Source organism: Mytilus trossulus, chromosome 10 (assembly GCF_036588685.1).
Source record: "Mytilus trossulus isolate FHL-02 chromosome 10, PNRI_Mtr1.1.1.hap1, whole genome shotgun sequence".
NCBI classification, from domain to species: domain Eukaryota; kingdom Metazoa; phylum Mollusca; class Bivalvia; order Mytilida; family Mytilidae; genus Mytilus; species Mytilus trossulus.
The window spans coordinates 51,902,449-52,138,198 of NC_086382.1; the positions used below are offsets into that span (position 1 = coordinate 51,902,449).

Below are 235,750 nucleotides of genomic sequence, written 5' to 3' on the forward strand. Positions count from 1 at the left end.
TGTTAATAGTTGTAAATTGGAAAAACAAGAATTATATACGAGTTATTGTAATGCATATCATCCAAATCTATTTTGTAAGGTAAGGTATACTGACCGACAGCTCCATCTGGAGGCTGGTCCAAAACCGATTATTGGAAGACTGGAACACAAAGAAGTCCTTCAAAATCAGAAAAGTAAATAAGAAATTGCGAGATACAGGCACAACATTCTACATCTGCTTGTGCTGATATAAAAAAGGATATGTTAAGATTTAAACAATAAAAAACTAGACAGATAAACGGGTACATTATCTGAATTTTTGAATTAAGTAAAATTCATTCATTGAATTTTACTTGTACAATTTTTATCTATAATTTGAATCTTGAAACAAAATCTGTTCCCTATTGTCTTGGTAATAGAAACTTCAGCATATGTCAATCTTTACAGATTATCAAAAGTAAAATACCATTGCTCTATAATTATCCGGTGAGTCTCTTATTTTAAACTGGATTTGGGGGAGGGGTGTCTATATTTCTTACTTCCTTAAATTAATTCTTAACACTTTTCTCATTTCCTTGCATTATTTGCCAGTCATTCTTCATTCTTTATATTTTGGCACCTATTATTCTCTATTTTTTCATTTTTATCTTCGTTATTTTGTATATATTATTATCTAGACTTAAAGGCCTTATATTGATTATAAAAGAGAAAGACACCCGAGGGAAAAAGTATTATACTAAGACATTCGTTATTTCATCCAAATCATTAGAAATGTACAGCTGTTGAAACGTTATTCTTCATTATCTAAATCACCAACATATGTTCCGTTTACAGTGATCTTCGCATATGACATTTTACGTATAAAAGAAAAACAAAAACAAAGATGCATTCAACAGCTTCCATGATTGTGTAAAAAGGTTCATCGGGTAATAAAACTAACCTTATTTGTTGCATTAAGCTCGACACCAAAGACCAAAGATAATTAGCAGCCATCGAATGAATTAGTATTTGTTTCCGATTTAACAATATGAAATCAATGCAAGAGTTCAGGGTTATGAAAGAGTTGATTTCATGGTGCATTTTGAATAAAGGCAACAGTATTATACCGATGTTCAAAAGTCATACAATCGATGACAAATTGGTATTTATGGATACACGAACCCACAAATATAGACTGGAATATTGAGGTATAAATACAAACTTGAAAATCTTTTTTTATATCTTATTATTTCTATTATTTTACACACTTTTATCGATGCATTAATTTTAATAACTGTACAATATGTCGTGTACCGCCATTCACAGAACTACATTTGCTAGGTTAATCCAACAGTCTTGAATTGCAGACTTTGCTGTACCTAGTTTCTGTTCACCCCTCTTTATAGTAGAGTTACTTATATGTCCTACAGCTTTTATGTACAATATAAAAACGGGTTAATATTTTATTTAGAAGTCTTATGTTGTTTTCAATATCATGGTATTTTCCTGGCTTCTAGTTTTAACTTTATACTTTGTCTTTTACGTAATACTTATCTTATTGACCAATACTTTTTTTAGATCAAGATAATCGTTGAGACGAATGTTACCAGAGACGTCGCTGTTATTCTTGACATGTTTGTATGACCTGACACTGATCTGATTGATTTAAGAACTTTATCTGTATGTTGTCCACTAATAATGTCCTTCAAGAACGTTTATCACCACCAATAAAACCTCTGAGTAAGATGAGCAATCAAATATTTGTAGCAAGTTAGATTAGAACGATAATCAAAATGTCAAAATAATTATATGGACGTTCTGTGGTTATTGCACACACAAGTTTTGATGTTTAAACATTAAACAGTCAGACCTGTTAATGAGATCTGGATAATTCAGTGCAGCTAAAAAATTGTTACGTATAACGTTGAAGCAAGTTCGAAATGAAAAGACATCTAAAAGCTTATAAACAATTTGCAAAGACAGATACGCGTCAATATAAACAATTCTAGCTTTTAATGCTCAATCATAACTACGCGGCAGTTCATGCGCGACAGCTATAACTATTTGAAATAATGATATTGTAAGCTAAGCGAGATTGCATTGTATTAAGTTGTTATAGAAAACAGGAACAACATTTAGGATATCTTTTCCTCTGTATTGTTTGAATGGATATCATTCAATTCGATGTAATAAAACATAAAAAAAGAGAAACAACAGAATCATTGCATGGTCATAGTTGTGTGCTAGTTCTAGTGAATACAAAAAAAGTATATAACAAAAAATTGGGATATAATTTTCTCCGTATTGTTTAAATGGATATCGTTCAATTCGATGTAATAAAAAATAAAAAGGGAAACAACAGAATGATTGCATGGTCATAGTTGTGTGCAAGTACTAGTAAATACAAAAAAGGTATATAACAAAAATACAGAACTCAATTAAATATTCAAAAAGAAAATTCCCTTATCAATGGCATAATGAAAAGCGCAAACATATTAAACAATCGGAACACAAATTCTTAATTTGGTACAGGTATCAAAGGTACCAGGATTATAATTTAGTACGTCAGACAAGCGTTTCATCAACATCAGTGACGCTCATATCAAAATATTTATAAATCCAAACAAGTACAATGTTGAAGAGCGTTGAGGATCCAAAATTCTAAAAAGTTGTACATGCATTTTCTTATGTAGCTAGCCAAATATTTCGCTTGTATGACAGTCGCATCAAATTATTAATATTGAAAACGATGTGTGAACAAAACAAACATATATTTTAGATAAAAGTGTCATAACAAAGGCACAGCAGTTAACACTGTGTTATAATCTTTATCACTATAAAAACAAACACATATTCAACGAAGAAGCGCAAAAAGCATACAGACAAACCACATACTAGTAAGAAAAAATGAAAGACAAAAATATAAAAATATTACAATGGCACAATACAAAAAACAGGATGTACATGCACAGAGCCACGTCATATGTACCAAAGAAGTTCAAAAAGCCACAGAGACAAACACATTATCACACATGAAAGAATAGAATACAACAATCACCATAGAATGACATCATAACGACGGGATGCACAAGCACAGAGACTTGCCATGTGTACTATTTGTTATAGCAATTATAATGGTTGTTGGTATTTAAATGTTTTTCTACTTCTATTTCCCAAAAAAATCAAAAATCAAAATGTAGTGGAATTTAATTGTATCATAAGAAACAACGCTGATTTGAAATGTAACCATTATTGTAAAATATTTAAAGACAAGTGACAAAATTAGAAATGTCCCCGTTACAATTGAACATTTTCTATTGAAATCAATATTTGTTTCTTAAATATAGTCAACATGCGATTGTTATAACTTCAGAATCTTTGTATTTATGAAGTAATGAAAGTACAAACGGTTGATGGTCATAGTTTGTACTCTTTGGCAACTATTTGTCTACTCCTTGATATTTAATTGGATTCGGAAAACTGGTCCTACTATCAAAAGTGCACTTAGGTGTGGAAAAGATACTATAATTGACATTACTATTACGAATAATGTCTCAAGATAGCGTTTGTATTAATGGTAAACAATTCTGTTTTGGGAATACTCTGCGGATGAAGCTTCTAGTTTTATATGAAATAACGTGACAAGTTTCTAATTTTTTCTGTTTACTGAAAGATAGTCATGTTCTCAACATAACAATGTCTATCGAATACAACTTTTTGACACATTTTATGTTCGACTATTATGCTAATCATTCCAATTTCTAATCTTGAATTTGTCTACGATGTACCTGTAAACAAAACCAACCAGTTGAAATCTGCATGATTCAAGAACAAATGTCTGTCTGTTTTATGGTAAACAAAAAAATCTGTCTTAGTTAAATCATTTAAATCAAAGTCGTCGCTTCATTCTCCTAATAGATAATGAACAACGTACGTACTATTCTATTTGCATAATTACTTAACCTTCTTTTAAAGAATTTATCTAAAATAGACAGGAGTTTTACGTCGCGTGTTTCATTATGTTTGAATTTGTTATACCTTTGCTTTAATTCAATAATACAAACTTGAAAGAAACAGGCAAAGAAATAGCTTTTTCTCTCCATTAACTATAACTTCAAAATAATTATGGATTCCATTGAGAACTACGCCAGAGCATGGGCTAAGCGAGAAGAAGTTCAACTGGACACTTTGTCAGAATGGGTCAAAACAATCAGGTCTCTGATAAAACGTCGCATTCATAAGTTGAAAAACTGTGTGAATGATCGACCTAAGTCCATTTTCAGTGACAAAGAGGCTGTGAAATGTCTATCATCTCTTCAAGATAAGTATGTTGTTGTTCCTGCGGACAAAGCTTCAAATAATATTGTCTTTGTATGTAAATCATATTACTACGAGTGTCTTATAAAAGAATTAGGAATAAATGAATACTCAGCTAATCCCACATACAAAAACATATCATTTGACAAGGATGAGATTTTGGCGAATCATAAGTCCTTCATGGCTTCTATGAACATTGCATTGAACGACAAATCGGAGGACTTACCTTGTTTGTATTGGATACCTAAACTTCACAAAATTCCGTACAAACAACGGTACATTGCCGGCTCATCTGCGTGTTCTACTAAAGAATTGTCCATTAGACTGACTAAAATTCTGTCCGCAGTTAAAGAGGGTCTTCAGATATACTGTGAAACTGTTTACTCTCGTAGTGGTATTAACCATATGTGGATTCTGAAAAACTCTAAAGAACTTCTTGATAATTTTAAATCTCGGTCTTTTTCTGAAATTAGTTCTATTAAAACTTTTGATTTTTCAACCTTGTATACAACCATTCCCCATGTGAAATTGAAAAACCGTCTAAAAGAAATAATCCACAATGCTTTTCATCATAAAAATGGTAGCATACGCTATAAATTTATCACTTTGGGATACCATAAGGCATATTTTGTTAATAAGGAACAAAAGGGTAAAACATACTACACAGAGGAACAAGTGATCAGTATGCTGGAGTTTCTTATTGACAACATATTTGTTGAATTTGGAGGTAGACTTTTTCAACAAATTGTCGGCATTCCTATGGGAACGAACTGTGCGCCTCTCCTTGCTGACCTTTTCTTATTTTCATATGAATCGGAGTTCCTTCAGACACTTGTCAAAAACAAGAAGATCAAAGAAGCCAGGTTATTTAATTTCACTTTCAGATATATTGATGATGTTCTTTCAATTAACAATCCGAACTTTTCTGATTGGATTCCATTAATATACCCACCAGAACTAGAAATTAAAGAGACCACAGACACGGCTTCCTCCGCCTCATTTTTAGACTTATACCTCGAATTTGACATACACAGTTATCTCAGTACCAGAATCTATGACAAACGAGACGATTTTAATTTTGAAATTATCAATTTCCCCCACCTTAGTAGTAATATACCAACTTCACCTGCATATGGAATATACATTTCCCAACTTATTAGGTATTCAAGAGCTTGCAGCTCCTATTCAGACTTTGTAAAACGTCACCAGTGTCTGAGCAGAAAGTTGATGAACCAAGGGTATGTCAAAGAACGTCTCGTCCTTTTTCTAAAAAAGTTCATCGGAAGATACCAAGATCTTGTTGATAAATATTCCGTATCAACTTCACAAATAATACAAGATGGTCTTGAAGGATAGATTTTGCGTACTGACGTTTGTTATCATCTTAATTACGTATTATAGAATTCTTTTATAAGTCTTTTTTAGATAATCATTTGAAGTGACTCAGTGGTTATGTAAAACCACATACTTTGAACGGCAAAATTATTTCATTGATTGATATTACTTTTAATTAAGGATCTTGAATACCATGAATGACAAAACTATTTTATTCAATAACACTACTTTTTCTGTTTAGTCTGTTTTTCATGATATACATTTGACGTGAAACTGTACTTATGTATCCCGTCATACTTTGAACCACACCATTATTTTATTTATTATTATTACTTTTACTGTTAAGTCTGGTTTTTGTATATCTACTTTACGTGAGTCTGTATTTATGTATGCCGACATACGACAAAATTATTTTTATGTCTACCTGTGCGAATTTCAAACGCGCTATTTTACACCAGTAATGAAAACCTTCTATCATTTATGGGTATACTTTACATAGATAAATTCAGCCGTATTTGACGTGAAACTGTTCTTATGTATCCCGTTATACTTTGAACCACACCATTATTTTATTTATTATATTTACTTTTACTGTTAAGTCTGGTTTTTTGTTATATCAACTTTACGTAAGTCTTCATTTATGTATGCCGTCATACGACAAAATTATTTTTATGTCTACCTGTTCGAATTTCAAACGCGCATTTTTAAACCAGTAATGAAACCTTCTATCATTATGGGTAGACTTTACATAGATAAATTCAGCCGTATAAGAAAAGCAAAATGAGAATGTTAAATTAATGTATGCCTTTTTGTGCTTCTTTGTTACATTTGTTGTTTATGTAGAGATATTAAGATGATAACACAATATTGACTGTTGTACCCCTATTTTTGACATTTGTACTCTTTGAGTATGTTTGTTTTGTTCATGCATCGTTGACAATTTAATGGAATTTGATGCGACTGTCATATAAGTGAGAGGTTTAGCTAGCTATAAAACCAGGTTCAATCCACCATTTTCTACATTAGAAAATGCCTGTACCAAGTCAGGAATATGACAGTTGTTACCCATTCGTTTGATGTGTTTGGACTTTTGATTTTGCCTTTTGATTTTTGATTTTCCTTTTTGAATTTTCCTCGGAGTTCGGTATTTTTGTGTTTTTACTTCTTAACCATTATAATCCAACGAACAGAAATTTGGGATTTGGTGTCTTTGGTTAATACGGGTGTAACACTAATACGGCCAAACACTAATATTTTTACTCTCCTGTTTAATAAGAAATAATATATAAGTCGGCATTGGGACGTTTAATCCAATGCCTCGGGTCAAGATAGTAACATGTTCTCTGTATTGTTTAGAACACATTTTGGTTGTATATTTTAGGCATGGCGCGGTACTGATGCGATACGTCAAAGTGTTGTGGTGTTGTGGTATTTTTTGTTTTTTTTTCTTGTCTTTGATTTTCACGATAAATAAAGGCAACGGTAGTACACCGCTGTTCACAAGTTATAAATCGGTTTGAGAGCAAACGAATCCGGGTTCATACTAAAAACAAGGGAAACACATCAACTATAAGAGGAAAGCAACAAAACAGTAAAAACAGTAAAGTGCATAAAAAACAAACGACAATGCAACATACATAGAAACGAACTATTTGATAACAACTGCCATACTCCTGACTTGGTATAGGACATTTTAAGAAACAATGGTGGTTGAACCTGGGGTTTTTTTGCCAGCCAAACGTTACGCCTTATGACAATGTTAAATATACCGCTAAATGACTACATTTACATGACACGACAGAAATGAAACGATGTTTTCAAAATTCATGTGACCTTTAAGTTACAAGTTTTCAAAATTCATGTGACCTTTAAGTTACATTGTGATTGAATCGTTTGTCTGCTGGCATTTATAAATGGCAAAATAAAACAAACCAAAATTTGTATATTACATTTAAGAAATTTTAAGGGTTTGATATATTTCGTTAATAATCGAAGATAAGTTTTGGTAGGGTCTCTGATCTTGATCTAATATGTATGTCTTTTATCCTTCGCAAGGAACATTCAAGAAGTTTCAATATTTAATTCAAAGTTTTTTCAATTTGAAGTCAGCTTTACTGAATATGATTTAAAACATTTTTTCAATTATAATGCCCAATAATATTAGATATTGGTCAGAGCAACTTTCCTTGTTTATACTTCCCACTCTGGACGATTTCAAGAAAAGTAACTGAATCCTTGTGAGACCCGAAAATAACGTCATATGTTTAATAAATTATAAACGATACACCCAGACCACAATTGGTTCTAGTTTTAGGAACTACATTTCAAGAGATGTGTTTCTTCATAAACAGAATTGATTATTTAAGTGTCCCTTTTTTCAAATATTCACATAAATATGTAAAATTAAGAATATCTATGAAGTTCCTTTCAACAGCAATGCTTAGACTTAATTCTATATTCATTTAGCGATCACTATAGAGTTTTAAAGTTATGAGATTTTCTTTAAGGGTTCCATTCGTTGGCTACATATTTATTTCTATAAAACATCGACAAAATTCCGTAAGAAAGTGCAGATTTAGTAATTGTATTTATGTGTAACGTTTTATATTGATAAATGAGATGAAGGTTTATGTCAAATTATTATTCTATGAATGAAGTAATACTGTTACAAGAAAGATAACGCGGGCATGGTTATAACTTTTACGTGTTATTCGAGAAAAAAGTATTTTGCTACTGATGTACCGTAAAATGTAAAATATATATATTTTTCAAATGTACTGTTATTTTATATTAATAGTTTACAAAAATATCTGCGACTGTTTGACAAACATCTCTCATACTTGGTAGAATTATTCGTCATCATATTCCTATACCGTCATTTATATCTGATTTTTCCGAGGGAAATGAAACTTTGACAATGTTTGTACTATTGCAACAAAAAAACATCATGTGAATAAAATTCCTCTGATATAATTTACAAGAAAGCTTTCAAAAATTAAAAGCATCCACATAATGCTCTTTACTTCGTTCTCTATTTGGCCTTTTAACATTTTTTATTCGAGCGACACTGATTAGTCTTTAGTAGACGAAACGCGCGTCTGGCGTATTTTATTTTATCCTGGTATCTAGAATGGGTTAATTTATATCAAACATACATTTCAAATCCACTGTTTACACGTTTATCTTATAAGTCAGTTAATAATGGCAAAAGAGGAATAACGCATGCATAGAAAAACATTTTACAAATAAATGGAAAAAATAGCTTATTTTTCTAAAATAATTCGGCTAGTTTTTTTAAAACTGTACTGTTAACTTAATAATACTCTGAAAAACGGTATATGTAACTTTTATACTCCAAAGAAAGAATTAAAACAAAATGCAATTTAGATCTAAAAATGTTAATAAACTGTATGTTTAAAGCAGTCGAAAACATGCATTTTTTCACTTCAATAGCGTTTTCTATTAAATCCGTTCACAGAACGTTAATGGCATCTCTGGGATTATAATTGCTACATAAATTCGTCTGCCGCTTTCTGGATTGTTCTAAAAACTTAAATTACAAAAATATTGAACTCAGAGGAAAATTCAAATCTGAAAGACCCTAATCAAATGGCAAAATCAAAAGTTCAAACACATCAAACGAATGGATAACAACTGTCATACTCCTGACTTGATGCAGGCATTTTCTTTGTAGAAAATGATGAATAACACCGGGTTTTATAGCTAGCTAAACATTTCACTTGTATGACAGTCGCATCAAATTTCATTCTATGGACAACGATGTTTGAACAAAACAAACATGTTAAAAATAGGGGTAAAGCAGTCAATATTGTGTTATAACTTTTATCACTATAAAAACAAACAAAAAAATATGAAACAAAGAAACACAAAAAGGCGTACAGACAAAAAGCAGCGGCAAAAATGAAATACAAAAGTAAGGATTTATTACTGTAGCACAATAACACAATGATGAGATGTTTAAGTACAGAGCACCGAGTCGTATGTAAATGCACTATATACTAGTACTAGAGTAGATATTTTTGTCAGAAGGCGTCCATTCTTGATAGAATTATTTGTTGTCAAATTCGCACCCCATACCATACCATCAGTTTGATTACACATCATTTCTGAAACTTATAATATTGGTCGCTTATTTTCTTATACAGCACAGTGACTACTCATATGATTTAAACCGTTTGATAGTAAGCACTCATACTACGTAAGATAGTTGATTATCATGTGTAGTTCAAAAATATTATACTGGCATCTGACAGTTTTACGAGAGTTACAGGACAGTGACATGTTTTTTACTATGAACACTATTGTAACACAAATATATATGTTCACCACTCCACATAGACTGTTTGGCAAGGAAGCTCTCCATAGTTGGTACATGTCTATGGCAAGCAGTTTTGCTATTTATTCTTACTTCAAGATATCTCATAAACTTTATAAGATATCTTATATATTTTATGAGATATCTTCTATAGTTTAGGAGATATCTTATATATTTTATGAAATATCTTATATAGTTTATGAGATATCTTAATATCCTGGTACCTTTGATAACTAATTATATAGTTAATGAGATATATTATATAGAGTATAAGATAGCTCATATACTTTTCTTTGTAAGATATCTTCTTAAGTTTAAAGGATATCTTATAAACTTTAGAAGATATCTCATATAGTTTATAAGATATCTTATATAGTTTATAAGATATCTCATATACTTTATAAGATATCTTATATGATTTTCTTTATAAGATATCTCATAAATTATATACTATATCTTTTATACTATATGAGATATATTATACACTGATAAGATATCGTTAAAAATTTAGAAGATATCTTATAAATTATATAAGATATCTTATATAAAAAATATTAATAAGATATCTTATATAAAAAATATTGATAAGATATTTCATATACTTTATAATTATCTTATTAACATTAGAAATTATCTTATAAACTTTACAAGATATCTTATAAAGTATATAAGATATCTTATATAAGCTGTCTTATAAAAATGAAATCATATAAGACATCTTATATATTAAAGGAGATATCTTATATTATATATGAGATATCATAAAATTCCAATAAATAGTGAAACGGCTTGCCGTACATGTCGGATGTTTGTCATCGCGTGTGGTTGACCACTCTGTCTATTTAAATTTGACTTGGGATTGAGATATATTTTATCCTCACCCATCCGATCAGTTTTGGCATCATATTATTTATGTATAAATATAACCACTAATGAGCTCTAGTAATACATTGCATCTATATCTTTGAGTGCGTCGAATAAATCTTAATATCTTGAAAGAAAGTCTTTAGTTTTGAATAAAGTTCAACGAACGTCCGGAAAATGATATATTCATTCCTAAAATTAACAAGTGTGCTTTACCCGTTGGATAAAATTATATCTTACCATAAACATGGTGGTTTATGTAGTTCATATACCCAGGAACATAAACACTGACATACTGTGCCCAGATGAACATCAATAACAGAAGTCCAATCTGAACGATATGAAGAATGTCTATACTGAGTAATGTACTGACGTCTACAACACAAGGAGCAACTATTTATTAACAACTTACAGTTTGTAAAAAAGAGTATATCCAAGGAAGCGAAATCCATTTTTTATGGGACTTGTTCGGTCATTCTTCCATTGAATTGAAAAAAACCTGGGATAGCAACCCAAGCAGAAATAAAAGGTTAACGTGACAATAATTGGGACCAATCAGCCAAAGCATTGTAAACATAGTATAACACCACAGAAAAAGCAGACGACTGAGTAAATTCAAACAAACATTCAAAAAATTATAATAGACCAGGGGCGGATTTAGGCGGTTTAACCAGGGACTTTCTATGATACTAAGAGTCTACTAAGTAACTTAGTAACAGAATCAACGTGTTTACTAATCAACAGACCTACGATTTATTCAAGTTCTATAAATATTTATAATTATATACATCAAAGGAAGGTGTCTGACTGAAACAAAAATGTTTTAGCAGTTAAAGTACAAAAAATTGTTACATTGTATTTGCCGTTTTTATAATCAATTTCTTTGATAATCGAAGTGCCGAATTATGTATACCGTATTACATGCATGGCCCGGATTCCCACAAAATGAAAATAACGTCGTATATGCATCTCATTCTGATTTTAGTGGTTTGTGGTGAACACAGTATATATAAAGTCTGGCACGACCCCCGAAAATCCAAAAAGGAAAAACATATTATGAAAGGATAATTGAAAATCACGGCGAAAAGTGGAAATTTTCGTTTGCAAAATCTGAATTCTAGTATCTAGTATTGGTCATGTGAGCTGATGTGATCTGTCTTGTCTCACTTTGCTCCCGTCGATCCGTCCGTCTATCTGTCAACTCTTTACATTTCCATCGTCCTAATCAAGTTTGTCGAGGATGGTGTTATGGAGTGTTACAGTAATTCTTAAGTGAACCGGTTTAATTTCACATAATTTAAACCATGTTGAATGGCTAAGACACATTGACGATGTGCAAACAAGGGCTTCTTATTCATGTTATTTTTGTGATGTTTCTGTTTTTCTGTTTATCACAACTACCAGCACCAATGTCTTTCAAGTATTGGTTGACAGATATTTATGACCTGATATTGATATATAGACTATTTAGTGCTGGTGTCTTGAGTGTATATTGGTTTGCATAGGAACACAGAATCGAAATAAAATGTTCGCATGATCTTCAGCTTCTGTTTTGGGCTGCAGCTTTATTAACTCTATCATAGATATGCAGAATGAATCTCTTACGTGTAGTGCGAAAGTTATTGGTGTTAGGAGATTGTTGAAGATTTTTCAAGTTTTTAGGAGACCTTGCCATCATAACTGGGAGGTTTTTCGCGGATCAGGAACATATTTGTTTTACATCTGTCCGTCCATGGTATAATAGTGATCGTAGATTGTTGTAAGTTGGATTTAGTGTTTTTCTACTTGAAACTTAATTTCTTGCTGACTGGCCTCACAATAGTTCGAAATACCTACATTGCACCCCTTTAGAAGAATATTTAAAAAAAAAAATAACTTCAAAAATATTTTCGCCTCGCTCGTCTCGGCGAATATAGACATTGCGCCACCCTAATCTGAAATCCTGGATCCGCCCCTGTAGGCGTTGAAGTTAAAGTCTATTAACTCAACATAAATATTAGATGGCAGACGCACGTTTCGTCTACAAAAGACTCATAAATGTGACAAAGACGATAACAAAAACATTATTGTAGTTGATAGTAAATTATCATGGATACCGATAAAACGTTTTTGTAGTTGACATACCGTTGTATGTTATGTTACTTATAACCGTAGACAAACATTGATTTCGATGTATAGTTGCTTAACAAAATGTTGAGTTCTAAGCCCAGTATGTATTAGTATGATTATTGCATAAAATATGGATATTATATTTCCCACCATGACGAATAAGGTTGCAAGGAAAAGCTAATATTACCTTAGCCGTAATTGGCACAACTTTTTTGGAATTATGGATCCTCAATGCTCTTCAACTTTGTATTTGTTTGGTTTATAACTATTTCGATATAAGCGTCACTGATGAGTCTTATGTAAACGAAACGCGCGTCTGGCGTACTAAATTATAATCCTAGTACCTTTGATAACTATTTACACCACTGGGTCGATGCCTCTGCTGGTGGACGTTTCATCCCCTAGGGTATCACCAGCCCAGTAGTCAGCACTTCGGTGTTGACATGAATATCAATTATGTGGTCATTTTTATAAATTGCCTGTTTCAAATCTTTGATTTTTTTCGAAAAACTAAGGATTTTCGTATCCCAGGCATAGATTACCTTAACCGTATTTGGCACAACTTTTTTTGGAATTATGGATCCTCAATGCTCTTCAACTTTGTATTTGTTTGGTTTATAACTATTTCGATATAAGCGTCACTGATGAGTCTTATGTAGACGAAATGCGCGTCTGGCGTACTAAATTATAATCCTGGTACCTTTGATAACCATTTACACCACTGGGTCGATGCCTCTGCTGGTGGACGTTTCGTCCCCGAGGGTATCACCAGCCCAGTAGTCAGCACTTCGGTGTTGACATGAATAACAATTATGTGGTCATTTTTATAAATTTCCTGTTTTCAAAACTTTGAATTTTTCGAAAAACTAAGGATTTTCGTATCCCAGGCATAGATTACCTTAGCCGTATTTGGCACAACTTTTTGGAATTATGGATCCTCAATGCTCTTCAACTTTGTATTTGTTTGGTTTATAACTATTTCGATATGAGCGTCACTGATGAGTCTTATGTAGACGAAACGCGCGTCTGGCGTACTAAATTATAATCCTGGTACCTTTGATAACTATTTACACCACTGGGTCGATGCCTCTGCTGGTGGAAGTTTCGTCCCCGAGGGTATCACCAGCCCAGTAGTCAGCACTTCGGTGTTGACATGAATAACAATTATGTGGTCATTTTTATAAATTTCCTGTTTTCAAAACTTTGAATTTTTCGAAAAACTAAGGATTTTCGTAACCCAGGCATAGATTACCTTAGTCGTATTTGGCACAACTTTTTGGAATTATGGATCCTCAATGCTCTTCAACTTTGTATTTGTTTGGTTTATAACTATTTCGATATGAGCGTCACTGATGAGTCTTATGTAGACGAAACGCGCGTCTGGCGTACTAAATTATAATCCTGGTACCTTTGTTAACTATATACCTATGGGTATGATAATTCGACATTATCAACAAAATGATTATTTGAAACGAAGTAAATAACAATCTATATTTCATTTAATTTATCATTATATGTGCAACACATTGTTGTCATTGCAGCTAATATATGAAATCATAGACATATAATCGATTTTCTTGATTAACCTTCAACTGAAATGCTTAAAGCTAAAATAGTTGAAAGACAATGAGGAATAAACATTACATGAGATATATTACCAGAGCAATATTCAAAAGAATATCCATCTTAGATTAAATTATAAATGCCGTGCCAGACTAAGTGATGAAGCATTGACTGTTGGTCTAGTATCAATTGGGACTAACAGTCATTCAGGATCAGCCAGTTACGGTATCGACCCAGTGCTAGAAAAGTAATTAACACTTTCGATATTTTAAGCATATGGAGCGTTGAGATCATGTTTTTTTCAAATTGAGAGCGCCCATAACATTAAAAACCAAAAATAATAATAAGACTCTCAAATTTCATCGGCTAATTACATATCTTTTCTTGGAAAAACTTTTGATGTAAGCTAGCAGGAAGTCTCGTGTCAAAAGGTAATTATTGTTTCATGTTTCAACTGCTGAAATTTGATACATCGATTAATTTGTGTCATTTGTATTTTTTTTTGGAAGAATATGTGACCAGAAACAGTGCTATCTAGACTTTACCTTTCAGAGATACACTGAAAGTTGAAAAATATGTTTCTAATCATACTGGTTCTTCTGGTATTCAATACAAATTGTTATGGCAATTCTGAAAAGCCTTGTGCTTTAAAGGATCATTTAATCAGAGAGATTGAAAGTAACTTGGTGGAACTTAAGTCTTTGCATGTTCAGACACCCGAATATGGCGGTAAGATAGTTTGTAATCAAGTTGAACGTGCAGCCTAGTACATGTTAAAGTGTTTGTGGTAGCTCTCAATTTGCTAAAATGTATTTAATCATACTCTAAAACGATCGTTTCAGGACATCAAGGTGAAACGTATATTAGATGGGGAAAGTCCAGTTGTCCAAAGAAAGCAACACTGGTTTATGATGGTAATTCTATTTTATAGTTAATTGAAAACACATATCCACAAATTACCTTGTTTTTCTTATATGATCATAAATACTTCATTTCATTCATATATTCATCAATAAAACCACTTATTCAACAATTTCAAAGCATGCAGTTTCTTTATTTTTGTGTTATTCCATTTTAAATCATTATTATATGAATTGAAACCAATCACTATGCATTAATAATACAGTTCTGGAAAGAAATCGAAAGAAATAGGTTTGATAAGAAAATAAAAACGTTGTCACCAAATGATATCAATTAAAATGTGTATTTCAAATCGCGCAGTTCTCATCATCGCCGTGGGTGTGTAAGGTTCATTTAAGATAAGCACTGACGCAGAATTGTTGAAAATATTTTTGTACGAACTTCAAATTTGTAGACTAATACAAGCGTTGTTCTTTCTGTTCATGTTACGATTGTTTGTGAGTAAAATCAGAATAGATTGACAAAATTTGTTTTACATAATACAGAAAATAGTTATCTGGAACATATATTAATTGATACTTGTATTTACTGTTTCTTTTTTAAAATATTGGTGTTGTTTTGTACACGTTTTAGCCGTTTATATATTTCATTTGTTTGATGTCAAATAAGTTGTGCGAATTACATTTATTTTCATTTTTTCACTACTTCAATGATTTGTTATGATATCTTTTTGCAGGGTATGCTGCCGGTAACGATTATAGCATTGCCGGATCAGGTTCAAATTTCCTATGTCTACCAAAGAACCCGGATTGGAAAGAATATACGAGCGGAGCAAATCACGGCACAGGTCGTATATTTGGTGTTGAATATGAAATATTAAACAATAAACCCTATCCAAAGAGTTTCCACAATCAGGACATGCCATGTGCAGTGTGTTTGACAGCTAGCTCTACTGTTCTGATGGTTCCAGGAAAAAATAAATGTCACAAAGGCTGGAATAAAGAATTTTCGGGTTATTTGATGTCGGAAATTACCAGCTCAACCCGTACACCGTCTGAATACATCTGCGTAGACGAGAAGTTGGAGTCCGTTCCAGGTGGTGGGGCTGGTCGAGATCAATCCGTTGTTTATCCAGTAGAAGCTGTATGTGGGAATTTGAAATGTCCCCCGTATGTTGGTGGTAGAGAACTTACGTGTGTTGTCTGTTCCAAGTAAATAGTAAAAAGCAAATAAAATATTAGAATTGTCTTAATAATCTGGTGTGTGATTATTTGTCCTCTCACTATAAACTAATTCAAAGTTAAGTGACTCCATAATGATCATATTTACCCCCATTAAATGTTTAAATGATGTAACAGAAAAGGTCTGCTCCACGTCTCTACTTACATATAGAAGTTGACATTTAGGGTTGATACCTGAACTGTATTCAACAAAGGAGATGATTTCAATTTCACCTTTGTTTACCTTTTATTTCTACGACGAATTATTCCAGCAACAACTGAGGGGCATATATCCCCCATTAATCGGACATGATAGGGGTTGCGTTCCGTATTAAATCGTTTTATAGATATTAACAGGTAAGAAAGGTGCCTACTTTGTTATCTCAGCACCAATACAATCAAAAGATCTTTGAATTAACAAATACCATGGACTTTGTCATTATTGAAATGATGTTTAACATATTATTTTCTAAAATTCACATTTGTGCGAGTCCTTTTAGGATTTATAGCTCCTACAATTACTACGTATTTCTACATCTCTTTCTTTCAAATGTTTGTGTTTGAGCGTTCTTGGTCAAAGGTAAATCCAGAAAAGCCCTTTTAACGAACAGAATTTATAAATTAAATAAAGAATGAAAATAGGGAAGGAGTCAAAGAGACAATAACCCGACCAAAGAGTAAAACAACCGAAGTCCACCACTTTGTCTACAAGAAAGTGTGAAAATCAGAAACGGAGGAAACCTTCAACTTCAAATGTGTACTAGTTCAGTGATAATGGGCGTCATACTAAACTCCAAAACATACCAATGAAGTTCTCTTTTCATTTGTCTTGATTTGAGGACTTCTTGCTCATAAGTTAATCAGTATTCTAATGAAACAAACTGTGTTCCCCATTACTTTTCACTGTACGTTTCGCTGTATTTCGTTCTGTACGAAAAGCTACAGATTTTCTTTCCCAGAGGACGTGTCGTCTCCGAGGGTATCACCAGCCCAGGAGTCAGCACCTCGGTGTTGATATTACTATCAGACATATGGTCATTTTTATAAATTTCCTGTTTACAAAGTATGAAGTGTTTGAAATACTAAGGATTTTCTTATCCAAGGCATATATTACCTTAGCCGTATTTGGCACAACTTTTTGGAATTTGGGGTCCTCAATGCTCTTCAACTTAGTTTGTACTTGTTTTTGGCTTTATAACTATTTTGATCTGAGCGTCACTGATGAGTCTTATGTAAACGACACGGACGTCTGGAGTATTAGATTATTAGCCTGAAACTTTTAATAACTATTACCTTAGCAGTTTTAGCAAAAGCTTTCAGATTTTTTTGGACGCTCAATTCTCAAATTCCAACATGTCCAAGTCATTCTTAGTGAAAGCTATCATTGATTGAAACCACCTGAAAATACTATTGTTCCTGGGGATCCAAGAACTAATCAATATCCAAAGCACAAATTGATTAGTCCCGAAAATATTAGGTTATACTACTAAAAATAATATTAAATTATAATAAGCCGTGTTTACTCAATAAAAGTGCAATTTAACTTCAGGAAATAGGTAAGCATGTCTTATCAAGTAGTATGCAAATTACTTGCTGAATTCAATGTCGGATGTAAATAAAGGCAACAGAAGTTTACCGCTGTTCAAAACTCATAAATCCATGGACAAAAAACAAAATCGGGGTAACAAACTAAAACCGAGGGAAACGCATTAAATATAAGAGAACAACGACATAACACCGAAACGTAACACACACAGAAACGGACCAAGCATCAGACAAAACACGAGAATAACATATTAAATTATTTTAAAGGTAGCCAACTTTAAAAATTTGCATACCAATCGATTTCTTGAAGATACCTTGTATTTATATTGAGAATTTACGACTAAACCCGTTGACATACTGTGTCCTCTTCTACAGGCTTTTAAGCACTGTTTTATGAAGTGATATCAACATTACAAAATAACAGTCTAAAATATAATGTTGCTATAAAAAAAAGTAAAATAACATAAATACTGAACTCAAAATTCAAAAAGGAAACTCCCTAATCAAATGGCAAAATCAAAAGCTCAAACAAACGGATAATTCATATTCCTGATTTGGTACACGCATTTTCGTATGTAGAAAATGGTGGATTGAACCTGGTTTTATAAACAGCTAAACCTCTCACTTGTATGACAGTCACATCAAATTCTATTATATTGACAACGATGTGTGAACAAAACAAGCAGACATAATTTGTAAACATGTCAAAACAGGAGTACAGCAGTCAATATTGTGATATAATCTTAATCACTAAAAAAAACAAACGAGCACAAAAAGGCATATAGATCAAATCAATAAAATAATGACCCCAACTCATGTAAAGAATGCTTGTTGAATGAACCATAGTAGTCCTATACCTAGTACTGTTTTCCTTCAATCCGAAAAAAAAAGACCCTAATGATCTCCCCAGGAATTGGAATAAAACCAAACACTGATCGATTTTTTTTCACCAATTTCATTATTGTCTCTAAGTTGTTTAAGTATTCAGACAATTGTGTGTGTGTTTGCAAAAGAAAATTAATCCTTTTTTCTACTTTTATGCATGATAGCTATGTTTATTGATGGCCCATTCTGTAATAGACCTATTTACACTTGTATGCAAATTTGTCTGCCATTAGGTAAGATCACAAATAAGTTAAAATCGCAAATGATCCTGCAAAATTTGGCACTTTTTTACTTCACAATTTTAAAGGTGATTGTTACTTGACCTCAGAAGGTCATTCAGAGCAGATGTAAGGTTATTCAAAGGCCAATTTCAGCTTAATACCAAAAGTGTAAATAGGTTTATTCACTAACTACAGGATAGACATCCTAGACAAAAATCGTTTGGTATTACAATGATTTAGTTGTGAAACTTAATGTTAAAGGGCAATAACTCCAATAAGGAGCCATCTGAAAATTTTGGTGAAATGAAAGGTAGGTAGCTCTCGGTATTCTGAACACTTGTACCACTTCAAATTAATGTAATCTACCTATTGTGGTTTTCAAGATATATGACAATAACTTATATTTTCAACTTATGTATCACTTTCAACTGTGACATCCATTTACATGGATAATAAATAATACAATCTACCATTTAAGTGCATTTCAAAAACAATTCACTGTACCACAAAGGCACATTTCTCAAAATTAGAGGAATTTCCATATTACCTCATGTTAAAATATACCAATACAAACCACTGGGTGTCAACACAATTTAAACATGTCATAATTCAGGGCAAAGATTTGCATTCTAATGGTTTAAAACAAAACTAAAAAATTTATTTAACATTTTTTAATAAATAAAAATACTAAGGTTTCCCAGTCTATACTATTCTGCCAATATATTTTGTCCTTGGATATTGCTGCTGTAACGAAGGCCACTGGACAAACATATGATCCACTATATAATACAACAGTTTAGCTGATAATGATAGAGTCTCAACCCTACAAATACTTTCAACATATATCATTTGTGTCTTCCCAAATGTAAAAATCTGAAAAAAAGGAAAAATCTTTAATGAAAAATAAATCACTTTTGTGGTGTACTTATATTAGTTCTATATATTTATTCTAAGATGCATACAAAATAATATAAAATAACAGTTAAAAAAATGTGCTAATAAAAATACTAAGAATACAAACATATAGATGTATAGTGATATTGCAAAATTGTAAAATAAATGCATAGGAATATGATGCAACAACCAAAATGAGAAGTACAACTTATGTTCAAAATACTGTAGCAAGCCAGGGATGTCCAACCATAACACATATCATTTCAGTTCCAATTACTTGCGAAAAAGCAACCTCTCAGGCCAACTGACATGACTGAACTTCATCACAGTCAAATTATACCCTCCTAATTGTTCTGCTATATCTCAATTGTTTGCAATTTTCATTTTTTTGTCTAACTGTTCAGTTTTGTATCCTTCAGAAAATAACATATTTCAAATCTGTGTATTTAGCGTATTCAATGAAGTAAAAAATGTTTAAGGCATTTATCATGCATCGAAGAAATGAAAGGAATAAAAGAATGAAAAACTATACCTTTAGTAATAGTCCAGCAAAACATAACGGGATACATGTTCCTGGTCCATTGCATAAAATCTGCAACAAATTTATTTTTTAATTTAAGAAAATTTGTAAGCTTAGTGCAAAGTGCTATAACAATGACATATTAACAGGGTTTCTTTACATCAAAATATTGCAGTGCTATGACAATGACATATTAACAGGGTTTCTTTACATCAAAATATTGCAGTGCTATAACAATGACATATTAACAGGGTTTCTTTACATCAAAATATTGCAGTGCTATAACAATGACATATTAACAGGGTTTCTTTACATCAAAATATTGCAGTGCTGTGACAATGACATATTAACAGGGTTCCTTTACATCAAAATATTGCAGTGCTATAACAATGACATATTAACAGGGTTTCTTTACATCAAAATATTGCAGTGCTATAACAATGACATATTAACAGGGTTTCTTTACATCAAAATATTGCAGTGCTATAACAATGACATATTAACAGGGTTTCTTTACATCAAAATATTGCAGTGCTATAACAATGACATATTAACAGGGTTTCTTTACATCAAAATATTGCAGTGCTATAACAATGACATATTAATAGGGTTTCTTTACATCAAAATATTGCAGTGCTATAACAATGACATACTAACAGGGTTTCTTTACATCAAAATATTGCAGTGCTATGACAATGACATATTAACAGGGTTTCTTTACATCAAAATATTGCAGTGCTTTGACAATGACATATTAACAGGGTTTCTTTACATCAAAATATTGCAGTGCTTTGACAATGACATATTAACAGGGTTTCTTTACATCAAAATATTGCTATGACAATGACATATTAACAGGGTTTCTTTACATCAAAATCTATCTATGAAACAGTCTGTATTTGTCAAAGTTTAGTATGATATGGGGTTTATGGTAAACATTATAAAAGTTTGAATTATTGTAAATCTTTATTTCAATACAATTCTTGTATGATTTGCACATCTATAAATAATTATATTGGATTTGTCAATTTGAATTTTTTCCCTTGGTTTACACTTCAATATACCCTGTTTCTGAAACTACTTTCCTAGCCTAAGGGGGTTGGGGGGGGTTATAACCAAATGGATTCCCATTGTTTTCCATGTAATATCCTAATATAACAAGAATGCTATATATTAGACTGTTGGTTTTCCCATTTGAATGAATTTAAATTAGTAATTTTGGGGCCCTTTATAGCTTGTTGTTCGGGGCAAGCCAAGGCTCCGTGTTGAAGGCCGTATTATGACCTATTATGGTTTACTTTTATAAATTGTTATTTGGATGGAGAGTTGTCTCATTGGCACTTACACCACATCTTCCTATATCTATTTAACATTTATAACATAATCTAAAACACTTACAATTCTAGGATTGATGTAAAAAACTAAAGGAAAAGCATAAATAATTGCTACAAGTGTAGTCCATATTGATGTTAACCATGACTGTCTAACTTCTCTGCTTCTCGGAATTCTGTATATTTTATGCTGCAAAAAAAAAGTTGTAGATATTTTAAACTAATATCAGAAACTGCTTTGTAAGTAATACTTACATAGAGACTAAGAGGTTAAGTAGGTGTCAAAAGACTGTAAACTTGTGCTTTTAAGCATGTGAATCTAGTTTCTTGGTGGGTTTTTTTCTTTCTTAGAATCTAACAAATGAGAATTTCGTTGTTTATGAAATTGTACCTTAACGAATAATATAGACAACTATCACACAGACAAATAAACTGTATTTTTACATGTTTCGAGCAATATGGTTCCTGGTTCGATTCCCGTTTGGGATGAAAATTTCAGGAACTCAATTTTCGGCTCTCCCTTGACACCATTTGCGAGTATGGTCTTGAGGAAACGATGATAGTCCGTCGGACGGGGACGATAAATGGCTGGCCCGTGTTAAGAGAGAGCCACATCTCTTGCACGTTAAAGACACCCTTGTAGATTTCGAAAAAGAGTAGGCTTATGCCGCTACAAGGCAGCACTCGCACCCGCAAAGTGGAAAGGGATTAATATAAGTTGCAAAACTTGTTTCCCAATCCACTATAAATAAATATGTTTAAACTAAACTAATATAGTCAATGAAGTTCATGTAGTGTAACTTCTTACTTATGTTTCATGAAATGCATTTACCCCTTTGTGAATTATAAATCAAGTATTTAGTTCATGTTTTTTTACTAGTATCTCTGACTGGAAGACAAAGGTAAGAAATTTCAAAAAGAAATGTAAATCAGATTCCAAAGTACAAAGTTTCAAAGTACTGTGAATTCATTATTATTTGTTGGATATTATTATACAGTATTTATAATTGCGCATTATATAATATTAAAATTACCCTAATACCAATTTCATGGGTTTCGTGGGTACTGTTGAACCACGAATTCAAATGTTCAACAAATTATAAATTTTCTTTTGGGTTTGCACGCAATGACTGGCAAAACCACAAAATCAAATATCCACCATGTCCACAAAAATGTAAGTTTTCCTTAATCCACGAAAAATGAAACCCACGAATTATAAATGAATCCCCAGTAGTCTTATTCAATCATCTACATGTGAATATTTAGAATTTTAACAGCACTAAGAATTTACATACCTGACTATTTTCTTTATTTTTCTTTGAGGATTCAAATTCTGTGACTTTGTCATTACTCATTTGATCTGTGTTTGCCATTATATAATATCTAGGAGTATATTGGGAACCCAAGAAGCTTATTAAACTCAACATTTCTTTGGTGTGTCCTCCTGTAAAATTATATACACAATATGAGAGTGTAAATATGTGTAAATATGTGTTAAGTAACATGTTTTGAACATGTTTCTTTTAAAAGTTACATCATAAGTTTTTAAGGGGCCAGCTGAAGGACGCTTCCAGTGAGGGAGTTCCTCCAAACATTGAAGACCTATTGGTGGCCTTCAGCTGTTGTCTGCTCTATGGTCGGGTTGTTGTTGCTTTGACACATTCCCCATTTCCTTTCTCAGTTTTATCATGATATAAGTATTAAGTCTGAAGCCAACAAATTCTTGTTGCAAAAATGAATTTTGTGTCATACAATCTCTGTTGTCTGTTAAAAATTTCTCCTAAAATTTTCTGTAGTAACAATTACATGTACATGAGTTAAGAGGGGGGATAGGACCTTTATCGGGACTCCAGGATCGGGTGTTTTTAAGCTCTGGATTACGGGATTGACCCTTTCGGGATCCAGGAATTCTTTATTCGAATTTCGGGACCTCAGGATTTCGTGTTTTTAAATCCTGGATTTCAGGATTTCTTTTTTTAAGCCCAAGACAGGTAAAAAAATATTGTTTCTTAATATTATACAAGTAGTAAATGTTTATCCAACTAGGTTTAGCATATAAGACTGTCTTTAATACATAGATATTCAATTTTTTATATCCCAACATGTGTTTTTTGTAATTTTTATGTTTATAAATGTAGAATAATTTATGAGTGAACTTTATATTGATCAGGGTCATAACACAAACAAAGATAATGTCACTACATTGCATAAGTGCACATTGTTGGTGAAAATTTTTTGTGGTTTGTAATTATTTTCATTTGCATAAAAAAACAAGAGGCTCTCAAGAGCCTGAATCGCTCACCTTAATGTTTTTGGTTAAGTCTCTCATCAATGATTATTTTGGCTTTTCAATTTATTTAAATGTTCTTTGAATCGTCCTATTTTCTTCAAAAGGAAAAAAAAAAATCATTTTCTCCTATGTTCTTTTTAGCCATAGGAGCCATGTTTCTTGACATACAAGGAAATAAAATATAAAATTTATACTAGATACTCTGAAACTCATTTAGCCTATGTTTGGCTGAAATTGATACAGCAGTTTCAAAGGAGAAGATTTTTTAAAGTCAGTCAACATGATGAACAAATTGTGAAAAAAAAAGTCTTTAAAGGGCAATAACTTTTGGTCAAATTGACTTATTTGTAGATCTTACTTTGCTTAACATTTTTGTATCTATAATAATATTCAAGATAATAACCAAAAACTGCAAAATTTCTTTAAAAGCATCAATTCAGGGGCATTATACCTGCAAAACCAGTTACCCGATTAGCCTGAAAATTTCAGGACAGGTAGACCTTGACCTAATAAATACTTTAACTTCTTGTCTTATTTGCTCTAAATGCTGGTGTTTTTGAGATACATAAGCCAAAAACTACATTTAAACCTGTGTTCTATTTTTTGCTATGACGGCCATGTTTTTTTGACGAAATAGAAAATAAAACACAAACTTTATTTTACACACCAGTGACACTCCTGATCATTCAGTTGAAGTTTGGTTGAATTTGGTTGAGTAGTTTTAGAGGAAAAGATTTTTTAAAGTTAGCAAATATGACGAACAAATTGTGAAAAATTGTCATTAAAGGACAATAACTCCTTAAGGGGTCAATTGACAATTTTGTTCATATTAACTTATTTGTAGATCTTACTTTGCTGATCATTTTTGCTGTTTACAGTTTATCTTTATCTATAATAATATTCAAGATAATGACCAAAAACTGCAAAATTTCCTTAAAATTACCAATTAAGTGGCAGCAACCCAACAATGGGTTGTTTGATTCATCTGAAAATTTCAGGGCTGATAGATCTTGACCTAATGAACATTTTTACAATGGGGACCATGTTTGTTGATAGATCAAAACTTCTGATACAATTTATAAACTAGATACCCTAAGGAACATTCAGTTAAAGTTTGGAGGTATTTGGCCTAGTAGTTTCAGAGGAGAAGATTCTAGAAATAGTTTACGACGACAGAGGACGACGACAGACGACGGACGACGACGGACCACAAGTGATGGCATAAGCTCATATGGCTATGCCAGGTGAGCTAAAAATGTTTAATCTTAGCAAAAACTGAATTGCAAGCATATTTTAGTGTCAAACATAAGTTGTTTATCTATTTTAAAACCATCTCTATCATTGTCTAAATTATCCCCTAATCCTCTTATAAATCCAAAACACCACTTTTTGTTTTTAACAATAATATTCAAATTAATTGGTAGACATGGTAGATAAGCTAAACTAGCACCTTTTAGTTTTAAAATGATTAAAGCTGTCATTTCTTTTGTGGATGAAGTAATCAAAAATGTATTGTTATATATCTAACATTAATGTTTGGTAACCTAGCTAAGAGATTTTATGCTGTCAATATTTTAATAGTGGGATTATCATTACAAAAGAAAAAGGTATCTTATTTTTTAAATTTAAATCTGATCAGGCATTCATTTATTTTGTTATTGTCAGGTAAAACAATTTCAAAATAATTTATTTTTTAGATAATGGGTTGAAGCTAGATTTAAAAACAGGAAATCAACATAATGGTTACATTGTCAAGAACTCAAAATTTGTAATTGATTTGTATATATGTCATAGATGTCATAGATATAGGAAGATGTGATATGAGTGCAAATGAGACAACTCTCCTCCCAAGTAACAATTTATAAAAGTAAACCATTATAGATCAAGGTACAGTCTTCAACATGGAGCCTTGGCTCACACTGAAAAGCAGTGAGTTATACATGTTATATATAAAGGGCCTCAAAAAATAATTAATGTAAAACCATTCAAATAGGAAGTCAAAAGGTCTAATCTACATGCATAGAAAAAACGAAAAAGGAGAAACACTTATGAACCACATCAACAAACAACAACTACTGAACATCAGATTCCTGAATATATATCATGGTATACATGCATGTATATATCTAATATTTTGTGTAATAATAAAAATTTAGAATGAACATGTACTGCATGTGTTTATAATAAATTAATAATATATTTGATGACCACCACAACCAAACCAAACCTCAACCACTAACCCATTGAGTCACATATGAGATTTACCAATTCAATGTGTCAGCTCGTCAACCCCCAGTCATAACAGTAAATCAAACAGTAAGGGATATAACTCTATATTATAGGGTTTTAAGGGGAAAATAACATACATATGTATACAATGTATGTTATTATGGACTGAAAAATCAAAGAACTGTGACAACATATGTACACGATGTATGTTCAAGATGTTACATGTTTTAAAAGGCAAAAATACATGTATTATATCATTTGTTTTGTTTAAACCAGAACACACCCGTGATATCACTGGTCCATGACTGAATTAAAGTATATAATCATGCGTATGCTTTATTTTAGTATTGGTATTGCCATCTGATAAAGTCATGCCGATTATAAGATGCACAGTTTTCATTCCTTTCAAATCTTTCTGTTTGAACCTGTAGACTTGGAACCTATCAATCATTGGTAAACAGAACGACCTGGAATGGAGTATTTATTAATCAACACCATTGTCCTGTATTTAGCTATATATAAAGTTGAATGCTTTGATTTTTAGTTTTTACCCCATGACGGCTGACAAACTTAACCTTGTTATTTTAGTATTATAGATGTATTCAAGTTCTACAAGTATATTAGTCTAAGATTACTCTGACATCCTAAGGCTGTTTTGCCATGGCCCCAGCTTGTCTGGCGAGACAGCCATAGGACGTCAAGAGTAATCTCAGACTACAAGTATATATGAGCATGACCTGACAATGAAATCCTCATTTATATTCGGTAGTTTGAAGTCCTGTCAATATATATATGTTACCGACTAAACTATAGAAAGATACAACCGCTCATAATTTGCTAATCATGTTTAGTTAACACAGAAAATACATAAAAAAGAACAGGTTGGGAACAAACCCCCTGTATGAAGAAAGCAAACGAACTTATGTCATGTGTATGAGGACGACATGGACGTACGGACCAAATACCCGCCTCATACACCTTATCGCTATTTAGTCCATTCCTGGAAAAACAGTAATTTATACAACTTCCTGTTAGGTCACGCAGCTGAAATGGAGGTTTTCAGTAGTGAGCTGAGGGAGGAAAAACTTTAGAAAGTGATCATCAAGAAACATTGATATAATACTATCCACTTTTTTCGAAATTAAAATTGAAGTAAAAAAATATTTTGTTTGAAGTATATACGGTAGTTTAAACAGGTCTCATTAACTAGTATCAAAACATATACAAAGGAGTACCACAAGGTTCTATTCTAGGTCCTATACTGTTTAACATCTTCATTAATGACATATTTCACTTCACCACAAACAGTTCACTCTACAATTATGCTGATGACAACACATTATCTTATGCAAATAGAGATATAGACACCGTTATCTCCACACTTGAAAAAGACAGTTTGGCTCTGATAGAATGGTTTTCTTCCAATCAAATGAAGGCAAACCCTGAAAAATTTCAAGCTTTGGCAATTGGCAAAAAAACAATGGGCAAAAACATTACATTTGATCTAGCAGGTAACAAAATAAAATGTGAAAAAGAGGTCAAACTATTAGGCATCACCATTGACTTTGAACTAAATTTCAACACGCATATATCAAACATCTGCAAAAAAGCATCCAAACAACTAAATGTATTAAAAAGACTTGGCAAATACTTAAACAAACTTGGAAAATTAACAATATATCACTCCTTTATCATGTCAAACTTTAATTTCTGTTCATTGTCCTGGCATTTCTGCAGCGAGGCCAACACTAAAAAAATTGAAAAAGTACAAGAAAGAGCACTTCGCTTCATTTACCAGGATCACAATCATTGACAATAGCACATATGAAGACTTACTTTTAAAATCAAAAATGCCATCACTTAAAGTAAGACGCCTAAGAACCATGGCAATAGAGGTCTTTAGAACACTCAATCATGAAAATCCAGTATACCTCCATGACCTTATAAATATTAAAAAAACAAAATATTCTTTCAGATACCAAAATTTAGCTGAAATACCAGACGTAAGAACTACAAGGTATGGCTTGAAATCTTTCAGATATTCTGCTGCCAAACTATGGAATGAGTTGCCAAACCACTTTAGAACTGAAACATCGTTTACCCAATTCAAGAGTCTAATAAACTCATGGAATGGCAACTCATGCCATTGCAATGCATGTGCATAGTTTTATTTATTTAATGTTATAGCTTGAAATATAATAGTGCTGCTTCTTGTGAATGTTTGCTAAGCTTTTTATAATTTGTGAATGCTGTGCTTTAGTTTTTATGTTTGCTTTTAGTGCTTATGCATGTGTATAATATAGTATTTAATAGTGCAGCCTAAATGTGCATGAAATGTATGTTCTATGTCTTTTATGTTTTAATATTTGTATTGTGTATGATTGTTATGTAAATGTATGCGTTTGTCGGTTATAAAAGCTCAGAGAGCTTATGTTTATTTGTTATATGACATGCCGACTATAAATAAAGCTTTGAATTGAATTGAATTGAATGGAGAACTGTTTAAACAGGGTCCCAGATAGCTTCAACTGGATGAAAAAGTTGTGTAATTTTAAAACTTATCCGGAATGGAATAAATAGCGATTAGGTGCATTCATATGATTTATGTTGGCTAAAACTCCTCCCTTGTCATCAATGCGTTATTGAAAAGTATAATTTCTACCTGAACCAATGACAATCATCATTGATGAACTCCGTGTCTCTTTTCCTTCGTGAGGCATCGTTGGAGACTTAAAAGATAGGGGAGTGTAACGAACTCCAGCAGATCAATTCCGTTCGCTGAACTAATAACATCTGGGACTATTATTATATTATAGAGATATAGGTCATGGACAAAGGCTAGTATATAAGACTTTGTGTTTAAGGGCCAGCTGAATCCCCCTCCTCTCCTTTTTTTTTTTAAATAAAACAAAAAATATTTAGAAAAAAAGTGTGGTCGATCACAGCCCCCCCCCCTCACCCCATTACAAAAAGGCGCACTGCATCATCGGTTCTCCATGACTCCATGTGAGACATCGCCAACTTCAGATTTTACTGCACTCAGTCACTTCAGTGTAGGCTCGGGAGGGGGGCTACTTCAATACTAAATTGGTACGGAGGGTGCCGCTGGGGTTCTGTTACCCCACCCTTTCATATAATTTAGATTTTAAACATGTATAGAAGAGAATTAAATAGAAAAGAATATTTTTATTTTCCAAATTTAATACAGGGCCCATAAAAGGCATAAAATATGTACACACCTTTTCATATATTGCGTAGGTAAAAATGTAATCTTTTCCCATATTGCCTGGATTTCATGTGGTGTGTAATACTAATGATGTAAGAGTGGAATACCTAAGAGTCAATAGAGAAAAAAAATGGTTGATAAAAACACTGAAGAAGAAGAAAGATGACAGACGAAGAAATTATGGGAACTTTATTGGCCTCATCATGTATTTAGGATAGTTTTCCCGACCTTTTCACATATTTTAAGCACGAAAAGGTGACAGCGTCCTATCACCGTTTATATAGGAAGTCACTCCCCCTCAGTCTGACAGAAACCATTAATGTGAACTTTCCGCACTGGTACACATTTTTGTTAAGGAGCTCTTTGAGTACTTTGTTGATATCATCTTAAATGTATATTTCTTTAAACGGGGTTTGCAAAATTTGTATTCATGAATATATTTCATACATGTCATGATTTTAAATGTTTCTACCATAAACATTGGTGTTTTCTGCTCTTTGGTCGGGTTGCTGGCTCTATGATACAGTGCATTCATCTCGGCATTTCTGATATATATTGATTAATTCAATTTAAAATTCAAATTAAAAATCAATTTCAAATTCAAATCTAATTTAAAATTCAAATCTAAATTGAAATTCAAATTCAAATTCAAATTCAAATTCAAATTCAAACTCAAATTCAAATTCAAATTCAAATCAGTTGAAATTCAAATCAGTTGAAATTCAAATCAGTTGAAATTCAAATCAGTTGAAATTCAAATCAGTTGAAATTCAAATTCAAATTCAAATTCAAACATTATACTGAACGTAATATGCATAGTTTATTTTATATCTCGAAAACGATGCAGTACTGTGTATCAGAGACATATATATATGCTTTATATACAGTCGGAGCCCTATGATTTCTGATAGTCACGGATTTGTCTCTGACTGTACTGTATGCATTTACAAAAATGTGACAAATTTTTAAAAGAAAAATGGAGTTCTGATACACGATAATGATTCACACACGGTGTAGAATGGTAGCGGACTCTTTTTTAAAGTCTCGGTCACACCTTACCGGATAAGACGAACGGACGCCCAACGGATGAAAATAAAAGTTGTCCGTTGACAAAATTGTTATCCGTTGGGTGTCCGTTGATGTAAAACGGACGCCTAACGAATGCATAACGGATACACGCCTGGTAAACCATATAATCTCAACCAAAATGTTGAGACGGAAAAAAGTATTTTGGCACTTCCTGTTGAGTCTTTCTGGTTCAAAATATTCAAAATAAACATAGGGTAGGTCGACTTTTCGTCAATTTACTGAAAATCAATGACTTGTTTGTAAAATAGGAGAATGTCATGCCAAAGATAAATGATAATTGTAGCTAATATGTCTCTGTTTGGTTCAAAATATCTGAAATTGAAGTCACAATCACTTTTCTCCTACGGATTATCATGTTTACTTTCTTTGAATCCGATAAAACTGCTATGGTTTAAATGACCTAGCAAGAAAATATGTCAATTATTTGTGTTTTTTTTTATGCTTAACGATAACCACGTCTGTTAATTGCAAAAATATTTTTTGTCAAGCCTATTCTAAGCAGGAAAATGAAAAATTCTAAATGGTTGAGATATAAAGGTACCGGTTGAGTCTTTCTGTCACAATGTTGAGTCTTTCTGGTTATTTTGTGTCATAAAGTATATTATTGTTAAAATATGGGCGCTGAGGTTTCAAAGTTCAAATTAACTACGACTAGCATTCCAACACGCGTGCAATATTACTATATAAAGACAAAAACTGCTGAAACAGCTATGCTAAAGTTTAATTTAAATAATAAGTTGCAATTTCTATTGTAAAAAAAAAGTTATTTCCCAAAATGAACAACGAAACTACATCAGTGAGCCGTACTATTCGACTTTACCTTTTTGCGGTCAACCTGATATATGTTTTCTGTAGGTGGTAAGTTAAAATCTAAATACTGATACAATTTTTAGAATTGCCGATAGAAAAATGTATGCTTTATAAGTATAAATAAGATTATTTTATAATATCTATGTATTATTATGTTTTTATTTAGATGATTTCGATTCCGTAATTAAATTTAACGCTAATTTCAATGCTCATGATTGGGCTAGTAGTCAGTTTAAATCAATAGATGAGGAATGAAGAAGGAAAAAGGACATCATTATTCATTTTAATTTGTAGCTAATCATGCCTATTTTTGTTTTGCTCTTACCAGGCAACCATATTCATAAACGAAAATCTCCTGTCCCTAATCCCAACAAATAAATATATATCAGATGGGTTTTTTCTTGTCTAATACAAGTTTAAATTGATGCTATTTTTAGCGCCCAGTGACAAATATGTCATGCATGTTCAGGAAAACACGAGAGAAAAAGTCGGGTATATAATATTAAAACGAAGAGATGTGATATGAATGCTGATGACGCAACTATCATAATATGAAGTAGTGGATGGAAGCAATAATAAGAAACCGTAGGGCCTTCAACAATAAAAAAAAACCAAAAAAACGATACTGTAAAGCCGTTTATAAAACGCCATGAAAGTGTGAAACAATTCAAACGATAAAACTAATACGGCCTATATAAATTATACAAAACAAAACAATTTGAAAAATACCAAATATAAGATGAGACATGAACCAACGACAAACACTAAACTACATGCTTCTGACTTGGGACAGGTTCATAAAGAATATGGCAGAAGTTGTTCATATAAAAACGAAGATGTGGTATGATTGCCAATGAGCCAACTCTTCACAACAGACCAAATAATACAAAAATTAACAGCTATAGGTCGCCTGACCATACGGCTTTTAACAATAAGCAAAGCCAATACCACATAGTGAGCTTTAAAAGGCCCCGAAATCACAAATGTAAAACAATGCAAAGGATAAAACTAACGGCCTAATGAATGTATAAAATAAAGTGAACGAAAAAACAAGAAGTAACACAGCAACAAACGGCAACCACAGAGTTCCTGTCCCAAGTCAGTAGCTTGTAAGTCACCGACTTACAGGCTACTGACTTGGGACAGGCACATACATGTATACAGAATGTGGCGGGATTAAACATAGTAGCGGGATCCCAACCATTTCCTAACCAGGGACAGTGATTTAATAGTACAACAACTATAGTTTGTGAGCAATCGATCCTCCTCGAAGCTGAAACAGTAACTAGTGTAGTAGTACAATATAAGAACAACCTGTGCAAATCAGTTGCAATTTGATTAACTGGAAAGATCGGTACGAGATACCGGCCAACTAACAGTAAGACCATAGACTCAAAACATCGAACTAAGAGTATTGCAATTACTGGAAGTTTGTTCAAAGCTAGTGAAATAAATTTTGTTCTCCCAGACTGAAGTATCAATCATTACACAACCAACTGATAAAATTTATTAAAAAGAAAAGTATAGGAAACGTCTGGTTTACGTTGCATACTAACAGATGGATCGATATATAATGAAAGCATTTGAAAAGTGGTGGTCCGAAGGCTTTGATCATCGAAATTTTGCATTAGAAATAATAGTTAGGACCTGAGAAGATTTTCTTCAAGGACCATCAGAAAAAAATGAGTTTGAGAACTTTCTGAAAGCTTTGCTTTATACAAAAACAATCCAGGTCGGTTACTTTAAAAATGAATAAATAGACCAAGGATTTGTATAGTTAGACTATACAAATCCTTGGATAGACTAAGATGTCCTTTTTGTAAATTGATCCGAGTCATATTCCAGACAAATATTAACATCCTAACATTGGACAGTAGAATAACAGTACAACATAGGAACAAACTATAAAAATCAGTTGCATGGAAAATGCTTAATTCATCAGATTGACAAAAATACAAGTGGACGTATATATCAATTTCATTTCAAAAGCACACACGGCGTGTCAATCTAGTACAAAGGAGGGTTTATGTTCATAATACATTCATGTTTACATTCCATGTACTCGTCCTGCATATGCATTTAGTTAGACTATGAGTATTTAAATGACTCATTAAAATATCAATACTACAATCTGCACAGTTTTACTCCTGTTCATGTTGATTATAAACATAGAAAAAAAACGTATTAGAAAAATAACTGACCAATGACATTTTACTTTGTGAAATTGCTACCAGTTGATATATAATTTGACTAATCTATGAATAAAGAGACCCATTCCTGCGGTACGTCTATGTATTCTTTATAAAGAAGGAATCCTTTACCACGGTATGAGGCAGAATAAAGGTCTAGTGTTGAAGATTCAAAGTTAAGCACTGATTATGTAAATATGCAAATTGTCCAGATTTAAAACTCAGTTCTGTAGATAAAGTTTAGTACTGATGTAAACCCCAGCACTGCAAAGGTAATGTATAGCGATGTAGATTTTGAAAAGCTAGCTATTGAGATGTCAAGTTAAGCTATGTAGGAATAAATTCTAGCGCTGGAGATATCAATTACAACATTATTGACTTTCTAGCTTCTGTGCAAAACTGCTTCTCAAACGCTAGACTATTAATCTTCAGAGCTAGACTATTAATCTCCAGCGCTAGAATATTAATTCTTAGCGCTAGACTATACTCTCCAGCGCTAGAACTTTAATACAGAAAAAACACAGCTATTCACTATTCACTACCAGTATTCACGTTATTACAACCAAAGGTCTCTTTAGAAGCTGCTGCCATAACTATACAGACACGATAAAAAATGACAGTTGAAAAAGACAAACGTCAAACGGTATACGGCAAGTTTATGAATTTTGTTGTACATTTGTATGTATAATTGATACTAAGCTAGTTGAAAATTTCAATCACCAGAAGATCTCAACATTGTTCCAGAATATCTCAACCGATACCAGAAAATCTCAACATGATCTACTTTATAACATATTTAGCTTAATGAAATTATATTAATAAAGAAAAATAGCAAACTGTAATTCTATGTTCATAAGGTTTTAGAAAAATACTAATTTACTGATATATTCGTTAGTTTTATCAATGATTTCACTGTCATTTTGTCAAAAGCTGAGTGCACTGGCCACATTTACCTGCAGGAGAAAAGTAATTCCGATGTCATTTTTAATCATATTGGTCCGTGTTATACACGAAACAAATCCTAATTCAATTATCTATGGCATGACATTCTCCTATTTTACAAAAAAATCATCGATTTTCAGTATTTTGACGAAAAGTCGACCTACCCTGTGTTTATTTTGGATATTTTGAACCAGAAAGACTCAACAGGAAGTGCCAGAATACTTTTTTCCGTCTCAACATTTGGTTGAGATTAGATGGTTTACCAGGCGTGGGATATGCAACGGACGAGAAACGGAGACGTACCGTACAGAACGGACGTCAAACGTACATCCAACGGACGAGTACCGCATAAAACGGACACCTAACGGAAGCGTACCGGATAAAACGGATAAACAAGATATACGAAAAAATTAAAGGCGACAATAATAATACATGTAAATCGCATTAATATTGAAAATGTTATGTGTAACTGGTTTTGGTTTGTTCTTCAAAATGCAACTAAAGAGCAGTGTCTGACCTGAATAACAGCTGCTTGATTCTGAAAATGTGCCCTGTCTCTAAGATCGATTATGAATAATAAGAATTGATAAACCTTAAGAAATCTAACATACCAATAATCGGCATTTCTGACTAGAAATCTTAAATCGGCATTATTTTTGTCCATCTGATGAGTTAAGCCTTTTTCAGCTGATTTTTATAGTTTGTTCTAATGATGAGGGAGGATAGGACCTTTATCGGGAATCCGGGATCGGGTGTTTTTAAGCTCGGGATTTTGGGATTTACCCTTTTGGGATCCGGGAATTCTTTTTTTCGGATTTCGGGACCCCGGGATTTCGTATTTTTAATCCTGGGATTTCGGGATTTCGTGTTTTTAAGCCCGAGATTTCGGGATCAGGACCCCTCATATCCCCTTCAATGATCATGTACTGTTAAGATACCACTGTCCCAGGTAAGGGGAGGGTTGGGATCCCGTTAACATGTTTAACCCCGTCACATTAGGTATGTAGGTGCCTGTATCAAGTCAAGAGCCTGTAATTCAGTGGTTGCCGTTTGCCTATGTGTAACATATTTGTTTTTCGTGTATTTTCTTTATATAAATAAGTCCGTTAGTTTTCTCGTTTGGACTGTTTTACATTGCTATTTCAGATTTTTATGACTGACTATGCGCTTTGGGCTTTCGTCATTGTTGAATGCCGTACAGTTACCTAAAATTGTTATTTTCTGTGTCATTTTTGTCTCTTGAGGAGATTTGTCTCCTTGGCAATAATACCACATCTTCTTTTTTATATTTATCCGTTTCAGATCCGTTCATCATCCGTTTTGTCCGTTATACGTCCGGTAGAAGTCCGTTTCACATTCGTTCAACATCCGTTTTATCCGTTAGACGTCCGTTAGAAGTCCGTTGGTGAATTTAGCTGCCAGACCTCCAACGGATGTATAACGGACACGTAACGGATACAAAACGGAAACGAAACGGACGAGTACCGTACAAAACGGACGCCTAACGGACGCCTAACGGACGTCCAACGAAAATTTTATCCGTTGGACGTCCGTTCAAAGTTTTGAACATGCTCAATATTTTCCACCGGACAGAACGGACGTCAACGGATAAAACGGACGCATAACAGACATGAAATGGATATGAACGGACGTCTAATGGATACGAACGGACGTATTACGGACATGAACGGATTGAAAAAAAGTTATTCGTTAGGCGTCCGTTCGAGGTATCCGGTAAGGTGTGACCGAGGCTTTAATCGGGTTCGGCAACAGACTTATCGAGTTTTATTTGCAGACAGTGTGACAAAAATAAACTACATAGACAAAACAAAGTCGTGAGTATTTATGTGATTTTGATCACGGAAGTCACCAATGATCTAAGTTTGCATTATTTTTTTCCATTTTGCTTCGGTACCACTCGTGGCTTTTTCAAAGAGCTTTAACCGGACAACCGGCCGAACACAGCTAGCTACTAATGGTGTGGTTTCCGTTAAAATACACAGTTTATTAGAATATGGACTTTTTGTGCTCCTTTACTAACTTCATGCAAAATACATATTAGAACCACTTATGTGCATTCAAAAACTAAAACTATCATATATTAAAGCTTTTTCCAAATTTCTTGGCAGCGGACTAATCGGGTTTCCCTAAGATGACGTGTTTTTTTGGGAACCGAATTGTTGGGGTTTATTGAGCACAGGACTTATTGTGTTTTTATTGTTTTGCCAGGGTGAAAAGGAAAAATATCTCGTCCAGCCTATGGCCAAACAAAACAGAGGAGATTTTGTAAAACTGTTTTTTTCTGGTAAGCTCATTGAGAATAATTAAGCGCAAAATACATAGAAACAGTACATTTCAACTGATTACCTCAAAATGAGTCGATTCTTCTAATGACATCATACTCAAAATGAGCAACACTCAATAAGGGACCATTATAGAAGCGTCACTGTCAGCATTTATTTTTTTTAATTAGGGAGCATTAGGACCGTCACAATTTTGGGCATTTGGAACCCAATTTTCGCCTCAGTCCAGCTTTAGTCGTAGGAATGAAGTTGTCGAACAAATAAAAAAAAGATACAAAACAATATACAATACCTTTTTATAATACCGTCATGCAATTACTAGCATATTTTTAAAGAACAGTAAAACTGTGATTAAAATGAAAAATTGGACTATTTATGCTATTTTGGAGTTAGCTCTCGATTTCTTTTTGTGTTGCATTTAGATAGTTGGTGATATCTTCGTTCCATTAACCAACAGGACCCAAATCCGTTCTTTTTTCCAAAAAAATCTACACCTTTTTGACATTTCTGATGGATAAAAAAGAGCATATGGTCTAGACAAGAAGGTTGTTTATCTGGTTTCAGACTGGTAGTAGTCTCATATTCGCTAAAAAAAAATATTTGTTTGTTGCGTAGCTCACGTTAAGTGCCGTGAAGGAATGACTTTAATTATATGTGCTGTCAAGCAATCGCGGTTCAAAACATTTTCATTTCGGTCACGTACACATGATATTATCTGAGGTACATTTCAGGGTGGCTATAACCTCATTAATTTGTTCATTATTTGCTGTATGGTAAAAATGAAATTCGATTTGTATCACAAAAAGGCACAAACCAGGGTCGACCGCGCAAGGGTGTATAGCCAGTCAAGGCACAGACACAGGCACTTATTCTGTCATTTGGAAGGTCAACAACCCATATAGATAGTCAACCTTCCCATGGATAGAAACAAATGTCTGTGAGTCAAGGCTGTTAAAAACTCCTATCATCAGTATTTGCTTACGTGAGAATTTAAAAGTGTTCTGATATTTCTTGTCATATGAAGGTCTGGAATTGGGTCTGTCTCTCATTTTTGTATTCTTTAATTTTATAACATTTTTATTTCGGTTTTATACAGGAACATACATATTGACCAGATATACTTTTGAGTTCCCAGGTTTTATAGTACAATTTTTCTTTAATCTCAACACTTTTCTTTGATTCTCTATCGGATTTTTGCGCCTCATCACGTTATTCTGTACTACTCTTTTTATCACTTTTTTCTATTCATTAACGTTGTTTTCGACCTTTCTTTATTTGATTTCTGTATCATGACCCAATCCGGCAGATCCTTTATATTGTTTGATGCTTTGTGTATTTATCTTTTGATACTTTCATTAATAATTAAATGTGCTTAGCCCAGAGTGCTTAGCCTAATAGAATAGAATAGAATAGAATAGAATAGACTATTTTTATTTACCAAATTAGGGCCCCAGGAGGGCATATGATACAGACAATATTATTATAAACAATAACATATGCAATACACACACAATAAAAGATATGTTAAAAATAATAAAATAATATAATATACCACAGAAAATACACTCAACAAAATAGTAGTAATGTATTATTATTCAATGAATACTGATCAATACTATGTTGAAATTGACTCAAGTGCACCCGGTAAGTGTATTTTCACTTTGAAAAGACAAACATGAGGCATTAGAAGTTTGTGCGGAGAAATGTCAATATAAAAAATACAAAAAGAACCCAATAAAAAACAAAACAATTAAGCACTCTCACATTTGACTATGAGGTATACTGCAAATAACAAAGTATATTTAATATATTTCTATTTTATCTTTCAGAATTTTTTATAATGTTTGTCGGTCTGTAGTTCTCTATTCCAAGGACGTGTAACTAACAAATAAAAAATACGTCCTTGTCTATTCTTTATATTTTAAGACCTTATTATTCTTTATTCGTAAAATTTTGTGTACGGTTTTTTTCTCCGATTCTTTTAATTAATCATTATTATCTAATCTGTAAACCCCTCGGTAAACCGGCCTCATCCACACCTTCGTGTATTTTCTTAATGATTTGAATACATTACTAAATTCCTTTTAAAACTTTAATTATGCACTTATTCGACTTGTAAAGGATTTTCCAATCCTTTTTAATGTGTCATAAAAGTCTTAACATGCTTAATAGATCTTAATGGATTATAGATCTATATTGATTTACATGTGCTCCAACAACGGAGGGATTTATAGAAGAAGGACGACAAATGAAGAACTCACACGTTTCCTTCCCACTACAGTTTTTATGAAGATTTGGGTTGTTGACCCGGTTCAATGTTGACGTTGACTTAATCGACTTATGTTGCTATCTCTGTTTATGGTCAAAGTACAAAGGTTCAAATATATTTATTAAAACAGATTGGTGTATATTTTGACAATCAAATATTATTTTTAAAATCATTTGAACTGCCTATATAATATTGGCAGCTTTTGTCTGTTTTGAAACAATTCTCAATTTTCCTGGATGCTATCATCTATGACTAGTCTATGTACACGTGATGTAGTCGGGAAGGAACTTGTGAAAGAAATGTGAATATTCTAAAAATATTAAACTGACAAAAAAGCTGGTGAATATTTGAAGAAACCATCGACATCACAAACTTGAGGTTAAAGTCTAGACTTTAAACAGGTGATTGACACCTATATTGGCTGTACATTTATAAATAGTTAGGATAACACACTTATTCAAGCAGGTTTTAATGAAATATTGAAGTTTTGTGCACTTGTAAGAGCTAGTTTCTTGCGTATTTGATATTTCCATTCATATGTTCATCATATGTCTGTGATATTCTGTCTAGTGATCCAGAGGTAATGCATCTAGGTTATACATGTGTAAATTAAAATATAAGGTTAAAATAATACACAGAATTGAACCAGTTATATGCAGTAACAGCCATATTGTACAAATACAGCATTATGCTAAAGACAACATGAAAGATGTACAAAAATGATGTACCTACATGTACGTCATGTACATGTACATACTTTCATTATTTAAAATATGAAAGTTAAAACAGCAAATCTAGGTGTCTCTTTTCTCTACATCCTTTCACATTCTCTTAAAGACTTTCTTTGACAGAACTTGATTGGTTCCTATTAGTAAAAGATAGCTCCAGCATTGTCTAGAGACATTTGGAGTATCTTGACACCACACACATTCATATCTTTAACAAAAACTAAATGTTACTCATTATTTTGAAAACCTTATTTGATAAGATTGCTTCAATATGCAGTGTATTTGTAATATGTTAGATTTAATTTTGTTTCAGATTAGATTCCTATGACAATGGAAAGACTGGAAGAATTGACATTTGACTGGTATTACTTCCGATATGCTGTAGTCTCCTTTGTTGTATTTTTTTTGTTTAACACCAAGATTGATGAATTTTCAAAAAGGATTTCTCCGAATTATGTTCATTTGCCAGAAGAAAAAAAGATAATTTGGCACACATAGTAAGTATATTAAATTCAAAAGGACTACAACACAAAAACTAAAAAAACTAAAAAAAGAAGTTGAGGTGTACATAATTGCCAATGAGACAGATCTCCATGGAAGACCAAATGAAATAGAAGGGAAGCAACTGTAAGTCACCATACGCCTTCAACAATGAGCTAATTCCATATTGATAGCAAGCTATGAAAGGCCTCTAAATTACAAATGTGAAACAATTTAAACAAGAAAACTAATGCACATGATGTACAAGACATTAAAAGAAAAGCAAAAATAATATACAGCAACAAACAACAAACCACTGAATTGCAGGCTCCAGACTTGGGACAGTCTCATATAGAAGGTGACAAGCCTAAATAAAAAATGTTTGTCCTTGAGTCAGTTTGATAGGAATTTGTTATACATTGTAATAGACACTGATATATTTCTATTAAAGTGTATTTCTAACTATTACCAGTAGTGACGGTACATATCATTTTAATGACTGTTTTGAGTCAATGCCCCTATAGGGTCATGGTCTAGTGACTTAAAATTAATATCCAGTACTGCTATCCATGCGACTTGGAAAGTAGCAATATATCACCCACTGATGCGCAGGCAGGCCCATTTTGTAACATCAACATGCTGTCTTATACACGAGAACTTACAAAACAACAGAATATTATGTGATAAATGTGGTAAACTTTTTGATGATCCTTGTACTCATGCAATACTATCATGTGGCTAACAGTTGAGGCTCGAGATCAATTTTTGAGGAGTTTTATAGACATGCATTTGTATTCAGATATCGCAGATCAAATTTATTCGTTCTTTGTGTAATCATACGTTTTTTGATTGAGTTAAGTCTGCTAATTGATATTTTATCGTATGTTTTTATATGTTGTGATGTTATGCTATTGTTTCAGAAAAAGGGAGAAGGTTTGGGCCCATTAAAACGTTTAATCCCGCTGCAAATGTTTGCACCTGTCCTAAGTCAGGAATCTGATGTACAGTAGTTGTCGTTTGTTTATGTAATATATACGTGTTTCTAGTTTCTCGTTTTGTTTATATAGATTAGACCGTTGGTTTTCCCGTTTGAATGGTTTTACACTAGTAATTTTGGGGCCCTTTATAGCTTGTTGTTCGGTGTGAGCCAAGGCTCCGTGTTGAAGGCCGTACTTTAACCTATAATGGTTTAATTTGTAAATTGTTATTTGGATGGAGAGTTGTCTCATTGGCACTCACACCACATCTTCCTATATCTATAAACCTGATTTAGTGTTCACTTAGGAAATATGACTGACAATAAACTGCTAAATTGTATTCTTGCCTGTGACACCGATTTTGATCTAGAGAATGAAAAACGTGAACTGTTTTACTTCATATGTGTAAATTTTATTTACAATTCTTTTAAATTGTTACAGAAGCGCAACTGCTACTAGTAGTACACAAATTATCTTCAAACTGAAAACAACATTATATGTAAATAATTGAACTTTTCGTTGTGATCCCATCGTTATGAACTGTCTGCGTAAATTATAACTCTTGTTGTTTGTATATATAATTAGTTGTAAATGTCTTTTCTTTGTTATATACTCTCCAATAGGAGGCTAATAAATTATATATGTGTACACAATTTATTAAATTGTGTATAATATTTTAATTTGAGATAAATTCTGATCAAATTTGTATTTTTCTTGTGCAGTGTGTTCTCCATGCTACATGCATTTATAATGAGTTTCCTGTCAGTGTATGCATTAACAACAGACAAACAGTTATGGACAGACCCAATATGGTAAGAGTGTTGTGATAAAAGTTTCATTTTGTGGGTATACAATTTGCACTTTTCATGTTTTAAAAGCACAAATTTAAATATTCTCTTCGGTGTATATTTGTTTATTGGTTTTCAGGCACAGGGAATTTATTCAAAAATTACATTAATTGATTTTTGATGTACTGACTTTAACCTTTGTTTATATTTTTTTGTTATTGATTTTGAGAAAAAGGAAACATAACAGATACATCATGTACATACTGTTTATTGGTTTTTGGTAAACTGACCTTTACCCCTGTTTACTGGGATTCTATTTCAATTAATTATGGTTTGATATAAACTTAGACTGTCTAAAAAAAGTATTGATGCAATTGTGAAATTTATTCAGATTTATACAGTTGAAAATGATTCTATACATAATTTGAGTATTGTGACGGAGTTGGAAACAATGATAAAAAGAACTGCCCTCCTTTCTGTAAATGTTAATTTTTTGGCTGCAAAAGTGAAATCTAGTCCCCTTGTTACAAAAATAAGTCAATCTTTGAAAATATCAAACTCAGAGTGTCAGTGTAGAATACTGGAAGGTCTAATGGTATGACATCAAAATGTCTATTGATGTTAATTAGAAGTCAAACAAATCATATTTCACAGTATAAACCTCCTATGCACTTCCTTATGGCATGTCAAATATTATAAACCTCTATCCCCACAGGCTGATTACTACCATTTGAAAATATACGGTAAGTACCATATATGCATCAGACATGCACCAAGTTAAAAAGTGGACAGTTTGTGACAAATCTTTTTTTTATACTGGACAGCAGAAAGGTGTCCAAAATAAAAAAATATATATATCATTACATGTAGAAATATATAATTGAATATTCTGTGTTTATCATGCTTAACTATACTATACATTGCAATAAGACATGTAAGATCAAATTGCTGATATACCCAACTTCTAAATTATTGAAATCTTTTCTTTTGCCATGTTGAGATTTGCATTGTCTTGATATAAATAAGATACATTCAATCTGGCAAACACCTTCACAGTTGTATTACTTAATTATAAACTCATGGAATGTAAGAAGTCGGAGTATCATTTTCATGATCAAAATATTATCCTTGGATTTAAATTTTACCGTAAACTGCTTTGTCTGTTTTGCTGAGCTTTTATTTGGTTCTCATGCATGCAAACTTTTTCTCTGAAATATACCTGATAGTTATTATTTAGTGGTCTTTATTTAATTCATGTATAGTGTATTTGGAGAGATTTAGTAATATAGTGTGGTTGCTTATCCATTACGAAATACACATTCAAGTCTTTGATATGATATCTGTGTCCTTATCAGCTCATCTGGTTTAAGCTTTTGCTATCACTGGGCATCCTATGTAGTCTGTAAGCATTAATCAACATGATCAATACTGAAATCAATTTTTTTTAATAAAAGTGGGCACAGTTCATATAATATTTCTTTAAATTGTCTAGATTTTAGTTTATAATTGATAGTTTAGTCAATTGATCTATATGGCCGCCATTGCTAAAACAAAAAAAGGAACTTTAATAAAGGTAAAATGCGTTTAATTTTCTAATAATTTTTTTTTAATCATAATATCAAAATTTTCAGAATGGGTAGATCTATTGAAACTCAATTTTTACCAAATAAATTTGTGTGATTCTTATTTATTATGTTCATATAAAATGACATAATGAGAGCGATGCAGGCTCCTTTAATTTTGTTACTGATCCCACATCTCCTTTTATATATATATACAGAATACATTTAGATATGATGCTATCCTTGAATATCCCTGAATCAAAGTTGTGCATGTTATAACAAATGTTTTATTTATTTTTTACCCCTATTTGCCTATGAGGTGTTATAATGCAACAACCTTCTACCTCTGTTTGTCAATCTGTCCGTTTGTAGATTTTTATGTTTTGTACTAATAAATATATTAGAATAATTAGATTTATGTGAAAAGATGGACTTGAAAAGACATTTTAATTTTTTAATATAAAACCCATGTTTTGAGTACCATTTTCTGCTGTCCATCCCATTGTCTTACTCATTTATAGCGAACCCAATTGAACCTTTCTATAGATTCACCTGCAAGTTACCTGTCCATTTAAACTTTTGGCAGTTCTATTGTCCCATTGAACAAATACAACAGGTATTGTTCTCTGTATAGTTTATTCACCAGGACCTTTAAATTTCTTCTAAGAGAAATCTATCACTCATTGATTAATCTACCAGAGTAAAAAGTTTATCTGCTATATTGATAGAAATTACATGTTTCACATAAAAAAAATGCCTGTGATTTCGTGTTTATTAAACATTTATAATACTTTTTTCAATCTGTTCAAAATACTTAATAATTTAATCATAAAAAGTTTGTTTTTTAAAAAAAAAAGTATTGTTCTTATGAAAATTTGCATGTTTCAGTTTTTGTTAAGTTAAAGAATACTTTTAAGAAGGCCTTAATATATAAACATCAACATTTTTAGGGGTTTTATAACAATTTTTTTTTAGAAATAGGAATAATGTTGATTTTTTTCAGAAATCAACTTTTATTAATGTTTGAATCAGTGTTTACATTCAACAGATTGTTAATATAATACAATCAAACTCATACACAGTTTTTTATACATAGTAAAAGTGTTATTTCATGTATTTCTATCAATTTAGCAGATACATTTTTTACTCAGGTAGATTAATCAATGAGTGATAGATTTCTCTTAGAAGAAATTTAAAGGTCTGAGTGAATAAACTAAACAGAGAACAATACCTGTTGTATTTGTTAGATGGGACAATAGAACTTACAAAAGTTTAAATGGACAGGTAACTTGCAGGTGAATCTATAGAAAGGTTCAATTGGGTTTGCAATAACATTGAAAGAGATGTAAAATGATTTAAAAAAAAAAATGATGAATACACTAGATTCATTCAAACTGGTTGAAATAAGAACTGTTATTTAAACCTCTTATATTTCATTTATTTTTGTGGGTACCTTAATGTACCAATTTAATTGTGGATTGAGGAAAATTTGCCTTTTCATGGATATTTAATTTAGTGCACGTGGTTTGGCCAAAGTGTGCACACATTTGTAAAGACTAAATGAAAATTTGTAAATTTGGATAATGGCATTCGTGGTTCCTACCCAGAATTCCAAGAAAATTGGTATCCAACGATTAATAGTGAAGTTGGAAAAGTCTCAAAAAATTGGAATCTTAGTGGACAATTTGTATAATTTCTATTTCAGGTGCAATAGCCCTGTATCAAGAATTTCCTGTGGTATTTGTGTTGGATATATGATATTTGGTAAGTTTATTGCACTGGTTTTCATTATGTTTGATGCTAAGATGACTGTAACTTGTAAAATCCATTCGAGAAAATTTGATTTATTTAACTAACCTTTTGGTTAACGTTTGCAACACTTTTTGTAGTTGAGTTGATATAATCCAAAATTTCCATTTAGTATAACATGATAAATCTATATCATATATATTTGAATTTTAGCATTAATAATTATATAAAATGACATTGCTTATTAGTTAATTTTTTTATTGTATCTGTATAATCAATTTTTGTCTTTAAAACATGTTGAAAACAGTTACTTGAAATGAATATACTGGTAAGTAAAGATCTTTAGCATGAAAGTGTTCAGAACTAAAACTGAGGTCTCAAACTTTGTACAAAAGAGTACAGTAGGAAGATACTTATGTCAAAAGAATGTTATCAAGATGTCATAACTTCTACTTTCATTAATTTCTCTACTTTTATTAAAATTTATTTTGTCATATAAAATGACCAAAATAAGTGTGATTTATTTGATGTGAAGTGTTTTAAATAATGGTTTGTGAATTTGGGAATGCAATTGGTGCTATTTTTAATTACCCTGTTTGCATTCTGTAACCTTGTGTGATGAAAGGAATGCCATTATAAGAAATTTGAAGTGACAGATGACAAGTTTGATACACTGGCAACACTATAAAACTTAGTTTGAATGACATTTTATTGAAAATCAGAATTTTTTTAAATAATAGCAAGTACGTTTTTTCACACATGTCAGTTGCCATACAGGTACCTATTTAACTCTGAATTTACAATGATATAGGCTACAATTTGATAGTGTCAAGTCCCATCATTATATATGTTCCTGTGTGCAGTAATAATACGAATTACATGTTGTGATTATTTTGGTGACTAGATCTGATAACGTTCACAAATAAAGAACAAAATTAATGTGTCTTTTCCAATAACTGAATATCCAATACCATTACAGATAAGTTGATAATCTGTCCATTATTGCAGCTAGTCCCAATACAAAGTTTTGCCTATGAAAGACATATTTAAGACCATAATCTTTTTTTTATTTGCAGACTTTTATATTATGCTTAAGAATTACAAGCAACTTTGGGATTGGTTCTTTGTCTTTCATCACTCGGCCACAATATATGCTTATTTAGCAGTAATGGTAAGTAATGAAACCAATCACTCAAGGAATTTCAGAACTTCATAAGAGATGTATTGAATTCTCACTAAGCTTTCAAGAACTCCCTCCAGTGCAACTGCAAACACATTTAATTGACAGTGAAAATTTGTATTAAACCTTAATATGAACACCAGGTTTTAAGTTGATGTGAACACTACTCCATGGTTAACTAACTTAAACCAAAACTTTAGCCAAGAATCAATTTGTGTCCAATTTTATTTGCTTTTTGATAATAACACTTTTGTCTGATCATGTTTGGTGATACATTTTGAAAGAGCACAAGCTTATACTAATCATTTTAACACATATCTAAGATTAGCCCTATTCACAATTTGATTTAAATGTTTGTAGAAAAAGACCATCAAAAAGTTTGACAAAATTTAAACTTTATTGGATCATGTAAAGTAGCCTATACAATTTTAGCATGGCATCAAAGGGGGATAACTCTATGTTACACTTTATGTGTTACCAGTGTGGAACAAGTTCTGGATTGTCTGAATTTAACAGAAACATTAGAAAAAACATGAATTTTGTACACACACAGTGTTGTTTTTCATTCGTGTGTTCCCTGACAATAATGATCCTTAAAACCAATGATTATCTTTTGAAATGATTAACACAGGTTACGTTACGTACTCCATGGATTTTACTATTTCAGGACCAAGTATTCATTGAAAATGTCTCCCTTTTAAAATATTTGTATTCATATTACAGAAAAACATAATAAGTTCTTGCCTTATTATAACTATTTTGAGACAAAGATATCATTCAGATGAAAATAAAAATAAAAAAGGATTTGAAAAAGGGGATGAAACCTATTTAAGCACAATTAAGTTTAATCACTTAGGACAACCAGATCTTTTCTATGAAGACCATGTTAAAAGAAGTTTAGGTGATTCCAAAAATAAGTAATATTTAGGTATATAAGATTGACCAATTGCAATTTTATATAAGAAAGGTTTGTAAATTTAGTAGTTCAAATAATAATGACGTCTTGAAAGGCTATTTTTTCTTTTTCTTTGACGCCTTATGCGTCAAAGAAAAAAATTATAATAGCCTTTCAAGACGTCATAATTATTTGGACTATAAATTTAGTAGAAGTCACACATTGAATTTATTCAAGAAACAAAATCCAAACATCCGCAACAAACTAAAAGTAGAAGAACAGTGTTACTTAAAACATCAAATGACAATAAATGGATCATACACGATTTTTGTGCAGCTTGAAGTTGTATATAATCAGGAAAAGTTTTTATGAACTGTCTTTCCTATAGGCTTAGACTTGATTTTTATTAGATACAAATGGATGCAGAAAGATGTGCCAATTTCAAACATGTCAAAGACAATATTCTGATTTGAACATCTATATGTTTAAAGCCATATGAATAATATGTTTCTAATGAAATATTAATGCAATATGTTAAAGATACGAAAGCAGTAATTATTGTTTGCAGTCCTAGAAAAATTGGCAACACCTTTGACAAAATTTTTAACAACTTAGACTTGATAACCTCACATATTTGTTTTTCAACTTCAAGTGTCAAAATTTTGCACTGAGTATGACACTTTGGCTTATATTTAATTATAACTAAGAAGTTTGTGTGAAATATTCAAGATTTAACATGAGATTTTATTTCTTTTAGTCTTATGGCGTTCTACCATTTTTTGCAATATACAGACTGTTGGCCGAAATTTCAACACCTTTTGTAGATTTAAGGTATGTATATAGTTTTCCATTGACTTTAAAAGTCAATAAATTATTGAGCTGGAGTTATTTCCCTTGCATTGTCTGTTGTAATTTTCTTATTTGACAAAAACTAAGTTTGAACGTGTGGTACAAGTATAAAATCGAGAATGGAAATGGGGAATGTGTCAAAGAGACAACAACCCGACCAAAAGAAAAAAATAAATTGCAGAAGGTCACCAACAGGTCTTCAATGTAGCGAGAAATTCCCGCACCCTAAGGCGTCCTTCAGCTTTCTGTTTAAAGATTATTTCTACACATATATATCATAGTAATGAATTGTATAGGGTTACGCTAATAAGAATACTTAGTTACGAAAACAACTTTTTTTTAAAGTCTATTGGTAAATATCAAAGTTGAACTTGGTTGATTTATGACGGAATTTGTGTAAATAACCTGACAACATTATGGCAAAGGGAATCAGTCAAAGCTTAAATTATATTGAAGGAAACTGTCATATATTTCTTTTTAATGTTTTAGTCATAATTAAGCCTCTTTGATTTTGTCATCATGTATGTAGGAATGTGCTTAGAAATAAGTTTTTTTTATTGAAATAAATATTTTAAGACAATTGCCAAAATAGATAGACAACAATCTGTGATTAACCCTTTCCTCCATTGACATTTTTTTTTTTGGATACTTGATTCGCATAGGATTTTTCAATAAAAGGCTAAAAATATGCTTTAAATTATAAACAATTTGCGAAAAACAACTATTTCATCAAATAAATTCAAGTCAGATATTCTTATGAATATCCTTTTCATATTGGATACAAATTGTATTAAGTTTGAAGCAGACACTTTGTAGTTGAAGCATTCCAACTGAGGTACTACACAGGCGTCAAATGCTTCATTATGAAGTAAAGGGGTTGGCGTCAAAGGCGTCACTATGGAGGAAAGGTTAACTGTACACAAAAAAATGAAGAGAAAAAGTTAAGGAACACATAATTGTAAGGGCTGAGGATGCATTCATAAAAATTCAGTATTCCTTTATTCATTAGTTTTGTTGATAATGGTAATTGGTAACCTAGCTAATAATAAAATCTAATTTTAAGAATACAAATTTGGATAAGAACATAATGCAAAAGAAATCGTTGGATAAGTTACAAAAATGTTTGTCATATCAAAACAAACAAAAGAAAAGTATAGTTGTCACAAACAGGAGTTAATGCCCTTTTTAAAATTAAGAATTTCATCACTTGCCTATTATCTTGAAAACTTTGAAAAATAGCAGAAATACATAATGTCCAAAAATGTTCAGGGGAAAAAAAAGTACTAAAATACCAATTTTACTGAAATGCTTAATTAACCACTTATTATTATTGCCCTTGTATAACAAATTTCTTGGTTCTTGCCTTATATCTTGAATTTATTTTCACATTGTAAAACTTGAAAACAACAAAACTAATCAGCAACAAGATCTTTTAAGTATTATGAAAATGATGGAAACCAACTATCCACTCCTGTAGGAGTTATTGTCCTTTATTACTTTTTTAATTTTAGAAAATTTTATAAACAGACAGAAACTTTAAACACCCCAAAAAAAACTAGCAATTTTAAAAGGATTTTTTTTAAATTTAATGAAAATTTTGTAAATATAGTTGTTGTCCTGATATTTGTAATTTATCAATATGATGTCATTTGACCATATGAGTTTTTCAGACTCCTTTGAGCCTCTAGTTTATATTTGACACAATTTGTTTTGTAATTCCCAGATTCAAGACAGTAATGATTATAATTTATTTTTTGGGAATGAAATACAGTAGAAGGCACAGTAGACATTTAGCCTACTTTCAGATGATCTTAACATCGACATTAAGAAGTTGATGGATTGGAAGTAAAGAAAATGTATCCTTTCAATAAAGTTACAATCCCATAAACAATTTCTTTTAATCCATTTACAATTTGTCAAATATGGGCAAATGAGCAAAAATTACATTAAAACAGATGTTTCATCATCTGTTTTTATAATTGTGTTCATTTGCCCTATATTTTTAAATGGTTAAATAAAAACAATTGTCAAGAACTGAAAACACTCCATCAACATGTGTTACATGTGTTTAGTATAATTGTGTTTTTCTCTTTTTAGATGGTTTATTGATACACTTGGTTACCCTAAAACCAGTTTACAGAATATGGTGAATGGCGTATTAATGACACTCTCGTTTTTGATAGTGCGGATATTAGTGATGCCACACTTTTGGTACATAGTGTACTCGGTGATTGGGACTGACGATTTCAATAGAATTGGTCATATAAGACTTGTACTTGTTCTTTCTTGTTTTATTTTAGATACGATTAATATTTTTTGGTTTTTGAAAATGTGTAGAGGAGTTAAAAAGGTTATTACCTTGAAATTGGATGCAAATAAAAATGAAGTAGCTCATAAAAATGATTAATGTGAATTTTTTAAAAGTATTAATGTTATTTTTTATTGGATGCACTTATTTATGGTTGCTTGTATGATTTGAATCAGTTATTATTAGTCATGTTGGCGAACAATCAATGTATGTTGTTTATAAATAATGAGGTTGATTATCATTTATTTGTTATTTATATGAATAAATTAAGTTTTTATATAAGTGCTGTCTTAAAAACTTTTCTTATGCCTTCTAAGTTGTACATGAAAAGTAAGTTTTTGTCTCCTCTTGACGGAGTCAAAAAGCGAGACAAAGGTATGCTATTTCAGGCGGCAGCAATGGCAGCGACGGGCGTCAGCAATGTATTAGTTTGTGATTAGGTCTTGTTTATGGTGAACTACAAGTTGTAGGTCAATTATATTTGGTATGCAATTTCAACTTTTAACTATACTAGATTCTTATTTTACTTTCACTTTCACTTTCTATTTATATCTATAACGTCGTCATAACAACCTCTATTGTTAAGGCAAACCGCACAACCGCAAAATTTGTGCTTCACTGTTTGATTTCATGTATAATATTGTCCTGAAGACGCCACGCATGTTGGCGAAACATGTCGACCACAATAAATTAATCACCATGCGGTAATTGATGGGTGTTGCTGTCTTTAATTTCGTTTATTTGGTATGCAATTGTACAAGCATTGGCACATCTCATTTCCATGGATATTATTTGGCCCTGCCCCCTCAGTCATTATCAATTGACTTCAAAAGATTTGCTTATTTTACATGTATTAGTTTGTGATTAGGTCAGTTTATGGAGAACAACAAGTGGTAGGTCAATGATATTTGGTATGCAGTAGTATAAGCATTGGTTTATCTCATTTCCATGGAGATAATTTGGCTCTGCCACCTTAGTCATGGTCTATTGACTTTGAAAATTTTTGCAAGTTATGTATTAGTTTGTGATAAGGTCAGTTCAAGGGGAACCATTAATGATAGGCCAATATTATTTGGTATTCAGTTGTATAATCATTGGCACATTTCATTTCCATGGAGAATATTTGGCCCTGCCCCTCAATCACAGTCTAATGACTTTGATACTTATCTTAGTTTACATGCATTAGTTTGTGATTAGATCAATTTAAGATGAACTGCTAAATCAATGATATGTGGTTTTCTATGTCTGTCTGGCATAGTTCATGTGACCCTAATCTCATTTTCATTGCTCATGTTTAAGTCAACTAACTGTAAGTACTAGATACTGTAAGCAATAGGTATAAGGAATGATTGTAAGATTACCATGTCTGTCTATCAGGATTCATATGACCTTGATCTCATTTTCATTGTTCATTTAACAACGTTTTTGTTATTTTGTCAGTTTATCAAATACTATAAGCAATAGGTCAAATACATTTCAGTTTGCTTTTTAATAACGGCATTAGGCTTTGAGCATTCCTGATGAAAGTAACTACAGAAAAGTGCTTTAGATGCATGAAATCAATAAAGTGTTGTTTTCATTTTTTGTTGTGCAAGAAATTACCCTGGTCATTGAAGATCACAAACAAAGAGAACAAACTAATCAGAGTTAATTACTTTATTATAACTGTATGATATGGTGTTGAAATAATATATGTTATATTCAATTCCCTTAAAGATAAATTAAATAAAGAGAAGAGACATTTTATTTCCAATTGCATGCAAAGGAATCTACTTCAATGTTCCATCTTTCACCCTGTCTATCAAATAAAGCTAAATAAAGTTTTCATTTTTTAAACATGTGTAACCAGAATTTGTAGATTATATCCCCCTACCCTTCTCCCCAATCCAATCCCCCCTAAAAAAAATAATTTTATTTTAACTCATTTGGATAAATATTTCTGCAGTTTAATAAATAAAAAAACTCTGGGTTTTTTTCTTTTGCTATTTTTTGGTTAACCTAAAACAAGGTTTATATTTTTCTGTTTTTAAAAAGTCTTTAACAATATTGCCAATATATTTTTGATAGATACACTTCACAAATTCACATGTATAATGACTGTATTTCAGTGGAGTGTACTAATATTATACCAATTTCAGAAGTTGTTGGCTCCATAGTTTTAACTGGTACTTTCAAGAGCCAATAACTTCACAGAGATTCTATAATAGTTATTCTTTTCATGCTCATACCATATAACAATGTAATAATATGTGTATCTAAATATAAAAGTAAATGTATATATATATGTGTATCACAAATTCTTAAAATGCAAACCAATTTATTTTTGCAGATATGTTGTTTTTTTTGTGTTGAACTTTTCCTGTCCAACTTCACTCTTTATTTTTGAGACTTTCTTGATATATTCATATATGGAAAAATCTAATTTTAACATCTTTGTGATGATTTATATTAACATTCTTTTAAACTTGCAAAACTCATGTATGTCAGTTGGTTTACAGTATGCTATATGCTAATTCAATATAAATTTTCATTTTTACTTCTTTTCTATCAAAGTTTAAAAATAAGTACAGTTTATATGGCAGTGTATTATTTCATTTAACAATCACAAGCCAAAGTTACTCATACTCCAATAGAACCTATACTTTAAAAATGTGTACATACACAATAACAGATCAATAGCAATGTAAAACTGATCTTATTAAAAAAATACTTGACAAATTGAAAAAGATAGACTATTGTAAATTCAGAAATTATTGCGAGGTTTTTGTTATTGCGAAAAATGCGACAGAATTGTAAGCGCAATGATTAAAACTTGCATTTTGAAATGTTTTATATGAATTAAACAGGATTTTTCTCAAAATCGTAATACATTGTAATTAAAATCGGCTCAAGTCTAAAATGACAAAATCACAATAATAAATGCACGCAATAATTTCTGAATTTACAGTATCATGCAGATAACATAACAAAGACAATTACTCAATAAAAATATATCATTGGTATTAGCCAATAAGTTGATTTGATAATATATTAAACATAATTACTTTGAGAATAAACTTAACAGATAACAATAAGTCAAAGACGATGTTGACTTTCATTAAGGACAAAAAGCAAAAAGACAAATTTTAGCCCTTAAAACGGATCAAAATCATTTTATTTATATATGTTGTATATATATAAATATAACAAACACAAGTTTTGTTAATTGTAAAAGATTGCTATTACAGCATTTGACATCATTGTTAGACCCATTTTATTAAACAATTCAGAATTTAAATTGATTATTTTCAGCACCAATCTAAAAAGTTTTGAGAAATATTTTGAATAGTGCTTTCTTTCTGACTTCTCTAGTTTATGTTTATGTATTTTACTTTCCATTTATACCCCTTAAGGCAGTAAAATCAGTCAAAAGCTTATGGTGAATAAAAATTACAGAATATGCACACTAAAGAGAACTACATGTATTTTAGCCGGATTTTTTGGGGGGGAAATGAGTCTTCATGCCTTTGTCCTGAGGTTTACTAACAACTAAACTTAGTATTTTAAAGAATATAAAATATAATCTTTTTTAAAAATAAATCAGATACATATATATGCATGATGGTAACAATCATAGAGGACCCAGGTTTCCAGACCTGAACCCAAGAACCATCCTCTGAACCAAACTTCAAAGGAGTTCATCCTGTTCCCAAGACAGTATATCTGTGATTTAGAGGATCCCATGCCTGTAGCTTGTTATCAATGTGTGTGACACCTACAGGGGAATTCATCTGAATTGATGCATCAGAACTATTTCAAATATCATTAGCTGTAATAAACATATCAATTTATTCGCACTTTATCACAAGACTTTATAACTTTTAACAGACAAAACCTTAATGTATTTACTTTCTTTATCAAAAGACACACCAAACAGGTATATTTTTATTTTTTTCTTAAATAAAGATTTATGTCAGATTACTGTTTCCGAACTATTTTACTTTTGATAAACCATGTTCAATATATTTAACTGTAAAATTGTAACAACTTCTTTCCAAAATTGACAGGTTCTAAAATGTCTAATACCGGTATATTATTGGTTAAATCAAAGGCAGTAACCTAATAATTATTTTTCCCTCACTTCATAAAACATGAGTTGTCTTCTATTTAGAAAAGAGGTGAAATGTTATACAACTTATTCATCTCTCATTTGGACAATGTATGAAAAATGTAACTTAATGTTATCCTAAAGTTTATGTGACTTTGTAATGTCATGAACCTCAAAACTTAAATATAAGTTATCACAAATAAAATGCCAACCTGTAACAAATTACCAAACAGAGGAAAAAGTAATTTTACTAATTACTGTACATGTAATCTTAATATGTATCATACACACCTTTGAATTGTCATACACTACAAAGTGTAATAGGCCAAGAAATCATAACGCATGTATCTGGAAAATTATAACATAACATTATTTCTTTAAATGTTCCTTCACAATCCTCTTTTAATCTTAACAATTCTTTTGAGTTTTCAATTCTTAATCAATGGTTATCAATTTATTGCCAATGTAGCAATGGAAAAAATATCAGCTAAGTACCTTCATGCATGGTAATAATTAACTCAACTTCAATTCAGATTGTAGACAAAATCATCATTGGTTTTATCTATGCCTACATAATTATAAACTCCATGCAAATCTTATATCACAGCTTCATGACATCACATTAAGAATTGTTTTATCAAATTATGAATTGAGTTTTACACTACTGGTGGTACCTTAACATTACAGGGAGACAACTCTGTAAAAAAAACTGCTGAACTTTTTTAAAACATTCTAGTATTTTAAGAAATATTAATCTTCTCAATATCAAAATTAGTTTGTTGACCTGTTTTATATCCAATAACATTTTTCCTATTTTTCCTATGTGGTTCAAGTTTTTTGAAATTTCTATATTTTTGTTAAACTTCATTTTCCCCAAAATGTTCCTGATAATTTTTGTCTTGCATTTGTGTTTTGCTTAACAATACAAAAGTGTGTATAAAACATTATTGAATACAGTTTACAGACATATTCTTAATCATCTTATATTTATTATAACCAGTATACGTTGAAAAATTTATAAATAAAGTCATGTCTAAAATAAAACCCATGGTTTATGTCATGGCAGACTGGAGAGAGGCATAGGTACAGTTAGAACGATCACAGATCTTTTCACGAGCAGAAAACTTTTCATAATCCAGGGGTTTTGCACAGAATTCACATTCCTTTGGGCAGCATCCCCCTGGCTTGAGTTCCAATCCAGAGCTTAGCCACACATCTTTGACAGCTTTAACAAAATGGTCCATCATTGGTCTGGTATGGTGGGGAGTAGGTGCCACTCTCAACCTTTCTTTTCCTTTAGCAACTGTAGGGTAGTTGATTTGCTGTACATATATATTGTGCTTGGTCATCAGTTCATTAGACAAATGTGTACATAGTGCAGGGTCCCCAACCTGAAAACAATAATAATATAGTGATTACAAAAACAGTGCATTTTATATTAATTTTTATAAAGTAAACCATTATATAAGTTTCAAAAACAAAAACACAAATATGGCAGACACAAGGCAACAACAACCACTGAAGTACTAGTTTTTGACTTGGGAAGGACAGAATATGGAAGATTAAACACATTTAAGAGAGCTCAATCCTCCCCTAAACTCGGACAGCAGGGTGACAGCCAAATAGAAGAACAAACTTTCTTTTTTAGTAAAATATCAAAAATGAGCAATTTTCCCTTTTTGATAAAGTCCCATAAAAATTGAGATGAAAACAAGGAATGTGTCAAAGAGACAACCTCTACCAAAGAGCAGAAAAATACTGAAGGGCACTTATAGGTTGTTAACACAGCAGGAAAATCCTGAGGTGGGATCCAAGTGGCTCCTAAACAAAACAGTGTACTAGTTCAGCAAAAAAAAATATTAAAGGCAAACACTATTAACGGCCTATGAAATAATTTAAGGCCAACTTAATTTTGAACATTCAGAGTAATAAATTAGCATTCCAAATATATAACTTACATGTATTGGAATGATATGACTTGGGCAGTGTATTATAGGTAAACCAGCTTCCAACAGTTTCTCACTAAGATATTTGACAGCTTCCTGATGTTTAAATCTTAGCTGTCTTCCTTCTTCACTTCTTAAAATCTAGAAAATATAACATGTATAATGAAGAAATATTATTTTACTAATAAGAGACATTTGGTTGTTGACAAGACTCCCTGCCATACATCTTGCTGATCTGTGGATCATGCTACATGTTCCAAAAATACATTGCTTCTAGAATTAACTGTTTAACCTTTAAGACATAGATTTTTTGATTTTTTTTCAATCATACATCTCATATTTTTTCAATTTTGTAAACCAGAAATAAAATATAGAAATGAGTAAAGGGAACTATAACAGAGGGCTCAGCTTGTGTAAACAAGAAAATTGTGTTTGGTTACTCAATTTCAATCAAGCTTTTACTCATGTAAAACAGAATTTTCTAATGTATTGCTAATCCATCTTCAAACAGCAAGGTGTTTTAAGTTTAGAGAGCTGAAAACATTGTTGTATAGATGTACAGGGACAGCTATGTTGAATTTAGCATTAAAGAGCTGAAAGGATTTGTGAAAGACAAATAAGCTGAGTATTTTTGACAATTAATTGTCAGGGTTCTTATAGCTATTTGATAAAACTAGAGTATACTAAGTACCTTGACAGAAGCAATGGCTCCAGACAGTGTTGTAGGAGGCAGTGATGTAGTAAATATAAATCCTGAGGCATAACTTCTGATTGTATCAATAGCTTTACTGGTGCTAGCAACGTATCCTCCTACATTTCCAAACGCTTTTCCTGCAAACAAAATAAAACTCTTTAATTGCAAAATCATAAATTGGTCTTAATAATAACCTATAAAAGTTGATATGAATTGTCATTAAGATACAACAAAATTTCTTAAATATTTGTAAGTGAACAAGTTGATCTGTCAGCTGTAACTCAAAAAGAATCTTTTAAGTATTTACAAAATCTTTTTCATAGTTTATTAAAAAAAAAAATATGGCCTGGGTCAGATGGACAGGCTGTGGAAATCACTGACCAAAGGAGGGACAGATGTAAATCAGTAACCCCCTCCTATCTGAGCAGGGATATGATAAATGGACACTTCCAAAAATATAAATGGCATTAATGGCATTGCTTACCAAGTGTTCCAGATACTATATCAATTTTATCCATGCATCCATCTCTCTCCCCTATTCCAGCTCCCTGGCGGCCATACAATCCTACAGCATGTACTTCATCAACAAATGTCAGCGCCCCATACTTATGAGCTACATCACATAGTTCATTTAATGGACACACAGCACCTACAAAACATCATCAAAATAGATTTAAAATAAAGGTCACCAAGCACATTCAAAATATTTAGATACTGCTTGTTAAAGAAACATATTGAACTAAACACTTAAACTTCTTCAAATTGTTCCTCTAACAAACAGTGTTTGGCCACTTCTATACAAAACATATTTGGTAACACTTTTGAATCATATTTTTCCCATTTTTAATCCAAGGCTAAGAATCACACACAAAGTGCAGGAAGGATCTGCCTACTAACATCTAAAATTACTAACATGGCCATTAGTGTGATATGCAGACCTGCCAACTATCCCGATTTTCGCGGTATCATCCCGATATTTACCCCTCACCCCGAATCCCGATATCGGGATCGTAAAATTAGTCAAAATCCCGATTTTCAACAAATATATATGGAACACTTTTTTTTTTTTTTTTAAAGTTGTTTTTTTAGAGACGGGATGTAAAAGCCATGCTTTGAAAGATTCTTTTCTTTATTCAAATTTTCTAGACATTTTTACCTCCTTTTTTCAGAAAAAAATTTTGTGTTTCAAAACTCCTATCAGATGACACAGAAATCTATATTATTTTTCTTACCAGACATAGAATGAACAGTCTCAAATACAACTAGCTTAGGAATGCTAATATCCACTTGTTTTAGAAGCTCTTCTAAATGTACAGGGTCATTGTGCCGGAATATATGTTTTGGTGCACGGCTATTCTTTATTCCCTGAATCATTGAGGCATGGTTACCAGAATCCGAAAATATATGAACACCTACAACAAAAAGAAGAAAATCTTACAAAAATATTATTTGATGACACCATCTATCATCTATAATTTTGTACATTGATACCAAACCTTTATTATTTTAATATTTATAATATAGTTTGTTAATCTCTATAAATCATTTAGAACATTTTTCATTTAAAACTCATTTTTCCTTTTGTCATTTATGTAAAATATTTTTCTTTTAAATAGTTTCCTTGTAAGGTTCTTATAGCATTATGGTGATATTATATTATAGAATGTATTTATAAATTTGATGCTATAGTTATATTTCAAATCCCTTTTGCCATTTGAAAAACCTGTAGTCATTTCATTGGCAATCATACCACGACTTTTTTCAAACAAATAAACTGTCCAAATGTTTTTTATTAGAAATTTGATAGCATAATCAGTATGTATATTATCAACAAAAATATTTTGTGTAACCAATAATTATATAGCATCTGTAAGGCCCATCTGGAGACTATATTTGTATTTTTACCTGGCAGCATTTTTCCTAGTGTTTCCAAAGTTGTATCATTAGCCACATAACATGATGTAAATACAAGAGCAGCCTCTTTTTGATGTAAACCAGCTAGCTCTGCTTCCAAATCCTCATGTAGGGGTGAATTACCGGATATATTGCGTGTCCCTCCTGCCCCAGCTCCGTGACAGAACAAGGCATCACTGAAAGATAGATAAACTTTAATACTCATCTTTAACACTGACTGTCATTATGTGTATAATAGCTATGAGAAAAAAAATATGCAAAACTTTATAAAAAAAATATGAAGAAATTACATCCATTGATAAAATAAATCATTGTTACCGGAATAATTGCAATTTCATTTTAATTATTGATGATTGGTGTAAATTAAAAAAAAATATCATAATTTGAATAACAGTTTTCTGGATTTTGAAAACTGTGGATTCATTTATTTTCATGGGCACCAATTTTCGTGGATTGAGGAAAACTTGCATATTCATGAATATTTTTTTGTAGTTATGATAAAGTCTGCATACATTCCTTAAGAAAACTAGTATTTCGCTGAACATTTAAATTCATGGTTCTCCTGTATCCAAGAATCCACAAAAATTTGTATCCAATGAATATTTATGAATCCACAGTACTGAAGTACAAAGGAATGGTGCCAAAATTCCCTAATATTATATACAAGTAAATATGACTTTGAACTGTCCTCTAATGGTATGTTGTATTACCTAACAGCCTTGGTAACGTTAGGATGCCAACTCATACCAAGATAGTCATTACTACACCATACTGTGATATCTCGTTTCTGGCCAGAGTACTCTTCTGCAAACGGAAACTGTGTACCTTTACGAGTGACTTTCTTAAATACTCTGTAAGTATGGTCTTGTTTTTTCTTTTCCACTTGCTCACCAAAAAAGCTTTCATAGTCAAACGTGACATCCTCAGTTTGTGCTGGAAAGAGAACGATACACTGAATTGTGTGGAGATATGAACATGATGAATGAATGGTCATAAATGATTAGATGGCGGCTTTCCAGTGTGAAATTGTGCCATAAAAAGTACTTAAGAGTTTTTATTTTTTTTAACTTTAGTTGTGAGCTTTATCATTAAGAGTCAGATGCAGGTATTTGATGAATTAAATATGATTTGGAATGAGTAACTTAAGTTAAATCAGTTGTCCCCAGTAGTGGTAGTTTATGTTACTTTTACTCTTGACCCCAACATTGACACGATTCCTGTCTTGGAATCTAATCAGTCAGGCAATAAACATGCCACTGTATGAGGGAATGCTCAAAGTATTACTATAAATAGTACAAGAATTTCATTGGAGAAGACATTAGAGAAAAACATATAAATAATGACATGCTACATGTTGTGTTTGAACTTCGTGTCCTATTTATTGACCCAGTTATATATCAATTCATTTTCAAGGAATGCAGATGTAACATTTCTTCTGAAAGTTCATTTAGGTCAAAGCTGTCCAATAGTTACTTTAAAGGTTTTAAAGACAAAAACACAATATACACTGAAAGATACGTTAACCGATAGACATCATTAACTACACATTATTCTCTGCTAAGCTTTATACTCACCCCATGATGTTTCTGCAAAAGATGTTTTTTTCAACATATCCAAAACTTGTTCAACTTTCAAGCCAGATGCATAATCTATCTTTGGAGCTCCAATTTGCTTCTTAGAAGTTTTTTCATCTGTTTTCTTCTGTGTTTTTACTGGTTTACTGTCTGGTGTTGGTGACATTTCCCTTACATAGTCTCTACTGGTTTCTTTATCAACATCTGAATGTATAAGAAGATGATACAAAATTTGACTAAAAGTTGTGTGTATATGTATGTATATACTGTAGCAACCCAATGGTGCACAAAATAAAACAAAGGACATCTGACGATTTTTAGAGTTTCTTCAGGGACTAAAAGTATAACTTATCATAGAGAAATCTTTAATCCCTTTCCTCCTCAAATTAGCCGACAGTTAAGCAATATTTTCAAATGGTATTTCAGTAATAAAGCCACAAGAGGATAAAATAATGTAATGGAACATGACTGGATGGACCCATGAACATATTTCAGTCCAAGAAGCCACAATTAAAATATCTCCATAGAATCGTAACAGCCATACAGTCAATAATTACCCATCATCTGTATACTTTCTACTTTCATCTCTGGCTTTGGTGTTTCCTTGATCATTTTATGAGACATAAATGGGCATTGTTTCATCTGATCAGCACTTATTTCTGAAAATAAAAACATAACATGTTGAAGGCCTATTTTGTGACTTGATTTGAAGAACAGCAATTGAAGTGCTGTTCCTTTGCTTTTTGTGTATTTTGTATGTATGTTCTGATAATTTATTTCATGGATTGATACTCCATAACCTTTCTTTTCTCTTATAATACTATGCTAAAGTAAAATTATATTTTATAATTGTTTTTCATGCAGTTGTATAATTTTGAGCACTTTTGATATTATGATAAGCAATTGCATGAAACAATGATTAAAAATCTGTATCTTGTTTTGCTGATTGATCTGAAATAATGGTGTACTTGATTGATCAATGAGGGGGAGGAGGGGTCCTGATCCCGAAATTCTGGGCTTAAAAACACGAAATCCAGAAATCCAGGCTTAAAAACACAAAATCCTGAGGTCCCGAAATTTGATAAAAAAGAATTCCTTGATCCCGAAAGGGTCAATCCCAAAATCCCGAGCTTAAAAACACCCAATCCCGGAGTCCTGATAAAGGTCCTATTCCCCCTCATCAAAGAAAAAGAATCATTTAAAGCTAAAGCTAACAAATTTGTTTATTATTTATTGGTTTGTACAAAAAAGAAGCAGTTAGATTTCTCATTTTTTCATTCATTTTTAGACCTATTATAGCTTACTATGTGGTATTGGTTTTTACTTATCATTGAAGGCTGTATGGTGACTTATTGTTGTTTGCTTCTATGGCATAAGGTCTTTCGTGACGAAATATTTCATTGGTATTCTAACAATATTTTCATATTTTATATGACAATAATATGATAACAGTATCTTAAATTAAGATACTGTTATCATATTATTGTCATTTTCAATTAAAATTTTAAAGACCAACAAGGTCAGTAGCATATGATATAGTTTACCTTTTGTCTGCGATGTTGTTCCCACAGACATATATCTCATTGCATGTGCCATAATTGGACATCTTTCTGCATAATTCATCAGCTGTGGGGCAGCTGTCTTTACTTGGCATACTGGTATTCGACTGAGAAATGGACATCTTAATGTCATGGTTTCTGGTTTAAATCTAAAATATATAAATAACTCAAATATCAAATACATTGAAACATAATAGACAAGAAAGCAGATCTTAACTATTACAAAATCTAAATATATATTTATGACAAAGAATATTTGCAGCCTAAATAAGCTTTCAAAAGATATTTGTCCTAAGAAAATGTTGTGACCATGGCCAACCCCAAAAATATATGATTCAACTCAATGTCCTCTAGAATCTTTATAAATGTACCGGTAAATCGATTTTAACATCTTCTCTGGACCACAGTACTGATATAGTTATATGGACTGTAGTTTTGTTATAAAATGTTTATAGATTTGTGGACTGAAGTTTTGTTACAATATACATGTACATACATAAAAAAAGTTTCAACATAATTTTCAAACAGAAAAATTTATAACATCAATTATATGTAGGTGGTTGTTAAACATGTTACAATCTAATGTTTCAACAACCTGTTAACTTCAACATTTTCCTATAATCATGCATGTAATTACAACATGTACAATGTCAAACTATGTCACATGTAAACACAGAAATTTGTGTTAATCAAACTGCTAACACAGAGATTACATATCCTTTGCCTTGCAGCAAAACCCAAAACAGAAGTTTGGTGAACTTAGAGATACTATATATGCTTTTATGTTCTATTTATAGTAACAATGGCCATGTTTTTTCATCAGTAGTGTTTTCTTATATACATGTAGTTTTGATTTCAAACACCCTAATGAAAGATCCTGATATTTTTTTTAAATGACCAGTTTAAGTTTATAAGTATAATGGGTTTTTTAGTTCGGCACACATATAACAAGAAAAGTGAACAGACTGAATGAGATGTCAACGACTATCCCCAGAAACCTCATGGCCTTTTTGAACTCAAACAGAGCTATTAAGAATAATCTGTATGTGTTATATTTTCTGACATCTTTCAAATTCAATTAAGAAAATATAAAGCAGAACTTTTGAAAGACATGTTTACTTATCATGCTTATTAGTAATGTCCAAATATTCAAGTTATTTTCAGTTTAAACTATTTAATAAATACTTTACAATATAGAATGATTTTTTATTTTGATTCAATTTCTTTCATCAAGTAATGTAGAAAGCTGCCATTCTATTAAACATTGACCTAATTTATAATTTAAACTGCCTCACATTTTAATCAAATGTTCATTTAAATAAATCTACATTTAATTTTCAGTTTAAAACCATAAACATTTCACTTAAAACTTATTGCCATCCAGGAAGTGTTCAATGAGGTCAACCAGACTAGTAGTTATTCAAATATTTAATCTTATCATAAAATATTACTAAACTACATCATTTACATTTTGTATGTAATTTCAAATTATCCTTTTGAGGATAACTTTGGAAAAATTTTGTTTATTCACAAATTTGGGAATTTTAAATCCATCATCAGGAAATCATTCCTACAACTATAATACTTAGATATAACTAAAGGAAAGGGGCTTGAATTACAAAACAAACATGGGGAACATGTCCATGGCACACAGATGACCCCCCCCCCCCCCCAAAAAAAAAATAAACACAAAAAAACACTGGCATATAACATTATAAAGGGACATAACTCAAGAACTGAAACATAAAATTCCAGCTATATCTCCACTTATAAAGGGACATAACTCTAGAAAATTCAAATTTGATCTTCGTTTGTTGGTAATAAGCATTGCGTACAAAAATGTATATAAGATTCATAACATTTGAATAAAGCAAGTTTAAGGATGATAACAGAAACCAATTTTTGGATGTACGTATCGAATAGGGGCATAAAAATGATAAAATTATTGGTTTGATTACTCAAATGTTATTTAATATCAAATAGAGAATTTGGGACAAAGAGTTCAATTCAATCAAAACCAGCAGTTTCAAATTAAACTCTTATTATTTAAGGTTCAATCTAAGGAACATTCAGTGTATTAGGCATCAACATTACAAAGTATGCTACCTACTCTTTAAAACAATGATTTTTGTCTGAATGACAGTCAAAGAGGGATTAAAATATCACAAGTTTCTGTTGGCTATTTAGGTTTCAAAATTTGTACCTCATATTGATACTAGCATTGTTCATTGATAAATGCTGTTCAGGGAAATTACTTCATACTTGACTGATCCAGAAATAGAATTGTTCAAGAAATCTTGATATTATTATTTATATTCTGGACCATCAATTTGGAAAAATCTTGTCTATGTTCATTTTTTTTAGAAATATTGTACTTTCAAATACATGTACAAAATAACATATTATTATTGAAATAAACCAGTTGATAACAATGTAAATGTTAATATTACTTTTTCTATCATGTTTATATTTTCATCACAATGAATGCATTCTATGTGTTGTTGTATTGATTAACCATGTTAACATATATACTTTTATATTTTTATATATATATATATGACAAGTTTAATTTTCTGTTTTTTTAAAAAGATTACTATTTTTAAGATGAGGGCAGCTGGCCATGGGAAGCTTAGTTGTATAAAAACTTGCAGTGCAGTGCAATTTGTATAAAATAAAAGATTACTTTTTTTCGTTGCCGCTGTTATGAAGCCGAATGGTTTGAAGTGTCCAGGGGGGAGAATTTCAAAATTAATAAATTAAACAATAAATGGCTTCTGACTGTTATATTTTCCAACCGGAACAAAGTAGCAATTATGAATAAATAACCCTGCCAAAAACTAACATGTATCATAACCATGATAACTGTCAAAGATGTCATGCAAACAAGAATGTTTAAAGGCTGAATGAGGGATGCCAGAAAATGGCATTAGCATTCAATATTGCTTGATTATATTTCTTTATACTGCAATGTGGTAAAAAACATTTCACTTTAAAATACATAACTCCATTATGTTTTTCTTAGGAGTTTAAATGCAGTCATGAACTTCATTTGTCTGATGAAAAATAAAATCATCAAAGGAAAAAAAACAAAACAAAAATAAAATGGAACAGTAAGTATTGAACAAAGGATGGCTTATTAATAATAAAATATTTACATCCTGCAATCTCATTCAATCATTTTTCTTTTCCCTAAATCCTGAATGTTTTAACAAAAGATGTTTGTTCAGACCATATTACAAACACTCTCCTCATATATATAGTACTTTAAATCTAGTCAGTTCATTATAATTTACCAACTTTAAACATTTTTACATCACCTATACATCTATGACATGCATGAATTTAATGGTTCAAAAACTAGAATTTCAAAGTTTTTAATCTAAAGTTGTAAGGTGACAAACTATTGTTATCATTTGAATACCCCTGGTACATGTATAATAATTGTGTCCTAAACAAAATAAAGGTAAAAGGACATATTTGTATATGCATTTCTTTTCTTACCTATAACATCTATAAACCTATCATAACTATATGCCTTCAGTGATAAAATGTTACAAAATCCATTTCTATTATGGTTCAACTTAACATATATGCCTTATATTAGTTAAGACTTACCTAATAAAAATATATGATAATACAAAACACTTCCCACTAAATTTTCTTACTGAACTTATAAGTATATTGATAAATGATTAAATTTCTCATTATCATATATAATAACCAATAAATCAAAATAAATAGCAAGTTACCATAGTAACTTAGGCATTTACTGATTAATTAAACGACAAATAATTGCTCTATATGCAAACTGCTAGAGGCTGAAGGGACATGCAAATATATGCACAGTTTTCATGGTTATTATGATTGAGTGGTGCTTGTTTAAATGATGAAGTGCATAGAAAAAAGATGAGTTGTTTTAAAAAAAAAAACTCGTGAACAATAATAACAAAAGATTTCTGTTATTTTGTTATACAACCATGACAACTCTGATACCATATAAAATCATTACATGTTGTTTTATAAGTCTGACCCTTGAAAGTGTATTCAAACAGAATAATCCAATAATTTATAACTTACATCTTAAGTTTATATTGCAAGTCATTATAATAAATTTTATTTTAAGTTGCTGATATTTACAATAAAATATCATAGGTTATGACATTTCAAGAAATAAAGAAAATTGAATAAAACAAGAAAAGTTAGAACAATACCTAAGATTGCCATGTACATGTATTATCAAACAAAATAGCATACATTTTGTACATGTATATCTTTCTCATTACTTTTTAAACAACTTTTTCAAGTTAAAAGTAAACATGGTTCTTTTGTCTTAATCCTTTCTAATTTTGTTTTCACCATACATGTATATGAGTTTCAAAAAATAATGAACAAACAAAATGTACAATGATCTTCAAAAAACTGGTTTAAGATGTTGAAAGTTTAATAAATTAAGTCCCAGAAAGAGATTTATTGTTAGGATGGTTCATACTGCTTTTATGTTTTTTAGAGTACAAATATAACATGTATAATGTCAAAAAACATGAAAATCTGAACAGCTTTTTGAAAGGGGCTGTATTGCAGATAATATTCATTTGAATGTTTTTCTTATTTTCTAAGAAATTAATCTTTTAATATTCATACATTTACATTAAAATTTGTCTTTCTATGAAACTTGATATTTAAAGGAAAAAGGTTTTGACAACTGATAATCAGATTTATATAATGATTATGTTTGTTTAATTTCAGAATTTATTTCCATGATGCAGAAGTCTGAAATACATAAATATAAGTGTGATAAAATTAGTTGAAAATAAAAAGAACTTAATTTCTTTTCCTTACATTTTACACTGTCATTATACATGTTATAATATCTTATTGATATAGATGACCTCAAATTGTTTAATTTCATAACTCAATTTAAAAATATAAAACTAACAAAGTAATTATGAAATAAATTTTGAATTATGCAAGTATTAAAAATTCAATACTATTGTTTACATAACTAAAATTTATACATGTAGTAATTTTAAAAAGTCACTATATAGATAATACTCAGTCCTACTTAGATTAGAATTATTATAACTATGTACTAAATATTATCAAATAATAAGAACCTTCTCTTACCTGTCAAATTGATGATGTGGCAATACTATACATGTACATTAAAGTTATAAACAATGTTAATTCACCTGTGTCTTTAGATCAAAGTCCTTTCTATAAGTGCAAGAGTTTTTAAGACATACGTCAATGTCAACATATGATATATTGTGATTGGACGAAATCAGTAAAGTGTGGAAATGAAAGATGTTTTATTTTAAAGGTAAAACTGTATATCTGTCACGATTTCCTGATTTAAATCCTATTTCTTTGTATAGCTAATTGATGTAATATAAGAAATGTAAGCAATGGAGTTCAATACAAGAACATGTAGGTTATAAATATTTAGTATCCTAGTTACAAAGGAAGTCATTAACTTTAATTCAGTGACTTTTAAAAATAAACTGGAATAATTTTGAAGAAATCATATAGTTTATTTTCTGGTCTTAAAACATGTGAAAAGGGGTTAGTCATGCATGGCTAATTAAGGATTTTCGATTTTGTAGATTTTTAAACATCTGTAGGCCGGCTGTCAGATCCTAAGTCTATGCCAAATTTACAAATATCCAGGAAAATTGTGATTTTAGAGCTACAAATGTATAACCCATTAAGGACAGTTTTGACTTGTTTGTAGATCTTTCCTTGCTGATCATATTTGTCCCTTTAACAGTTATTCTATAGTTATCTAACATTAAAACCACTTGACTTGTTTGTAGATTATGCCTGCTGAACACTCCTGTCTTTTACAGTTTATTTCCTGTAATCTAACAAAGTCAGCTATAAAAGCTAGCCCAAAACTAACACTTTTGTAGATCTGCTCTGCCATGCCTGCTGATAATTTTTACTGTTCATGCTGTTTGAAATTTCTCTTTATCATTTGCATTTTCAAAAGGCAAATTTTATGGGTTTTCATTACTTATGTAAGAACAGTTTTCAATTTTATAATGGTTAATATACAAAGAATGTAGGACAAAAAGTCACGCTAATATAATATGTCCCATAAACAAACATGTAATAAACACATTTTGATAGCAAGACAAGTCACCACCTCTTAATTTTACCAGAAAAACCTGGTCTGATTTTCTTCCAAATATAGCTTTTAGATATTATTCATCATTGCATACCCCAAGGGTTTTTGAAGCTACTGGATGATAGTCAATATTGCTTGCACCATATGGCTAAATAATTGGAATGTTAATAACAATCAAATCTACATGTACTTATAGATTATCGTTGATCATCTCAATGAGATTATATTTTCTTGCTTGAGCTGGGACGGAGAAAGTATGAAAAGCAATCGAGTTGAGATGACCAATGATAATCTGTTTATCGCTATTTTACCTATGAGGACGATGTCAGTTTCATGTAAAATTCCTTAGCAACACAACATGCCTCCTTAGTTTCTAGCAATAATTTTCCGTCTCAAGTGAGTAGCATTATATGAAAAATTATCACACAAAAAATCAAAGGAAAAAATGCACAATATAGCGATAAATGTATTTACAGGTTTATTTAGAACTTTAGAAATCAAACGATCACCATCTACAAACACAATCTGTGCTCCTTTGATAATCATTGCAAAAAACATATAATGTCTACTTGAAATATTGATCATGTTGATAATTTCACAACTTAAAAATCAATTATATGTTTTGACTACATGTGTATACATGTATCATGTATACCTTGAATCACAATCAAGTTTGGTTTAGGTATTTTATTGCAAATATTTGTTTCTCATTTCTTTATCATATTGAACATATAGATATATCTATATATATGTTACAGTAAATAGGTGAAATTAGGAATTACATGTAATTACTAAACATTTCAGTAAATACCTGTAATTACTAGCTTATTTAGTAATTACATGTATTTACTAGTTGTTTCAGTGATTACTTGTAATTACTGATTTTTTTTGTCATTTTTACAGCTATTTACTAACTTGATGTTTTTGTTTTAAAATTAAAAAGATAACTCAAGATACCAAATAAGAAAGTAAAGGGGTATATATTGAAGAATGTAGGAATATAAGGCACATCAAAAGTGCATACTCTTTATTAGTGTTTGTGAATTGAAACTGGAAAATGGTTGTTTTATAGGTCTTGAAACTCCGTAAATATATGCATGCAAGACAATGATATAAATCCTAAATTGATTTTCATAATTTTGTTAAACTAAAATCTCAATCATGCACTGTGGTTTAAAACTTTGAAATAACTTTCTCCAAATATGTTGGATTTCTATCAAACTTGGACAGAAGCTCATAAGATAATATCCGAAAGTAAAGATTGTAAAAAAATCCTTTTTTTCCTTTATTACTTGTAAACATGATAAATGGACTAGTTTTTCCCCAGTTAACATTTATACATACACTCTGCAGTTAAAGTTTTTAAAACATTAGATTTTATAAACCATCCTGGTTTTTTACCCAATTTTGACAGAAGCTTCTTATAGTACTAGTCAAAAGATAGTATCTAGAGGAAAATTTTAATATTTTTTCCTCATTTTTGTTGAGCCTACGATTAACAGCAAAAGTAGCGAGACTATTTTTTCTGCAAAACCATTACAATTTTAATAGCTTAATACATCGATAGCCCATCTTCAGCTAGGGTTTGAATTGAAGGTCACATGAATACGTATTCTATGAGGTCCAAATATTCACTCGCAAGTGCACAATTCAACATCCTTGTCTCTCAGCTAATTTAACAAAATAGAACTAGATTGGCTACTAACAGTGAATTATAATGTCACTATATCATTTTTAATAATGATTTAACAACAAAAAAATATATATTTAATTTTTTTATCTCTCGAAGCTAATGCACATAACAGCTCATTTTAGTTCTTAATCTTCACAACGTTATCTGATCTTTATAAGGTAATAAGTCCAAATATTCTTCAAACTCAAAGTTTTTTTGAAAAAAGTTAAAAACTTAATGCTTTGGGAGAATTTTCCATTTCTGATTTCCATGTCTGCTGAAATTGGTCAAAATTTATCTGTATAATGCTCAACTTTAACCATTTTGGATTAAAACGTAAGTTACTCTGTTAACCAAATATTTGAAAGTCCATACTTATTCAAGATATTTTGAATACAAATCAACCATTCAATATTTTAAGAGTACTAACTGATCTTCTAGTTATTATTACCTTAACTTTTGATCACCTGACCATAATACAAAATTGTTTAAGCAGTCAGTAAATAGGTGTAAAAATTCATTTTAAAGTTAGTAATTACTGGTAATAACTGGGTTGTTTCAGGAATTACTTGTATTAACTAAGTGCACCGGGAATTACCTGTAATTCCTAAATTTTAGTAATTACATGTAATTCCTAATTTCACCTATTTACTGTAACATATATATACATTGATATACAAATGTAGGTGTATGTATGTATAAAAAAACATGATTTGCAAAATTGTTTGAGGCCACAATTAAAAGAATGTCTGTTTCCCCAAACCCCTACCCACATTTTTGTAGGTGGGTAGGTAGGTAGGTTTTTTTTGTTTTTTTTTTTTATCTTGATATTTTTTTTAATATCCAACAGAGCAAAACAAATCGATTATGTGTATGTCTGGCATATATAGCCATCTGTAGCAACTTAAATGTACGTGTTAAATTGTCTAAATGTTTGTAGCTCTCTGTGTCAGGTGTCAACTTGACATTAATTTTATTTGATTTTATTTGGATTTGTATTTCAGAATTGTTCATGACTGTGATTTTTTTCCCTCTTTGACAGTGAGTCTGACTACTAAGTAGCAAACTGTTTTAAATATATATATGCATGTACTGTAGTTGTTCAACCTGAAGAATGTTCCATCAAACAATTTACCCTCTGACAGCTCAGGACTCAAGATTTTGCTTCTGACATTGAGGAAATCACCAATATTAATAAAAATCAAATTTTCTTGCTTTCCTCTGAATTTCTTATTGTTACATCTAAAACAACGACAACCATGCCCAATGTCTTTACATAGAAAGAAAACATCTTTTTGGAGATCATTGGAAAAGATGCATATTGTCTACATTTGAGAAACAGATTCCAGTGTTCTCCCCAGGATTTTTGGATAGCGCTGTGGTAAGCGCGTGATTTTCCACAATTCTCAGTAACTTTGTCGCGTCGCGCAGTTGGTTTGTTATTGATTTTTAGAGGTTGTGTTTGATAATTCTATATTAAAACAATTGAATATATGTGCCACCAGATAAGTTCTTCAATCTTCAATCTTTGTCGTGATGACAGAGTAATTTCTCTTGTAAATTATCCTCTCTTGTAAAATAATTATCACAAATGTAGTTTCTCCTTTGTACTTATATATTGTAAGTGGCGCTTTAAAAATATTATAGAATTATTGTATGAAGTGAAATGAATTTAAAAAATGGTTTATTAGGTTATTGAAATGGCATGAAAAATTAAAAATATAAAAGTTTAAAGAAATTTGTATCAAATTATCCACTAAAACGGTTTGTTTCCTCTATGTACTCCGCTAATAGTTGATTGATATTTTCTGCATTTGGCAAATTGATTGTTAATAAATTATCTAGATCTGTTGGAATTTGTCCTGTTATGAAGTATATTTGATGAAATAATTTGTCTCTGGCATCTGAATACAGGTCACATTCAAAAAGGTAGTGTTGTACATTTTCTTTTTGTTTTTTCAAGATTTGACAATACTTCTTTTAGGTCTTTCCCTCCCAAATTATCTCCCTTACTGGCTGACATAACTTCCTGTTTACATTTGTGGCCTTATAAGCATTAAATACTATTCCTAATCCAAGCCATCCTCTGTTTACATTAAATTTAAAGCAATATTTAAACAATATATATTGATGATTGGTTGACAAATATCGATATTTCATATATATCTACACAAAATTCTCGTTTCGTCTTATTCCCTTATCCATTTGACAAAGAGCCACGGATGGACAAGTAATCGTAATATACGGGCTTATAATGAATCCCTTGATAACATGGTTGCCTCCTTCAAACAATGCAGGTTTGACAGTTCGGTAGTAAACGCGAAAAAGTAATGATATAGTCATAAATGGTTCAATCAATGGTCGAGACCACGTTGTCAGCTGGTCAGAGAAGGGGGTAACACTTCCCTTATATTTTTTAGAAATGAACTTTTCAGCACCTGAGACATTCATTAAATGTCTCTGTCCATTCCTTTTTTAAGTTTCGGTATCTTTTAAAAGCGAAAAATTGGAGGAAGGAAATGTTAATTTGGCAGTAAAAGTTTGGAAATGGCGCCATTTTGATCATTTGTTGAACTGGTCCCTACGATATTTGACATCGTTGGGTGAATTAACGATCTCTCGGATAAATAAACCAGTCGATCACGTGATCGGAATGTGTACAAAATAATACATGATGTTAGAAATTAAAAAACAATACCGCTGATTTTTGGTCACCATAAAATGATCATCGGCACCGGAAACAACCCGGAAAAATTTCCGGAAATAAAAAAAAAATGTTGCAAAAAAACGGAATAAAAACTTTTGAGTCGGCGGGATTTCTCTGAGTCGGTCGGGCGAGGGGAAACAAACCATATTTTTATTTTGGCCTGAGACCCAAAGTTCTGAACAAAAATGTCTGAAACAAAGAGAAATTCTATTTGAACAGGGTATTTGGATGTCAATCAATAAAGTTTACTTTAATTATTGCCTGTGGGGAAGTTCTCAAACCTCTTTTACAACTGTACTCAGAGTAAAGTTTGAGATAAAAAATGCAGCAATTTCAGCCAAAGGCAAAGGGTCCACATTACCAACAAGAGAAAGTCATATAACATTCATGGCCACGTCTTAGAGGAAGTTGAATCCACAAAATAACTGGGAGCCAATGCAACATCAACCACAAAAACTAAACTAGTGTACAAATATGTTGAAGATCAAGTAGGAAGAAAACACTAGGGCTCTTTTGCAGAGAAATATTTACAATTGAAAGACCAAGGAACTCTGCTTCAAGACCCTTATAAGTGAGGCCACAGATGGACATAATAGGGTATGCTATCATCATTTGGGATTCACACACTGCAAACAACATTCATAACATGGAAACGGTACAAAGTAGGGCAGCAAGATATGTTACTGGTGACTATATTTTGTAACATCGAATCATCAGTGTAACAAACCTAGTTTTACACAAGCTGAAATGGTAAACCCTGCAGAACACAGCGCTATGGACATACAGTCATAATGTCAAATGTAGTTCGAGATTACTGTGACGTCCAACGGCTGTTTTGCCAGACTAGCTGGGGCCATGGGACATCAGAGCTCGTCCCATATCAAAAAGTGGATATTTGCCCACCCAAAATAGATGAGCTGCTTCGTCACTTCTGGTGCCAACTGACGTCCTTTGAATTATATAAATCAGGCATCAATCTCTTCATTTATGAAAGTTTCACCTACCTGCCAACCTTTATTCCATCGATATTGGCATTTTGACTTTCACTTTCAAATGGACATCAAGTTACGAGAGAGTTCGTGGTCTCAAGACTCAAAATATGCAAATATTTATATTTTTTATATTTTTTCATCTCCTTTGAAGGAGATCGATGTTTAACATTTAGTAGCCAACCATGATTTTTCACCTTCTTCACCGGAGATTGGTATGAGGCATTTACATTGTAGTAACGACCACTTAACAATCGCTAGCTCTCAGACATTTAGATAACTTGCATCGTAAATGAACAAGGTGTTACATTATGGTCATTTGCATAAATCATCACTGTTTTCTCGTGGTCACGTGATAATCTTTAAAAATGAAAGGCAAAATGACAAAATAAATGGGTCACTGTGAAAACTGAGAAAATGAAGTTTGGCAGGTAGGTGAAACTTACATAAATGAGGAGATAAATGAAAATTGAACAGATTGATGCCCGATTTATGTAATTCCAAGGCCATCAGTCGGCACCAGAAGAGACAAAGCAGCACATCTATTTTGAGTGGGCAAATATCAACTATTTGATATGGGACGAGCTCTGACGTACAACAGCCCCAGCTTGTCTGGCAAAACAGCCATTGGGAGTCAGAGTAATATCGGACTTTGTCAAATGATGTACCGCATAGTTATAAATCCCCTGGTTGCAATAGATCTTGCTTAATTACATCAGCAGCAAACTTAAGAGGACACAAGATTTTTTGTTCATTTAGAAAAACGCATCTGTAGTAGTAGATAATACAGTACATGCACTGCCCTTATGGTCGCGATATGGAACGTCTCGTCTCTCGAACAGTTTTACTGTTATCAGATCTCTATTCATATATAGGCAAAACACGTATTACACTTAAACCATGTGATATATATAAAAGTGAATTGTTGGAAGGGAGTGTTTTTCTGTAAAATAAACATATAATTTTACACTATACTGTCATACCTGTCTTTCGTAATGTACTGTATGGTGTTTACTTTTCCTGAATGGTGACCTTGACCTTTTAAAAAGATATCCTGAATTGACGATAACTCGTCACCAATTAGTTCGGACCATGTCGTCTCTTTTACAAATAACATCATCATAAATGCCGAACTCAACAAAGATGACGAATAGTATTAATAATACTTTATCACTTCTAAATATATTTTCGTACATATTTTCTTGTTTGAATTTTTTTATTTTGCCATTTCCGGGCCTTTTCAGTATAGCTGACTATGCGGTATGGGCTTTGCTCATTGTTGAAGGCCGTACGGTGACCCAAAGTTGTTACTTTCTGTGTCATTTTGGTCTCTTGTAGAGAGTTGTCTCATTGGCAATCATACCACATGTTTTTTTTTATATTGATAAAAAAAATACCACAATACTGAGCCATGACAGCCGCATGATTAAGTATTATATATAGCATGCACCTTTCGATAAAAGCATGCTAATGCGGCGTAAAGCAAACAACAATCAATCAATCAATCGATAAAAGCAAGCATACCGAGATGTCATGTATTTACATACATCTGAACTCAGCACTTCATGGTACCTTACGATATCCCTTACCTTTGGAACAATCACAGAAAAGGAACATCAACGTCACAAGAACACATTGTCTGTTATCAAGAATGCGATTGGCAAACCAGTTACCATCAAACCAATTTCAACGGTTCAGATACCCTGTGACATCGAAAAGAACTATCATATAGTACAGCACCAGCTGTGTTTCTCCCGTCAACTTTACAACCCAATCTCAACGATCTTGAATTAGAACCATGACGTATAGAATCAAGTACAGAAGAAATGGACAGATAGACGTACAACTAGCCAATGTTACATTGTGCAACATTACAATTCAACCAACCTAGAGCAGCTCTATGCGAGAAACAACCAGTCTGTATTGAACATCACACAGAAGACACTGTTCAAAGCAAATTTACCAATTATTGATCAATTGGAAATCAACATAGATGAGCAGTTGAAGAGAGGAATCGATTTTATAAAGTCGTTCGAAGACATCTATCCTAAGAATGGTCAAGGCCGATCAATGCATTTGAACGGGGACGTATAGTTGGACCCCCGCCCCACCCCTTTGTCCTGGGTTAGGACCCCTTTAAAATGGCTGAATCCGCCACTGGACACTACAATAAAACATCGGATAGCCTTATTAGAAGAAATCCCGTTCAAACAACGACACAAACGTAGATATACCACCAGCCATGTATGATAAAGGTAAGGCACTTCTCAAACAGCTATTTGAAAACGAAACTGTCAGACCATCTCACAACCTTTATGCTTCGAATGAAGAACGGCAAGCTTCGCCTATGTACAGATTATCGACAACTTAACCGAACCACCAAACAGGACAGCTATATATATGATTTGAATAGAATAGAAGATCCCTTTGATGCTCATGTAAGCATTAATATTTTACATGGCTACGTTGATATGAAGAGCGGGTACCACCATTGTGAGAAATGTTTATGCGTTGATATGAAAAGCATGTATCACCAAGTCGTGAATTTTACATGCGTTGACATGAAGAGCGGGTATAACAAACTCGAGACCCAAGAGCAGCATAAAGAAAAAAACACCATCACAGTGGGTCCACTCAGATTGTACGAAACAACAGGATGCCGTTTGGTTTGACCAATTCGCCTTCAACCTGCGAAATAATGATGGAGGAATGCTTATTTGATTTGCACCTTAAGATATGCTGCATCTTTTTAGACGACGTTATCATCTTTGGCAGACCATATGCAGATAATTTTGACAGTCTCCGCCTAGTAATAGTATTTGACAGAATTTGAAAACACAACACAAAGCTCTTAAAAGTGCTCTTTCAATATTTTTAAATTTATTGTTTACAAATTTTTGAATTTTTTGAAATACTAAGGTTTTTCTACCTCAGGCATAGATTAACTCAGCTGTATTTGGCATTCAGTAATGTTGGTTCTCAATGCTCCTCAACTTTGTACTTTATTTGGCAATTTATTTATTTTTGGATTCGAGCGTCACTGATGAGTCTTTAGTAGACGAAACGCGCGTCTGGCGTATATACTAAATTTAGTCCTGGTATCTATGATGAGTTTAATCATAAAGATCAAAGGAAAATACGCCAGTCATGTTATTTCAGTGAAAGGGTGAAGGTTGACCCGGACAAGACATATACAATGGTGAATTGCCAAAACCAACCAGTCCTTAAGATGTAAGATGATTTCTTGGATTCGTCGGATATTATCGTCGCTTCATTCGACGCTCTAGCAAGATTACTACGCCTCTTACAGTACAAATGTCGAATCCAATGAAGAAGACAGTCAAGAAACATGACGTGAAATTATGGCACTAGGATCCAAACCAAGCAAAAGCTATTGAAACACGTAAGGAACTGCTTGTGTCAGCACCCATTCATGGATATGACATTAGTAATCTTTCATGCGAGTTACAGACTCATCAGGATTTGCAATTGGAGCTGTATTGTATTAGAAGCAGGGAGAACATAACGAGTGCCACAGGTGGAGCAGGATCTGCTTAACTTTCCGGGGTACCTGGGATCACTCCCAGTTTATGGTGATTGTCAGTTTGATTTCGATCTATGAGTTTGAATGTCCCTCTGTTATTTTTCGCCCCTCTGTTCAGGGTTGTCAGCTTTGTCAGCAAAAGCTTATCCAAGCCTGAGAAGAGATATCTACCACACAAATTGAAATCCTCGCTTTGAAGTGGTTTGTTTGTTGGAAGTTCAGAGATTATCTCTTAGGCAGAAACTTTACAATCATATCATACAACAACCCAATGCCATATGTGTTTGACCACAGCTAAGCTCGATGTCACCGGTCACAGATGGTTAAGCAGCTTTTGCAGACTTCAACAAGAACATCTGGTTAGAACATAGAGACGCCAATGGACTCAGCAGAATACCAGATGCACAAAGTATAGATTCCGATTGTGGATAGAGTCTGTCAATTTATCTGCAACTCACAGCTCCCAAACGCATACATCGAGCGTTTAGCTGTTAACGCAGATGTTGTTCTAGCAGATGATGATGACGATGAATAACATAAGCCATGAATTCACAGATAGCGCCGTTTGAGAGATATGTTAGAGCAGGAAGGAACCTACAACAGCAGAGTTCTGGTCATTATAACTCTTGCGACAGTTTCAACACCTTAATTTCAAAGATAGCGTATTGTATAGAGACGTGATGATTGGTGGTGTCAGGAAATCACAGCTGGCATTACCATCTGCATATATATAATTTAAAAGATCGTTCTTAAGGCACTGCATAATGATATGAGCCATCTTGGCAACGATAGAACGCTTTCACTTCTGCGTGACATATTCTACTGATCAGGAATGGACAAGGCAGTTAATGACTGAATAGGACAATGCAGTTGATGTTTGAAAAGAAACAAAACACCAGCTAGTAGTCAAGTTGTGCTATTGATCAGCTTCACTACCAGATTTCCTCTGGAGCTAGCTAGCTTGCATTAATTCATTAGAAACTTGAGTGTTCTAAGGGAGGATACGAAGATGCACTTATCATTATGGACCACTTCACTAGATGGGTCCATTTGATCAATACCAACACGGATTCATACAGCTAGAAAAGCTAGTATCCAATTACTCTTTGACAACTCCATCGATCACCAAGGCATTCTACTACGTTTCCACTGTGACAGAGGTGCGAATATTGAAAGCAGAATGATCAAATGGTTATGCATCTTGACTAGGATGAAGAAATCCAGAACAACTAGGTACCATCCCATGCAAAATGGTATGCCACTGTGGATTAATCGCACCTTGATGGAGATGTTTGGTAAATTAGACCTACAAAAGATATCTAACTTGAACGCTTACGTTGCACCCATGGTTAACGCATACAACTACTCTTGTCAAGTTGTTAACTAGTACATATATGCCCTTTATTTTAATAGAAAGTCGTTCCCATTTGCAATCATACCACAAATTCTTATTCTTATATATAAATAAACTATAGAATTGAGAATGGAAATTGAAATGAGGAATGTGTCAAAGAGACAACAACCCTACCAAGGAGCAGAAAACAGCCCAAGGCCACGAATTTGTCTTTAACAAATATTAGGTTATATATACCGGTATATATTATATAAAGGCAAGAGTAGTTTACCGCTGTTCGAAATTCATAAATAGATTGAGAAAAAAATCAAATCCGGGTTACAAACTAAAACTGGGGAAATCACATCAAGTGTAAGAGGACACATACGACACAACAGAAACACAAAATTTAAATTTAACACACACAGAAACGATCGAACTATAATATAATTAATTATCAAAAGTACCTGGATTATAACTGTAAACGCCAGACGCGCGTTTCGTCTACATAAGACTCATCAGTGACGCTCAGATTAAAATAGGTAAAAAGCCAAACAAATACAAAGTGGAAGAGCATTGAGGACCCAAAATTCCAAAAAGTTGTGCCAAATACGGCTAAGGTAATCTACTCCTGGGGTAAGAAAATCCTTAGTTTTTCGAAACATTTTGAGTTTTATAAACAGAAAATTTATTACAATGACCATATAATTGAATTTCATGTCAACACCGAAGTGCTGACTACTGGGCTGGTGATACCCTCGGGGACGAAACGTCCACCAGCAGTGCCATCGACCCAGTGGTGTAATTAGTTATCAAAAGCACCAGGATCATAATTGTAAACGCCAGAAGAGCACTGAGAACCTAAAATTCTAAAACGGCGGCCAAATACGGCTAAGGTAATCTAAAATGGCCATTTTCCTGACTTGGTACAGGACATTTTAAGAAAAAATGGGGTTTGAGTCTGGTTTTATGGCTAGCCAAAGCCCCTGCTTTTATGGCAATGTTAAATATAACATTAAAATGACAATATTACATGACAGGAATACAATACAAATAAATGGGAGAACATATAGGACAGACAAACAAAAGAGACCAGGTTTACAATTTATTACGCCTTTTCTCGTCAGTTTTAATCTAGCGTCGTAATACAATACATGATTTATAAGGCATGAAGATGGAATTGTTACAGATCAGCTGAAATATCTATTATAAAGGATCCTACAAATTAATGCAAGGTACAGTCACAGAAGTAATTATATTTATAAGTACGTCTGAACCAGTGACAACTCTACAACATATTTATCGGTCGGATCACCAGCCGATTACAAGTCGGGTAAGAGCTCTACAGAGCTTATGTTGACCTTGTTGAATTGTACATTTCATGCCCGACTCTAAATAAAATTTACTTATCAGCAGTTATGGTGATACAAGAGAGCAGATAGAATAACTATTAATTACTTCTAGGTAAATAAGTCGTCTCTTATATTCTTTACTGTCACTACTCATATATGTGTCAGATCTAATACTTAAACCTAGATAGACTCAAGCAGGCTGAAGTACTACGTAAGTAAAACAATCAACATATCAAATCACTTTACAATTTGTATCCGTTTTGAAAATATTCAAACACATATGGCCTATAACTTGATGTTGATGTGTCGTACACCCTTTGAACTTAAAATGCTATACCTTTGTTTTAACAGGCACATATAGCTTTAAATATCGTTACAAAAACATATCGTGAATTATTATTTTCATTATAATTTTAAATTCAGGTATTCATTTTCACCTGATTTACATTTACCTTATCTGTTTACTAGATTACTGACGTGTTAAATCAGTTATACAACATTTTAGGTTATCGCCCTTTTATAAAGCTAAACCATCTGTAAAAAGGGTGAAGGTGAAATACACAGCTAAGGTTAAATCAAGTTTAATTCAAATATAATTCAAATGAAGTTTAAAACATCCACCAGATCAATGACTTTTTGGCGTACTATAATAAATAACAAAAATACCGAACACGAAGGAAAATTTCAAACATAAAAGTCTCAAATCAAATCAAAAGCTCAAACACATCAAACACATCGAACCGTTACAAACAACATGGTTTTATATCTTGATTAACCTCTCACTTGTATGACACTAACATTACGTTCTATCATTATCGAAAACAATGTATAAACACACAAAACGTAAAAACACGTCAACACTGAGCACTGAGGAAAACCAAACACACGTACATATATAATAAGTCAAAATGGAGGTATATCAGTCAATAGTGTGGCATCATCTTAATCTTTATCAAAAACAAATATGTAAACGACTAATGGGAAATATCATATAGACATAGCACATGTTTAAACAATGATGAAAGAGAAGAATACAAAAAATCAAGATGGCATCGACCAATATTTAAACACACTATAGAACGTAACATTACCAAGAATCTAGACTTGACGATCATCATGTATTAATTTTAAAGTTGATGTTAAAGAAAATAATTATCATTAAGGTCCTGGTATCATCGGATGATCTTTTCTTTTATGCTCCTGCGGGTAACAGAGGGGCATTAAGTTAACCATTGTCTGTCTGTATGTCCGTCCGTCCGTCCCAAAGTTGGTTTCCTTTCTCTAATCTTAGTGTGCCTCAACTAAATTTCATGAACCTTATACAGAATTTCCAGTTCTAGAAAATACTAGTATAATTATTGAACACAATCAGAAAGGTTTGGATTGTTAATGGAAAGAACATCATCAATATATCTGAATGTGAAATTAAATAGTTTGTCTTCATTGATTTTCTAGTGTCTGGTAGAACACAATTACAAAAAACTGTTGTTAATAAGAACCTCAAGAATTTTGATCATTTGTTCTTCTATGTAGAAATATTACCTTTTTTTCTCACTATAAACAAAATATTTGTATCGCAATATACATTCAATTATGTAAACTAAACGCGCGTCTGGAGCACATTTACTTTTTATCCTGAAATCTATGATAAGTTTGTTTAGGTACCATTGGGTTACTGCTACTGATAGCGAAGATTTATTCCCGAAGAGTTTCACTAGTAGTCAGCACTTCTGTGGTAACACTAATATGGTCGTACTATTATATATTATATTTAACAAAACTTTTAACTTTTCGAAACACCAATGGTTTTCTACCTCAGGAATTGATGACACTATAACTGTATTTGTAAAAACATATAAAAAATTGGGGTCATTATGCTCTTCAACTTTGTACTTTAGTTGATACCTTTTTACTTTATATTCAAGCGTAACTGGTGAGTCTTGTAGAAAAAAAAACGCGTCTTGCGACAACAATTTTTAGCCTGTTAGCTATGATGATTAATTATCAAATGAATAAAAAAAAAGAACGCTACACAAAGTCCTCAATACGGATGTATTTAATAGTATAATTCTAAAGATGACATAACTGCTGCATATAGAGAAATAATTACATTAGATGTAAGTTTCATTATAATACGTTATTCTGATTGGCTAACATGTTATTCCGTAAACAATTGCATCAGACAATAACATTTATCATGCATGATGACACGAGGTCCCACAAAAAAGTGCACAGGTGAATTAAATAAAACTGGATAAAAATCGTGTTTTCATGATTTTAGCTAAAAAAATGTAATGATAAGTATTGAATACTTCTTTTTGAAACTTTATAGGGCTGTAAAAGCGTTGACCGTGCGTACATTTTTAGAATGAAGCGCTTCCGTGCTTCATACAAAATGTACTTCGGTCAACGCTTTTACCACCCAATAAATTTACAAAAAGAAGCAATCAATTCTTAAGTACAATCGTTAATAGAGACTTCGTAATGCATATGGCCTGAGGTCCAACATGTAAAATGAAGTTATTTTAGTTGTGCCACTTTATTTCAGTTTAATAAACAAAATAATAATTAGTATTTGCGTTGAGAGCCGTGCTATGGGGAACGTGCTATCTGGACAAAGATTGATAATAAACAATCTGATACAGTACTCAGATTGTTAAAAATTTGGTTGCTCGCATTTTTATTTGACATTATGTGCACATTTTGTTTCAATCGTCGAAACCTGGCTCGTGAAAAAAAGTTGCTATTCCTTTGTCTCCTTTTTAACACCCAACAAAACAGCACACTTTGAAAAAATACATCCGACAGCCTTATCTGAAATTTCTTTTTGTGCACTTTCAATCTATGGTTCCTGGGAAACGTTTGGGTGTTAAAATCTTAACATTTATTTAGACCACTTGATGAATTGCGTGCGTGTTTACGGGTGCGCGTGTGTGTAAGAATTTATGAACTATTAAAACGATTCAACACTTTCTTTTGCCATCTTTTCAACCTGAAATCTTTCATGTATTGTCACAGTGACATAATATTTTTTTCAGTTACAGGCACATGATGTTGTTTAAATTGGGTTTTGTTGTATTCTGTGCTGCTGTTATACACCATGTTTACAAGTACATGTAAGTAGTAATTTTATATAAAGTAACATTAGTAACAACTATTGCAACAAGCTCGGTAATGATCACACACATTGAATTTGTCATAGAATAACCATACAGGCATTATTACTAGATATACGACCGCCACAATTCTTTGGTTTTATACCCGCATAAATATGAACTAATCACGTCAGAAATCTCCTGGTCGTCCTTAATCTTATTTTTAGAGTAAAATCATTTACAACATTGATTTTTGTTTGTTTAAAAGACTCTTGCTACTCATCAATACGATACTGCTTGGACATATCACCGAGTTCATAATCAATGAAACGACATTGATAAGTTTGACCCGAACTTATCACTCTATTTTAACTTTTCCTGGTGAGATAAAGTAAACTCTTGTTTATATGATGCAAAAACGCACACACATCCGATTATTAAAATGGATAACTATAAAGTATCTGATTGTCTGTTTATTTACATTGTACACTATGAACTGCTCCACAAAATGTGAAGCCTGTTTAACCCATTCTAAGTGCTCACTCTGCATAAAGCTTGTGACTAGCAGCTGATATTTATCAAAATGAATTACAGACACCTTGATAATCGGCTCTTATAATTTACCCGCTGCAAAACGGACGTCCACATTTGTAATGTGTCATTCTTTCGCATTTATTATTGTCGTTATTATTTTATTAAGGTCTTTCCCCTACGTGAGGAAAGACCTTATTGTTTTTCTAATTAAGGTCTTTCCCCTACGTGAGGAAAGACCTTATTGTTAAGGTCTTTCCCCTACGTGAGGAAAGACCTTATTGTTAAGGTCTTTCCCCTACGTGAGGAAAGACCTTATTGTTTTTCTAATGTTTTTTTTTCTTTTTTTTCCTTTTTTTCTTCCAACATTTTTTTGACATGCCCGCCTCTTGTTTCTGTTGAAGTTATTAGGACCAAATATGGACAATAGCTAGAACTCACCAAGATGTATTACCAAATGACCCTGTTAAGGATTTCATCATCCCCTTTAGGAGTTATCTTCCTTTTATTGATTTTTTTCAACATGACCCCCCCTCGTTGGTTTTAAAGATATCATGACCTTAATTGGACATAATGTAGATCTCATAATGATGTATTACCATGTGAGGCTGATTAAGATTTCAGCGTCCCCTATGAGAGTTATATCCCCTTGAAACAATTTCTTTCTTTTGCATTTTTCACATAAAGTATAAGAGATAGAATCGATTTGAAAACGGCAACATGTACATGAACAGATGGCAATGCTAATAAACATGTACACTCGTTTTGGTATTAACCCTTATAAGGAGTTATTCCACTTGAAAAAATGTACATAATTTTAGAAAAACTGTATTTCGAGAACCAGAAGTCGTAGAGACTGGGGACCTTCACCAATAATCTTTAATTCATGTGACCTTTAATATACAATCAAGGTCAAAGGTCACTGAGTGCAAAAAAAAATTACGCTGCAATTTCAAGCTTACATATTAGTAAAACGATAAGACTTTGCTGCATACATATAGCATGTAAGTTGTTCCTCTCGACGAGCTCTACATTTTATACAATAAGCCCAATAATGTCCGACCGTCTGTTCAAAAGTTACAACGGGATGATTCTTAAAAGTATAGTATTTTGTGTTTATCTTTTAAAAGGTAACATATGTCAACCTACTATCAACTGCAAAGATGATCAGTATTTCAAGACCTTCAATTTGAGGTCAATGTCAGGTCATGATGAAATTTCACCTTGACCTTCACAGTATACTATGACCTTGACCTTGTGATATTTCAAAGGTCAAGTGGTCCTGAGTTGAATGGTGGTAGTCCCATGTCTCCACGGCTTCCGGTTCTTAAGTTTGGTATTGCATCATATATTTGATGATTAATTGTGACCTTGATGAACTTTGAAATTGTCCCATTTCTTTTTCTATAGTGTTGTCCTTTAACTGCAGATCATTTACCATTTAACATATTTGAGATATCTATTGTCGTTTTAGAGATAATGCAGTTTGAAATTTTTCGAGCGGCGGCAAGTATTTCTGAAACAACAACAGCTAACCACTTAAAATGTTTAAGAAATTGAAGAGATTGACATAGTTATATGTTTAACCAAATACCAAAAACATTCCATGGAAAAAAAACACCAAAAAATAAATTTGAAATTTTCATGTTTTGCATTGACTTTGTGAGTTTCATAACTTCTATTTATATAGTTGATATTGCATCATTTTTTGCACATTGTCAAATGGGGTCATCTGATATATCAAATTGAAGGTCTCAATAAACTCTACTTAAAAATGAAAATTTTAAACCTCTTTTTCATCCCAGGTGGAAGGGTGGGGTCATTTAGTGCAAAAATTCAAATTTCTCAGATGGTCAGGTTGTCGCATATCAAATGAAAGAACATAAAGCGTACATTTCAAATTTCAAATTGACGTCCCCCAAAAATTGGTTGGATGGGGTCATTGAGTGCAAAAAAAATAATTTCTTTTACAATAGGGTTGTTGTATATCAAATGAAAGGTCATGATGTGTACATTTGAAATATCAAATTCCCAACCCCCAAGAATTGGTTGGATGGGGTTATTAAGTGCAAAATTTAAACTTTTTAGAACATGGCGTTGTCGCATATCAAATGAAAGCTCATCTACCATGTGTTACATATATCATACTTCCGATCTCAAAAATGTAGGCGGATGAGGTCATTAAGTGTAAAAAGCGAAAAGTTTCAGAAGGTATGCTTGTCGTATATCAAACGAAAGGTCGTACAAAGAACATAACGAAAACATCACTTTTACAGGAAAGACCTTTCAATTGTTTTACAAACAATTGAGATACTAGTTTTTCTAATGTTTTTTTTTCTTTTTAAGGTCTTTCCCCTACGTGAGGAAAGACCTTATTGTTTTTCTAATGTTTTTAAGGTCTTTCCCCTACGTGAGGAAAGACCTTATTGTTTTTCTAATGTTTTTAAGGTCTTTCCCCTACATGGGAAAGACCTTATTGTTTTTCTAATGTTTTTTTTTCTTTTTTTTCTTCCAGCATTTTTTTGGCACGCCCTCCTACCGCTTCTATTGGAGTTATCAATCCCAAAATTGAACCATCGATAGACCTCAACATGAACTTTTACCAGATGAACTTTTGTAGGATTTCACCTGCCCCTTAAGAAGTTATCTCCCTTTTATTAATTTTTTTCAACATGGTCCCCCCAAAATGTGTTTAAAGATATCATGACTTTATTTGGACAATAGGTAGATCTCACAATGATGTATTACCATATGAGGCTGCATAGGATTTCATCATCTACTTTGAGAGTTATATCCCCTTGAAGCAATTTCTTTTATTTGCATTTTTTTCAAAAAGTATCAGAGATAGAATTTAATTGAAAATGACAGCATGTATTAGAACAGAAGGCAATGTTTATAAACATAAACAATTAATTTGTTACTAACCCTTATAAGGAGTTATTTCCCTTTAAAAATTAAAAAAAATAATTCAAAAATTTTATTTCGAGAACCGGAAGTCATAGAGACTTTGAACCTTCACCAATAATCTTAAATTCATATGACCTTTAATATGCACTCAAGGTCAAAGTTCACCGAGTGCAAAAAAAAAATACGCTGCAATTTGAAGCTTACATATTAGGAAAACGATAAGACTTTGCTGCATACATACAGCGTATAAAATGTTCTTCTCGACGAGCTCTACATTTTATACATAAACTCAAAAATGTCCGACCGTCTGTTCAAAAGTTACAACGGGATGATTCTTAAAAGTAAAGTATTGTGTGTATATCTTTTTAAATGTAACAGATATCAACCTACTATAAACTGCAAAGATGATCAGTAATTCAAGACCTTCAATTTGAGGTCAATGTCAGGTCATGATTAAATTTCACCTTGACCTTCACAGTTTACTATGACCTTGACCTTGTGATATTTGAAAGGTCAAGAGGTCCTGAGTTGAATGGTGGTAGTCCCATGTCTCTACGACTTCCGGTTCTCAAGTTTTGTATTGCATCATATATTTGATGATTAATTGTGACCTTAGTGAACTTTAAAATTGTCTTAATTCTTTTTCTATAATGTTGTCCTTTAACTGTAGATCATTTATCATTTAACAGATTTGAGATATCTATTGTCGTTTTAGAGATAATGCAGTTTTAAGTTTTGCGAGCGGAGGCATGTATTTCTGAATCATCAAGAGCTTACCACTTAAAATGTTTAAGAAATTGAAGAGGTTGACATAGTTATATGTTTGACAAAATACCAAAAACATTCCATTTAAAAAAACACTAAAAAATTCAATTTGAAATTTTCATGTTTTGCATTGACTTTGTAAGTTTCATAATTTCTATTTATATAGTTGATATTGCATCATTATTTGCACTTTGTCAAATGGGGTCATCTGATATATCAAATTGAAGGTCTTAATAAACTCTACTTAAAAATGAAAATTTGAAACCCCCTTTTCATCCAAGGGAGACGGGTGGGGTCATTTAGTGCAAACATTCAAATTTCTCAGATGGTAAGGTTGTCGCATATCAAATGAAAGAACATAAAGCGAACATTTGAAATTTCAAATTGACGTCTCCCAAAAATGAGTTGGATGGGGTCATTGAGTGCAAAAAATAAATGTTCTTTTAAGGTAGGGTTGTTGTATATCAAATGAAAGGTCATGATGTGTACATTTCAAATATCAAATTCCTGACCTTCAAAAATTAGTAAGATAGGGTTATTGAGTGCAAAAATCAAACTTTCTAGAATATGGCGTTGTCGCATATCAAATGAAAGCTCATCTACTCTATGTTACATATATAATAATTCCGATATCAAAAATGTAGGCGGATGAGGTCATTAAGTGATAAAAGTAAAAAGTTTCAGAAGGTATGCTTGTCGTATATCAAACGAAAGGTCGTACAAAGTACATTATGAAAGCATCACTTTTACAGGAAAGACCTTTCAATTGTTTTACAAACAATTGAGATACTAGTTTTTTCTTTTTCTTTTTCTTTTTTTTCTTCCAACATTTGTTTGACAAGGCCTCATCCCCTTTCTGTTGAAGTTATCAAGACCAAATATGGATCATTGATAGACCTCATCATGAACTTTTACCAGATGAACTTTTGTAGGATTTCATCATCCCCTTTAGAAGTTATCTCCCTTTTATTGATTTTTTTCAACATGGCCCCCCTTAAATGTTTTAAAAGATATCATGACCTTATTTGGACAAAAGTTAGATCTCATCATGATGTGTTACCATATGAGGCTGCTAAGGATTTCATCATTCCCTATGAGAGTTACGTCCCCTTAAAAGTAATTTCTTTCTTTTACATTTTTCTCAAAAAGTATTCAAGATAGAATCGATTTGAAAACGGCAACATGTACAAGACCAAATGGCAATGATAATAAACATATACAATCATTTTGTTGTTAACCCTTATAAGGAGTTATTTCCCTTGAAAAAATATACACAATTTTTGAAAAATTGTATCTCCAGAACCGGAAGTCGTAAAGACTTGGGACCTACACCAATAATCTTAAGTTCATGTGACCTTTAATTTGCACCCAAGGTCAAAGGTCACCAAGTGCAAAAAAAAATTACGCTGCAATTTCAAGCTTGCATATTAAGAAAACGATAAGAGTGTGCTGCATACTTACAGTGTATAAAATGTTCCTCTCGACGAGCTCTACATTTTATACACTGAGCTCAAAAGATTCCGACTGTCTGTTCAAAAGTTACGACGGGATGATTCTTAAAAGTATAGTATTGTGTGTATATCTTTTTAAAGGTAACAGATATCAACCTACTATAAACTGCAAAGATGATCAGTAGTTCAAGACCTTCAATTTGAGGTCAATGTCAGGTCATGATGAAATTTCACCTTGACCTTCACATTATACTATGACCTTGACCTTGTGACATTTGAAAGGTCAAGTGGTCTTGAGTTGAATGGGGATAGTCCCATGTCTCTACGACTTCCGGTTCTCAAGTTTTGTATTGCATCATATATTTGATGATTAATTGTGACCTTGGTGAACTTTGAAATTGTCCACATTCTTTTTCTATAATGTTGTCCTTCAACTGTAGATCATTTACCATTTAACAGATTTGAGATATCTATTGTCGTTTTAGAGATAATGCAGTTTGAAGTTTTGCGAGCGGAGGCATGTATTTCTGAATCATCAAGAGCTTACCACGAAAAATGTTTTAGAAATTGAAGAGGTTGACATAGTTATGTGTTTGACCAAATACCAAAAACATTCCATGGAAAAAAACACCAAAAAATCAATTTGAAATTTTCATGTTTTGCATTGACTTTGTAAGTTTCATAACTTCTATTTATATCGTTGATATTGCATCATTATTTGCACTTTGTCAAATGGGGTCATCTGATATATCAAATTGAAGGTCTTAATAAACTCTACTTAAAAAATGAAAATTTTAAACCCCCTTTTCATCCCAGGGGGAAGGGTGGGGTCATTTAGTGCAAACATTCAAATTTCTTAGATGGTAAGGTTGTCGCATATCAAATGAAAGAACATAAAGCGTACATTTCAAATTTCAAATTGACGTCCCCCAAAAATTGGTTGGATGGGGTCATTGAGTGCAAAAAATAAATTTTCTTTTACGATAGGGTTGTTGTATATCAAATGAAAGGTCATGATGTATACATTTGAAATATCAAATTCCCAACCTCCAAAAATTGGTTGGATGAGGTTATTAAGTGCAAAAATCAAACTTTTTAAAACATGGCGTTGTCGCATATCAAATGAAAGCTCATCTACCCTGTGTTACATATATCATACTTCCGATCTAAAAAATGTAGGCGGATGAGGTCATTAAGTGTAAAAAGCGAAAAGTTACAGAAGGTATGCTTGTCGTATATCGAACGAAAGGTCGTACAAAGAACATTACGAAAACATCACTTTTACAGGAAAGACCTTAGACCTTATTGTTTTTCGCATGTTTTTTTTTTTTAAGGTCTTTCCCCTACGTGAGGAAAGACCTTATTGTTTTTCTAATGTTTTTTTTTCTTTTTCTTTTTTTTCTTCCAACATTTGTTTGACAAGGCCTCATCCCCTTTCTGTTGAAGTTATCAAGACCAAATATGGATCATTGATAGACCTCATCATGAACTTTTACCAGATGAACTTTTGTAGGATTTCATCATCCCCTTTAGAAGTTATCTCCCTTTTATTGATTTTTTTCAACATGGCCCCCCTTAAATGTTTTAAAAGATATCATGACCTTATTTGGACAAAAGTTAGATCTCATCATGATGTGTTACCATATGAGGCTGCTAAGGATTTCATCATTCCCTATGAGAGTTACGTCCCCTTGAAGCAATTTCTTTCTTTTACATTTTTCTCAAAAAGTATTCAAGATAGAATCGATTTGATTACGGCAACATGTACAAGACCAAATGGCAATGATAATAAACATATACAATCATTTTGTTGTTAACCCTTATAAGGAGTTATTTCCCTTGAAAAAATATACACAATTTTTGAAAAATTGTATCTCAAGAACCGGAAGTCGTAAAGACTTGGGACCTACACCAATAATCTTAAGTTCATGTGACCTTTAATTTGCACCCAAGGTCAAAGGTCACCAAGTGCAAAAAAAAATTACGCTGCAATTTCAAGCTTGCATATTAAGAAAACGATAAGAGTTTGCTGCATACTTACAGTGTATAAAATGTTCCTCTCGACGAGCTCTACATTTTATACACTGAGCTCAAAAGATTCCGACTGTCTGTTCAAAAGTTACGACGGGATGATTCTTAAAAGTATAGTATTGTGTGTATATCTTTTTAAAGGTAACAGATACCAACCTACTATAAACTGCAAAGATGATCAGTAATTCAAGACCGTCAATTTGAGGTCAATGTCAGGTCATGATGAAATTTCACCTTGACCTTCACAGTATACTATGACCTTGACCTTGAGATATTTGAACGGTCAAGTGGTGCTGAGTTGAATGGTGGTAGTCCCATGTCTCCACGACTTCCGGTTCTCAAGTTTTGTATTGCATCATATATTTGATGATTAATTGTGACCTTGGTGAACTTTGAAATTGTCCACATTCTTTTCTATAATGTTGTCCTTCAACTGTAGATCATTTATCATTTAACAGATTTGAGATATCTATTGTCGTTTTAGAGATAATGCAGTTTGAAGTTTTGCGAGCGGAGGCATGTATTTCTGAATCATCAAGAGCTTACCACGAAAAATGTTTTAGAAATTGAAGAGGTTGACATAGTTATGTGTTTGACCAAATACCAAAAATATTCCATGGAAAAAAACACCAAAAAATCAATTTGAAATTTTAATGTTTTGCATTGACTTTGTAAGTTTCATAACTTCTATTAATATAGTTGATATTGCATCATTATTTGCACTTTGTCAAATGGGGTCATCTGATATATCAAATTGAAGGTCTTAATAAACTCTACTTAAAAAATCAAAATTTTAAACCCCCTTTTCATCCCAGGGGGAAGGGTGGGGTCATTTAGTGCAAACATTCAAATTTCTCAGATGGTAAGGTTGTCGCATATCAAATGAAAGAACATAAAGCGTACATTTCAAATTTCAAATTGACGTCCCCCAAAAATTGGTTGGATGGGGTCATTGAGTGCAAAAAATAAATTTTCTTTTACGATAGGGTTGTTGTATATCAAATGAAAGGTCATGATGTATACATTTGAAATATCAAATTCCCAACCTCCAAAAATTGGTTGGATAAGGTTATTAAGTGCAAAAATCAAACTTTTTAAAACATGGCGTTGTCGCATATCAAATGAAAGCTCATCTACCCTGTGTTACATATATCATACTTCCGATCTAAAAAATGTAGGCGGATGAGGCCATTAAGTGTAAAAAGCGAAAAGTTACAGAAGGTATGCTTGTCGTATATCGAACGAAAGGTCGTACAAAGAACATTACCAAAACATCACTTTTACAGGAAAGACCTTTCAATTGTTTTACAAACAATTGAGATACTAGTTTTTTTGTTTTGTTTTTTTTTTTCATCCAGCATTTGTTTGACATGGCCTCCCCTCGTTTCTATTGGAGTTATCAAAACCAAATATGGACCATCGGTAGACCTCATTATGAAGTATTACCAGATGAGGCTGTGTAGGATTTCATCATCCCCTTTAGAAGTTATCTCCCTTTTATTGATTTTTTTCAACATGACCCCCCCCCTCGTTGTTTTTAAAGATATCATGATCTTATTTTTACAATAGGTACATCTCATCATGATGTATTACCATATGAGGCTGCATAGAATTTCATCATCCCCTTTGAGAGTTATTTCCCCTTGAAACAATTTCTTTCCTTTGCTCATTTCTCAAAAAATGTTAGAGATAGAATCGATTTGAAAACGGCAACATGTACAGGAACAGATGGCAATGTTAATGAACATATACAATCATTTTGTTATTAACCCTTATAAGGAGTTATTCCCCTTGAAAAATTGTATACAATTTTAGAAAAAATCTATTGCAAGAACTGGACGTCGTAGAGACTTGGGACCTTCACCAATAATCTTTAATTCATGTGACCTTCAATATGCACCCAAGGTCAAAGGTCACAGAGTGCAAAAAAAAATTACGCTGCAATTTCAAGCTTACATATTAGGAAAACGATAAGACTTTGCTGCCTACATACAGCGTATAAAATGTTCCTCTCGACGAACTCTACAATTTATGTAATAAGCCCAAAAATGTCCGACCGTCTGTTCAAAAGTTACAACGGGATGATTATTAAAAGTATAGTATTTTGTGTATATCTTTTTAAAGGTAACAGATATCAACCTACTATAAACTTAAAAGATGATCAGTAGTTCAAGACCTTCAATTTGAGGTCAATGTCAGGTCATGATGAAATTTCACCTTGACCTTCACATTATACTATGACCTTGACCTTGTGATATTTAAAAGGTCAAGTGGTCCTGAGTTGAATGGTGATAGTCCCATGTCTTTACGACTTCCGGTTCTCAAGTTTTGTATTGCATCATATATTTGATGATTAATTGTGACCTTAGTGAACTTTAAAATTGTCTTAATTCTTTTTCTATAATGTTGTCCTTTAACTGTAGATCATTTATCATTTAACAGATTTGAGATATCTATTGTCGTTTTAGAGATAATGCAGTTTTAAGTTTTGCGAGCGGAGGCATGTATTTCTGAATCATCAAGAGCTTACCACTTAAAATGTTTAAGAAATTGAAGAGGTTGACATAGTTATATGTTTGACAAAATACCAAAAACATTCCATTTAAAAAAACACTAAAAAATTCAATTTGAAATTTTCATGTTTTGCATTGACTTTGTAAGTTTCATAATTTCTATTTATATAGTTGATATTGCATCATTATTTGCACTTTGTCAAATGGGGTCATCTGATATATCAAATTGAAGGTCTTAATAAACTCTACTTAAAAATGAAAATTTGAAACCCCCTTTTCATCCAAGGGAGACGGGTGGGGTCATTTAGTGCAAACATTCAAATTTCTCAGATGGTAAGGTTGTCGCATATCAAATGAAAGAACATAAAGCGAACATTTCAAATTTCAAATTGACGTCTCCCAAAAATGAGTTGGATGGGGTCATTGAGTGCAAAAAATAAATGTTCTTTTAAGGTAGGGTTGTTGTATATCAAATGAAAGGTCATTATGTGTACATTTCAAATAGCAAATTCCTGACCTTCAAAAATTAGTAAGATAGGGTTATTGAGTGCAAAAATCAAACTTTCTAGAATATGGCGTTGTCGCATATCAAATGAAAGCTCATCTACTCTATGTTACATATATAATAATTCCGATATCAAAAATGTAGGCGGATGAGGTCATTAAGTGATAAAAGTAAAAAGTTTCAGAAGGTATGCTTGTCGTATATCAAACGAAAGGTCGTACAAAGTACATTATGAAAGCATCACTTTTACAGGAAAGACCTTTCAATTGTTTTACAAACAATTGAGATACTAGTTAAGGTCTTTCCTCTCCGCGAGGAAAGACCTTATTGTTTTTCTAATGTTTTTTTTTTTTCTTTTTTTTCTTTTTTTTCTTCCAACATTTGTTTGACAAGGCCTCATCCCCTTTCTGTTGAAGTTATCAATATCAAATATGGATCATTGATAGACCTCATCATGAACTTTTACCAGATGAACTTTTGTAGGATTTCATCATCCCCTTTAGAAGTTATCTCCCTTTTATTGATTTTTTTCAACATGGCCCCCCTTAAATGTTTTAAAAGATATCATGACCTTATTTGGACAAAAGTTAGATCTCATCATGATGTGTTACCATATGAGGCTGCTAAGGATTTCATCATTCCCTATGAGAGTTACGTCCCCTTGAAGCAATTTCTTTCTTTTACATTTTTATCAAAAAGTATTCAAGATAGATTCGATTTGAAAACGGCAACATGTACAAGACCAAATGGCAATGATAATAAACATATACAATCATTTAGTTGTTAACCCTTATAAGGAGATATTTCCCTTGAAAAAATATACACAATTTTTGAAAAATTGTATCTCGAGAACCGGAAGTCGTAAAGACTTGGGACCTACGCCAATAATCTTAAGTTCATGTGACCTTTAATTTGCACCCAAGGTCAAAGGTCACCAAGTGCAAAAAAAATTACGCTGCAATTTCAAGCTTGCATATTAAGAAAACGATAAGAGTTTGCTGCATACTTACAGTGTATAAAATGTTCCTCTCGACGAGCTCTACATTTTATACACTGAGCTCAAAAGATTCCGACTGTCTGTTCAAAAGTTACGACGGGATGATTCTTAAAAGTATAGTATTGTGTGTATATCTTTTTAAAGGTAACAGATATCAACCTACTATAAACAGCAAAGATGATCAGTAGTTCAAGACCTTCAATTTGAGGTCAATGTCAGGTCATGATGAAATTTCACCTTGACCTTCACATTATACTATGACCTTGACCTTGTGACATTTGAAAGGTCAAGTGGTCTTGAGTTGAATGGTGATAGTCCCATGTCTCTACGACTTCCGGTTCTTAAGTTTTGTATTGCATCATATATTTGATGATTAATTGTGACCTTGGTGAACTTTGAAATTGTCCACATTCTTTTTCTATAATGTTGTCCTTCAACTGTAGATCATTTATCATTTAACAGATTTGAGATATCTATTGTCGTTTTAGAGATAATGCAGTTTGAAGTTTTGCGAGCGGAGGCATGTATTTCTGAATCATCAAGAGCTTACCACGAAAAATGTTTTAGAAATTGAAGAGGTGGACATAGTTATGTGTTTGACCAAATACCAAAAACATTCCATGGAAAAAAACACCAAAAAATCAATTTGAAATTTTCATGTTTTGCATTGACTTTGTAAGTTTCATAACTTCTATTTATATAGTTGATATTGCATCATTATTTGCACTTTGTCAAATGGGGTCATCTGATATATCAAATTGAAGGTCTTAATTAACTCTACTTAAAAAATGAAAATTTTAACCCCCCTTTTCATCCCAGGGGGAAGGGTGGGGTCATTTAGTGCAAACATTCAAATTTCTCAAATGGTAAGGTTGTCGCATATCAAATGAAAGAACATAAAGCGTACATTTCAAATTTCAAATTGACGTCCCCCAAAAATTGGTTGGATGGGGTCATTGAGTGCAAAAAATAAATTTTCTTTTACGATAGGGTTGTTGTATATCAAATGAAAGGTCATGATGTATACATTTGAAATATCAAATTCCCAACCTCCAAAAATTGGTTGGATGAGGTAATTAAGTGCAACAATCAAACTTTTTAAAACATGGCGTTGTCGCATATCAAATGAAAGCTCATCTACCCTGTGTTACATATATCATACTTCCGATCTAAAAAATGTAGGCGGATGAGGTCATTAAGTGTAAAAAGCGAAAAGTTACAGAAGGTATGCTTGTCGTATATCGAACGAAAGGTCGTACAAAGAACATTACGAAAACATCACTTTTACAGGAAAGACCTTTCAATTGTTTTACAAACAATTGAGATACTAGTTTCTTTTTCTTTTTTTTCTTCCAACATTTGTTTGACAAGGCCTCATCCCCTTTCTGTTGAAGTTATCAAGACCAAATATGGATCATTGATAGACCTCATCATGAACTTTTACCAGATGAACTTTTGTAGGATTTCATCATCCCCTTTAGAAGTTATCTCCCTTTTATTGATTTTTTTCAACATGGCCCCCCTTAAATGTTTTAAAAGATATCATGACCTTATTTGGACAAAAGTTAGATCTCATCATGATGTGTTACCATATGAGGCTGCTAAGGATTTCATCGCCCCCTATGAGAGTTATATCCCCTTGAAACAATTTCTTTCCTTTGCATTTTTCTCAAAAAGTATAAGAGATAGAATCGATTTGAAAACGGCAACATGTACAGGAACAGATAACAATGTTAATGGACATGTACAATAATTTTGTTATTAACCCTTATAAGGAGTTATTTCCCTTGAAAAAATGAACATAATTTTTGAAAAATTGTATTTCGAGAACCGGAAGTCATACAGACCTGGAACCTTCACCAATAATCTTTAATTCATGTGACCTTTAATATGCACCCAAGGTCAAAGGTCACAGAGTGCAAAATAAAAGTACGCTGCAATTTCAAGCTTGCATATTAAGAAAACGATAAGAGTTTGCTGCATACTTACAGTGTATAAAATGTTCCTCTCGACGAGCTCTACATTTTATACACTGAGCTCAAAAGATTCCGACTGTCTGTTCAAAAGTTACGACGGGATGATTCTTAAAAGCATAGTATTGTGTGTATATCTTTTTAAAGGTAACAGATATCAACCTACTATAAACTGCAAAGATGATCAGTAGTTCAAGACCTTCAATTTGAGGTCAATGTCAGGTCATGATGAAATTTCACCTTGACCTTCACATTATACTATGACCTTGACCTTGTGACATTTGAAAGGTCAAGTGGTCCTGAGTTGAATGGTGATAGTCCCATGTCTCTACGACTTCCGGTTCTCAAGTTTTGTATTGCATCATATATTTGATGATTAATTGTGACCTTGGTGAACTTTGAAATTGTCCACATTCTTTTTCTATAATGTTGTCCTTCAACTGTAGATCATTTATCATTTAACAGATTTGAGATATCTATTGTCGTTTTAGAGATAATGCAGTTTGAAGTTTTGCGAGCGGAGGCATGTATTTCTGAATCATCAAGAGTTTACCACGAAAAATGTTTTAGAAATTGAAGAGGTTGACATAGTTATATGTTTGACCAAATACCAAAAACATTCCATGGAAAAAAACACCAAAAAATCAATTTGAAATTTTCATGTTTTGCATTGACTTTGTAAGTTTCATAACTTCTATTAATAAAGTTGATATTGCATCATTATTTGCACTTTGTCAAATGGGGTCATCTGATATATCAAATTGAAGGTCTTAATAAACTCTACTTAAAAAATGAAAATTTGAAACCCCCTTTTCATCCCAGGGGGAAGGGTGGGGTCATTTAGTGCAAACATTCAAATTTCTCAGATGGTAAGGTTGTCGCATATCAAATGAAAGAACATAAAGCGTACATTTCAAATTTCAAATTGACGTCCCCCGAAAATTGGTTGGATGGGGTCATTGAGTGCAAAAAATAAATTTTCTTTAACAATAGGGTTGTTGTATATCAAATGAAAGGTCATGATGTATACATTTGAAATATCAAATTCCCAACCTCCAAATATTGGTTGGATGAGGTTATTAAGTGCAAAAATCAAACTTTTTAAAACATGGCGTTGTCGCATATCAAATGAAAGCTCATCTACCCTGTGTTACATATATCATACTTCCGATCTAAAAAATGTAGGCGGATGAGGTCATTAAGTGTAAAAAGCGAAAAGTTACAGAAGGTATGCTTGTCGTATATCGAACGAAAGGTCGTACAAAGAACATTACGAAAACATCACTTTTACAGGAAAGACCTTTCAATTGTTTTACAAACAATTGAGATACTAGTTTCTTTTTCTTTTTTTTCTTCCAACATTTGTTTGACAAGGCCTCATCCCCTTTCTGTTGAAGTTATCAAGACCAAATATGGATCATTGATAGACCTCATCATGAACTTTTACCAGATGAACTGTTGTAGGATTTCATCATCCCCTTTAGAAGTTATCTCCCTTTTATTGGTTTTTTTCGACATGGCCCCCCCTCGTTGTTTTTGAAGATATCATGACTTTATTTAGACAATAGTTAGATCTCATCATGATGTGTTACCATATGAGGCTGCTAAGGATTTCATCATTCCCTATGAGAGTTATGTCCCCTTGAAGCAATTTCTTTCTTTTACATTTTTCTCAAAAAGTATTCAAGATAGAATCGATTTGAAACGGCAACATGTACAGGACCAGATGGCAATGTTAATTAACATATACAATCATTTTGTTGTTAACCCTTATAAGGAGTTATTTCCCTTGAAAAAATATAAACAATTTTTGAAAAATTGTATCTCGAGAACCGGAAGTCGTAAAGACTTGGGACCTACACCAATAATCTTAAGTTCATGTGAACTTTAATTTGCACCAAGGTCAAAGGTCACCAAGTGCAAAAAAAAATTACGCTGCAATTTAAAGCTTGCATATTAAGAAAACAATAAGAGTTTGCTGCATACTTACAGCGTATAAAATGTTCCTCTCGACGAGCTCTACATTTTATGTAATAAGCCCAAAAATGTCCGACTGTCTGTTCAAAAGTTACGACGGGATGATTCTTAAAAGTATAGTATTGTGTGTATATCTTTTTAAAGGTAACAGATATCAACCTACTATAAACTGCAAAGATGATCAGTAGTTCAAGACCTTCAATTTGAGGTCAATGTCAGGTCATGATGAAATTTCACCTTGACCTTCACATTATACTATGACCTTGACATTGTGATATTTGAAAGGTCAAGTGGTCCTGAGTTGAATGGTGATAGTCCCATGTCTCTACGACTTCCGGTTCTCAAGTTTTGTATTGCATCATATATTTGATGATTAATTGTGACCTTGGTGAACTTTGAAATTGTCCCAGTTCTTTTTCTATAATGTTGTCCTTCAACTGTAGATCATTTATCATTTAACAGATTTGAGATATCTATTGTCGTTTTAGAGATAATGCAGTTTGAAGTTTTGCGAGCGGAGGCATGTATTTCTGAATCATCAAGAGCTTACCACTTAAAATGTTTTAGAAATTGAAGAGGTTGACATAGTTATATGTTTGACCAAATACCAAAAACATTCCATGGAAAAAAACACCAAAAAATCAATTTGCAATTTTCAAGTTTTGCATTGACTTTGTAAGTTTCATAACTTCTATTTATATAGTTGATATTGCATCATTATTTGCACTTTGTCAAATGGGGTCATCTGATATATCAAATTGAAGGTCTTAATAAACTCTACTTAAAAATGAAAATTTTAAACCCCCTTTTCATCCCAGGGGGAAGGGTGGGGTCATTTAGTGCAAACATTCAAATTTCTCAGATGGTAAGGTTGTCGCATATCAAATGAAAGAACATAAAGCGTACATTTCAAATTTCAAATTGACGTCTCCCAAAAATGGGTTGGATGGGGTCATTGAGTGCAAAACATAAATTTTCTTTTAAGATAGGGTTGTTGTATATCAAATGAAAGGTCATGATGTGTACATATCAAATATCAAATTCCGGACTTCCAAAAATTAGAAAGATAGGGTTATTAAGTGCAAAAATCAAACTTTCTAGAACATGGCGTTGTCGCATATCAAATGAAAGCTCATCTACTCTATGTTACATATATAATAATTCCGATCTAAAAAATGTAGGCGGATGAGGTCATTAAGTGATAAAAATGAAAAGTTTCAGAAGGTATGCTTGTCGTATATCAAACGAAAGGTCGTACAAAGTACATTACGAAAACATCATTTTTACAGGAAAGACCTTTCAATTGTTTTACAAACAATTGAGATACTAGTTTTTTAAGGTCTTTCCCCTACGTGAGGAAAGACCTTATTGTTTTTCTAATGTTTTTTTTTCTTTTTCTTTTTTTTCTTTTTTTTCTTCCAACATTTTTTTGACATGCCCGCCTCTTGTTTCTGTTTAAGTTATTAAGACCAAATATAGACCATAGCTAGACCTCACCAAGTTGTATTACCAAATGACCTTGTAAAGGATTTCATCATCCCCTTTAGGAGTTATCTCCCTTTTATTGATTTTTTTCAACATGGCCCTCCCTCGTTGGTTTTAAAGATATCATGACCTTAATTGGACATAATGTAGATCTCATCATGATGTAGTACCATGTGAGGCTGAAAAGGATTTCATCGTCACCTATGAGAGTTATATCCCCTTGAAACAATTTCTTTCATTTGCATTTTTCTCAAAAAGTATAAGAGATAGAATCGATTTAAAAACGGCCACATGTACAGGAACAGATGGCAATGTTAATGAACATGTACAATCATTTTGTTATTAACCCTTATAAGGAGTTATTCCCCTTGAAAAATTGTACATAATTTTAGAAAAATTGTATTTCGAGAACCAGAAGTCGTAGAGAGTTGGGACCTACACAAATAATCTTGAATTCATGTGACCTTTAATATGCAGTCAAGGTCAAAGGTCACCGAGTGCAAAAAAAAATTACGCTGCAATTTCAAGCTTACGTATGAGGAAAACAATAAGACTTTGCTGCATACATACAGCGTATAAAATGTTCCTCTCGACGAGCTCTACATTTTATATGATAAGTCCAAAAATGTCCGACTGTCTGTTAAAAAATTATGACGGGATGATTCTTAAAAGTATAGTATTTTGTGTATATCTTTTTAAAGGTAACATATATCAACCTACTATACACTGCAAAGATAATCAGTAATTCAAGACCTTCAATTTGAGGTCAATGTCAGGTCATGATGAAATTTCACCTTGACCTTCACAGTATACTATGACCTTGACCTTGTGATATTTGAAAGGTCAAGTGGTCTTGATTTGAATGGTGGTAGTCCCATGTCTCCACGGCTTCCGGTTCTTAAGTTTGGTATTGCATCATATATTTGATGATTAATTGTGACCTTGGTGAACTTTAAAATTGTCCCATTTCTTTTTCTATAGTGTTGTCCTTTAACTGCAGATCATTTACCGTTTAACAGATTTGAGATATCTATTGTCGTTTTAGAGAAAATGCAGTTTGAAATATTTCGAGCGGCGGCAAGTATTTCTGAAACAACAACAGCTAACCACTTAAAATGTTTAAGAAATTGAAGAGATTGACATAGTTATATGTTTAACCAAATACCAAAAACATTCCATGGAAAAAAAACACCCAAAAATAGATTTGAAATTTTCATGTTTTGCATTGACTTTGTAAGTTTCATAACTTCTATTTATATAGTTGATATTGCATCATTTTTTGCACTTTGTCAAATGGGGTCATCTGATATATCAAATTGAAGGTCTCAATAAACTCTACTTAAAAATGAAAATTTTAAACCTCTTTTTCATCCCAGGTGGAAGGGTGGGGTCATTTAGTGCAAACATTCAAATTTCTCAGATGGTAAGGTTGTCGCATATCAAATGAAAGAACATAAAGCGTACATTTCAAATTTCAAATTGACGTCCCCCAAAAATTGGTTGGATGGGGTCATTAAGTGCAAAAAAAATAATTTCTTTTACAATAGGGTTGTTGTATATCAAATGAAAGGTCATGATGTGTACATTTGAAATATCAAATTCCCAACCTCCAAAAATTGGTTGGATGGGGTTATTAAGTGCAAAATTTAAACTTTTTAGAACATGGCGTTGTCGCATATCAAATGAAAGCTCATCTACCATGTGTAACATATATCATACTTCCGATCTCAAAAATGTAGGCGGATGAGGTCATTAAGTGTAAAAAGCGAAAAGTTTCAGAAGGTATGCTTGTCGTATATCAAACGAAAGGTCGTACAAAGAACATAACGAAAACATCACTTTTACAGGAAAGACCTTTCAATTGTTTTACAAACAATTGAGATACTAGTTTTTCTAATGTTTTTTCTTTTTCTTTTTTTTCTTCCAACATTTGTTTGACAAGGCCTCATCCCCTTTCTGTTGAAGTTATCAAGACCAAATATGGATCATTGATAGACCTCATCATGAACTTTTACCAGATGAACTTTTGTAGGATTTCATCATCCCCTTTAGAAGTTATCTCCCTTTTATTGATTTTTTTCAACATGGCCCCCCTTAAATGTTTTAAAAGATATCATGACCTTATTTGGACAAAAGTTAGATCTCATCATGATGTGTTACCATATGAGGCTGCTAAGGATTTCATCATTCCCTATGAGAGTTACGTCCCCTTGAAGCAATTTCTTTCTTTTACATTTTTCTCAAAAAGTATTCAAGATAGAATCGATTTGAAAACGGCAACATGTACAAGACCAAATGGCAATGATAATAAACATATACAATCATTTTGTTGTGAACCCTTATAAGGAGTTATTTCCCTTGAAAAAATATACACAATTTTTGAAAAATTGTATCTCGAGAACCGGAAGTCGTAAAGACTTGGGACCTACACCAATAATCTTCAGTTCATGTGACCTTTAATTTGCACCCAAGGTCAAAGGTCACCAAGTGCAAAAAAAAATTACGCTGCAATTTCAAGCTTGCATATTAAGAAAACGATAAGAGTTTGCTGCATACTTACAGTGTATAAAATGTTCCTCTCGACGAGCTCTACATTTTATACACTGAGCTCAAAAGATTCCGACTGTCTGTTCAAAAGTTACGACGGGATGATTCTTAAAAGTATAGTATTATGTGTATATCTTTTTAAAGGTAACAGATAGCAACCTACTATAAACTGCAAAGATGATCAGTAGTTCAAGACCTTCAATTTGAGGTCAATGTCAGGTCATGATGAAATTTCACCTTGACCTTCACATTATACTATGACCTTGACCTTGTGACATTTGAAAGGTCAAGTGGTCCTGAGTTGAATGGTGATAGTCCCATGTCTCTACGACTTCCGGTTCTCAAGTTTTGTATTGCATCATATATTTGATGATTAATTGTGACCTTGGTGAACTTTGAAATTGTCCACATTCTTTTTCTATAATGTTGTCCTTCAACTCTAGATCATTTATCATTGAACAGATTTGAGATATCTATTGTCGTTTTAGAGATAATGCAGTTTGAAGTTTTGCGAGCGGAGGCATGTATTTCTGAATCATCAAGAGCTTACCACGAAAAATGTTTTAGAAATTGATGAGGTTGACATAGTTATGTGTTTGACCAAATACCAAAAACATTCCATGGAAAAAAACACCAAAAAATCAATTTGAAATTTTCATGTTTTGCATTGACTTTGTAAGTTTCATAACTTCTATTTATATAGTTGATATTGCATCATTATTTGCACTTTGTCAAATGGGGTCATCTGATATATCAAATTGAAGGTCTTAATAAACTCTACTTAAAAAATGAAAATTTTAAACCCCCTTTTCATCCCAGGGGGAAGGGTGGGGTCATTTAGTGCAAACATTCAAATTTCTCAGATGGTAAGGTTGTCGCATATCAAATGAAAGAACATAAAGCGTACATTTCAAATTTCAAATTGACGTCCCCCAAAAATTGGTTGGATGGGGTCATTGAGTGCAAAAAATAAATTTTCTTTTACGATAGGGTTGTTGTATATCAAATGAAAGGTCATGATGTATACATTTGAAATATCAAATTCCTAACCTCCAACAATTGGTTGGATGGGGTTATTAAGTGCAAAAATCAAACTTTTTAAAACATGGCGTTGTCGCATATCAAATGAAAGCTCATCTACCCTGTGTTACATATATCATACTTCCGATCTAAAAAATGTAGGCGGATGAGGTCATTAAGTGTAAAAAGCGAAAAGTTTCAGAAGGTATGCTTGTCGTATATCGAACGAAAGGTCGTACAAAGAACATTACGAAAACATCACTTTTACAGGAAAGACCTTTCAATTGTTTTACAAACAATTGAGATACTAGTGTTTTTTCTTTTTCTTTTTTTTCTTCCAACATTTGTTTGACAAGGCCTCCTCCCCTTTCTGTTGAAGTTATCAAGACCAAATATGGACCATCGATAGACCTCATCATGAACTTTTACAAGATGAACTTTTGTAGGATTTCATCATCCCCTTTAGAAGTTATCTCCCTTTTATTGATTTTTTTCAACATGGCCCCCCTTAAATGTTTTAAAAGATATCATAACCTTATTTGGACAATAGCTAGATCTTATCATGATATGTTACCATATGAGGCTGCTAAGGATTTCATCATCCCTTATGAGAGTTATGTCCCCTTGAAGCAATTTCTTTCTTTTACATTTTTAGCAAAAAGTATTCAAGACAGAATCGATATGAAAACGGTAACATGTACAAGAACAGATGGCAATGTTATTGAACATATACAATCATTTTGTTATTAACCCTTATAAGGAGTTATTCCCCTTGAAAAATTGTGAACAGTTTTAGAATTTTTTTATTTTCAGAACCGGAAGTCGTAGAGACTTAAGACCTGCACCAATAATCTGTAATTCATGTGACCTTGAATATGCACCCAAGGTCAAAGGTCACTGAGTGCAAAAAAAAATTACGCTGCAATTTCAAGCTTACATATTAGGAAAACGATAAGACTTTGCTGCATACATACAGCGTATAAAATGTTCCTCCCGACGAGCTCTACATTTTATATTATTAACCAAAAAATGTCCGCCTGTCTGTTCAAAAGTTACAACGGGATGATTCTTAAAAATCTAGTATTTTGTGTATATCTTTTTTAAGGTAACAGATATCAACCTACTATATACTGCAAAGATGATCAGTAATTCAAGACCTTCAATTTGAGGTCAATGTTACGTCATGATGCAATTTCACCTTGACCTTGACATTATACTATGACCTTGACATTGTGATCTCTGAAAGGTCAAGTGGTCCTGAGTTGAATGGTGATAGTCCCATGTCTCTATGACTTCCGGTTCTCAAGTTTGGTATTGCATCATATATTTGATGATTAATTGTGACCTTGGTGAACTTTGAAATTGTCCCAATTCTTTTTCTATAATGTTGTCCTTCAACTGTAGATCATTTATCATTTAACAGATTTGAGATATCTATTGTCGTTATAGAGATACTGCAGTTTAAAGTTTTGCGAGCGGAGGCATGTATTTCTGAATCAACAAGAGCTTACCACTTAAAATGTTTAAGAAATTGAAGAGGTTGACATAGTTATATGTTTGACCAAATACCAAAAACATTCCATGGAAAAATACACCAAAAAAACATTTTGAAATTTTCAAGTTTTGCATTGACTTTGTAAGTTTCATAACTTCTATTTATATAGTTGATATTGCATCATTATTTGTACTTTGTCAAATGGGGTCATCTGATATATCAAATTGAAGGTCTAAATAAACTCTACCTAAAAATGAAAATTTTGAACCCCCTTTTCATCCCAGTGGGCAGGGTGGGTTCATTTAGTGCAAACATTCAAATTTCTCAGATGGTAAGGTTGTCGCATATCAAATGAAAGAACATAAAGCGTACATTTCAAATTTCAAATTGACGTCTCCCAAAAATGGGTTGGATGGGGTCATTGAGTGCAAAATATAAATTTTCTTTAAAGATAGGGTTGTTGTATATCAAATGAAAGGTCATGATGTGTACATTTAAAATATCAAATTCCCGACCTCAAAAAATTAGTTGGATATGGTTATTAAGTGCAAAAATCAAACTTTCTAGAAAATGGCGTTGTCGCATATCAAATGAAAGCTCATCTACTCTGTATTACATATATCATACTTCCGATCTCAAAACTGTAGGCGGATGAGGTCATTAAGTGTTAAAAGCGAAAAGTTTGAAAAGGTATGCTTGTCGTATATCAAACGAAAGGTCGTACAAAGTACATAACGAAAACATCACTTTTACAGGAAAGACCTTTCAATTGTTTTACAAACAATTGAGATACTAGTTCTTTTTCTTTTTCTTTTTTTTCTTCCAACATTTGTTTGACAAGGCCTCCTCCCCTTTCTGTTGAAGTTATCAAGACCAAATATGGACCATCGATAGACCTCATCATGAACTTTTACAAGATGAACTTTTGTAGGATTTCATCATCCCCTTTAGAAGTTATCTCCCTTTTATTGATTTTTTTCAACATGGCCCCCCTTAAATGTTTTAAAAGATATCATGACCTTATTTGGACAATAGCTAGATCTTATCATGATATGTTACCATATGAGGCTGCTAAGGATTTCATCATCCCTTATGAGAGTTATGTCCCCTTGAAGCAATTTCTTTCTTTTACATTTTTAGCAAAAAGTTTTCAAGACAGAATCGATTTGAAAACGGTAACATGTACAAGAACAGATGGCAATGTTATTGAACATATACAATCATTTTGTTATTAACCCTTATAAGGAGTTATTCCCCTTGAAAAATTGTGAACAGTTTTAGAATTTTTTTATTTTCAGAACCGGAAGTCGTAGAGACTTGGGACCTGCACCAATAATCTGTAATTCATGTGACCTTGAATATGCACCCAAGGTCAAAGGTCACTGAGTGCAAAAAAAAATTACGCTGCAATTTCAAGCTTACATATTAGGAAAACGATAAGACTTTGCTGCATACATACAGCTTATAAAATGTTCCTCTCGACGAGCTCTACATTTTATATTATTAACCGAAAAATGTCCGACTGTCTGTTCAAAAGTTACAACGGGATGATTCTTAAAAATCTAGTATTTTGTGTATATCTTTTTTAAGGTAACAGATATCAACCTACTATATACTGCAAAGATGATCAGTAATTCAAGACCTTCAATTTGATGTCAATGTTACGTCATGATGCAATTTCACCTTGACCTTCACATTATACTATGACCTTGACATTGTGATCTCTGAAAGGTCAAGTGGTCCTGAGTTGAATGGTGATAGTCCCATGTCTCTATGACTTCCGGTTCTCAAGTTTGGTATTGCATCATATATTTGATGATTAATTGTGACCTTGGTGAACTTTGAAATTGTCCCAATTCTTTTTCTATAATGTTGTCCTTCAACTGTAGATCATTTATCATTTAACAGATTTGAGATATCTATTGTCGTTATAGAGATACTGCAGTTTAAAGTTTTGCGAGCGGAGGCATGTATTTCTGAATCAACAAGAGCTTACCACTTAAAATGTTTAAGAAATTGAAGAGGTTGACATAGTTATATGTTTGACCAAATACCAAAAACATTCCATGGAAAAATACACCAAAAAATCATTTTGAAATTTTCAAGTTTTGCATTGACTTTGTAAGTTTCATAACTTCTATTTATATAGTTGATATTGCATCATTATTTGTACTTTGTCAAACGGGGTCATCTGATATATCAAATTGAAGGTCTAAATAAACTCTACCTAAAAATGAAAATTTTGAACCCCCTTTTCATCCCAGTGGGCAGGGTGGGTTCATTTAGTGCAAACATTCAAATTTCTCAGATGGTAAGGTTGTCGCATATCAAATGAAAGAACATAAAGCGTACATTTCAAATTTCAAATTGACGTCTCCCAAAAATGGGTTGGATGGGGTCATTGAGTGCAAAATATAAATTTTCTTTAAAGATAGGGTTGTTGTATATCAAATGAAAGGTCATGATGTGTACATTTAAAATATCAAATTCCCGACCTCAAAAAATTAGTTGGATAGGGTTATTAAGTGCAAAAATCAAACTTTCTAGAAAATGGCGTTGTCGCATATCAAATGAAAGCTCATCTACTCTGTATTACATATATCATACTTCCGATCTCAAAACTGTAGGCGGATGAGGTCATTAAGTGTTAAAAGCGAAAAGTTTGAAAAGGTATGCTTGTCGTATATCAAACGAAAGGTCGTACAAAGTACATAACGAAAACATCACTTTTACAGGAAAGACCTTTCAATTGTTTTACAAACAATTGAGATACTAGTGTTTTTTTTTTCTTTTTCTTTTTTTTCTTCCAACATTTGTTTGACAAGGCCTCCTCCCCTTTCTGTTGAAGTTATCAAGACCAAATATGGACCATCGATAGACCTCATCATGAACTTTTACAAGATGAACTTTTGTAGGATTTCATCATCCCCTTTAGAAGTTATCTCCCTTTTATTGATTTTTTTCAACATGGCCCCCCTTAAATGTTTTAAAAGATATCATGACCTTATTTGGACAATAGCTAGATCTTATCATGATGTGTTACCATATGAGGCTGCTAAGGATTTCATCATCCCTTATGAGAGTTATGTCCCCTTGAATCAATTTCTTTCTTTTACATTTTTCTCAAAAAGTATTCAAGCTAGAATCGATTTGAAAACAGCAACATGTACAAGAACAGATGGCAATGTTAATGAACATGTACAATCATTTTGTTATTAATCCTTATAAGGAGTTATTCCCCTTGAAAAATTGTACATAATTTTAGAAAAATTGTATTTCGAGAACCAGAAGTCGTAGAGACTTGGGACCTTCACCAATAATCTGTAATTCATGTGACCTTTACTATGCACCCAAGGTCAAAGGTCACTGAGTGCAAAAAAAAATTACGCTGCAATTTCAAGCTTACATATTAGGAAAACGATAAGACTTTGCTGCATACATACAGTGTATAAATTGTTCCTCTCGACAAGCTCTACATTTTATATGATCAGTCCAAAAATGTCCGACTGTCTGTTCAAAAGTTACAATGGGATGATTCTTAAAAATATAGTATTTTGTGTATATCTTTTTGAAGGTAACAGATATCAACCTACTATAAACGGCAAAAATGATCAGTAATTCAAGACCTTCAATTTGAGGTCAATGTCAGGTCATGATGAAATTTTACCCTGACCTTCACAGTATACTATGACCTTGACGTTGTGATATTTAAAAGGTCAAGTGGTGCTGAGTTGAATGGTGGTAGTCCCATGTCTCCACGACTTCCGGTTCTCAAGTTTGGTATTGCATCATATATTTGATGATTAATTTTGACCTTGGTGAACTTTGAAATCATCCCAATTCTTTTTCTATAATGGTGTCCTTAAACTGTAGATCATTTACCTTTTAACAGATTGGAGATATCTATTGTCGCTTTAGAAATAATGCAGTTCGAAATTTTACGTGCAGTGGCATATATTTCTGAATCAACAACAGTTTAACACTTAAAATGTTTACTAAATTTAAGAGGTTAACCTAATTATATGCTTAACCAAATACCAAAAACATTCCATTGAAAAAAACACCAAAAAAATCAATTTGAAATTTTCATGTTTTGCATTGACTTTGTAAGTTTCATAACTTCTATTTATATCGTCGATATTGCATCATTTTTTGCACTTTGTCAAATGGGGTCAACTGATATATCAAATTGAAGGTCTCAATAAACTCTACTTGAAAATGAAAATTTTAAACCTCTTTTTCATCCCAGGTGGAAGGCTGGGGTCATTTAGTGCAAAAATTCAAATTTCTCAGATGGTAAGGTTGTCGCATATCAAATGAAAGAACATAAAGCGTACATTTCAAATTTCAAATTGACGTTTCCCAAAAATGGGTTGGATGGGGTTATTGAGTGCAAAAATTAATTTTCTTTTAATGTAGGGTTGTTGTATATCAAATGAAAGGTCATGATGTGTACATTTGAAATATCAAATTTCCGTGCCCCAAAAATAAGTTGAATAGGGTTATTAAGTGCAAAAATCAAACTTTCTAGAACATGGCGTTGTCGCATATCAAATGAAAGCTCATCTACTCTATGTTACATATATCATACTTCCAATCTCAAAAATGTAGGCGGATGAGGTCATTAAGTGTAAAAAGCGAAAAGTTTCAGAAGGTATGCTTGTCGTCTATCAAACAAAAGGTCGTACAAAGTACATTACGAAAACATCACTTTTACAGGAAAGACCTTTCAATTGTTTTACAAACAATTGAGATACTAGTTTTTCTTTTTTTTCTTCCAACATTTGTTTGACAAGGCCTCCTCCCCTTTCTGTAGAAGTTATCAAGACCAAATATGGACCATCGATAGACCTCATCATGAACTTTTACAAGATGAACTTTTGTAGGATTTCATCATCCCCTTTAGAAGTTATCTCCCTTTTATTGATTTTTTTCAACATGGCCCCCCTTAAATGTTTTAAAAGATATCATGACCTTATTTGGACAATAGCTAGATCATATCATGATGTGTTACCATATGAGGCTGCTAAGGATTTCATCATCCCTTATGAGAGTTATGTCCCCTTGAAGCAATTTCTTTCTTTTACATTTTTCTCAAAAAGTATTCAAGACAGAATCGATTTGAAAACGGTAACATGTACAAGAACAGATGGCAATGTTATTGAACATATACAATCATTTTGTTAATAACCCTTATTAAGAGTTATTCCCCTTTAAAAATTGTGAACAATTTTAGAATTTTTTTATTTTCAGAACCGGAAGTAGTAGAGACTTGGGACCTTCACCAATAATCTGTAATTCATGTGACCTTCAATATGCACCCAAGGTCAAAGGTCATTGAGTGAAAAAAAAAATTACGCTGCAATTTCAAGCTTACATATTAGGAAAACGATAAGACTTTGCTGCATACATACAGCGTATAAAATGTTCCTCTCGACGAGCTCTACATTTTATATTATTAACCGAAAAATGTCCGACTGTCTGTTCAAAAGTTACAACGGGATGATACTTAAAAATCTAGTATTTTGTGTATATCTTTTTTAAGGTAACAGATATCAACCTACTATATACTGCAAAGATGATCAGTAATTCAAGACCTTCAATTTGAGGTCAATGTTACGTCATGATGCAATTTCACCTTGACCTTCACATTATACTATGACCTTGACATTGTGATCTCTGAAAGGTCAAGTGGTCCTGAGTTGAATGGTGATAGTCCCATGTCTCTATGACTTCCGGTTCTCAAGTTTGGTATTGCATCATATATTTGATGATTAATTGTGACCTTGGTGAACTTTGAAATTGTCCCAATTCTTTTTCTATAATGTTGTCCTTCAACTGTAGATCATTTATCATTTAACAGATTTGAGATATCTATTGTCGTTATAGAGATAATGCAGTTTAAAGTTTTGCGAGCGGAGGCATGTATTTCTGAATCAACAAGAGCTTACCACTTAAAATGTTTTAGAAATTGAAGAAGTTAACAAAGTTATACGTTTGATTAAATACCAAAAAAAAATCCATGGAAAAAAACACCAAAAAATCATTTTGAAATTTTCAAGTTTTGCATTGACTTTGTAAGTTTCATAACTTCTATTTATATAGTTGATATTGCATCATTATTTGCACTTTGTCAAATGGGGTCATCTGATATATCAAATTGAAGGTCTAAATAAACTCTGCCTAAAAATGAAAATTTTAAACCCCCTTTTCATCCCAGTGGGCAGGGTGGGTTCATTTAGTGCAAACATTCAAATTTCTCTGATGGTAAGGTTGTCGCATATCAAATGAAAGAACATAAAGCGTACATTTCAAATTTCAAATTGACGTCTCCCAAAAATGGGTTGGATGGGGTCATTGAGTGCAAAATATAAATTTCCTTTAAAGATAGGGTTGTTGTATATCAAATGAAAGGTCATGATGTGTACATTTAAAATATCAAATTCCCGACCTCAAAAAATTAGTTGGATAGGGTTATTAAGTGCAAAAATCAAACTTTCTAGAAAATGGCATTGTCGCATATCAAATGAAAGCTCATCTACTCTGTATTACATATATCATACTTCCGATCTCAAAACTGTAGGCGGATGAGGTCATTAAGTGTTGAAAGCGAAAAGTTTGAAAAGGTATGCTTGTCGTATATCAAACGAAAGGTCGTACAAAGTACATAACGAAAACATCACTTTTACAGGAAAGACCTTTCAATTGTTTTACAAACAATTGAGATACTAGTTTTTCCTTTTTTTCTTCCAACATTTTTTTTGACATGCCCGCCTCTTGTTTCTGTTGAAGTTATTAGGACCAAATATGGACCATAGCTAGACCTCACCAAGATGTATTACCAAATGACCCTGTTAAGGATTTCATCATCCCCTTTAGGAGTTATCTTCCTTTTATTGATTTTTTTCAACATGACCCCCCCTCGTTGGTTTTAAAGATATCCTGACCTTAATTGGACATAATGTAGATCTCATAATGATGTATTACCATGTGAGGCTGGTTAAGATTTCAGCGTCCCCTATGAGAGTTATATCCCCTTGAAACAATTTCTTTCTTTTGCATTTTTCACATGAAGTATAAGAGATAGAATCGATTTGAAAACGGCAACATGTACATGAACAGATGGCAATGCTAATAAACATGTACACTCGTTTTGATATTAACCCTTATAAGGAGTTATTCCACTTGAAAAAATGTACATAATTTTAGAAAAACTGTATTTCGAGAACCAGAAGTCGTAGAGACTGGGGACCTTCACCAATAATCTTTAATTCATGTGACCTTTAATATACAATCAAGGTCAAAGGTCACTGAGTGCAAAAAAAAATTACGCTGCAATTTCAAGCTTACATATTAGTTAAACGATAAGACTTTGCTGCATACATATAGCATGTAAATTGTTCCTCTCGACGAGCTCTACATTTTATACAATAAGCCCAATAATGTCCGACCGTCTGTTTAAAAGTTACAACGGGATATGGGGTGATTCTTAAAAGTATAGTATTTTGTGTATATCTTTTAAAAGGTAACATATATCAACCTACTATCAACTGCAAAGATGATCAGTATTTCAAGACCTTCAATTTGAGGTCAATGTCAGGTCATGATGAAATTTCACCTTGACCTTCACAGTATACTATGACCTTGACCTTGTGATATTTGAAAGGTCAAGTGGTCCTGAGTTGAATGGTGGTAGTCCCATGTCTCCACGGCTTCCGGTTCTTAAGTTTGGTATTGCATCATATATTTGATGATTAATTGTGACCTTGGTGAACTTTAAAATTGTCCCATTTCTTTTTCTATAGTGTTGTCCTTTAACTGCAGATCATTTACCATTTAACAGATTTGAGATATCTATTGTCGTTTTAGAGATAATGCAGTTTAACAATTTTCGACCGGCGGCAAGTATTTCTGAAACAACAACAGCTAACCACTTAAAATGTTTAAGAAATTGAAGAGATTGACATAGTTATATGTTTAACCAAATACCCAAAACATTCCATGGAAAAAAAACACCAAAAAATAAATTTGAAATTTTCATGTTTTGCATTGACTTTGTGAGTTTCATAACTTCTATTTATATAGTTGATATTGCATCATTTTTTGCACTTTGTCAAATGGGGTCATCTGATATATCAAATTGAAGGTCTCAATAAACTCTACTTAAAAATGAAAATTTTAAACCTCTTTTTCATCCCAGGTGGAAAGGTGGGGTCATTTAGTGCAAAAATTCAAATTTCTCAGATGGTAAGGTTGTCGCATATCAAATGAAAGAACATAAAGCGTACATTTCAAATTTCAAATTGACGTCTCCCAAAAATTGGCTGGATGGGGTCATTGAGTGCAAAAAATAAATTTTCTTTTAAGATAGGGTTGTTGTATATTAAATGAAAGGTCATGATGTGTACATTGGAAATATCAAATCCCGACCTCCAAAAGTTAGTGGGATAGGGTTATTAAGTGCAAAAATCAAACTTTCTAGAACATAGAGTTGTTGCATATCAAATGAAAGCTCATCTACCCTGTGTTACATATATTATACTTCTGATCTTAAAAATGTAGGCGGATGAGGTCAATAAGTGTAAAAAGCGAAAAGTTTCAGAAGGTATGCTTGTCGTATATCAAACGAAAGGTCGAACAAAGAACATTACGAAAACATCACTTTTACAGGAAAGACCTTTCAATTGTTTTACAAACAATTGAGATACTAGTTTTTCTAATGTTTTTAAGGTCTTTCCCCTACGTGAGGAAAGACCTTATTGTTTTTCTAATTAAGGTCTTTCCCCTACGTGAGGAAAGACCTTATTGTTTTTCTAATGTTTTTTTTTCTTTTTCTTTTTTTTCTTTTTTTTCTTCCAACATTTGTTTGACAAGGCCTCATCCCCTTTCTGTTGAAGTTATCAAGACCAAATATGGATCATTGATAGACCTCATCATGAACTTTTACCAGATGAACTTTTGTAGGATTTCATCATCCCCTTTAGAAGTTATCTCCCTTTAATTGATTTTTTTCAACATGGCCCCCCTTAAATGTTTTAAAAGATATCATGACCTTATTTGGACAAAAGTTAGATCTTATCTTGATGTGTTACCATATGAGGCTGCTAAGGATTTCATCATTCCCTATGAGAGTTACGTCCCCTTGAAGCAATTTCTTTCTTTTACATTTTTCTCAAAAAGTATTCAAGATAGAATCGATTTGAAAACGGCAACATGTACAAGACCAAATGGCAATGATAATAAAGATATACAATCATTTTGTTGTTAACCCTTATAAGGAGTTATTTCCCTTGAAAAAATATACACAATTTTTGAAAAATTGTATCTCGAGAACCGGAAGTCGTATAGACTTGGGACCTACACCAATAATCTTAAGTTCATGTGACCTTTAATTTGCACCCAAGGTCAAAGGTCACCAAGTGCAAAAAAAAATTACGCTGCAATTTCAAGCTTGCATATTAAGAAAACGATAAGAGTTTGCTGCATACTTACAGTGTATAAAATGTTCCTCTCGATGAGCTCTACATTTTATACACTGAGCTCAAAAGATTCCGACTGTCTGTTCAAAAGTTACGACGGGATGATTCTTAAAAGTATAGTATTGTGTGTATATCTTTTTAAAGGTAACAGATATCAACCTACTATAAACTGCAAAGATGATCAGTAGTTCAAGACCTTCAATTTGAGGTCAATGTCAGGTCATGATGAAATTTCACCTTGACCTTCACATTATACTATGACCTTGACCTTGTGACATTTGAAAGGTCAAGTGGTCCTGAGTTGAATGGTGATAGTCCCATGTCTCTACGACTTCCGGTTCTCAAGTTTTGTATTGCATCATATATTTGATGATTAATTGTGACCTTGGTGAACTTTGAAATTGTCCACATTCTTTTTCTATAATGTTGTCCTTCAACTGTAGATCATTTATCATTTAACAGATTTGAGATATCTATTGTCGTTGTAGAGATAATGCAGTTTGAAGTTTTGCGAGCGGAGGCATGTATTTCTGAATCATCAAGAGCTTACCACGAAAAATGTTTTAGAAATTGAAGAGGTTGACATAGTTATGTGTTTGACCAAATACCAAAAACATTCCATGGAAAAAAACACCAAAAAATCAATTTGAAATTTTCATGTTTTGCATTGACTTTGTAAGTTTCATAACTTCTATTTATATAGTTGATATTGCATCATTATTTGCACTTTGTCAAATGGGGTCATCTGATATATCAAATTGAAGGTCTTAATAAACTCTACTTAAAAAATGAAAATTTTAAACCCCCTTTTCATCCCAGGGGGAAGGGTGGGGTCATTTAGTGCAAACATGCAAATTTCTCAGATGGTAAGGTTGTCGCATATCAAATGAAAGAACATAAAGCGTACATTTCAAATTTCAAATTGACGTCCCCCAAAAATTGGTTGGATGGGGTCATTGAGTGCAAAAAATAAATTTTCTTTTACGATAGGGTTGTTGTATATCAAATGAAAGGTCATGATGTATACATTTGAAATATCAAATTCCAAACCTTCAAAAATTGGTTGGATGAGGTTATTAAGTGCAAACATCAAACTTTTTAAAACATGGGGTTGTCGCATATCAAATGAAAGCTCATCTACCCTGTGTTACATATATCATACTTCCGATCTAAAAAATGGAGGCGGATGAGGTCATTAAGTGTAAAAAGTGAAAAGTTACAGAAGGTATGCTTGTCGTATATCGAACGAAAGGTCGTACAAAGAACATTACGAAAACATCACTTTTACAGGAAAGACCTTTCAATTGTTTTACAAACAATTGAGATACTAGTGTTTTTTTTTCTTTTTCTTTTTTTTCTTCCAACATTTGTTTGACAAGGCCTCCTCCCCTTTCTGTTGAAGTTATCAAGACCAAATATGGACCATCGATAGACCTCATCATGAACTTTTACAAGATGAACTTTTGTAGGATTTCATCATCCCCTTTAGAAGTTATCTCCCTTTTATTGATTTTTTTCAACATGGCCCCCCTTAAATGTTTTAAAAGATATCATGACCTTATTTGGACAATAGCTAGATCTTATCATGATGTGTTACCATATGAGGCTGCTAAGGATTTCATCATCCCTTATGAGAGTTATGTCCCCTTGAAGCAATTTCTTTCTTTTACATTTTTCTCAAAAAGTATTCAAGACAGAATCGATTTGAAAACGGTAACATGTACAAGAACAGATGGCAATGTTATTGAACATATACAATCATTTTGTTATTAACCCTTATAAGGAGTAATTCCCCTTGAAAAATTGTGAACAATTTTAAAAAAAATTTATTTTCAGAACCGGAAGTCGTAGAGACTTGGGACCTTCACCAATAATCTGTAATTCATGTGACCTTGAATATGCACCCAAGGTCAAAGGTCACTGAGTGCAAAAAAAAATTACGCTGCAATTTCAAGCTTACATATTAGGAAAACGATAAGACTTTGCTGCATACATACAGCGTATAAAATGTTCCTCTCGACGAGCTCTACATTTTATATTATAAACCGAAAAATGTCCGACTGTCTGTTCAAAAGTTACAACGGGATGATTCTTAAAAATCTAGTATTTTGTGTATATCTTTTTTAAGGTAACATATATTAACCTACTATATACTGCAAAGATGATCAGTAATTCAAGACCTTCAATTTGAGGTCAATGTTACGTCATGATGCAATTTCACCTTGACCTTCACATTATACTATGACCTTGACATTGTGATCTCTGAAAGGTCAAGTGGTCCTGAGTTGAATGGGGATAGTCCCATGTCTCTATGACTTCCGGTTCTCAAGTTTGGTATTGCATCATATATTTGATGATTAATTGTGACCTTGGTGAACTTTGAAATTGTCCCAATTCTTTTTCTATAATGTTGTCCTTCAACTGTAGATCATTTATCATTTAACAGATTTGAGATATCTATTGTCGTTATAGAGATACTGCAGTTTAAAGTTTTGCGAGCGGAGGCATGTATTTCTGAATAAACAAGAGCTTACCACTTAAAATGTTTAAGAAATTGAAGAGGTTGACATAGTTATATGTTTGACCAAATACCAAAAACATTCCATGGAAAAATACACCAAAAAATCATTTTGAAATTTTCAAGTTTTGCATTGACTTTGTAAGTTTCATAACTTCTATTTATATAGTTGATATTGCATCATTATTTGCACTTTGTCAAATGGGGTCATCTGATATATCAAATTGAAGGTCTAAATAAACTCTACCTAAAAATGAAAATTTTAAACCCCCTTTTCATCCCAGTGGGCAGGGTGGGTTCATTTAGTGCAAACATTCAAATTTCTCAGATGGTAAGGTTGTCGCATATCAAATGAAAGAACATAAAGCGTACATTTCAAATTTCAAATTGACGTCTCCCAAAAATGGGTTGGATGGGGTCATTGAGTGCAAAATATAAATTTTCTTTAAAGATAGGGTTGTTGTATATCAAATGAAAGGTCATGATGTGTACATTTAAAATATCAAATTCCCGACCTCAAAAAATTAGTTGGATAGGGTTATTAAGTGCAAAAATCAAACTTTCTAGAAAATGGCGTTGTCGCATATCAAATGAAAGCTCATCTACTCTGTATTACATATATCATACTTCCGATCTCAAAACTGTAGGCGGATGAGGTCATTAAGTGTTAAAAGCGAAAAGTTTGAAAAGGTATGCTTGTCGTATATCAAACGAAAGGTCGTACAAAGTACATAACGAAAACATCACTTTTACAGGAAAGACCTTTCAATTGTTTTACAAACAATTGAGATACTAGTTAAGGTCTTTCCTCTCCGTGAGGAAAGACCTTATTGTTTTTCTAATGTTTTTTTTTCTTTTTTTTCTTCCAGCATTTGTTTGGCTCGCCCTCCTACCGCTTCTATTGGAGTTATCAATACCAAAATTAAACCATCAATAGACCTCAACATGAACTTTTACCAGATGAACTTTTGTAGGATTTCACCTTCCCCTTAAGAAGTTATCTCCCTTTTGTTGATTTTTTTCAACATGGTCCCCCTAAAATGTGTTAAAAGATATCACGACTTTATTTGGACAAAAGGTAGATCTCATCATAATGTATTACCATATGAGGCTGCATAGGATTTCATCATCTACTTTGAGAGTTATATCCCCTTGAATCAATTTCTTTTATTTGCATTTTTTTCAAAAAGTATTAGAGATAGAATTTAATTGAAAATGACAGCATGTATTAGAACAGATGGCAATGTTTATAAACATAAACAATTTATTTGTTATTAACCCTTATAAGGAGTTATTTCCCTTTAGAAATTAAAAATATATTTTCAAAAATTTATATTCGAGAACCGGAAGTCATAGAGACTTGTAACCTTCACCAATAATCTTAAATTCATATGACCTTTAATATGCACCCAAGGTCAAAGGTCACCGAGTGCAAACAAAAATTACGCTGCAATTTCAAGCTTACATATTAGGAAAACGATAAGACTTTGCTGCATACATACAGCGTATGAAATGTTCTTCTCGACAAGCTCTACATTTTATACAATAAGCCCAAAAATGTCCGACCGTCTGTTCAAAAGTTACAACGGGATGATTCTTAAAAGTATAGTATTGTGTGAATATCTTTTTAAAGGTAACAGATATCAACCTACTATAAACTGCAAAGATGATCAGTAGTTCGAGACCTTCAATTTGAGGTCAATGTCAGGTCATGATGAAATTTCACCTTGACCTTCACAGTATACTATGACCTTGACCTTGTGATAGTTGAAAGGTTAAGTGGTCCTGAGTTGAATGGTGCTAGTCCCATGTTTCTACGACTTCCGGTTCTTAAGTTTAGTATTGCATCATATATTTGATGATAAATTGTGACCTTTATGAACTTTGAAATTGTCCCAATTCTTTTTCTATAATGTTGTTGTTCAACTGTATATCGTTTATCATTTAACATATTTGAAATATCTATAGTCCTTTTAGAGATAATGCAGTTTGAAGTTTTGCGAGCGGAGGCATGTATTTCTGAATCATCAAGAGTTTACCACTTAAAATGTCTTAGAAATTGAAGAGGTTGACATAGTTATATGTTTGACCAAATACCAAAAACATTCCATGGAAAAAAACACCAAAAAATCAATTTGAAATTTTCAAGTTTTGCATTGACTTTGTAAGTTTCATAACTTCTATTTATATAGTTGATATTGCATCATTATTTGCACTTTGTCAAATGGGGTCATCTGATATATCAAATTGAAGGTCTCAATAAACTCTACTTAAAAATGAAAATTTTAAACCTCCTTTTCATCCCAGGGGGACGGGTGGGGTCATTTAGTGCAAACATTCAAATTTCTCAGATGGTAAGGTTGTTGCATATCAAATGAAAGAACATAAAGCGTACATTTCAAATTTCAAATTGACGTCTCCAAAAAATTGGTTGGATGGGGTCATTGAGTGCAAAAAATAAATTTTCTTTTAAGGTAGGGTTGTTGTATATCAAATGAAAGGTCATGATGTGTACATTTGATATATCAAATTCCCGACCTCCAAAAATTAGTTGGATAGGGTTATTAAGTGCAAAAATCAAACTTTTTAGAACATGGTGTTGTCGCATATCAAAAGAAAGCTCATCTACTCTGTTCCATGTATCATAATTCCGATCTCAAAAATGTAGGCGGATGAGGTCATTAAGTGTAAAAAGCGAAAAGTTTCAGAAGGTATGCTGTCTTATATCAAACGAAAGGTCGTACAAATTACAATACGAAAACATCACTTTTACAGGAAAGACCTTTCAATTGTTTTACAAACAATTGAGATACTAGTTTTTCTTTTTTTTCTTCCAACATTTGTTTGACAAGGCCTCATCCCCTTTCTGTTGAAGTTATCAATACCAAATATGGATCATTGATAGACCTCATCATGAACTTTTACCAGATGAACTTTTGTAGGATTTCATCATCCCCTTTAGAAGTTATCTCCCTTTTATTGATTTTTTTCAACATGGCCCCCCTTAAATGTTTTAAAAGATATCATGACCTTATTTGGACAAAAGTTAGATCTCATCATGATGTGTTACCATATGAGGCTGCTAAGGATTTCATCATTCCCTATGAGAGTTACGTCCCCTTGAAGCAATTTCTTTCTTTTACATTTTTATCAAAAAGTATTCAAGATAGATTCGATTTGAAAACGGCAACATGGACAAGACCAAATGGCAATGATAATAAACATATACAATCATTTAGTTGTTAACCCTTATAAGGAGATATTTCCCTTGAAAAAATATACACAATTTTTGAAAAATTGTATCTCGAGAACCGGAAGTCGTAAAGACTTGGGACCTACACCAATAATCTTAAGTTCATGTGACCTTTAATTTGCACCCAAGGTCAAAGGTCACCATGTGCAAAAAAAACATTACGCTGCAATTTCAAGCTTGCATATTAAGAAAACGATAAGAGTTTGCTGCATACTTACAGTGTATAAAATGTTCCTCTCGACGAGCTCTACATTTTATACACTGAGCTCAAAAGATTCCGACTGTCTGTTCAAAAGTTACGACGGGATGATTCTTAAAAGTATAGTATTGTGTGTATATCTTTTTAAAGGTAACAGATATCAACCTACTATAAACAGCAAAGATGATCAGTAGTTCAAGACCTTCAATTTGAGGTCAATGTCAGGTCATGATGAAATTTCACCTTGACCTTCACATTATACTATGACCTTGACCTTGTGACATTTGAAAGGTCAAGTGGTCTTGAGTTGAATGGTGATAGTCCCATGTCTCTACGACTTCCGGTTCTCAAGTTTTGTATTGCATCATATATTTGATGATTAATTGTGACCTTGGTGAACTTTGAAATTGTCCACATTCTTTTTCTATAATGTTGTCCTTCAACTGTAGATCATTTATCATTTAACAGATTTGAGATATCTATTGTCGTTTTAGAGATAATGCAGTTTGAAGTTTTGCGAGCGGAGGCATGTATTTCTGAATCATCAAGAGCTTACCACGAAAAATGTTTTAGAAATTGAAGAGGTGGACATAGTTATGTGTTTGACCAAATACCAAAAACATTCCATGGAAAAAAACACCAAAAAATCAATTTTAAATTTTCATGTTTTGCATTGACTTTGTAAGTTTCATAACTTCTATTTATATAGTTGATATTGCATCATTATTTGCACTTTGTCAAATGGGGTCATCTGATATATCAAATTGAAGGTCTTAATAAACTCTACTTAAAAAATGAAAATTTTAACCCCCCTTTTCATCCCAGGGGGAAGGGTGGGGTCATTTAGTGCAAACATTCAAATTTCTCAAATGGTAAGGTTGTCGCATATCAAATGAAAGAACATAAAGCGTACATTTCAAATTTCAAATTGACGTCCCCCAAAAATTGGTTGGATGGGGTCATTGAGTGCAAAAAATAAATTTTCTTTTACGATAGGGTTGTTGTATATCAAATGAAAGGTCATGATGTATACATTTGAAATATCAAATTCCCAACCTCCAAAAATTGGTTGGATGAGGTTATTAAGTGCAACAATCAAACTTTTTAAAACATGGCGTTGTCGCATATCAAATGAAAGCTCATCTACTCTGTGTTACATATATCATACTTCCGATCTAAAAAATGTAGGCGGATGAGGTCATTAAGTGTAAAAAGCGAAAAGTTACAGAAGGTATGCTTGTCGTATATCGAACGAAAGGTCGTACAAAGAACATTACGAAAACATCACTTTTACAGGAAAGACCTTTCAATTGTTTTACAAACAATTGAGATACTAGTTTCTTTTTCTTTTTTTAAGGTCTTTCCTCTCCGCGAGGAAAGACCTTATTGTTTTTCTAATGTTTTTTTTTTTTCTTTTTTTTCTTTTTTTTCTTCCAACATTTGTTTGACAAGGCCTCATCCCCTTTCTGTTGAAGTTATCAATACCATTTATGGATCATTGATAGACCTCATCATGAACTTTTACCAGATGAACTTTTGTAGGATTTCATCATCCCCTTTAGAAGTTATCTCCCTTTTATTGATTTTTTTCAACATGGCCCCCCTTAAATGTTTTAAAAGATATCATGACCTTATTTGGACAAAAGTTAGATCTCATCATGATGTGTTACCATATGAGGCTGCTAAGGATTTCATCATTCCCTATGAGAGTTACGTCCCCTTGAAGCAATTTCTTTCTTTTACATTTTTATCAAAAAGTATTCAAGATAGATTCGATTTGAAAACGGCAACATGTACAAGACCAAATGGCAATGATAATAAACATATACAATCATTTAGTTGTTAACCCTTATAAGGAGATATTTCCCTTGAAAAAATATACACAATTTTTGAAAAATTGTATCTCGAGAACCGGAAGTCGTAAAGACTTGGGACCTACACCAATAATCTTAAGTTCATGTGACCTTTAATTTGCACCCAAGGTCAAAGGTCACCAAGTGCAAAAAAAAATTACGCTGCAATTTCAAGCTTGCATATTAAGAAAACGATAAGAGTTTGCTGCATACTTACAGTGTATAAAATGTTCCTCTCGACGAGCTCTACATTTTATATAATAAGCCCAAAAATGTCCGACCGTCTGTTCAAAAGTTACAACGGGATGATTCTTAAAAGTATAGTATTTTGTGTATATCTTTTTAAAGGTAACAGATATCAACCTACTATAAACAGCACAGATGATCAGTAGTTCAAGACCTTCAATTTGAGGTCAATGTCAGGTCATGATGAAATTTCACCTTGACCTTCACATTATACTATGACCTTGACCTTGTGACATTTGAAAGGTCAAGTAGTCTTGAGTTGAATGGTGATAGTCCCATGTCTCTACGACTTCCGGTTCTCAAGTTTTGTATTGCATCATATATTTGATGATTAATTGTGACCTTGGTGAACTTTGAAATTGTCCACATTCTTTTTCTATAATGTTGTCCTTTAACTGTAGATCATTTATCATTTAACAGATTTGAGATATCTATTGTCGTTTTAGAGATAATGCAGTTTGAAGTTTTGCGAGCGGAGGCATGTATTTCTGAATCATCAAGAGCTTACCACGAAAAATGTTTTAGAAATTGAAGAGGTGGACATAGTTATGTGTTTGACCAAATACCAAAAACATTCCATGGAAAAAAACACCAAAAAATCAATTTGAAATTTTCATGTTTTGCATTGACTTTGTAAGTTTCATAACTTCTATTTATATAGTTGATATTGCATCATTATTTGCACTTTGTCAAATGGGGTCATCTGATATATCAAATTGAAGGTCTTAATAAACTCTACTTAAAAAATGAAAATTTTAACCCCCCTTTTCATCCCAGGGGGAAGGGTGGGGTCATTTAGTGCAAACATTCAAATTTCTCAAATGGTAAGGTTGTCGCATATCAAATGAAAGAACATAAAGCGTACATTTCAAATTTCAAATTGACGTCCCCCAAAAATTGGTTGGATGGGGTCATTGAGTGCAAAAAATAAATTTTCTTTTACGATAGGGTTGTTGTATATCAAATGAAAGGTCATGATGTATACATTTGAAATATCAAATTCCCAACCTCCAAAAATTGGTTGGATGAGGTTATTAAGTGCAACAATCAAACTTTTTAAAACATGGCGTTGTCGCATATCAAATGAAAGCTCATCTACCCTGTGTTACATATATCATACTTCCGATCTAAAAAATGTAGGCGGATGAGGTCATTAAGTGTAAAAAGCGAAAAGTTACAGAAGGTATGCTTGTCGTATATCGAACGAAAGGTCGTACAAAGAACATTACGAAAACATCACTTTTACAGGAAAGACCTTTCAATTGTTTTACAAACAATTGAGATACTAGTTTTTTCTTTTTTTTCTTTTTTTTCTTCCAACATTTGTTTGACAAGGCCTCATCCCCTTTCTGTTGAAGTTATCAATACCAAATATGGATCATTGATAGACCTCATCATGAACTTTTACCAGATGAACTTTTGTAGGATTTCATCATCCCCTTTAGAAGTTATCTCCCTTTTATAGATTTTTTTCAACATGGCCCCCCTTAAATGTTTTAAAAGATATCATGACCTTATTTGGACAAAAGTTAGATCTCATTATGATGTGTTACCATATGAGGCTGCTAAGGATTTCATCATCCCTTATGAGAGTTACGTCCCCTTGAAGCAATTTCTTTCTTTTACATTTTTATCAAAAAGTATTCAAGATAGATTCGATTTGAAAACGGCAACATGTACAAGACCAAATGGCAATGATAATAAACATATACAATCATTTAGTTGTTAACCCTTATAAGGAGATATTTCCCTTGAAAAAATATACACAATTTTTGAAAAATTGTATCTCGAGAATCGGAAGTCGTAAAGACTTGGGACCTACACCAATAATCTTAAGTTCATGTGACCTTTAATTTGCACCCAAGGTCAAAGGTCACCAAGTGCAAAAAAAAATTACGCTGCAATTTCAAGCTTGCATATTAGGAAAACGATAAGAGTTTGCTGCATACTTACAGTGTATAAAATGTTCCTCTCGACGAGCTCTACATTTTATACACTGAGCTCAAAAGATTCCGACTGTCTGTTCAAAAGTTACGACGGGATGATTCTTAAAAGTATAGTATTGTGTGTATATCTTTTTAAAGGTAACAGATATCAACCTACTATAAACAGCAAAGATGATCAGTAGTTCAAGACCTTCAATTTGAGGTCAATGTCAGGTCATGATGAAATTTCACCTTGACCTTAACATTATACTATGACCTTGACCTTGTGACATTTGAAAGGTCAAGTGGTCTTGAGTTGAATGGTGATAGTCCCATGTCTCTACGACTTCCGGTTCTCAAGTTTTGTATTGCATCATATATTTGATGATTAATTGTGACCTTGGTGAACTTTGAAATTGTCCACATTCTTTTTCTATAATGTTGTCCTTCAACTGTAGATCATTTATCATTTAACAGATTTGAGATATCTATTGTCGTTTTAGAGATAATGCAGTTTGAAGTTTTGCGAGCGGAGGCATGTATTTCTGAATCATCAAGAGCTTACCACGAAAAATGTTTTAGAAATTGAAGAGGTTGACATAGTTATGTGTTTGACCAAATACCAAAAACATTCCATGGAAAAAAACACCAAAAAATCAATTTGAAATTTTCATGTTTTGCATTGACTTTGTAAGTTTCATAACTTCTATTTATATAGTTGATATTGCATCATTATTTGCACTTTGTCAAATGGGGTCATCTGATATATCAAATTGAAGGTCTTAATAAACTCTACTTAAAAAATGAAAATTTTAACCCCCCTTTTCATCCCAGGGGGAAGGGTGGGGTCATTTAGTGCAAACATTCAAATTTCTCAAATGGTAAGGTTGTCGCATATCAAATGAAAGAACATAAAGCGTACATTTCAAATTTCAAATTGACGTCCCCTAAAAATTGGTTGGATGGGGTCATTGAGTGCAAAAAATAAATTTTCTTTTACGATAGGGTTGTTGTATATCAAATGAAAGGTCATGATGTATACATTTGAAATATCAAATTCCCAACCTCCAAAAATTGGTTGGATGAGGTTATTAAGTGCAACAATCAAACTTTTTAAAACATGGCGTTGTCGCATATCAAATGAAAGCTCATCTACCCTGTGTTACATATATCATACTTCCGATCTAAAAAATGTAGGCGGATGAGGTCATTAAGTGTAAAAAGCGAAAAGTTACAGAAGGTATGCTTGTCGTATATCGAACGAAAGGTCGTACAAAGAACATTACGAAAACATCACTTTTACAGGAAAGACCTTTCAATTGTTTTACAAACAATTGAGATACTAGTTTTTCTAATGCTTTTTCTTTTTCTTTTTTTTCTTCCAACATTTGTTTGACAAGGCCTCCTCCCCTTTCTGTTGAAGTTATCGAGACCAAATATGGACCATCGATAGACCTCATCATGAACTTTTACCAGATGAACTTTTGTAGGATTTCATCATCCCCTTGAGAAGTTATCTCCCTTTTATTGATTTTTTTCAACATGGCCCCCCCTTGTTGTTTTTAAAGATATCATGACTTTATTTGGACAATAGGTAGATCTCATCATGATGTATTACCATATGAGGCTGCAAAGGATTTCATCATCCCATATGAGAGTTATATCCCCTTGAAACAATTTCTTTCCTTTGCATTTTTCTCAAAAAGTATAAGACATAGAATCGATTTGAAAACGGCAACATGTACAGGAACAGATGGCAATGTTAATAAACATGTACAATCATTTTGTTATTAACCCTTATAAGGAGTTATTCTCCTTGAAAAATTGAACATAATTTTTGAAAAATTGTATTTCTAGAACCAGAAGTCGTAGAGACTTGGGACCTTCACCAATAATCTTTAATTCATGTGACCTTTAATATGCAGTCAAGGTCAAAGGTCACTGAGTGCAAAAAAAAATTACGCTGCAATTTCAAGCTTACATATTAGGAAAACGATAAGACTTTGCTGCATACATACAGCGTGTTAATTGTTCCTCTCGACGAGCTCTACATTTTATGCAATAAGCCCAAACATGTCCGACCGTCTGTTGAAAAGTTACAACGGGATGATTCTTAAAAGTATAGTATTGTGTGTATATCTTTTAAAAGGTAACATATATCAACCTACTATCAACTGCAAAGATGATCAGTATTTCAAGACCTCCAATTTGAGGTCAATGTCAGGTCATGATGAAATTTCACCTTGACCTTCACAGTATACTATGACCTTGACCTTGTGATATTTGAAAGGTCAAGTGGTCCTGAGTTGAATGGTGGTAGTCCCATGTCTCCACGGCTTCCGGTTCTTAAGTTTGGTATTGCATCATATATTTGATGATTAATTGTGACCTTGGTGAACTTTGAAATTGTCCCATTTCTTTTTCTATAGTGTTGTCCTTTAACTGCAGATCATTTACCATTTAACAGATTTGAGATATCTATTCTCGTTTTAGAGATAATGCAGTTTGAAATTTTTCGAGCGGCGGCAAGTATTTCTGAAACAACAACAGCTAACCACTTAAAATGTTTAAGAAATTGAAGAGATTGACATAGTTATATGTTTAACCAAATACCAAAAACATTCCATGGAAAAAAAACACCAAAAAATAAATTTGAAATTTTCATGTTTTGCATTGACTTTGTGAGTTTCATAATTTCTATTTATATAGTTGATATTGCATCATTTTTTGCACTTTGTCAAATGGGGTCATCTGATATATCAAATTGAAGGTCTCAATAAACTCTACTTAAAAATGAAAATTTTAAACCTCTTTTTCATCCCAGGTGGAAGGGTGGGGTCATTTAGTGCAAGAATTCAAATTTCTCAGATGGTAAGGTTGTCGCATATCCAATGAAAGAACATAAAGCGTACATTTCAAATTTCAAATTGACGTCCCCCAAAAATTGGTTGGATGGGGTCATTGAGTGCAAAAAAAATAATTTCTTTTACAATAGGGTTGTTGTATATCAAATGAAAGGTCATGATGTGTACATTTGAAATATCAAATTCCTTACCTCCAAGAATTGGTTGGATGGGGTTATTAAGTGCAAAATTTAAATTTTTTAGAACATGGCGTTGTCGCATATCAAATGAAAGCTCATCTACCATGTGTTACATATATCATACTTCCGATCTCAAAAATGTAGGCGGATGAGGTCATTAAGTGTAAAAAGCGAAAAGTTTCAGAAGGTATGCTTGTCGTATATCAAACGAAAGGTCGTACAAAGAACATAACGAAAACATCACTTTTACAGGAAAGACCTTTCAATTGTTTTACAAACAATTGAGATACTAGTTTCTTCCAACATTTGTTTGACAAGGCCTCCTCCCCTTTCTGTTGAAGTTATCAAGACCAAATATGGACCATCGATAGACCTCATCATGAACTTTTACAAGATGAACTTTTGTAGGATTTCATCATCCCCTTTAGAAGTTATCTCCCTTTTATTGATTTTTTTCAACATGGCCCCCCTTAAATGTTTTAAAAGATATCATGACCTTATTTGGACAATACCTAGATCTTATCATGATATGTTACCATATGAGGCTGCTAAGGATTTCATCATCCCTTATGAGAGTTATGTCCCCTTGAAGCAATTTCTTTCTTTTACATTTTTAGCAAAAAGTATTCAAGACAGAATCGATTTGAAAACGGTAACATGTACAAGAACAGATGGCAATGTTATTGAACATATACAATCATTTTGTTATTAACCCTTATAAGGAGTTATTCCCCTTGAAAAATTGTGAACAGTTTTAGATTTTTTTTATTTTCAGAACCGGAAGTCGTAGAGACTTGGGACCTGCACCAATAATCTGTAATTCATGTGACCTTGAATATGCACCCAAGGTCAAAGGTCACTGAGTGCAAAAAAAAATTACGCTGCAATTTCAAGCTTACATATTAGGAAAACGATAAGACTTTGCTGCATACATACAGCGTATAAAATGTTCCTCTCGACGAGCTCTACATTTTATATTATTAACCGAAAAATGTCCGACCGTCTGTTCAAAAGTTACAACGGGATGATTCTTAAAAATCTAGTATTTTGTGTATATCTTTTTTAAGGTAACAGATATCAACCTACTATATACTGAAAAGATGATCAGTAATTCAAGACCTTCAATTTGAGGTCAATGTTACGTCATGATGCAATTTCACCTTGACCTTCACATTATACTATGACCTTGACATTGTGATCTCTGAAAGGTCAAGTGGTCCTGAGTTGAATGGTGATAGTCCCATGTCTCTATGACTTCCGGTTCTCAAGTTTGGTATTGCATCATATATTTGATGATTAATTGTGACCTTGGTGAACTTTGAAATTGTCCCAATTCTTTTTCTATAATGTTGTCCTTCAACTGTAGATCATTTATCATTTAACAGATTTGAGATATCTATTGTCGTTATAGAGATACTGCAGTTTAAAGTTTTGCGAGCGGAGGCATGTATTTCTGAATCAACAAGAGCTTACCACTTAAAATGTTTAAGAAATTGAAGAGGTTGACATAGTTATATGTTTGACCAAATACCAAAAACATTCCATGGAAAAATACACCAAAAAATCATTTTGAAATTTTCAAGTTTTGCATTGACTTTGTAAGTTTCATAACTTCTATTTATATAGTTGATATTGCATCATTATTTGTACTTTGTCAAATGGGGTCATCTGATATATCAAATTGAAGGTCTAAATAAACTCTACCTAAAAATGAAAATTTTGAACCCCCTTTTCATCCCAGTGGGCAGGGTGGGTTCATTTAGTGCAAACATTCAAATTTCTCAGATGGTAAGGTTGTCGCATATCAAATGAAAGAACATAAAGCGTACATTTCAAATTTCAAATTGACGTCTCCCAAAAATGGGTTGGATGGGGTCATTGAGTGCAAAATATAAATTTTCTTTAAAGATAGGGTTGTTGTATATCAAATGAAAGGTCATGATGTGTACATTTAAAATATCAAATTCCCGACCTCAAAAAATTAGTTGGATAGGGTTATTAAGTGCAAAAATCAAACTTTCTAGAAAATGGCGTTGTCGCATATCAAATGAAAGCTCATCTACTCTGTATTACATATATCATACTTCCGATCTCAAAACTGTAGGCGGATGAGGTCATTAAGTGTTAAAAGCGAAAAGTTTGAAAAGGTATGCTTGTCGTATATCAAACGAAAGGTCGTACAAAGTACATAACGAAAACATCACTTTTACAGGAAAGACCTTTCAATTGTTTTACAAACAATTGAGATACTAGTGTTTTTTTTTCTTTTTCTTTTTTTTCTTTTTTTTCTTCCAACATTTTTTTGGCATGCCCGCCTCTTGTTTCTGTTGAAGTTATTGAGACCAAATATGGACCATCGCTAGACCTCACCAAGATGTATTACCAAATGACCTTGTTAAGGATTTCGTCATCCCCTTTTGGAGTTATCTCCCTTTTATTGATTGTTTTCAACATGGTCCTCCCTCGTTGGTTTTAAAGATATCATGACCTTAATTGGACAAAATGTAAATCTCATCATGATGTATTACCATGTGAGGCTGAATATGATTCTATCGTCCCCTATGAGAGTTATATCCCCTTGAAACAATTTCTTTCCTTCGCATTTTTTTCAAAAAGTATAAGAGATAGAATCGATTTGAAAACGGCAACATGTACAGGAACAGATGGCAATGTTAACGAACAGAGACAATTATTTTGTTATTAACCCTTATAAGGAGTTATTCCCCTTGAAAAATTGTAAACAATTTTAGAAAATTTTTATTTCCAGAACCAGAAGTCGTAGAGACTTGGGACCTTCACGAATAATCTTTAATTCATGTGACCTTTAATATGCTGTCAAGTTCAAAGGTCACTGAGTGCAAAAAATGTTACGCTGCAATTTCAAGCTTACATATTAAGAAAACGATAAGACTTTGCTGCATACATACAGCGTATAAAATGTTCCTCTCGACGAGCTCTACATTTTATATGATAAGTCAAAAAGAGTCCGACTGTCTGTTCAAAAGTTACAACGGGATGATTCTTAAAAGTATAGTATTTTGTGTATATCTTTTAAAAGGTAGCAGATATCAACCTACTATAAACTGCAAAGATGATCAGTAATTCATGACCTTCAATTTGACGTCAATGTCAGGTCATGATGAAATTTCACCTTGACCTTAACAGTATACTATGACCTTGACCTTGTGATATTTGAAAGGTCAAGTGGTCCTGAGTTGAATGGTGGTAGTCCTATGTCTCTACGACTTCCGGTTCTTAAGTTTGGTATTGCATCATATATTTGATGATTAATTTTGATCTTGTTGAACTTTGAAACTGTCCCAATTCTTTTTCTATAATGTCGTCCTTCAACTGTAGATCATATATCATTTAACAGATTTGAGATATCTATTTTCGTTTTAGAGATAATGCAATTTGAAGTATTGCGAGCGGCAGCATGTATTTCTGAATTAACAACAGCTTACCCCTTAAAATGTTTAAGAAATTGAAGAGATTAACATAGTTATATCTTTGACCAAATATCAAAAACAATCCATTGAAAAAAACACCAAAAAAATCATTTTGAAATTTTCAAGTTTTGCATTGACTTTGTAAGTTTCATAACTTCTATTTATAAAATTGATATTGCATCATTTTTGGCACTTTGTCAAACGGGGTCATCTGATATATCTAAATGAAGGTCTCAATAAACTCTACTTAAAAACGACAATTTGAAACCTCTTTTTCATCCGAGGTGGAAGGGTGGGGTCATTTAGTGCAAACATTCAAACTTCTTAGATGGTAAGGTTGTCGCATATCAAATGAAAGAACATAAAGCGTACATTTCAAATTTCAAATTGACGTCCCCCAAAAATTGGTTGAATGCGGTCATTGAGTGCAAAAAATAAATTTTCTTTTACGATAGGATTGTTGTATATCAAATGAAAGGTCATGATGTGTACATTTGACATATCAAATTCCCAACCTCCAAAAATTGGTTGGATGGGGTTATTAAGTGCAAAAAATCAAACTTTTTAGAACATGGCGTTGTCGCATATCAAATGGAAGCTCATCTACCCTGTGTTACATATATCATACTTCCGATCTCAAAAATGTAGGCAGATGAGGTCATTAAGTGTAAAAAGCGAAATGTTTCAGAAGGTATGCTTGTCGTATATCAAACGAAAGGTCGTACAAAGAACATAACGAAAACATCACTTTTACAGGAAAGACCTTTCAATTGTTTTACAAACAATTGAGATACTAGTTTTTTTATTAATCTTGGTTTTAATCTACAGATTACTTATGCAGTATGAGCAATATGATGTTATATATACACATCACCCAGGACCATGTAAACAATTGTTGGGGAAAGGTAAATACTCAAAACCTATGTAATAAATTATATATACTGGTCAACAAGAGAAACGATACAAGACTTTTTTTCAAATTAAAGATAAAGTTTTCCATTCAATGGACCAATATTGAAGGTAGTAATACTTAATCATTATGGAAATATAAATCCGATAAAAAAAAATCCCTTTCGTGACGTTTTTTTCGCGATTTTTTGTTTTTACAAAATTTAAATAAAACGACAATTTTGAAAAAAAGAAGTTCCAAATAATGATGTCAACCTCTTATTTAAAGGTAAAGACAGTGTTTGCCATCAAGTTGTTTTTACAAATACAGTCTCTTCGTTTATTTGTTAAGCAAAGTTTGTACTCACGAGAAAGCGTTAAAATGTATACATTACCAACTGATTTACCATAGACAGTATGTGTAAAGTGATATTCAAAAAGCGGTATTCTAATATGACGTCCTTATTACGCTTTGCAAAAAAAGCCGTGTTCTAATGAGCATAAAAAATATGTTTGACACTTGCGCACGAACCTACTGTGTATAATAACGTTATTTCCATCGTTATCCTTTTAAATCTATACATTTAAGCAGCTAACATAAAGTTTTATTATATATTTTTATAAAACAACATATATTTACCATGCTCGTAGTTTTTAAACTTATCAAATATGAAATGTAATGCACAGACTTCTCGGGGAGGAAACGGGAAAAGCCAAACATTTTTACGGTATTTTCGTCGCTTCGACCTATAAAAATACTGTATTTGTCCTATTAGAATCGAAATAATTCCTTCGTGTCATGCTCTATGCTCATTTTAACATGGATAGGCATTATATTTGACCACATTTTACACCTCGCTAACGCTCAGTGTAAAATATCGACAAATATAATGCCTACCCATGTTAAAATGAGCATAGAGCATGACACGGAGGAATTATTTCTTAAACAATCTTAAAACTTATCCGAAAGGTTCCAAATTTACTGTGTGTTGTTTTCATATCTTAAGCATTGATTTGAGACGAAAATGAAAAAAAATATTTTTGCATTTTTTGAGATTTCAAAAAACACTTTTTTTCCCAAAAATTTGAAAAAAAACAATATTTCAACTCATTACTTACAACATGAACATTAATTGATTAGCATATTGAATATTTTTAAACAAATTTGAAATTTTGAACTTAGAAAATTATGTGTCGATTTTTTATTCAACTTTCCGCAAAACTAATTTACACCCTATGATCGTTTACACTGAATTTAGATGCTTTCCGACAAGTTTTGATTTTCATTATCACATGTGCATACATTGCAAATGAAAGCTTTTTACAATAGTGGTTCTCATTTTTTTTATATTTAATACTTTTTGATAAATTTTATTTCAAAGTCGTGTATCGTTTCTTTTGTTGACTAGTATAGAATATATGAAAATTTGACTTCAAATAGTTAATGTCTATATAATGATATAACAGAACTAGAGAAAAGATCCAAGATTCTTCACCAAACAGCTTATATGATATATCATAGACATACTTTCATATATTTATATGTCTCATTTTTAATATTTATTGACTTATAATGATATCTTTTATATCTTTTTATTTGATTACAATGAGTGCCTTTATATAAATACTTTTTAAGAGTTTTATCTTCAGGTTTTAAGCGACAGCTTGTTGATAGCTTACTTCCTCAACGATTGACCCTAATAGTCATATATAGCTATTGGAGACATTAGCAAAAAATCTCTTTAAATTGAATATGATTGGATATGGATAAGGAGTACTACTGAGAACAATGTCATAAAGGGAAACGATAGGGTTGTTTTTTAATGTGTTTCCCTCGGTTTTAGTTTATAACCCAGATTTGTTTTTCTCTCAATCGATTTATGACTTTTGAGCACAATAAATTCAGAGAAACTAAGATATGCGTTTATAAAACACTCATCTAACGACACAAAAACATCAATAAAACAGTCACATCTAACGATATTTAAATATCATTAAAAACTGTCAGTCACGACAATACGCGGGTAAGAGGGATGACAGTGGCTTTTAAACACAGACAAACAAACAATCATTTATACTAAAAAAGCGTTTTTCATCATTAACAATACTAAGGTCCGTACAATTATCAAAGAGACTTTCAAGGAATAGCGAAGACTAAATGCTCACATTTCAAATTTTGGGTGAGGAATTTGACTAGTGTTTGAATAAAAAATTAACAATTAACAAATATAGTTGTAGATAATAGATTCTAATGCAATTTGTATGTAACATTGTTTTTCATTGGCTGAAAGTTGCCGTCAAATCCACAGTTGACCAGGCGTAACTAAGGAGAACAACCATTTTGAAATGATCGAATCAACAAATGTTCGATTACTACTATATAATCGAAAATAAAACAACACCTACCTCCAATTTGTCGTTTTAATGTTATTTTATCCGAATTTGAAGCGTACAGGTAACGTAATAACCTCCAGTTTGTAAGTTTTCATTCGTATGACGTCACGTTTATCCATGACGCTTTTGCGCCAAAATCATTCATGAAGTTTCGCAGATTTTTTTTTATTTGTCAAATTTAGACATTTTTCCAAGATTTATCGTATTATTTCTTTTTGAAATGCATTAGAATCGGAATAACAGTACTGAAGTTGAAGAGTTGCCACCGTCAATTTTGATTTGACTGTCGCAAATCTCCGTTTTACTGTCTCCGCTACGCGTCGCCAGTAAAACTGCATTTGCGACCGTCAAATCTACAATTGACGGTGGCAACTCTTCAACTACAGTACTGTTATTCCTTAATTAGTTTTAATGAGGTTTTGCACTAAACAAGTAAATGCTCTATTGTAGACGGCGGAGGTTCTGAAGATATCACTACTCTGTCTGATGGTCTAACGTTTATAAGCTCTGTAAGTTTGACAGTTTTCAGTTACAATATTGAAATTTGCGTTGTTGCATGAATCATAACCAATAAATAAACTCATCATAGATACCATGACTAAATTGTATATACGCCAGACGCGCGTTTCGTCTACAAAAGACTCATCAATGACACTCGAACCCAAAAAGTTAAAAAGGCCTAATGTACGAAGTTGAAGAGTATTAAGGACCAAAATTCATAAAAGTAATGCCAAATACAGCTAAGGTAATCTACGCCTGAGGTTGTTTTGTAAACAGTTAATTTATAAATATAACAATTTTCATTAACATGATAAATACATTTTAAAGTAACATACTTTTTTTTTGGTATGACCATCTGAGAAGAGACAATTTTTGCTGTGCCTATTTTCATCGAGTTACAATTATTCCACTTGTATAGAGTATTTTATTTCTTGGTCTCTAAACCCTATTATATGGTTGATCTTCTAACGGATTTGCACTAAAACGTACATTTATATGAACTTCGCTGCTATATATCCCATTACTTTTTCCCTCTGAAAAATGTAAACGAACATATAGCAAAGCATATTCTGCGTATCTTATTGGTTTTTTATCATTAAAAAGAATCATTTATAATTCATTATAGAGTATACGTAATTAATCGGACGTCTTAACTCTAGGTAAAGGATTACAATATATTACTTTTAGCAGCTATAGTTTTGTTTCCTTTTCAGGGATTTTTTCCATCAGCGAAAGGTCGGATTCTTTCATTCAATTTTAGTGATCCTGATGAAACCTTAACAGAATTAGTAATAGAGCCTACGATTTCTAAGTTTCACCCTGTTGGAATAAGTGTTTGGGAAGAGCAATCATCAAGTAATAATAATGTATTATTCCTATTATTTATTTTTGTTTAACTGCACTTTGTTTATCATATAGGACTAAATGTAAACTTTGTAATAACCCCTATAGATAAAAAAAAAAACCAAACCTCAGAGTTTCATCAAAGCTAAAAGTTGGATAAACGTTTAAAGTTTTAACATATAAAACATATATTGTATTGAAAACACATAACTAATTTCATAGAAGACTACTTATAACGAAGAAAAACATGTTTTCAAAAACGAACGCCAACCCGGTACACAAGAAAAAAGTTAGGAAAAAAAAACGAACGGACGAAACATCATGTTTTCCGAATAGACAGAAACATTATGCACGACATGATCAGAATATGCTACCTGCATGTACCGTTGGTCTAACTGTGTAATCCACGGCTACGAATTCTCGACCATATACATTTTCTGTTCTACAAAAATGTGTATTCGGTCCAGTTTACACCAATATATTTTGGACAGCCCCAATAAATGCATTTTACAAATGTTTAAACAATATTACCTTTAATCTGATTTAACAAACTACACTCTCTTTTTTCTTTTTTTTTTATTCGAGCGTCACCAATCAGATTTAAGAGTATATATCTAAGACGATTTATTTTCCATTAATTATTGCATTGCTATGTTACTGTAGAAGATAAGATGTTACATTAATTATTTCAGACAAAATAACTCTTTTTGTTGTGAATACGGGTTTTGACGGCGGAGTAACAGAAACGATTGAGGTATTTGAATTCAAACGTGGAATATCGGAACTGCGGCATATAAAAACCATTTCTTCAGAAGGTAGATTGTAAGTAATAAGTTTCATACAAGGTTGTCGGTCATTAGAGTACATGTCTTTAACTTTGTTATTTGAATTATGTCTAACAGCAAATATTTAATAATTGTGCCTTTTAATATAAAGACTAGTACTGTTTTACCATATTATGACAAATAAAGTTAATCATTAATTCTTCGCATGTTTTTATAATTTCAACCATACAACTTGAAAGATAATCCCAATTATCATGATCTGAACATAATAATTGTATGTGTTCTTGTCTATAATTTTGATACATGCCGATCGATGAACCTAGTGACAATTGTCTATTTATAATACAAAATACATAGACGAATTCCATTAAACGTTAAACAAATAGCAAAAATTCGTGTCATTAATGATTTGAATCATGTTTATGTTGTTTCTGTCTACCAGACAATATCTGCAGTTTTGAATTTGAATAACTAAACCTGATTTTTATGTTCTCATTGCATACGGATATCTAAAGCATATTCATATAAAACTCAGATGTACAATCATATACATTCTGCCCTTTCACCCGTAATTAATTTCCACATACCATTAAAGACTGGAAAAGAGAACAACTACACAGAAAATTAGAATACGGGTTATCAAGAAATACAGAAGTAAAAAAAGCACAACCCGAAATCAATAAATTGAACAGCACGAACACAACCATATATCGGGAAATAAACAGACTTGCCCCTCAAGTGTAGGAAAATAGTCTACTAGTATTGGTTCGTGTTATAAAACAACTGGTCTACAATTAATTAATATCTTACATGCATGTGCTTATGAGTATCTGAGTGTTAAATAAATAAATCTGATGATTAACTTAAATTTATGAAAAAACAAGATTTTAAAAAAAAAAAATTTTCTAGCTGATACAAAATCACGACAAATAAAGTCAACGTATATAATAGTATTAACATTGTAGACGCACGTTTTTTCTACAAAAGACTTGTCAGTGACTCTCAGATCAAAATACGCAAATAGACCACCAGACACAAGTTGGTTCCTTTTTCCTTTTTCCTTTTTCGATATTCAAATTTTGAAAAATATTACAAGTCCAAACTAAATTTTTTTTTGCTTCAAATTTTGAAAAATATTACAAGTCCAAACTAAATTTTTTTTTGCTTCAAATTTTTTTTTCCTCAAAATTTTTTTTCCTTAAAAATTTTTTTTCCTCAAAAATTTATTTTCCTCAAAATTTTTTTTCCTCAAAATTTTTTTTTCCTCAAAATTTTTTTCCTCAAATTTTTTTTTTTCTCAAATTTTTTTTTTCCTCAAATTATTTTTTCCTCAAATTTTTTTCCTCCAAATTTTTTTTTTCTCAAATTTTTTTTTTCCTCAAATTTTTTTTTCCTCAAATTTTTTTTCCTCAAAATTTTTTTTTTCTCAAATTTTTTTTCCTCAAAATTTTTTTTCCTCAAATTTTTTTTCTCCAATTTTTTTTTTTCCTAATTTTTTTTCGTTTCCTTATTCAATTTCTTTTTCCTTATTCGATTTTTATTTCCTTTTTCATATTCATTTCCTTTTTCGGTTTCTATTTCCTTATTTAGTTTCTATTTCCTTATTGGGTTTCTATTTCCTTATTCGGTTTCGATTTCCTTATTCGGTTTCTAGTTCCTTATTCGATTTTCATTTCCTTATTCGGTTTCTTTTTCCTTTTTCAATATTCATTTCCTTTTTCGTTTCTATTTCCTTATTCGGTTTCTGTTTCCTTATTTGATTTCTTTTTCCTTATTCAATTTTCATTTCCTTATTCGGTTTCTATTTCCTTATTGGATTTTCATTTCCTTATTCAATTTCCATTTCCTTATACGGTTTCTTTTTCCTTTTTCAATATTCATTTCCTTTTTCGGTTTCTATTTCCTTATTCAGTTTCTATTTCCTTATTCGGTTTCTATTTCCTTATTCAGTTTCTTTTTCCTTATTCGGTTTCTTTTTCCTTATTCGATTTCCATTTCCTTATTCAAATTTCATTTCCTTATTCGGTTTCTTTTTCCTTTTTCAATATTCATTTCCTTTTTCGGTTTCTATTTCCTTATTTAGTTTCTATTTCCTTATTGGGTTTCTATTTCCTTATTCGGTTTCGATTTCCTTATTCGGTTTCTAGTTCCTTATTCGATTTTCATTTCCTTATTCGGTTTCTTTTTCCTTTTTCAATATTCATTTCCATTTTCGGTTTCTATTTCCTTATTCGATTTCTATTTCCTTATTGGATTTTCATTTCCTTATTCGATTTCCATTTCCTTATTCGGTTTCTTTTTCCTTTTTCAATATTCATTTCCTTTTTCGGTTTCTATTTCCTTATTCGGTTTCTATTTCCTTATTCGATTTTCATTTCCTTATTTGATTGCTGTTTCCTTATTCGGTTTCTATTTCCTTATTCGGTTTCTATTTCCTTATTGGATTTTCATTTCCTTATTCGATTTCCATTTCCTTATTCGATTTCCATTTCCTTATTCGGTTCCTTTTTCCTATTTCGATATTCAATTTTGAAAAATATTACAAGTCCAAACTAAATTTTTTTTTTGCTTCAAAATTTTTTTTCCTCAAAATTTTTTTTTCCTCAAAATTTTTTTCCTCAAATTTTTTTTTTCTCAAATTTTTTTTTCCTCAAATTTTTTTTTCCTCAAATTTGTTTTCCTCAAAAAAAAAATTTTCTCAAATTTTTTTTCCTCAAAATTTTTTTTCCTCAAATTTTTTTTCTCAAATTCTTTTTTTTCCTCATTTTTTTTCGTTTCCTTATTCAATTTCTTTTTCCTTATTCGATTTTTATTTCCTTTTTCATATTCATTTCCTTTTTCGGTTTCTATTCCCTGAATCGGATTCTATTTCCTTATTGGGTTTCTATTTCCTTATTCGGTTTTGATTTCCTTATTCGGTTTCTAGTTCCTTATTCGATTTTCATTTCCTTATTCGGTTTCTTTTTCCTTTTTCAATATTCATTTCCTTTTTCGTTTCTATTTCCTTATTCGGTTTCTGTTTCCCTATTTGATTTCTTTTTCCTTATTCAATTTTCATTTCCTTATTCGGTTTCTATTTCCTTATTGGATTTTTCATTTCCTTATTCAATTTCCATTTCCTTATACAGTTTCTTTTTCCTTTTTCAATATTCATTTCCTTTTTTGGTTTCTATTTCCTTATTCAGTTTCTATTTCCTTATTCGGTTTCTATTTCCTTATTCGGGTTTCTTTTTCCTTATTCGGTTTCTTTTTCCTTTTTCAATATTCATTTCCTTTTTCGGTTTCTATTTCCTTATTTAGTTTCTATTTCCTTATTGGGTTTCTGTTTCCTTATTCGGTTTCGATTTCCTTATTCGGTTTCTAGTTCCTTATTCGATTTTCATTTCCTTATTCGGTTTCTTTTTCCTTTTTCAATATTCATTTCCTTTTTCGGTTTCTATTTCCTTATTCGGTTTCTATTTCCTTATTGGATTTTCATTTCCTTATTCCATTTCCATTTCCTTATTCGATTTCCATTTCCTTATTCGGTTTCTTTTTCCTTTTTCAATATTCATTTCCTTTTTCGGTTTCTATTTCCTTATTCGGTTTCTATTTCCTTATTCGATTTTCATTTCCTTATTTGATTGCTGTTTCCTTATTCGGTTTCTATTTCCTTATTCGGTTTCTATTTCCTTATTCGGTTTCTATTTCCTTATTGGATTTTCATTTCCTTATTCGATTTCCATTTCCTTATTCGATTTCCATTTCCTTATTCGATTTCCATTTCCTTATTCGGTTCCTTTTTCCTATTTCGATATTCAATTTTGAAAAATATTACAAGTCCAAACTAAATTTTTTTTTTGCTTCAAAATTTTTTTTCCTCAAAATTTTTTTTTCCTCAAAATTTTTTTCCTCAAATTTTTTTTTTCTCAAATTTTTTTTTCCTCAAATTTTTTTTTCCTCAAATTTGTTTTCCTCAAAAAAAAAATTTTCTCAAATTTTTTTTCCTCAAAATTTTTTTTCCTCAAATTTTTTTTCTCAAATTCTTTTTTTTCCTCATTTTTTTTCGTTTCCTTATTCAATTTCTTTTTCCTTATTCGATTTTTATTTCCTTTTTCATATTCATTTCCTTTTTCGGTTTCTATTCCCTGAATCGGATTCTATTTCCTTATTGGGTTTCTATTTCCTTATTCGGTTTTGATTTCCTTATTCGGTTTCTAGTTCCTTATTCGATTTTCATTTCCTTATTCGGTTTCTTTTTCCTTTTTCAATATTCATTTCCTTTTTCGTTTCTATTTCCTTATTCGGTTTCTGTTTCCCTATTTGATTTCTTTTTCCTTATTCAATTTTCATTTCCTTATTCGGTTTCTATTTCCTTATTGGATTTTTCATTTCCTTATTCAATTTCCATTTCCTTATACGGTTTCTTTTTCCTTTTTCAATATTCATTTCCTTTTTTGGTTTCTATTTCCTTATTCAGTTTCTATTTCCTTATTCGGTTTCTATTTCCTTATTCAGTTTCTTTTTCCTTATTCGGTTTCTTTTTCCTTTTTCAATATTCATTTCCTTTTTCGGTTTCTATTTCCTTATTTAGTTTCTATTTCCTTATTGGGTTTCTGTTTCCTTATTCGGTTTCGATTTCCTTATTCGGTTTCTAGTTCCTTATTCGATTTTCATTTCCTTATTCGGTTTCTTTTTCCTTTTTCAATATTCATTTCCTTTTTCGGTTTCTATTTCCTTATTCGGTTTCTATTTCCTTATTGGATTTTCATTTCCTTATTCCATTTCCATTTCCTTATTCGATTTCCATTTCCTTATTCGGTTTCTTTTTCCTTTTTCAATATTCATTTCCTTTTTCGGTTTCTATTTCCTTATTCGGTTTCTATTTCCTTATTCGATTTTCATTTCCTTATTCGATTGCTGTTTCCTTATTCGGTTTCTATTTCCTTATTCGGTTTCTATTTCCTTATTCGGTTTTGATTTCCTTATTCGGTTTCTATTTCCTTATTGGATTTTCATTTCCTTATTCGATTTCCATTTCCTTATTCGATTTCCATTTCCTTATTCGGTTCCTTTTTCCTATTTCGATATTCAATTTTGAAAAATATTACAAGTCCAAACTAAATTTTTTTTTTGCTTCAAAATTTTTTTTCTTCAAAATTTTTTTTTCCTCAAAATTTTTTTCCTCAAATTTTTTTTTTCTCAAATTTTTTTTTTCCTCAAATTTTTTTTTCCTCAAATTTGTTTTCTCAAATTCTTTTTTTTCCTCATTTTTTTTCGTTTCCTTATTCAATTTCTTTTTCCTTATTCGATTTTTATTTCCTTTTTCATATTCATTTCCTTTTTCGGTTTCTATTCCCTGAATCGGATTCTATTTCCTTATTGGGTTTCTATTTCCTTATTCGGTTTTGATTTCCTTATTCGGTTTCTAGTTCCTTATTCGATTTTCATTTCCTTATTCGGTTTCTTTTTCCTTTTTCAATATTCATTTCCTTTTTCGTTTCTATTTCCTTATTCGGTTTCTGTTTCCCTATTTGATTTCTTTTTCCTTATTCAATTTTCATTTCCTTATTCGGTTTCTATTTCCTTATTGGATTTTTCATTTCCTTATTCAATTTCCATTTCCTTATACGGTTTCTTTTTCCTTTTTCAATATTCATTTCCTTTTTCGGTTTCTATTTCCTTATTCAGTTTCTATTTCCTTATTCGGTTTCTATTTCCTTATTCGGTTTCTTTTGCCTTATTCGGTTTCTTTTTCCTTTTTCAATATTCCTTTCCTTTTTCGGTTTCTATTTCCTTATTTAGTTTCTATTTCCTTATTGGGTTTCTGTTTCCTTATTCGGTTTCGATTTCCTTATTCGGTTTCTAGTTCCTTATTCGATTTTCATTTCCTTATTCGGTTTCTTTTTCCTTTTTCAATATTCATTTCCTTTTTCGGTTTCTATTTCCTTATTCGGTTTCTATTTCCTTATTCGATTTCCATTTCCTTATTCGATTTCCATTTCCTTATTCGGTTCCTTTTTCCTTTTTCGATATTCAATTTTGAAAAATATTACAAGTCCAAACAAAATTTTTTTTGCTTCAAAATTTTTTTTCCTTCAAAATTTGTTTTCCTCAAAAAAAAATTTTCCTCCAATTTTCCTCAAATTTTTTATCCTCAAAATTTTTTTTTCCTCAAATTTTTTATCCTCAAAATTTTTTTTCTCAAAAAGTTTTTCAAATTTTTTTTTCGTTTCCTTATTCGTTCTTTTTCATTTCCTTATACAGTTTCTATTTCCTTATTCGATTTCCATTTCCTTATTCGATTTTCATTTCCTTATTCGGTGTCTTTTTCCTTATTCAGTTTCTTTTTCCTTATTCGGTTTCTGTTTCCTTATTTGATTTCTTTTTCCTTATTCAATTTTCATTTTCTTATTCGGTTATTATTTCCTTATATTTACAACTATCAAACATCAACACGCACCAAACTGGATGTAATTGAAAGATATCTAGAGGTCAATATACAGGCTCGAACAAAAGACAAAAAAGGAAAAGTATAGCGAGCTTTTTGGGATGAAGTAAAGACCGAACGTCAGTTTTAGTCGGATATACTTTAATGTTAGTCTTACATGTATAGATGTGTACATATATCATTGATTCAGGGGCGATGGCAAATAGACACTGATAAGTCTTAAATAAAATTTTATAGTTTTGAATGTTTCTTCATCAGTTGACTAAAAATAAGTGGAGGTATGTTCTTATTGCCGACAAGAGAGGCACTCAACCTATATTAATTTGTGCATAAAGCGATTGAAAGTTGCTAAATACTGAATGTTTTTGCCACAAATGCGAAAGTTTTAATCTGTGTATATATACTTAAAATACGATGATAAAATTCATGTCTTTTTCAGGATTTCTGTCAGATCCAACCATGTAGTAAGTCATGTTGGTGAGATATGGTTTTAGTCGATGATGTTCCTGAAGAACCTGTAGTACAAAGTATATCACTGGATTGAGCTCTCTGTCTAAGTGTATCATTAAAGTGCTTTGCTTTGAGCTGAGTTCATTGCTGTGCAATTCATTCTTTGTGAAATAAAGATTTGACATACAACTCTCATGTACAAGGATTTGTCAAAGTAGTATTCATTCTATGTACAATGTACTAGTATGTAATAGGGAGAAAAAAAATAGCATTTTATTTCGATTTGAACCAAACATTATGTGTCTATTGATCAAATTGAAGAAAAAAAACCGGTGATGCTACTCCCCCTTCAAGCAATATTATGCTAGGTTGTTTTAATACATCTGTATTGCCTACTAAAGACTACACTACCAATAATTTACCTATACTTTTTTGGTACATTTCTACCCTCGTGCATATCAGTACTGTAAGGAAAGACTGAAAACTTATAATGTTATACTTTCAATGAAATCAGTACTGATTTTGTCAGTACTGTTTCAGTACTGATTTTGACAGTACTGTTTTAGTACTGATTTTGACAGTACTGTTTTAGTACTGATTTTGTCAGTACTGTTTCAGTACTGAATTTGACAGTACTGTTTCAGTACTGATTTTGACAGTACTGTTTTAGTACTGATTTTGTCAGTACTGTTTCAGTACTGATGTTGACAGTACTGTTTCAGTACTGATTTTGACAGTACTGTTTTAGTACTGATTTTGACAGTACTGTTTCAGTACTGATTTTGTCAGTACTGTTTCAGTACTGATGTTGACAGTACTGTTTCAGTACTGATTTTGTCAGTACTGTTTCAGTACTGATGTTGACAGTACTGTTTCAGTACTGATTTTGTCAGTACTGTTTCAGTACTGATTTTGACAGTACTGATTTCGTCAGTAATGATTCAGTACTGATTTCGTAAGTAGTGTTTCGTTACTAATTTCTTCAGTACTGTTTCATTATAACACTTTTTAAATCAGACTGTATCTTTATAGTGATGCCTAGTTGTTTTGTATATTGAGGGTGGGTTAATTGTTCTCTTTGACACTTACCCCATTTCCATTCATTTTCTTTATCGTGACATGTTAATGTTTTCGTTATGTTTTTTTTTATTTCTCTGATTTTTGTTGTCCTGAAGTGGTTCAGCTTTAGATCCAGCTCTTCGACAGTTACTTTACTTTTTTTTTAAATATTCTGGCTTTATGTCATATTTATTGTCAGAATTGCATCTTGTGTGGTCTACAAGGTTTATGTTTTTAATACTTATTAATACTTATTAATACTTCTATTTGACAATACCATATTACATGTATTTATATCTTGCTTGAGTCAAATCAGAACATATTGAACATTGGAACTCGATATATTACTTTTGAGAAGATGGGTGGATGGATTGATGTTATGTGATCCAGTGGCAAGTTAAGTGCAGGAAGAGGACATGATACTCAGATATAAATACAATGTAATTAACATATTTTGTACAGAACTAGACCAATAATGCACTGAGCTCCTTTTTAACATGCTAGTTCACCACAAGGAGAGAATCTGCTATAAGACATGTCCCCCTACATGAACAGGTACCTTCAGACTGAACAGTGTATGTTTTTCTCCTTTTACTGTGAGCTGAGCGAATATTCAGAATACGACCACTTTTTTTAGTCTAACTTCTCATAAATAAATTTCCAATCATATGCTCAATGTAAGATTTTTAATGGTTAAATACATTTTTTGACAGATTTCTTTTTTTTTTGTATACATTAATCATGCTGCAATTTCATTCACTTGTAATGACTGTATTGTGAATAGTAACTTAAATACATGTATGCATAACTCTTGTACTCTTTCCTATAAAACTGCAGAGCGTATTTTACGAAAAGAATATATGAAATTTGGTGTTACAATATTTAGGCATCCCGTTAACGGGGAGTTGAAAGGGTAAGAACTACATTACTCAGTATAGCATGTTCACATGAGGTTTGTAGTTCCTCAGAAATCTCTGATTGATTTGAATCTTACAGACATACAAACAAGGTACATTTTGTAAAATAAGCATAAAAATTTAAATAAAGATTTCCAACAGACTGATTAATGTCTGACGGAGGTCATTTGGTACATAATTAACCTTTTTGATTTTTGAACATACATGGTTTGCTTTTCAAAATTAATTTTTATTGACTGAATAAAACAAGCTGAAGAACTCAAATTTTTGTTCTATCTTCTTATCAACTGCAATAACTTCCATCGAAATACAATAAACAGTAATCTTAAGAATGAACAGCATTAAAAAGTAAAAAAATCTCGTTTTTCTCTCTCTCAATTTAATGGGTTTTTTTAATAACTGTTTCATAATTCTGCTTCAATGTTATTTTCCATTGCTCTTCCTATGCATGTGATATATATCTTTGCCAACTTGTTTCTGGAAAGGAAAAAGTGGATTATAACATTTATCATTTTGTTTTAGTCCAATAATAAGATTAAACATAGGTCAACCATGACATTATGTGAATCAGTGTACATGCATTGCTAAAGGTGGTATAACGTTAATTATACAAGGTTTATATTATACAGGGAGAAAAATGAAAGAAAAAAAATGGAACAATGTTTGATTTACCTACTTGAAAACTGGCCTTTTAGTCCTTAAACTTTCGAGTCAGTTATTTACGCAAACTCCAAAATCAACAAATCAACCAATCAAAATGCTGGATTTCAATTTTCGACCACGATTTTTTTTCTCCGGGCACTGAGAAAATTTTGTATGACTTCATCAGGGCCTGATCTTATCAATTTGGAGAAGAATTTTAGCGTCCCAAGTCTGGGTTCATGTCAAATATCCATGTTTTCAATACGGGCTGCACTTTTAACATTTTTAATTTGTTTTGTTATAAATTAGGTCGTTAATTTTTCTGAATTAAATTGTTTCATATATTGTTTATGTCATGGTCTCGGTATGGGTTTTCTCATTGTTGAAGTCTGCAGAGTTGTATATTATTGTTCACATTTACATCGTCCCAAATTTGGTGGATAGTTGTCTTACTGACAATCCTACAACTATTTATCATTTTATACATATGCAATAGTTTAAAAATTAAATAAAAGTATTCTTTTTGTGATTTTTTTCATTATTAGTACCAGTGGAAATTCTCATTATAATAAATTACTATCTTTTAAATCTGTTATTCGGTTACAGAGAAGGAGATCTTTGTTTATATTTCCTTTAGGTTCCTAAGTTCAACTATGTCCTGCTGTAACACTCTGACATCTTTGGATCGGCAACAAAACACATATGTATTAATATAATCTGATTATTCGAGCACAATATCAATGCAATCTGTGAAACAGTTAAATGAGAAGTTGTGTGTACGGATATGTACTTCCCGTAGACTTCTTTGTTAACTTTAATGATATATTTCAATTGTTGAAGAATTGTATTTCTACTCTTTATTTTTTTGAACTTGCTCGTTGTTGGTTTGTTGTCATATGAACACACTACAACATTTCATGATATTGAAATAAAATTATAGGAATAACTGCAAATACTTACTTTAAAAAAATCATAATTGAGTGTAAAACTATATATATACCTACCTTTCAAATTATTTCAATGTTCTACTGTCACCTTTCATACCAGTTCTATCTCTATCTCATATTTTATCTGTTCATGACAATTTTTAGTCGTTGATCTAAAACTTTATTTTCCTCATAGACTTAGTCTTTGTGTTCTGGTGGGATCCATTTTTAGATAACCTATAACAATAGATCATACTGCATCAAAACTGTGCATGCATTTATAAAAAGTTGTTTTTCCCAACATGCATGTTATGGTATTAATTATCATGGGGGGGGGGGGGGGGGGGGGGGGGGGTCTCTTCCTATATAAAGGTATATATACATATGTGCCGCTGGAATGGGTCCCTTTTTGGATCCGTCAAATATATCAATGGGGTGCAATTTTACCGAGGAAATATATCAATAGGTAGTAATTGACCGATTGTGATATATCAATGGGTGATAAATATATGAATGCGTTATGATTTCGCTGTGAAATATATGTATAGGTAGGGATTTCACAAACTATTATTCAATATATGAATGGGGGTGTTTTTAAAATCCCAGCTGCACACCTGTACCCAAAATCCCATGTTGAGACCCCCCCCCCCCCCCCCCCCCCCCCCCCGTGTTAATTATGGACGTAACACTTTGTAAATTGTCCTTTGAAAAAATACATCATGAGATAAAGTTTGTATCGATGATTTACCAAATTCTGTAAAGTGGTTCAGGAGTTATTGATGACACTTACGTGGGACATAAGGACAAGATATGTTCCATATGTGAAGACGTTACGCACGGTATTGATGCCACTTAGCGTTACACGACGTTCCTAATAAAACGACGATTTTGACGTTGTTCCACGGAAAGTTTCAAACGTTGACCTTATATTTTACTCATGTGAAATGCCGACTTGTTTTAAGCCGGTGCAAATACAAAATTCCATTAAATTTGAACAAAATTTTAAATACATGAATAATCTTTAATTTTTGCGAAGAATTAGAGCTGCAACAATAACACAAAATAACAATTTGATGTCTTTTTAAATGATTGAAATATATAAAAAGAAGATGTGGTATATGATTGCCAATGAGACAACTCTCTACAAGAGACAAAAATGACACAGAAATTAACAACTATAGGTCACTGTACGGCCTTCAAAAGCATAGCCCATACCGCATAGTCTGCTATAAAAGGTCCCGAAATCACGGTGGGTATGGTTGTCCTGCGAGAGAACGTTCTGTGCTGGTGATTCGGTCTCGAAATCTCGAACTGAAAAAATAAAACGGAAATGCTCAGAGAGTCCGCTTTCTATACCGCAATCCACACGACAAAACTATTTTGTGAAAAAAACATTGCAATTTATTAAAATTTAGCATTTTCTCAATTTATTCATGTCCTGATACTGTGCTGGTGGGTCCTGTCATTGTGCTGGTGGGTCCTGATACGGTGTTGGTGATTTTGGATAAGAGGTTGGTCATATTTGAAACAAATGTTACAAAATCAATATAATTGGTTAGATAACTGTTGTCAATAGGATCTATGACTCCTATTTTAGCTCTGGTACATCCTTTTAGCTGTTTAATATGTGTTTTCAAATGATCTAACTTGTATTACATAATTACATAAAAGGGCAACATCTTTCGTCCAATATCAGATAACAATATATAGTATCTAAAATAAGAATAGTTTTATTAAGATATTAAATGTCCCTTACATTGATGCTTCAACAATGATCAAAGCCCATGCCGCATAGACATGTTTGTTAGCGCTCCGCATACCCCTCCCCACTTCATTATAAAATAGAATATTTTTGACAAAAATCTCTAACGAAAATACGTTAGACGTTACGCGCGATGTTCGTACATGTAAGCGTAACATAACGTCGCGAATATTTCGTAACGTTCAAACCAAAACTTCGACTGAAACGTTGGTTTTAAGCATGTGCGACATTCTTGTAAGACTCCGCAAAATCGACGACGCGTTTTAACTACTTATCGAAAATTGATGTACTTTAGATTTTTGAAAAATTAAGAAAAACAACATTTTGAAAAATAATAAAATTCTACCATTATAAGAGCTCTGATAAGCAAACAATTGACGTAAATTTGAGTTGAGTTCGTTTTTACGTCAAAAAATGGCGGTGCGACAACCTTGTAAGCCTTTGAAAAATCTCTCATAAATTACCATATATCATTTTTCAGGATATTTGTTTTTAAATTCATAAAATTAAGCAAAATAACATTCATGTAGTAAATACGAATACTAACCTTTTTCTTTTTAGATAAATGTTTTTGATTCTCAAATCTGGAATACCAATTTATTTTCTCCCGTGGGACAGATTTGCCCTTGTAGGATGGAACACTTTTTTTTTCTATGACGTCATCAGAACGTCATAAAAAATGCATAAAAAATGAAGGAACCTCTGTGTTAAATAATGGAAAAAAACGTTTCTCAAAATATTAAATAGTTTAGAAGAAAATCACAGTTTAGTGGTTACAATAAATGAAATATGATACGCGGGACAGCCTAAAAATAGCGGTTTTTCGAAACTGAAGCTTGTCGCATGCAGCATAAAACATAGTTTCAACAAATATTTTTCTTTTTTATTTAAAAAAACAACATTTTTGTTCAAAATGCCTACAATAGCAACGAATATGATATCACCAAATAAAATATTTTGGACTTGCATTATGTCAACTACACCGATTTTTCAATGAGGTACAAACATCGCGCGTAACGTCTAAAACTATTTTTCTAAAAAGAAAATATTTAATGTTTTAATTGATTACAATTTTTAAATCGGGATTGTTTTACCAATTAATTAAGAAAATTCATGTTATGTAGGAATTTACACATTTTGTATATAAATCAGGCCGTTAGTTTTCTCGTTTGAATTGTTTTACATTTGTCATTTAAGGGTCTTTTAGTTTAGACCCCGACCATCTTTAAATCATTGAAAATTAATTGGCAACGGCAGCACGTATTTCTGTTTATTTAACGCATCATGTAAATATAACGGAATTTGATGAGACTGTTATTAAATAGAGAGGGTTAGCGCTATAGAACCAGGTTTAATCCACCATTTTCTACATTTGAAAATGCCTGTACCAAGTCAGGAATATGACAGTTAACGTTCTTGTCTATTCGTTTTTGATGCATTTTGTTATTTGATTTTGCCATGTGATTATGGACTTTCCGTATTGATTTTCCTCTGAGTTCAGTATTTTTGTGATTTTGCTTTTTATAGCTGACTATACGGTACGGGTTTTGCTCATTGTTGATTGCAATAGATTAACCTATAGAAATTATCAATTGGTCTTTAATGGAAGTTTGTCTCGTCATACGGCCGCATCTTTTTACTTTATTATGAGAACGGTGATTCTGTATTGTTGTGTTTTTGCTTTCGGAAACATATCTCTTTCTCTCTCTCTCGTTAGCTATACTGAAATTTTATGGCATACGAGTATTTTCTCTGATAAATCTTTTTGTTAAATAAGTCGATGCAACAAAGAGTACTTTTTTCTCATAAGATTTATTGTGGTTTGTCATTTTGTTGCCTTTTTTAGCTGACTATGCGATATGGCTTTGCTCATTATTGATGGCCGTATAGTGACCTATATTTGTTAATTTCTGGTCATCTGATCTGCTGTGGAGAGTTGTGATTATTCCGCTCATTTTGGGTGCCATGATTGGCAAATAAAATATATGTTGTTGCTGTTGTTGTAGTGTCGTTGGCAATAATACGGCACATTTTTTTATAAACAAATATATATATGTATATATATGTAAATCGAATGAACTTGTGATGGAAGAAGACATAGCCTACATTTGACTTGTAAAACATACATGAACAATATCAATCCGTAGATAATTCGAAAAGGATCCGCCATCACTGACTTGTCGTAACAATCGTCTCTTTCTGTAACTTTAAGAATTTCTGCAAGTGGCTGGTAAACCGATAATTTCTCTGCTGTATTTCTGTATCCTATCCTTCCCGGCTGATCTACTGTTGTCTCAAATTTTGCTGTTGATGTTATTATCGTCATCACAAAAGCGCGTCAATATGGAACATACAATTGCCTATTGTAAAACGTTTATGTGATTGGATTTACACATGACGTCATTCATTGTTTACAAACGTTATTTTTGCACTCGCACTGACATTTCAACAGTTCAACAGTTCAAACTTCTTCTGGATTGAATACCACAATGGGATTGAAGGTAGATCAAGGTATAGTAGTACATTGAATATTTTAAAACTGAGAAAAGTGTAGCATATAGCTAATTCAAAACATATTACGTTAGTTAAAAAAGCAGAATACGCGTTACACAGTGGGGGACCCCTGGGGTTCCGGGGGTGGGACCACCATTGGCACCAAATTATTTTGGACGTTCAATGCATTATTCTATATAATACTACTTAAAATATTTTATTTCCCCCATTTTTTCGCTATAATTATGAAATGTTTAGGGGACTGAGTTGGAACCCCCCTTTTTCCTTTTATCCAGAGTGTTTGGAACCACAGGCACTTGTTTCTATTCTAGTCCTATAACATATGACCTCGGGGGCATTATTTACTATTTCTATTTGCTGTTCTGATATTTTCTTTTTACTATCAATGTGCCAAAAAAAATATTTGGAAATATCAGTATAAAAACGTTATTAACGTTTTTATACTGATATTTCCAAATATTTTTTTTAAAAATTGAATAAGAATGCGAAGTCATATGTTATAGGACTAGTTTCTATCCATACGAAGGTCGACTATGAACCTTCGTATGGATAGAAACAAGTGCTTGTGTTTGCAACCCTCTTTTAAAACAATGGGTGGATCCGCCTCTGGTTACAGAACTTTCTGTAAATGTCAAAATAGGTATAAAATCGCGGGTTGTTTTGGATATACATATTATTATTACTTCTTTGCCAAACCTTATTAAATAGATTATAGTATTAATATTTGTCAAATTGATATTTGTGAAATGATCAGCCTGACTTTCTAAACATATGATTGGATAAAGGGAGGTGCGGTACACCCCTCGGCGTAAGAAGGGGGAGGGGTCCGAAGGTTGGACCCCTTTTTAACGATAAATGCATAAATTTGAAAAGGGAAATCTATTTGGAAACCATATCTCCAGATTTGGAACCCCCTTTTAAAAATGTGTTTCCTATTTTGACAGGATTTTTTTATAGGGATTTTAATATACAAGTCCTAGATGCCTACAAAATTATTTCATCTCGCCACATTGACTGCTGTGTTTGTTGCTGTTCAATTGTTGCTGCATATATGTGTATATTTTTATATATATATAGGGGAGTGATCTCGTTTGAAATGATTTAACAACATTTCCGTTACTTCTGGGTTTTTTAAATATTTTTTTAGCATACTATGCGATCTGGGCAATGCGATATATGGGTTTGCTCATTGTGCATTTGATGTGGTAAAAATCAGGGGCGGATCCCGGATTTTTGAAAGGGGGGCGAAGATATTAAATTTTGCCGAGCGGAGCGAGTCGGAAATTTTTTGGGACCTTTTTTGGGCTAAAAAAAAACATAAAATAAGTGTTATATGCACTATTTAAACGGTTTCTGGCTTGGGGCATGCATATTTTATAGTTGCTGTAAAGTGTAAGGGTTTGACATTTTTTATGCTGTATTCTCCCTATTAATTGTCTATCATAAAATGATAGTATTGATCCAAAGCTATGTACTGATATATTTGATGTAGGACTTGTCAGTAAAAAATAGACATGGAAATTAGATGAAATTTACAATACGACCGACACGTGTTTAAAAAGACAAACAAGCAGTTTTTTATAAAAATGTGTGATTGATATGTTTCACCCAACATAACTTAGGGAACCGAAGTGAGGGGTTCCAAATCCAACAAAGACTACGAACGTGTCTGAAATGACAACGAAGTTATGAATGACGGTCAACAAATGGAGACATAAAAGTCACACCTAGTAGGCAGGTTGCATGCAGTCTGGTCTTGAAAAAAGTATTCAATTTATATAAGTCCGGCAAAACAGACATTCCAGTCAGACATGCAAACCCCGGCCACAAAAAAATACGCCCGTTTTTATTCATCATGTTCATTTCATGCTAAATATTTTTGTTGGAAATTTTAGCTTTTAATAGCAAAAAAGTGGACAAGACTATTGTTTTCAATCCAGATACGGCCAAAATTTTTCTTTAAGGCAAGAATCAGAGTCATTTTTTTTTCTCTCAAATATCTCAGACTGCCTCCTCAAATCAAATGGTTCGTACCTGAGACTTGAAATCTTTCTAGAGCTTATACTGACTGGGGATCATTATTCAATTTGTTAAACATGTTTTCGTAGGTAAATAATATTGTGGAACTTTTTTTTCATGAGAGTGTAATAGTCTATAGAGTATTTACCATTACTTTCTGTTTAGTGGAATAATGAAATAGAAGTCAATACGTTCTTGTTCAATCCTGTGTCGCTTTGAAGGTTTCCTGATTGTCATGACAACCTCAGCCTAAGCAATGTGTATTACTGTAATTTGAATTTCAAAATGACCGAGTGCCGTTTTTTCAACGCACTGGTCAACTCCACCATAGCAAATCACATGACTTAGACAATCAGTAAATACCGGCCAGCGAAAAATGTCTTTATAAGTAAAGAATTGTCGTATAAAAATTAAAAACTCGGGAAATGGCAAAGTTCACGAAGTCTAGTCTGATTAATCATTTTACAAAAAAATGCCCCCTCTGAATCCGCCACTGAAAATCATTCAACAGTCTTCCTATTTTTATATTGTAAATAAAGATGTCTGTGAAATATTTGAATTTCTATTTTATTTTGGTACTGGCTATGGTTACATTGAAATGTAACAGTCGTAAAAAAGTTATTGTTACAATTAAGTTTAGGCTATATCGCCGGAATGCAGACCTAGGGTTGACCAAGGAACTACATAGAATACTTACGAGTGTAACAATGATATTTATGTCTACGGTTACATTGTGTTATTGTTACGTAAATGCACTCAAATGAAAAATTATTTTTTACAATATTTTATATTTTAATTTTAATTTGATTGTCAGTGTACACAACCAGTATGTTGTTTCAGTCCGATGCATTTTTGGGCCGGTGTAACCACTCTCAGTGGCGGATCCAGAAATTTACATAAGTTGGGGGCCAGTGACTGACCTAAGAGGGGACCGGCTCCAGTTACGCTTCAATGATTCCCCTATATAAGCAACCAATTTTTCTCCAGCCACCCCTAAATCCACCTCTGACTCTAGGCAGCCCTCACAAACGAGTAATTGGGGTGGATGGGTTGGGTGGCTCAGAGTGGGATTAATATATAAGAAGATGTGGTATAACTGCCAATGAGAAAAGTCTCCTGTTCATATAAGTCGTAATTTGTAGAAGTAAACCATTATAGGTCAAAGTACGGTCTTCAACACCGTGACGGCATGAGCTCTCACCGAACAGCAAGGTGTAAAGGGCCCCAAAAGTGACTAGTGTAAAACCATTCAAACTTGAAAACCAACTACAGAATACCAAACTCCTGACTTAAGACAATAACCTCTTTTGTATTGTTACAATCTCAAAAACGTGTCCGATAATTTAAGAATGTGTCCGGTTAAAAACGCCAGAATATTTCAAAACTCATATACCCCCAATGATACTCTGTAAAGTAAAAACGCAATTCAATATTAATGGTGTGGGATACGATAGAACCCGTATTTTTCGGTTGGATTGTAAATGATTAGAAAAAAAAGTCGAAGCAGGTGCCCAAAAAAAATCTGGAGGAAAGGTTTAGTAATCCGTACAGACAAATGTCCAAGGTATGCTACACTGTGCACGCTTTCTTCTGCTTGCAGACACAGACTTAAGGTCTGGTTTTAAAAAAAAATGCACAATAAAAAGTTATTTTTATTTGAAGCGCTTTAATTTATGATTTTCTTTATCAATATGATTATTATTATTATAAAGTTCAGACAGAGGTACTTCACAATTTAGAAAACTAATACATCATGTACATTTTATATTGTATTTTATTCCCGGTGCTTGACCACGTTTACTGTATGTCATTGATAAACATTAGTTTGTTCAGCAAAGGTAATTCATAACAAGCATAACTGCAGGCTAAGTTTACAACACATAATTAACTATTGATTACTTAATGTCCAGTGGCAAATATGTCATGCGTATTTAGAAAAAAAACCATTAACATTGCATTTAATAAGTTTTGTAAAGTTTAAATCATCGTTTATAAATAGTAAGTAAATTCTATTGTTTTAATATTATCCGGTGATGCCTATAAATGTCTTTTTACAAAATGTATGTCTAAGAGGGTACTGCTCGACCGGCGTCCCGCAGAAGTGGTTTCGCCAGTGTCCTGTTCATATAAGTCGTAATTTGTAGAAGTAAATCATTATAGGTCAAAGTACGGTCTTCAACACCGTGCCGGCATGAGCTCTCACCGAACAGCAAGGTGTAAAGGGCCCCAAAAGTGACTAGTGTAAAACCATTCAAACTTGAAAACCAACTACAGAATACCAAACTCCTGACTTAAGACAATAACCTCTTTTGTATTGTTACAATCTCAAAAACGTGTCCGATTATTTAAGAATGTGTCCGGTTAAAAACGCCAGAATATTTCAAAACTCATATACCCCCAATGATACTCTGTAAAGTAAAAAACGCAATTCAATATTAATGGTGTGGGATACGATAGAACCCGTATTTTTCGGTTGGATTGTAAATGATTAGAAAAAAAAGTCGAAGCAGGTGCCCAAAAAAAATCTGGAGGAAAGGTTTAGTAATCCGTACAGACAAATGTCCAAGGTATGCTACACTGTGCACGCTTTCTTCTGCTTGCAGGCACAGACTTAAGGTCTGGTTTAAAAAAAAAAAATGCACAATAAAAAGTTATTTTTATTTGAAGCGCTTTAATTTATGATTTTCTTTATCAATATGATTATTATTATTATAAAGTTCAGACAGAGGTACTTCACAATTTAGAAAACTAATACATCATGTACATTTTATATTGTATTTTATTCCCGGTGCTTGACCACGTTTACTGTATGTCATTGATAAACAGTGGTTTGTTCAGCAAAGGTAATTCATAACAAGCATAACTGCAGGCTAAGTTTACAACACATAATTAACTATTGATTACTTAATGTCCAGTGGCAAATATGTCATGCGTATTTAGAAAAAAACCCATTAACATTGCATTTAATAAGTTTTGTAAAGTTTAAATCATCGTTTATAAATAGTAAGTAAATTCTATTGTTTTAATATTTTCCGGTGATGCCTATAAATGTCTTTTTACAAAATGTATGTCTATGAGGGTACTGTACGACCGGCGTCCCGCAGAAGTGGTTTCGCCAGTGCAATTTGACATGTTTATCAAATCATTGACGCGTTTTTGAGGAATCGGACACGTTTCTGTGTGCTACCATAGATAGATTTATAACATCTCTGGCTAGGTGCTACATATATGACTATGTACGATAAATTTTCAATTAAATTAAATTTCCACTTCAATCTATTAAACATTACATGTACTTTTGTATAAAGTAGTTAGTATATATTTTAATGTCTTTCGTCGTTGTTTCACGGATCTTATTATAAAGAGCACATAAATAGACCGATGGTTAAAGCTACACGTGTATGAAATACTTGCCACTGGCAAACACCAATACTTTGATGATGATGAATTAAATAATCATATTTTCCTTTTTTTTTCATTCAGAAACAAATTTCAACTTTGATTGATTAAAATATTATATATACATGTAGTATCAGAAGTCCAGTCCATTAGTGATTACTGGACTTATGGTAGTATATAAAGTAATAAGTAAATTTTGATTTTCATACCATTCCCATCCATAATTGTGCATTCTTTTTATTTTTACATAACACAGAAATGAGGAAAGTTTTAACATAAGATAATTTATTGTAGCCTAGACCTGTTGGTGACCTTCTGCTGTTGTTTTTTATTTGGTCGGGTTGTTGTCTCTTTGACACATTCCCCATATCCATTCTCAATTTTATTATTTATAAATTCATTACATTTTCTTTCCTCAGAATGATTAACAGCAATGGAGACAGGAGCAGACATGGGAATGTTCGATGTGAAAATTGAAGACCTATAAACAAAATGATGTATCTAGACAATATGGCACTCATCAGAAAAAAAAACCAACATTTGATCATGAACCATTGAATCCTGAGTTTCGTACAAGTACCAAAACATTAAAGGTGGATGCTTATAATGAGCTCATATTAGAACTAAAGTGTCCTCTTGAATTACCACTGTACATGTAAAAAGACACATCATATCCGGGACTGAATTGAGGAAAAGAGCCAGGAAACTGACATTCAACAAAGCATTCCAAAGAAAAGATGGCATAGGGGGAGAGCAATGAAACATGATACATGCAAAATTAATTGTTACTTTGATTGTTTTATTTATGAGCTTTAAAGGGTCATAAAATAACCAAGGGGCGTAAAAATGACAGAGATTTTTGCCACAAACTTCACATGTTGGTATGACATTGAATGTTTTATTATATATTAAAAAATGATTATGATAAATAAAAGAAATTCCAGTTATGATTAAAAATTAGGTAATCGAGAGATTGTTTTGTGTTGATTATAATGCGTTGCCTAACATAGTAACATATAACTGCATTAATTACAACATATTTTAAGCAATAGCAAAATACCAAAAAATGAACAGTATTGAAGATTCTAATCTTGTTTGATATATTTATAAATTATGCGCTATTATACAATTGATACTGTAAAATATCAGCTTCGAACCACAGTGTGAATCTTCCTGATGTCGAGTGCGTATTTTTTTTATTATAAACACTGAAAGACAGTCACAATCAAAATCAAGAAGTAAGCAAAGAATCACAAAACGAAAGGGCATTTACAACAACACATTGAAAATTACATATATAAAAACAACACGAACTCCATTAAAAACCGGGAGTGAATTTAGGTGCTCCTAATGCGTATTTTTTTTTATAAACACTGAAAGACAGTCACAACCAAAATCAAGAAGTAAGCAAAGAATCACAAAACAAAAGGGCATTTACAACAACACTTTGAAAAATACATAAAAGACAACACGAACTCCATTAAAAACCGAGAGTGAATTCAGGTGCTCCTAATGGGTAAAATCCGATAAACTGCTTATCTTGCTTCAATTCTGTTGTTTTCTCCTTCGCTTCAATAGTATTTCGATAGACGAGAGTAAGCTTGATAATTTTCCTTGGTCATGTTCACGTCGCTAAAAAAAATCTGCGCAGCAGGGTGATATAGTCTAAGAGAAAAACGTAACCAGCTAAAAAAGGATAATAATAATATTGTCACAGAATTATCAAACCTATATTTGGATACCAATTGTACTGAGATGCACATTGTAAAAACTTCTCTAATGATAAACACTTAATCAGAGATATCTACAAAAGATACAAAATATGCCACAAATTACTATATAGCATACTATACTTACCGAGTTTAAAAGTTTTCAGTTCCAAATATTTTTTGAAACAATACACATTCAAGTTAAAAAGATTAACAACACCAAATCTACTGAAACAGTACTGAAAATAACAATACCGAAATAGTACTGTCAACATCAGTACTGAAACAGTACTGACAAAATCAGTGCTGAAACAGTACTGACAAAATCAGTACTGAAACAGTAATGTCAAAATCAGTACTGAAACAGTACTAACAAAATCAGTACTGAAACAGTACTGTCAAAATCAGTACTGAAACAGTACTGATAAAATCAGTACTGAAACAGTACTGTCAAAATCAGTACTGAAACAGTACTGTCAAAATCAGTACTGAAACAGTACTGTCAAAATCAGTACTAAAACAGTACTGACAAAATCAGTACTGATTTCATTGAAAGTATAACATTATAAGTTTTCAGTCTTTCCTAACAGTACTGATATGCACGAGGGTAGAAATGTACCAAAAAAGTATAGGTAAATTATTGGTAGTGTAGGACCTGAGTGTAAATGGTCATTCAATTATGTGAAGAAGAAAAAATTTAGGCCTATCTGGCCTAATTGATTTCTAAAACTATTATATTTCATTGTACCTGTTCAACATTTTTTCATTTATTTGTTTCTTTCTTAATTTGTGTGAATTAACATATGTTTGGATTGGGAAACAAGTTTTGCAACTTATATTAATCCCTTTCCACTTTGCGGGTGAGAGTGCTGCCTTGTAGCGGCATTAGCCTACTCTTTTTCGAAATCTACAAGGGTGTCTTTAACGTGCAAGAGATATGGCTCTCTCTTATCACGGGTCAGCCATTTATCGTCCCCTTGCGACGGACTATCATCGTTTCCTTAAGACCATACTCGCAAATGGTGTCAAGGGAGAGCAGAAAATTGAGTCCCTGAAATTGTCATCCCGAACGGGAATCGAACCAGGAACCTTTAAGTTAGTAGTTCGATGATCTAACCACTACACCACGGCTCTCACTAACATTGTTACAGTAAATGTTAATTACTACACTTTCATACCACAACAAATACTGTAATGGTATCACTTATATTTGTGTCCATATATTATAACCAAAAAAATAAAAAGAGAATAATTTTGCACTACCATTTTTGTATTGAATATTATAACTTTTTAGATATCTAGACACATTAACTAGATGCTCATAATATCCACTTTACATGCTTGAATTCTACCAGATTACCCTAAGAACAGTTATGAGTCTTTGAAGCATGCTGACAAAGGATCTTTTCACGATATCATTTTCACATTAGTAAAAACTCCTTTTTGCTTTGACAAGCTTTGGAGGAAATATTATCAAAGAATTGAAGAAAAACCACAACACATAAGTTCTCTTTCTAGCTCATCTAGCCCCAAGCATCATGTCAGGCATTTTCAATACTAAAAAAAAACAATTCGACATTTTGACAAAAAGTTTTACTAATGATACTGACGATCCACCATAAAGTAATATACATATATCCATACAAATAGTAAGCAAATACATATGAAAAAGATGTGGTATGATTGCCAATGACACCAAAATGACACAGAAATTAAAACAACTACAGTACGACCTTCAACAATGAGCAAAGCCCATACCGCATAGTCAGATATTAAAGGCCCCGAAATGACAATGTAGAACAATTCAAACGAGAAAACTGACGGCCTTATGTATGTACAAAAAATAAACGAAAAACAAATCCACACTCATCTGTGTCCACACTTGTTATCTAATAAAATATCATAAAAACACTATATATATAATTATATATATTATTAATTCGTATATTTTAACATATTTGATTCGTTTAGAGATAGTCACATGTTAAACTATATTTTCGAAGGTAGAGAAAAAACGGCGGATAGAGATATTGACCGGCAAAAAGCATATCGCACGGTTATTTTTAGAATATCTAAAAACCGATATACTTTGTGACGTCATGTACTGAATTTCAGGGGCGGATTCTGGATTTTAGAAAAGGGGCGACATTTTTAAAGATGGCTGAGCGAAGCGAGTCGAAAAAAATTGTGACCTTTTTGGGGGCTAAAAAACATAAAATTTGTGTAGAATGCATATTTAAACGGTTCCTTATTTTGGGCATATATATTTTATAGTTGCTGTAAAGTGTAAGGGTTGAACATTTTTTTATGCTGTATATATAAAATAATAGTAATGATCCAAAGCTATTTACTGCTTTATTGCATGTAGGACCTCGACATGGACAATTCTTTTTGTTGTATGTTAAGTTAGAACAACCTCACAGATTTCTTGTTGTTAACCAGATATACGCCGGGCTCTTCAATGAAATTTACAATACGACCGACACGATTGAAGAAAGACAAACAAGCAATTTTTATCCAAATGCTCGGTTGATATGTTTCGCCAAATTTTTTTAATGGAAATGCGGGGTTCCAAATTAACAAAAGGCTACGACATAATTCTAAAATGACAGCGAGTTTATGAATGACGGTTGACAAATGGATCACACACAGCAGCCGGTGGCATTTCGGTCTTGAAAAAAGAATTTAATATGCAGTATCAGTCCGCCGAAACAGACATTCCAGTCACACATGCAAACCCCCGCCCCCAAAAAATACGCCCGTTTTTTTGTTCATCATGTTTATATAATTCTAAATAATTTTGTTGGAAACTTTCGTTTCTTATAGCAAAAAAGTGGACAAGATTATTGTTTTCAATCCAGATACGGTCAAAATTTTAGTTTTTAATAGACAAAAACCCAAGTCAGTTTTTTTTCTTTCAAATATCTCAGACCGCCTTCTCTAACAAATGGTTCGTTCCTTACACTTTAAATCTATTTAGACTGGGGACCATCATTCAGCTGTGTTATTTCTAGTAAAAATAGGCTGGTGCGTTTGGGGTTACACAGGTTTCCGTAGGTAAGTAATAATGTTGTGGAACTTTTTTTCAAGAAAGTGTAATAGAGTATAACTTTCTGTCTCGTGGAATTGTGAAATAGAACTTCAAGTCAATACGTTCTTGTTCAATCCTGTTTCGTTTTGAAGATGTCATGATTGTTATCCTCAGTCTATGTGTTACTGAAATTTGATTTTCAAAATTACTGAGTGACGTTTTACGGCGAACTGGTCAACTCCGCCATAGCGAATCACATGAGTTTGTTATAATCAGTAAATACCAGCAAAAAATATCATTATAAATAAAGAATTGTCGCATAAAAAATAAATACACGGGAAATGGGAAAGTTCTCGAAGACTTGTCTGATTAATCAGTTTCCCCAAAAAAGTCCAAGCAATCATTATCATCTTGAAATAAATAGAAATATGTTTACAATTCAATACTTGTGTTAATTAAGGTTATTAATAGTGTGATACGTTTCAAACTGACAGACCAATACATTTAAATTATAGATAAATGTCTTTAGAAATTTCTAGGAAATGCTTCCAATATTTCATAATTTTCTCATTTGAAATTTCAAATGATAAATAATTACAGAATAAACTTTAAATGATAAATTATGAGAAATTTGAAGTTAAAATATAATATAAAATGGGGAAATAAAACTCAACAAAAGCCATTTGATTTTCTTCTGATCATTGACTATTATAAGGTATTTCCAATTTTCAATGGAAAGACCTTTTGATATTTTTCTGATTATTTTTTTTTCTGCCAAATTTTTTTCGCAGATCCGTTCATCATCCGTTTTGTCGGTTATACGTCCGGTAGAGGTCCGTTTCACATTTGTTCAACATTCGTTTTATACGTGACACATCCGGTCGAAATCCGTTAATGAATTTGTCTTTTTTACCTCCAACGGAACTGTAGCGGACAATTTACGGATACAAAATTGAAACGAAATGGACGAGTACCGTCCAAAACAGACGCCTACCGGACGTTCAACGGACACTTCATCCGTTGGACGTCCGTTGAAAGTTTTGAACATGCTCAAAATTTTCCACCGGATATAACGTACGCTTTACGGACACGAAACGGGTATGAATGGACGTCTAACGATTGAGAACGGATGTATAACGGACATGAACGAATTGAAAAAAAGGTAATCGTTAGGTATCCGTTCGAGCTATCCGTTAATGCTCGGTCACACCTTACCGGATAGCACGAACGGACGCCTAACGGATAAAAAATTAAAGTTGTCCGCTGACGAAATTGTCCGTTGAATGTCCGTTCAAAGTTTTGAACATGCTCAAATTTTCCACCGGATATAACGTCCGCTTAACGGGCATGATACGGATATGAACGGACGTCTAACAAACATGAACGAATTGAAAAAAATGGAAATCGTTAGGCATCCGTTCGAGCTATCCGTTGAGGTGTGAACAAGGCTTTCATGTGTGACAGAGGCTTACAGAAGACAACTCGCTACGCATTTTAGATTTGCTATGGATTTCATAAAATGTTATACTAAAATCCCGGCCGAGTCAGCATTTTTTGTTAGTGTATACTATTGGAGTCCATTTAAAGACTTAAAGAAGGACTTGATTAACTGTAGAACCCTATGGGATTTATTGTGTTAAATTTTCAAATAACTATTTCTCGAAAACAGTAAGTGATAGACAGACACGGTCTTCAGTAATGAGAACAGGACAATATAACAAATAAAATGAAATAAAGGATGAGTGCTTTAATCTATCTTGGAAATGATCGCGATCCCCAACTCTAAATCATATACATACGTGTATATGGGACAATAATACAAATCAAATGAAAATAAAATAAAAAATCCCCGATGTCGCCCAACCTCCTTCTGTTTGAGGATTTGTGAACGCTCAAGGTCCCCACAACTAAACCACATATATTCATTTATGGGACATTATAACAAATCAAATGAAATATATTGGAGTCCATGGGGTCACCCAATCCCTCCTGGTTTTGAATTTTGAATTGGTCGAAATCCAAACCCTAAATCATAAATAGTCATATATGGGACAATAAAACAAATCAAATCAAATATAGTAAGTGTCCCTTAGGGTCACCTCACCCCTCCGTTTTAGAATTTGGAAATTGTCGAGATCCCCACCTGTAAACCATATATGTTCATTAATGGGACAATAAAACAAATCAAATGAAATATAGGGGGAGTCCCTTTGGTCACTCAACACCCTCCTGTTTGAGATCTTGTAATAGGTCGAAATTCCCAACCCTAAACCATATACATTCATGCAAGGGACAATAAAACAAATCAAATGAAATATAGGGGGAGTCCCTTTGGTCACTCAACACCCTCCTGTTTGAGATCTTGAAATAGGTCAAAATTCCCAACCCTAAACCATATACATTCATGTACGGGACAATAAAACAAATCAAATGAAATATATTGGGAGTCCCTAGGGTTACCAAACATCCTCCCGTTTGAGAACTTGAAATTGGTCGAGATCCCCATCCCTAAACCATATATATTCCTAAATATCAAAACAAATAAAATTAAATATAGGGGGAGTCCCTTGGGTCACTCAAACCCCTCCTGTTTGAGAACTTGGAAATGGTTCAGATCACTACCACTAAAACCATATATGTTCATGTATAGACAATAAGACAAATCAAATGAAATATAGGAGGAGTCCGTGGTTTTCCCCATCCTCTCCTGTTAAGAACGTGTAAACGGTCGAATTCCCAACCACTTAATCATGTGAAGTCATGTATGGGACAAATCAAATGAAATATAAGGGGAGTCCCTGGGGTCACATCACCCCTTCTGTTTTAAAATTTGGAAAATATCGAGATCCCCACCCCTAAACCATATATATATATATATATAAATAACCAATAAGTCAAATCAAATAGATTATAGGGAGAGTCCCTGGGGTTACCCAACACCCTCCTGTTTCAGAACTTGGAATTGGTCGAGATCCCCACCCCAAACCATATATCCATATATAGAAAATTAGAAAAATCAAATAAATTATAGGCAGAATCCCAATTGTCACCCGCCCCTTTCTGCTTTAGAAATTGTAAACTGTCGAGATCCAAATCCCTAAACCATATATAGTCATATATGGGGCAATTAAACAAATCAAGTGAAATATTGTTGGGAGTCTTTATGATCACCTCACCCCTCCTGTTTTAGAATTCAGAATTGTCGAGATAACCATCCCTAAACCATATTTATCTATGTATGGGACAATTAAACAATTAAATGAAATATAGGGGGAGTCCATGAGGTCACCTACCAACTCCTGTTCGAGTTGCCGGGTGACCTAAGGGACTCCCCCAACTCATGTTCGAGAACTTGGAAATGGTTGAGATCCCCCTAAACCATATATATTCATGACAATATTACAAATCAAATGAAATACACGAGTCCCTTGGGTCACATCACCCCTCCTGTTTTAAAAATTTGGAAATTGTCCCCACCCCTAAACCATATATATATTCTTATCGGACCACAGATGAATTATCACGTTGTAATTGGTTAAAACTCCCTATGGATTTTACTAACCCTCTATGGATCCATAGGGGGTCAGTAGCGAACTATATAACTTATAATATATAACCAATAAGACAAATCAAGTAAAATATAGGGAGAATCCCTGGTGTCATCCCACATCCTCCTGTTTGAGAACTTGAAAACGTTCGAGATCACACTTCGTAGCCATATATATATATTCATGTATGGAACAATAAAAGAAATCAATTAAAATATAGGGGAGTCCGAGGACTCACCACGACCCCTCACGTTTGGGAACATAGCAATGGTTGAGATCCCCACCTCGAAAAAAATATATGTTCGCGTAAAAGACAGTGAACAAATCAACCAAAATATAAGGGGGTCCCATGGGTCACCCACCGCTCATGTTTGAGACCTTGTAAACAGTCAAGATCCTCACCCCTAAACCATATATATTCATGTATGGGACAATAAAACAAATCAATAAAGTAAATGGGGAGTCCCTGTGGTAACAACATCCCCTCCTGTTTGAAAACTTGGAATTGGTCGGGATCCTCTTCCCTTGAACCATACATTTTTACGTGGGGGATGCAATAACAAATCAAATGAAATAATAAGAGTCCCTGGGGTCACCAGCCCCTCCTGTTCTAGAACTTGTAAATGGTAGATCTCCACTCTTAAATTATTGGTTGTCATGTATGGGACAATAAAACAAATCAAATGATATATTCAGGGAGTACGTGGGTCATTATTTCCATCCTGTTTGAGAATTTGTAAACGGTCGAGTCCCCCACACCTTAACCACATATATGGGACAATAAACAAATCAAATGAGATATATGGGGATTCCCTGTGATCACCCCACCCACTCCTGTTTTAGAACATGGAATTGGTCGAGATCCCAATCCTTAACTATATATATTTATGTATGAGAAAATAAAATAAATCAAATAAAATATAGGGTGAGTCCCTTGGGTCACCCACCCATACCTGTTAGAGAACTTGGAAATGATCGAGATCCCAACCCCAAACCATATATATTCATCCCGCCACATTTTTTATGTATGTGCATGTCCCAAGGCAGGAGCCTGTAATTCAGTGGTTGTCGTTTGTTTATGTGTTACATATTTGTTTTTCGTTCATTTTTTTAAACCAGAAAACATAATGCCCCTCTACTATCGTAGGTGGGGGCATACACAAATTAATAAATAACACTCATAATGCTTAGAATGGTTGTCCTCGTGCAACACAGTTAATAACACCATATAGGAAAAACAGAACTCATTTTGTCATAAGACACTGTCAAACATCCATACATACTATCCACACTCATCTGTGTCCACACTTGTTTTTTTTTACATAAATAAGGCCGTTAGTTTTCTCGTTTGAATTGTTTTACATTGTCTTATCGGGGCCTTTTATAGCTGACTATATGCGGTATGAGATTTGCTCATTGTTGAAGGCCGTACGGTGACCTATAATTTTTAATGTGTGTGTCATTTTTATCTTTTATGGATATTTGTCTCATTGGCAATCATACCACAACTTCTTTTTTATATCATGTATAACAAATATAATAAGGTTTATGGCGAGTCCCTGGAGGTCACCTCACCCTTCCTGTTTGAGAACTTGTAAACGGTCAAGATCCCCACTCCTAAACCGTATTTATTCCTGTTCGTCATTTCAAAAAGATTTGAATGTCATACAAGATCATTCTCCTATGCGTCGCATATGTATATATATCACTTTACTACTCTTAACCAATGTGTACTGGACTTTGTCCAATGTCAGGCTTCAACGTGAATGACGAATTGTTGGAGCTTTATTTGGGAGACTTCGTAACGGAATCCCGTTACAAATAGTATGTTTATTATAAAATTTTATTGGTGCATAAAATGAGACTAGGTTAATTGAATTTACTTTAATTATTTTAGGAATTATTTCTGGGCCTATCACAATTTTTAACCGGATTTTTGTGACAAAAATGTCGGTTATTGATTTGGGGATGTACGGCGGGCGGCCGGGCGGGCGACACCCAAATGTTGTCCGTGCATTTACTTATGAACCATTCAACCGAAGCTTTTCAAATTTTAATATGTTGTTACAGACAACAAAATGAAGGTCAAGTTCAATAATGACGATTTTGACTTTTACCGTTCAGGAGTTATGGTTCTTGAAAGATAGAAAAATGGCATTTTCAGTCGCGTCCTTGCATTTACGCACTAACTGTTCAACCAAAGCTTCCCAAATTTTAATATGTTGTTACTGATGACAAAATGAAAGTCAAGTTCAATAATGACGATTTTGACTTTTACCGTTCAGAAGTTATGGTTCTTGAAATATTGAAAATGGCATTTCCAGTCGTGTCCGTGCATTTACGAATGAACTGTTCAACCAAAGCTTCCCAAATTTTAGTATGTTGATACTGATGACAAAATGGAAGTCAAGTTCAATAATGACGATTTTGACTTTTACCGTTCAGGAGTTATGGTTCTTGAAAGATAGAAAAATGGGCATTTTCAGTCGTGTCCGTGCATTTATGCATGAACTGTTCAACCAAAGCTTCTCCAATTTCAATATGTTGTTACTGATGACAAAATTAAGGTCAAGTTCAATAATTACGATTTTGACTTTAACCGTTCAGAAGTTATGGTTCTTGAAAGATTGAAAAATTGCTTTTTTAAGTCGTGTCCGTGCATTTACTCGTGAACCATTCAACTTAAGCTTTTCAAACTTTAATATGTTGATACTGATGACACAATGGAGGTCAAATTTGATATTGACGATTTTTACTTTCACCTTTCATCAGTTATGGTTCTTGTAATATTGGCAGGACACAAATAAATGTTAATAACTCCGGTTTGCTGTCGTTGTGACAGCCTCTTGTTATTTATGGATCATTGTTAATTAATTTGCCATTAAATAAACATAAATTTACAATAAACGAATGTCTAATGTTTGAAATAAATTGAAGCAACACTGCCACAGTTTCCATAATTACGTTTGCCTTGCTTTTTGGTTAACTGCCTACATCGCTTATAGTGCTTTGATTACTTTCTTTGGATACTCACACCGATAGTAGAAAGGTTAATTTTGTATAATTCCGTATTTGATTTTGAAATTTAAAAATCAAATGAGGCGACATTTTGCATTTGCGCCGATCTGCACTTCATTTGCGCCGATTTTTTCTTTCATTTGCGCCGATATTTTCTTTCATTTGCGCCGATTGTTTTCCAGGTAAATTACAGGTGAATAATTCAGTTCAGTTCAGTTCAGTTCAGTTTCTTGTATATTCCTCCATTAAATGTGGAGCACTACCCAAAGGGTATAGTTTGAGCAACTATTTACACTTTTTTTTTTGTGTTTTTTTTTTAATATATAATAATTTATATGTGCTAGGGTGTAGGAAAATGCCGATTAAAAAAAAAACTGCATATACATGTATTTACAGGAATTAAAATGGTCAAAAGTTTTAAATTACTTATAATCATTAGCTGAGAGTGCTATACATATAATAATTACATTAGATGTATGTTTCATTGTAATACGTTATTCTAATTGGCTAGCAGTACATCACATGTTATTCCGTAAACAATTGCATGAGACAATAACATTTATCATGCATGATGACACAAGGTCCCACAATAAAGTGCACAGGTGAATTAAATAAAACTGGATAACAATCGTGTTTTCATGATCCTAGCTAAAAAATGTAATTATAAGTATTGAATGCTTCTTTTTGTAACTTTATAGTGTTGTAAAAGCGTTGACCGTGCGTACATTTTAAGAATGAAGCGCGGAAGCGCTTCATACAAAATGTACTTCGGTCAACGCTTTTACACCCCAATAAATTTACAAAAAGAAGCATTCAATTCTTTAAAAGATATAAGAAGATGTGATATGAGTGCCAATGAGAGAACTCTCCATCCAAGTCATGTTATTTTTCATTTTACATTATAGACCTCTTCCATTAGCCACTTGTACAAATGTATGAATTGTCAATCATAACATGTATATAACTGTTGTCCCCTGCTCACAGTGGGGAGGTGGAAGAAGGCCTACAAGATACATTTCCAGACATTTTCCCTGAACGTAACCGTAGTTCTTCACCCTCTGTCTTTCGGACATCTGCCACATATTTATGCTCGATCTGTGTTTTGACAATAAAATCCGTGGTGACTCTGGCTTTACACAGTTTTATAGTACATTAGTAAGATATGTTGTTATATTTCAGGACACTTATCTTCCGGTATGTATGGCCCTTGATGAATAAAGAATTGTCTCCGCGGCTAGTTTCAGTGTGCAATATGTCTATCATGTTACAATGAAGTTGCAGAAACATATGAATCAAAATTATCTTAAAAACATAAATGAAAAACATTTAGAACCAAATTTTACCACTGGTATAGTACATGTACAAGTATTAACTTACCTGTAAATCTAATTAGGAGCAAATAAAAAAATCGGCGCAAATGAAAAAATGAAATCGGCGCAATGAAAGAACGAAAATGTTCAAAATCGGCGCAAATGTCATACGCCCAAATGAGGATGAGAGTCGAGAACTGACATTTGATCTCGAGTGTTCGAATTGATATATCAATCAATCTACCTTTTCTCTTATCATAAAAACATGTTCTTTAGTAGAATAAACAATGCAAAATTTAAAGACAATAATGAATTCAGCGTTGAAAAAACGATTTGATATGTCTACATTTTTAAGCTAGTGTCCGAGATAGCAAGTCGAACACTTCCGATATTTAGTGAGTATTGTTTTTATAATTAAGTCGAACGCTACAGGTATTATGTTGGGCGCCCAAGATATTGTAATTGAGGCTCGAGATATAATGTCTAGCGCTTCAGATGATATCAGTGATATTGTTGACTTTTTTCAAAACTCAAATGATGAAATCATAATCTTTCAGTCAGTTTAATTGAAGTCTGGAGCTGGCATGTCAGTTAACTGCTAGTAGTCTGTTGTTATTTATGTATTATTGTCATTTTGTTTATTTTCTTTGGTTACATCGTCTGACATCAGACTCGGACTTCTCTTGCACTGAATTTTAATGTGCGCATTGTTATGCGTTTACTTTTCTACATTGGTGAGAGGTATAGGGGGAGGGTTGAGATCTCACAAACATGTTTAACCCCGCCGCATTTTTGCGCCTGTCCCAAGTCAGGAGCCTCTGGCATTTGTTAATCTTGTATTATTTTAATTTTAGTTTCTTGTGTACAATTTGGAAATTAGTATGACGTTCATTATCACTCAACTAGTATAAATTTGTTTAGGGGCCAGCTGAAGTACGCCTCCGGGTGCAGGAATTTCTCGCTACATTGAAGACCTGTTGGTGACCTTCTGCTGTTTTTTTTTTTTATTTAGTCGGGTTGTTGTCTCTTTGACACATTCCCCATTTCCATTCTCAATTTTACGTATGGTTTGGGTTACAGGTTGAGATCTAGACATTATAAGCATAGTGCTCATTAGTTTAGCCTTGGTATAAAACACATAGTGCTCAGGACGATGAATATTGAAAAAGGAAAAAGAAACCTAATAAGGAAATGAAAATCGAATAAGGAACTAGAAACCGAATAAGGAAATCGAAACCGAATAAGGAAATAGAAACCCAATAAGGAAATAGAATCCGAATCAGGTAATAGAAACCGAAAAAGGAAATGAATATGAAAAAGGAAATGAAAATCGAATAAGGAAAAAGAATTGAATAAGGAAACGAAAAAAAATGAGGAAAAAAAAAATTTGAAAAAAAAAAATTTGAGGAAAAAAATTTTGAGGAAAAAAAAATTTTGAGGAAAAAATTTTTTGAGGAAAAACAAATTTTGAGGAAAAAAAATTTTGAGGAAAAAAAAATTTTGAGGAAAAAAAATTTTGAAGCAAAAAAAAATTTAGTTTGGACTTGTTATATTTTTCAAAATTGAATATCGAAATAGGAAAAAGGAACCGAATAAGGAAATGAAAATCGAATAAGGAAATGGAAATCGAATAAGGAAATGAAAATCCAATAAGGAAATAGAAACCGAATAAGGAAATAGAAACCGAATAAGGAAATAGAAACCGAATAAGGAAACAGCAATCGAATAAGGAAATGAAAATCGAATAAGGAAATAGAAACCGAATAAGGAAATAGAAACCGAAAAAGGAAATGAATATTGAAAAAGGAAAAAGAAACCAAATAAGGAAATGGAAATCGAATAAGGAAATGGAAATCGAATAAGGAAATGAAAATCCAATAAGGAAATAGAAACCGAATAAGGAAATAGAAACCGAAAAAGGAAATGAATATTGAAAAAGGAAAAAGAAACTGAATAAGGAAATGAAAATCGAATAAGGAACTAGAAACCGAATAAGGAAATCGAAACCGAATAAGGAAATAGAAACCCAATAAGGAAATAGAAACTAAATAAGGAAATAGAAACCGAAAAAGAAAATGAATATTGAAAAAGGAAAAAGAAACCGAATAAGGAAAAAGAAACCGAATAAGGAAATAGAAACCGAATAAGGAAATAGAAACTGAATAAGGAAATAGAAACCGAAAAAGAAAATGAATATTGAAAAAGGAAAAAGAAACCGAATAAGGAAAAAGAAACCGAATAAGGAAATAGAAACCGAATAAGGAAATAGAAACTGAATAAGGAAATAGAAACCGAAAAAGGAAATGAATATTGAAAAAGGAAAAAGAAACCGTATAAGGAAATGGAAATTGAATAAGGAAATGAAAATCCAATAAGGAAATAGAAACCGAATAAGGAAATAGAAACCGAAAAAGGAAATGAATATTGAAAAAGGAAAAAGAAACGGAATAAGGAAATGGAAATCGAATAAGGAAATGGAAATCGAATAAGGAAATGAAAATCCAATAAGGAAATAGAAACCGAATAAGGAAATAGAAACCGAAAAAGGAAATGAATATTGAAAAAGGAAAAAGAAACCGAATAAGGAAATGAAAATCGAATAAGGAACTAGAAACCAAATAAGGAAATTGAAACCGAATAAGGAAATAGAAACCCAATAAGGAAATAGAAACCCAATAAGGAAATAGAAACCGAAAAAGGAAATGAATATTGAAAAAGGAAAAAGAAACGGAATAAGGAAATGGAAATCGAATAAGGAAATGGAAATCGAATAAGGAAATGAAAATCCAATAAGGAAATAGAAACCGAATAAGGAAATATAAACCGAAAAAGGAAATGAATATTGAAAAGGAAAAAGAAACCGAATAAGGAAATGAAAATCGAATAAGGAACTAGAAACCAAATAAGGAAATTGAAACCGAATAAGGAAATAGAAACCCAATAAGGAAATAGAAACTAAATAAGGAAATAGAAACCAAAAAAGGAAATGAATATTGAAAAAGGAAAAAGAAACTGAATAAGGAAAAAGAAACCGAATAAGGAAATAGAAACCGAATAAGGAAATAGAAACTGAATAAGGAAATAGAAACCGAAAAAGGAAATGAATATTGAAAAAGGAAAAAGAAACCGTATAAGGAAATGGAAATTGAATAAGGAAATGAAAATCCAATAAGGAAATAGAAACCGAATAAGGAAATGAAAATTGAATAAGGAAAAAGAAATCAAATAAGGAAACAGAAACCGAATAAGGAAAAAGAAATCAAAAAGGAAATGAATATTGAAAAAAGAAAAAGAAACCGAATAAGGAAATGAAAATCGAATAAGGAACTAGAAACCGAATAAGGAAATCGAAACCGAATAAGGAAATAGAAACCCAATAAGGAAATAGAAACCCAATAAGGAAATAGAATCCGATTCAGGGAATAGAAACCGAAAAAGGAAATGAATATGAAAAAGGAAATGAAAATCGAATAAGGAAAAAGAAATTGAATAAGAAAACGAAAAAAAATGAGGAAAAAAAAAATTTGACAAGAAAAATTTGAGGAAAAAAATTTTGAGGAAAAAAAATTTGAGAAAAAAAAAATTTTGAGGAAAAAAAATTTTGAGGAAAAAAAATTTTGAGGAAAAAAAATTTGAGTAAAAAAAAATTTGAGGAAAAAAAAAATTTGAGAAAAAAAAAAAATTGAGGAAAAAAAATTTTGAGGAAAAAAAATTTTGAGGAAAAAAAATTTTGAAGCAAAAAAAAATTTAGTTTGGACTTGTAATATTTTTCAAAATTAAATATCGAAATAGGAAAAAGAAACCGAATAAGGAAATGGAAATCGAATAAGGAAATGGAAATCGAATAAGGAAATGAAAATCCAATAAGGAAATAGAAATTTTTAACTGAATAAGGAAATAGAAACCGAATAAGGAAATAGAAACCGAATAAGGAAACAGCAATCGAATAAGGAAATGAAAATCGAATAAGGAAATAGAAACCGAATAAGGAAATAGAAACTGAAACAGGAAATGAATATTGAAAAAGGAAAAAGAAACCGAATAAGGAAATGGAAATCGAATAAGGAAATGGAAACTGAATAAGGAAATGAAAATCCAATAAGGAAATAGAAACCGAATAAGGAAATAGAAACCGAAAAAGGAAATGAATATTGAAAAAGGAAAAAGAAACCGAATAAGGAAATGAAAATCGAATAAGGAACTAGAAACCAAATAAGGAAATTGAAACCGAATAAGGAAATAGAAACCCAATAAGGAAATAGAAACTAAATAAGGAAATAGAAACCAAAAAAGGAAATGAATATTGAAAAAGGAAAAAGAAACCGAATTAGGAAAAAGAAACCGAATAAGGAAATAGAAACCGAATAAGGAAATAGAAACTGAATAAGGAAATAGAAACCGAAAAAGGAAATGAATATTGAAATAGGAAAAATAAACCGTATAAGGAAATGGAAATTGAATAAGGAAATGAAAATCCAATAAGGAAATAGAAACGGAATAAGGAAATGAAAATTGAATAAGGAAAAAGAAATCAAATAAGGAAACAGAAACCGAATAAGGAAAAAGAAATCAAAAAGGAAATGAATATTGAAAAAGGAAAAAGAAACCGAATAAGGAAATGAAAATCGAATAAGGAACTAGAAACTGAATAAGGAAATCGAAACCGAATAAGGAAATCGAAACCGAATAAGGAAATAGAAACCCAATAAGGAAATAGAATCCGATTCAGGGAATAGAAACCGAAAAAGGAAATGAATATGAAAAAGGAAATGAAAATCGAATAAGGAAAAAGAAATTGAATAAGAAAACGAAAAAAAATGAGGAAAAAAAAATTTGAGAACAAAAATTTGAGGAAAAAAATTTTGAGGAAAAAAAATTTGAGAAAAAAAAAATATGAGAAAAAAAAAAAAAAATTGAGGAAAAAAAATTTTGAGGAAAAAAAAATTTTGAGGAAAAAAAATTTTGAAGCAAAAAAAAATTTAGTTTGGACTTGTAATATTTTTCAAAATTGAATATCGAAATAGGAAAAAGGAACCGAATAAGGAAATGGAAATCGAATAAGGAAATGGAAATCGAATAAGGAAATGAAAATCCAATAAGGAAATAGAAACTGAATAAGGAAATAGAAACCGAATAAGGAAATAGAAACCGAATAAGGAAACAGCAATCGAATAAGGAAATGAAAATCGAATAAGGAAATAGAAACCGAATAAGGAAATAGAAACTGAAACAGGAAATGAATATTGAAAAAGGAAAAAGAAACCAAATAAGGAAATGGAAATCGAATAAGGAAATGGAAACTGAATAAGGAAATGAAAATCCAATAAGGAAATAGAAACCGAATAAGGAAATAGAAACCGAAAAAGTAAATGAATATTGAAAAAGGAAACCGAATAAGGAAACAGCAATCGAATAAGGAAATGAAAATCGAATTAGGAAATAGAAACCGAATAAGGAAATAGAAACCGAAAAAGGAAATGAATATTGAAAAAGGTAAAAGAAACCGAATAAGGAAATGGAAATCGAATAAGGAAATGGAAACTGAATAAGGAAATGAAAATCCAATAAGGAAATAGAAACCGAATAAGGAAATAGAAACCGAAAAAGGAAATGAATATTGAAAAAGGAAAAAGAAACTGAATAAGGAAATGAAAATCGAATAAGGAACTAGAAACCGAATAAGGAAATCGAAACCGAATAAGGAAATAGAAACCCAATAAGGAAATAGAAACTAAATAAGGAAATAGAAACCGAAAAAGAAAATGAATATTGAAAAAGGAAAAAGAAACCGAATAAGGAAAAAGAAACCGAATAAGGAAATAGAAACCGAATAAGGAAATAGAAACTGAATAAGGAAATAGAAACCGAAAAAGAAAATGAATATTGAAAAAGGAAAAAGAAACCGAATAAGGAAAAAGAAACCGAATAAGGAAATAGAAACCGAATAAGGAAATAGAAACTGAATAAGGAAATAGAAACCGAATAAGGAAACAGCAATCGAATAAGGAAATGAAAATCGAATAAGGAAATAGAAACCGAATAAGGAAATAGAAACCGAAAAAGGAAATGAATATTGAAAAAGGAAAAAGAAACCAAATAAGGAAATGGAAATCGAATAAGGAAATGGAAATCGAATAAGGAAATGAAAATCCAATAAGGAAATAGAAACCGAATAAGGAAATAGAAACCGAAAAAGGAAATGAATATTGAAAAAGGAAAAAGAAACTGAATAAGGAAATGAAAATCGAATAAGGAACTAGAAACCGAATAAGGAAATCGAAACCGAATAAGGAAATAGAAACCCAATAAGGAAATAGAAACTAAATAAGGAAATAGAAACCGAAAAAGAAAATGAATATTGAAAAAGGAAAAAGAAACCGAATAAGGAAAAAGAAACCGAATAAGGAAATAGAAACTGAATAAGGAAATAGAAACTGAATAAGGAAATAGAAACCGAAAAAGAAAATGAATATTGAAAAAGGAAAAAGAAACCGAATAAGGAAAAAGAAACCGAATAAGGAAATAGAAACCGAATAAGGAAATAGAAACTGAATAAGGAAATAGAAACCGAAAAAGGAAATGAATATTGAAAAAGGAAAAAGAAACCGTATAAGGAAATGGAAATTGAATAAGGAAATGAAAATCCAATAAGGAAATAGAAACCGAATAAGGAAATAGAAACCGAAAAAGGAAATGAATATTGAAAAAGGAAAAAGAAACGGAATAAGGAAATGGAAATCGAATAAGGAAATGGAAATCGAATAAGGAAATGAAAATCCAATAAGGAAATAGAAACCGAATAAGGAAATAGAAACCGAAAAAGGAAATGAATATTGAAAAAGGAAAAAGAAACCGAATAAGGAAATGAAAATCGAATAAGGAACTAGAAACCAAATAAGGAAATTGAAACCGAATAAGGAAATAGAAACCCAATAAGGAAATAGAAACCCAATAAGGAAATAGAAACCGAAAAAGGAAATGAATATTGAAAAAGGAAAAAGAAACGGAATAAGGAAATGGAAATCGAATAAGGAAATGGAAATCGAATAAGGAAATGAAAATCCAATAAGGAAATAGAAACCGAATAAGGAAATATAAACCGAAAAAGGAAATGAATATTGAAAAGGAAAAAGAAACCGAATAAGGAAATGAAAATCGAATAAGGAACTAGAAACCAAATAAGGAAATTGAAACCGAATAAGGAAATAGAAACCCAATAAGGAAATAGAAACTAAATAAGGAAATAGAAACCAAAAAAGGAAATGAATATTGAAAAAGGAAAAAGAAACTGAATAAGGAAAAAGAAACCGAATAAGGAAATAGAAACCGAATAAGGAAATAGAAACTGAATAAGGAAATAGAAACCGAAAAAGGAAATGAATATTGAAAAAGGAAAAAGAAACCGTATAAGGAAATGGAAATTGAATAAGGAAATGAAAATCCAATAAGGAAATAGAAACCGAATAAGGAAATGAAAATTGAATAAGGAAAAAGAAATCAAATAAGGAAACAGAAACCGAATAAGGAAAAAGAAATCAAAAAGGAAATGAATATTGAAAAAAGAAAAAGAAACCGAATAAGGAAATGAAAATCGAATAAGGAACTAGAAACCGAATAAGGAAATCGAAACCGAATAAGGAAATAGAAACCCAATAAGGAAATAGAAACCCAATAAGGAAATAGAATCCGATTCAGGGAATAGAAACCGAAAAAGGAAATGAATATGAAAAAGGAAATGAAAATCGAATAAGGAAAAAGAAATTGAATAAGAAAACGAAAAAAAATGAGGAAAAAAAAAATTTGACAAGAAAAATTTGAGGAAAAAAATTTTGAGGAAAAAAAATTTGAGAAAAAAAAAATTTTGAGGAAAAAAAATTTTGAGGAAAAAAAATTTGAGTAAAAAAAAATTTGAGGAAAAAAAAAATTTGAGAAAAAAAAAAAATTGAGGAAAAAAAATTTTGAGGAAAAAAAATTTTGAGGAAAAAAAATTTTGAAGCAAAAAAAAATTTAGTTTGGACTTGTAATATTTTTCAAAATTAAATATCGAAATAGGAAAAAGAAACCGAATAAGGAAATGGAAATCGAATAAGGAAATGGAAATCGAATAAGGAAATGAAAATCCAATAAGGAAATAGAAATTTTTAACTGAATAAGGAAATAGAAACCGAATAAGGAAATAGAAACCGAATAAGGAAACAGCAATCGAATAAGGAAATGAAAATCGAATAAGGAAATAGAAACCGAATAAGGAAATAGAAACTGAAACAGGAAATGAATATTGAAAAAGGAAAAAGAAACCGAATAAGGAAATGGAAATCGAATAAGGAAATGGAAACTGAATAAGGAAATGAAAATCCAATAAGGAAATAGAAACCGAATAAGGAAATAGAAACCGAAAAAGGAAATGAATATTGAAAAAGGAAAAAGAAACCGAATAAGGAAATGAAAATCGAATAAGGAACTAGAAACCAAATAAGGAAATTGAAACCGAATAAGGAAATAGAAACCCAATAAGGAAATAGAAACTAAATAAGGAAATAGAAACCAAAAAAGGAAATGAATATTGAAAAAGGAAAAAGAAACCGAATTAGGAAAAAGAAACCGAATAAGGAAATAGAAACCGAATAAGGAAATAGAAACTGAATAAGGAAATAGAAACCGAAAAAGGAAATGAATATTGAAATAGGAAAAATAAACCGTATAAGGAAATGGAAATTGAATAAGGAAATGAAAATCCAATAAGGAAATAGAAACGGAATAAGGAAATGAAAATTGAATAAGGAAAAAGAAATCAAATAAGGAAACAGAAACCGAATAAGGAAAAAGAAATCAAAAAGGAAATGAATATTGAAAAAGGAAAAAGAAACCGAATAAGGAAATGAAAATCGAATAAGGAACTAGAAACTGAATAAGGAAATCGAAACCGAATAAGGAAATCGAAACCGAATAAGGAAATAGAAACCCAATAAGGAAATAGAATCCGATTCAGGGAATAGAAACCGAAAAAGGAAATGAATATGAAAAAGGAAATGAAAATCGAATAAGGAAAAAGAAATTGAATAAGAAAACGAAAAAAAATGAGGAAAAAAAAATTTGAGAACAAAAATTTGAGGAAAAAAATTTTGAGGAAAAAAAATTTGAGAAAAAAAAAATATGAGAAAAAAAAAAAAAAATTGAGGAAAAAAAATTTTGAGGAAAAAAAAATTTTGAGGAAAAAAAATTTTGAAGCAAAAAAAAATTTAGTTTGGACTTGTAATATTTTTCAAAATTGAATATCGAAATAGGGAAAAAGGAACCGAATAAGGAAATGGAAATCGAATAAGGAAATGGAAATCGAATAAGGAAATGAAAATCCAATAAGGAAATAGAAACTGAATAAGGAAATAGAAACCGAATAAGGAAATAGAAACCGAATAAGGAAACAGCAATCGAATAAGGAAATGAAAATCGAATAAGGAAATAGAAACCGAATAAGGAAATAGAAACTGAAACAGGAAATGAATATTGAAAAAGGAAAAAGAAACCAAATAAGGAAATGGAAATCGAATAAGGAAATGGAAACTGAATAAGGAAATGAAAATCCAATAAGGAAATAGAAACCGAATAAGGAAATAGAAACCGAAAAAGTAAATGAATATTGAAAAAGGAAACCGAATAAGGAAACAGCAATCGAATAAGGAAATGAAAATCGAATTAGGAAATAGAAACCGAATAAGGAAATAGAAACCGAAAAAGGAAATGAATATTGAAAAAGGTAAAAGAAACCGAATAAGGAAATGGAAATCGAATAAGGAAATGGAAACTGAATAAGGAAATGAAAATCCAATAAGGAAATAGAAACCGAATAAGGAAATAGAAACCGAAAAAGGAAATGAATATTGAAAAAGGAAAAAGAAACCGAATAAGGAAATAAAAATCGAATAAGGAACTAGAAACCGAATAAGGAAATCGAAACCGAATAAGGAAATAGAAACCCAATAAGGGAATAGAAACTAAATAAGGAAATAGAAACCGAAAAAGGAAATGAATATTGAAAAAGGAAATAGAAACCGAATAAGGAAAAAGAAACCGAATAAGGAAATAGAAACCGAATAAGGAAATAGAAACTGAATAAGGAAATAGAAACCGAAAAAGGAAATGAATATTGAAAAAGGAAAAAGAAACCGTATAAGGAAATGGAAATTGAATAAGGAAATGAAAATCCAATAAGGAAATAGAAACCGAATAAGGAAATGAAAATTGAATAAGGAAAAAGGAATCAAATAAGGAAACAGAAACGGAATTAGGAAAAAGAAACCGAAAAAGGAAATGAATATTGAAAAAGGAAAAAGAAACCGAATAAGGAAATGAAATTTGAATAAGGAAATGGAAATCGAATAAGGAAATGAAAATCCAATAAGGAAATAAAAACAGAATAAGGAAATAGAAACCGAAAAAGGAAATGAATATTGAAAAAGGAAAAAGAAACCGAATAAGGAAATGGAAATCGAATAAGGAAATGAAAATCGAATAAGGAAATGAAAATCCAATAAGGAAATAGAAACCGAATAAGGAAATAGAAACCGAAAAAGGAAATGAATATTGAAAAAGGAAAAAGAAACCGAATAAGGAAATGAAAATCGAATAAGGAACTAGAAACCGAATAAGGAAATGAAAATTGAATAAGGAAAAAGAAATCAAATAAGGAAACAGAAACCGAATAAGGAAATAGAAACGAAAAAGGAAATGAATATTGAAAAAGGAAAAAGAAACCGAATAAGGAAATGAAAATCGAATAAGGAACTAGAAACCGAATAAGGAAATCGAAACCGAATAAGGAAATAGAAACCCAATAAGGAAATAGAATCCGATTCAGGGAATAGAAACCGAAAAAGGAAATGAATATGAAAAAGGAAATAAAAACCGAATATGAAAAAGAAATTGAATAAAGAAACGAAAAAAAATGAGGAATAAAAAAATTTGAGAAAAAAATTTTAGGAAAAAAAATTTTGAGGAAAAAAGATTTGAGAAAAAAAAAATTTTGAGGAACAAAAATTTGAGGAAAAAAAAATTGGAGGAAAAAAAAAATTTGAGAAAAAAAAAAATTTGAGGAAAAAATTTTGAGGAAAAAAAAATTTTGAGGAAAAAAAATTTTGAGGACAAAAAAATTTTGAGGAAAAAAAATTTTGAGGAAAAAATTTTTTTGAGGAAAAACAAATTTTAAGCCAAAAAAAATTTAGTTTGGACTTGTAATATTTTTCAAAATTTGAATATCGAAAAAGGAAAAAGGAAAAAGGAACCAACTTGTGTCTGGTAAATAGACCAACAATAAGTTTTGAAGTTGAAAATCGTGCATTGAAGACCCAAATTTTCCAATGGTTCGAACAAACAAACAATTTTTAATTAGAATGTAAACAAATAAACACGGCCATATGCATATAGACTCAGTAAATACATGTTGATTTTTAGAATAGCACTAATTTAATAGAAAAGTAAAATTTCAGAATTTAAATTCATTAAGACAAACGTTAAATTTTGTCTTTTAATTCATTGACTACAAATTAAAATGTGTGCAAATGAAAGTAATGATATGCCAAAATATATATATATTTCTCGTCTGCTTCTTCATTTTTAGAAGTTGGGATGTGCCATGTAGAAAATGGTTGAGCTAACATTGCAAATTGAATATAATTTCTTTAATGTCGTTTGATAGATGATCATAGCAGTGTCTGTGTTTTTACAGAATGAATGATATCTTAGCAATAAGTAACGACTCATTTTATGCAACACAGTATCTGGAATATTACAACAACAAATATTTATCACCATTAGAAATATACGGTATGATGAAGTTGGGAAAAGTATGGTTCTATGATGGGCATGAGTTTAAACAAGTTTTATCTGATCTTGGATATCCAAACGGAATAAATGCTTCACCAGATTTAAGGTATGTGGTCAGTACAGGTTAAGTACTAAAACATAAATATTATTAAAGAACAGGGCTGAATAAACAGTTTTGAAAAAAAAATCATAAAAATTACATAAAAACGATCAGTCAAAGTTACGTTGGTTTTTTTTTTACATACCAGTTATTTAAGGTGGTTTTAATCAATTACAAATACTCTTCCGAGCTTTTGTTTGTTGTAAAATCAAAGTCCTCCGATGTGGCATCCCCGGATATATATTTACATAAACAGCATGACGTTTGCCACATGCTAGGCATATACTATCTCCTCTGGGTTTTTATGGGGTTCTTGTTGCTCAGTTTATATCCATTTGGTATTTTCCGTCTCACTTATGTTTATTTATTTTCCAAACTTTTCTTTTTTTTCCTTGTGTAATGGAGTACATAGCAAATTCTACACATTCTGAAAAAATATTTTGCAAGACCGTTCAAGTACAATTTATTATGTCTGTATTGTAAACAGGTTCCATAATAATAGGCGATCGGCAACTAACTATGCACTATTACACAGAGTGACAATATGGATAAATTTTACGTCATTTGTATGACGTTGCAATTCCAATTTAACCTAATTCCTTCCTTTGACTTTCCAGGCTTTCCATCTGGTTGGTCTATACATTGTTTGGAAATCAACATAGCAAATGATAGAAAAAAATATTGTTCAATCAATATCACGGGGGATTTTCCACATAGTGGATATTTCTATGAATGTTACTTTGGTGTATCATAAAAGGAGCGCCGATCCAAAAGAGTATTGTTTCCAAATTTTTTAGGACTGCCAATTTGAGCTATAATACTTAACTTTTATTTTAAAAATACATCACTGTTTGTGGTGTACTGTGGTGTTGTTAAGAGGAAATTACCATTGTTATTCTGAGGTAAACATGTTAAGATAAGCTATTATCTTATTTGTTTCTTTGTTTAATATGCGTTTCTCAGTGCTGAGAGTTGTTTTTTGTACAATATTCCTGTCATGTAGTGTTGTCATTTTAGTGATATTTTTTTAACATTGTAATATGAGCGGCAGGATTAGGCTAGCTATTTTTCTTTAATTTTCCAGTACTAAATCTGTAATATGGCAGCTATTATAGAATAGTCTGTTTCTATATATGTTAGCGTTTGTTTTTGTTGCACTGCAGTGTTTCTGCTGTTCCGTTGTTTCCCTCTTCTAATTTGTGTGTTTCTCTTGTTTTTAGTTTGTAACCCGGACTTACTTTTCTCTCCATCGATTTATGACGTTTGAACAGCGGTATACTACTGTTGCCTTTATCTATAGACATAAACCGATTTACTCAAGCATCACTAGTGAGTCTTTCCAAATCGTAACATACACCTTGCATAGTTTCGAAAGCATTGAGACTATGAAGATTTTTTTTATTTTTAATTGTTATATTAATTTGATTGAAAATGATAGTTTTTATCTAACATTCAGTTTATTCACAGCACTATATATATCGCTGAATTCTGGAGTAAACAAATTAATGCATTCCAGCGACAGAAGGACAATAGTCTTCATTTAATGCAGGTAAAATATATGATTCTAAAGCATATATCGTGAAATATCTAAATATCGGCTGGTATATATGACACTGTTCAGCGCTGACCGTTTGACATTTCGTAAAGACCAAAATATATAATACACTGGATCACTACATATATCGCGCTCTTTGACACTTACTTGATGTTCACCTTCAAGTACCGGTATTTAAACAGATATATGGTCAATGGTACTTATTATCAGCTCGTCTAGACTTAGGCTGTTATGACAGTTCTGCTAACTTTATATATTCACCTATATGTTGATGAAGACCGTATATTTTACTCTTGATTTCACTTCTAGATCAAAATGAAATATCAAGAAACACCTATAAGTACTTCATTTTTGACATATGACAGAATGAAACGATATATTAAAGAGATGACCTATTGGATTTGTGATCGTGATTTTATAATTCGAAGAGAAAACGTTCCATTCTCGTTGTCTGTCGTCGAATAGTCCAAATATTGCAGATGTTCTATACTACAAATGTTGAATAGTCTAAGTCCTTGTTTTGCAGACTATATTCATTGATACAGCACCAGACAACATAGAAGTTGATCCTGTGACAGGAGACCTTTGGATTGGATGCCACGCTCGTACCCATCTTCTTCATAAATATGAAGAAGTAAATGGTCAATCATGGTCACCATCCCAAGTAAGAAAATTAAGAAGATGTATAACTTAAATTCCAAAAAAACTAGTAAATAGATAATTTAACACAAAGACAAAAAGAGAATGCGATAGTCCAAAATATTTTACAAGAATATTTGGCAATTAATTTGACATCAACTAATAGAAGGAAAATGATATATGGTATAAGTGGATGTTCTAGGGTGTTAAATATTTTCTATTACGGACATTCTCCCTGTTTCTGATTTTTAATTCTTAAACATGCATCACGAACGAAAAGTTATGCAATTTCTGTCATAACAAAACGGAATGATTTTGAAAACGAAGGGCCAACATCTCCTGAATATATCTCAGACTTTGGTTCATTTGCAGAGGACTTGTTTTATCTTTTTGGAACATGCAACAAGACTGTTTTAAAACATATACACTTTCTAGTTGACGTTGAAACAATAATTTTACATATATTGAGACACATATAGTCAAATTATAAAGTAATGGGCAATAATTATGTATGATTCTGAGTATTTCTAAGCATAAATAGGAATAGACTCATGATAGATACTAAGATTGAATTTTGTGTTTACGCAAGACGTGTGTTTTGTCTATAAAAGACTCAACAATGACGCTCGAATCAAGAAAAGTAACAAAAAAGGCTAAATAAAGTGCGAAGTTGAAGAGCAATTGGGACCAACAAATTCCAAAATGTTTTTGCCAAATTCAGGTAAGATAATCTATTCCTCATGTAATAAAGCAATATCATTTCAAAAATTAAAAGTTTTGTTAACAGTTTATATATAATAACATGACCATATCAATGATAAATCATATCAACACAGAAATGCTGACTACTCGGCTAGTGAAAGATATATTGAGCCAAAATTAAACGTCGATCAACAAAAGAAAGGCTATGTATCGTCTTTCCGATAGAAATTATTCGTTTTGTTCATAGATCTCTTTAAAAAGGGAACAAATTAGAATAGTCGTGGATATGTAGTTTTGTGTCATAATATATCGAAATTGTTTTAGGCTTCAGTCCGTGTCTATGTTGTTTTGATGGCTCTATGTAAAATCCGTCGTTTGGGTTTCGTTCAAGCAATTTTAAAAAGGTGAATATCTTAGGACAAGTACTGAAAAATCACCTTGTACTTGTTTTACACCTGTTTAATTGTTACATACACAAGCATATTTAATAAAGTCAACAGTAGTTTTCCGCTGTTCAAAACTTATAAATCCATGGACAAAAAACAAATTTGGGGTAACAAACTAAAACCGAGGAAAACGCATTAAATATAAGAGGAGAACAACGACATAACACCAAAATGTAACACACAACTAGTAGATTTTTCAAATGTTCCAGGTTCTCAAAATAAAAACAGAGAATGGTAACCTTACATCTGATATCACAGAGGTATTTCTTGACAATGGTGAATTTTGTTCAGGATCAGCGACAGCTTCGTATTATAAAGGACGACTGCTTATAGGGACAGTTGGAACCGAACTGATACTATGTGATGTTCTTTATAACCCATAATGAGGAATGAACTAATCTCGTTTATTTCTTAGTATACTGTATTTACTTATTTAGCAGTGTTCGCTTACGTGCCACTAAATATGCAGGATCACTCTTCAACTTTTACCTCAGTTTTTTGTATATTTCAAGAGTATGATAGCTTTTACTTTTAATTGTAATTGTAATTGAATGTTAATTTGATTTACACGATATCATTTATTCTTACTATTCTGATTTACTTATATATATTTTCACATATCTATAGACTTAGAAATAATAAAATATTTAAATACATAGACTAGCATTAATTCAGATCTTTATTTCATTCAGAAGCATATAACTATCAATTCAAACCTTGAAGTACAGATTCTTGGTACTGACCGTAGTTTATTATCTAGACGTGTTTGGTGTCATTTTATTTATCATTATGAATATTACTTTTTCTGTTTTAAGACTTATTTGTTTGTGATATTCATTTGACGTGGCTCTGTAATGTTTCTTTGGTTACTATTTACATGTTTCTTTTTTTTATAGTGATAAAGATCATAATTACACAAAGTTGACTGCTGTACCCCTATTTTTGACATGTTTATCTATTATGTCTGGTTTTTGTTGTTCACACATCGTTATCAATATTATGGAATTTTTATGCGATTGTCACACAAGTGAGAGGTTCAGCCAGCTATTAAACCGGGTTTTATCCACCATTATCTACATAAGAAAATGCCTGTAACAAGACAGGAATATGGCATGTGTTTAACAATTATCCATAGGTTAGATGTGTCTGAACTTTTGATTTTGTCATTTGATTAGGGACTAACTGATTTAAATTTTCTTCGGAGTTCGGTATTTTTGTTATTTTACTTTTGACTGATTTTGTATCTTTGCAAAATATTGACTCAATCTGTTTACTGTTAATATCGAACAATAATGTGTTCATAGCACCAGTAACATTAGAGAACTGTCTACAAGTGGCAAGTGACATCACTGGACATAGTAAGGAAACACATCACACGTCTGATTATTCAATTTATTTCCGAGGAGATTTATTTTGTGATGTCTTGTTTTCATCAAAAATTTTATAACACTGTCGGAATTCAGTCATATGGAACCAATCAGTGTTGTCTTTAATAATTGCAATAACTAATTTTTAACAAATTTTAGACACCTCAAATCAAAATATTATTTTACAAAATTTGGAGACAAATATCACCTTTTATTAGGTAATATTCTAAATCTTTTTAGGGCATCAACTAATTTATTATGTTTGCCTGCATCAGATGAATACACATATCTAATAGAATTATCAAAACAGATTTGGCAATGTCCCTTTCTGCTCTGCCAGATGCATGATAATTCCATTGACTGTATATTTGACAAACAGTGGTGATGAAGTGCAACTAGAAAATGTTGCTGTCTATAAGACACAAATGATGTCTCCAACTGACAATAAGAAATTATAAAATTAACACAATGCATGATGATGATGTCTTTTTTTTATTTTGAATGTTTACACTTGCAGGACTGTGTGTTCAGTCAAAAGATTTCAACTTTCAATTTTCAGTAGTCTTCAAGTTCAACTTTCTATTTCTAGTAGTCACCCCTTTCGGACTTCTAGAGGGGAAAAAACGAAGTCCAAACACCTGGCATTTTTAGGGGACGTGAGAAAAAAACCCACTAAATCCTTTGAACATGCACACCTATATTATGTGTAGAAACATTCTGCAAAATATTACAGCTGTAGCTCAAACACTGAAGGAGAAAGCCAGACAAACCATGATCTCTTTATGCAGCTAGGACCAAAATGGCCTGGCATTTTTCGAGTATTTGTGGGGAAAAAAGCCTGAGGCCGGTTAAGGCATGCACACCTCTGTAAACCTATTGAAGCATCCTGCCAAATATTAAAGCTGTAGCTCAAAAATTAACAAAGATAGCCATACATATAGCCAATCATATAATCTATATCCAGACAGATGAACAGATGGACGGAATTACTCACATTTTTTAGGAGAATGTGTGTAACCTCCAAATCACTGAACAATGTTTTTAAAAATGATCTGCAGTATTGCTTTATATGTAAACCTTTTACATAAAATTTCATTAATTCTGATTCAAAAATATGTAAATCTGCTACTTTTTCCTTAACTTTCTGGTGTTACAACTAGATTTCAACCATCCAACCATCTCTAAAGATGACACTATAAATATAAGTTTATAGTGCTTGTGTATTGACATTCTCATTAAATTTTGACTTTTCAACAGAAATTTCTAATTTGCACCTAGAGCAATTAAGTGAATAAATTGTTGAACAAGCCTTACACCAACTTTTATCATTGGTATCATCTTAAGTTGTTAACAAAAAATGTGTCATTTAGTCCTTTTAATAGCAATTAAATTAAAAGAAAAACATCTTTTGGGGAAAACACAAAATCAATTATCCAAGAAAATGCAAGTTTTTCCCAATCCATAAAAATTGATACCCTACAAAATAAATGAAACCACAATACTGAATCAACTAGAAAAAGCTGTAGGTCAAGATTTGAAAATTAAATCAACTCTTCAATACCTGATAGCTGTCTAGATTTAATCACTACTTTTATCTGTCTGCATCCTTACATTCCTAAATCAAATAACTTAGTACAATCTCAGTCCACATAACTTTCAAACAATCTCAGTCCACATAACTCATTTTTTACCACTTTAGAAATACAGGCCATAAAGGAGATTTCTGTCACTGAGAAAAAATATAGAAATTAAGGGAAAATATAAGAGACTTGATAGCCTGTTTTTTTACATTTCTACAGGGAATAAATAAAACTAGAGGCTCTAAAGAGCCTGTGTCGCTCACCTTGGTCTATGTAAATATTAAACAAAGGAAGCAGATGGATTCATGACAAAATTGGACTATATAGGACAATAACTCCTTAGGGGGTCATTTGACCATTTCGGTCATGTTGACTTATTTGTAAATCTTACTTTGCTGAACATTATTGCTGTTTACAGTTTATCTCTATCTATAATAATATTCATGATAATAACCAAAAACAGCAAAATTTCCTTAAAATTACCAATTCAGGGGCAGCAACCCAAAAACGGGTTGTCCGATTCATCTGAAAATTTCAGAACAGATAGATGTTGATCTTATAAACAATTTTACCCATATGACAGATTTGCTCTAAATGCTTTGGTTTTTGAGTTATAGGCCAAAAACTGCATTTTACACCTTCAGACCAGGTGAGCTAAACACAAATGTCTGATTTGCCCTTCCTTAAGGTTTTCAGAAGTTAACAAAGGATGCTAAACAAGGTCCTGAGGAACTTCACTCAGTTTATGATATCATATAATACATGTAGAAACTAAAATGGAGGATCTAAAAAGAATTAGAAAACTATCACTGGATACATTTTTTCATAAATAAATGAATAAAAAGCTTAATTTGTGATTTTTTTTATATATTATATTTTTATGACAACTCCTAGATCCATCCCCCTTCCATTCACAGTAAGTATTCTGGATGACTAAAATGCTATGATAGTAACAATTCTAATGTGACTATGCTATCTTCCAAATCTCTGATCTGTATCTCCATAAGAGTGTAATAATGATATAAATGATTTGTATGTCAATCCATCATGTGTTTGATGTGTCCTGAAAAATAAAAAAGTTTGTAATATAAAAATATCAATAATCTAATCCCCTGTTAAAAAAAATATATGATAATTTTTTTACTTTGTTCTCCCATTTTATTTTTAATCTTTTAAGCTGATGCACATATTTCAATTAAGTATTATCTGAATAATAAATTATTTTTGTTATGACCATCAATTTCAAATTAAAGAGTAAATCCTTCTGACTGGGTTCAATAAATGATTTCACTTGTTTCATGCCTTCACATTTTATGAATATACCAGGTCATGTCAGAAAAGTGTGATGTTCTTTATTATTTACATTTGTCTATACAATTTTACACCCAAAATGTCATTTTCCAGTGATATTTAAATTTGTATGACTCATGAGTAAGTAGTCTTTTAAGGTCAAGGAACAGTAAATGGGCTATGTCGCAGATTTTGCTAAAAATTTGCATACAACCTTGGCTCGTTGAACTACAACTGAAAATCGAAAAAATAATACATTTATCTCTTTTATTATCTGAAAAATTGCAGATTGATTTCTTTTAATATGGGTGAATATTTGTATAGAAAGCACATAAAATCGAGCCAGAGTTGTATGCCAAATTTTACTGAAATCTGTGACATAGCCCATTTACTGTCACTTGACCTTAATTGTTCTTTAATTTTGTGTTGTATTTACATGCATGAAGGCTGTACTTTAACCTATAATGGTTTACTTTTTAAATTGTTATTTGGATGGAGAGTTGTCTCATTGGCACTCACACCACATCTTCCTATATCTATGATATGCTCTATTTTGGAATAATATAGTACTTACAAAATTTCTGTAAGTCTTATTTGCCAGGGTAAAAATCCCAATAATGAATCAACTGTTCCAAATCTTATGATAAGGTCAGGATCTGGAAACTTATTTGTTCCTAAAAATACAAAGAAAATCATTTCAGTAATGATGTAACAAACAACTCCTTAATTTTTTTAATTATACATTGTTGGACTATCAAACAAATATCATTCACTGTGGATTCATTAATATTCGTTGGATACCAATTTCTTTGGATTTTGTGGGTATAAGCCTATGTGTACCATAAAATGAAATGTTCAAAGAATGACAAATTTCATATAGGCTCGTATGCAGACTGTCTGACTTCTGTAAAAGTGAAATTAAATATCCACAATAATAAATCAATATACAGTTTTTGCCTGATTCTAATAAAGAGTTTTGAAAAAAAGATAACAACGCAACATTCAAAGGGTGCAATGTTTGAGGCTATGGACCATTCTTAACCTATAAAATGCAAGGATTTTTTTTTATAATTAATGAAGTATTTTGGAGATTGATAAGCCTTTTATGAAAGCTCTGAATCAGAAGTATTGTCTGTGTAAGGTATGAATGTTTTCCTGTGAAATCTGATTAGAAAGATTTATCCTGCAATCAGCTAACTATTACACAAATATCAGGTATACAAATAATTTTTTGCTTTATTTGTACACGTAAAAATAAAATCTCCTGTTATCCATTTCTTGCTGAGCAAGCAGTAATATGGATATTTCTTTTTGGGTAACAGTTTATACTCTTCAGGATCAATGTTACTACTATCATGACTATGTCAATTTCTAAAGTCAGAGTCATAGATTTGGATTTTAACAACTAATGCCCAAGTACCATGACATGTAAATTGCAGTAGCTCACTCTGAAAAGTAAACATGGAAATTGACAATGCATTGTTCAGTATCACTGAAAAGAATATTAGTTATGAAACTTAGATATAATTACCTTGTAAAATGCTATCTATATGCTGTATTGTAATGTCCTCCAACTTTCGCTGATGTGTTGCTACTTCTCTGGATAAATTTTGTGCTAACTTGACTAGTTCTCTCCTACCATCTTCAGGACCCACAAGTTGTATATCTATTTTACAATTATTACTATATCCTATAATGAAAATATATAACGTAAAGCATATATATATATCAAAAGTTAAATATTTGTTGATATCAGTAACAATGTATAAGGTCAAAATCAAAATTACTTGTTTCACTTCAGGGTACCTGGCTGTAAGTAACCTACTCTATTTATTAGCCTCAAATGCTGTTATTAGCTATAGTAATCATTGTCACTTTTGAAAGCAATTGTTGAAAAATTCATAGATCTCACCGTTAATAAAAGGTAGAAAATAATCACATGGACTTCAAAGGGGAAAGACAAAGTATCTCACCTTCCATGCAAAACCCCACTAAATATGGATTAATTTTTTTTCATTGCAATGATTGCATACTACTTTTTTTTTTATTTTGTGCTACAGGTAAACCATCATTTTCAAGGAAGAACACATTGTCTATATCTAGTCTGTAGGCATATTAGACAAAACTATGAAATCCAATATCTAGGGAAAAAAAAATACTAAATCCACCAAAACTGGTACCAACAAAAACAAAATTGATCCACAGTAAAAGGTCAATAAGTCATGAATCATAAATATAATACAATGGACATATTTTTTCTGTTTTTGTTTGAGATTTATCATGAAAGCCACGTCTTTTTCAACTTCGTTTTCCAGTTTTTCTTGTACATGTATTGTGTTTATTATTACATAACTATCATGGGTTAAGGGGAGAGTTAAGTGCTAACCAACATGGTAAACCTTGTCCATGTTGTCACATTTTGATGTGTTTGTCTCCATCCCAGCATGTTGAATCCAGTGGTTGTTGGTTGCCCTTTATCCTTCATTGAAACATTGTAACTAAATCAGGTAGTTGAATTTCTATCCAACTAATTGGAAACCATTACAAAATTAATATTATTTAAGATGTCACATTACAGTTCAAAGATATTGATGATTCAGTCAATAATAAGGAAATTTGTTTTACAATTATCTGTATGCAGTACATGGTACATGTATGATGAATTTAGTTTTTGATCCTCAAATTTGTCATTCGAAATATCATGAATATAGTCAGAACCTGTTTTATGTTTTTAACCCTATTATTTAGAAAATCTGACAATTGATGCATACCATTTTCTAAATATAAATCTGTCTGGTTATTGGTATGCAAACATATACTGTATTTTGTGCTTTCATCATGTAAGATTTCTTTCTGTTTCTTTGCTACAACCTCTTTTAAAACAGCATGATTTCTTTTAAATTCTCCTGGAAAATACATTCATGTAAATTAATGCTCAGATTCTACATGCATGTACATGATGTATACGCCGTACACCATGATATAAACATATTAAAATATGTTCAAGGTTGTAATATAAATCTTCAACAAATAATCTAATATGTAGACTGAAGTAAGATTAGGTTTTTAGTAACACAAATATTTACAACAAAAACTTCTAGGACAAAGGGAGATAACTCTGCTTAAAAATTCAGCATTTACATAATGTTCATGTACATGTATGTACCAAGAAATAGTTAAATGTAACATGAACAAGTCTTATCCCGAATTTACTGCAGAAAATGAAATATAATCTAATTTATCATTTTGATTTACATTTGTACTGAAGTGACATATATAGCTATATAAATGTATTGATGATAAAAAAAGAAAGAAAAAAAGAAAAAAAATCTGCTAATTCTCGACTTTTTCAAAGGCTTTTAAGCTTTTGCCTGGCATGCTAGGTGTTCTAAAGCCTTAAATTCCTAAATGAATTATATAACATTGTATTCTGTCATCAGAAGAAAGACAAACCAATGAATACAAAGGTATTTCTCACCAGCAGATCATAATCATTAATGGTTCTAAGGATTTTTGAATGTGAGTCCAGGGACTCATCATTTTTCTCCATGGCCAGTCCAACAGTAAGAAGAAGATATTTTATTGCAATATGATTTATCATGTAAGCCTATTCTGCTATTAGAGCAATGGAATGACATTAAATTCAGATAACTTTTAAACTTTTCTATAAGCATGATAAAATGATAACAACATGAACAAGTGCATTTAGTTTATACATTATTTTACAATCATGATGCATCTTTGAACCCATTTAGAAAATGGTAAGTCCAGGACTCATGGACTCGACTTAGTGAGAACCCTGATATTATTCATTAATAGTTGAAGGCAAAATATATTACAAAGTTAAAGTAGAATCTAGTGTCACACTAGGATGGGTTCTTAAATCACATCTATATCATTTTGATAAGGCTTATCTCAAACATCGAAATTATGAAAAGAGGATACATGTAAATGTACCATGGTATGGTCTATTTCACCACTTTCTCAGACAGACTGCGATAAACTCCAAGTAGACCTTGGACACACTGACAAGAGTCTGGGCATGTTACAAGACATTCAGATATAATATAAGATAATAGAATATGATGGAACCCTTAACAACAAAATTGCTAAAATTAAAAAAGTACAATGACAAGCTGCAAAATGACCTGGTAGCCATACATGTACATGTACAAAATGATGTAGATGAAAATAAATTCCTTCAAAATCCATAAACAATAATTCTCCAATTGTAAATGATATTATACATATCCATCACAACCAGCTATATGTATATGTATTGTAAGCAAGATTGTTGTAGGTCCTTCTTTGTAAACTTGTCAGAGTCTAAGAATGGAACTATATGTTTGTATAGATGTGTACATGTTCATGTACAGTATGTGAGAAATTAAAGTGTTAAGGGACAGACACACCTAACTAAATGAACCATGACTACAGACCAATTCAACAATATTTATTTTCATTCTTTAATCATGTTCATATTCAATATTCAACATGTTGACTGTGTGTAGTAAAGGGAGAATCCGGGTCCGTTCGTGCCCATCCATGTTCGCACCCACTCATGTTCGCCCCCTTTCACTTTCGCACCATACATGTTCGCACCCAAAGTCTGTTCGCACCCTGCATGTTCGCGCCCAATTTTAATTGGTTTTGGGTTTGATAACTTTGTCTTCATGTTTTGGCTATTCTTGCAAGTATAATTGTTTTCGTTGTCTCAAAATAAAGTGAGACAGCATTTTTTATTGCGTTGGATAAATTGAAAGACTATTAGTGTATTGTTAAAACAAATAATATTCCTTTCTAAATAAAGTGGGATGCTGTCAACGTTTTATTTTGTGTTGAATAACTCTTCTTCATTACGGTTTTGGTTAGTGTATTGCTATAACTTTGTTTTATTGACTTGTTTCAAAATGAAGTGAGATTCTGACTACGTTTTTTTTTGTGTGTTGAATACATTTTATCTGGCATGTTTTGGTTATAATAGTGTATTGCTATATTTTATCGTTTCATTGTTTCAGAGGGACCAAGCTGTTAAAAACAAATATCTTTTGTGCTTTCCATTTAAAATCTTCAATCTTTTACTCATACCAAGCTATAAATACATTTAGTATTTACATGAAAGCAATTAAAAACAACAATCCGGATTTTCCAATTATTAAACTCGAATTTGAATTTAAATTGGGCGCGAACGTGTAGAGTGCGAACGGACCTTGGGTGCGAACGTGCAAGGTGCGAGGTGCGAACGTGAAGGGTGCGAAAGTATATTGGGCGCGAACAGACCTGATACCGTAAAGGGATATGAAATGGTATAATTTGACCACAGGGATTTGTTTAGTGGGTCAGATGAGGTTTTACTGTCACTGCCAATGGCTGTCGCTTTCCTTTATCCTTTGGTGTTTTATGTAGGATAGCGACCCCCATTGACAGTAATACCACTTTGGTTAATGTAGATGATAGTGTTTAAATGTAATCAATCAAGATTGCTCATGTGTCAGATTTTTTTCATTACAAATACTAGCATGCTTACCATTTACATCATAAACACTGATGCAAGATATTCCTAACGCTAGTGACCATATTATAATGTTAGCTATATCTGTGTATGAAAGTTTCTCTTCTAAAACAACTATTCCTATATGTACTGGCAACTTGTTTATCTGCCTTGCATCAGCTTTGATAAAGTCGACTGACGATTTTTGTTTAAAAACCAAGCCGAAATGTATAAAATAACTTGTACATTGTTTTACAAACACTCCAAATGATAAAATACAATGAATTAGTCTCAAAACAAGTTGTTCAAACATAGTTCACGTAGTATTATTATGTTTTAGCTATTGAAAGAGTGGATATCATAATTTATCGGATCAGGCACCGGTCTTGTGTTCTCGTGTACCGGAAGTAATACGGTTAGAATGCTGAGGGCACTTCCTCTTTCGTGGAAAACACTATAAAATCACATAAGATAATAACACCTGATGCAGATAAACTTTCTACTGTAATTAAAAAGAAAATATCAGTATCCCTTTGATTGTGCAATGAATTTGTCAAGAAAACGGAAAAGTATAAAAAGTATGGAGCACAAAAATAACATTTTCAACCCACTGTGCTTTCCTTGACGTCCGCGTTCATTTTACATTTATTTCCCAACATTTATCCAGAGACATATTTTATATGTCTCTGATTTATCCAATCAGTGTTAATAAATGGGATTATAATACCTTGAATACTGACAATCTGAGCTCTCATATGCCCTAGAGATGATCTGATTTATAAAATTGACCATTTTGAATTATAAAACAGATGTACATAATTAATGCCAAAAAATGCATATTGCACATAAAAGTATGTCTTTTACCCAAATAATCTACAAATTTGGAGAGGGATCTTAATGTGTAATCAGGGATATACTAATATACTAGTATAGAAAGTCCCTGGTGTAGTTAAGACCTTTTTATTTCTATTAAAATGTCACGGAATAAAAGTTCCTTCATAATATAAGTTCCTAAAGGAAAAAATATTCTGGAATATTATTTCCACAGGAATAAATATTACAGTATATGTACCTAACGGAATAAATGATATAGAATATTTGTTCCAACAGGAATAGATATTATTACAATGTTTATAACAAAGTTTCCATTGGAACTTCTGTTAGGTGGAACAAATATACGTTGACAGTGTTCTCGAAGCTATCTTAGGATTAGGACGTGTCCTAAGTCTATCTTATGACAAGTCTTTGTCCTAAGTCGTGTTCTCGAAGCTCTCTTAACTTATGATATATCTCACTTAACGTCCTAACAAGGTGTCTTAAGAGCATCCTATCTTCATCCTAGTGTAACAAAGTTTGGATTTCGCTTTTTGCTCATTATTTTAAGTGAAAATGAACATGAAGTGAAACGCACCATCGGTTATTAACTCGTATATAAAGAAAAGGTGCATGATTTTAAACTTTGAACTTCGTGTTTCACGATACGATTATACTAAAAATGTAATTCTCGTTTCAAAACAAATTGTTTTCCAGTTTAAGTAACAATATATTTTTATATATTAATTACATTGGTAATTATGCAATTTATTCTGTACATGTAATTATAAAATTCGTAAACGATTTTATTACACATTTTCGTCATTAATAAATGTTTTATCAACAAATATATTTAACGATTTAAAATTTCGACTTAGGATATGTTTAGGATGTCCTAACATAAGATTCGTCTGAGATAGCTTCGAGACACAACTTAAGAGTGTCCTAAGTTGATCTTAAGTCCGTCCTAAAATTGGTCTTATCTATGACTTAGGACGAATCTTAGGATACTTTCGAGAACACCACCCCAGGTGATTAATCGCAATGTTTAGAATGCTGTATTAAAAAGTCCTGAATATGCATGAAATATATGCCACTGGACGTTAAGCAACCAACAATCAATCAATCGATCAATTATCAAATATTTGTTTTTCTTTGCATCAATGTTTCAACTCATTCATTTAAGAGGAGATAACTCTATGACTGAAATTCTTTTAAGGAATGTTAAAAAAAAATTAAGGTTTTACTTTAGATCGGAAAATAAGTTAGTTCACAAATAATTTTGTTGCAGGGTGGAGAACAGAAATATTTTCCCCCAAAAAATAATTTGTATTGCTCATAGTACGAGAAACAGAAGTGACAATTTATAGTTTTACTAAACACTTATCAAAGCTGACATATATTAAAAACAGACAAGGAAACATCAAATAACAAAAAAACATTACAATTGTATCAACAGGACATTGTTTTGATCAACATGAAACACGCTGATATTATCATAAGAGCGCTTTTATCCGACAATAAAAAAAAAACACCATACAACACAAGGATTTGTATGATAAGTCTGATCTAAAAGTAATTGGTTCAAATTCTTATCGATGGAATTTCAAAAAGATTAACATATATTTGAAATTATTGGTTCAAATTCTTATCAATGGAATTTCAAAAAGATTAACATATATTTGAAATTATTGGTTCAAATTCTTATCGATGGAATTTCAAAAAGATTAACATATATTTGAAATTACACTTTTTTGTTTTCTTTTTTAGTGATCATACCATTTAGACATGAAGGAGCTAGGCAGTGCATGATTTTATATATAGGTCAGTATTATAATTAAATGCAATTGTTATTTTCAATTAAGCTAGCAGAACTTTTATTACAGGTCAAGAAAAGCTTATTTAAAAATGAAGTATAGAGTTGGACTGAATTACTCATGTACCACTGGAAAAACTATGTAATAGCTTGATATATCATCATGATTATTTACTCAGGAAAACTAATCGTGTATGAACCCTTTGGAAAATCGGTGTGGTCACGTTTCTCCAACATTTGGTAATTAGACTAAAATAACATTAGGGATTATGGGATCTATTGATATCTACCTAATTCACCTGTTAACCAAATTGTTGTTAAAAAGGAATAAATGTTTTAAAAACAAACATATTTTTTAATAGTCTCCAAAAATTGTAAAAGTCGATATAATCTAACGCAGTGAATAGCTATTTTAAAAAACTAAACAAAACGGACGAGAGTTTTAACCCATTCAAAGAAAAAATTCTCAAAAATTTGAAACATTATTTGATGATTTTCAAAAAAAAACAACAGGGCTAATGACTTTCAGGAACAAATTACAACAAGTGAGATTGTAAAGGCAATTAAGTCCCTTAAAAATGGGAAAAGCACAGCTACTGATCTTATTTCAAATGAAATGTTGAAAAATGGAATATCAGTCTTAACAAAACCATTACAAAAGCTATTTAACTTAATTTTGAATAATGGAAGTTTTCCAAAAGTTTGGAATGAATCATTTTTAGTACTCCTACATAAAAAGGGAAGTAAAAGTGACCCTGGTAATTACAGAGGGATATCCATTACTTCAAACCTGGGAAAATTGTTTAATAAAATAATCCTCTCTCGATTACTTGCTCATATAAATGTAAACAAATTAATAAGTAATAACCAGATTGGCTTTAAAGAAGATAGTCGAACTGCAGACCACATTTTTTCCTTAAAATCTATTGTCAGCAATTATAAAGCCAAAAACAAAAAAATATTTGCTGCTTTCATTGATCTCAGAAAAGCGTTTGATACAATTTGGAGAATAGGATTATTTCATAAACTACTACAAAGTAATGTACCAAAACATATTTTTAATATAATATTTTCAATGTACTCCAATACAACAAGTAGAATTAAATTTTCTAATGGTCTTAGCCCATCGTTTGAATCAAACTGTGGTGTTAAACAAGGAGATGTATTGAGTCCTCTTCTCTTTAATTTTTTTATAAACGACATACTTAAAGACTTGGAAAATATCAATGCAGATCCAGTTGTAGTTGGTGATATTTCATTAAATGCACTTTTGTATGCAGATGATATTGTATTATTATCTGATAGCAAAGAGGGTTTGCAAAATTGTCTCAATACATTAAGTAATTATTGTTCTTCTTGGAAATTGCAAGTCAATACAGAGAAATCAAAAGTAATGGTTTTTAGTTCAAACGGAAAGTCTTTTCTGAACGAATTTTATTATAATGGCAAATCCTTAGAGACAGTTAATACTTATTGTTACTTGGGTATAAATATTAGATATAATGGCAGTTTTAATGTCGCCATCACTTCGCTTATGGAAAAAGCTAGGAAAGCGTATTTTAAAATAAAGAAAACAATAGGATTAGATAACCCTTGTAAACTTCTGGAAAAACTTTTTGATTCCTTAGTAGCCCCTATTCTCCTTTATTGTAGTGAAATCTGGGGGATTATTTCGACATTTAAAGACAGTGATGCCTACGAAAAGTTGCCGCGATATAAAATTTATTAAAGAAATCTTGGGAGTACACTGTAAGGCCTCGAATGATGCATGTCGTTCCGAACTTGCAAGACTGCCATTGAAAAATAGGATAATGTTATCTAGCATTAAATTCTGGGATCATTTAATCACTTCAGAAGGAAGTTTAGTTCACCAAATATATAATGCTACAAAAAAAAGCAACCCATGGGTTAAAAAGTTAAATATTATTATTCAAAACTTAGGTTTATCTTATTTGTCAAATGATAACCTTACTATTAAACCCCTGTTTGGTTTCATAAAACAAAGACTAACTGATCAGGGTTTTCAGGAACAACATGCAAATATTTCAGCATCTCCTAAATTAATATTTTTCCAGAGTGTCTACAAAATTAATGAACGGGCAGGTTATGTTGATGCTTTAAAAAATAGATCAGATCGATCATCATTATGTAAATTAAGAGTTAGTGCTCATAACCTTGCCATTGAAAGAGGAAGATATTTAAAAATGCCCAGAGATCAAAGAATTTGTGAAATCTGTAAAAGTGGCGAAATTGAAAATGAACAGCACATGTTGCTACACTGACATAGCGGTTACTCCAGTATAAGAGAGTCTTTTGTATTAAAAATGTTTAATATTACAGGAAAAAGTGTAACCACATTGTGTGATAAAAATATAATAAATCTCATACTTAATAATACATCATATAAGGCACTAAAATTATCTTCCTCTTTCATAACAAATTGTTTTAATGCAAGAAGTAATCTATTACCTGTAAGATCGTTGTGGGGCTCATATGGAAGGATCCTATCCTTTTTAGCCCACCATATTTTGGTACACTTTCAAAAACTGATACAATGCATGATTTGGTGCATTATTTCACACAATTAAAAGTTATATATAAAACTATTTGTGTCCTCATCAATTTCCTAACTGATACATGACTGACTCCCAGTGACGGTCTATACTAATTTTAAAGGCTTCCACAGTTTTAGATGAAATAACTTCAACTGGTAGGTTATTCCAATCATTAATAATACGTTGTGAGAAATGTCTTAATCGAAAAGAAGTGTTACATCTAGGTTTTGCTAATTTCCAATTATGCCCACGGGTATTAGTACTGATGACAGTAAAAAATCTTTCATAAGATATATCTTCGACTCCTTTTAATATTTTGAACGCTTGTATCATATCACCTCTTCGCCTTCTGTGAGTTAGGGAGGGTAGTTTAAGTACTTTTAATCTGTCTTCATAGCTTAAATGTCGTATATCAGGAATTAATTTAGTTGCTCTCATCTGCACTTTTTCTACAGCATTTAAATATCTTTCTTTAAATGCGGATACCATATTGTATTTCCATATTCCACATGTGGTCGTACCAACGCAACGTATAGTCTTAAAAATGTATATTGATCTTTAAAGTTAAAAGTTCTGTTAATCAGCCCAAGTATACTATTGGCTTTATTTATTTTACTTGATATATGTTGCGAAAATTTAAGATCATTTTGAAAAATAATTCCAAGATCCTTTTCTTGTTCATCTTTAGTAATATCAATATTGTTCATAGTATAAACATTTTCAGGATTATTTCTTCCATAGTGGATTTGTTTACATTTGTTCACATTAAATTTCATGTCCCATAACTTGGACCAATTGTAGAGTGCATCTAGATCATTCTGTAAGACATCAGATTTAGAAGTAGGTGCATAAATTTTTGTATCGTCTGCGAAAATTTTTACTATAGACTTCACAACATCTGGTATTGTAATAGATTTTCATTATACCTTTAATCGTTTATTCACATAACGTAAGGGTACCCAAATTGCACCGAGTACCCAAATTGCACCTATTTAGAAAAAAATAGCAATAAAAATCTTACAAGATTTCCTAGAGACTAAACAAGTTGTATTTTTATGATTTGATACTATGCCCGTCTTTCAACATAGGTAAACATATTTAGTTATACACAAAACGTTCACAGTATTTATCAACAGATGGACTGTTTACTGAAAAAAACAAAATGTACGAAAACGTCACCATGCGACGTCATCAAAACGTCATCTTTTTAAAATTGGCAAATACAATATATTATAAGTATCCATTTCGTAAAATATGAATAGTAAGCATGGACAAATATCCAATTGTTCAAAATATTTGAAGAAATTAAACAAAAGCTTATGATGATGTAAATTTAAGCATGGATGCAATCTGGGTACTCCTCATTACAGAATCATGGATAGTTTGGAGGTTGATTCAAACCCATTTTTTAATGACTCAATATATGGACTAAAAATTAAATTGGTGTACGTATATAACAAAGAAGGATAGGGCTACAAAATAAACACAGTATGGACATTTTTTTCCTGATCATAAAAAAACGTAGGTGAAAAAACTGTCAAAATAGGTGCAATTTGGGTACCGTCACGTTATATATATATATAATTGTTTGTATTTTACTACCATGTATAGCAAATTGTTTATCCATTCGGTCATTACCACTTATTGTAAATGCGTTTGTGCCAATAAAATATTGTCTATATTGTCTATATATATTTTTTTTGAAAAAGTAAAAACTTTTCCCGCTCGATTGGTGTTGGGTCAAGTGATAGTCATGTGACTTGACAAAGAAAAATTTAAAAATGTCGGACAGCGAAGAAAGCATGTCAACAATGCCAGTGTTACAAAAAAGACCCAAAATATCCCTCCCAGCAAACACAGACGGCTCAGGGGATGATCAGGTTAATTATATGTTTTTGATAACACTGGTCTTATTTGGAAATTACGATTTTCAATCAGAAATAAACAGCTTTCGGATCTCTAAAACAGTAACTGAGTAAAAGAACAAAATTTAGCCAAATTCTAAATCTTCATGTTGATGTTTCTTATTAGCCATATCACTAGAATATGCTTGTTCTGTCTGAAACCCTTAATTTACTGAGGATACAAACAAACTGAGAGAAAAGGTGCAAAGAAGGGCTGCTAGGTTTTTCATAAACCAACAAAATGGCAACATAGAAAGACCTGTTAAATAGACAATAATAGTGCATTGACTTGACATATCAACGATATAAGGATGAGACTTAGAAACGGGGAAATGCGAGGCTGTGCCAAGCATTTTCCCCGTTTCGGGCCAAATCATTATATCGTTGATATGTCAAGTCAATGCACTATTATTGTCTTTATACTGCAATCTGAAAAAAAAACATTTTCTATTGTTGTTTAGTGTGTTAATGTTATTTACTTTATATAAATATTTGGGGAAAATCCCCTTTAAAATGCCTCATATCACACAGGAGGAGAAATATACAACAAGATGAAATGTACATTATTACCTATTGAAAACCGCAATCAATAGTGAACGAATTCGTTTGTTTACAGACTAAAATATCAACAATTAACATAAAACATAATGATTTATAAGTTGCAAAGAAAAAATAATAATAAGTGAAATATGTCTTCCCAAATTTTTTCAAAAGAAACAAGTTTGAGTCGTTAAACGCATCGTTGTTTACATTGGAAACAAGAACAGGTTGAAGAGGTCGTATGAATAATTAAATATAATTTCGACAATTTCTATTTAAATATTCATGAGGAAAAGTGATATCAGGTCAGTGACTGTATATGACATAGAAATATACGGTCAACACATTTTGACTGCTCAAATAGAACGAGTGCAGTATAAATCATTTTAAATGGAGAGAATTCGCACACAGAAAAATTGATGAATGCCTTGTCATGAGGCAGGCATTACCTGTAAAAGCAGTGGCGGATCTAGAAATTTTCATAAGTGAGGGCCCACTGACTGACCTAAGAGGGGGCCCGCTCCAGTCACGCTTCAGTGATTCCCTATATAAGCAAACAAATTTTTTCCCAAAAAGGGGGGGCCCCGCCCCCCCCCCCCCCCTAAATCCGCCTCCGAAAAGGGACAAAATTCATATGCATTATTTTTTCTTAATTTAAACATATTTAAACTTCAAAATGGTTAAAAAAGACAAGAAATACCACAACATTTCCGATTTTGGTTCTGTTGTTAGGATTTATAATAGTTGTGACGTTACTTATGTTGTGACGTCATATTCAATGTAAACAAAAAAACGCTATCATCAGGTCATGTTTTTTTTCATATCAAAGAATTATTGAAAATTAAAAAAATGTATTGTGTTCCTTGAACATATGAACATGTCGAAACTTGGAACCTTCATATATTTTACTATGGACTGATATATATATATACATGTATATATTTTACTAAAAATCTCCTGACAATGAGTCCAGAAAAGGAAGTAGATTTCTGCGCAAATGAGGGAATTTGAAAAAGTCTGAAAACAAAAAAGTTATTGATTTTGAGTACCATAATTGGGGACTTTGTGCCTATATAAAATCACATATCATCTCTTTGCAATAAAAAAGGCCAGAAAGACTAATACAACCGCTCAGATAGTCCTAGAACATATACACAGTCTCATACACAAATTCATCCTGCACAAATACGCCAACAATCATTTTTTCCATCAACAATTAAAAACAGAAATAACCTTTCTCTGAATATTGTAATGAGCAAATAAATTTTCACTATACATACTTCTTCACAAAGTATTGTGCGCACTACAAGTGTCGGACATAAACTTTAACATGTTGAAGGCTGTGAATACAAAGTAGAAGAGAGAAGAAGTAGAAAGAAAATCCACTGATCCCTTTGAATGTAAAAGAAAAGATGTGATATGATTGCCAATGAGATAATTGTACACAACAGACAAAATTACACATAATTTAACAACTATAGCCTAGGTCACCATGCAGCCTTCAACAATGAGCAAAGCCCATACCGCATTATCATCCTGAAATGCATGAAATATTTACCACTGGTCGTTAAGCAACCAACAATCAAACAATCAACCATACCCGCCTATGATACCACATAGTCACTTGACTCAGCTTCATGTACAAAAGGCCCCAAAATGACAAATGTAAAACTATTCAATGTTCATTTAACTGGTCGGAATCATTTGAAGCCAGGCCCGTAGCCCGGAATTTCTTAAGGGGGGTTTGTTGAACTCACAAACTCTACTTTAACAGTCACAATCCGAACAGAACATTGACTTTAACAGTGCTTATTTGTTTTCAAGGGGGGGGGGGGGGGGGGGGGGGGGTTGTCCCAACCCCCCGAACCCCCCCTGGCTACGGGTATGGAAGCTAACACTATTTTTCTATACTGACAAATATCAAAGATGTCATGCACATATGACAATGTATGACACCAAATTTCACAAAAAAAGTGCTCCACTATTAAAGCTGAAAAAACTTGTGCTTTTTTTTTAGCTGTATCATTAATATTAATGATTCAAAATAAAGCAATTACAAAGTCTCCAAACATACCAAAATTTCATATTAGTTTGTAAGGACTAGAAGGAATCCCATCTTCAACAATATTAAATGCAAATATTTGATGTTTAACATGTAAATTAAGAAAATTGCAAACCATTCATTATGATCATCATTATCAGGTCTCCAGGTTTACTCTGGGCAGGCTTGATGGAGGACCCTGACTTTTTTCACTGAAAATTTGGAAAATTATACTGTCACTAGTAATAGTCATTTTTTCAACCACTAGCTTTATGCTGAAAAATTCTCAATAAGTATTAAACCAAGTAAACATGTCTGTCTGACAATAATTTGACAAATTTAAGTTTTGCAGAAAACAGATCAATGGAATACAGAATTTGTAAATCACATTTAAAAGTGTCTTTTTGACCTTCCAACCCTATTTTTTCCCCATTAAATGAACCTTAACCATGCTAACAGAATTTTACATGAAAAACTGGACATATGTATTGTATCACATTATAAACATTGTACCAATTACATTACTAGTGCACACTATACATGTAGGTGTGTGGGCATATCTTTCATTGGGAATGCCAAAGACCAAAAGCTGTAGAAAACAGTACTAAGTATTAGTCAAGATGAAAAGGTCAGGATTTTAAACTTCTTATCATAGAGCTATTCTGATTGCAAGACAGAACCAAGTCTTGTTAACATGCATGACAGGTATGGCACCTATTCTTTGATTTCTAACCATTTGATATTTTTGTAGGATGATATTTCCAGTACAGCCAGTACTATCCTTGATGATATATCAGAGAGTAGCAATGTCCCACGCAGAGGAAAAGGAAAGCCCAGAATAAAAAGACCAAAACTACAGTTCAAATATGTAAATCATGTCAAGGTAACTTTTTTATTGAGATAGTGAACTGACATTCACAAATATTATTGTCACAAATGTTAAATTCACACTTATTTGTGTACCCATGAGCAGGACGGGGGTGTGTGTGTTGAGAATAAAAAAAATACCTTTCTTGTGTACCCATAGATGGAGAGCGATAACAAACACATGTCTTATATACATGATCTACATGTTTTTTTTTTTAATGATATCCATAATTTTATTTCTTAAGATTATACATGCTATAGGTACTTTTTCTCCAGCTGCACCATCTTGGGGGTTATCTATTTGACACTTAAGAGATAACTGTATTGTAGCTTTAAGGACGTCCATCGGTAGTTTTACTGTCGCAATAGGGTATTTGCGACAGTAAAACTACCGATGGACGTCCGCAAAGCTTCAAATACAATACAGTTATCTCTATTCTAATGCAAAACGAGTTCATAATTAAATTTCAATCATTATTTAAGTGTAAAATCTTCATTAAAGAAAATTCTGCGAAAAGATGTTATCTTCTTTGGTCCCTACACTAGGTGACGTCATACATGTCTTAGGTATTCTTCTGGCGTCAAACATAAATACCGGGCGTTTTCTGGCTTCTGTGCCGCTTCAAAATGTAATAAAATTTGATAAAAAGAAGATTTTTAGGCGCAACAAGTGAGTGTTTTGTTTATTATTGTAGCAATAACATGTCAATACATTTTGAAATTCAAAATGTCGGCTTCCTTAGTTACAGACAAGGAGATAGAGAATTTTACGCTTGCTGTCATCCAATCAGAACAATTGTTACAAAATAATTGCATTAGAATTATTAATATACCTGTAAAAGTATGTTATTGTTTTGTATTTTCTTCTTTGTGGAGTTTCCTTATGCCATTCATTTGCCATTTAGGGATTAGAATGATGTGATTTCTTAAAAGTGTCCTTTAAATATATGTTTCAGAAAAGGAACAACTAACATGTGTATGGTAATCTTACTTATATAACAGGCAACTGGACTACAACTGCTGTTTGTTGTGAAAAAAAACCCAATTGTGAATTAATGTCGAGCAACTTAAGTGTAGATTGTATAAGAAGATGTGGTATGAGTGCCAATGAGACAACTCTCCATCCAAGTCACAATTTATAAATGTAAACAATTATAGTTCAATGTATGGTCTTCAACATAGAGCCTTGGCTAACACAGCAATCTAAAAAGGGTCCAAAAATGACTAGTGTTCGACCATGCAAACAGGAAAACCAATGGTCGAATTATATAAAAATCGAGAAACGAGAAACACTTATGAACCACATCAACAAACGATAACCACTGAACATCAGGTTAATATCTTAAGACCGGTGCAAACAAATGTTATATATATATTTTACAGTTTATGTTTATAGTTTATATCTTGATTTGAATCTTTCCAGGAAGATCATGGACTACCATTGTTTGGTTTATCAATTAATCAGCTGACCAGAGAAGGAGATCCAATAGTGTTTGCTACAGTAGGAACAAACAGGGTAAATTTTATAGCTTGATATTTACAAAAAATGTTTTGTTTAAGCTTTTCATCAGTAATGTAAGTTCCACTTTAAACCACATAAAAGGAGTAGCTGGACTAAACATTCTTAAATACAGATATGTTGTGAATATGTCATCAGACTGTCATAAAGGTCATAAATGTCAACACTTTTAGGGATATATCATATTAAAAGAAGGCTATTTTCAGCATATCTAGTCTATTTACGTGTTATTCTTTCTAACAGACTGTACAATTCCAGATATATATATAACAAATTAATGAAAGCTTGTTTTGATATTTTTTCCCTAAAGAGTAGGTTCAGTAAGAGCCCTTTTTGGCCCCAAAATATGGCAGTTTTACAAAATTGTTAAAATGTAAACTTTTAGTTATTTATTGGATAGTAGAATGGTTCTGCTACATAAATATGGGCTGTTTTTGACAATATAATGCACATATATTGGATACTAGCACCATTAAGTCATGCTTAATTACTGAAATCTTAACAATTCCAGCATTTTACTTAAATTTTAGACGGTTTCTGTGTAAAATGAAAGTGGCCGCATTCGTGTTCATCCAAAATATTTAAATGGAAGTTGTATTTGATGATAAAACATAACATATATAAAGATTGAGGATGAACACGGATGCGGCCACTTTCGTTTTTGACAAAAACCATCTAAAAAGTGCAATTTTTTTGCATATTTGGGAGATTATTTGAGCTTGAATCGGATCGTTTTCAATGACAAAATAAGTTAAAATCTTTCACAAAAATCAATTGAATCATATAAAATAGACACTTAAGTGTTTTAAAAGTGGTCAAAATCTTTTGTCAGATGAACCTGAAATTTGAGGCCAAAATCGGTTCTTACCGGACCTACTCCTTTAATTTCACTAAAATCATTGATGCTATATATAGTTTAATTCAAATAAGAATGAAGGATGTTTCTGGACTTGATGTAGGAATTCGTATTATGACGTATCAATACATATTGCTGGCTTGTTCACATGTTACATGTATTTGTATGCTATCATAAATTTATTATATATATTATAAAAAAGAGGTATCAAAAGAATGTCCTCAAATAAGAGATAAATATTTCTTCAGTTTTGAAAAGATCCATCAACTGTATGTATCCTCTCTTCATGTTCTATAACAAAAAATATTTTTATTGTAATAATTTTTAACTTTTGATAATTTTGTCAAACATACAGTTCTAAAGATGAATGTTGTAATTACTTGCCATACTTGCTGTTTAATTGTAGCATCACAATTTGAATTTTTAAAATGATTTTTTCTGTATTTGTAGGTAACTTTGTATGAATTACAAGACAGTGGGAAGATCAAATTATTACAGGCTTATATAGACCCATCAGTATCCTTCACATTCCATATTATATATTAATGCTACTTAATTTTATGTATTTTACCATAATCATTTCTTGATTTAGTATATAAATGCATTTGTTTAAAAATATTATATTGTTTGCTTTGAGGACCAACTCTTAATCAGAATTTTTGATCTATCGTAAAAGTGAAAGTAAGATCTATTGAAATCACTCCAGAAGCAACATGAAAACACATAGCCATTTGTCTTACTGTTTTTAAGTCATTCAAGATCTATTAGCTTTAAAGATAAAAATAGATTTAGCAACTAGCAGCTACCTAATAGAAAGTCTGTGGACCTGTTAAGAAATGATGTTAATCATCACAATTTTTTTACTGAGTATCAAATGAATTTTTTTTTAAGTCACATACAACTATTAGATACACACATCCTAATATCCATATCCTTAATACATAATGGAGAATGTCTGATTTAAAGCTTGAAATTTGAAAATAGGGTGTTGCAAAGTGTGAAATAAAATGATTTTTTTTAAAATTATAAAACCATTATTAATTTTATAAGGTAAATAATCCATTTGTCAGTTACCTGGTAGACTGGTTCCATACCAGACAAAATTGGCTTTAGCCAATGCAAAGCATGATGAATTGAAAGTGATGTATCGGCGGTTTAACTAAATTTTCACGAAAAGTTATGTCTGATGTCAATAGTATTTAGTTAAACAACAAATTAATGTTATGAACAGATTTAAAAACCTTAAGTTACTCACATTACGCACAGATAGATTTGCTCTTTCTGCTAGCTCTCCATTGTAAATAAAAAGTAATGTCCCTCATAAGGGAGACAACTTTTTTAGGGATCTCTAATTACAAAGTTAAAGAGCCAATGATTTCAAGTAACATAATAGATAAAATGATATTTCCTTAACTTGATGAAGACAGAAGAAAATTTTTACTGTGTAGCTTGGTCTTATGATGAAGTAGGTCTACCATTACTAGCAGCAGCCGGTCTCCGAGGTGTTATACGTATCATAAGTCCTGTAACCATGCAATGTATAAAGGTAAGATTTGGTATGCCGTTATAGCTGTTATCCTAAAGCTAGCAAGTTAAAGGTTTGGTTGTATTTGATTAACCAACCACTTTTATTCAATAGTGCCTGTGCAAAATAATGATTATGACAGTTACATGTAATTGCTTAATGTTACCATGACTATCACTAAGTCTTGCTGTAAAGTTTTATTAAAAGAGATTTAATGAGCTCTATTGAAGTGTCAAGATAATAACCTGTATGTGAAATAATGTGCATATTTTTAAACAGAAGCTTGAAACAAGTACTATCTTTACATGTGCACAAAACATTTTTCTTAAGTAAGCCAGATAAATTTTAAACTCTTAACAATGAAAACTTGGGTTACAATTCTCTGATCACAACTGAGAAAACTAATCATTTGTTTTTTTTTTATGTTTCAGCATTTTGTAGGACATGGTAATGCAGTGAATGAATTAAAGTTTTATCCAAAGGATCCTAACTTGTTACTGTCTGTGTCTAAAGGTAAATATTGTTCAATTATGTTTAGTTGCTGGTAGATCACATAGAAGATTAATATGTTGATACATACAATATCATTGTTTTTATTAATTTACACATATTAATCTGATGATCATTAAAAAATGAATGGTAAACAATATCAGTTCTGAGAGCACATACTGTAAATTAAAAAAGTGACATGTGTGTGAGTGGTGTATTTTTATAAAATTGAAAAGTGTCAAAATTGCTGTTTCCGCACTCTTACTTTACTATATCTCAACCAAATAATATAAAACTTACACAACATGCTTATTTCTACAAAATGCAAATTAAGTTTTAAATTTGGTGGTGTCACTTTGATGGTTCTTCAGTTATGTCCCTTTACAAATGGAACAAAATTGCTGAATTTGCTGTTTCCACACTCTTAATTTACTTTGCCTCTACCAAATTCTATGAAACATATACAATGCTTATTACATGAACCACTATACGCAGATCAAGTTCAAATTTGAATGAGGTCACTTTTATGTGTCATGAGTTATATATGTCCCTTTATAAATTTATGGGAAAATTGCTGAAGATACTGTTTCTGCACTTTAACTTTATTTTGCCACAGCCAAATATTATGAAACTTATACAATGTTTATTTATCCACTAAACACATATCCATTGCAAATTTGGGTACTGGCACTTGCAGCCTTCTTAAGTTATGTCCCTTTCTAATCAAAACATTGCTGAATTTGCTGTTTTACTCTCTTTACTTTATTTTGCCTCAACTGAACGACATGAAACTTTAATATATACAATGCTTATTACCACCAACACAGATCAAGTTCAAATTGGGTTGTGTAACTTGCATCCATCTTGAGTTGTTGGCCTTTATGAATAGAAAATGTGCTTGTTATTTACAAGAAGGGACATCTGTGTCCCATTTACACATTATTCTTTTACTTTGATTTACACTTTTTCATAAAAAGAAAAAACAAATATTTTCTCCTTTTTGAAGATGGTAGACATAGGATAGAGAATTTGAACAATATATTTATCATTTGTGTATTGGATTTCAGATCATACACTAAGGATGTGGAATATAAAGACAGATGTATGTGTGATTATATTTGGTGGAGTAGATGGACATAGAGATGAAGTCCTTAGTGCAGTGAGTTTGAATTTTACTCTTCTGTCCCTTTCACATAGCAGAGTAGATACAACGTATACATAGTATAGGTTTTGCTCATTGCTGAAGGCTGTACAGTGACCTATAGTTGTTATTGATCTCTTGTCTGATTTGTTCAACTTGCATCAAGTTTGAATTCTGGTGGTGTCACTTTTACTGTTCTAGAGTTGTGTACCTTTGCAAATGGAAAAAAATGCTGAATATTTTGTTTCCATTCTCTTACCTTAGTTTGCCTCAATCAAATATATGACACTTATTTAATATACTTATTACCACAAAACTCAGATCAAGTACAAATGTTGGTAGTGTCGCTTTAACCATTCTTCAGTTATGTCTGTTTATAGCTTTATATGCTATGCAATTAATGCAATCAGGGGCATCATCTATGTCCCATGGACACATTCCCCATTTATTTTCTAAACAGCAAATATTTGAATACAAGACACTACAACCTAATCTTGATATCACTATTGGTGAGACTTTTTATATTATAAGAAAATATGTTAAACAGTAACTATTTCATTTGTTGATGGACTAGTTAATTATTATTGACTTTGCAGACAGACAAGATAGCTATTTACTGTTTTCCCTTCTATACAGGATTTTAGTATCAAAGGATCAATAATTGTATCATGTGGTATGGATCATTCATTAAAGATGTGGAAAATGGATAAAGAAGAGTTACAGGCAGCTATAGAATCATCATACACATATAATTCTGCAAAAACAAATAAGTATGATTTAATTAGATTTTAATTGTTATTTTATTTTGCATTTTATAAGATGAATAGTATTTGCTTGCTTTTGTGGAATGATTTTAACAAGTACATGTTAGACTGAGATGTCATTTAGCCTCAGCCACATTTTCATAGAAATGATAGTACAAATGTAGCTTTGTTGATAGCTTTAAAGGGGCACTAGCTGTCAAAATCATGGTCACCGATTTGACTCAAATTCTCATATTTGATTTATAACTAGAATCATATTCAAAACAGTGTGGTCCTGGCCATTGATTGACGACCTAAATGGGATAATTTAGGTCGTCAATCAATGGCCAGGACCACACTGTTTTGAATATGATTCTATGTTAAACATTTATCCACACTATCAAAAGTCTAAAATAAACAGTTTTCAGAGCATGGGGTAGATAAAATGTAGGTTCGTTTTGTGTGTATTTTAGTCCAGAAGCCATCTAATTAATTAACGATTTGACCTCAGATGACCTTATAAGCGATGTAAACATAAATAAAGATTAAACCAACACGTGCGATTGGATTTTTATAGGTCTGTTTGATTTTCTTTTATAGATTAAAAATAGATGGTTCTATTTGTCAATTTGTCAAACTTTAGATTTTTTATATATATCTCGTAGCTAGTGCCCCTTTAAACAAGTACATGTCAGATTGACATTTCATATAGCCTCTGTCTCACTTTCATGCTCTATTCACCAAAACTAGTACAAAAATTGTGTATGATAGGTGAACAAGCTTTTGTTAGTAAATTTATAATCCACAAAAGCAGAACATGTTACTGTGACTTGCAAAATTATCTCTTATTACATTTAGACAATATGATATATAAGTAATAATTACATGTAAATGGAATCATTTGAGATAATCAGGATACAATTGTTTTTTTCAGACCATTCCCGACAGTATTCCAGAATTTTCCTGACTTCAGTACCAGAGATGTTCATAGAAATTATGTAGACTGTGTTCGATGGCTGGGCAATTTTGTTTTGTCAAAGGTATTCAATATTTCTATGCAGATGATATTTTGGATTATAAAAGTAAAATTTCATTTTATTGAGAAAGTTTTTAAAATATGCAGACAATGTATAAAAGTTTAAAATTGAAGTAAAGGTTTTTTTTCAAACAAAGGATAACACTTGTTTTGTCCTGCAAAGAAGAAGGTAAACATGGTAAAACACTTGGAATTTTAATAATTATTATTTTAAACAAATACAGCTTTGTTTCAAATTCTGTTTCTTCTACATACATGCATTGTCATTTACCAGTTAATAAGAATGGTTTTTCTTTTTCAGTCATGTGAGAATAGTATAAATTGTTGGAAACCTGGAGGGTTACACGATTCATTGGCTGACATGAAACCACATGATAATAAAGTGACCATTTTACATCGATTTGATTACAAAGAATGTGATATATGGTACATGAGATTCTGTCTTGACTTCTGGCAGAAGGTGAGTTTAACATTTTTAAAATATCGATTTCTATATAAAAGTAAAGTGATTAAGTATGAATCAACTATCCACCAGAATTCAAATGAAGTTAATAAATTCATTAATGTTCTGCCACACGGTATTAAATCTATTAGACTTGTTCATTTACTTCTACCTTGTACAGGTATATATGCTTACAATTGCTGTCATACATGTGTATGCACCTTATCACTATTTGTTCAACATTATTGGACATGTAAAAGGTTCTCCTAAAATTTTGATATCACAAAAGTAGATGTCTGATGCCACAAAGGAAAAGTGATTGTTTAATGACCTCAATAGTTCAAGTGTTGTAGAATCTCGGATCAAGTGTCACAAATTCTTAAATAAGGACAAAGTGATCTTTCGTTTGTTTGTATTCCTGACACATAATGTTGTCATTTTATCGATATTTTTAAAATTGTCATATTTTTTATTAAGGCTGAAATAAAACCAAGTTCTAGTTGAACTGTTATACCCACCAATTTCTTTTGAAATGTCCTGTGCCAAGTCAGGATTATGGCAGTTGTTATCAAATAGTCAATTTCTAATGTTGGCGTTAATTTTAGTATCAGTTCAGTGTTTCTGTTATTCAATTGTTTTCCTCTTATAGTTGATGTGTTTCCTTTGGTTTGGTTTGTGACCAGGACTTGTTTTCGCTTAAAATCGATTTATGACTATTGAACTGTGGTATACTAATCTTGCCTTTATTTATTGACCTTTTCGATACATCATAAACTAACACGACCCGACTCCTTCTACCTGAACTTAGTTCAAAGTAAGAAAATTTTATAAATAAAAACGATTTGTATTCAGGTAAAGGCGATTTTTTACAAATACATAAAACAACCTTGAAATATAGCAATGGTTGTTACAAAGTTAGCCAAGGATGACCCATGAAAGCAAACAAGCTTATTTCCAATGGTGTCCTTGAATCAAGAATGTAATTGTGTCTGTTATATTATTAGCTCACAAAGATGAAAAGGAGCTAGTAAAAACCTTTCAATAAGAAGCTATTTGTGTCTATAAATTTTTGCCAGCCTGGCAACTCTGACAGGTCATTTGAGCATTTACCAAGACTTGGTTGCTGTTCACCATCAAATGTAAATCAAAATATCTATGGACTAAAATTTTTATGAATAAAAGGAGGTTTGTGATATGTTTATAAACAGCACCCCAATCATCCTAATCAAAAAATCAATTTTGTATAAGATTAATAACATTTGATTGGCAAACTTAAGTAAGATAGCGGAAACTAAAAATTCAGCAATTTTTCCATATTGCTAATTACCGCAAACTCAAATTAGGAACACATTTGGGTAGTGTCACTTTTATCCTTCTTGATTTATTTTCCTTTGCAGCATTTTATGCAAGCAGGGGCATCATCTGTGTTCCATTGACGCATTTCTCATTTATTTGTGAAAGTTGTCATGATAGGCCCCAAAATCCGTTGATAAAAGATATGAATACAATTCAATGAAGTTTGTTTCAATATTGCACGCAACAGTTGAGCTAAAATTTGCCTTAAAAGTAAAATAAAATTGTAAAGATATATTGAATTTCCTTTATTTCATATAAAATAACATGTATTGGTGCTGATCACTGATATAAAATTGAGAATGGAAATGAAATGATGATATATATCATTACTAAGACGTTACTTCAATTTCTCATCATGTGTTATCTTTTGTAAAATTGTATATGATTTATATAGGAACTGATTGATCAATTTATAGACTATTTTGAAAATAAGTAAATCGATTGATTAGAATAAAATTGAGAATGGAAACTTTAATAAAGAAACATTTTTTTTAATAACAATGTTATTTCAGTTTCATATCTGTTCTTTGAGAAATTTATTACTGTGATTTTTTTTTTAAAAGAATGAAGAGAAAAATTCTTCAACATAAGGCATGTCAGGGATTACTGTAAAATCAGAAATTATTGGTATGTTTTTATTATTGTGAAAAATATGACAGGGTTACAATAGTAAAAATTTAAACTTTTATTAGACAATAAAGAACTATTGTGGATTCATTTATTTTCATGGGTACAAATTTTCATGGATTGTATGTTGGTGGATATTTAATTTCGTGTTTTTGCTGAAGTCTGCATATCAAATATTGATGATTTGTTATTTGTTAAACATTTAATTTCTTGGTTCTACTGAACCCACTAAAGCCACTGAAATTGATATCCATCGAATAATAATAAATCCACAGTATTTAACTTAGCATATAGAAAGAAGAAAAAAAGAAGAAGTATAAAACTAGACATATAAAAAACACAGTTCATGCACACACCTTTTATATAAAAAGAAGGAGATGTCAAAAGTATAAGACGACTATCCACCAAAGTTAAAATTAAGTGGATGTAAGCAATTACCGCCAACCGTATCTGACTTCAACAATGAGAAAACCCATACAGTAAAGCTAGCTGTGTAAGGACCAGACATGAAAGTATGAAACAATTCAATTGTAAAAACTTATTATATATAGAATCATAGGCGATCCAGGGGGTGCCCACCCATTTTTTACACGTAAAGATGACAAAAGTATGGGTAGTTCTGATGTTGGTGACGTCTGGCTTATCATATTTAGTTTTGACTTTTATTTGTTCTCTAAAAGCTTTTATATTCTTCTATTTAATAAATATGTTATAAGAAAACAAATGATGAGGTCTAAATAAATATAAAGTAGAGGCTCTAAAGAGCCTGTGTCGCTCACATTGGTCTACGTGCATAGTAAACAAAAGACACAGATGGATTCATGAAAAAATTGTGTTTTGGTGTTGGTGATGTGTTTGTAGATCTTACTTTACTGAACAATCTTGCTTCTTACAATTATCTCTATCTATAGTGAACTTGCCCAGAAGTGACAGAGGAAAACATTTTGAAAAAATTTACAAAAATTTACAACATTTATGAAAATTGTAAAAAAATTACTATAAAGGGCAATAACTCCTTAGGGGGTAAATTGACCACTTAAGTCAAGTTGACTCATTTGTAGCTCTTACTTTGCTGTACATTATTGCTGTTTACACATGTTACAGTTTATCTCTATCTATAATAATATTCAAGATAACAACCAAAAGCTGCAAAATTTTCTTAAAATTACCAATTCTGGGGCAGCAACCTAACAACATGTTGTCTGATTCATCTGAAAATTTTAGGGCAGACAGATCTTGACCTGAATAACAATTTTACTCACATGAAAGATTTGCTGTAAATAATTTGGTAAATAAATATGTTTAAACTAATTTGGTTTAAGAGTTGTAAGCCAAAATCTCCGTTTTACCCTATGTTTTATTTTTAGCCATGGAGGCCATCTTGGTTGGTTAGCCAGATTGCTGGACACTCCTTTAAAACTAGATACCCTCTTAATGATTGTGGCCAAGTTTGGTCAAACTTGGCCCAGTAGTTTCAGAGGAGAAGATTTTTGTATAAGTTTACAGACAAAGGACGCCAAGTGATGAGAAAAGCTCACTTGGCCAATTGGGCCAGGTGAGCTAAAAAGTAGGTTTTGTATGATTGCCAATTATACAACTCTTCACAAGATACTAAATTACACAGAAATACACAACTATAATAGCTCTCTGTACAGCCTCCAACAATGAGCAAAGCACATACTATATATTCAGCTTTAAAAGCCCCAAAATGACAAAATATGAACAATTCAAACTATAAAACTAACAGCCTTATTTATGTGCAAAAAATGAAGGAAAAACATATATGTAACACATCAACAAATGACAACCACTGAATTACAGGCTAGTTATGTACACATTATTGCAAAATGAAGTTCATCTTCCTCCTCTATATTATATAGGAGGCATAGCTTCCTTGATATTTCATATGGGACAATTTCGGTTTTCTTAAAGAGGGGAGCCAATGATATTCAAAGTCATAAGTTGAAAACAAACTGACTAAACAATACCATGACAAGACAATTACAGTGCACATAACACAACATAGAAAACTGAAGACTGAGCAACACCAACCCTATCAAAAAGGGGATCTCTGTTGCTCCAGAAGGGCAAACAGGTCCTGCTCTACATATTGCACCTGTTGTGTTGCTCATGTTTGTACAAACAGACCGATTATTTTTTATATAGACCAAACACATATGAAGAAGTAACTAACAGTGACTTATATTACAAAAATTTCAATCCAGTATTGACACAAGACTTCAGTGATGTTTGTGAAACAAAATATATTAATGATGAAATTGAACAGGCAATAGTTCAAATGATAGAATATGCTTAAAAATATAAACTTGTTGTAAATAATTTGTTGGTAAATATAATTTTTGTGAGCATGCATATGTAATTGTAAGATTGAGTGTATGCTAGTTTTTTGTTTTTTTGTCTGCGAATTATATTTGACTGTTCTTATACTTGACTGTGGTCTCTTAGACATTGTTTTACATTGATGAATATCAACGTTTTTTATCGTGAATTCGCATGGTGGAATGGAATCCAGCCCCATACAAAGATTTGATTATTTCCTTTTGTTTTTCGTCTCGTATAATTCTCTAAGAAGTTAACATTAAGCTGTTTTAAAGATAAATAATATAACTTAAGTGCTTATTCTAATTTTGGCATTTTTTTATTTTGTTCTCATCTTATTTCAATTAAAGATACTTTTCACATTCTAACCAGATATAACCCTTAGTTTTTGTTGGGGTTTATTACTCAGTCTTTATGTGTATATTATAACACTGTGAATCTTAGCCTTCTTACTTTTGTCTTTACCCCATGTACTGCCCCCAATCCATAAAGCCTCATCTTGATCAATATCAAGACTCCAGGGTAATTCTATTCCCAAGCTTTTAACAACCTTACATACAATGACTTCCCCAGCATAATTTAATACATGTATAGCATGGTTCACTGAATCAGAAACTAAAATCATATCTGTAGAAGTTAGTGCAGCATCCTTTGGATAAAATTTAGCCTGGTCAGAATTGGTACTATTACAACCATTGTAGGTCCAATGGAGTTGCCCCCCATAATCTAACAATACTACTCTCCCCTCCTGTGTATCTTTTATAATATCTACAACTACTATTTTATCATTAAAAGAATTGATTCTATGTGGGTAAGTTAGCAGTCTCTGATTATCCTTATCATATTCAATAGTATGTTCTATGTCACCATCCTGGTTCATTACCACAAGTCTTCTGATACTGTCTATCGGTGTAACAGGAAGAAAGGATTCTGCCAAACCTACTATTATCTTATTATCTCTAGTGACATGTACTCCTATGGTTTTAAGTGGCGAAAAGGACTTAAATGTCTTAAACTGTCCATCTTTGGTTACTAGTTTGGTATATAGTTTAAGATCACAATCTGTAGACGACACAAGTATTTCCCCATCCTTTGTCCATGACATATCATATGTTGGTATCTGAACTTCTTCCTCTAATTTGATTTTATGATTTTCAAATTTTACTTTCTGTATCTTTTTATTTTGCCTACTTCCTATAAAGGCATTATTGGCACGAGATACAAGTAAAGATGGCACATTTTCAATATCACTACTTTGATAAGTGTCCATTAGTTCGAAGTCTGGAACTGTATAAAGGCCACCAAGTATTTGACTTCCCATTTTCAAATGCATATTGCTAGGAATAAACTTTGCCTTATAAGGTTGGATTTTTTCAACTTCATTTTCTGGTAAAGGCCTACCTAAGTTTTTGCTTGTAGAAAAAATGTCTTCTGCTTGATGAGACTGCAGGGCTTGGTTCAGATTGTACTTCCTGGTTTCCAACTCATCCCCTCTTTTTTTGATTTCTGAAAGCTCTGTTTTGATTATATTTTCAGATGGTTTCCATTTTGCTTCATGTTGTCTTAAAAGGTCTTTTGCATGTTTTGAAATAGCCTCTTTCATTTCCTTCTCAAATTTCAGGATACTCTGCCTTGTTTCTTGACTGTTTGTATCCCCATCTGAAAGTATTTTTTGTAGTTTGTCTTTTTTGTTTCTTAAGATTTGTATATTTGATTCAAATGTGTCTATAAGTTTCTTCATTTTAGATATGATATCTTTATACACTTCACCAATAGTTTTAAAGGGATGCAGTTTATGTGTCTCCACTACACATTCGGAACAGGCTGGCTCACTACATTCAATACAGTAAAAGAAACACTTCTGTTTAATATGCTTTGTACATACCATATTGTCAAGATCTACTTTTCGCATGGAAGTAGCAAAATTCTGTGTTTCTACATCTTTTAAATTTATAATTTCATGTTCCATAGATGCCTTACTTTTACTATGAATCTTTGAACAGCACAGTTGACATAGAAATAGCTCACAGTTAATACACTTCCATTTAATCTCTGTGGATTCTTCACAGAATTGACACACAGCTGGAGTCTGTGCTTTCCCTATAGACTGAGAAAACGCCATTTTGGGAGTAATTATCCAGTCACTATAGGTTTTACTTCCTCATTGTAAGAAAACTTATAAATGTTAAAGGGCAACAAGGTCATAATTTACATTTAAGTATATAACAAATAATTTATTGATCATTCAAATATTTAAAGAACTGTGGTAACAAGACAAGATTGTTTACATTGTAAAGAAATTTGAGGTCCTAATGTCATTCTGTCGATTTATTAGCTTATTCATTAGCTTATATTTTTTGTGGATTTCTTATGTACATGTTTAAATAAACCTAAAATTTATAAAGGATCAACAAATAACGTATTTTCTATAAGCTTGTATGCAGTATTCTGCAAATAAGGAAAGCAAGTATCTGTTAAAATACAATTGTCCCTTGGAAGTTAAATGTGCAAAGGAAACAATAAAGGTTTTAAATGCAAATGAATGTATAATATTCAGGTATCAAGCTCACTTTATATTTAATTTCCAGTAAAACTTTAACTGATATAATAATATGTTATATAATGCTATCATTTAGCCTCTAGTTTTACTGATGTAAGCGCAACACAATATATTTTAGCTTTGCTTATTAAGTCTGCTTGAGTGGACCAATATAAAACCACAAAGCAGATTTTTTGTACCAGCATATGGGAAAATTTTTCTGAAATCAAACTTTTGTAAAATTGTTCAAAATAAATTATAAATATAAAAGTAAGGAGATATGGTATGATTGTCAATGAGAAGTATTTAATAGAGCACTGTATGATTTATGAGAATTATAGGAAGAAAGTCATACTTATGACATACCTAATGTAATTCTGTAATTAATAAATTTACAGTGACTTGACTGTTAGTGTTGCTATCCACCAATTGCAACTCATTCAAAATTTTGACCAAATTGCAATTTGTTTTTTTATATCAAATTGTTCAACTGGTCATAAAATTGAACAAATTGTTTAGTCAAAATGTGAAAGTGCAAGGTGATAAAATAAATCATACTTACAATCCTATAAGTCTGTAACTCCACTGTATTGATGTAGTTACTAAATCAGTCTATCAATCTGTATAGTTATATTACAGCCATTACCATACTAAAGAGTTTTTCTTTTGAAAAATATTCTATATTTATAAGAATCACATACTATGTGAATAAAAACATTTCATATTCAGTAAAATATGTATGAAATAACAATATGCTTCCTTGGGGAGATAACCTAAAATACTATTCTTTTGAATAAAGACTTTTTAAAACCAAAAAGCGATTATCTCCCCTTCCTACAAACATATTGCTATTTCAAATATTTTACTGAATATGAAATGTTTTTATTCACATAATGTGTGATTCTTATAAATATAGAATACTTTTCGAAAGAAAAACTCTATAAAAGCTTAGTTTTGACATTTTTATAGCAATTCAAAATAAAACAGTTCACCTTTAGTATGGTAATGGCTGTAATATAACTATACAGATTGATAGACTGATTTAGGAACTACATCAGTACAGTGGAGTTTCAGACTTATAGGAAAAAAAACAGAACAAAAAAACTTATAGGATTTAAGTATGATTTATTTTATCACCTTGCACTTTCACATTTTGACTGAACAATTTGTTCAAATTTCTGACCAGTTGAACAATTTGGTTTAATAAAAAAAATTGCAATTTAATTCAAAATTTTGAATGAGTTGTAATTAGTGAATAGCAACACTAACAGTCAAGTCATTGTAATATTGAGTGTACATAATGTTTTGAATCAAGTTTTCTGAAAAAATATTTTATAATGATTTCAAGTTTTTCATCAGGAAAACACTTATCATCCATACATGTGGTTTTAAAATTTGTCTATAAATTTGAAATACCCTAAAAAATAAAGCTTGAAATGGGGGAATTAAACGTAGAGATAGATGTAATTTTATTTATTACTGCCAAGTTAAAATATTGAACTATTATTCCTTGTTTTATTATGTATACAATAGTTATGCCCATGTTTGATTGTTTGTTCTGTATGTCCAGTAGCAAATATTACAAGTAGTGCTTACTGTTTGGGTTAATTAATCGGCTCCTAGGAGTCGATATTATGAATTGAACGATGAAACTCAGTGCGTGAATTTTTCTTGCTACCTGATTGGAAGATATTATGAGACATGAATAATCAAAGTTTATTGATTGGTTTGGACAAACTAAACATAGTAAATGTCCTTCAATCCCGTGGAGTATCGGATTTGTCCTCTCTATTTTAGCAATTAGCTTTTGCCTGGTCATTAATCATGCATATTCATGATATTGATACACAGGTAACTTTTATCTATAAATAGTCGAATCTTCTGAAGTTTCATAAACAACAAGGTTAAACGATAAACGTTTGACCTCACATGTGTGGTAAAATTTGTTGATTGATACATGTGGCTATTCTAGTAAATGAATTAATTAACAAAGCAAGAGTACTTTCCATTTTCTTGAGCTATGAGTCGACAAGCCCTTTTTGAAAGGCTAATGCTTGTAATATTACGAGTCTTTGAACAGTCTCAGTTTTTTAAGGTTTATAAATTTGTAGTGTCATGATAAATAGGAATTTATTATAGAAGGGATCATGGTAAAAAAAAGCCTGATTTTATGATAAAAAAATAGTTTTGCCTTTGGAAGAAATATTAATAAGGATCAATTTTTGAGAGTACTGATTTCGTTCATTTCAGTTTGATTAACATTTGTAAACCAGAAAATAATTCCGTTAAATTTGCACTTCTAATTAATTAACCGATATCTGTAGATATTAATTCCATGTCACAACCTGTGATAACATGGACTAAAGTTTGTTTTATCTAACTCTAATTATATTTATCTGTAAGGTATAATTAATTGAAGGTTTGGTCATCCCACTTCATATCTTCATATATGTTAATAAGGAGGCTCAGTATAGGAGAATCATTTCTTAAGATTAAATTTAGTTTAGCATCTAAATGAAGATTATATAAAAAATAAGATTTAAACCTAAAAATATGATGAACTTTATTTGGAAAAATATTTTTTTTAAATTGTGGAACTGTTAGAGATTTTATTTATTTAAATTTTAATGACCAGTCTCGTTTCAAATTAAGAAAAGATAAATTTCTATATAAGGGAAGTTCATTAGTCAGCCAGACGACATCTTATACCCCTTTTGGATCATAGATAAATATATAATTACAGACAAAATTTTTAACGTGTTAACATCTTCATTATTATGAACAAAGTTGTTCCTAAAACTATTCAAACTCAAATCTGACACCAAATGGATCTAAAATTTAATTTGAGATTTATTTCTTTTATTTTCGCATTGAATTGTTGGATTTTGTTAGTGACAAGCAAACCTTGCACGACTCTACCAAGCTGTGAATGTGATGAAAATGAAACACTTATAAAATGTGAAAATATTATAGGCTTGAGTATTTTATCAAGGATAAGACCTAGTGTTGTCTCACTGACTGTGAAAAATAGTTTTCTTGGACCAACATTAAATGCATCATTCTCATCCTATATAATGGAGGTTGAAGAGATTGACTTATCACATAGTAGAATACATTCTCTGACAGTTCATGTTTTTAAATATCTGAGGAACTTAAGTAGACTTGTATTGAAAAATAATTTTCTAAGAATATTAAAATTTGAAGTTTTTGATCATTTAACAGCTTTAGAAGAGTTAGATCTTAGTCATAATAGATTTGGAGTTCTACCAGACGGTCCTTTTCATTCTTTAATAAGTTTACGCTTTCTCAATGTTAGTTTTAACAATCTAACAAATCTCAAATTTGGATTAAGGTTTCAAGTTATGGAAAGTATGCAGTCTATAGACTTGTCAGGAAATAAATTCCAAACAATTTCAAACGACTCATTTGAAATGACGGCAAATTGGCGTGATCATATACCAAAAGTGATGAACCTCTCTTATTGTGGAATAGAAAATATACAATCAAGAGCTTTCAGATATCCTAAAGGAATGGAAACATTGATACTTAAAGGAAATGAGGGTATTTCATACGATAACCTGACTTCACTTTTCAACTCAAGTGATTCACCAAAGATCAAGAATCTTGACTTGACTAAAACCGGTCTAACCGAAGTATCAGAACTTTTTAGTTCTCTTCGAAGTCGCAACATAAAAGAATTAACATTATCGCACAACGAGATAACCTTGCTGTCCACTGATCTTTCTGAGAATCTGGCAGGAACATTACTAAAGTTTGATATGAGAGGTAATAAACTAACTGCCATATCTGGTGCTGTGTCAGAACTTCGAGATCTGCAGTATTTAGATTTATCAGAAAATCTGATTTCAGAAGTGGATTCCAATTTTAATGAAAATCTGATAAAACTTAAATATTTGAATTTAGCACACAACAAAATTTCTGCTGGGAAATTAACCTTACAAAACTTTGTTGACCTTGAAACTTTGGATCTGAGTTATAACCAGTTGACGTCATTTATTATTCCACAAACTCTGATTAAATTGCAAACAGTGAACTTAGCAGGAAATGGAATAAGTACATTAGAATCACTGGATGGTTTAATTAACTTGGAAAACTTTTATTTTCAACAAAACAAACTAACAGAGCTTAAGAAGTTCTTGTTTGTCGATTCACCGATTATCAACATAGCTGATTTTAGTGGGAATGAAATTCAGGAGATAGATGGAGGCACCTTTGAACCTCATTCACCAAGATTTGTTGATCTGTCTTATAACCAACTCAAGAAACTAAAATTTCCAGGATGGACTTATGTCAAATCTATCAATTTACGAGGAAATTATTTAGAAAACCTACATGGAGAATCATTTTATGCTTTATTTCAATTAGAATTTTTGGATTTGGCGGAGAATGCTTTGCTTTATATTGATGATAATCTGTTTTTGTATCTAACAAACTTGACAACTTTACATCTGGAACACAACCAGTTGCTTGGAATCTCAAATTGGAAAACATTGTTCCGAGCCTTAATTAGTCTTAAATACATTGACTTTAGTTACAACAATTTAACCAGGTTTGATACGAGTATCCTCTCAATGAGTAAATCTTTACAACAAATAAAAGCAGATCATAATCGCATTCATAATGTTGACACTGCTGGATTCAAAAGTCTTACACAATTACAAAGTGTGGATTTTTCCACCAATTATTTTGTATGTAACTGTGATCTGATTAACTTTAGAAATTGGCTGCAAGATTCTGGTGTTATGGTTATGCAAAAAGGGAGTAATAATTATACATGCAAAGGGCCTCCTGAACAAACAGGAATAGATGTATTTAAGTTTGAAATAGATGATTTTGAATGTGATTTTATGTTTTTGTACATTGTTGTTTATTCTTGTGTTGGAGGGGTCTTTGTGGTAGTTGTCATTATCACGTCATTTGTATGTCACTATCATCTAAAATGGAGGAGAGCACAGACGAATACTGAGAACACAGCATCTATTGACTTCGAAAGGATGGAACGTGTTCCTTTTATTCCAGATGGAACAATACTGAGAAAACAAAAAACCAGACACAATACCAGACACAAGACAAACAAGAAAACACAAAAACAGGAATCTGCAAAGGTCAGTAAGATCAAGAAGAAGAAGAAAAATCAACATAATACTGAAATGTATATAATGAATGGAAATGTGAAATTAATGAACGGAAAAATTCCTAATGGTATTAAAAATGGGAAAACTAACAATAAAGCTACTTCTAAAGGACATTCAAAGAAGACAACCAAAAAGAAACGCCATAACTCAGACCCACCTTACTTGTTAAGACAGGAGAATGAACTTGTGATTCCTAAACCTAGACGTAAAACATATTCTGACCTTGAGATGAACCCTTACGTTCAACAGTTTCTTCTCCAACAACACAAAAAGCAGATGAAAAACATGATAAATAAGAGATACAACCGAGAATCATTTAGAAATGTGGATATCATACGACCAGTGCATGGTAGTAGGAGTTCTCCAGACTTTAAATATAATGGTACAAACACTCTCCCTAAATCTCACACAGTGGATTATAGACTTAATGAACATTATCCTGAGATGACCACATGGCATGGCTCTCGTGGCAAACAAAACAAAAACTATACCACAGCAGACGTACATCAGATGGAATATGTTGATAATAAACATAAAATGTCAGGCTACAATACAATAAGTGGTGTTCCATCTCATCGATCTCATGCTCAATATATCTGACTTTAATTGATAAATGATATTATTTGATTCAAATGTTCGAAGTTTTGGTTGTATATGAAAATGTGTGGTAGTTATAGAAGTAGCTATATAAAAGATTTTAATTTTTAAGACTTTCTTATTGAACGAAGGTAAAGACACTCTAACCATTTCATTAGTAGAATTATGTATGCAAATGTATGGAGATATGGTATAATTACTAATGAGACAATTATCCATGCAATGGAGACCAAAGGATGAGATTGTTTACAAATATAGTAATTGTATATTGTGTACAGTAAGCTAAAAGCCCAAAATATGGCAAAATGGGAAACAATTTAAAAGAAAAGAAAATAAAAGTCCTGATTGTTAATATTTTTTTTTTACCTCTACATATAAGTCAAATTAAAACTGTCAGAAGGCCAACAAAAAACATATGACAGACAGCAAACAACCACAACCTCTGAACTACAGGCCCTGACTTGGGACTGGCACATAAAGATGGTGGCTGGGTTAAACATGTGTATGAGTGCTCAACCATCCATTATCCTGGAATAGTGGTTTAACATTACAAAATGAGAACATATTGTAAAAAATAAATTGAAAAGGACTCAACTCATTCCATTATTACAAAGCATACAAAAAAAAACGTATAGAAAAAAACCCACAAAGTACCAATCAAAGAATACAAGCAGTTACTATACTATATTTTTATACAGTCAATCTTTGCGACATCATACCATTACCTACAGAGCAAAAAAACAAAACGATTACAATAAAGGAAAACATTCTGAGAAAATTGCATAACTTTCAGAATTTCAAACTGTTAAATATCACTTTCAATATACTAGGGAAAAGAAATATCAGCTCTGGGGCTATATTGCATATAGCTTTTGGGTGTCACATCTGAAGCAGGTAGTGATTACCTTTTTGAAACACCAGAGTTCAAGCTTGTTTTTCTGGTTGTTTGTGTTTCTTTGTCTTTAGTCTTCTATTTAGTGTTTTGAGACTTGTGCATATTTTCATTGTTTTTTTGCTTTGCCATGATGTCAGTCATTTTTGGACTTGTGAGTTTTGCGTGTCTCCATGGAATCTTCTGCTTCATTTTCTTTCTTTCGATGATATGTATTTAATGAATTGCATATGTAAGCATTGGAACAGTAACAATGTGTTCAGGCATTATACTTGAATGTATCCTGTAAAATGTATGTTTATGGCCTATGGCCAACAGTGTCAGTGGAACTCAGCTTATATGATATGATGAATGCCCTCCAGATTTAAGAGTGTTTGATATCAACAAATATCAGTTTCTTGGCAAAATCTTTTGAGCAGTTATTTTTTAGTATCATGATGTTTATTTTTTACTAATTAGGGCCGGGCTGAATGACACACCCCTATAGTGATCATGCAGTCAGTCTGTCTGTCTGTCTGTCTGTCTGTCCATCCTTCCATAACAAATTGAGTCTGCTCTATATATATAGAACTGTTATGATTTCAAAGTTTATGCTTGACATGTATATAAACCTACACCAGAGTGTGTGTCATAATTTATGTACAACTTCCAAGGTCAAAGTTCAAGGTCAAAAACTTGTTTCCGTTGACAACCCCATGACTCCTTAGTCGGTAAAAAGAGTTTCCGTTCTATATCTTGAGAACCGTTATAATTTCAAAGTTTATACTTGACTTGACATGTAAATAAACCAACACCAGAGGGTGTGTCATAATTTATTTGCAACTTCCTATGTCAAAGGTCAAGGTCAAAAACTTTGCTTTCAGTTGACAACCCAATTTCCTATGGTAAAGATACAAATGTTTCACCACACATTAATCACAGCGAGGCCCACAGAGTTGGATCCCATCTCAAAGATATCTAGTTTGTCCTACTTTTCCCAAAATATTCAAATGATAATACTTTGTTGGAAGAAGAAGACCTATAATAGATAAGATCAAAGATCTTGGTCACCAGCAATCAATAGACTGGAGAATAGTACTAGTATCTGAATAAATATTTCATTTACAGAAATGAGAAAAATCCTGCACAATGGTATCTAAATTATTCTGAAGTCATATTTTTCCATGTGAACTTTTTAAATGAATGAAAATTTGGAAGATTTTGTAAGTCATATTCTTTACATCATTAAACAGCACAGATCAAAAGTTTAAAAACACATCTTTGAAAATTGATATACCACTAATAATGTGAATTAAATAGCAGCCGTGATACATTACTGAAAAAGCAGGAGTTTTCGTGGAGGATTTAATTTACTTTATTTTGTGGAAAGAATATATCCACGAAAATTTAACCTATACATGTATATATAAAATATCACTTCCATATACTGGAAACCACGAAATTTAATCCAACTGAAACCTTATACATGTTTAAAGAAGAAACCACGAAAATTTTCACCCCACAAAAATTATTGTTTTTACAGTGTATGTTAGATCAGATGGCAAGACAATTTGACGACAAAAATGTTCCAAATTCTTGTGGGTTAAAAGATTTATTTTACAGGAACAAATAAATGCTATTGTAGTTATATGAGCTCATTATGATAATACTGTTTCTTTTTGATAAAAACATTATGAAACAATTTTTTAGAAGATTGAATTTCTATCTGATTTATTTTACAGTTGATGGCACTTGGAAATCAAGTAGGAAAGATTTATGTGTGGGATATAGATGTGGATGATCCTAGAGAAGCAAGGTAAAATATTTAAGTGTAATTTCATATTTCATTATACAGGGAAAAAAAAGGGAAGACACATTGTTGGTTCCCGGACAATAACTTTAGTTTAAGTAAATGGATCTCTATGATTGCTTTTTAAAAAGATTCAAAACCACAAAAGGAAGGTTGAGATGGATTTTTTGGATGATGGTCCCAACCGTTTAGGAATTAAGGGCCCAAAACAAGCATTTATCGAGTTTCAGGACAATAACTTGTTAGTAAGTGTATGGATCTCTCTGACATTGTACAACAAGGTTCAATATAACAAAGTGGAGGCAGGGATTGAGTTTTAGGGTCAATTGCCCCAAACATAGAGGAATTATGACAAATAAGTTGAAATAATATGCATTTTGTTCTTTAAACAGAAAAATCACAATTTTTACAAATTTGACTAGAAAAAGCTTCAAAATATGATAAAACTTTCTTATATTAACACCTATCTATATTTTTTTTTAAGTTAAATTTATTAAGTTAGGTCCAGTACAGTTAGGTGGAACTATTTTTTTAGCTCACCTGGCCTAAAAGGCCATGTGAGCTTTTCTCATCACTTGGCGTCCGTCGTCGTCGTCGTCGTCGTCCTTCGTCGTTAACAATTTTTCAAACATCTTCTCCTCTGAAACTACTGAATGGATTTGAATGAAACTTAGCATGATTATTCCTTAGTATATCCTGCACAAAATGTGCGCTTCGATTTTTGATCCGTCAAAAAACATGGCCGCAGTTACTTAAAATAGAACATTAGGGTCTAATGCAGTTTTTGGCTTATATCTCAAAAACGAAAGCATTTAGAGCAAATCTGACATGGGTAAAAATGTGCATTGGGTCAAGATCTATCAGCCCTGAAATTTTCAGATGAATCAAACAAACCATTGTTGGGTTGCTGCCACTTATTTGGTAATTTTAAGGAAATTTTGCAGTTTTTGGTCATTATCTTGAATATTATTATAGATAAAGATAAACTGTAAACAGCAAAAATGATCAGCAAAGTAAGATCTACAAATAAGTTAATATGACCAAAATTGTCAATTGACCCCTTAAGGGGTTATTGTCCTTTAATGACAATTTTTCACCTTTTGTTCATCATATTTGCTAACTTTAAAAAATCTTCTCCTCTGAAACTACTGAATGGATTTGGTTAAAACTTAGCATGATTGTTCCTTAGATTATCCTGCACAAAGTGTGTGCTTTGATTTTTGATCCGTCAAAAAACATGGCTGCCGTTACTTAAAATAGAACATAGGGGTCAAATGCAGTTTTTAGCTTATATCTCAAAAACGAAAGCATTTAGAGCAAATCTGACAAGGGGTAAAAATGTTCTTTAGGTCAATACCTATCAGCCCTGAAATTTTCAGATGAATCAAACAACCAATTGTTGGGTTGCTGCCCTTTATTGGTAATTTTAAGGAAATTTTGCAGTTTTTATACGACCGCAAATTTTGAAAAAAATTTCGTCGTATATTGCTATCACGTTGGCGTCGTCGTCGTCGTCGTCGTCGTCGTCGTCCGAATACTTTTAGTTTTCGCACTCTAACTTTAGTAAAGGTGAATAGAAATCTATGAAATTTTAACACAAGGTTTATGACCACAAAAGGAAGGTTGGTATTCATTTTGGGAGTTTTGGTCCCAACATTTTAGGAATTAGGGGCCAAAAAGGGCCCAAATAAGCATTTTCTTGGTTTTCGCGCTATAACTTTAGTTTAAGTTAATAGAAATCTGTGAAATTTTGACACAAGGTTTATGACCACAAAAGAAAGGTTGGGATTGATTTTGGGAGTTTTGGTTTCAACAGTTTAGGAATTAGGGGCCAAAAAAGGGCCCAAATAAGCATTATACTTGGTTTTCGCACAATAACTTTAGTTTAAGTGAATAGAAATCAATGAAATTTATACACAATGTTTATGACCACAAAAGGAAGGTTGGTATTCATTTTGGGAGTTTAGGTCACAACAGTTTAGGAATTAGGGGCCAAAAAGGGACCCAAATAAGCATATTTCTTGGTTTTCGCGCTATAACTTTAGTTTAAGTTAATAGAAATCTATGAAATTTTGACACAAGGTTTATGACCACAAAAGAAAGGTTGGGATTGATTTTGGGAGTTTTGGTTTCAACAGTTTAGGAATAAGGGGCCAAAAAAGGGCCCAAATAAGCATTATTCTTGGTTTTCGCACAATAACTTTAGTTTAAGTGAATAGAAATCAATGAAATTTATACACAATGTTTATGACCACAAAAGGAAGGTTGGTATTCATTTTGGGAGTTTAGGTCACAACAGTTTAGGAAAAAGGGGCCCAAAGGGTCCAAAATTAAACTTTGTTTGATTTCATCAAGAATTGAATAATTGGGGTTCTTCGATATGCAGAATCTAACTGTGTATGTAGATTCCTAATTTTTGGTCCATTTTCAAATTGGTCTACATTAAGGTCCAAAGGGTCCAAAATTAAACTTAGTTTGATTTTGACAAAAAATTAATCGGTTGGGTTCTTTGATATGCTGAATCTAAAAATGTATTTAGATTCTTGATTATTGGCCCAGTTTTCAAGTTGGTCCAAATCGGGGTCCAAAATTAAACTTTGTTTGATTTCATAAAAAAATGAATAAATGGGGTTCTTTGATATGCCAAATCTAACTGTGTATGTAGATTCTTCATTTTTGGTCCTGTTTTCAAATTGGTCTACATTAAAGTCCAAAGGGTCCAAAATTAAACTTAGTTTGATTTTAACAAAAATTGAAATCTTGGGGTTCTTTGATATGCTGAATCCAAACATGTACTTAGATTTTTGATTATGGGCCCAGTTTTCAAGTTGGTCCAAATCAGGATCTAAAATATTATATTAAGTATTGTGCAATAGCAAGTCTTTTCAATTGCACAGTATTGCACAATGGCAAGAAATATCTAATTGCACAATATTGTGAAATAGCAATTATTTTTTTTAATTAGAGTTATCTTTCTTTGTCCAGAATAGTAAGCAAGAAATATCTAATTGCACAATATTGTGAAATAGCAATATTTTGTTTTAATTGGAGTTATCTTTCTTTGTCCAGAATCAACTCAAATCTTTGTTATATACAATGTATATTCACTTTTTACCACCAACTGATAAATTAAAATAATCTTTACCATTCAGTGATAACAAGCAGTTTTTTTTACCTCTTTATATTTTATGATGTATTTAAATGAGTAGTTATTGTTGCAAACTCCATTAGAAATTTAATTGAGATTAATTTGGAATAAGGGAAAGGGGGATGTGATTAAAAAAAATGGGTTCAATTTTCTCACTTGAAATGAAATTTCATAAATAAAATGAAAATTTCTTCAAACATTTTTTTGAGAGGATTAATATTCAACAGCATAGTGAATTGCTCTAAGAGAAAACAAAAAAATTAAGTTCATTAGAACACATTCATTCTCTGTCAGAAACCTATGCTGTGTCAACTATTTAATCACAATCCAAATTTAGAGCTGAATCCAGCTTGAATGTTGTGTCAACTATTTAATCACAATCCAAATTTAGAGCTGAATCCAGCTTGAATGTTGTGTCCATACTTGCCCCAACCGTTCAGGGTTCAACCTCTGCGGTCGTATAAAGCTACGACCTGCGGAGCATCTGGTTGGTCATTATCTTGAATATTATTATAGATAAAGATAAACTGTAAACAGCAAAAATGATCAGCAAAGTAAGATTTACAAATAAGTTAATATGACAAAAATTGTCAATTGACCCCTTAAGGGGTTATTGTCCTTTAATGACAATTTTTCACAATTTGTTCATCATATTTGCTAACTTTAAAAAATCTTCTCCTCTAAAACTACTCAGCTAAATTCAACCAAACTTCAATTGAATGATCAGTAGGGTGTATAAAATAAAGTTTGTGCTTTATTTTTTATTTCGTCAAAAAACATGGCCGTCATGGCTATTATATCTTAAAAACTCCAGCATTTAGAGCAAATAAGACAAGATGTTAAAGTATTTATTAGGTCAAGGTCTACCTGTCCTGAAATTTTCAGCCGAATTGGATAACTGGTTTTTCAGGTATAATGCCCCTGAATTGATGATTTTAAAGAAATTTTGCAGTTTTTGGTTATTATCTTGAATACTATTATAGATACAGATAAACTGTTATAGCAAAAATGTTGAGCAAAGTAAGATCTACAAATAAGTCAATTTGACCAAAATTGTCAATTGACCCCTTAAGGAGTTATTGCCCTTTAAAGACTTTTTTCACAATTTGTTCATCATGTTGACTTACTTTAAAAAATCTTCTCCTTTGAAACTGCTGTATCAATTTCAGCCAAACTTAGGCTAAATGAGTTTGAGAGTATCTAGTATAAATTTTATATTTCATTTCCTTGTATGTCAAGAAACATAGCTCCTATGGCTAAAATAGAACAAAGGAGAAAATGATTTTTTTTTTTTTGCTTTTGAAGAAAATTGGACGATTCAAAGAACATTTTAAATAAATAATTGAAAAGCCAAAATAATCATTGATGAGAGATTTAACCAAAAAAATTAAGGTGAGCGATTCAGGCTCTTGAGAGCCTCTTGTTTCAAGATAAAAGCTTAAAAATGGGTAAATATTTATGGAAAATCATCAAAATTGTGTACTTTGAAAGGGCCATAGCATAAAAAGAAGTGCACCACCATATGATTTTTTCTTCACCAATTATTTTTTTATGTCATATAAACCCAAAAATCAGGTTAATTAAAAAAGTTTAATTCTAGAAATGTTTGGCTCCTCAGATTTGTACATCCTTCACATGAAGATAAAGGCTTAAGTGATCTTTAGAATTCCTCACTACTTTTTTTACACATTTGATTTATTTTTCTTTTCATACTTAGGTACATTGTGATTACCCACCAGAAATGTTACTCACCAATACGACAAACAGCATTTACACGAGATGGCTCTATATTACTAGCAGTGACAGATGATGCCTCCATCTGGAGATGGGAGAGAGTTAAATAGACTATATACAATGAGCATAGGGACAGAGGGAGAGAGTGAAATAGCTTATAGACAATGATGAAAGATAGGGATGGAATGAGATTAGATTAGCAAGTCAATGAATGAAATATTTGGTTGGTTAGCATGGATGAAATTAAATAGACAAATTATTGTCCTTCATGTGGAAATTTTAAAAGTCGTTCTATTTGATCAAGTGTTAAAATTGTTGTTGAAAAGTTGTGTTTTGTAATCTGTTAATATTGATCTGAAAAGGAAGAAATGAAATCTGACATTTGTAATTATGTGAACAAATGATCTGACATTAGATATTTTTAATAAAAGTATTGTTTAATGTTAAGTCAGCAGTTGGGTTTGTATATAGGCCATGTCCACATTTATAACTTCCTCTTGATTTGCAGAGATAATATAAAAAAAGATGTGGTATGATTGCCACTTAGATAACTCTCCACAAGAAACCAAAATGACACAGAAATTAACAACTTAAGGACCCTGTACGGCCTTCAACAATGAGTCAATGAGCAAACAACATACATCATAGTCAGCTATAAAAGGCCCCAAATGACAAAAGTAAAACATTCTTAACTGACTAGGAATATCATTTCTTGGTTGGTGGGTTTCTCTAAATTTTGGGCTATTTTCACATATCTTGATGGTTGTGAGAAAAACATTTCTCCCAAATCTGTTCTTGGCAAATGATTGGTCGAAATTTAATTGTGACGTTAAATTTTCTTGGTTTCTTATGAATTTTCCTACTCTGATGTCATGAAAAAGAGCGACCATGTCTGATGAAGTCACATAAAAAATACACAACTTTCTTCAAATCTTTAAAAAAGAAGGATAAACATCATTAGAGAAACAGATTCCACCACTATAGGGGGTCTCATTGGGGGGTTCCGATCCCGGATCCGGCTTACTGTTTTGTCAGATTCCCTTATCCCGCTTACACTATATAGGTAAGCTATTCTAATTTTTTTGTCATTTCCCATGTCCCACAAGACCTCATTTCCCGTTTTCACAACACAATAATTTGAATTTTCACATGTCACGCTTACAAAAAATAGGCAATCCCGCGTCACACTTAAGACCCCAATGAGACCCACCACTATAACATGTGTATTACGATATTTCTCCACTCTCCAAAGTTAAATTTTAAGTATTAAAAAATTATTAAAAAAAATCGGCAAGCCTCTCGCTTTAAATATTAAAATTTAACTGTCTCAAGTGGAGATATAATGTAACACACTAGTTGCAGCAGTTGTGGGATCTATATTCTTCATTTAGTTCAAGTAATAAGTTAATGAATTTGATCTATGGAACCCTTGCAAGGTCTACATGTCAATTACACAGGGTTTACTTGACCTCCAACTCATTTCATGGATGATTGATCAAGGTTAAAGTTACATGATTATGTCCATTTCTCAAATACAAGAAGCATTACTTAGGTGAACTATATTTGGTTTATGCAATGATTGTAAGGTGTACATGTAAGACTGGCAGGTTTTACATGGCCTTGATCTATATTTCATGGTGCATTTGTTTATGTTTATGTTTTGTGTTTTCATACGTTTCTCAGCTACTATAAGCAATAAACTATGTTTGGAGTATGGAATGATTGTAAGGTGTACATGTCAGGCAGGCAGGTAATATTTGACCTTTACCTTAATTAGTCAATGTAAAAATTCCAGTTTGGTCTTTAATCTCATTCACAATATGCAATAGGTCAAGGTTATTTGGTGTAGGGAATGATTGTACATTTCACATCTGTCTGCATATGGATTTATCATATGACCTTAAATCCTTGACCACAATTTCATGTTTTGTTGGTCAATGTAATGTTTTCAAGGTTATGTCTGTTCTACATAATTATTGTAAAGTGTACATGTTGATCAATAGAGATCAGTCAATTAAAGCAGGCAAGGTATTTTAACCTGTGCACTTTTGTTGAACACAATATTTGTTTTGTTGGTAGCTTGGTATTTAAAAAAAGTTCGTTTGATAACATATTTTATCTTCAGAGAAAATTGAAAAACCGAAGCATATCCTATTTCCAATTTGTTTTAACGATAATCAGGACCTTTCTATCTGATATGAACTAAGCTTAAAATTCTGAACGCGATTAAAATAAATTGCAGGATCATCAAGGTTACAACATACTGTGTATCCATCTTTATTATGGGGGTACCAATTTTCATGGATTATGGAAAAACTTTCTTTTGATGGATACTTGTTTTTGTGGTTTTGACAACTTATGCCTACAAAACTCAAAGAAACTTGTGTTTTGTATTTAGGTGGTTCAATTTAATCTTCAAAAAAATTCAACACTATTATTCACCATATAATAAAAACAGAGGTAACCTCTGTTACGACAACAGTTTGACTGACAGGACAAAACATAATTGCAACTTAAACTGATGCAATTTGTATGTTATTTATCATGATATATTTTACAAATCATAGTCAAAA

General features: G+C 32.0%; 9 protein-coding genes and 1 long non-coding RNA gene across 19 annotated transcripts; 5 read left to right on the forward strand and 5 right to left on the reverse strand.

The window, feature by feature from the left end:
* The first annotated feature begins 15,035 nt into the window (after nt 1–15,035).
* On the forward strand, nt 15,036–16,558 carry LOC134687993 (short-chain collagen C4-like). Its single transcript, XM_063548459.1, has 3 exons — nt 15,036–15,211; nt 15,325–15,396; nt 16,080–16,558. Exons 1-3 carry the CDS (start codon nt 15,058–15,060, stop codon nt 16,556–16,558), a joined length of 705 nt encoding a protein of 234 aa, XP_063404529.1. The 5' UTR covers nt 15,036–15,057.
* A 3,312-nt stretch (nt 16,559–19,870) lies between these two features.
* Nucleotides 19,871–29,786, reverse strand: LOC134687583 (UDP-N-acetylglucosamine transferase subunit ALG14 homolog). 3 transcript variants are annotated; one of them, XM_063547991.1, is made up of 5 exons: nt 29,718–29,786; nt 23,255–23,403; nt 22,027–22,149; nt 20,641–20,700; nt 19,871–20,087 (listed from the first exon to the last, which is right to left on the reverse strand). In XM_063547991.1, the coding sequence occupies exons 2-5, from the start codon at nt 23,384–23,386 to the stop codon at nt 19,917–19,919; spliced, it is 486 nt and encodes a 161-aa protein (XP_063404061.1). In that variant the 5' UTR covers nt 23,387–23,403; nt 29,718–29,786; the 3' UTR covers nt 19,871–19,916. The 3 variants fall into 3 exon arrangements, with proteins under 3 accessions (XP_063404061.1, XP_063404060.1, XP_063404059.1); XM_063547990.1 differs by lacking the exon at nt 29,718–29,786 and adding an exon at nt 29,446–29,524; XM_063547989.1 differs by lacking the exon at nt 29,718–29,786 and adding an exon at nt 29,141–29,213.
* A 9,499-nt stretch (nt 29,787–39,285) lies between these two features.
* On the forward strand, nt 39,286–51,079 carry LOC134687584 (TLC domain-containing protein 4-like). Of its 4 annotated transcripts, none has more exons than XM_063547993.1 (7): nt 39,286–39,412; nt 40,348–40,531; nt 42,214–42,303; nt 45,547–45,605; nt 46,667–46,761; nt 48,423–48,496; nt 50,612–51,078. In XM_063547993.1, the coding sequence occupies exons 2-7, from the start codon at nt 40,359–40,361 to the stop codon at nt 50,919–50,921; spliced, it is 801 nt and encodes a 266-aa protein (XP_063404063.1). In that variant the 5' UTR covers nt 39,286–39,412; nt 40,348–40,358; the 3' UTR covers nt 50,922–51,078. The 4 variants fall into 4 exon arrangements, with proteins under 4 accessions (XP_063404063.1, XP_063404064.1, XP_063404062.1 ...); XM_063547994.1 differs by lacking the exon at nt 39,286–39,412 and adding an exon at nt 39,425–39,684 and having other exon boundaries at nt 50,612–51,079; XM_063547992.1 differs by lacking the exon at nt 39,286–39,412 and adding an exon at nt 39,426–39,707 and having other exon boundaries at nt 50,612–51,079.
* Nucleotides 51,080–55,647: 4,568 nt separating this feature from the next.
* LOC134687586 (5-aminolevulinate synthase, erythroid-specific, mitochondrial-like) lies at nt 55,648–75,168 on the reverse strand. Of its 4 annotated transcripts, none has more exons than XM_063547997.1 (11): nt 75,075–75,168; nt 62,582–62,745; nt 61,595–61,696; nt 61,038–61,241; nt 60,174–60,396; nt 59,455–59,639; nt 58,782–58,961; nt 58,034–58,198; nt 57,547–57,686; nt 56,868–56,996; nt 55,648–56,300 (listed from the first exon to the last, which is right to left on the reverse strand). In XM_063547997.1, the coding sequence occupies exons 2-11, from the start codon at nt 62,727–62,729 to the stop codon at nt 55,962–55,964; spliced, it is 1,815 nt and encodes a 604-aa protein (XP_063404067.1). In that variant the 5' UTR covers nt 62,730–62,745; nt 75,075–75,168; the 3' UTR covers nt 55,648–55,961. The 4 variants fall into 4 exon arrangements, with proteins under 4 accessions (XP_063404067.1, XP_063404066.1, XP_063404069.1 ...); XM_063547996.1 differs by lacking the exon at nt 75,075–75,168 and adding an exon at nt 67,721–67,840; XM_063547999.1 differs by lacking the exon at nt 75,075–75,168 and adding an exon at nt 67,786–67,806.
* LOC134687587 (serum paraoxonase/arylesterase 1-like) lies at nt 67,793–185,466 on the forward strand. Of its 2 annotated transcripts, none has more exons than XM_063548001.1 (10): nt 67,793–67,916; nt 83,359–83,436; nt 132,406–132,482; nt 135,310–135,368; nt 136,074–136,215; nt 136,896–137,025; nt 181,445–181,648; nt 183,110–183,191; nt 183,724–183,861; nt 185,194–185,466. In XM_063548001.1, exons 2-10 carry the CDS (start codon nt 83,369–83,371, stop codon nt 185,365–185,367), a joined length of 1,074 nt encoding a protein of 357 aa, XP_063404071.1. In that variant the 5' UTR covers nt 67,793–67,916; nt 83,359–83,368; the 3' UTR covers nt 185,368–185,466. The 2 variants fall into 2 exon arrangements, with proteins under 2 accessions (XP_063404071.1, XP_063404072.1); XM_063548002.1 differs by having other exon boundaries at nt 67,808–67,916; nt 83,365–83,436.
* LOC134687588 (uncharacterized) lies at nt 146,053–147,645 on the reverse strand. The gene is made up of 2 exons (XR_010101780.1): nt 147,491–147,645; nt 146,053–146,321 (listed from the first exon to the last, which is right to left on the reverse strand). It is a non-coding gene; the product is annotated as an uncharacterized LOC134687588 (long non-coding RNA).
* A 3,311-nt stretch (nt 185,467–188,777) lies between the features above and the next one.
* Nucleotides 188,778–195,235, reverse strand: LOC134687589 (dehydrodolichyl diphosphate synthase complex subunit nus1-like). The gene is made up of 5 exons (XM_063548003.1): nt 194,749–195,235; nt 191,993–192,127; nt 190,753–190,911; nt 189,796–189,895; nt 188,778–188,994 (listed from the first exon to the last, which is right to left on the reverse strand). Exons 1-5 carry the CDS (start codon nt 195,023–195,025, stop codon nt 188,904–188,906), a joined length of 762 nt encoding a protein of 253 aa, XP_063404073.1. The 5' UTR covers nt 195,026–195,235; the 3' UTR covers nt 188,778–188,903.
* A 4,724-nt stretch (nt 195,236–199,959) lies between these two features.
* LOC134687994 (uncharacterized) lies at nt 199,960–200,385 on the reverse strand. The gene has a single exon (XM_063548460.1). The coding sequence runs from the start codon at nt 200,383–200,385 to the stop codon at nt 199,960–199,962; it is 426 nt and encodes a 141-aa protein (XP_063404530.1).
* Nucleotides 200,386–201,647: 1,262 nt separating this feature from the next.
* Nucleotides 201,648–233,605, forward strand: LOC134687590 (polycomb protein EED-like). Its single transcript, XM_063548004.1, has 12 exons — nt 201,648–201,776; nt 205,133–205,264; nt 206,672–206,764; nt 208,074–208,139; nt 209,047–209,169; nt 209,580–209,661; nt 210,705–210,796; nt 211,415–211,548; nt 212,456–212,561; nt 212,859–213,017; nt 228,228–228,301; nt 233,161–233,605. Exons 1-12 carry the CDS (start codon nt 201,678–201,680, stop codon nt 233,285–233,287), a joined length of 1,287 nt encoding a protein of 428 aa, XP_063404074.1. The 5' UTR covers nt 201,648–201,677; the 3' UTR covers nt 233,288–233,605.
* LOC134686325 (chaoptin-like) lies at nt 222,683–225,725 on the forward strand. The gene has a single exon (XM_063545997.1). It carries the CDS (start codon nt 222,687–222,689, stop codon nt 225,615–225,617), a length of 2,931 nt encoding a protein of 976 aa, XP_063402067.1. The 5' UTR covers nt 222,683–222,686; the 3' UTR covers nt 225,618–225,725.
* Nucleotides 233,606–235,750: the final 2,145 nt, after the last annotated feature.

Coding starts and splice junctions, on each gene's coding strand:
- LOC134687993 (XM_063548459.1), top strand. CDS start 15,058: ATGTTTCTAATCATACTGGTTCTTCTGGTATTCAATACAAATTGTTAT. Junction 15,212..15,324: donor TCAGACACCCGAATATGGCG/GTAAGATAGTTT, acceptor CGATCGTTTCAG/GACATCAAGGTGAAACGTAT. Junction 15,397..16,079: donor AGCAACACTGGTTTATGATG/GTAATTCTATTT, acceptor ATCTTTTTGCAG/GGTATGCTGCCGGTAACGAT.
- LOC134687583 (XM_063547989.1), bottom strand. CDS start 29,198: ATGCCTCACGAAGGAAAAGAGACACGGAGTTCATCAATGATGATTGTC. Junction 23,404..29,140: donor GATGATTGTCATTGGTTCAG/GTAGAAATTATA, acceptor ATAATTTTACAG/GAGGACACACCAAAGAAATG. Junction 20,701..22,026: donor TTTACATCAATCCTAGAATT/GTAAGTGTTTTA, acceptor AATTTGTTGCAG/ATTTTATGCAATGGACCAGG.
- LOC134687584 (XM_063547993.1), top strand. CDS start 40,359: ATGACAATGGAAAGACTGGAAGAATTGACATTTGACTGGTATTACTTC. Junction 42,304..45,546: donor TTATGGACAGACCCAATATG/GTAAGAGTGTTG, acceptor TTTCTATTTCAG/GTGCAATAGCCCTGTATCAA. Junction 46,762..48,422: donor ATGCTTATTTAGCAGTAATG/GTAAGTAATGAA, acceptor TATTTCTTTTAG/TCTTATGGCGTTCTACCATT.
- LOC134687586 (XM_063547997.1), bottom strand. CDS start 62,729: ATGACATTAAGATGTCCATTTCTCAGTCGAATACCAGTATGCCAAGTA. Junction 61,242..61,594: donor AGAAAGTATACAGATGATGG/GTAATTATTGAC, acceptor TTATACATTCAG/ATGTTGATAAAGAAACCAGT. Junction 58,962..59,454: donor ACTAGGAAAAATGCTGCCAG/GTAAAAATACAA, acceptor TTTTTGTTGTAG/GTGTTCATATATTTTCGGAT.
- LOC134687587 (XM_063548001.1), top strand. CDS start 83,369: ATGATGTTGTTTAAATTGGGTTTTGTTGTATTCTGTGCTGCTGTTATA. Junction 136,216..136,895: donor TTGGGAAGAGCAATCATCAA/GTAATAATAATG, acceptor TAATTATTTCAG/ACAAAATAACTCTTTTTGTT. Junction 137,026..181,444: donor ATTTCTTCAGAAGGTAGATT/GTAAGTAATAAG, acceptor GTGTTTTTACAG/AATGAATGATATCTTAGCAA.
- LOC134687589 (XM_063548003.1), bottom strand. CDS start 195,025: ATGTTTGAACAACTTGTTTTGAGACTAATTCATTGTATTTTATCATTT. Junction 190,912..191,992: donor AGATTTATATTTAGAAAATG/GTATGCATCAAT, acceptor TTTTCATTATAG/GATATAGTAATAATTGTAAA. Junction 188,995..189,795: donor ATAAGACTTACAGAAATTTT/GTAAGTACTATA, acceptor TTTATTTTTCAG/GACACATCAAACACATGATG.
- LOC134687994 (XM_063548460.1), bottom strand. CDS start 200,385: ATGGTATCCGCATTTAAAGAAAGATATTTAAATGCTGTAGAAAAAGTG.
- LOC134687590 (XM_063548004.1), top strand. CDS start 201,678: ATGTCGGACAGCGAAGAAAGCATGTCAACAATGCCAGTGTTACAAAAA. Junction 205,265..206,671: donor AATATGTAAATCATGTCAAG/GTAACTTTTTTA, acceptor GAATCTTTCCAG/GAAGATCATGGACTACCATT. Junction 209,662..210,704: donor GTTACTGTCTGTGTCTAAAG/GTAAATATTGTT, acceptor ATTGGATTTCAG/ATCATACACTAAGGATGTGG.
- LOC134686325 (XM_063545997.1), top strand. CDS start 222,687: ATGGATCTAAAATTTAATTTGAGATTTATTTCTTTTATTTTCGCATTG.